Source organism: Cynocephalus volans, chromosome 5 (genome assembly GCF_027409185.1).
Source record: "Cynocephalus volans isolate mCynVol1 chromosome 5, mCynVol1.pri, whole genome shotgun sequence".
In the NCBI taxonomy this organism is placed as follows: Eukaryota; Metazoa; Chordata; class Mammalia; order Dermoptera; family Cynocephalidae; genus Cynocephalus; species Cynocephalus volans.
The window spans coordinates 113,540,038-113,828,395 of record NC_084464.1 but is presented as its reverse complement, the minus strand read 5'-3'; the positions used below and the strand labels follow the sequence as shown (position 1 = coordinate 113,828,395).

The window sequence follows — 288,358 nt, the reverse complement described above, 5'->3', positions numbered from 1 at the left end:
CATATACAACAAATTCACTGCAAATATCATCCTGAATGGGGAAAGGCAAGGATGCTTGCTCTCACCACTCCTATTTAACATAGTATTGAAAGTACTAGCCAGAGCAATCAGGCAAGAGAAAGAAATAGAGGGCATCCAGATTGGAAAAAATGAAGTCAAACTGTGTCTGTTTGCAAATAACATGATCCTATGTATAGAAAAGCCCAAAGACTCTACCAAAAAATTCTTAGAGATGATAAACAAAGTAAAGTTGCAGGATATAAAATCAGCCTGCAAAAAGCAATAGCATTTTTATACTCCTGTAATGACCTAGCAGAAAAAGAAATCAAGAAAGCAAGCCCATTTACAACAGTCACTAAAAAACCTCCCAAAACAAAACAAAACAAAAAAACACCTAGGAATCAATTTAACAAAGGAGGTGAAAGATCGCTACAATGAGAACTACAAATCACTGCTGAAAGAAATTAAAGAGGACACAAAAAGATGAAAAGATGTTTCATGCTTTGGGATTGGAAGAATTAACATTGTGAAAATGTCCATACTAATGAAGGTGACCTAGAGATTCAATGTAATCCCCATCAAAATACCAATGACATTCTTCACAGAAATACAAAAAACAATCCTAACATTCTATGGAACAACAAAAGGCCCCGAGTAAGCAAAGCAATCCTGAGAAGGAAAAAAAAAAAAAAAAAGCTGGAAGTATTACACTGATACTAACTTCTATCTGATGTAGGGAATGAATGAAAGACAACTGGAGGGGCCACAAACCCTAGGCACTGAGCAACAAGGTGAACACCTCTCTCAGATCTCTGCTAGGATTTAAGAAGCAACTTTCTAGGAAATAAGGGTTATTTGCGAGGAAATGAGATACAAAAACACAATGAATATGTAATAGTTATTAACTTTTATGAACAAAAACCATAATATCAAATATATAAAGTACAATTGTTTACTGGAGTATAAGAATAAAGCCACAATTGTAATGGGAAATTTTAATATACTTCCCCAAAGATCTTTGACAGATCATTGCAATGAGATATCACCACACATTAAGATGGTTACTATATTAAAAAACAAAACAAATAATTTAAAAAATAGAAAATAACAAGGATGTGGAGAAATTGGAACCCTTGTGCACTGTTGGTAGGAATATAAAATAGTGCAGCATCTGTGGAAAACAATTCCTCAAAAAATGAAAAATGGAATTATCATATGATCCAGCAATTTCACCACTGGGTACATACACCAAAGAATTGAAAGCAGGGATTTGAACAGGTATAGCAGCACTATCACAACAGCCAAAAGGGGGAAGCAACTCAAATGTCTATCAATGGATGAATGGATAAACAAAACGTGGTGTACACATACAATGGAACATTATCCAGCCTTAAAAAGGAGTGAAATTCTGATACATGCTACAGTATGTGTAAATCATGAGTATATTATGCCAAATGCAATATGCCAGTCACAAAAGGAAAAATACTCTATGATTCTACTTCTATGAGCTGCCTAGAATAGTCAAATTCATAGATACAGAAAGCAGAATGGTGGTTGCCAGGAATTGAGGGGGAGAGGAGAATGGGGAATGTATCTAATGCCACCCACTGTACATTTAAAAATGGCTAAGATGTAGGTCATTTCAGAGAGGGCTTGTAGGGCTGTGAGCCAAGAGCTCTTAATTCTGTGATCAAAGATTGAGGTTCTCCATCAGATGCTGTCGTCACTCAGTTGTGCTATGGTCTTCTGAGGAGATATGAGACTTAGCCAGTCATGATCATGACATAATAATCCATGACAGGTGATGTTGGAAAGTAAATGAGTGTCTCAAAGTTTTTTAAAAATGGTTAAGCCTCTGGCTTTATTTTTTTCTGCTCAGGATTGCTTTGGCTATTTGGGGTCTTTTGTTGTTCCATATGAATGTTAGGATTTTTTTTTTTTTTTTCTATTTCTGTAAAGAATGTCATTGGTATTTTGATGGGGATTGCATTGAATCTGTAGATTGCTTTGGGTAGTATGGACATTTTCACAATGTTATTTGTTCCAACACAAGACCGTGGAATGTCTTTGCATCTTTTTGTGTCCTCTTTAATTTCTTTTGGCAGTGATTTGTAGTTCTCGTTGTAGCGATCTTTCATCTGCTTGGTTAAATTGATTCCCAGGTACTTCACTTTTTTGGCGACTATTTTAAATGGGCTTGTTTTCTTGATTTCTTTTTTTGCTAGTTTGTTATTAGAGTACAAAAAAGCTACTCATTTTTGCATTTTGATATTATATCCTGCAACTTTACTGAAATCATTTATCATCTCTAAGAGTTTTTAGGTAGAGTCTTTAGGTTTTTCTGTATATAGGATCATGTCATCTGCAAAGAGGGACAGTTTGACTTCAGCTTTTCCAATCTGGATGCCCTGACTTCAGACTATACTACAAAGCTATAGTAACTAAAACAGCATGGTACTGGCATAAAAACAGACACTCAGACCAACGGAACAGAATAGAGAACACAGAAATCAACCCACATACTTACAGCTGACTGATCTTTGACAAAGGCAACAAGAACACACATTTGGGGAGAAGACTGCCTCTTCAATAAATGGTGCTGGGAAAACTGGAAATCCATATGTAGAAGAATGAAACTAGACCCTTACCTCTCACCATATACCAAAGTCAACTCAAAATGGATTAAAGACTTGAATATAAGACCTGAAACTATAAAACTCCTAAAAGAAAACACAGGGGAAACACTTCAGGAAGTAGGACTGGGTGAAGACTTTATGAATAAGACACCAAAAGCACGGGCAACAAAAGGAAAAGTTAAAAAATGGGATTATATCAAACCAAACAGCTTCTGCACAGCAAAAGAAACAATTAACAGAATGAAAAGACCACTTACAGAATGGGAGAAAATATTTGCAAACTAAGCATCTGACAAAGGATTAATATCCAGAACATACAAGAAACTCAAACAACTTATCAGCAAGAAAACCAGTAACCCGATTAGAAAATGGGCAAAGGAGCTGAATATGCATTTCTTAAAGGAAGATATACAAATGGCCAACAGACACATGAAAAAATGCTCAACATCATTAAGCACCAGGGAAATGCAAATTAAAACCACATTGAGATATCATCTCATGCCAGTTAGACTGGCCATTATCAAAAAGACAGAGAATGATAAATGCTGGCGAGGATGTGGAGAAAGGGGATCCGTGCCACACTGTTGGTGGGACTGTAAAATGGTGCAGCCACTATGGAAAACGGTGTGGAGCTTCCTCAAACAACTACAGATAGAACTGCCATAGGATCCAGCAATCCTGCTGCTGGGTATATACCCAAAGGAGTGGAAATCATCATGCTGAAGGTATACCTGCACCCCCATGTTTATCGCAGCTCTATTTACAATAGCCAAGAGTTGGAACCAACCTAAATGTCCATCAACAGATGACTGGATAAGGGAAATGTGGTATATATATACACAGTGGAATACTACTCAGCCATAAAAAAAAAAAGAAATTCTGCCATTCGCTGCAATATGGATGAACTTAGAGAAAATTATGTTAAGTGAAATAAACCAGGCACAGAAAGATAAACACTGTATATCCTCACTTATAAGTGGGAGCTAAGAGAGAGAGAGAGAGAAAGAAAGAAAGAAAGAAAGAAAGAAAGAAAGAAAGAAAGAAAGAAAGAAAGAAAGAAAGAAAGAAAGAAAGAAAGAAAGAAAGAAAGAAAGAAGGAAAGAAGGAAAGAAGGAAAGAAGGAAAGAAGGAAAGAAGGAAAGAAAGAAGGAAAGAAGGAAAGAAGGAAAGAAAGAGGAAGGAAGGAAGGAAGGAAGGAAGGAAGGAAGGAAAGAAAGAAGAAAGGAAACAATCACAATAATTCGCTGAATTTTCAAAAGGAGAGAAAAGAACTGAGGCCACCCGAGGTGGGAAAGGGGGAGGAAGAGGAGTGAAAGAGTTAGTAATGGGCCGAGCCCGTGGCGCACTCGGGAGAGTGCAGCACTGGGAGCGCTGCGACGCTCCCACCGCGGGTTCGGATCCTATATAGGAATGGCCGGTGCACTCACGGGCTGAGTGCCCGTCACGAAAAAAGAAAAAAAAAAAGAAAGAGTTAGTAAGGGCCACAAAAAATGATTACACTGTGTGATGTTGAATATACTAATTATCCTGATTTGAGCATCACATATTGCACACAGATGTTGGTATTCAACACTGTACCCCACAGATATGAACAATCAATTATGTTTCAATAAAAAGAAAAAGAAATTAATATTAGTAGTCCACTCCTGAAAGGCAGTTACACACCATCTGAATATCAGAAAAATAAGCTGGCTACAGTGGAGACATCAGTGCCTCTAACTCTATAATAAATACTTGAGCATGCCAGACTTTGGGCTAGGTACTGGAAAATCCAGCTGCGCACGAGATGTACACAGTTCCCAGTTTCATGGATCTTCCAGTGGAGAAGGGAGACATTACATAAACGATTGCTAGTAAGATTAATTTCTACAAGAGAAGTACTGGGTGTTAGGTAGCACATAAGAGAAAGACCTAGCCTGCTTAAAGAGGCAGGTAAAGCCTCTCTGAAGAGGTTGCATTTAAACTGAAAACTGCATTCAGCCAGTTACTGAAGAGCCACTGAAGGGCTCATGGTTAGAAGCAGGAACTCTGGAGCTAGACTGTCAGCATTCAAACCTTGCTCTGGCACTTATTTGCTGGAAGACTCTTATAGTGTGAATGTTTGTGTCCCCCCAAAATTCATATATTAAAATCCTAACTCCCAATTTGATGGTATCTGGAGGTGGGGCCTTTGGTAGGTAATTAGGTCATAAGGGTGGAGCCCTCATGAATAGAATTAGCACCCTTAGAAGAAGAAACACAAGAATGATGATTTCTCCCTCCACCTTGTGAGTATGCAAGGAGAAGTCAGCCATCTGCAAACTAGGAAGCAGGCCCTCAGTAGACACTGGGTCTGCTGACACCTTGATCTTGGACTTCCAAGCCTCCAGAACTGAGAGAAATAAATGTTTGTCATTTAAGCCACCCAGTTTATCAGTCTATGGTAATTTGTTATAGAAGCCTGAACTAAGACAAAGATTTTAGATGAGTTATTTAACTTCTCTGTAAATAATATTTGTGATAGCTAATTAATACACATACCAGTTTCTGGCACATAGAAAGTGCTCAATTAATGTTTTTATTCATTAAACAAACTTAAGTGCTTAAACTGTGCCAGGCACTTTGCTGAGAATATGATGATAAAAACAAAGTCATTGCCTACACCATACTAGAGTCATTCAAGTAGACCTAGATAGGAAATAGACCTCCAGAAAAACTCATTCAATAGTTTTTATTTAAAGCCTCTAAAATGTCCCTACCCTTTGGCTCAACAATTACATGTCTGGGAGTCTATTCTATAGAAATAACCATGAATGTGTGCAAGGTTTTAGCTGTCTCTAATACCGAAAATCCTGTGTCCCACAGGAAATTAGTTAAATGATGACACAGCCCATATGATAGGAAGTCATGCAACCATTAAGTAGATGTAGCTGAAATTTTATTTACTGACATGAGATGAGATTTAGAATCATGTGTGTGAGTTCCTTTTGCTAATAACATATAATAACATATAGGAAGCAAGAGTGGAAGTATTTAAATCAGGATGTTAACAGTAATTGTCTCTTGGTAAACCCTCCAACTAGGAATCAGTAGAAACCAAATCTTGCAAACTTGTTTGGGGGGGGAGGATTTTACTGGAGGGAGCTGGAATAACTCAGAGAAAGGAAGGAAATGCTGAACAACCAGGCTTTGGTAGGACAAGAACCAGTAGATCTGGCACCCAGGTAATAGAAATAAAAGGACTACCTGTTAAGCTATGCCATTGGTAAAAGTCAACTCAATCTATTTGAGTGTGTGTGTGTGTGTGTGTGTGTGTGTGTGTGTGTGTGTGTGTGTGTGTGTGTGTGTGTGTCCCATCTGCTTTCAACCCACTCAGATTCAGATCTCCAGGAGAGACAGTCTGGATTGGCCCAGTCTAGGTCACTGTGATTGGCAGCTGCAGCAATCCTGCATGCAGTGGGGAAGTTGCAGTGCCCAGAGGAAGAAGCAGGGGGAAAGGGGGAATCAACAGATGTCAACTACAATGGGATTTTAGGAATAGTACTTCTCTTTTTTTCTTTATTCATCTGTATTTTTAATTCTTCTGTAATGGACAGATATTGTTTTTGTAACAGGAAAATTTTTTTTTTAATTTCAAAAACCTCAGAATGCAAATAAGTTGACAAGTTTCCTGAAGGGGCTACTTCACAAGCTGTTTTCGTTTATATCCCATTGCTGCATCTTCTACAACAAATCCCATCCCCACAGCCCCACACCAACCCATATACCTATTTATTTTTATGTGAGTTATTTTTATGTGATTATGTATTAATACACAGTAATACAATGAGCACATAACACTCTAAATAGGCACATAACACTAAATTTCAATATGATGACACATAGACTCTTGAATTCATTACCTAATGTTACAGTGGAATTTTGCAAAATAATCACTAAAAATTATAGCAAGCATTTACTAAGTGCTTGCTCTGTGCCAGGGATTGGACTGGGTTCTTTACTTAGATTATGTCATTTTAATATCAAACACATGATTTCACAAAGCAACATTTTCCTTCTCCAACACAGTATTCTTACTAGATTTCATATTTTCTGAAAAATATATTCTTCCTCTTCCAGTAACCTGAAGGCATTCCATTCACATCAAGTATTTCATAAAAATCCTCTCACCATCCTTAAGAGCAAAACTCAGGACTGGATATCACCTTTCTGTAGAGTTGAGAACACTATAGAGATGTGATTTCCTCAAAATTGCACAGCTATCAGCAGCATCTGATCATCTCCGCATTTACTGAACTGAAGGCATTAGAGAACTATTCTCTTCTCTAACAGGCATATTTTGTGGCCCTACTCTGTGTCAGGCTTTTGTGCAGGGAGTCAAAGTCTGATTCCTTTGTTCACACTATGCTGCATGGCCAGGCTGGGCTGGGTACTGGAGCAAGATGGACCAGTCCCAGTCCCCCTGATGCAGAGCCCTGCCTGGCCGCAGGAGTTTACAGTTGGTGTGTACACAGGGGAGCATTTGCAAGTGAGGCATTCAGCTTAAGAAACAGAAGTGAAAATTATGTTTGAGGAATTGGAGTGTGTGTGGAAATACTTGAACGAGAATAAAAATACAATAAATTCATGTAGTCCAAAGAAACTCTTGGGAGAAGGTGAAAGTAGCATGTTGAGTATGAGGAAGTGAGGAAGCAGAGTTCACAGTCAGAGATAATAACCTGAGAATATTGCCTAAGTTTGAATGAGTAGAAACATACACATGTGCACACACATGTCTCTTGCTCTGAAATGTGCTACCCTTTTTCAGGGGAAGAATCTCCTCATCCGCTGTGTCAGTGAATGCATTTTCAGCTGCCTTCCCTGTAGTAATAGATTAGCACAGTCCCAGCCACCTCTCCAGGCCTCTATGTAACCAATCTCCACTTGTTCAAGACTGATAATGGGTAAAATGGTGCAGCCACCATGGGAAACAGTATGGCGGTTCCTAAAAAGAATTCAACATAGAATTACTGTATGATCCAGCAATTCAATTTCTGGGCATATACCCAAAAGAATTAAAAGCAGGAACTCAAACAGATGTTTGTACATCCATGTTCATAGCAGCATTGTTTACAATAACCAAAAGGTGAAAACAACCCAAATGATGATCAATAGATGAATGGATAAACAAAATGTAGTGTATCCATGCAATGGAATATTATTCAGCCTTGAAAAGGGGTGAAATTTGATACACGCTACAACATGGATGAACCTTGAAAACATTATACTAAGTGAAATAAATCAATCCGAAAAGTACACATTCTCTAGGACTCCACTTAAATGAGGCACAAAGTGAGGTTCTTACATGAGGTAGTCAAATTCACAGAGACAGAAAGTAGAATGGTGGTTACCAGTGACAGAGAAGAAGAGCTACTGGGCGGTTGTTGTTTATTTCAGTTTGGGTTGACAAAGAAGTTCTGGAGATGAGCAGTGGTGATGGTTGCACAACAATATAAAGGCACTTACTTAATAGTAGTGAGTTGTACTTGAAAATAGTTTAAACGGTAGTTTTATATTATGTGTATTTTACTACAATAAAAAACACTAATTAAAAAAAGACTGATAATGGGATCACAGGTGAGGCTGGTGCTCGAGAGCCACTTCACCCTCTAATCACAGTCTCCAGGAGTTAACTAACTAATACTGCTTCTGAGACACTGTGAGTACTTTACAACCACCTATTTCTATTGTTGCCTCAATATTTTTCTTCAAATCGATTTACTTTTTAAAATTAATTTGTACTTTAACTTTGTCCTATGCAAAGATATGCATGAAATCATGGGTCTCGTATAACATTATGTTTTTTTCTCATACACACTACTGTAACTTAAAATAACATATATTGATCAGTATATAACCTGAAGTTATGTCTCAAACCATACTTTGGAAAATACTGCATTTCGAATACTACATTTCAGTGCTATTTCTTTTAGGACTAGTAGTTGTTCAGTTTCTAAATCAAATGATGGAAAAGTAATGGGTTTGAGAATGATGAGAGTGGGATTTTAGAGCTGTGTATCCATCAGTATTCTAACAGGAAATCAATGGCACACTCAAGTAGAATTATTCAAGGAGAGTTTATTTCAGAAAGGAATTATTTACAAAGACGTGAGCAGGATACGGGTAGGGTGACCATAAGTCCCAGCTTGCACAGCACAGAATGGTTTCCACCTATTATCCTAGTGTAATAACTGATAGCACCCCCTTTGTCCTCAAGGGTGTCCCAGTTTGGATGATAAGTTATATGATCTCCTTAAGAACGGGGAACCATAAGGGATAAAGCAGTAACCCAGGGTAAGTAACAATGGAGCAGTCACCAGCCCTGGGCCCACAGGGATGAGGGGAAGGAGCAGCTACTGGAACCCAGGAGGAGAGTCCTGTCTCACAGGCTGCCTCAAAAGGGACTGTGCCTTCAGTGGAGGAATACAGTCAATTTGAGTTAATTTTGCAGGAAGACAGCCAAGGAAATGGAAACCTAACCTCATCCTACTCCCTCTTGGGATCTCCTGTCATATCTTCGGTTGGTCACACCAGGGAGTGAGGGTGTCTGTTGATAAGTCTAGGAATGCCAGCTGCCCAGGCTGAGAGCGGGACGGGGGAGGGCGGATAGCGAGACTGGCAGGTGAACAGAAGATAGCCAACATTTCTGGTTATGCTGCTAATTTGTGTCCCTTAACTAAGTCTTTCAACCTCTTTGAATATCACTTTCCTCGCCCTTCACATGAAGGCTCATTCTGTTCATCTCTAAGGATCTCCCAGGTTCGATATTGTATGAAAAAATAATCATTGGACAGGTCTAGACTTGTATTAAGAATTAGGGGAGACTTTCTTCTATTATCTACCCAGAGGCATCTTTCCTACCATGTGAGGCATGTTTGGTGTTAAACCCGCTTGATAGGAATTCTATTGACCTGGTGAGAGTGTACATTAAGTGACAAAAATGCCTGTGGACTGAAGCTCAGGGAATGTTCACTTTGGCATGCACCTCGCGGGAGTCAGTCCCCCTCTTGCTGTACCAGCCAATGAGCAGACACAGACACAGAAGGTCCCTTTTAAATGTAAATGCTATTTTTAATACCAAATAATTGAGGAGCAAGGAGATGGAAGGGGAAGAAGGAGATTACCATTATCACCATTGAGGTGACCACTGCCAGCTCCCCTAAGGATGCTACCTTGTGATTACTACTGATAAGAAGCCTGAGACGCTGGCTGGCCAACAGACAGAGGCTGGGTAGAGGGAGTAATGTTTAAATCAGAGAGCCTGCATCTGTGTGAGGCCCAGTGACTCTGAGAGGCCTTCTACTGCCCAGACAGAGCATGGTTCATTCAGCAGTGATTAGCGTTTACTGAGAACTGGCACTCACATTAAGTGAAGAGCATGAGAATTCACCAATGTAAAGGGAAAGAAGGATTTTCTCCCCCAACAAAATCAATAATATGTCATGGTTCATTTTATCCATGAATTCCAACATACTGGCAGAGTTGTTGGCTTTGACTTCTTGATCTGAACAGATGGAAGAGGCAATATGGTGAGGAGGTTAAATGGTGGGTGCTGGAGCCAGGCTGCCTGGGCTCAAATTCTGACTGTCGCTCACGAGTTACTTAACTTTTCTGCAGTTTAGTTCCTCATAAGTAAAATGAGGACTAGCACCTCTCATAGGATTGTTATGGGGATTAAAGTATTTAATAAAGAGCTAATAAAATTAACAAAGGAAGAAAAGTACCTAATATATGGGAAGAACTATATGTGTTTATTAAAATAAATGTTTCAATGGATAGCAAAGAATAGAGTTCAGAAATCCTCAAACTTAAACCTCAGGTAGATGTCAGAGTTGCCTAAATAAAATGGAAAAGACAAAGGTAATTTCTCTGGGTGGAGCAATTTCCCAAGTACATTTGAATGGGGATTTGCTATTAAGTTCATGTTTCTTTTTTTTCTATACTTTTACAGATGTTAATAAATGTATGGCCTATGATTTCCACCTATTACAGTTGCCATACATCTATATTTATGTGCACATAAATGGACACACACCCATATGGGCCCAAAATCTCCCAACGCATATGCACTATGAGGTGTGTCATTCACTCGTAGTGGGCGGGGTACTGAATCCCAAGGCACATTGGGATTTTGGTTGTAGGCCTTTTTGAGAGACCTTAGATAAGTCTAGCTCTGGGATATTTTTCACCATCTGTCTGTGAGATGATCAGATGAGGTAATACAAGCAAACAGAATAGTGACTCATTTCTAACAAACAAACAAAAAAAGCTAAAGTGATGGCACGAGGCTTTGAAGACTAGGTCAGAAAAGGCACTGCAAGTTCCTTTGTGTTCTCTCTGGATCACCTGGGGGAAGCCAGCTGCCATGTTGTGAGGACACCTGAAAAGCCCTACGGAGAAGTCCATGGGGTCAGGAACCAAGGCCTGCAGCCCACAGCCAGGTGAGTGAGCCATTGCAGGAGTTGATCCTCCAGCCCCCAGTCAAGCCTTCAGATGACTGCAGCTCTGGCCAACATTCAGCTGCAACCTCCAGAGAGATCTTGAGCCAGAACCACCCAACTAATCTGCTCCTGGATTCCTGCCCTGTGAAAACTGTGTGAGACAACATTTATTGTTGCTTTAAGCTGCTAAGCTTTGGAATAATTCATTACATAGCAATAGACAGGTCCTGGTTTGCTTACACTGGGACTCAGAATAATAACAAGTCACACACACAAATTAGACAAGTCTATATATCATAAGGTTCTGAACCATGTACTACAAGAAACAAGACTGAGCACAATGAGGTGATAATTCTAACATATCAAAAATAAACTGGAGAAAGAAGACATCACTTTGCCAAAAAAAAAAAAAAAAAAAGTAGGGTTGGAACTTGGTGCTTTATTCACCTTTGTAACAAATAAATTGAACACCAGCTATATACTGAGCTAGGAAATTGAGCTACAAGACAAATAAATGTCTTAGCAATGAATCCTGCCCTCAAAAAATTCACAGTTTAATGGGAGCAAGACCAAGCAGAATTACAACATGAGTGAAAGTGCCCTCTGATAGTACCCTACAGTTTTCGGAGATTAGAGAAAACGTCCTGATGAAGCAATATCTAACAGAAATGTGCAGATTGGGTTGCATTAGCCAAGAAAAGAGGTGGAGGTGAGGGACAGTGATCTAAGCACCTGCAGAGGAAGGGAGAAGAGAAAGCACAGCACATATCTGGAGGTTTGGACCGACAGAGTCCAGGGTGGGGGAGATGAGGCTGGATCCTGCAGACCTTGCAAGCCCTTTAAAGCATCTGCACTATATCACCAGCAAGGGGAAGCTACCAAAGGGTTTTAAACTCCAAAGTTTTGGCAGAATAAAAGGCAAGAGCAACACCATTCAAATGTGCTGTGCTACCTAGTTTACAGGCTTTCCAAGATACTCCATCTCATAAGGCCAACTGTTAATCCCCACGTAGGCATCATTGACCCCACTGGAAGGAACAGGCAAGCAAGGTTCAAGAGTTTTATGCTTCACACAAAGTCACACACTAGTTGTAAGGGGTAGAGCCAGGGCTTAAAAGAAAAGAAAAGAAGAAGGAAGAAGGGAGCAAAGAAAGGCAAACAAGTAGGGAACCAGTTTGGGAGGCCAGCTGAAAGGACAGTATTACACTGTAAAGCCAACTTCAACTATCTGTTACTGTAACAAGTCTTCCTTTTAAGAGTGCGTGAATGTATGTTAATGTGCATAGGACCACTGTAATTACCAAGAACTAGAAATAACTCTGACAGGTTCCCACTGCTTTCTTTATAATAGCATGTGTCCCGTGATGTTTATCAGTGTCCCCGATCTAAATTAATATAATGACAGTGCACGTGTGGTGTATACTACTCCGACTCCATTTTGCACCCTTCATAGTATATAATTCCACTCAGGGGAGACCAGCAATACCCCCGGTGACACGGGCCCCACCCAGCAACCCTGCCCCAGCCTTCTGTCCCCAAGGGAGTGTTCCTGTCGTGGTGTGGAGGCAAAATACAAGCAGAAACATACCTGCTGAGCAAATAGACATTTTAAAAACCCTTAACGGAAAAAAAAAAAAAATCCTTAGCTACATTCCTGAGAACTCTATTTATCATTTTCTCTAAGGCCCTTCCTTTACATAATTTACCCAAGTATAAATTCTCAATTACTGTTAAGAATTTCAACCGAGAAGCTTACAAAACAGCAATGCAAAATTCATTTGTATCAATAACTGTTGTAATGGGTAGCAGATTATCCTTACACCAAATCAAATATCTGGATATAGGCTTGAGGTTTTTAAAAAATATACTGCTTTTCATTTTTCTTTAATATTTTAGTGGTGAGAGAGGAAGAAAATGAGTGTCTACCATGGGAAACAGGAAAAGGCTGAAAAAGATGAGAGAGAAGAAAATAAAGACAGATACATTTTTTGAAATTTGATGGATGTGTTAATATGTAGGCTAAAGAAAAGTGCAAATAAAAATGAGTTCATTTATAATGGAGAGAGATCTCTCTGATAATATCTGAACTCGGCAATCAGTCTCAGTCTCACTAAAAATGACCAAGTCGACCTTACTTGTGCAGCACCACCTGGAAGTTAAAAATTGAACTTGGATCTGATCAAGTCTCTAGATATAACTACCCATTTACAGGAAATACAGAAGACAGAGAGGTACGAGTTAAACAGCACCAAAGGGAAGCAATTAGCCAAATTCAGAATATGAGACATTCTCCAGGACAAATGACCTGTTTCTCCCACAAATGAATAGCATGAGAAGAAAAAAAGAGGGAGGGTTAAAAAGATAGAGACAGAAAAGGAATAATAACCAAATATTGTGTATGGACCTTGTTTGCATCCTGATTCAAACCAACCAACTATAAAAAGACATCTTTGAGACAGTCAGAAAATTTGAATATGGCATGAGTAATAGATACTACTAAGGAGTGGTAGTTAATAATGTTATGCAGGCGTGATAAAGATATGGTAGTTGTTTGTTTTTAACCCCAATTGGTTAGAAATGCCTACTGAAATTTGTGTTGGTGAAGTAACATGACATTTAGATCTATTTTAAAATACTGCAGAATCACGATTACCAGAGGCTGGGGGACGGGGGTGTGGCGGGTGGGTTTTGGTCAAAAGATACACAATTTCAGTTAGATAAGAGGAGTAAGTTCAAGAGATCTATTGTACGACATGGTGACTACAGCCAGCCTGTTGACTACCAGGATGAAAATCCAGATTCTCAGTCCAGTCTTCTTTTTTTCTCCCCCATGTGGAAGACCAATCACTTACTCCTCCTGGAACTCAGTGTTTTTATCCCCCAAATGAAAACACCACTACCCAGTCTTCCCTACCTCAATCAGAATTACTCCGGGGATGAATGAGATAGTGATGTGAGAGGGCTTTGCAAAGCTCTTCACAACTGTAAGGAGTTACTACAGTTATTTCCCTGCTAAATTCTCCCCGTATAGAATGGCAAAATTCAAGAGTTCACCAAAAAAGGGGAGGGGGAAGGGGAGCAGTAATACAGAACAAAAGAACAACAGATGGGTTTTAATGCTGCCAAGACAAATTCAGCATAACGCCCCCGAATGAAACAAGATGATTTGGAGTAGAGCAACAATGGCTCCAAATTAAACGCACATCAAATGATAGCTCGTCTTGCATCTTAACCTGAGAGAAGCTGTCAGAGGGGACCTCGCACCTGACACTCTTGCCCTCAGGGATACTCCCTTGTTCCTGCCTGGCAAAGCCTTTGCCCGAAAGCCATCTGGCTCCCCGCTGGGGACCCAGGCACAACAGCAAGCGCCTGCCAACCAAGAGGTGTGACTTCTCTAATTGGCAAAGTCTGTTCAAGTGTCTGGCCACCAGCTGACAGACACCAATATTGACAGTGGGGAGCAGGAATCGAGGGGGTGCAAGGGAGTAGGGGACAGTATGATGTCTGAGAAGCAGGATTCTCCCATTACATCAATTCATCTCTTGATTTTTCTTTTCCCTTCCCTCATCTTTGGCATGGAGGGACGACAGTAACATAATTGGCCATTTGGGTAGCAGACATTACAGTAAGAGAAGTTGGATACCCACTCAGAAACATCTACTCTGCAGAGTGCCTATGAAAATAACTCCAGGACTGAGAGGGAAAGGCTGGGGCTGGTGAGTCCTAGAGGAAGGGAGAAGGCGGGAAGACAAGTGAAGAATTAGACACCTGCCTTGCCACATCTCCCATTCCATGCTGGCAAGCAATGGACCAGTGTTGAGCAGGCTGTGTTCCCAGGGGAAGCAGAGGAAGCTTTTCGTCTATAAAATTTGACCCATGATTCCAAACACTCACAAAAGAGAATTCATGCGTGGAGTGCAAAGAGCCCTGGCGTGGGACTCCAAAGGCCTTACTCATCTTTCTTATGTTCATGTTGTCATTCAACAAACATGTGTTTAGCATCTACCCCCCTCCAGGTGCCAGATTAGGTGCTGGAGATCCAAAAGCAAAGTGAGGACTGGGAGATGCAAGGAGTTTATAGGCTATTGGGAGAAACAGAAGAGAACAAAGTTTTTACAAAACAGCCAAACCTTAGATTCTGTGGAGGCATCGAGCTCAGAGGTAAGCATCTGAATCTAGGCTCCCCACTGACTTGCTGGGTGACCTTGCTTCAGCCATCTAATCTTCCTGAGCTTTAGTTTCATCACCTGTAAAATAGGAATCAAGCTGCCCTTCCCTTTTATAGAAGGCTCAAGTGACATATATCTGAGAGAGGTCGGAGATGTCCATGTGTATAGTAGCATTACTGAGTTGTGTGTTTTTCTATGTAAGGAAGACTTGAGATTTCCAGAAAGGTATGTATCAACTTGGTCTCTCTTACTGAGGATTATAAGACCTCACAAAAGAGAAAACAATCACATGACAAAGAGTCCCCACATAAAGAGAGCTATGTGGAAGGAAATAATTGTTCAACTGACATGTGTTCTAATGAAGTACAACATACATACGTGGCAATGGCTACACTTACTTAGCATTTACTTCATGTCAGGCACTATGCTATGTGTTTTACACATATACACACATCTCATTTTATTCTCAAAGCAGTCCACTGAGTTAACTTTATTATCTTTATTTTACAAGTAAGGAAGTTGAGACCCAGAGAAATTAAGCAACTTGCCCAAGGTCACACGGGTAGCAAGTGGAAGTACCTTGGTCCAATCCCAAAGCTGCCTGACTCTGGGAGCTTGTTTTTAAGCCCCAGACTGTACCACATCCACTACTGGTGAGGAAGGACAAAATCATGACTCCAGCAAACAGGCAAAGCAATACAGTGAGTTGGCAGGGCTGGAGCAGATCACCAAGGTCATTTACTCTCCCTCCCTACCCCCAGCTCATTTTATACAGAAGAAAAATGGGTTCCGAAAAGGTGAAGTGCTGTTGGGAAAGGTCATTTATAGTCCATGGTCTTCACACCAGATGGCACGGCCTTGGCTGCTGGGCAACTGAGCAGAGCCAGTGGCAGAGATTTACAAAGGCTGACTTCACAAGGACCAGAGCAGTCAAAGATCAGGAGCTGACTACTTCTGGGCCTTCCTGACTCATCTCCTACTCTAATGCCCAGCATCCCATCTGGCTATTCTAGGTATTTGGAAAAACGTAGCCTAAACCAGGCATCAGAATCACTTGGAAGGCTTGTTAAAACTTAGATTGCTGGGCTCCACCCCCAGACTTTCTGCTTCAGAATCTGGGGGGTGGGGGTGGCATGGAAAAATTTGAATCTTTATCAAGTTCCCAGGTGACACACAGCCAACCAAAATAGAGACAATATTTTTTCGCTCCCTTGCAGCTGAGTATGACCATATGCTCATGGGATATGAGAGTAGTGATGTATGCAACTTTCAGGCTGTCCCCATGAAGGGATAGAGCAGGCCCTTCACTTCTACCTCCTCCATCACTGGTGGAATGTAGAGGTAGAGGTAAGTTATCTTGGACTATGCAGAAGCAGCACTGATGACTTAGTAAGCAGAACCCTTAAACCCTTTTGGACTTCAAGAAAAATAAACTCCTATCTTTATTTAAGCTACTGTTATTTTGGGTCTCTGTCACTTTCAGGCAAACCTATATCCAGACTGAAACAGATAGCAATACCTTAGAACACCAGAAAATAAGGTAGATAGGTAAGCTAAACTAGAATAGTTAAATAGGTAAAGGAAACATTGTCAATCAACCGTCAGAACCCAATATGAAATAGATGCTTGACCTGAGAGGTACATACTTCACCAACCATCTTCAGTTGGTTTGGCCAAGATTTAACTTTGCCAAAAGTCATTTAGCTGTCTCTAAAGATTTCATTACAATTTACAATTATAGAAAATGTTCCTCAGTCATGTTATTGCCCTAAATTATACCTATAATCTTCCTAACTTGGATTGTTAACTGATACACAATTATGTTTCTAGAAGAAGACCAGAATCCCACAAGATGATTTAAAATGAAAGTTAAATGGATGCAATTTGTGTTTATTTTTGTCTTATTGGAACTAAATACTATAGAATTGCCAGTGTCTATTCCACAGTGATGGTTTGAGGCAAGTAGATATAGTTTCCCTCTAAATAGCTTCTTTGAGGAAAGCATATGGGTTAAGACTGAAATTGTCAAAGGAGAGAAAGCAAGAGAAAAGGTCTTACCATGATCAGGTTCACTTTCATCCACATGTCACTTTCCAAAACTGTGGCCTCTATATTGATCTCCAGAAAAAGGCAAATCAGGAATCAGAAGAAACAGCAAAAATTAGAACATCTCAATGTTGATGAATAACAACAAAAACTTTATACCTTTCTGTAGCATCTTAGAGTTTGCAAAGCATTTCTCAACACATTTTCTTACCCTCAGATGAAAGAAACCAGAATTTTTTTCTTTTTAGATAAATTCCCAACAGTCATCACCCACAATTACACAAAGTTTCTGGCTGATTGTTCTACATAGAAGTTTCAAAGCAATAAATTTATTCACGAGATTGCTTGCCAACTCCCCTTCAATAATATATGCTTGCCTTCAGTTGCTCCAAATTGAGGGCATTGGTTAATTGGGTCTGGACTGAAAATGTTGGGTAAACTGTTTTCTGACACTTCTGCCTGTCTTTAGAACCTAGAACATATATATAGTGCCTGACATATATATATATATATATATATATATATATATATATATATATATATATATATATATATATATCACTCAATAAAAATGGAATGAATAAATGAATACAGCATACATAGAAGCAAGTAGGAATTGAGATAAACAACTTGGAATTCTAAATATCCCACAATGCAACATACCTTATGAGGGATTACAGAGCTGGTTGAAAAGAATCCCACCTTTTCCTTTGTAATTAAATCCTTGGCAGGGCTGTAAGGTGATTGAAGGTGAATATGCAGGTGACTGGCATTCAGTTACTTGGAGTAATTATGAAGCAAATGCATATTTACAAAAGCCATTGATGATACACGTACTTATGGTATGACAGAACACCCGTGCTGATTATAATTTATGAGCAGTACATAGGAAAATATATTTAAAACAATACACTAACTAAGCAGGTTCAGAAAAATTTTCAAGTTTCTGTAAGGGTGTCTCTTGCAACACTGGCTGTGATTTCATCAGATTCTAAGTGTAACTTTCAAATTAGACTGTGATCACGGACCTCTCAAAAGTCTGATGTCATCCATGGCAGATAATTTCACTGTTCTGCAAATGTTTACCTAAAAAACTAAAAATAAAGTATTTTTTACAACTTTGGAAATTATGGTGACAAGATGCCCTCCCAGAATATTAATCATTCTTGTTGAATATCTAAATCTGTTTTTAATCGAGGTGTAGAGAAAATAAATTAATGAAAGGAGGAGACATAACGAGGAACTAAGGAAGGGGGGTGGTTTGGGATCCAGTCCCATTGAGAAATTACTGCACCCTCCCACAATGCACTTCTTGTTGTACCTGTCAGAGATGGAGGGGGGAGAGCTATGGAGACACCTGTCAGGTGTTTATGTAATTATATTATGACTAAGAAAGTAAACTTTATAAGAGAACACTGCTGAAAGTTATTTCAAGAAGGTACAAATCCATCAAGAGAATTTTTTAAATAAAGATGTTAAAAGCTGTTTGGGTAGAAGATACCACTCTTTCTTTATAGTTCCTTTATAGTTAAGCAAAACACCTAGCAACACTCTTCATGTTCCAAGAAGATGGAAAACAAGAGGTCTAATTACAAGATGTTTTAAAAAATAATACTCAAGTAATTTTTTTATTTGTCAACTTGATTGCAAGCTATAAAAAGTGATTAAAATACTTACTGTGCTGTAATTTCTTTATAATTTGGTATTTTTAGAGTCAGATTTCCAAATGATGGCATCTAAGGGACTCTCAGAATTTAAATGCAAAGTTAAAAAGCACTTGTACAACAAAACACGTACTTACCAGTAGCTAGTTCTTATCAATACAAAATGAAACAGATTTTGGTTCTCATCAGGTGATAGGCAGGCAATTATCTCAAAGCAGGGAAAGCTTTGAAAATGTGGCCTTTTTTACCAGGCTTCTAAATGAGCTGGTGACCAGCAGCCATAAGGAATCCTACATCTGGCTGGGCTCACAGACATTCGGGAGCTGAACCACAGGATGCAGTCCTCGATGGGGGCCTGGTACTACAAGGCACTTATAAATGCTGAATCAAGAATGAATGAATGATCAGAGACCATTTTGTGGCTCAGAGACCATTGACCTAGGGAACAAAAGGATTTTGGGAAGCTTCCTATTTGGTTGATTGATACAATATTACAAAACTTATTTGCACATCTAACTTTAATGGCTAAATTTTGAAGTGACCTTGTCCAAAGCAATGGAATCATTACAGTTGCTGCTCCTCAAACTCAAGACCCCACATCCCCTAACTAGACGCTCCTCCCCTCTACAAATATAACAAGTCCCCCACTTGTCTGCAGCCATAAACTCAATTTTTATGCCACAAAATGGACTTTTCCTCCTCCTCCCTTTCTCACCTAATAAGGTAGCTTTGACACAGGAGCCTAAGGGAAAAATTTACAGGGTTGTTCCTCCAGGTGATGAAAGACTGATTCTGTTGTGGGTTCTACCCCTCTGAGAAGACACTGTAGTTCAGTGCTCTCCTGCTTTTTTCTGGCATCTGACACCTCCAGACCATCCAGGAGAGGACCAGATGGAGCTGCTCGACTCTGGGGATGGGGGTAACTGTGGACAAAAGGACAGATGGCTTGGGGTGGGAGTGGATACAAGGCAAGACTTGAAAAGAAGGAGAGAGGATTACTTCTGCAGACATTAAGACCACCAAGCAGGTTTATAATAGGTTGGAATGTATGGCTTGAACTTGAGGTTGCCCAGTTTAGACACTTTCAGATTCTCTCTGGGCACTGTCTATGCCCTCCCTTCCATGATACAGATTGAATTCTAGGACTACATTAAGTTGTCAAAAATATGCAAACTTTCACCAATTTTTGGTTAATTTAATTTTATAAATCAAAATTCAGTGTTCTGTGAAATGAATCTCACAGATACTGCAGTGGGAAGACACAAATGTAATATCAGTAATGCTTTAGACCTGGAGAGAGCTATACCCTGCAGTTTCATAATTTCACATAATCCCACCAACCAAGCTGTGAGGTAGATATTAACAGATGAGAAGACTGAGAGCCAGAGAGGCTCAATGGCTTTCCTAAGCAGGATCACTCAGCCAGCAGACAGCAGGCAGAAGGGCTGACTGGTGAACCGAGCTCCTGGCCCTGAACCCAGGCCTTCTCCTCCAGATCATGATTAATTGCTCTGAGCTGTGCATACAATTCAGCTGTGGCTGATTTTGTTTGTCTGTTTGTTTGTTTGTTTGTTTGTTTGTTTTTGTTTTGGCGGCTTGCCGGTAAGGGGGTCCAAACCCTTGGCCTCGGTGTCATCACACTGCACTCTAACCAGCTTAACTAACTGGTCAGCTCTGTATGGCTGGTTTTTTAAACATTCAACAGGGTGCCACAGAGATCCAATTTGTGTGATTTCCCACTTCTTTAGGAAAAAAAGTACCAGAAAATAACTTTGGTCTTGCTAAGAGTATGAGTAACTTTCCTTCCAGGGGGCAGGTAGATTCCCAGGAATGACTAATGTAGCTATACTCTGAAGGACAGGGGCAGAGTGAGGAGCTGGATTGTCCAGGGAAAGGACCTCTGACAAGTTGCTTAACCTTTTTAAGCCCCAGTTTTCTCATCTGTAAAACTTGGAGGATGCTACTACGTACATCCCGATGCCCTTGTGAGGATTAAATAGGCGTCAAAGCTCTTAGATCTGAACCTGGTACATGGTAAACCCTCTATACTCAGCTTTTAAATAACTTTTTTAAATGTTTTCATTGATGTAGAACCTCATCTTAAATTTAGCAACATCAGGTTACCAGTCAGTCATAAGTGGCCTTATTGCTTTCACTGAGGAAACTATTTAGATATATATTTTTTTATTATTACTTGTAACTCACTGCTAAGTTTTGTCTTAACATTCTTTTGTTTTTATTGACTTATTTTTACAGTTAAGTTCCTAGCAAGTAATATAGGTTTTCATTTGTGAAAAAGAAGCAAAACTGAAAATAAAATTATTTTCATTTTTAAAAAAGTAAATCTATATAAAGAAAATTATTAGGTTAAATAATTGTACAAGGAATACCCCACTGCATCCAAAATCATGGAGCTGTTACAAAGACTGAACTTTGGAAACTGAACTAAGTGCTTCATAAGGTTACTTTCCCTTCTAGTATCCTGTTATTTCACAGTCTACTTATTGGTATTTTAGAAAGATTTTTTGCTAGTGTTTTATAGTATCTAATTACTTGTGGCTAGAAAAATGTAGAAAAAGCTTAAAGGGAAAGGAAGAAATGCTATTTCATTAACCTCTAAAGCAGTACTTCTCAAACTTTAGCATGCTCACAAATTACCTGGGGATCTTAATATGCATATTCTGATTCAGTAGGTCTGGGGTAGGGTCCAAGTATTTGCATTTCTAACAAGCTCCCAGGTGATGCTGATTCTGCTGGTTTGGGGACCACGCTTTGATTAGGCAGGTGCCAGAAGCAAATAGAGAGAGAGTGAGAGAGGAGCTGTGTGATGTGCAGGATAACTGTTATACAATCAAAACATATATGTTCTTAGCTTTAAGATTAGTTACAGTGCCATTTTATTGAAATTAGGAATCTTCAGTAAGACAGGGGCAAAGAAATATGTTTCCCAAATCTCATGAGGCATTTGAGGTATTTGCAAATAATATTTCAGTCTAGCTGGAAATTCTAGGATATTCAACTGAAAAATTCAAAACTAATAAGAGAACTCAGTTGTACAGACATCAATAGAAAAAAATATATAGTTGCCCATCCCTTATCCATGGGGATATGTTCCAAGACCTCAAGTGAACATGGGTAGTACCAAACCCTACATATACTGTTTTTTCCTATACATACATTCATACATACCTATGATAAAGGTATTTATACATTTAATTTGTACATTAGGCACAATAAAAGATAACACCAATAACTAATAATAAAATAGAACAATTATAACAATATGCCAGCACCACTAATCTTGGGCTTTGGGGCCATGATTAAGTAAAATAAGGATCACTTGAACACAAGCACTGTGATACTGTTAACCTGATGACCAGGACAGTTGCTAAGGGACTAACGGGGGTAGCCTGTACAGCATGGAGACGCTGGACAAAGATGATTCGCATCTCAGGGAGGACAGGGCTGGACAGCACAAGATTTCATCACAGTACTCAGAATAGCACACAATTTAAAACTTATGTATTGTTTATTTCTGGAATTTTTCATTTAGTATTTTCATACATAACTGGCTGCAGGTAACTGAAACAGCAGAAGGTGAAACCACAGATAAGTGGAGACTACTGTCATGTATTTCTTACAAGACAGTAAGAAGCAGTTAGAAAATATAACCGTATATGTGTATGGGGACAGGGAGAAGGAGGCAGGAGTTTCATTCACAATAGCAAACAAAAAATACAAAGTACCTAAGGCTTTGCCTAGCCAAAAATATGCAGGAACTATAGGAATAAAATAACAAAATCAGAATTTAATGAAGGCATATCTGCATGCAAAAGAGTGAAGTTGGACCTTTAACTTAAACCATAAACCAAAATTAACTCAGAATGGAGCAGAGACCTAACCATAAGAGCTGCAGCTAAAAGTCTTAGAAGAAAATACAGTGGAAAAGCTTCATGACATTGTATTTGGCAATGATTCCTTTTACATGACACCAAAAGCATGAGCAACAAAAGAAAAAATAGATAAATTACAATCATCAAAATGTAAATACAGCTTCTTGTACGTCAAAGGATTCAATCAAGAGTGAAAAGGCAACCATGGAAGGAGAAAATAGTTACAAATCATCTGTCTGAGAGCAGTTAAAATCCATAGTATATAAACAACTCGACAACAACAAACTGCATTAAAAAAATGGGCAAAAGGACATTTCTCCAAAGAAGGTATACAAATGGCCAGTAAGCACATAAAAAGATGCTCAAATCACTAATCATTAGGGAAATGCAAATTAAATCCACAATAAAATATCACCTCAAGACCATTTGGATGACTACCATCAAAAAAAGAAAGAAAGAAAGAAAAGAATAGAAAATAACAAGTGTTGGCAAGGTTGTGAAGAAACTGCAACTCTTGTGCACTGTTGATAGAATGTAAAATGGTGTAGCCTCTGTGGAAAACATTTTGGCAGTTCTTCAAAAAATTAAACAGAATTACCATATGATCCAGCAATTTTACTTCGGGGTATATACCCAAAAGAATTTTTTTATTTTGTTTTGTTTTTGGGGGTTTTTTTTGTTTGTTTTTGGTTTTGGCAGCTGGCTGGTACAAGGATCCAAACCCTTGAACTTGATCCCAAAAGAATTGAAAACAAGGACTCAAACAGATGTTTGTACACTCATGTTCATAGCAGCATTATTCACAGTAACCAAAAGGTAGGAATAATCCAAGTAGCCACTAATGAATGAATGGATAAAAATGTGGTATATACACACAATGTGTATATTCAGCCTTAAAAAGGAGTGAAATTCTGACACATGCTATAACATGGATGAACTTTGAAAACACTATGCTAAGCAAAATAAGGCAGGCATCAAAAAAAAAATACTGTACGATTCTACTTCTATGAGGTACCTAGAGTAGTCAAATTCATACTAGAAGAAATATACCAGGGGCTGCTGGGAGAGAGGAAAGGGGAGTTATTGTTTATTAGGTGCAGAGTTTCAGTTTGTGATGATGAAAAATTCTGGAAACAGTGGTGATAGCTGCACAATGAAGTGAAGGTACTTAATGCAAATGAATTGTACACTTGAAAATGGTTAAAATTATAAATTTTATTACATATATTTTACCACAATTTAAAAAATGTAAGGAGTGTAGACAAAGATTTGAATAAATGGGCAGATATATCCAGTGTTAGTAAAGTCACAGGGAATGTAACACTTACATATTGGTGAGGGAGGGGTGGAGGAGAGATAAATTGATACAAATTTCTGGAGGACCATGTGACAACACAATTTTGCCTATCTTTTAACCTAGAAAGTTTATTATTAGGTAAATATAATGTGCAAAGATTAGGCTAAAAAGCTACCCATAATAGTGCTATTTACAATAACAAAAACATAAAACCTTCTTAAATGTCCAAAACTAAGGGATTGGTTAAGTATGGTGTGTGCATCATCCATGAAATGGATTAAAATCCATTCTTCAAAACTGATATTTAGAAGAATATGAATGAACTGGAAGTGTATGCACAATTTAGTGAGTGGAAAATGAGTTTACAAAAAGTACGTGCAACATACATACATAGAACAATGACTGGCATTATATTCTGAATTATTAACAGTGAGTATGTAGCAAAGTGAATTATAAATTATTTTCTCCCTCTTATCTATCTATATTTTCTAGCTTTTTTTTTTTTTTTTTTTTTTTTGGTAGGGAGCTCATATTACTTTTGTATCAATAAGTAAGTAACTTTGAAAAAAAATTTTTTTAAACTCCAGATAAATCGTGAGGAAAAGACTCTAATCATTCATTGGCACATAATAAAGGATATTTTCCTTAGATTTTAAGAAATGTTAAAGCAGTAAAGAAACAGAGATAATCTAGTCTAACTCACTCTTTGTAAAATTAAGAAACAAAATGCACAGATTTTTAAGTAAACTGACAAAGGCCCCTATATTACCTCAAATTCAGTATGGCTGGGAGTAAAAGAACCCAAATTAATGTTATTTTGGACGCAAGATTTTATTCACGTAAGTAAAATTTCTGGAGCTCTACAGCCAGAACTGAAGGAGTATTTCATAGTACCTCAGAAAGCAGATGTCTATCTTGCTGCTCTGCTATCCTCAGCATTTAGCATCTATCTCATGATCCAGCATAGCTGTTGAAGCTCCAGCCATCACATCTGCTTTCCGGAAAGCTGGAAGTAGAAAGAGGAGAAAACACATCGTCTCCTTTTAAGGTCACTTCTTGGAATTTACTTATATCTGATTACATGCTATTAACCAGAACTCTGTCGCCTAATTGCACGTAAATGTAAAGGAGACTAGAAAATGCAGTCCTTACTGCACGTGACTCTGTGTTCAGCTAAAAATCAGAATTATGTTACAAAGGCAGAAGAGAAAAGTGTTTGGGGACAGCTTCTTGTCTCTGCTGGTGCCTCACTGCCTACAGGATTGGTGATAGATTGCCTGGAGTGCTCTCTTCCCTGCACTGCACTTGCCCTGCAGAGGGGCACACCAGAACTCTTACTCATTCCGACCACAGAGAGTGGGGAAATCACCACACTCCTGGATGTGGAGTTCATTTTAAAATTCTATTTACTAGAATTTTCCATTAGAATATATTTAACCAACATTAAAATAAAAGATAAGCACATCAAGACAATTTATATATAAACTATACATAAACTAAAGCATACAGAAATATCCAGTACAGGCTTTTATGACCTCTTCTGATACTCAATTTTTACATGATTCTGCTCTTTAAGATGTATAGACAGAACTAAAATCACTATGCAGTGCTATGTTATATTTTTTCATTTAATGTTATTTAAAATACACTTTCTCCCATGTCCATATAGACCACATATCTACCATTTTGATGCCAAGCTATTGAGTCAATACATCAATTATATGATGCCAAGATATTGAATCAATATATCAATTATATCTATATTACCGATTATAGGACACTTATATTATTTCAGGTTTTTTTCGTGTTTATCGTTGTTGTTGTTAGAACAACTATAAACATCTTAGTGCAGATAACCATTTCTTTCTTCCAACTATTTCTTTAGAATATATTTTCAAACGTGGGATTATCAGAGCAAGTACAATGGCCAATTTGATGGTTCCTATGTAAACTATATTTTGTCTAGAAAGTTTTCTAATCTTCAAGGTATCCATATCATTCAGTGAAACTATTTTGTCCTCGGCCCTGCCAAATCTAAATTTCTACCGTATTTAGCGGTGTCTAATTTACTGGGGATATGATGATAACAATAAATCACTTGAATTTGAATATCTTTAAATGTTTCTTCAATGAACATCAACCATGTTTATTTACTATTTATGTTTTTAATTCCTTTAAGTCCTATCCATTCATATATTTGCAACCTGACTACAATTAGAAACTGCTGTTGTAAGTTTGCATCAGTTCTTCTTACCTTCTATACCCCAAATTTGTATCTTATTATTTTTACTATGAATGATTTTTTCTTTTCTGTTGCTTTTCTTACTTTTTTTTTTTTTTTTTTTTTTGTTCCATAGGGCAGCTCAAATGACAGTGAAATAGTTAAAAAGCAGCATTTGTTAGAAGGCATAATGATGCACCTGTTTCTGCTCACTGGGAATACACTGCTGGGGCCCACGTCTGGGGGATATGTTTCCTACTGGAATAGGAAGGCTCAGAAGTTCTCTCTGCTGCCTACAGAAGCAGCATGACTTGGAACCAGGAACAGCAGAGCAGGTATTCAAGATAAAAAAAAAAATAAGTAAAGAAAGCAAGAAACCATCCCCTGGCCATCCTAAGTACCTACTGGCAGGCATTTTGTAGACCATACAGGTGGTCCCCTAGTTTTGCACACGAGGCATTCCTGAAAAGGTATTTGAATCTGAATGTCTGAAAACCAAACATTAGGACCCATGTTATAGATTGGGAGAACGCTGGTTCATATCCAAAGAGAAAAAAATTAGTGAATCCCTAATTATTGGTTCCTTACGCTTTGCCTCTCTCAGGCCTGACCCACTCGTTAACAAAAGAGAGAATATTGAGCTAAGTAGCTCCCCTACTTTGCACTCCCTCCCTGATCCACTACAGGGGCCCCCACAGAGGGTCATGAAGCCCGCAGGCTTTAAACCTAGACTCTGGACACACTAGCTCTCTGGCTCAGAGATGGCCTCATTTTCCAGCATGGACAACCCCCAAATGAACAAAAGCTGAAATCTGAAAAACAAGCAAATAAATACACATGATAATTACCAGTGGTGATCCTTGCAGTAAAGGGTATAGAGAGGGTGATGTAAGAAAGGGTAATTTGGAGGTGGTGCTGTTCAAGATCAGATGGTCAGGGAGGGTCTCCCCGAGGAAGGGACAATTGAGCTGAGACAATGGCAGACACACAAAGAGCAGGAAGAGCACTCTGGGAAGAGGCTCAAGGCTCCTGAGACAGGAGAGAGCTGGGGGCTCTCAAGGAACTGAAAGGCAGGGGGGCAGGGAGGCAAGAAGGTGAACTCACAGGAAGGCGAGCAGGGCCACTTCTTGAACAGGTCTAGAGATCACAGTGAAGACTTTATTTCATTCTACGAGAAGTAGGAAGTCAGACGTTATAGAAATATGACTGGACAAAGCAGGATTTAAAACACTATAAACCAGGCTATTTCCTATTGGGATCTTCTGTGTACTGTACTAGATTCGTTGCGTTTAATTGAATAGATTTTTTAAATATATTTTTTATATTGTTAAGTCCACTTTGTCACGAGTCATTTGTTCTATTATTTTAATAGACAAAATTGCATATTTTCTTCATAGTTGTAGTATATTATCTTGCATATTATCTTGTTTACTTATAGGTATTTAATGAATATTTTAAATTTAGCTCATATTAAACCATTATACACTTTTGCAGACAAAACCAATGTTTAGGCACCAGCTTATCTTCCCTGTGTGTGCTAAGACAGTAATTTTCTTGATCTGATCTCATATTCAGAATAAGACTTGATAACTTTTGTAGTCATCAGGAATATTAAGTTGAATTCCCTCTTCTTTCTTAGACCTAAGGAAAGCTGAGGGTAAACCTATGGTTCTCCAGTAGATTGCTCCTCTCCATAATTTATTCATTTGTTGATTTGTTGATTCATTTTTCCCAGTCATTAACTCAATATATATTTCTTTAGTATCTATTGTGAGCTAGGTACTATATTATCACTGGGGACAGAAAGATGAATAAGACAGTTTCTGCCCTCAAGGAGCTCACATCCTGGCAGGGGAGACAGACAGTAAACAATTAGCAATGATGCAGTGTGATGTGTTTATAATTACAGTAGCAGCATGTGCAAATGCAAGGGTGACCCAAAATGGGGAGGGATTAGTTTTGCTTAGGGGAGCTGATAGAAACTGCACAGAGCCTTTGGCATTTGACCTGGGTCATAAGGATTTGAGGAAGATTTACTGGGGAAAACTGAGGAGAGTGCATCCCAGAAGGAGGAGACAGCACCATTAAAGAGGAGAAACAATATATATTTTTAGATATTTTTCTATTTTCATTAGAATAATACATGTACATGGTTTTAAAATGTAATTTTCAAAAAGAGTCCATAATGAGAAGTCTCTCCCCCACACCTTCAGTGCTACTCTACCCCAGGGGCAACATTTCCTTTCCTTTTTTTTTTAAACAACCTTTTAATTTTAGACTAGTTTAAGATTTATAAAAAACATGTAAAGATGGTCAAGATGGCAGAATAGACAGTCCCCAGCATCACTCTCTCCCACAAATCAACCAATTTACAACTATAAAAAAGCAACAACAGCCAAGCTGGGGCCTCTAGAGCTTAGGGGAAGAGGAAGAGAGACCTATGGAGTTCACAAAGGTGGGAGAAGCCACGATGAGAGAAAGAAAAAACCGCTCTCACTGTTTAGTGCTGCAGCCACTTTAAGGCTGGAGCTGCTGAGCACAGGGAGCAGGAGCTGGCAAAAGCCACAGCTGTGCCCTTCAGATGGAATTGCTTGGAGGCGGCAGGGGAGAAGAGAACTTTGGTGGCCCCCAGGACAGCAAAACCACTAACAGGGGTCCCGTGGACCAACATAGGAGCGAGGAGCCACAACAACTGTAAAAAGGAGCCACTCAGAGGCCAGTGAGTCATCACAAGGGACTGGCACATGGCCCATCCCATGGGAAGTGTTTGCAGCATGGGCAGTAGGAGAGACAGGCCCACCAGGGGAGCACTGGGGCACAGCAAGGACAGCTGACTGGCACCCAAATCAGCAAAAAAACATTCAAAGGAGACTGGTCAGGAATATAGAATTACATGGGATGCCGTTGGATGAAAAGACTCAGGCCCAGATCAGAGTTTCTACACAACCCAGATGCACTGGGTCTCTGGAGAGCCAGAAGTACTTACAAAGTCAACCGTTAAAACCTGAGCAGCACAAAAAGCCTTCCCTAGGGAATCAGAGCAAAACAGCAATTTAGCCCAACCACAGAGCTCAAGTACTGGTCCCCACAGGAAGTTCCCCTATTATAGAAATAGGCAAAGAACAAAAAATTAGTTCTGGCTCAGGCACACCACCAGCTCCTCAGGGCCCACCTGGGGACCTGAGGCATGGATCTGGGGACCAGAACCACCCCAACAACCAGGCACACCACAGCACCAAAGAGCATGTCAAAAACATCACCTCCATGTGGGTGGCCCACCACAGCCACCACAATAACCACAGCTGCCACAAAAGTGGCTAGACACCACAACCACCATGCAGATGGTCTGCCAGCCACTGGAGTGCATTGACACAAGGAGAGTCACCAGAAGAGACCAAAGAAAAGAAGAGGATGTCTCTTTCCACAAAGCCCAATCCAGAATGACAGAAGTAGTATCTGCTCTATGATAATATTGGGGGACCTGAACACACCTCTCAGCATTGGACAGATCATCTAAGGCAACAAGTGAACAGAGTAACCATTACTCTTTCAGAAGGAGAGAAGAAATCTAGAGTTATCGATGTGGGGGAGAAAGAGGGGTATAGGGAGAGATTGGACAAGGGGCATAAAGAATAAGTATGATCTGTAACAGTATATATGCTAGTAATATAGATTTGATCAACATATGTCAACATTGAGGCCCAAAAGTATATATAATCAATTATGATTCAATAAAAATGTTTTTTAAATAATAGTACTGAGATTTTCCACATATGACACACCCAGTTTCTTCTATTAATTAATTATTAACAAATTAAATTCAATTAATAATATTACTATCTTACTAATATGGTACATTTGTCATAATTAATAAACCAGTATTGATAAATTATTAATCTATGCCATCCTTTATCCAGATTTCCTAAGTTTTCACCTAGTGTCATTTTTCTGTTCTAGGATCCCCTCCAGGATCCTACATTACATTTAATTGTCATAGCTCCTCTTGGCTGTGGCAATTTCTCAGACTTTCATTTTTTCTGTTCTTTCTGTTTCATGCTGGGAGAGTGTGGTGGGTGGACTAATGGCCCCCAGAAGATGCCCACACCTCAATCCTAGAACCTGTGAATACGTTGTGTTATATGGCAAAAGGAAATTAAGATTCCAGAAGGAATTTAGGTTGTTGATCAGTTGACCTTAAGATGGGGAGAGTTGCCTGGATTATCTAGGTGGGCTCAGTGTAATTACAAGTGTCCTTAAAGGGGGAAAGGGAAGCAGAAGAGAACCAGAGAGACGGCAGGGAGTAGAACTCTGTCGACATTGCTGGCTTTGAAAATGGAGAAAGGGGACTGTAAACCAAGGAAAGCAGCAGTCTCTAGAAGCTGGAAAAGGCAAGGAAGTGAATTTCCCCCTACAGTCTCCAGAAAGGATCACAGCCCTGTCAGGACCTTGATGTTAGCCTGGAGAGATCTGTGCCAGACTTCTGATCTACAGAACTGAAACGTAATAAATTTATATTGTTTGAGTCTCTCTGTTTGTGGTAATTTGCCACAGCAGCAATAGAAAAAACTAATAACAAGGCTTCCCTCCCATTGCCAATTTCCTCTTGACTTCACTTTGAGGTGATTGATTAAGAAATCAACGTGCTGGAGGATGTGGAAATGCTAGTACACAGTGATCTCCCAGGAACCACTCAGTTTCTTATGCAAAGAAACCTCTGATGTCCAGTCTAAAGGCTGCCTGCATTCAAGGAGCACAGGGAGGGAAAGGCACTGAGGAGTCTGACCATTCTGTGGCAGGTTGGCTGTGAATTCCCTCATGTACAGCTCTGCGCCCAACTCCTGGCCACGCTGTGCACATTGTCTTCTAGTTCTTGTTTCTTTAAAGAACAAATCAGCCTCCTGCCTAGGACCATTACACAGCTGCTGGAGCCCCGTGCCTCGGTTGTGAGTGAAGAGGATCCTCAGATATTCTTCAGCTTCCTCCCACTCTGTCTGCACTACTAGACTCCTCAACTCCTGAGCTTCTCCAGGATCCTACAAGACTAACTTACTCTCCCCTTGTTGGCACCCACCTCTCCCACCCCCAACCGCTCGTCCTTTGAGATATGGCATCTTCAGTCCAGTTACATCAGATACCTCTCCTCCATGCCTTTTCTGTCTTTGAAATAAGATTGAAATATTCCATCAACCAATGTCTTCTCTCCTACTCTCTTTGTACTTGCAACGTTTAAGCCTCTTTTATCCTTTCAAATATGTTAGTAGGATCTTTAAAGGGAGAAGCTTTAAATTTGTGTGTTCATTCTTCTACCTTTAACTTGAATAAGAGGTAAAACATTTTAATGGTTAGGAGCACAGAGAGGCCTGCATTTAAATTCTGCTTCTGTCACATATTGTCTCTAAGACCGGGCAATTTACTAACCTCTGGAAACCTCAATCTCCTCTCTGTAAAATGGAGATAGTGCTACCACCTACCTCACTGGGTTTTTGTGAGGATCAAGTGAAATATTTATGTTTGGCACAGTGCCTGACATTCAGTGACTCGATAAATGTTAGTGATTACCATTATGCAGGGGAAAGGATTTGCATATGATGGAAAGGGAAATTTTGGGACATGTGGCCAAAGAAAAGTCAAATTGGTGTTATAAAGAGAAAAATGGAGCAGTGACAGATGGCTCAGGGAAGACAGGAAGCAGGGACATCAGTTATGAGGCTATTTCAGTTAGTCCAAGGGAGATTTGATGAGGCCATTCACCCAAACAATGGCAGCATTTGTAGAAAGGATAGGATTGATTAAAGCTAAGTTTAGACAAACAGTTCTCAGCCCCGTGGTAATCCCCTGGGGAATTTAGGGAAAATACTGATGCCCAGATCCCATACCCAGACCACTGAATCAAAATGTCTGGAGGTGAGGCCCAGTCATTGGTGTTTTTAAAGCCTCCCAGGTGATTTTAATGTGCATCTAGGCTTGAAAACCATTGGTTTAGATGGTAGAAGTCATAGGACTGGTCAAGTGATTTCTGAGAGCATAAAAAAGGAGGAAAAGTTGAAAATAACAAAATTTCTGGTTTGGATGATTGCTTTGGTGGAGCTTCAATCTCAGGAATACGTTTAGGAGATAATTCATACTACTTCAAGCAACTTTTCATACAACCTGCTACGCATAGGAGGACAGAAGTTGGGATGTCTGGTTAAACTGATAATAAAGTATATTTCTTATTATCACACTGCCTGTCCCCACTTGTTCTACCTTTGGGGAAAGCAAAATGTTGGAACTCTGTTTCTCCCTAATGCACTCACAGCTGTCAAAGGATGCAACCAGAAGCTTCAGGAGAACCTCAGAGAGTCAGACACTGCAGCAAGGGGACAGTAGATTACAGATCACTGTCCCTGACAGAAGCCCAAGGCCAGGCTAGCAGGGGGCTGAGGTAGTTTTATTTACTTAAGATTCACAACCTACTTACTTTCAAAAGGATTTGAGGTAGCTTATCAGATTAAGCTAAAGCACACAATTAGAAAATCGAAACAGAGACCACCAAAGGGCCAGGAAAAAACAGATGCTTCCAGGCGTCTGAGGAGAACTATTCTCTGCAACTGGAGAGGCTCTGAGCTCTACACAGGACACCATGGGATCTTCAGTTTTTAGGTTTGACTCTATAAAAAGCACACCATCTTCCACAAGGGACCATCTTTTTTCATGAAACCAAACTTGAAGAGGTCTTACTGCATGTATCTATCCTTCCTTGTATAACACATTTCTGGAGGAGGAAAGGAAAAAAGGAGCTGAGTAAATGTTCCAGGTACTTAGAGACCCAGCAGGTATAAAACTCACAGCAGGTGACTTGGACTCAGAGACCTAAGCTCTGTACCACCAGGTCACTTAATCATCTTCATCCATAAAAAGACAGGACTGGACAGATACATTTTCATCTCTGACACTTGGATTCATTCATTTCTGATTAAATTAGAAAGGAAGGCTAGAACTGTACATTTACTAAAATGTTTAGTAAATACATCCTTAAAGTTCTCTCTTTCAAATATTAACTTACTCCATTGAGCTTGTAGTATGTGCTGGAAGAATTTATTCGTCATTGAATCTCCAACTAGAATCTGTAGTGCAAAATTTATCCTGCTGGTAAAGTGAGGACCAAACAACTTAGATGTCAGATACAAGAAGGACAAACTGTATTATACTCTCAGTCCAACCCAAGGCCAGCCCACCTCAACTAGATAGTGGGCGATAAGAATTACTGCAGGCAGAGCCAGTATTTTATTTAAAAGAAAGTGTTGAATTTTCATAGGAATTTGTAAAATGGGAAAGGAATGAACATTTATTGGGTTTCAAGTCCTACTTTGCAAGATGATGTATATATACGTATGTGTGTATGTATATGTGTGTGTGTGTGTGTGTGTGTGTGTGTGTATATATGTATATATATATACATCTCCAGGTATTGAGGTCACTGGGTAACTCCAGCTAACTTTGCAGGTGCTGTGGATATCTTATTTCATTTAAACCTCACGGTGATGTAAAGCAGGCATAAATTTCCCCAATTTTACATTTGAGGAAACTGAAGTTAAATAATCTGCCTAATGTTATACAGATTGGACTCAAACCCGGATTTGTGTTTTTCAAAGTCTATTACCTTTCCCTTACCCTCTTAATTGTCCGTGTACTTGGTTGAGTCTCTAAAGTTCTATTTCTTACAGCAGGGAGACTGTTACTTTCTGAAGAGCTCTGTTAAAACTGTAAGAAAGGGCCGAACCCGTGGCGCACTCGGGAGAGTGCGGCTCTGGGAGCGCAGACGCTCCCGCCGCGGGTTCGGATCCTATATGGGAACGGCCGGTGCACTCACTGGCTGAGTGCCGGTCACGAAAAAGACAAAAAAAAAAAAAAAACTGTAAGAAAATGGTTAAAAGACTGTAACATGGCAACCAATAATATTTGCTACATTTATGTAATTCTTTTCAATATCTCTAAAGTTCTTCAAGTCCGTTAGTTTTTATCATTCTCCTAACAAATTCTATGAGTTGGTGTGGGGCTGGTGGAGTTAGTCTCTCTCGACCTCATGGAAAAACAGAGTCCCCGAGAAGTTAAGTGACTTACAAAAGGAGTCAGCTGCCAAAAGCAAACCTGCTCCTTTCCCAAATCCAGTAGTCCCTCCACGTGCAAATACTTCCACAGACCCCATTTGAGCATGAAGGATGTTGTCCCTAATGAGGGGCTATATCATATGTCAAAGGTCGTTTCGTCTAAATCTCTATCATCAGGTGTCAGAATAAGAAAGAGGCTTATCTATCAGTGGGAAGAAGAAAGGATGAAATTGGCCCAGCTCTGCTGAGAAAATGTGCAGGAGAAGTGGTACAAGAGGCAGGATGAAGGGATTTAAGCAGCTCACTTTCCAGGGCCAAGTCCAGCTAATTGTTACTGGTGAGGACCACATCCCTTTCCCCTGCTGGTGGGTGGGCCAGGGTTGGGGAGGGGGGTTAGGGAATAGGAGAATAATGGTCTCTGTACCAAGAAAGGCATTGACTTCTGATTTATAATCTACAGAGCCTCCATGCAGGCAAACCAATTGTAGAAAGATCACTTTTCACACTTGATTTCCATTCCCAGAAAAGAAGCTTCTAAGTGTTCAGTTCTATTCAGCAAGATTTTATATTGAACACTGAAGTCAGCACCATGCTAGTGCTAGGGAGAATTGCTATTATTATTATCCAGATGAAACATTATGAAAGTACAGTGTGCTTTCTATGAAATTAAATATTAGGGGCAGTACACTGGGCTAGCATGGCAGCGAAGAGAAAACAAACTAGGGTTGACATTCTAATTCAGGAAACTATATTAAGAGGACAAACCTGGTGCCTAGGAAAGGACTCAGATGAACTGTTGGCACCTGTATAAATTCTAGTGAAAATGAGCAGAGTGATTCAATGAATGCTTTACAAAGTCATCTTACTTGAAATTCCCCATATATAGGAAAATCAAAATTTTATCTACAAGCAAAAGAGATTAAGATAAATATTTCTGAGAGACAAAAGAGATTTCTGAGTTTACATTTAGTTTCTAATGTGACAGCATCTTTTTATAAAAATCTGAAACTAAATTTTTAGAGCAGTCTTATGAATATCAGTAAATAAGTAGATGTTTTAGTCTTTGGGAGTATCTAATTTGTTTTGAATATAGGTTCCCAGAATACATAAATGATATTTTTCTCTACTGCTGAACACTAATTCATCTACTGTAGTGAAGGTTGAGTGACCCAGTAAAATCACAAGGAACAGCAAGCAATCTGCTCATCTTTTCAAGGCTTTTTAGCATGGACTGTATTTAGATACATTTTTATGATAGGTTTGCCATTCCAAAAACTGGGCGTGGGAATAAGTAGTGCTGAAAACGCATGGCAGCACAGCAGAAGTCCACATAATGTTTGCAGTGTAGCTCTCATCACTTGGGTTTAGTATTTGTCCTAACTGTTCACTGCTGAAGACCCAGAAGTTTCCATCTCCAACTGGGACCAGTGCTTATTTTCTTTCCCAGATTCCACTATGCCAAGGAAATAAAACCCCAGACCTTGATTTTTTGGCACAATTCCCTTTAGCACAGCTGAAGCCCAGTCCGCTTGGGAGAAAAAAAAAGGTATAAAACTTTTTTTTTTTAAGTATCATTTGAAATTTAGGTTAAAAAAATAGTTTCTAATTCTAAATTTCCTGAGTTGTCCATGTCAGAATGAATACAGAATTGTAAATCAGAGGATCTAAGTCCTGTCCTGGTGCTGCAGCTAGTAGCTGTGTTACCTTAGGCAAGCCACTTAGTCCTTCCAGGGCTCCTATTTTTATAGGTAAAATGGTGGATCCCAATGCATTCTACAATTGACACCAACCTATTCATTAACAGTTTGGATGCCTACTGTGTGCCAAACTTGCTATTGGGTGCTAGGGAAATCACAGAGATGACAAAGGCATGAAACAAACTGTCAAGGAACCTGCATTCCTGGCATGACAGGCCACTGATTGACACTGAGCTCTGCTAAGACAGATGACAGTGTTTCCAGAGCAACCTAGTGACTATTTTTACCAAAACAGCCATATTTTTTAAAAAATTTAACCTAATTTCTCCAACCCAAAATAGAAATGGGGCCATAATGTTAGGTCTATTATTATAATGTGCATGTCATATGCAAAGATGCTGGATCAGATGAAGGGAAGGGAGCATCTCAGAAAGAATTCCAAGCATTCTACCTCACTCCTGGATAGGCTCTCTTTGCTAAGGGCTCTCTTTGGGGCAGCATTTCCCAAAATGTGCTTCATAGTGCACTAGTTCCTCAGAATGTTAATAGTGTTCTGTGAAAGAATGTTCCAGCATTACAGAAGCTGGAGGAATACTGGGCAGGAAAGCTAAACAGGTTTCTTTAGAGCAGGTTTTCTTGGTGCCTCTACTGTGTAATGTGACTCTAATACGAGGCTACTTCAAAAAGTTTGTGGAAAAAGAGAATTAAAAGATTATATGTCTTTCCATGAACTGTTTGAAAACCTCTTGTTGAGCAGGGAAGCATATTCTGAAGCACTAACCAAATTTATCTGACCATAGAACATGTTGTCTCTTTATTTGGCAGAGCATTTAATGGAACTAGCCCTTTATGGGACTAGCCGTTGGGCCACATCTGAAAATGATTGCTTATTTAAAAATACATGTCTTTCACACAAAAACCTGTACATGACTACAGCACCTTATTCATCAGATTCCAAAAACTGGAAACAATCAAAATGTCTATCAACTGATGAAGGAATACTTAAAATGTGGTATAACCATACAATGGAATGTTATTCAGCCATTAAAAGGAATGAAGTACAGATACAACAAGAATGAACGTTGAAAACATACAAGTAAAAAGAAGCAGACACAAAAGACCACATGCTGTGTAATTCGATTTATGTGACGTGTCCAGAGTAGGCAAATCCATAGAGACAGAAGCAGGTTAGTGCTTGCTAAAGACTGGATGGAAGGAGAATAGGAAATGACAGCTAATGGGTATGGGGTTTCTTTACGTGTGAGGTGATGAAAATGTTCCAAAATTATACTGTGGTGACGGTTATTCGGTTCTGAATATACTAAAAATCATTGAAGTGTACACTTTAAATGGAAAAAATGTATGGAATGTGAATTATATCTGAATAACGCTATTAACAAATACAAGTCTTTGTGAAAAAAGGACTAACTGAAAGGGGTTCAGGCCTGTCTTTTTGAGTGCCGTCCATTTATAGTTATGATTTATTTTCTTAGAGATTTGCATGCTGTAGTGGAAGGAGACGACCTAGTTTAAAATCCAGTTGTACCATTTGCTGAAGTGACCGTGGAAAAGTCCTAACCTCATCTAAAAATAGGAAGAATAACAGGACCAATGTGAGGATTAATGAACTCATGTATGCAAGTTCTTTTGAAAAGTGTAAACATTTTTAAAATGCTAATTAGTATTTTACTTTAAATAGTAAATGAACTACCTTGGTGCAAAGGCTGTGAGCTCTTCAATGAGTTGCTTAACCTTTCTAGGGCTCAGTTTTCTCCTCTGAGATAATAAAATACCTTTCTCACTGCGGTGTTTTGAGAATTAAACAGGTTAATAATATATGTAACACTCTTAAAATAATGCCTGATGCTTAGTGAGCATTCAATATTTATAATTTAATTTCTTATTTTTCTTGCCAAGCTTTCTTACAATGTAGTTTTTACACATTTTTTTTTCTTAGTTAATTCTTCTCTTGTCTTGATCTCTTTGACCATATCCAATATAATTCCTCCCTTTCCTTTTAGTAGCCCTTAGTTATTTATAAATCACCATATCCTTGTTTTCCAGCCATTCTTCTAGGTTGTACATGCCAAATTATTTTCATTCCTTCTTAAACATATGCCCTCTCACCCATATTGTAGCTTTTTGTCTGGTCTCTAATGTGTCAGCAACCTCTTTACTCACTGGTTCATTTCCCTGGATGATGATGATGATGATGATTAGAGGAAAAAGAGTACAAAGAAAAAGTGAATGAAGAACTGGAGCTGTACCTGGAAAATACTTATTATCTATGCCCTTTTAAGGAGGAGTAGTTTTTAAATGGCAATATTGCCAAATACTAAATACTGGCAGGATGTGTTGTGCATTTAAGCTAAGTACTAATGAGCTGAGCCTGGAAGAGTAGTAAGGATATGATGTGTGTATTCTAAGAGTCAGTACATAATGCCTTCGGATGACTTTGATCACTTTCCAGCTAAAACTTAATAACAAAGATACCTCACTTTAATCAAATGAGAAGTAGAAAAATACAGATTTCATAAAAAGGAGAAAAGAAATAGGATTTATGACATCTACTAACTGGTTTTGGTTTCTTTCTCTGTAGACTAGATATTCAATAAGATCTCCTTTAGCATTACCAATCTGTGATTAGAAAATAAATTAGGAAAACGTATTCACCATTCATTAGTTGATTTGCTCGATATTCACTTACTGAGTGCTTATAACATATGTAGTGAACATATGTAGTGAGTTCTATGTGAGAGGATAGCTCACAGGGAAGTACCTCACCTGCACTGTTAGTTCAGTGAAGGCTTCCTGGGAAGCATGACATTGAGCTAGGTCTTCAACAAAAAGTGGGAACTACAGTTGCGAGGAGGAAGAGCATTCTAGAAAGAGGGAAGAGTTTATGCAAAGGTACAAAAGCCTGAGGACAGCCAACATGTTCAGGGAATTCGTTCATACTTATTTATAAATGTACAGTACAAACTATTATTTGTATTGCCTAGTATGGAAGTTTGCAAAGGAGAGAGCACAATCTGCTATGTGTGCCTAGTATGTTGTCACTATGTGCTGTAGACTGGATGCCCCCACCACCACCTCACTGAAGCTTAAATCCCCACTGTAACTGTTGAGGGTGGGCAATCCTATTATAGTAATTGAAAGGTGGGGTCTTGAAGAGGTCATTAGATTGTAGGACCATGCCATTGTGAATGGATAAACAATGGTGGTCAGGGGCATGGTTCTGAGGGCTTTAAAAGAAGAACACATGAGAGGTTAGTCTCTCTCTGCTCCAACATTTTCTGCCATGTGAGACCACTGTGTTGCTATAAAGCCACCACCAAAAAAAGACTCTTACCAGATGTGTTCCCTGGATTTTGGACTTCCCAGTCTCTGAAACTGTAAGCAATCAATTTCATTTTCTTACAAATTATCCAGTTCCAAGCATTTTATTATAAGCAACAGAAATGGTCCAATATAGTATGTCATGCTAAGGAGTTTGGATGTTGTCCAGTAAGCAACAAAGAACAGAGGTTTTTAAATGAACAGGTGACATGATCACACTAGCATTTTAGAAATGTTCTGGGATATGGAAAAGAAATAAGAGGACAGGTGTAGAGGCAGGAAGACCATTTAGGCAAGAAATAATCATGATCTGAATTAAAGTGGACATGTTGGGGATGGGGAGCATTGAGAACAGATTCAAGTCATGTTCCCCAAAACACAACTACCTGGGTGACAAATTGAATGCACAAGCTAAAGAAGAAGTAGTCAGGAAATTCTCCCAAGTTGCTGAGTTGAGTAACTGAGTAGATGGAGTTACAACCTCTAAGGAGAGTATTTGGGGTAAGCACGGCAAGAGGAACAATTCTGTTTTCAACACGTTTAGTTTGAGGTGGCTGTGAGACATGTAAGTAGAAATGTCCAGCAGGCATTGGCTCTGTGAATCTGGAATGAGAGCTTCTAGTCTCAGCAGTCATTAGCACATATGTAAAAGTCACTACCGTTAGACTGTAAGCCCAGTGATCAGGGATCCTGCCTTATTTACAGTAGGCACTCAAGAAAAATTCGATGGATGAATGTGATCCCAAAGGGAGTGAGAAGACTGAAGTCCAAACCTGGGACATGCTACCATTTGAAGCAGAGAATCAGCACACAAAGGAGCATGAGAACAGGAGGAGAAGTAGGAGGAAACCTGGGAGAGAATGAAGTCGTGGAAATCAGTGAGGGAAATGTTTCAAGAAGGAAAGCATTCCAGCAGGGCCAGAGAACACTAGAGGGTCAGGTAAAATGAAACCTAAGGTGTGTTTATTGGATTTCATATCAAAGAAGTTGAAGACCTAGGGGAGACCATTCTTTTGAAGTGTCTTAGCTGTGAAGGTAAGGAGAAAGGGCAGTAACTGGAGGAGACATGGAAGGGTTTTTTTTTTTTGTTTCGTTTTAAGATGAAAATATAATAAGTAAGTCCATTTGATAAGAATGAAGAACTAATAGAATGAAAAAGACTGAAGGAATACAAAAGAAAGGAGATAATTAATGAAATGAGTTTTATAAAAATATTCCCAATTAGGGTCCTTTAAATGAGAAACTCCTCATGAACCCATAAATTATTATATAATTTTGCAAAAGAAATAGATTTATGTTTTTTCTAAGAAGTACTTCAATTATACAAATCAAAAAATACTTGTGGTGTTCCTCCATTACCTATGAAAAATATTCATATATTCATTAAAGTTTCCTATATTTAATTGTAAAATGAGATTATGCCCATTAATTCCATCTATCCTCCCCCCTCTTTCCCTTCCCCTAAGCCATGATTTGTATTCAGGGCTCCAAATGGAAGGGGATGCATCTATTCCAAGCCTTTGTTCATTCTAACCCATGTGCGTTTTAAGTTTTCGATTTACATGCAGAAATTTAAACAGAAAGAAGAAATCCCATTGAAACTGTGTATGCAGTCCTTCAGGAGAAATGCATCAGGAACTGCATGAAACAACGGGATTCTGGAAAGCAAGGCCCAAGCTCCTCTTGGTTGTAGAAAGGCTATACTGCTAATCAAAAGCAAATGAGGAAACTCTGGAACAGAAAAAGAAAGACGAAGAAATCCAATAAAATGCATCCATGTTGGTAGTGCTGTATTAAAATTCTAATTCTCCTGCTTCTATGTGGCCATCAAATTGTCCCTCTTTCTGTCTGAATGGACAGGTCTGGTGTCTTAGTCTTGGGATGGGGGAGGGGGACACTCTAGAAAAAGGAATTTCCTTTACTCTTTACCTCTTTATCTTTATGTTATGTAGTAAAGTCACTCATTTAAAAAATTATAACTACTCAATAGCTTAAAAGGTGAATCACAATTTTTTTTAAAATAAAAAGCATATGTGGATGTTATAGAAAGCTCTAACAGAACAGAGGGTATTAAGCAAAAAATAAAATTCCCTGTAGCCTGTCATTGCCCTAGGACCACTCCCTAGAGGTAATCACTGACCGAAACTAATTGGGTATCTTGCCAGAAATTCCCTAAGCATGTGGAGCAAAAACATGATTACATTTCATTTGAAAGGAAGATGATGGTGGTGATGATCACCCGGCCCTTGTCGCGACAGTCCTGGGCTTTTGTTTCTAAATCTTCAAGTGGGTAGGCATTTTTTTTTTTTTTTCTTTTCTAATTGAATTAACTAAAATAGACATACCAGCTGTATATCGTCATCTTGGTTCGGTAGCAATAAAGTCCTAAGTAGGTTTTAGAAGTGCTGTGAGGGAACTTCAACTCTCTGATCCTCCTCTGTCTCCTCCAAAAGGGAAGAGCAGCTTTGAAAAGTTAAGCCCCTGCCGTGGTCCGTCCCTGACTCCCTCTGGGGCTTCTCTCTAGAAGCTCTGTCCTTTCCCAGCTGGAGCCCCTCCTCCCTGGATGGGAAAAGCATCCTGCTGCCGGCTTAGCTTTAATGAGTATCCAGTTACATAGAAAACCAAAATCCTCTTTTCTGCAGACAAGGGAGGATAGACCTGAGGTAGAAAATACCATGAACTAGGAAGTAAATGAGGAAGACCAGAGTTTCTTAAAATAAGAAGAAAAAGAATCTTTAAAAAATATACATCAGGATTATTCGCCGTTGCCACACACACCGATTTTCCTGGATCTGCTCTCGGAGAGAGCTCCCTTTCATCATTTTGAATAGTTGTAACACTGCTTCAAATATGCAGACTGGCCCGTTTGCTTGCTTCTGTTGACAAAAGATAGCCCTCGTATCTTTTCCAGCCTTTCTAGTCCTCAGTGACCTGAGCAAGTAGATGAGCAAAGGAGGAAAACAGGCTCATATTTCTTGGCCTTGACCCCATTTTCCAGTCTTCAAAATTCTCAGCCAGTTTCCCTCTCCTCATCACCGCATTGTGCTACTTGAAAGACACAGTGGAAATAGCTATGGGAACACAAAGAAAGAAAGAACACACACCATGGGGTGAGCGAAGAGGAAACCCTCTTAATAGATTTCAAAAGAATAAATCCTGGAGCAATCCTGACTCTTAAAAGATTTACCAGAAATGTAGGCAGGACTCCAAGACCATGATGCTGGAAAAAATTAAGACACTGGGCACTGTAAGATAGAAGATAAGGAGAGGAGAAATTCCAAATGAATTAATAATTAAATTCATGTATGGCTTCTTATTTACAAGGCCCTACCAAGAATTGTAAGATTCAACCTTGTTACTCTGCTAGTTGGAGTAAATATGATGTAGTACTTGCTAAGGTAATTTGAATTATCTTATTTCTAAAATAGTTTCATGTACCCTGGACCTTTAAGGTAGCCAAATATTGCACAAAGTAAGAGCTTTCTAGTAATTTTTTAAATCAAACATTTCCTCTAGTTGTATTGCCTGACCTGTCTTAAGTTTTGGTTATGCTTTCTGAGAAATATTGAAATCTATAGCTTGACTGGACTACAGCTGTGTCCTCAGTAATTATTCTCTGTCTTATGAACTCACAAGGAATATATTCATAGCGCTAGAAATTGTACTATAAGAAGAATCAACCTAAAGATATCTCAAGAAAAATAGGTGGTATACTTTTTCTTTATTCCAGTGTGGGCTCTGGCAACATATGAAGGCTTTTAATATATAACCTGGATTTATTGGCTTTTTCTTTAAAGGTTGCAAAGATAGATTCATTCTACAGATGTATGTGACCGATATACAAGTTTCAATAAACTTCAAGTTGTATTGAAATTTTAATAGTTTGTTGCAAACCAAAAACACTCATCAAACATTCAGGGTTCACTGGCTTTTTGGTGTTTGAAACTCTGGGGTCAATAAAGAAAAAAATAGTTTCTTTTTTTAAAACTAATTGATCAGTAGATTTGTCTAGAGTAGAGATTCAGCATTTCTGACAGGATCCCTGTCAGAAATGCTGTAGAAAATAGTCAGGATAACAGAGCATAGACAGAGGCACTGGGGCCCAGGCATCAGAGCAGAATGGTATTGTGGGACAGGGAGGGGGCTCTGGCTCAAGTGTCATGAGATGGAGACTCTGGCAGACTATAGTTGCTTGCCCAACAGGTCCACCCTTTTGTTCAGATAATCAGTAGTGAGCCTTTGATATCAAGAAAGATAGTTTTGGCCTCTGGTCCAGGGAGAGATGATCATGTGATCCCAATATTTCTAATGAGGTATAAGAGGAATTCAGCTGGGGGACTCTGCTCCTGCTAAAAAGCTGGAAGTGTGTAAAGGAGAAGGTCTCGTTGCCTGGCTGTCCCTGGGCCAACCCTCCCCTACCACCACCCTCTGCCATTTCTGGCCCTTGAATATCGTGAAGCTTGTGGCTGTGGAAGCCACATTGCATCCACGAGGGCATGAGTCTCAGCTGAGAAGCCAACATGCTGTGGATGGTAAAGCAGGTGGATAAAAGATCCTGTGTCTTTGATGACACCACTGAGAAGACGATCAACCAGTGCCAGCAACTGCCTATCTCTACACTTCCTGTTACATGAGAATACAAAATTCCATTTGTCTTATAACTTAACCAGTGTCTAATTGTTAGACATTTCAGCTGTTTCCAACATTTTACTATTGTACATGACACTGTGACAAAAATATAGCCACATTTTTGCACACATCCATGATTATTTCCTCAGATGTATTCTTAGGAATGAAATTGCTGAATCAAAATGGTTAATACAAAGCTAAGCTCCTAAAATGTTATATGAGTTTACAATCCCTTTATAGTAGTGTGTGGAAGGGAACATCCCCCCATCTTTGAACATATCCACTATTTTGCCAACTGGTAGCTTAAGAAAGATTTGCCTTTCCTATTTTAACTTGCTTTTCGTGAATTACCATTGAGGTGAAATGCTCTTTCATTCATTTATGGACATTTGTGTTTTGGTCTTGAGATGTGCCTGTTCCAGCACTCCTTCAGGACCAATCTTCTTAAAGAGATGTACGTACTCTGTCTCCACCTCGTCACCGTTGATTGACTTCTCAGCCCACTCCCCACCCATCACCAATGACTTCTACTTCACCAAATCCTGGGATCACTTTTCTGATCTCATTTCCCTACACCTTTTGGTACTGTTTAACACCATTTACACTTCCTCCTTAAAACACTCTCCTCTTGCCTTCTAAGATACTACATATTCCTTTTTCTTTTTGCCTCTCTACCTGTTCCTTCTTAGTCCCCTCTTTTATCTGACCCCTCTTGGCCCAGTCCCGGGCCTTGTCTCTAGATGACCTCATTTACTTCCGATGGCTTTAATGACCACATACACTAATACCCACATTTATATTTCTAACCCCAAATTTCCCCCAGGCTTCCAATTGATACACTCAACTGATAGTAACATCTCTTCTTGGATGTGTCTCAGGAATCTCAAATTTAACATATTCCTGAACAAACATTGATTCCTCCTGATCTTCCCCCAGACTTCTCTGTCTTAGAAAGTGATACCACCATTTTCAGTGCTATTTAGAGCAGAAACCTGAGGGTCATTCTTGGGGGCTCTCTCTCCTTCTCCTTCCACCTATAAGCAAATCCAAAATACATCTTGACATTTCTACTCACCTCCGTCTCCTCTATAAACCTCAGTCTAGGCCAACATCACCTAGCCCAACCTAGCACCACCTCAACTTCCCATGTGACCCCCCTGTGTGTACTCTTGCATCCTTCAAGCTGCGTTCACATAGCAGTCACAGCAAATTTTTCATGTAAAATTTGATCATGTTATTCTCCCGCTTAAAGCTCTTCACCGAATTCCCATAATGTATAAAATAAATTCCAAACTAGTTATCATGATCTAGAAGGTTCTGCATGATTTGACTCTTGTTCACCTTTTCAGCCTCATTCCTTACCATTCTACCTGCCCTCTCCCTCACCACACCGGCCTCCTTTCTATTCCCTGTATCATTAAACATCTTGCTACTCCAGGTCCTTTCCACACGTGGTTCCTTCTTACTGGAATGAGCTCCCATTTCCTCTTACACTCCCTCTTAACTCTATCAAAGTACTTTCCCTCCACATTCTCTTACTCCACTGTTTGTTTTCTTCATACCACTTACGTAGTTTGTAATTACGTATACATTTCTTATATATTTGTTACGTCTCACTTATTAGACTCTAAGATCCAGGAGAATGGAGACTATGTTATTCTATTCATCAGCATATACCCAGTGCCCAGCACAATGCCTTCCATATAACAGGCTGTCGAGAAATATTTATTAAATAATGAATGAATGGATACTTTGCCCAGTTTAATTTTTATTGGTGTTTTAACATTTTCTTGTGGATTTTCAGAAACTTCAATTCGGTACACTAATGCTTTCTCTTTTGTCTTTTACTCTGTTTCGTTTATGGTACTTTTGGCCTATAAATGTTTCCACTTTTATGTACTCAATTCTATCATTTCTTTCCTCTAAGATTCTCTCTATCTCAGGTGTCAAGCTTAGACTGGACTTACCCATTCTAAGAGTCCATAAATATTCACCCTTATTTTCTTATCTGATACTTTAATATTTTTATTTATTTACTTTTCAATCTTAAATTCATGTGGAATTTATTCTGCTATATGACATAATGAAAGATTTAACTTATCCCAATAATATTTGTTCAATATTCCTTTCATTTATGGCTTACTTGAAATAGCATATATAATATATGTTACATGCTTATAAATATTTGGGTGTGTTCTTGCAATCTTTAAAATGTGCTGTTTACTTATCTGTCTATCCCTGCACCAGTACCACTCTATTTTGTTACCTGGTAAGGCCAGTACCATCCTATTATTTAAAGAATTTTCAAGGGTAATGTGAGTACATCCAAGTTTTCAAAATATTTTATCTATTCTCACTCATTTTTTTCCTTCTAGATGAACTAAAAAAAAAAAAAAAAATACCCCAGAAGAATTTTAGTTGGAATTGCATTTGATCTATAGTTTAATTTGGAGAATTGAAATTTTAACATTATTAAGTCTTCCCTCCCAGGAACATGGTTCATCTCTCTATTTAAATCTTTATAACTTATGATTCTCAGTAAAAATGTGTGGCTGTTACATATAGATTCAACTCTTTTCAGGTTAACATGGTAGACACTGCCAGTGCCTGACTCATCAGATACCTTCAGCATTCCCATCCACTTGCCAGGAATGCTTACTGTGCTTCCCAGCACCTCTATGAGGGATCTTTTCTGGCTATTCCAGCGCACTTAGCCTATTGACAGGGTGAGCTAGAAATCTGGAGTTTATGTCCCTAGAAATGCCATATCCTTTAACTAATGACAATGGGGAGTTGGGTGGGTGTGATGGTTAATTTCACACACCAATTTGACTGGGACATGAGATGCCCAAATTAAACATTATTTCTGGTGTGTCTGTGAGGGTGTTTCCAGATGAGATTAGCATTTGAATCAGTGGACTGAGTAACACAGATTGCCCTTCCCAGTGTAGATGAGCATCATCCAATCCCTTGAGTGACTGAATAAAACAAAAAGTTGGAGGAAGGGGACATTCACTCTCTCTGCCTGACTGCTTGAGCTGAGACATCAGTTTTCTCCTGCCCTCAACTGGGATTTAAACCACTGACCCTCTGGTTATCAGAACTGTACCACTAGCTTTCCTAGGGCTCCAGTTTGCAAAAAGCAGATCATGGGATTTCTCAGCCTCTGTAATCTCATGAGCCAATTCCTTATAATAAACCTGGTTTATTACTATTATATATATGTGTGTGTGTATATATATATATATATATATCTCCTATAGGTTCTATTTCCATGGAGAACCCTAGTACCACTGTAAACATCCAGCTTCCTCTGCCTTCTGTTGGAATGACTCTGATGTATACTCACAGTATCTCCCAGAAGTTACCCAGTGGGATGGCCCTCTATTTGCCCCCAGGAGTACTGTCTTGATAATGCACCCTCTCTCGACTTTCCTCCTTTTCCCATCTCCCATCCTCATTCCCAGACTGGGTTTCCTGGGATCACTCCTCAATAAATAACTTTAATACTCATCTTTGTCTCAGGGTCAGCTTCTAGGGAACCCAAATCAAGACATAACTCCTCCTTATTTTTAGTGCTATTGTAAATGGGACTTTTAAAAATTGTAATTTCTAACTGTATATATAAGAAAGTTATTGATTTTTTTGTCTGTGGAGGAGATACATTACATGTGCATGTAACAAGATATTAAAACAAGTCTTGGCATGCAAAAATTAGTTCTGCTAACTCTTATATGCTGGAAATTACTGTATAATTTACACATCTACACAGACACAGCATCTAGAGACATACACAACCCCCCATATATACTGTACTTCAGGGACAATTTGGAAAATATTCATGGGTGATTTTGACATGCCCAACTTTCACCTCACTCACTGATTTTAGAACCCATCCACAAGATCTTTGGCAACTGGGTTCTATGCTGAATTCATTTATTAGTTTTAATAGTGTTTCAATTGATTCTTTTGGTCTTTCCAGGAAGAGAATCACATTAACAGGAAATAATAAGAATTTTGTCTCCTTTTTCATTATTTATATATATGCTTTCTTCCCCTTGTCTTAATACACTTACTAGAATTTTCAGAACAATGTTAAGTATTAGTGGTGAAAGGAATGTCCTTGTCTAATTCCAGATTTTAATAGAAATAGAATGTCTCTTTTTCTATGGAGAGAAAGAAACAAAGGAAAAGATTTTGGGGGATACATATAGCTTAAGCAAAGGCAATTCCTTAAAATAAATGATAAATTGAATGCAGAATGGAATAAATTTTAGTTTTACCTCAATATGAAATATCTTCTGATTTTTCAATAAACCATTCGTAGTACACTCGATTCTCTTGGTTTAAAATGAGTTTAATTTCAGTAAGCTCATCAATAATCTAAATCTATTTGAAATCTTCTCTGGCTGTTTTACCAGTATTTCCATCGCACTTTTGATTCCATGGATTATATGAAGAAGGATTGCTTTTTCAGATTGGTCTGGAACTTCCAAAGTTTAGGGTAGTTGACCTTGGTTTGTAAGCTAGAAAAATTAAATATCTAATATGTAACAGGGATCTGAGTTTCTGTACCCATACTTGCCAAATTCACACATCCCAGGTAACTATTTCTGTTCCTATTATTGGTTCTGACAGTCAGACCCATGTACATGTGTGTACACACATAGATATATTTTCACATACATATATTTCACAAAATATATCTGTGTGAACTCATCTTGGACTCACTAAGATATTGCAGTATCTATCCAATGTATGTCTTCTTATGTTCAAGGTAGCAAATATCTTTGCACATGTACAAAATGATGTATGTACAAGGAAAACAGTTTCAGCATTTTTGTAACTACAAAAGGTTGGAAATGTTTTAAGTGTCTATCAATAGGTGACTAGTTAAATAAACTGAGGTATTTGCAATGGATTATGCCTTAAAATAGACTCAATTCTTTGGAGACCTGGTAGAAAGTATTCCTTTCCCCCTCATCTTCCATTTTAGTATAGCTGACCCAGAAACTTTTTTCACTAATCTGGAGAAAACAGGGAGTGGGGAAAAAGTAAGGTAGACTGAGGGATTTTCAAAGTATATCCATGAGGTATAAAACTTCAATGTTTCTGAGGGATAAACATCACATCTAGGATTCCTCAAGAGAGAAGGTTTGCTCTTTGTATGCTAACGGTACATGGATGCTGATGGAGTTTGGATGTGTTGTCCCCCCAAAACTCATGTAGAAATTTGATCCCCAGTGTGGCAGTGTTGGAAACTGATTGAGTCATGGGGGCAGATCCCTCATGAATGGATTCATGCTCTCCCCGTGGGTGGGGGGATTAATGAGTGAGTTCTCACTCTATTAGTTCCCGCAAGAGCTGGTTGTTTAAAAAGACCCTGGCACCTCCTCTCTCTCTCTTGCTTCCTCTTGCAATGTGATCTGCTTGTACCCGCCACCTGCCTGCCACTTTCTGCCAAGAATAGAGAAGCAGCCTGAGGCCCATGCCAGATGCAGCTGTCCCAGAATTGTAAGCCAAATAAACCTCTGTTATTTATAAATTACCCAGTCTCAGGTATTTCTGTTATAGCAACACAAAATGGACTAGTACAGATGCCAGCTGAGAGATACCCTGACAAAGACATTTCTCACCCTCATAGTGTCTTTCTTGAAAAGGACTGCTAGGTTATAAAACAAAACAAAATTTTAGCCAATTTAGTAAAACAATACTCAAAATTAAATTTACAGGAGGATAGCTGATAATTTTAAATTTTATAATTTTAAAATTATCTTAAATTTTAATACTTTATGTCTATGTGAAATATAAAGTGTGTTTTCCATTTATGTGAAATATGTATCTATCATTTCCCCAGAGCACTGCTCAGCTTTACCATCTCCCAGTGTGGCACACTGGCTATCTACTCACCAAAGCTACTTCCTGTTCTTCCTGGGAACCCACTAGACTAAATTTCCCAGCTCCCTTGCATATAGGTGTGCCAGTGTGACTACTTCTGGCCAATAGAATGTAATCAAAAATGATCTATGTCACTTGGAGGCCTGACTCCTAAAACCTGCCATGTGATTCTCTCTCTTTCGTTGTTTTCCAGTTGTATGAAGAGAATCCAGTGAAACTTTGGTTGAAGGGAGCCTGGTTCCTGAATCCCTTTGTGAACAGCTGCCCACCAAAACCCAACTGAATTGTGATTTGAGAGAGAAGTAAATGTGTTATGTAAAGCCACTGAGATTTGGGGATTGTTTTTTACAGAACTTGGGTTTTCCTGATTGATACACCCAGGTCTGTATATCTCTGATCCAATTTTCCAGTTCTCAGTAAATAACACTTGGCTCACTCTGGGATAAGTGTCTACCACTGATCATTTGGCTGTAGCTAGGCTGGGGTGTTGCAGGGTCACTTCATACAGACATGGCCTCCAAGAGCCCACTCCTGGATACTGGGAGCTATTCTCAGAAAAGGGGTATCATTGTGAGCTGGACAGCCACTATGAGAGTGTCTCCTACGTGAAGAAGGATAATAAACAGTAAAAGGCTAAGACTGAAAGACCTCTTATTGTGGAATATAATATAAAGCAAATGTACCTCACAGGGCCTGGTTTTCCAAAGCCTTGCAGTTTCAAATATTGACCTTGTGGAGGACTGGAAATTTTCCTCAGGCTGTAAGTCTCTGTTGCAAGATAAGAATTGTGGCACAGCAAGGTTGCTGGCTCAAAGACAGATTAATTACTGATTAATATCTAAGTTGCTGGAAACTGCCAGGGGGAGAAGGAATGTTTGCTAAGATCAAGCTTTTGTTAATTGCCTTACTGGAATGTCATCTGGCTTGTTTCACTGAAAGTTACCAGCCTATATTGTTAAACTATAACCCCATCTATGACTCTTCCTATAACTTCCTGGTCTGGAAAATAAATGCAGGAAGAGAACCCAAATTAGGCATTAATTTCCTGAGGAAGGGTTGCCTCTCGCTGGAGGGTCTCAGGGAAGTTAACCACTTCAGGGCTTCTCACTGCTCAGAAGAGATGGGCTTTGAGTAATCCTTTGCATCTCCATCACCCAGGGGAAGTGGGGTGACAAATCCGTGGGGGGCAAAGCAACACAAAGCAACATCTTATGCTGACTCTCAGGACAGGTGGAAGGGTAAAAATTCCATCAATCTTCCCATTTCTCAGAAGTTTCACATTCCTATAAGACCTGTCATAAATCCTAGCATTCACTCTTCAAGGCAAGTAACTCTCCCTTGGCAAATGTAGTATAAATTAAAGTTAAAAGAACATTCAAGTTAGATGTTCTGTTCAAACAGATATTGTGTGTACATTGCTAAGGGAATGGAAGTGTGGGACCTAGCCTGTTCTTTTGCACAGAATCATAACTGGAAAGGAAGAAAGTCCTATTAAATGGGTAGAAACACTCAATCTAAACTAATGTTCACAGAGATTTGGGTGAAAAATTGAAGTGTGCATTTGCCATTTTTTAAAATTCTGGCCCAGCATCCCATCTCCCTTCCTATTTGGGGAGAGTCCTATTATCTGACATGGGTGGGGGCAAGACCTCCTCTGCCTCCTGCCCCCCAACTCCCTTCTACTCTGCTGACAGCTAGCATATGACCAGCCCATTGGATGCTGCCACCCAGGAATTCAAATCTTCAGCCAGTGAGACAAGGATGAAGACATAGCTTAGAATGCACATCTCATGGCATTGTCCCTCAGCAGTGACAGAAGTCTCTGGTAGTGCAAGGGCCCCAGCAAGTGTCCTAACCAGTTCTCAGATGTGCCTCTGGGTGGTGGTTCCTGGTTCCTGCTAATTTTCTAGACCTCATTCTCATGGTTTCTTGTTGATTCTATGAGTCATCCAATATCCTTCTAATAAATTCCTTTTCTACTTAAATTAGACATACTAAGTTTTTAATGCTTAAAATCAAGAATCTTGACCAATACAATAACTTTTGTTTCCTTATGTTCAGTTTTTCCTTTGATGACCTGACAGATAGAATATTTGAATTCTTGAAAATGCCAACATAAATGTTATGAAATCCATGTTTCATACAGTTGTAGATCACTAAACTAATTAAAAAGCTGAGACATTACCTTATTTTCTCTAGCACTACAAGAGGCTATAACCAGAAAAATATCTGGATCATCAAAGGCATGCTCTAGGAGATCTACCAGATTTTTTTTTTAATGCACCTGCTGGCTTCACGGTATGGCTCTTGAGTATCTTCCAGGGGTAGCAAGTCAGGCTCAGCTTAGCCAAAGAAGATCATGCCTAACCACTTGTCCCCACAAAGAGGGTGGTCTGAAGGCTTCTGATCCAGTTATTGTACCAGAGTGGGATTTTCTAGTGGCTCAGCCACACAAGAGAATCTCAAGCACCATCACTGCATGAAGTTAGCCCAGAAATAGAGAAGAGTGAAGAATTGAGAGTGGGAGGTACAGATAGTTACGATGTAAATGAAAGGGATGGGCTGCCTTATGACAGAAGAGCCTCCCTTGTTAGGTTCCTACAATGTCCCTGTAGGAGGTCTGTCAGAAGATAACTGTGAAATTAGAAGTGTTTCCATCTAGACCCTCAAGGCTAAGTCCTGTTCCTAGACATTTGAACCTCACCAGATAATAATCCAGGCTTCCCTTGGGGAGTTGGGCAAAGAATCAAAGATAACCATCCTCAGTTAGCATTACCCTTCCCACCCCCCTGTGGTCTGGTTGGGATACAGGTCTCTCTTCCTTCCTGACAGGCCCAGCTTGCCCATTATGATCCTGACACACTGAGAGAATCCAGCAGAGGTCTAGTGCATCTGGGCTCTAAAACCATGTTCATAATAACTCCTGGCTAGTTAGCACACTCTCATCTTTTTAAGAGGGAAGGGAGCTGAAGAGCCACACACCCGGAGGGCTCTGCTGTGTCTGCCAGGAGGTGCGACTATCCAGTGTGGACAAAATTTAGCAAGAGAGAGGTGATAGAACAGTAGTGGCAGAATCCCAGCTTTGGAGGTGTGGCCAAGCCTCATCCAAAGGCAGGTTTAATACCACCTACCCCCCTTCCTGAGCTCAGGCTGGGGTATTGTGTGGAGTGTCCTTCTCACCTAATGACTCGCCGCAAGCTGTGGACCCAAAATGCCCTAAATCTATTGGCTATACTCTGAAGATCATGAATTTAAAAATATGTAGCTCTTTCTATAAGGACTTGATGATATGAAGTGTCAGAAGCAAGAGTTGAACAGTAATCCAGGTATGCCAAGTGCAGAGAGGTTAGCCCTGGGGACAGCTTCCCAGTGGTCTCCCACTCTCAGAGGGTAGTTTTCTGAGAATCATTCTTGCAAGTCCCAGGAGATCCACCAGAAGCGAGAAGGGTGGCTGTGGGTGGATGGGAGCAGAGGTGTCCCTCGGGTCCTGCTCTCGGCTCCTGGATACCATCCTGAGGCAATGCTCCTTCAAACTTGAGGGAAAAAAGCAGAGAAGAGGAGAAGGAAGAGAAAAGGGAAAATTAAAGTATTAAAGAAAGGAACAAGTTTAAAATTAGTTTTTATTGTTTCTTCTAATAACATAATAAGGTCCCAAGGCAATAAGTTGAGAAAATTAAGAAAAATTTAAAAAACAATATAAAGATGACCTATAATATTATAACTTGGAGAAAATTATTTTTATAATTCTTGTGTATATACTTTCATATTTTTCTTTCTATGAAAATTTACATATACAGATACATTTTAAAATAATAGAAATATATGTATAAACACACAAACACATGCACACAGTACTAATTCACTGTTCACTTTTTTCTCCTAAAAATTTATGTTGAAAACATTTTCACATAAATAAATAAATGACATCATCATCACTTTTATGGCTGTACAGTATTCTACAATAGATATAACATAATTTATACACCAAATCTCTTATTAATGGACTTTTCCCAATATTTCAGTATTGTAAACAATGTTTCAATTATTCCCATCATAGGTATATCTTTGCAAATTTGTTCCATTCTTTCCTAGAAGTAGAATTGCTGGGCCAAAGGTATACACTTTTTAAAAGGCTTTTCACAAATGCTATTAAATTGCCCTCCAGAAATGTTGTGCCAATTGACACTTCAACTAGTAGGATGTGGGTATCTATGTCTTTGGCCAACTAGGTAGTTGAAACAAACTCTATTTTGCATTGCTTCGGTTACAAGTGAAGCTGAACTTCCTCTCAACTTCTCTGGCCATTTTGGGATGCATCTCCTTTGCACATATTTCTCTCCTGGAGTGTTTATTTTCTTGTTGACTTGTGAGAACAGTATATCAAGAGTTTTTACTCTTGCCACATATATTGCTATTGAGTTGCCATTTAAAAGAAGATAAAAACTAAAATGTAATAAGAAGACAAGAAAATATTTTAACTAATAAAATTAAAAATAAGAAAAAAAGTTACTTTAAAAGCAAGAGAATAAGAAATTCAAATGCAACATAAGAAAGCCAGGTTAAGGGCCTAACCCGTGGCTCACTCAGGAGAGTGCGGCACTGGGAGCGCTGAGGCCGTGGGTTCGGATCCTATATAGGGATGGCCGGTGGGCTCACCGGCTGAGCGCAGTGTAGGCGACACCAAGCCAAGGGTTGCGATCCCCTTATCGGTCACAAAAAAAAAAAAAAAAAAAAAAAGCCAGGATAAAAAGCAGAAACTTTAAGGGGAAAGAATCAGGAAAAATAACCAATACCAACAAATCAAAGAGAAATTCTAGAACAGTGTCTGCATTCTACTTTGTACAACAGAAACTGTCCATAAGAAAACAAGAAAACAAAATTGGGGGTCGTGGAGGACAATGTGACTTACCTTGGGTAAACCAGGGACAGTGTCATGGATCTTAATCAAGTTCTCTGCAGAGACCTGCAGAGTAGATCAAAATAGGGAATAGTATCCAAATCTTTTGCAGTACTCTATACATTTGTTCAGAGTATTAGCAAATCCATTTAAACTACATTTAAGAAGGGCAGCAGATAAAAAAGTAGGTAAGGAAAGAATTACGAAGAACAGGATGAAGTCTTGAAGTGAGCAGGCTAGTCTTTCGTTTTCATCACATTGTCTCCTCTTTTTGTCCACTAATTCGATAAAAAAGATATTAGAGTTGCAGACATTAAAAAATGACTCCTTTTGAAGAAGCCATAAACAATGAGAAGACTAACCCCACCTACTCCAAATTTCATGTAAAATAGATTAAACATGGAATTCACGGGTGGTCTATATTCTGAGTAGTTTTTTCAAGTATATGACAGTTTATCTTTAAAAAGGAGAATGGTATACATAAACTGCTTCCACATCCACTCGGTCTTCATAGGAATAGTGTGAAATCAGTTTCACTGTTCACCCCATTTTATGTATGAGGACACTAAGGATCAGAAAGGATACATGACTTGCCTCATCATGGTGCTCCCAACAGTGTACTATGGCGCTGGAATCAGAAACAACTCTACACCAGTGCTGTCCAATAGAAATATAATGCAAGCAATATATGTGATTTAAATTCTCCAGTAGCTACATTTAAAAAGTAAAAGAAAAAAATAAAATAAAAAGTAAAAGAAACAGGTGAAATAAACTTTAACAAAATTTTTATTTTAGCACAATATATCCAGACTATTATCATTTTAACATGTAATCAACCTAAAAGTTTGATATTTTCATGCTAAATCTTCAAAATCCAATGTTTTTTTTAATTTTTTTTTTATTTACAGCACATTTCAGTTTGCACTAGCCACATTTCTAGTACTAAAATACATTTTAAGTACTTAACAGCCATGTGTGGCTAGTGGCTACGGCATTTGATAGCCCAGCTCTAGACCAGTGGTTCTCCAGATGTGGTACCCAGACCAGCAGCATCAGCATCACCTGGGAACTTGTTAGAAGTGAAAATTCTTGGGCCGCATCCCAAATCTACTGAATCAGACCCTCTACGTATGGGTCCCACAATCTGTGTTTTAACAAGCTCCTCAGGTAATTCTGATACATGCTAGAGTTTGAGAACCATTGCTCCGGAAAACTGCCTCTCCATCCCAACCCAAATAAACCTGAGACAGTCATGGCAGGATAGCACTAATAGGATCCCCTTCTCTTGAGATAAGCAATTTCCGGCTGACAGGGTTAGCATTTTCTTGTATGGAAATCTTCTAGTCCTAGCTATGGTTCCATTTCTTGGGACCATTGAAGGAATAACTTAATCACAGTTTAAACATGGTTTAATTCTTCGTTTTGTTTAAGGAGAAAGAAAAAAAAACAGTAACCACCCTATGCTATCACCTTGAGTTAGTTATTGAATTAAGGAATTTCTCTTTTCCCCAGTTTCCTCATCCATAAAATGGAGAGTTTGATAAATGTTAGCAACTTTTTCAAAAAAAAATTACAGTGTACAAAAAGAAAGTCAGCAAAAGTGACTGGTACTTTTTAAAATACAGCTAAAAAAAAAAAGTGGGCAGGAAAGGTAATATTATAGATTTTGAGCCAAGAAGCAGAAGCTGATTCAGTTATATTTCTTAGAACATTAGATTTGCTGAGGGGGGAGGGTAGGATTTTTGCCAAAATCATTAAAGAGAGCAGTTCTGAGTATGCCTTAAAGCAGAACTTTCAGTAAACAGGAATTACCTATAAAGAAAATCAGGAAGTCAAAGTGTTTCTTTTTATGAAGTTACATCCTGCCATAGAAAAGCTGGATAGGAAATAAAGACTGATGCACTCCCAATTGTATTCTAAACCGGCTATTATCTCATCAAGGAAAGTCTGAACAAAAGCTCAGATTCCGTGAAGGGGCAAAAAACATGAGAAGTTTTAATGTCATGAGAAACCGAAGACAACCAGTGAATGCAATTAAACATGACTTGCGGGGGAAGGGGAAATGTACAAACAAATCTCTACTCTGTGATTATGGCTTCCTTAGTCGCTGCCTGCCCCCTCCTCCCATTTCAGTAATAATTCCTCCAGACTTTTGCTCAGAAAGAAATATGTATGTGTGTCCACGAAAATAGGGAGCTGATAAAAATCACCCTAATTTCTTCTTCTCCTCATTATTGTAATTCGTTGTGTGTTTCCAGTGTTCTCTTAGCTTTTTCAGTTTCTGTGATGGGATCCTACTTTGCTCCATACTCTTTTCAGTTCGATCAGAGGAAACGCTGCTATCACCACCCTAACACTTTCCCATCTTACCCTCCCACCCTCAGATGAAAAGACACCAGAATGGAAAGATAGCCCTTTCTCGAGGAAGGCTCCCACGGTTTGGGGGAACGGCAGGTGCCAATCTGCAGAAGCACTGCAGCTTTCCGCAGGGCATAAACTGCAGCTCACTCTCCCCTCTTCCTCCCGCCCTATCCCACCACCTCACAACTCTACACCATTCTTAAAGCACACACAGCCCCTTCCCCAACCTCGCATCCCCTCGCACACCCTGCACAGCACGCTCGCCAGGATGCCGGCTGCCACAGGAACGCTCAACCCACTCGACGGCCCCACCCATCGCCGCCCCGCCCCCGCCGCAGGCACCAATGGTTGCGGCCCGAAGCTCCCAAGGGGCCTTTTGATAGGGCAGCGGGGCCTGCCACTCTCAGGGCGCGTCCCGCCCCCTCCTCGCTCCCCTCCGGAGCTGGAGGGGCCGGAGCATCAGCGAGAGTAGCTGCGAGCAGCCGCGGTGGCGGCGGCGCTTCGTTGCGGTTGCGCCATCTGTCAGGAGCGGTGCCGGCGGGGAGGGGGCTGCCGCGGAGAGGAGGAGGGGTCGCCGCGAGTCAGAGGCTGTGGAGACCCGCCCGCCGGCCGGCCGCGGGAGCAGAGGGGAGGCTGCCCTGGGAGCCGCGCATCCTCCTCCGTCCGGGCGCGCGGCGCTTCTCCCAGCGCACAGAGGACTCCCCGGGCGCACACAAAGCCCGGCCGTCGCCGCCCGCGCCAGGGAGGGATCCGGCCTCCGGGCCGGGGACACCCCGGCGCCGCCCCCTCGGCGCTCTCGGAAGGCCCACCGGCTCCCGGGCCCGCCGGGGAGCTAGCGGAGCCGCCTCTGCCGCGCCGGAGGAGGGCGGGGAGTGGACCATGTGAAGGGGCTCCGGAGCCCGAGCGCGGCGCAGGTAAGCGGCCAGGGATGCGCCGCGGGAGGCCGCGGGGATGCTGTGGAGACGCCCGGCCGCTGGCGCCCCCGCGCAGCGTCGCCCCCGCCGCGGGGCCCCGCGCTGCAGTCACTTGGCCGCCGCCGCCTCCTGGGCGCCCGGCCGGGCTGCCGGGGAGTCGGCCGCGCCAGGGGATGCCTCTGCGGGGTGCGTCCCCGAGGTAGCGCGGCGATGGGGGGCCCCTTTCCTCTCCTGAGAACGGGCGCCGGGTGAGAACAGAAATTGGCTTGGGAGCGAGGCTGGCCCAGACTCCGCCCCCGCCCTCCTTTCGGGGGCCCCCCGCGGGGACTGGGGCTGTGTGTGTTGTTTTAATATCAGGGATGATGTAATCACTTAATAATTGATGCCCCGTGCTGCTTGCCTCCCCACCCAACCTCTGCCCCACTCCTCCACCTCTCAGCCTCCTCCCTCGGCGGCCGTCGCCTTCCCCGTCGCATCCTCCTGCCTATTTCTGGCACCTCCCTTGCACTTCCCCCATCCCCCCCTTCACTCTTCCTGTGCCACCACCCACCCACCCTTCCCCTTTCCCCTGTGCTGGAGCCTTCCCTTCTCTTCCTCTGTCCCCCACCCCTCTGCTCCCTCACGCTCCTTTCTCCTTCCTTCCCCGCTCACTCGCTGGATTTCCTCTCTACTTCCCTGGACCGATGGCTGTTTTTGTTTGGTCTCCTCCCCTTTCTTATCTCTGCGACCGCAGGCGGATGGGACTGGACCAGAAAGAGGCCACCGAGCTTGGGCCAGGCGGAGATTCGCTGGGACTCACTGGGAAGGATAATAAAATCACCCTTCTTGCCCCTCCTTACCCCAGTAAATCACACAGTGTCGCCGGGTGTGTGTGTGTGTGTGTGTGTATGTATGTGTGGCACAAAGAGCCCTTTCAGTGCATAGAGAGGAGACACACAAAGTACCCAAGGATAGACACGATGCTGCTGCTTTCTCTTCCCTGGGGCTTCTCTTTCTTTCCGATGAAGCAGTTGATATTCTCTCTGAGTCTTTCCTGCCACATTTACCAAAAAATAAAAGGCCCCCCAGATGCCGGGTGGCAGGTGCCGGCATTTTGCTCTGTTCACAGACCGGTAGTGTTGACTGGCAGCTGCAGTGTTTCCTGGATTTAAGCGGACGATTATTCCAGCAGTCTAAAGAGTTACTTTACTTTTAAGGTAGCTACCCATTCTCTTATTCTGCTCCCCCCACTCCCCCCACTTTTGGGGAGAGGCGCTAAGAGCAAGGGTAGTACAAATTCAGAAAAATTTTGTTTCTGCATCAGAATTAAATTGATGTCCGGTAAGAGTGAGGCAGCCTGACTTGCTACTTGTCTCAAGTCTAAGACCACTGTGCTGAAGTCTTGAAATGAAATCTTATCTATCTTGCCATGTTTTACCCTTTTATTTAAATGAGTACCTGGGGACATCAATGAAACAGCACTGAATCAACATTTGGAAGACCACTGGAGACTGTCTCTTGCCAGCCTGAAGGTAGCCTTCAGACAGCTATGTTCTTCCTCTCACCACTGGACCAACTACAACACTTTTCACCAGCTGCGCTGTTTTCCTCCCCAGTCCCTACCCCATGGGTACCATGCTTTCAGATGAAGGGACTCACAGACTTTTGGAGGAGGTGGTTTAATTATCTGAAGCTTTGGAGCCACATAGCTATGAACTGGGGATGTAGAAAATCTTTTGACTGAACTCTAAGCCATCTGATGTTCCTCTTAAAGAGGAAATGTTAATGTACATCTGGGTGCTTAATGTTCCATTTTGTAAGCCCGTGACTGTTACATGCTTAATCAATAATGTCAAAATGTAGGTTGGACCCGTGGATTCTTAAGAGCATAGCTTGTTGTCTATAAGTAACAGAACTGTCTCAAGTTTATTCTTCAAGAATTTTATTAGAAAATAGTTGTTATGATTCATTAAACATTTACTTCTGCACTTTCTAAGGACATCTATCATGGAACTTTTTACATTAAAAAAAGCCATAGGGTTAATGAGTATAATGTAAAAACGAAGGATTGGTTGTTTGATGCCAGACCCAGGAAAGAAAGTCAGTGCACAACAAACTTGTACTCTGTTGAGTGCGTTAGAGAGACTTAATGATGAGGTTGAATGTGAGCAAATGTACACGCTTTCTCCTGGTTCTAGAATCTTCAACCCCATCTGACTTGCTTGAAGTCCTGTCTAACCTTTGGGGCCCAGCTCAAATGTCATCTCCTCTGTGAAGCCTTCTCCATCTTCTCCCTTCCAAATAAATCACCATGCTGCAATTTTGTTTCCAAACTTCAGCAGCAGTCATTGTGTTTGGCATGTGTCTGTTTCCACCATTAGTTGGTCAGCACACTGCAGTAAGGAACCTGCTCTTATCTTATTTCCTACCAAGTTTTGCCTTAGCAGATATCCAGTGTTTCATTTAACAATCAACAAATGTAAGTTAGGTTCATATACATGCTCAACACCAATAATAATTAGTATAACGTTAGTAGCTATAACAAATAGGTATGAAAACATATAATGGCTCAAAAGCAATAGACATTTATTCTTGCTCAGGTAGTAGTCCAAAATGGGTGTTTCGGGTCAGTGGGTAACTTTCCTCCATGCAGAAATTCTGAGTCCCACACCCCTGTCCTGTAGCTCAATCATTCCATGGCTTTCCATTGTAGCCTGTTTCAGCTGACAGAAGGGACAAAAGAGAGTGAAGGGGGGTGTACCCACTTTTAAAATGCCTTGGCCTGGAAATGACACCTGTCACTTCCACTCACATTCTTTACCTGAGGGCTAGTCGTATGGCCTCATTTAATTGCAAGGGAGCCTGGGAAATGTACTTTAGCCATGTACCCAGAAAAAAGGGCAAGAAGAAATGTATTTTTGGTGAACACCTTTGCCAAACACTGCCACTTAACAAGGCCCATTCACTGTCCTCAAGAAGCTTATAGGCTGATGGGAATTAAATTAAATGGAAACCGAAGCCCATTATTGCTTTTATTCTTTTGATTTTTTAAGTTCCGATCTTTTCATCTTAAGTATGTTTCAAAAACCTTGCTTTTGTCATATTTCAAGGAACCATTTCCCACTCAATCATCCCTTATAATACAGTCATCTGATGCTTCCCATATTGACTTTATGTGGTTCTTTTATTCCAGAAGCACCTTTCTTAGCTTATTTTTTTTAATCTGGTGATTCTGTAGACTCCCAAAGTGGCTAGGGGGTCCTTAGAAATAATAGTCCTATCTTCTCTTAATCAGAAGAGGAAATTGAGCAGACTCTAAGAGGTGAAACTCCTTGCCCCCAGGCCAAGCAGCTTCTTAATGGAAAGGCAGGAGGCTTAGCCTACCCCGTTCTCATTCCCACTGGGGTCCGCTCTATCAGCCACTGCCCTGACTCTTGGTGTCTGTGAATCCTGCATATTACCTGGAGGCTAAGTGAGCTTCCAGATCTCCAGGAGCAGAAGGAAACTGCTAGTGTTCTGGATAGTCCCTGTTCTCCACAGGCCTCCGAAGTATTGGAGCAGTCCTGTCCATACCAACAATTATAATTAATAATGCACATTTCTTTTTGCTGTGAACACTTTGTTATGTTTATCTGTTCCACAAACATTAGCCTAGTGTGTTATTTTGTGCAAGGCACTAGGGAGATGGGATCATGGAAATGAATACTGCTGCTGTCCTTGCACTATAAGAGCTCGCAGTCTCCTTAGAGGAGATAAAAATAATAAATTGTAGCTAACAGTTATTGAGCATGTACTGCATGCCAAGCACTGTGTAAGCTTTAATCTTAATAACAATGATGTGAAGTGGTTACACTTATAATCCCCATTTTATAGGTAGGAAATTGAAGCAAGTTTAAGTAACTTGTTATGTAACTAATCCAAGATCAGATAGCTGCTAAGTGGTAGAGTCCGGATTCAGGCCCAGTTAGTTTGGTTCCTTTATCCAATAGGAAGTATTTGAAATACTACTTATGGATATAATGATGATATTAATTAAAATGTGTCATAAGGAGGGGATGGCTAAAATGCTTTGGAAATTGATACTTCTCGTGGATGGGAAATAAAACTTCATATCCAAAAAAAATAAAATATCCATCCCTACCTCTGTTCCTTCCATTCTGACCCTCATCTATTACTCATCTGCAAAATAAAAAATAAAATTAAGTTTAAAAATGGGAAAGCAAACTCTGTTGATACTGGAAACAGTTTTACTCTTTGCAATTCTTTATTTTAAACCGGGTTCTTCTATGGCCCACAGATAGGTCTTGTATGAGTTTGTGAATTGTCTACATGTTTATTTGCCAGACATTGGACTAGATGCTTCTGGGGCGAAAGAGGTGTGAGGAACATATCTGCTAGCTCATCAGAGAAATGAGGAAGTCTCTGACCACTGTTGTAAATGCTGTGGTTCTGAGGGTCCACAAAGGATTCTAGAGAGCATGCAAAAGGGGACACATGTGGCAAGGAGGCGGAAAAGAGGGGTGGCCAGGCAGAGAAGGCTGGAGGAGGAGGTTCTGTGACAGGAGGAGCAGGAGGTGGCTGGTTGAGTGTTGTGGGAAGGCCATTGCCCCAGGCAGAACAGCCCAGAGTGCAAATGCACTGACCTTTTGGGAAACTGCAATTAGTTCAGGGCCTGTGGGGCTGGTGGAGAGATGGACAAAGGGAGAAGACAGGGCTGGAGGAGAAATTGAGAAGATACTACTAAGTGCTTTATGCTGAGTGCCATTTAAGAGTTGTAAGAGGAGATGTGGCTGTGATATGATTTGCGTTTTATAAAGATCATCTGGCCAGAGTGTGTGCCTTTGGCCAGATGTTGGCAAGACCATGCAGGGAGGATAGTTATAGAAGCTCAGATGAGTGATAGATGAGGATCTGAATGGAAGGAGTGGAGGTGGGGATGAGAGACGGTGAGACAGGATATGGGGGTGGGCAGAGAAGAGGGGTCTCTGGGAGATTAGGTAGAGATATGGCGACAGGTGGTACTGTAAGAAAAGCAGGGGCAGCGTGTGAGGTGGTAACTCCATCATGGACACTTTGTATTTCTAGGTGGAGGTATCTCCTAGGCAGGTGGATAGATGGGTCTGAGCGAGGGAAGAGGACTAGGATTCAAGTTAAATTTGTTAGCAGCAAATCACAAAACTGTATGAAGCCATGAATGGAGGTAATAAGGTCAGCCAGGGAGAGAGTGTAGAGTAGAAAGAGCAGACAGGATGGGAGTGAACTGGGAGCAGAGGAGGAGGAGCTCAGGCCCTGAATGGGAGAGGTGCAGACAGAGCACTGGACAGGCCTGTGGTTAGTTAGTAGACAGCCAGTGCCTCAGAGTTAAGCAAGATAAGGAATAAAAAGTGAAGTTGGATTTAGAACCAAAGATATCTGAACCTGGTGAGAGCATCATCAGAAGTCTAAAAAGCTGCTGCTCCCCAGACCAGGGTAAAAATATATGTCAAAACCTGCAGAACATACAAGCATGAAGGACTCAACTGTAGAGTTTTCAAGAGCACAGGTGATGGAACCCAGAATCTTAGAGATCACATAGTCCAACACGTCATTTTACTTATGAAGAAAAATGAGGTCCAGAGAGGTTGACTTGTCCAAAGTGACAAAGTCACCAGGTTTCGAGTCCTTCCACCCAGGTGAGGGGTGTTGTTAAGAGCATGGGGTCAGGGTAGAGTCCAGGTTTGACCCTTCCAGCTGTGCGAGCTGGGCCAAGTGGCCTAATCTCTCTGTGCCTTGCTTTCTTCATCTTTAAAATGGGGATAGTAGTTCCTGTCTCAGAGGGTTGCTGTGAGGATTGAATGAGTTAATAAATGTAAAGCTCTCAGAACAGTACCCCACACATAGGAAAAGCTGTGTATGTATTGCCTGCCGTGCTGTTAACGTGTGTATATAAATATGCACATATAGATACATGTATAAACCTATATATCGTTTAGGGAAGGGAAGATGAAAATATATTCTGTGCATATAAGGAAATTTTGAATATTATAGAAACAGATTTGGGTGATTGTCAGTTCTGGATCAAAAATTGTTAGAAAAGGTATGAAATTCTTTTGTATGATGGAAAACATCATTTTTAGCAAGTCTTCTTAAGAAAGGCAGAACCTTCTTTATTCTTGAGAATAGACAATATGAAAGCACTCTGGTTAGCCCTATAAAAGGGTTTCATTGTTTGAGTCAGATAACCAGAATTTTAACATATTTACAATGTAAATCTTGAGTTTGACTTCAGAATGTCATCATAACTTTCCAACAGTAGAATGAACGAGAGTAAGAAAAAAAAAAAGAAAAACATGGGTTATGGCTTTCATGTGCTGGGTTCCTACAAAGAAAGAATGATTTGGGTTATTTAGAGGAATACAATCATATTTTTGAGTGTTCCTAGTTGAGAAAATTTAATTTTTAGCTACTAAAATACACAAATAGGTTGAACAATATTATCCAAATGGACTTGGGTGACATGCAGTATAGACAGCTTAGGAATAAATGACACTTTGGACTTGATTAGAATGCAGTAATCCTAGAAAGATATAAATTGACCTGGATTTATGGTCTAATAAAAATGTGGGAAGAGAAGATAATGCTTACCGAATCATGAAACTTTAACAATGTTTGTGAGACTCAGAGTCAATATTTGGACGAGTGCGCTTTCCCGTCCATCTCAGCCTCCTTCCAGAATGGCCTGCTTTGCACCTCACTCTGGATGTGAAGCCCAACTTAAGTCTTCTTCTTGGGTATTCTTGGGAAGCAGAGATCATCACATACTCTGCTCTCATAAACCTAAGGCCTCAAGCAGCACCTGGTTGGTTTGGTCAAATATGCCAAACCTATTAACTATGTTTTGGGGAGAAAAAAAATACAGTATGGGAAAGTCTTAGCCTATTGCTTATTTCTGTTCTGAAGCTTTTTCTGAGGGCTCCTCGTTTCTGGCCTTGGATTCCCCTCTCCATGATAGTACAGAAAAGCACACAGCATACCACAGCTCCTCTCCCCTCCCTGAAAAGTCATAGATATGATGACACCCACCATTTTATTGAACCTAGGAGGCCTGTGTTAAGTGCTTTACATACAGTAATTTGCTTGATCATAGCAACTCTATGAGGCAGATATCATCCCCATTAGTCAAATGGGGAGACTGAGACTCAGAGAAGTAAAGTAACTTGCCCATTGCACATAGCTAGTAACTAGTGAAGCCAGGTCTGTGTGGCTCCTAAATTCACTCCTGCTTTTGCTCCAGAGCTGTGGCTTCTCATCCCCTGCCTCCTTGCCTTTGCTTTGCAGTTACTTATGTGTCATGTGTCAGGGGACACAAAGGCATCTTCACCCCACTGTGGAAACCTCACTCCTTCTGATAACTCCACACAAGACTTACCTCTTGGGAAGCCCTCCCTTCAGTCCTACCTCTGGGCTCCCAGACCACTTGGTTACCCCTTGTTATCACTCTCATCACAGCCTGTCTTGTAAAGCAAAGTGAGTCAGTTCGGTGGAAGAGTGGAGTAGGTGCTGGCCTTTTTCCCTGACTTGTAATCTCTTTGGAAGTCAGGGACTCTGTCTTATTTGTGGTTGGTGTGCCAACACAACACCTACCACTGTTCCATGAGATGCTATCATTACTTGTATTATTCTCATTTAAAAGATGAGAAAACCAAGGCACAGAGCTTAAGTGACTTACTCAGGGTCCCACAGCTAGTAAGTGACAGAGCTGGGATGTAAACCCAGCAGTCTGTACTCTTTCACTCTAAATTTGTTTCATCTCTCAAACAAGATTGTCAACGGGGAGGAAAGAGATGGTGCCCAGCAGCTCCCTATCCAGTACCTCACAGTCCATGCACAATAAGCATCAGAATGACAAACAGAATATATTGAACCAGAACTTATCTTACGATAAGGAAAGAGTTTTAGGGCGGCGGGTGCATGAACAAACCAAAGATCTCATAGAATGTATATTCCCAGGCCTCATTCTGATTCAGTAGGCATGGGGCAGGCAGAGTTGAACACTGAAATCTTTTCTGTGTCTGAGAACAGCAGTGAGAATGGAACCTTCAGGAAGCAGTTTCTGGAAGACAAGGAATGAAGCAAGAAGAGGGAGTCCCAACTACAGTGGTGGGAGCAGGCGGAGAAGTGGTGGAAACCATCAATCAGACAGACTCAGAGGGAGCCGCAGACTGGGGGAGGCCAGGCATCATGAATCCATCACAGGAAGACCTCTTCACTTGTATTTTAAAGATTTCTAAGTACCTGTGCTTTTTGAATTGCTGGTGGGATTTTATACGATGAATTGAAACACTTTGATTTTCTTCAGATCTACCTTCCATCTTTGAGGTACCCAAAAATAGCTCTTCATGGAGTTGTATAAGGATTCCATCTGCTTTATATTGAAAAGTAGGGCTTTAATGGAAAATTAAAAAGGAGCCAGATCTCCTTTCCTACAACAAAGCCTAGGGCACTTTTCCCAATCCTTTCTTCTTTTAATCCCCAGAAAAAGTTACTGAATCTGTATTTCTGTGAAATGCTGCCCAATTTAAATTCTACTGAAAAGGCAAATAAACATCAAGTTCCTTCATTTTCACACAAATGTTGTCTTTTTAGAGGCAATAACAATTTCAAATATTACTTGTAAAATTTTATTTTTGTTTCAATTTTATCTTAATTTTGTTCGAGAAATTATTTAATATACTGTCACATAATTTTGTGATTATTAAATTATTGTGATGTACTATATACACATACAAGGATATTTGGGAAAGTGCTAATTTCTCTTAATGGTCTCTCTTGTTGCTGTCAGTGTTCAGAGGGTATCACCTTTTACTGTCTATTTTATTTTACAACCTAGAATACAAACATGGTAGCACATTGTTTTCCGATATAAAACTCAGGAGGTGAGTTATCAATGAACTCTAACATTCTATCATTCTATGTCTTTTATCATTGTCTCCTACTTGAAAATGGCATTCTGTGGCTGTCCTTTGTGCGCACCTTTGCTTGATCCATGTTCTCTTGAAATGTCATATCCTTCAGGCTCCCCCATGGTTTGCAAATAACGGTTGTTTCACTCCCATACTTTCTAGATTGAGTGAGAAGATGTTGATCCATGTCAAAATGGATGTGCTGACTGATGTAGATACTAGTTCTTTTGCTTTATCTCTTTGCTAACAACCCAATGAATAGGAGCAGAAAGATCTGATTCCTTAGCCTGGCCCTCAGCACCTTCCACAATCGTACCTGGCTCACCTCATTCACGACTGAGCTAACACTTGATTAGCCAGACACTATCTCATTAATATGAAATATGTGTTCTGGTCCCTAATTCTTCCTTTCCCATAAAATTCTATCCATTTGTCAAGGCCTAATGGGAATCCCAACTCTGGAAAGGTTTTCCCAGTCTCTTCATTCTCTTACATTGAACATTTGTATGAGGGTACTTCAAAAAGTTTGTATAAAAATAGAATTAAAAAATAATACAGATATTTCCACAACTTTTTGAAAAACAGAATTAAAAGATAATATGAATCTTTCCATGAACTTTTTGAAGTACCCTTGTCTGTCTCAATTGTGTCTTAGTAAATGATGCCTTATGATGTTAGTTAAATCCTGATAATGGGAAATCCAAGATTCAGAGAGATTTTGTGATTTGCCCAAGTTCATACATCCAGTTACTGATTTAGCATAAAGTAGAATCCAGGTCTCCTAGAAATCTGTGTGTGTGTGTGTGTGTGTGTGTGTGTGTGTGTGTGTGTCCTGTCTTCTCAAGAGACCACTGGCCCCATGAGTCCAAAAATGTTGTTTGCAGCTCCCCCTTTTGTCTATCCACCCATAGCATGTAGCACAATGTCATTCACAGTGTAGACACTCAGCAGAGACAGGCCCTGGGGCAAGGCACTGGAATGTGCAGCTGGTTTACTGGGCGTCTGTGGTGCTAGGCTGGTATCTTTTTGGAAATTCAGCTCCTGTATTCTCTGGTGGCACCAGATTTAATGCCTACTTACCCACATGGTTTAGGTTTGGTAACTGTCCTAGACAGTTTTAGGAACTAACATTATATTTTGAAAATGGTATCTTTTGTTCAGAATCTTGAGTTTTTTGTTAAAATTTTGGGGTGATCAGGGAAATAACTGCCATCTACCATTTGCTATCAGGTTTTCACCAACAAAATTTTCACTAAAAAAGTAAGATAAAATAAAATAGGAAGTTACCAATAGTGTAGAATGACATCCAAGACCAGGGAGGAAATGCAGAATGATTCAAAATCTGGAGGTGTCTGGGAGAACACAGTAGTGAATGATGGGAGAGAGAAGAGTAGCTGATGGACCACCAGTATTGTGCCTGAAAGTCTGTGAGGCCCAGAAAGCAGTTGCTCACTTATGCACCTGCCCATTTCAGGGCCTCTCAGAGCAGCATTTAACTGAGTCCCACAGCCATACGTAACCTGGCTTCAGCTGTGGGAGTACCCTCCTTTCCAGGCATTAATTTTGTTCACTTTGTAATACGATCATCTGAGGAATCTCCTTAGCATGGGAGGAGGATAAGTTTCTACAAAGCAACGATTTAACACTACAGCTCAGCCACAGCCTCTGTTAGTATATCCTTCAAAAGAATGATTGAAAATAAGCTTTATAAAATGTTTTCCATGGTTGATGGGAGACTACTCGGGCCATTTCTGCAACAAAAGACACAACAGCACACAGGAGATGTTTGTCAGGCATTCATTAAGGGTCTTCTCAGCTACCTGTGAAAAGCTCACTGTGACTCCAGCTCGCTGTGACTCCTCATTAATGGCTTCCCCTGCCTAGTCCTCACCTGGATGCTAGGTTTAATGTGTCTGGGAGGGAGAGCAATAAGAACACTTTCTGTGGATGCAAGCCAACTGCTGCAGCTGAAAGGGGGGAGGGGTTGCCTGGTGCCTCATTGTTGTTTGAAATGCTATTATGATCTTTGGGAAACAGGTGGTGGATTTTTTTTTCCTTGTCTATGATTTAAGTGCTTTTCCTGCTCCCTCCCTACCAACACAACCACCACCCTAAATGTAGGAGATCACATGCCACTCTGGCAAAATGCACTTTCCCCTTTGCTGGCATGTAATGTCACCACTTCATGTATTTATCCAGTTTGTTCATGTTCAGTACATGCCCACGTCAATTCTGTCCATTTTCAGCAGCAAGCTTCTGGAAGGCTGAAAGTATACCTTGTTTAATTCGCTTTGTGCTGTGTAACACTACACTGAACTGTGCATTTATTAAACACTTGTTGAGTGTGATTCTAAGCTTCTAAGCTGGGAGGTCTTACATGTGTTTTCAGTAATTCTAGAATGAGATGCATCTTAAGTAAATTTTCTTCATGTAGATAATACATTAGTCCTCTGCATTGCTGGGTTTTCAGAGTCATGGTTTAGAACCCAGATTTTAGTGGCACATAATATTTTAGAGTACACCTTATGTTCCACCTCGTTGGGTGAAAATGCAATGATTCTACCTTCTAATCCTGCCTGCAAATTAGGGCCAAAGCATAGATAATGTACCACACCACTCCCTACCAACCACCTAAGTGTGGTTGATCATGTAATTCCCCCTGCCTTGTAGTCATTATTCAACAATTCTTGATTTCAGGCTGCCAGGAGTTGGAGGTAGTTCTCTTAGAGGCCAACAATTATTTACTGAAGACTGGTGAGGGGTGGCTTCCGCAGCTGTGACGGAAGTTCTGTTTCCAGGGGATGAAAAGCCCTGGCCCCCGCTCCATAATAATGCTCCTTCACACTTGAGACCCAGAACTGCTACCATGGGAAGGTTCTTGTTTTGTGCTCCCCACCAAAGCACTGCCTGGGCTTTGTAAAGTCATAGTACATAGCATTTACTGCCATTTAGAATGCACTCAATTTCTAATGCATTCAGTCTTGTAAATGCCTTTCTCATCTGTTCTTTCTCCCTCTGAGTAACTACTACTCTTCATAACCCTCTGAGGGCTATAATGGGTTGAATAGTACCCCCCTCCCTATATGCTCACCTGGAACCTGTGAATGTGACCTATTTAGAAGAAGGGTCTTTGCAAATGTAATTAGATTAAGGATCTCAAAATGAGATCATCCTGTATTAGGATGTCCCCTAAATCCAGTAACAAGTATCCTTGTAAGAGAGGAGAAGGCCTTGTAAAGACACACAGAGAAGGCCATGTGAAGATGGAGGCAGAGACTGCAGTGATGTGTCTACAAGCCAAGAAAAGCCAAGGTTTGCCAGCAGAGACCAGGAACTAAGAAAGAGAGAGGCATGGAACAGATCCTCCCTCAGGGCCTCCCGGAGGAACCAACCCTGTCCACACCTGATTTCTGATGTCTGACCTCCAAACCTGTGAGAGAAAATGTTCTGTTGTCTTAAGCCACTCAGTTTGTGAGAATTTGTCACAGCAGCCCCTGAAACTAATACAAGGGCTAACTCTACATTCTATACTTATCAGGTTCTTCTTCTTTTTTTTTTTTTTTTTGGTGGCTGGCAGTATGGGGATCCAAACCCTTGACCTTGATGTTATAACACTGCACTCTGACCAACTGAGCTAACCGGCCAGCTCTCCTTACCAATTCTTTCTAGATCCTTTTCAGTCCATTGTCCCTTCTCTTTCCTGCTTCACGAATGAATGTCTCCCTCTTTGATGGATCATTTGCACATGTTCTAGCTCACTCAGGTCACTGAGAGCCCAGGCAGGTGCTTTGGTGGGGAGCACAATAAGAATCTTCCCACGGTGGCAGTTCTGGATCTCAAGTGTGAAGGAGCATTGTTGTGGGGTGGGGGCAGGGCGTCTCATCTCCTGGAAGCAAAACCTCCATCACAGGTGGAGATGTGAGGGTCAGGGAATGTAATGGGGCTTGCCTTGGGTGCCCCAGATCATGGACTCGGACACTTTCGTGCACTGTACTCTTCCTCACATGTCATGTTGGGCTGAGGTACAATCAAATAATTTGGGGGCTACAGTTTTCCAAGAGCTAATCCTGCTTAGATCATACTCATGAATAAATTAACCGAAACCCACCCCTTTCCCTGGAACTGCTGGCACCCACAGAGGTGTCTGGTTCTGTTCATGTGTGATTTTAACCATCACTGCAAAATACATAAAGATGCAGTAAAATTTGTATGTGAAAAGGAAGAAGTTCAAAGGAGTGGAATGTCCTGTAACTTTTCAGTAGTATTGGAGACTGAAACATCAGCTGAGCTTGGGAGATTTAGAGAAAGGAGAGGGGTTCTGGAGAATCTAGAAAAGGTTCATACAGCCACTAAACTATAGAATAGTGTGTTAATAGATATTTGCAGGTATTTTTAATGGTTCCCTTTAAGCCTAATTTTTTGACTTTGCCTGGTGATACTTGTCACTTTGGAATGAAAATCTGACCTCTTGGTGACCTAGAGTTAGGAATTGGTTTGAATAGTCAAGTGAGTAGGATGTTCTAAGAGACTAAAGAAAACATCAGTTGAATCAGCTGAAAGTGGGGTTCAGGCTGGATGGGGGAGTAAGCTTGGATTGGGGGTCATGGATCAGGTAAGGAGAGTCTGAAGTCTCAAGGATGTGAGCACAGCAGGTACAGAGGAGGAGAGACAAAGGTGAGGAGACCCTTGTATGAGGAAACCCAGGGAAGTGGAGAGTTCCAAAATGTTGCTGACGGACCTCCACTCAGCAGTAGAACAGAGGTTAAGGAAGAATTCAAGAAACTGAAAGCCATAGGCCCCTTCTGCCTTGGGTTCAAATATGTATAAATGGTGCCTTCTAGAAGAATGACATGTCAGTGTGTTGTACTTTTCTGTTTCTCTTAAATCCTGAATGAGTGTTCTTGGACCTCTGAGACCTTACATTATGAGCAGCTGGTTTAGTGGGAATAATATTTTGAACTGGTTTTCGATTTACTTTCCCTTCCTCTTAATTCTTGTTGCCCTGGGAGTCTCCTCCATTGAGGCTAAGGATTCCATTACTTCAGGGGGAGGACAGAACATGGTCAAGGACAAAGAAGATATTGTTCAGCTTTTGATTTCCAAAGCAGGCCCTGAAAGCATGTTTCAGACACCAGAGTTAATGTAGGCCTTCATTTAAAAGAGGCAGGCATTGTCAGAAGAAACATGATTTGTGGATTCCAAGGAGCCAGATCGTAGAAGGCCTGGCATATATTGCACATTAAGCCATGAAGGAGGGAGGCTGCAGGATAGTTTCCTTTCTCCCAGGAAGGAGAAAATCCCTTCCTGGGTTGGTGGGAAGAGCTTGCAAAGATTCTTTAGAGGAGCCTAGAATTAAGAAATGGATGGGTCACTAAGATCCAAGGACCCATTCCCCAATGCTTCTGCCTGAGGGGTCGTTGAGGTGATAGAAGCCCCAGGGGGACAGAGGAGCCCATGCAAGCAGACAGCACTTGTCCCTGGTGTCCTCTGTGGAACTCTGGAAGGAAACCACCTTGTGATGTGCCCTGCAGTGAGGGCATGTTTAGGCAAAGGCAGGCCCTGAGGGAGTGTCCCCTCCAGTTCCCCTAAGCCTGCACGTGGCATGGGGGAAATCCGACAGTGCTGCTTGTTCCGTTGGGTGGGTGTGGAGGTGCTGAGAGGCCTGGGGTCAGAATGGAGAGAGCACAGGAGGAAGTGTGTCATCTCACCACTGGAGACTGGCTGGGACCGTGTCCACCGATACTGCCAAGCCGCAATGAGGTATTGACCAGTTACGTCAGCAGAACCAAGTCAACACCCAAAGACAAAGGGACAAGACATCCCACAGAAGCCAGTGAGGCTTGGAGGACAGTGCCTGTACCAGATCCTCTCCCCAGTCATGGTGATGGTCTGTAATCTTCCCCTTGGGGGGAGGGAGAGAAAGGGAAAGACACACATCTCTGAGAGGCCGAAGGGAGTTCAATTTGACTAATTGCCCTAAAGCGACTAAAGTTTTAAACTCTGAGGAGATGAAGTTATTTGGAAGTAGTAAGATTGGTTTGTTTTGTTTGTTTGTTTGCTTGTTTAGTTTTTTTTTGTTTGTTTGTTTTTTGTTTTTTGTTTTTTGTTTTTTGTTTTTACCATAAGCAGAAATGTAATGATCATAATCAAGTTGAATTCAACCATGGAGAAATGAGGCAACATCTTTTATATACAGCCAAGCAGTAAGTGTACATTCCAAACCGGCCACACTGCATTTGGGCTATGGCCACACTGCATTTAGGCTATATTTTAACACACACACCCTTTTTTGGGGGGGAGGGGAGATTTTTTACTCTTACAGTACTTTGTTTTCCCTTTGATTAAATCATGGCTTGGGATACCTGTATTAGGGGTTATTTTGGGCAAAAAGTGGGAAGTTCTGTCTTCCCAAGGGGCTGAGTTGCCCAGCTGATGTTTCCAAGTGTAGTGGGTCCTTGGCCTCCCATTGTTTAACTTCCAAGAGCTCTGGAGGGGAGGACCTCCACTGCCTCGGGGCCTTGGTTCAATGGAAGGTACTAGGATTTCATGCCCTTTTTCTAATGACTTTACCTTGATGCTGGAGACTACAGGAGAATTTTTACTGTGTGTGATCCTTCAGTTCCACATTTTAAAGGTAACAGGGTGAATGCTAGAAATTATGTCTCTAAATGCAAGAGAGATACTCTTCATTTTTATTCAGTCCTCGTGTACTAAATAAAGTATCAGTTTACAAAGGGATTCATTTCCAAGTATAATTCGTAAGTAGTTACCAGAATACTCAAATGAGAGAGGGGGGAAAAAAACAGTTAGCTCTTTTTAATTACATTTGATCTGTCCTTGACATTCATGTGAAGATGATACTGCATTTAAGATGTATTTTAAAACCTGCCGTTTCTTGAAATACCTAGTAATTTTGGAAGGGAAATTTTTAGTTCTGTTTTAAAAGTGTGCTGTGGTTGGGGGTGTTGTGGGGTGAGGTAGGGACTTGCCTATTGGGACACTGCTTATACATTTTCCTACCAGAAAATTACAGTAATATTTTGAACAAATCTTCTCAAAGCATACATACATCTCATATTTTCTCTTGTCTGTCAGTGGGAGCCAGGCGAGTTAGAGATGGGGGACCATATAATTTAAATTGAAAGGAGTCACTAAATAGAATTATAGAACTCTAAAAAATATTGATTTATTAACGAACAGATTGGCTTTTTAAAATATAGATTTGGGACCCAGGTAATAGTTCTATTTAATATCTTTTCAAAAATGAATTTTCTAAAACTTAAAAACCTATGTCCATATACATTAGTGAAAAAAATCTTTTTATATTGATTATCTGAGCATTAGCAAGAACATAAGACAATAATTATTGTTGGTACATATTCACTCACTTTAGACAGTGTTGTAGCCATGTCTCTAGTACCCATGGCACTGATATTTTTTATGAAGAATGAATTTTTAAAATTTTTCACATAAAGTTGCCTGCAGTCTCTTAAAGTTGTGTTTATAGTTAATATTGAAATTAATAGCTTCAATTGACATTTATGTGTACTCTACAATGTTTCTAATTGTGAAAATAGCTCTTTCTGCAGATGCAAAGTCCCTGGTAAGCTCAGAGCAAACTCTGCTAAATAGAGATTCTTTTCAGACAATTTTTTTTTTTTTTGTATTGAAATGTGTAAATGTGTAAATATTTTTGCCCAAATATTTTCATGGGTCTTTTTTATTATTATTCAGAATTCTTATTGTCAACAAATATTTTTACAATGTAAACTTATGAAAATAAGTTGCTCTATGGTTCTTTTACATGTTTTGTCAAATTTAGATGACACAAAATCATAGGTCGTCTTAATTTCACTTCATTCTGGTACAGAATGTAAATGTATTCAATTAAAACTAGAAGCTCCATCAGGCCGGCCCGTGGCTCACTGGGGAGAGTGCGCTGCTGATAACACCAAGGCCACGGGTTCGGATCCCATATAGGGATGGCCGGTTAGCTCACTGGGTGAGCGTGGTGCTGACAACACCAAGTCAAGGGTTAAGATCCCCTTACCGGTCATCTTTTTATAAAAAAAAAAAAAAAACTAGAAGCTCCATCAAAAGATTGCCACAAGCCAAGATATTACAAAACATCATAATATAACTTCAGAATTAAATCTTGGACACTGTTCGAGTCCTCATCATTTAATGTGTTGAGTTCCTGCTTTGCTTTTGTTGGAATGAATTTCATCATCTTCTTTTTACAAGCTTTGTCTTCAATAACTGTAATTGGCTAACGGCTTCAAAAGCTGAAGTGGTTTTGGTGCTTCATTCACTGTTTTCATAAAAGATTTCCAACTGATTTGGAGCAGAATGCACACAAACTTTAGAGGACTTGTCTATCACACCATTATGCACACCCAGGTTGATTGAGAGAGTCGTTTCTCAAACATTTTTAACCCCGGTCGATGATGACAGGCCACAAATGAGAAGGCATGGACTGCTGTGCTCAACTGCTTTTTGTATTCAGCATTGGCTTTGTCACAAAAGTCTTTTGTAATTAAGTTTTGCTAACTAGCTATATACACACACACACACACACACACACACACACACACACACACACACAAGGGGGTCTTCAAAAAGTTCATGGAAAGATTCATATTATCTTTTAATCCTATTTTTCCATGAACTTTTTGAAGAACCCTCATATAAAACTATTAATTTCTACATCGACAGTTTCTCTTGCATTTGGGATGATATAGCCACTTGTTTGAATGCAGTTGTGAATTACACATGTACCAAAGTAACTTTCTCCTCCATAGGTTTCTTGATTTAGTAAGAACATTATTTTTCACATCACAAAATTTGTATTTGTATCGTTGCTGCAAAAACAAGTCATTTCATCTCCTGTGTTGAACTTTTTACAGTTTACAGTAGCATTTACAATGACATAAGATGTTTCACCTATGACAGTGTGAATTTCCACAAGCTTAATTTTGATTCCATGAAATAGATGGGAAAAAAATTAAGCCACTATTTGAGTTTATTTTGTTTAAAACGTCTGGTAATACTAACAGAAAACTGGAATCATTTAACCTTTTGAGAGGTTTTTTTCTTCGCTAATGAAGCTAATACATGAAAGCTAGCACTTCACCTTTCATGTATGCACCCAAAAACTGAACTCAAAAATAAAATCAATTTAGAACAACAGTCATTTGATCTAAAATAAATGTTTCCTAGAGTGCTTAGTAAGCTTTCTGCAGCTGCATGTGTTCAATCATCATCCTCAGTATAGTGTTATTACAACTATTAATAGTTGAAGTAGTCGATGATCCTTCTTTAGCAGATTTGTGACTTATGGTTTATGCAGTCAGTGATATCACTATGGCTCCTATGGTGGATAGTAAATATTAGCAAGCATTTTGTACAAATTAATGTTTATCATCAACTTTTTTGAAAAACAGAAATTTGGTACTTAATTTTTCTTTCAACTTGTGTTTTCTTTTTTCTTTTTAGTTCATTGCTGCCGAAAGGGATATTGCAAAATAAAATAGTATAACCATTCAATAAATGGCAAAAACACTGTAAAGCATTCAGACAGTTCCTTAAAAGATCTGTAGCAGGTCTGTTTCCTGCAAATATTTCATGTGCACCTAACCTGTAACTTTCTGTGTTTCTCATTAACCCTTCTGTCTGGTGTTTTGTGCATCTCAGGCTGCAGCATGGGTCGTGGCACAGCTGGTCAGTGCAGTGTCTGACAGGGGCAGCATTGTCAATACATTTCCCACTACCAACCAAGACTGGAAGGAGTTAGCTGCCCTTAGCTCTTCATGTCCAAGTGCTCTTTGTTTTATTGGTGCATGTCTTGTGTGTTGTCCTTGAAAGGGAAGTGTTACTTACACCGAGATTGGAAAGGGACAGGAAAAGAGGTGGATTGGCATTGGTCATCTTTTAGACTTAATCACATGTTAAGGTATAAATTCCCTTCACTGTAAGTTGACTCACCCACTGGTAGGCAAGACTATGGCAGAAGCTGCAAATGCAAAGTGGAGGTTACAAAACTCGATCCTGGTGTATTTTAATGCAACGAATCATACTTGGTTTGCAAAGTGAAACATCTTGGACAAATGTCTAACCTGGTGGACTGCTGGGACAACAGGCATTAACCAGCACTTTCACAGACAAGGGAAGGTATACTGTCACTGTAGCTCGACCTCACATTTCTCCATCTGGTTTGCACTCTCCTCTTTCATCAGGACTATTCACTATGCTGATAGCCTTACTGCTCTGCCCTTGTCTACTCTTGACCCTTCCAATCCCACTTCCTGCACAGCTGAATGAGCTTTTAAACAGCTATAGGAGATAACGTCACTCCCATCAATATCTTCCTGATGCAGTTAGAATAAAGCCCAGCTCTTCACCACGGCCCAGGAGGCCCTTCATGCTCTTACCCTTGCCTGACTGTCCCCTTCCAGATTTTAAGCTTCCAGGGGACACATACCTGGCTGTCTGTTTTCTTAGTATGGGACATGAGAATTGCTCAATATATTTTCTTGATGGAATGAATGCAGTTTACTTTGAGTTGATGAAAGGAAAAAAGAGGGAGTATCTTCCTAATCCATGGCAATAAGGAAATTCAAGTCCAAATCTCTATGTTCCAAATATTATTTCTATCTCTGATAACAAAGTTGGACAGCAGAATGTATTACAGGGTTACTTCCTCCCCATTAGCAAAGATCTTATGATGCACTTGACCATTCTGATTCTATAGTCTCCCAGCCCTTCCCTACCTTGTGGAAGTAAGTGTGAAAGATAGGGAGTCTATTGTTTTTATCAACATTGGATCAGAGATTTTGTTTCTAATGCATTTGGCCCACATGAGTTGGAAAGATGCTCCTGTGGCTGTTTCAGTGGAAACTGACATGCAAAAGCTGATAAGACTCTCTCAGGGATGTGTGGTGGTGGAAGAGAAATACTTTGAACTCTCAGTTTTGAGACCTTGTTATGTTCTTGCACAACTGCTTTCTGTTGCTTCTCTTTTTAAAACATGCCACTGTTCAGTTTTATCATGAATGCCTTTCCAAGGACAGTAAATAGTTTTACACACTATGACATCGTTTCCATGGCAACTAATGTATTTCAGCAAAGGGAGACTGATAAAAGTAGGCTAAAAAGGACAAATACAGAAATGGCACAGTATAAAATGTGGGGCAATATTTTGTAGTAAAGATTTTTTTTTCTAACTTCTTGTTTAGGAAAACCTGTGTAACTAGATCTTGGCTTCTTAACTCTTACTCATAAAATTTTTACTGCACCCAACACTTGTTAGTATTTTGCTGACATGATTCCTTCAGTTGGTACTTGGGTTTTTTGTCTGTTTGCTTTAACATGCTTTAACATCAGCATATAAATAGTTGTAATTTCATCCGTCTTAGAAATACGCTCTCTTCATGTCCCTCCCTCACTCCATTCTCCTCTGGCTACTGTCCCACTTCTCTCCTCCCCTTTACGGTACTTCTTCTTGAGAGGATTGGCTAAACTACCTGTCTCCATGCAGCGTTTGTTAGAAATCAAAGCCATTTCAATCAGACTTTTAGTCCCCCATTTGCTCTAGTATCACCAGTTGGTCACACCTTCCTCTTCTAAGTCTTCTCAAGTTTACCTCTTTTGTTCATCTAGAAGCTGATATGCCTAAGCGTACATTTCAAACAATTCTACAAAACATCAAGCCTCATCTGTGTCAACCCTGGTTTAAAAAACATTAGGGAACATGTTACCCTGCTTTCTGCATCTGAATGTATTTGAATTATTTTGTTGTGTGATAATAAAAACCCCTTCTGTGCTCTTAAATAAACCCCCAGTGGTGAGCAGATAACAGTCTATTTCCTGTTTAACAGAAAGAAACTAAGGCATAGACGGTATGATGTCTAAAGATAGCAAACCAGTCTATGGGCTGGATTATACCCGCCTATATGTATTGTCGGGCCATATGGTGCATTTTAAAAATGTAAACTAACACTTTTGAAGTGGACAGTTTTATATAAAAACTGGGATTTCCAGCTTCTCTTGAAAAAATGGGGAGGTCTGGCAAAATTAAACCTGTATTCTCTAATGACAGCAGTCTGTCTGCCCAAGTAGTATTGTGGCTGTCCTCTTGGGAAGAGAAATGGCTGTTCAGCTCACCCCAGCCTCATCTCACCTGCTTTATTCATTTATGTTACCCGCCTGGCCCCTGTGGGTTTTTTAAGTGACCCTGGTTGCACCCCCTTCCACCCAATCACAGAGCAAATAAATAGCAGAGCTAGGGATGGGACTTGGTTTCTAAGCCAGCCACTTCCTCTCTGGCTATAAACCAGAATTTTGTGTTTTAGAGAGTAATTCATAGGTCAGTGGTTAGGGTCATCATTAGGTGGTAGAGTCTACATTTTGCACCTTACTAACTGAAATAGACCCTGCAGTTAGTGGTACTAGGTACATTGCTCTTGGGAGACCTTCCCCTCTTGGTTGCCTCTGTCAGAAGTCCTGTGTGTGCACCATTGTGATGTGCAGGATGGAGGTGCTGGGGTAGAATGTGAGCATTTATATGTGCATAGAAAAGTGACCACAGAGGAAAATCTCCAGTATCGTGACAGGGGCTCTGTATTTTCCAAAATTTCAATGAGCCTGTATTACCTTTTTAATGAGGCAAAGTAAATACTTGTATAAGAGAAATGAGAATGAGGTAGGGTACAGCACACATATGACATTGGCTGAGCGCTATGCCATCCTCTCAGTGTGGGAAGCACAGGGCATTCCCTAGCCACCTTGATGTCCTCTACCAGACTAGACTTTTTCCCCTTGATGTCAATGTGCTGAAGGTGCCCCTGGGGGGGCAGTGTCTTATACCAACCTTATCACTGCCCTGTGCCACTCATCATTTTGCACATGGACTTACCACTGCACCTTGACTGGGGTGAGTGAGGTGGGAGAGAGGTTGCAGTTGCAGCCATCTCTGACCTTCTTAGAAGGTATGTGTGTGTCCGGGGGTAGGGTGGGGAACATAGGAGAATGAGCTAGTCTGGGGCCAGAATGAATGGCTAGAGAAAAATACATTTTTCCTGGGGAAATGGGCAACAAGGAATACCCCACAACAGAGGGTCTTGTCTGAGCCAGGTCCTGTCTCTGGGGCCTGACCCAGCTGTTGGGCACACAGAGATTGTGGTGACCCTGAGTGCGGATGGCCCGGCACACTGCAAGTCTGTCTGCAGCTGTGCAGGCCTCCGGGAGCCCACTGTGAGAGTGGGCCTGTTCCCAGTCTTCAGGCAGGGAGCCAGGGGCCGCCCTTCACAGGGAGCATTGAGGAGCCTCTGTGTGTGCTCTCTCTCTCTGTGTCTCAGCTTTCTTTGGAATTATAGCAGAGTCTGGCCCTGCCTGGTCTTTTTGTGCCTTGGCTCCTAAGTTAAGAATAACCTAAGGAACACTTGTCCCTGTTGAGACGCTTGATATGAAAGTTGCTATCAAATGGCTGTTTTATCCTCAGTCGCCACTGACACACCATGTACAGCTCTGAGTTCTCACTTTAGTCATGGTTGAATAGAGCTATGATCATCGGAGTAGAAAGAAGCCATTCAGATGTGAATATGTGAAGATGTGGTCAGTAAAGTACAGATGTTTTTTGACAGGTCAATGAATATTTTAAATCTTTTACGAGTACTAAAAAGGGTTGAATTTGGAATAGAGAAGATACTATGGCAAGAGAAAAGTAAACCTTGTTTTTCTCTCAGTCTTCTATTTTTCAAATAACAAACAAAAACCTAAACCACTTAAATCTTGGGTTCATCATGGCCTTTAAATCACATATGGGGAGTGATTGTGACCCTAATGTATTGAATCTCAGTTTCTTAGTCACATTTTTTTAAATAACAAGAATCTCTGGATAATATTAAAAATAATAGCAGAATCTCCGGATTGGATCTCTGTAATTTATTTGAAGCTAAAGACATAGGACTAAATTTAAAGAGGAAGGTCATCTTCTGGTTACATGTATGTTGTGTGTGGTTACACTCTGGATTTATACACTCCATCACCCCTCCCCCCCACCAGACACACTTTCTCATAATGCAGGAGGGTATGGGTGGGCTTGATTTAGGGCAGTTTCATTAGCTCCTCTGTCATTATCCCTTTTCCCCTTTCACCTATCTATCAACAGAGATGGCACAAGCCTCTGTGTGTTGCAGGCACCGTGCTCAGCCCCTTGTGGCCACCAATGAGCTGACAGTCTAGCAGGGAGACAACGAAACAGGCCCTGCCTAAAGTGCTGTAAGAACACAGCAGAGAGGAAATCTAGGCCTGCATAGAAGGGCAGGCAAAGGAAAACAAGAGGGAAAGGTGCTTTTGAGCTAGTCCTTGAGGGCCAATTAAGAGAAAATTAGACTTACTCAGCAGGGTTGGTGAGATTAGGATGATGGTGCTTAGCCCAGTGCCAGGAATATACTGGGCGCTGCATCTATTTTTCTGCCCCTTTCTGGGATAGAGGCTGGGTGAAAATACAGTGGTATAGTGCAGAAGTGTGCCCCTAACTCTGGCTGACTTCTTAGCTGGTGAACATTTTCTCTCACAATCTGGCCTCTGCCTTAGCTTCCCCCTTTCTCCCTCCAGCCTATTGCTATCGTTTTAGCCACCTCTCTGCCCTGTGGTACTTCCAAGCCTATTGCCATTCTCTGAATATGGGCCAACACACCTTTCACTGTGTACTGGCTACTCACTCTGTCTGCACTGTCTTGTCTTAAGGGTCAGGGGGAGATGTCTCACAGGCATTTGGAAATATGAGAGCAGTGGGTGCTGGAGGGATGGCTATATCAAGAGAGAGTTCAAAGTTCAGGACTTCTTGGTTTTATTTTGGGGATTTTTGTGTATTCTCCCAAAGATGGAGGGTTGGTCTGATCTAAACAATTGGGAGTAGTTTATTTTCGGTCAGGATCTTTTGCTTTAGTTTCCATTCCTGCAGTTGACCACACATTCGCAGCATTTATGGATCAGCCTTTTCTACTGGGCTATCTGGGTCACTTCAGTCATATTTCTCAAACAAAACATCAGCCTCACTTCAATAGGAAGAATCAAAGCCCTCATGGAAAATGCCCTAATACCCAGGAACCTGCAATTGAATACTTAGGCAGCTATTTAAAATGTCCATGTAACTACATATGTATATCTGTATCTACACACACACACACACACACACACACACACACACACACACACACACACACACACACACACACACACACACACACACACACACACACAGATGGGAGGGGTCTATCTTGCTTTAAGCCTTGGTAACCTAAAACTTGGATTTTTCAAAAATCGGATTTAGAATAAAGATAAATTAGGAAAATAATTGGTCAATTTTTTAAAAAATGATTTTTTAAAATTACAAAAGTCATTTAAATAAAGTGTTTCTATTTCCCTTCAACATTTGATGGCCAAAATTTATTTATTCTCAACTTTTCAGAAATACAGCCTTTACTTAAGAAAGATAAACATGGTTTTAAAAGCAGTTGCCACTCTTCATTCTAGACGGGGCTGCCATTCATTCTAGACGGGGCTGCCATGTAAATTCTACTTTCAGGCAGTGCTGTTTCATCCATCCTTATTCTCTTTGAAACAATGGCGCTGGTGCCTAAAAATATCTCAAGCCCTCTTGCTGGGAGTCTTTGAAGTTAAAGGTGTGGCATCCTCCTTTTGGTTTATGGCTGTAAGATGATGCATATGTATGTATTGTCTTTGTTAGTTAATTCCATTTGCTTAGTAAGCCTGAAAAAGAAATTGGGTGATGCCGTGTGTGTGGATGGATAAGATTCCTGGTGCAGTAGTGAGTCAGCAGCTCCCAACAGGTTTTCAGGTTTCCTTCTGGTACCAGATACTAATGCAGTGGAGTGATGGCTCATTCTTTGAGTCTGTTGTGAATTGGGTATCCTGTGTTGTTGCAGTTGTGTAATATGCATGAGAAAGAGGTATTACTAAGTTTCCTCCATAAGTTGGAAAAAGATAATGATTCTCAAGTGCTCTTTCTATGGCAGATGAAGGAATCTTTCACCTTGCACATAGAAAATTCCTCGTACTGACCTGTATAAATCAGAACAACAACTTTCCTAAACCTCTATGGAAGTGTTCAAGCATGGAAATCAAACTTCTGCTGTATGTGTGTTCTTTTTGGTGAAAAGTTCTCATAGTACTGAATTACTCTTTTCTAATTATAAGGAGGCAAGTTAAAATTTCTGGACAAAGAATTTCCATTTTGTATAGCTCAGAAGTGTCTAGAGCCCTAGCAGGTTAGCCAGAAGAAAAGACATATACTGCCTCGTGGTGTCTCTTTGGCTAGGACAGGACAGCCTGTCTCAGAAGCCAAAAGAGATGGGGTGATATGGGGTAGCTAAGATACAGGTAGTAGTGGCATGTTCATTAGCACAATCTCTCCCACCAACTTCTGTGGTGGTTCTCTTGCTTGTCTGCAGTGAGTTCATGATTTGAATGCCCATCTACAGAGAATTCTAATTCTCTTTCCCATGGTCATTTTTTCTTTCCTTCATTTTGAGTCATCTTTGATTAAACAAAACAAAGATGTTGCTGTTAAAATACATCTTTTAAACAGTGCAAAAATTCTCTTTTGTGTGTATGGGGGATGGTTTTGATGGAAATAGTAATTTATGATGGGGCTGTTTTAAACCATGGACCAGGAAGGAAGATGCTAAGAATCATCTTGAAAAAGTTTAAATCTCTACTGTGATAGGAAAAATTGTTTCTGACTTTTATTTTGTCAGATTCCTCAACTCAAACCTCTCACTTTCTGCCCTAACATATTGTTGTCAACATAATTTCATTCAACCATTTTTATTGTTCTCTTTGGATACCTTGTTAAAACTGAAGCTTCATTCAAACAGCTAAAATCGCAAGTAGTTAGTGAAGTACCATAATATTGGCAGGTTGTAGGCTGAGTGCATGAACAAACTGGAAATCAGCCATCCCACTCCTGGTACTTTAGAGATTAATGTGAAGTAGGCATGAGTGTCATCAGAATCAGCACCTAGCCTTACCAGGGGCTTGGCATTAGATTGTGAGGTAATCCTGGGGCTGGAGTTCCATAGACAAGTTGTTGCAGGCTGGTGGGTTGGCAAACCTCCTGCAGAGAAGAACCCCAGTGGATAGGAAACAGGGGCCATCCCAAGAAAGCTGTCTTGATAGTGAGGCCGACCTACTGTCAGATAGGAAGTGGGACAGATATGGGCTTGGAGCTGGGGGGAGAGTTAAGCCAAGAGGTAAGTTGAATAAGACACTGGGAGACTTTTAATATGCCCCAACCATGGAAAACTTGTAGAGATTCCGAAGAAGGGGAGTGTGTGTGAAGGACTCCATCCTTATCTTTCCTGGCTCCAGAAAGTTAAAATCTGAGGCTGGCTTCCTTTGGTCGTGCAGGGCCAGGTCTTTGTAGTTTCAGGCAGGAGTTTGCTGCAGCTGTGACTTAGCAACAATTGTGTGAACAAGAAAAAATTTGTGGGCAAATTGATTGTCTGCAACAAATGGAAGTTCAATGGAGGTGCTTTGTGGGTTTACAGGCAGAAAGTTCTTGGTTCTCTTTTGATGTCTCACTACTTTTTTTTTCTTCTACAGTTTTGAAGAAGCAGGATGCTGATCTAGACGTGGAAAAAGTAAGTCAACAAGTTTTGTGCTGAGAGCATGTGCCTTGTGAATTAGAAAGGATTTCCTGTTAGAACCCCAAACGAAGCTGGGATTGCAATTCTAAGTCCATAGGTTTCTAAGAGAGAGGTTGAGTAGGAGATAGAACTGGTATATGAAATAGAAAGAAAATCTTAGCTCACTTAGTGAACCTGCTATTTTTTCCTTTCCCATATTGGTAACATTCAATTTTGGTAACTCTGGGAACATATGTTTTAGCTATGTTATGTCTCCCCACCCCAGATGTAGAATGGAACAGCTGTCCCATGGCTGATGGGCCTTCAGGCTAGTGAGGGATTGGTAGTGCTCTGTCTTCAGACTAGTTCGGAGGTCCCCTTTAGTCCATTCATTGTTTTTTATTCCACTCTCATATGCCCTAGTTGTATCTTTGAATTGCAGCCACTGTGTGACAGGTCATTCTTTTATTCATTTAACATTTTTTGGTGCCCGCTGGGTGTTAGATACCATGCTGGATTCTGTTGAGAAAAAAATGAATGTGACAGGTGAGCACTCAGGTAATTATAATACCGTCTGCTAGAGCTGTGCAGAAGGGCCCCAGGAGCTCAGGCTGAGGGCTGGGCTATCCAGAAAAGCGTCTTGACAGAGGGCATGTGTTATGGAACCAAGTATTCATTCTTTCTGCAAACGTTTTCTGAGTCTTCCCCACCTGTGCTTTTCTCTCTCCCAGGTGCCTCAGGTTGCCCACTGAAAGGCTGCCCAACCTCGTTCCCTTGGGTATAATTTTTAAGCTCTTCGGAGTATGAACCTCAATCTTGGCCACTTGGGGCTGCCACTTCCTCATCCGAGAATGACTTGGGGTTATTTTTCATTTTGAATTTGAGTGCAAGAGAGGTTCTTCTCCCTGAACTAGAGCCATTCCAAATGCAGCCAGTGCATCTTTGTACACTGTAAGTTGAGGAAGTATATTATCTGAAACATTGTTCTAGAACAATTAGAAGCAGCGCCTCACCTTTGACCTCCAGCAGTCCCCTAGCTTCTGCAGAATGGTTGTGATCTACTGTCAGTTGTGGGCTTTTCAGCTCAGACAGACCAGGGGAATTTGGGGAAATAAAAAGGTGCTAATTAGGGCAAGGCAGAGGGAGCCTTTCTAGAATCCGTGTGCACTTAGGTTTTGGTGGTGGAAGCCAGGGGTTGGCAAATGCTTTCCCCAGTGGGAGATCAGCCATGTGACTCTCTTGGGCCAGGCCAACTCCATAGCAAGCTAGAGCCTCTGTGTGCCAGGAGCCACCTCAGAGTAGTACAGCGCAGAGCATCCAGGAACGCCTGGTGTTGCCCCAGGCTGCGTGACTTGCCTTTCCCTGTCCTACTCAGGCAGAGAGAATCTTGCAACCACAAGAGGGGAGGTCCCTTAATCTGGGTTCCCAGTACCAGCCAAATGCTGGGCAAACAATAGGGCTCAGTAAATGGAGTGGGGGCCTGAGTGGAATGAGTTAAATTCGTGCTTCAGTTCTGTTGTCAACTTGTTGTGAGATCTTAGTCAAATCATTTCTTCTCTCTGAGACTCATTTTTCTCATCAGTAAAGTGGTCCCTTTTCCAGAACCACGTAAACTCATTCATTTTTTCATTTAAAAGCACAAAGCACACTTTTTTTGTTTGTTTGTTTTCTGACTTGGGTTTTGTATAAAAACAGAAAAAGAATTTGCTATACTGCAGTGCCACCAGTCTAAAGAATGCTCAAAAAGGCCAGCCATGGATTGGGAGCTCCTCGTACATTCCAGGTACAACACTGGCAGCAATGAGTGTCTAATAAAGGAGGGAACAAGTGTGACTGGCCCTGTCATGTGGGTATTTCTAAGTACTGAGGGAATTTAGAATAAAAGAAGCTAAATGAGCGGCGCAAAATGCTTGTTGGACTGAGCGAATCTGAGCTGCTGCTGAAGGACTCTGCCTGCACCATCTTCGTGGAGTAGTTAATGACCTGAAAAACACTTAACCACCTCAGGGGAGTTCACCGTTTTAAAAGCTCTAATTCAGAAGCTCCAATTCCAGAATCTTTTTCTAATGCTGATAGAAGGCTGTTGAGCACAGATGTATCAACTCTTCTTTTTGCCTGTGGTTAAGTATATGCCAAGAATGTAGTATAGGATGTGCCTCCACTGTGTAACTAAATGATACCTGTCAACCAACTCAAGTGGAGAAAAATCACTGAAGACACAGTATTTATTTTTTAAATGAGTTTTCGAGTTTCCTCTTTCATTTGAGCATTTGTGTAAAGACAAAACTCTGTATGGAAAATTAGTTTTATTTTGACATGTTAAAGCTCAAAGTCAGCCTAAGTTCTGAATTAATTAATATCTGTAATTTATTGAACTTGTACTACACACAGAGTGCTTTATATATGTTGCACTTAACTATTATAACAATCCTGTGTTGGAACCATAGTTGCTCAAGGCACTGCAGTTATAGCAAGGATTCTAATCAGATCTGTCTGGGTCTAGAACCTTCACTTTCCCATATCCCATCTTACCTTGGAATCAATATGATATTTGGGAAAATATATTTATGTGCCCTCTTTAAAAAAAGTTTTATGAATAATTAATAAGAAAGCAATGTCACATTCTAGATATGTCTTCCTTGACCCTCCCCCTAGTGCCCCAGTCTGGATGGGGTTGCCCTATCACCCTGTGGTTCTTCAAAGCTGTACATTGTAGCTGTGCAGTTAATGTACCATAACTGCCTAATAACTCAGTTCTCCATTGAATTGTAAGCTTTGTCAGGTCAGAATCTTTATCTGTACTAAGCCTAGTGCATGGCTCATAGTAGGCCCTCTAAAAATGTTGATTTCAGGTGTGAATGAATGACGCATGACCAAGTTAAGGGGTGATAAGAACCACTTTTGTAGGTGGCAAAGTAGAAAAAATCTTATCATGTACCTCAGAAACCATGGTTTCTCTTCTCCATCTAAGGATTTTATCTGTGGAAATCATACTGTTAGTAGCATTATGTGGTGATAAGACAATCGTTCTTTGGCTTTCTCTCCAAATATACAAAGTTTCAGTCAGACCAGTGAATAGATAATTCTTAAGAATGAAGTAATCTGGGCAAAGAGAGTCCAAAGATAAAAGAGGGAGAAGCAGTAAGAGCACAAGAGCAACATTAAAACAAATTCTTTTACACAGAATCTTCTAGAATTCTTGAGGGATACACTTCTGAGTATGGTTTCCATAAATTACTGCTTTAAATGTATAAAATATATCTTCTAAAAGCAAAACTCATATTCATCTGAATTTTGAATATATAATCAGGTTATGTCAAAAGAACAAAGATGCACTTTTTTAATAAAAATCTGATTAAATTGAGTCTTCCTATTTAGTAATTTAAATCATGATTTAAATGGATTTGATGTAAATAACATCTACTTGGTCATAGCTACTCTCAAAGGGTTGAGTAGAGAGGTTTGATTTTCATGTGTCCTGATGGCCTTTGTCTAGTGTGATTAAAAGTGTTTCAGTGCCTGCTGTGAGAGAGGCCCCAGTCATTTCTGCAATTTCAGTGAGACCAAGAATTCCTGTATTGCCATTCCAACTGTTTGCAGGGTTTAGACAGCTGCGTTCAGGCCACAAATACTACTGCCTATTTGATAGACCCAGAGGCCTTCCAAAGCAAAAATTGTCATCCAAAAAGAAAAGTAAATAGAAAAATTACCTCTTGCTTTAGAATTGTTTCCTCTTCTTCTGAATGAATACCTTGGAATGTATTGGTCCGTAAATGTAGAATGTATGTGGAAGTTGCTCCATTTTTCAGTGTTTCTTTGGTTTTAATAACTCCCCAAAGAAATGGTAAAAGGTATCCTAGATTCTTACTTTGGGGCTAATAGTCTTGTGGGAAAAAAATCTAGTTCTGATACAATTTGTGGCTGTATCTGGAATCAAGCTTTAAAGCCATATGTATGTGATTCCTATGCAGCTGGTTATGGTATGGAAAAATTAATTCATACAAGTTTTTTCATTAGTGAGGGGACTGTTATTTCCAGGGGTCAGAAGGTCAACAGTGCTTACATGGGATGTCCAAAGGCTTCACAGTGCTGGTTGCTGAGAAGGCATGAGATGTGTCTCTAGTGCAATTGTGGGGCAGGTGGTTTAGGGTGCACCACCTCACAGCATTGCTTTAGGAGGTGGAAGAGTGAATAGGAGGAAGGGAAGAACAGTGTAAGCACAACTGTCTGCCGTCTGAGGAAGCCCTTGATGCCTGAATGGAGGGGAGGGGCACCAGGTGCTTGTGGCGCCTCTCAAATAGCAAGGGCTGGAGAGGCAGCTCCTGTGTGCAGGTGGGAGTTGTCCCTCAGGCCCTCCTTGATAATGTGCTTACTGCTGCCAGTCCCAGGTACTCTAGGAGGCCAGGTTAGCTCACATGCTCATGCCCCCTGCCCCAGCCTCACACTCAGACTGACCAGTTCTGCTGGTGATTGGGCAATGGAATGACCCAGCCACAGTGTGTCACTGAGTAAAGGTTATGTTTCACACAGCCCACTTACCTGATGAGTGGGATAAGGAAAAGGGAATAGCTTTAAGTCTCAAAGGAGAGAGAGAGAGAAAGTATGTGTATAGGAGGAAGGAGCATGCTTAGGGTTCTGTTTTAGGCTGAAAATCAAACATTTTTAGCCTTGGACCAAAAATAGTTGTTACATGTCACCCATAATAACTGACCAACTTTCTTTTACATGCATCTCTGGATTGTAAAACTAAGTGTTACTAAGAAGAAAAAACATGCCCTCTGCCAATTCGAATTTCCAGGATAGTGAAAGATCCCTCTTCCTAGACATTACAAACTCAGGCAGATATTGATGACAGTTGCCTCATTTTGCATGTGGGCAAAATGAAGAGCGACATAAGTGAAATGATTTTCCCAAGAACTGACATCTAGAAAGTGGTAAGACCCACAAGAACATCTCAGACTTGGAGCACCCTTCTCTTTCCACTCCACGGTGGGTGCTCTCTGGTGCCGAAGCTCAGTAGACAGAAGACAAATGAATCATTATCAGCCTCCTGTAATTTAACTGCTAATTTTATACACATCTTTCATTTTCTGTTCACTGAATTTAACAGGACTTTCTCCCTTATTTGTGGTTTTAAAAGTAGTAATGATGTATTTATCAGGGAGCAATTAGAAACCTAAAAAGGGAACCATCTCTTCTGCGTGGTAGCCCCCCATGACAGTGTGGGAGTGACTTCCAGGGATGGCACTCCACGGATGGTGGGAGTGGGGAAGCCTGTAGGACACTCGTTCTCTTTCCACTGCTGGTTCCCAGGCTTGGGATCGTTTTTTATATTCCTCATCTCAGTAGCGTTCATCATTCCATCAGACAAGAGCTGAACGTTGCCAGGAGAGAGTGGGGAGAAGAGCTGCCCATGCTGCAGTAGAGAATCCAGACGCGCTCTCACCTACATTGTACATATGTTTTTCACAGAGACTTTCTGCTGTGGCTGCAAGATACTGCATAGTTTGTTTCACTGCAGCCAGGCCTGCTGGGTAGAGGTTAGAATCATTTGCTTGTCTGCCTTGCATAGACTTATTGTCTGCTGAAATCGCGTGTGAAGGAGAGATTATTAATAAAACATGTATGAAGAATGGCTCAAAAGATGCTTTTGTCACGCCCCTAAAGACTTTTAAGAGCAGAGCTGCACTTGTTCTGATTGTATGGCATAGGCCATAAAAATACATAAAAATTCAAGCTTTTCCCTTAAAGAAGATTATTCGCACCCACTTGTAGCCCACAACAAAATTTTATTTAAGCAAAAACCTTCCTTATTATTTTGCTGTGGCTGCTGTAACAAATTACCACAACCTTGGTATATTAAAACAACAGAGATTTCTTCTCTTACAGTTTTAGAGGTCAGAAGTCCAATATCAAGGTGTCATCAAGCCATACTTCATCCAGAGGCTTTGGGGTTAAGTGTGGTCTGTGGAGACCAGCTCCCACTGTCGGGTGAACACAGCTGCTCCTCAGAAGATGTAGGGTGTTCATGAAGTTGTGGAATGTGCCACTACTGATGACAGTCAGAGTGTAAAATGAAAGGAGCAGAAGTGAGATGCTGTGTGGATCACTGATGTTAACAGAAGGCATAAAACAACAATTGATCCATTTACATAGTCTCTCCAAATAAGTCTGCCAAGAGAAAGTGAGGTAGTTTCAGAATCAAACAGGAGGCAGCATGATGTAGTGGAAATTGTGTGGGCCTCTAGGGCTTGAGTAAATCTTGACTTACCACTGAAGCTTGAGTAAATCTTGCTGGGGTGGGAGAAGCAGATAGGAATCAGTGTAAAATTGCAAACACAGTGAAGTCTGGAGGAAGAGTGCTGTGACATTGATACAGAGAATCCGAAAACGGAGGTAGATGAAGAGAGGCCAGTGAAGGGAGAAAATAATAATCACTTACCAACGTCTATTTGTTTTCCCCTTTTCTTGGGCAATACTGGCCAAGGATTGGATAAACTTCCAATTGATGTGGAATCGATTCATACATGAAGTAGAAGAATGAGCCAGAGGAAAGGTTCCTTTCCACATTATTTTTTTCTGTTGCTCTATGTCAAGATTTAATGCTGTGGTAACTTAAAACAAACAAAACTTTTGTGTGGGGGAAAGATTTTGTCCATCTTTAGAAGAATATTCTACAAAGTAGTCCTTGTAGACTGACAGTGGGAGAAACAGTAATTTAAAAAACAAAGTAATTGCCACGTTGCCAATTATATTGTTAACAGATGAGGGAAAAACTTTTTTTTTTTCCTTTACAAGAGCTCAACATGCATCAAAGTGTGGTTTACTGCAAAAAGGTAAATTTGATAATGGGAAAAAGTTTGAATAGCCTCAAGTGTTAAAAATGGAACAACTACATAATCCACTCAGTGAAGCTTAGAAGTTGTTATGGTAATCATTAGTGAGGTTTTAGGCTCAATTTGAGATGGTGAATGACAGATTCCTGTGTTTTCTCTCATGTCACCGTATGCCTGGCCCTGTTATCACTGAGAGTGTTCTTCACCCCAGGAATTGCAGGAATTGGCCACCTCCGTTGCTTTTTTCCCAAGGCCTTCCTTTTTTCTCTTTCCTCGCAAACTGGTCCCTGAGTCCAGACTTGTCACCCTTTTCTTTAGAATCACCTTTGCTTGCCTGGTATTTCAGACTTGTCTTTCACTTTCTCTGTTCCTCTCTGAATTCAGAATTCTTTGGAGGCATCTGCTTCTCCCCGCCCTGTAGCTGTAACACAGCATCTTGCTCATCACGGGGCTGAGTTTAGAGTTTGCGTCACAGCATTCCACCACCTCTGCATAAACCTTTCCTGACTTTTCTTATAATCATTTTCACATTCATTTTTCACTTAAGCATGCTTCTGTGATCAAATGAAAATAGGCTTATTGAACTGAAAATGGTGATGTGCTGTTCTGTTTCATGTTATGATGCAGATGGTGTGAAACATTTTTTGAAGAAAAATTAAATTACCTACACCCAGATCTTCAAGACAGTAGTTACAGTTTATGTGTTTTTCATAAATAGTCTACTAAATAGGAGAGAAAATTTGAAATAAAAAAACTATTTGTTGGACTAATTTGCTTTTGAAATAATTTCTTTATCAGCTTTAATTTTTGAGTAGAAAATAGGAGAAGCTTTCAGAATAAACATTTCTAAAATAGAATAAAGCCAATAAGAACTCTTATTTTGTGTAAGTTAATGCTGTGATACCAAGACCAGGAACTCCTAACAGAGTAGAGCAGAGAAATAACCTCAGAGTTTCCTGTTAGAAAGGGGGATGGGGGAGTGATTATACCAAGGTTGGCAGTCTGGGTGTCTGAGAGATGGGTGGGTCTGAGATTATTCTGCGGGAATGCCTTCAAAGGGTGGGTTGGAGAAGTCAGTAGTAAGTGGGGTAGCAGTAATGCAGTGGATAGACTTGACAGGCTTCTCGTGAGCAGCAGGTGACCCTGGGGCTCAGGTTTGGTGTGGTAGACCCAGGCCAGCACTGCTGCCTACAGCTCCTTGGTACAATTTAGCAAAAGGTGGCTGCACTCTGGATGGACAGATTTAGAAACGGGCCCCCTTCCTCTGGGTGGGATTTCAGGTCCTCTTGCAGCAAAGTTGGCACCACCTTCTGAGGGAGACATTACCACTGAATTTACCTTCCCCTCATTGGTAGCAAGGATAAATGCTCCAGGTGAGTCCATGTAGAGTACAAAGGACATTGTGTTGGGTCCTCAGTGGTCATCAAGTTTGACTGGAGCAGGGAATTGGAAGGAGCAAATGTTCAAGCCTAAGGCTCTGCGGAGGGTCAAAGTGCTGGGTAGGAGGCATTGAAGAAGGTGGGTCCAGGGCTCAGGGTAACATGAAAAATTATTTTTATTATGATGCATACAAAGGAATATGTATGTGTACAAAGGAATACACATGTGTGTGTGCGCGTGCACACACATCCCCACACACATACATCTACATCGTGCATGAGAGGGAGAAATAAAACAACCCCCTGTACTCATCCTGCATCTTAAGAACTAGAATGTCACCAGTATCTTGGAAGCCCCTGTGTGTTCCTTCCGGCTGTACTCTTCTCTCTCAATGGAACCACTATTCTGAATTTTTGTGTTTGTCATTTCCTTGTTTTTCTGTGTAAGTTTGTTTTCCTACACAATCTATTATTAAGTTTTGTTTACCTTGGGGCTATATACTAATGGTATTCTTGTACCATTTGCTTTTTTTTTTGAAAATTCACCTATTTTTTAATACACAGAAAGGTTTCTCAGAATATTATTTAACTAGTCCTGGATAGATCCTCATTAATACAACTAAACTAAAGAGTTGGTTCTTTCTTTCTTTCTTTTTTTTTTTTTTTTTTGAAGTTTTTATTTTTATTATTATTTTTTTTTTTTTTTTTTTTACTTATTTTTTTATTTTATTTTGTCGATATACATTGTGGCTGATTATTGCTCCCCATCACCAAAACCTCCCTCCCTTCTCCCTCCCCCCTCCCCCCTAACAATGTCCTTTCTGTTTGCTTGTTGTATCAATTTCAAATAATTGTGGTTGTTATATCTTCTTCCCCCCCCCCCCGGTTTTTGTGTGTGTGTGTGTGTGTGTGTGTGTGTGTGGTGTGAATTTATATATTAATTTTTAGCTCCCACCAATAAGTGAGAACATGTGGTATTTCTCTTTCTGTACCTGACTTGTTTCACTTAATATAATTCTCTCAAGGTCCATCCATGTTGTTGCAAATGGCAGTATTTCATTCGTTTTTATAGCTGAGTAGTATTCCATTGTGTAGATGTACCACATTTTCCGTATCCACTCATCTGATGATGGGCATTTGGGCTGGTTCCAACTCTTGGCTATTGTAAAGACTGCTACGATAAACATTGGGAAACAGATATACCTTCGACTTGATGATTTCCATTCCTCTGGGTATATTCCCAACAGTGGGATAGCTGGGTCGTATGGTAGATCTATCTGCAATTGTTTGAGGAACCTCCATACCATTTTCCATAGAGGCTGCACCATTTTGCAGTCCCACCAACAATGTATGAGAGTTCCTTTTTCTCCGCAGCCTCGCCAGCATTTATCGTTCATAGTCTTTTGGATTTTAGCCATCCTAACTGGGGTTAGATGGTATCTCAATGTGGTTTTGATTTGCATTTCCCGGATGCTGAGTGATGTTGAGCATTTTTTCATATGTCTGTTGGCCATTTGTATATCTTCCTTAGAGAAATGCCTATTTAGCTCTTTTACCCATTTTTTAATTGGGTTGCTTGTTTTCTTCTTGTAAAGTTGTTTGAGTTCCTTATATATTCTGGATATTAATCCTTTGTCAGATATATATTTTGCAAATATTTTCTCCCACTCTGTTGGTTGTCTTTTAACTCTTTTAATTGTTTCTTTTGCTGTGCAGAAGTTTTTTAGTTTGATATAATCCCATTTGTTTATTTTTCCTTTGGTTGCCCGTGCTTTTGGGGTCGTATTCATGAAGTCTGTGCCCAGTCCTATTTCCTGAAGTGTTTCTCCTATGTTTTCTTTAAGAAGTTTTATTGTTTCAGGGTGTATATTTAAATCCTTAATCCATTTTGAGTTGATTTTAGTATACGGCGAGAGGTATGGATCTAGTTTCATTCTCCTGCATATGGATATCCAGTTATCCCAGCACCATTTGCTGAAGAGGCAGTCCCTTCCCCAGTGAATAGGCTTGGTGCCTTTGTCAAAGATCAGCTGGCAGTAAGTGTGTGGGTGGATTTCTGGATTCTCTATTCTATTCCATTGGTCAGTGTGTCTGTTTTTATGCCAGTACCATACTGTTTTGGTTATTATAGCTTTGTAGTATAGCTTAAAGTCAGGTAGTGTTATGCCTCCAGCTTTATTTTTTTTGCTCAGCATTGCTTTGGCTATGCGTGGTCTTTTATTGTTCCATATAAATGTCTGGATAGTTTTTTCCATTTCTGAGAAAAATGTCTTTGGAATTTTGATGGGGATTGCATTGAATTTGTATATCACTTTGGGTAGTATGGACATTTTCACTATGTTGATTCTTCCAACCCAAGAGCATGGGATATCTTTCCATCTTCTTGTATCCTCTCTAATTTCTCTCAGCAGTGGTTTGTAGTTCTCATTATAGAGATTTTTCACCTCCTTGGTTAACTCAATTCCTAAGTATTTTATTTTTTTGGTGGCTATTGTAAATGGGCAGGCTTTCTTGATTTCTCCTTCTGCATGTTCACTATTGGAGAAAAGAAATGCTACTGATTTTTGTGTGTTGATTTTGTATACTGCTACTGTGCTGAAATCATTTATCAATTCCAACAGTTTTTTTGTAGAGGTTTTAGGCTGTTCGATATATAGGATCATGTCATCTGCAAACAGGGTCAGTTTGACTTCATCTTTTCCAATCTGGATGCCCTTTATTTCCTTCTCTTCTCTGATTGCTCTGGCTAGTACTTCCAACACTATGTTGAATAGGAGTGGTGAGAGTGGGCATCCTTGTCTAGTTCCTGTTCTTAAAGGAAAAGCTTTCAGCTTTTCCCCATTCAGGATGATATTGGCTGTAGGTTTGGCATATATGGCTTTAATTATGTTGAGATACTTTCCCTTTATACCTAACTTATAGAGGGTCTTTGTCATGAATGAGTGCTGAACTTTATCAAATGCTTTTTCAGCATCTATAGAGATGATCATATGGTCCTTGTGTTTGAGTTTATTAATATGGTGTATCACATTTATTGATTTGCGTATGTTGAACCAACCTTGCATCCCTGGGATGAATCCCACTTGATCGTGATGAATAATTTTACATATGTGTTGCTGTATTCTGTTTGCTAGTATTTTAGTGAGGATTTTTGCATCTATATTCATCAAGGATATTGGCCTGTAGTTTTCTTTTTTGGTTATATCTTTACCTGGTTTTGGTATCAGGATGATGTTTGCTTCGTAGAATGAGTTTGGGAGATTTGCATCTGTTTCAATCTTTTGGAATAGTTTGTAAAGAATCGGTGTCAATTCCTCTTTGATTGTTTGGTAAAATTCTGCTGTGAATCCATCTGGTCCTGGGCTTTTCTTTGTTGGGAGCCTTCTGATAACAGCTTCAATCTCCTTTATTGTTATTGGTCTGTTCAAACTTTCTACGTCTTCACGGTTCAGTTTTGGGAGCTTGTGTGTGTCCAGACATTTATCCATTTCCTCCAGATTTTCAAATTTGTTGGCGTATAGTTGTTTATAGTAGTCTCGAATGATTCCTTGTATTTCAGATGAATCAGTTGTAATATCGCCTTTTTCATTTCTAATTTTGGTTATTTGAGTCTTCTCTCTTCTTTTTTTTGTTAGCCATGCTAATGGTTTGTCAATTTTATTTATCTTTTCAAAAAACCAACTTTTTGATTCGTTGATCTTTTGAATTGTTTTTTGGTTTTCAATTTCATTCAGTTCTGCTCTGATCTTAATGATTTCTTTCCGTCTGCTAACTTTAGGTTTGGATTGTTCTTGTTTTTCTAGTTCTTTAAGGTGAAGTGTTAGGTTGTTCACTTGCCATCTTTCTATTCTTCTGAAGTGAGCATTTAATGCAATAAATTTTCCCCTCAATACTGCTTTTGCAGTATCCCACAGGTTTTGGTATGATGTATCATTGTTTTCATTAGTTTCAATAAATTTTTTGATTTCCTGCTTGATTTCTTCTTAGACCCATATGTCATTAAGTAGAATGCTGTTTAATTTCCATGTGTTTGTATAGTTTCCAGAGTTTTGTTTGTTATTAATTTCTAGTTTTAATCCATTGTGGTCTGAGAAGATACATGGGATAATTCCAATTTTTTTGAATTTATTGAGACTTGATTTGTGATCTATCCTGGAGAATGATCCATGTGCTGATGAGAAGAATGAATATTCTGAGGTTGTTGGGTGGAATGTTCTGTAGATATCTGCCAATTCCAATTGGCCTAGAGTCTTGTTTAGATCTTGTGTTTCTCTACTGATTCTTTGCCTAGATGATCTGTTTAATATTGACAGTGGGGTGTTCAGGTCCCCTGCTATTATGGTATTAGTGTCTGTTTCCTTCTTTAGGTCTAATAGAGTTTGTTTTATAAATCTGGCTGTTCCAACATTGGGTGCATACATATTTATGATTGTTATGTCTTCTTGATGGATCAGACCTTTTATCATTAAGTAGTGTCCCTCATTGTCTCTTTTTATGGTTTTTAGTTTAAAGTCTATTTTGTCAGATATAAGAATAGCTACTCCAGCTCGTTTTTCTTTTCTGTTTGCATGGTAAATCTTTTTCCATCCTTTCACTCTTAGTCTGTGTGAATCTTTATGGGTGAGGTGGGTCTCTTGTAGGCAGCATATAGTTGGGTCCTGCTTTTTGATCCAGTCAGCCAGTCTGTGTCTTTTAATTGGGGAATTTAAGCCTTTTACATTAAGAGTTGTTATTGAAAGGTGTTGATTTATTCCTAGCATTTTATTGGTTGTTTGGTTGTCTTAGGTGTCTTTTGTTCCTTGCTTTCTGTTTTACTGTTTGTTTTCTGTGTTTGTTGGTTCCTTAGGTTGTAGATAGTGTTTTTGTTAGCTTGTTTTCTCTTCATGAATGCCATTTTTATTATACTAGCGGGTTTAGATTTTTCTTGGGTTTTTATGGCAGTGGTAGTTATTTTTCAGGAACCAAACCCAGTACTCCCTTGAGGATTTCTTGTAAGGGTGGTCGTGTGGTAGTGAACTCCCGCAGTTTTTGTTTGTCTGAGAAATATACTATTTGCCCCTCATTTCGGAAGGATAGCCTTGCAGGGTAGAGTATTCTTGGCTGGCAATCTTTGTCTTTTAGTATTTTGAAAATATCATCCCATTCTTTTCTAGCTTTTAGGGTTTGTGATGAAAAGTCTGATGTTAACCTGATTGGGACTCCCTTATAGGTGATTTGACGCTTCTCTCTTGCAGCTTTTAAGATTCTCTCTTTGTCTCTGAGTTTTGCCAATTTGACTATGACATGTCTTGGAGAAGGTCTGTTTGGGTTGAATACATTTGGAGATCGTTGAGCTTCCTGGATCTGAAGATCTGTGATTTTTCCTATACCTGGGAAGTTTTCTGCCACTATTTTGTTGAATATGTTTTCAATGGAATCTCCATTTTCCTCCCCTTCTGGAATACCCATGACTCGGATATTTGATCGCTTATGGTTGTCTGATATCTCTCTCAGATTTTCTTCAATGTCCTTGATTCTTTTTTCTTTCTTTTTGTCTGCTTGTGTTATTTCAAACAGCCCATCTTCAACTTCAGAGGTTCTCTCTTCAACTTCGACAAGCCTGCTGGTTAAACTCTCCGTTGTGTTTTTTATTTCGTTGAATAACTTCTTCAGTTCAGCAAGTTCTGCTACATTTTTTTTCAGGACATTGATTTCCTTGTACATTTCCTCTTTCAGATCCTGTATACTTTTCCTCATTTCATCATGATGTCTAGCTGAGTTTTCTTGTATCTCATTCAGTTTCCTTAGAATTATCACTCGAAATTCCTTATCAGTTATTTCAAGGGCTTCTTGTTCTATAGGATCTGGAGTTTGAGATTTATTAACTTTTGGTGGTGTACTTTCTTGATTTTTTGTATTTCTGGTATCTTTTTTTTGGTGTTTATTCATTGTGACAGGGGGTTTCACAGTCCACCGGTTTGAGACTAATGACTAACTAGGATGTTGCTGTGGTTGCCAATTTCGTATGGCTCCCTCTGTGACTGCTCAGTTGGCCTCTAGTGCCTTGTGTGTGTGGTTGCCTCGGGTCTTGGGCTTCTCCGGGGAGCCACCTTTCTTGTCAGCTTGGACTCTGCTGGGCTGGTGGATCACGTACCACAGGGTGTGTGATCTCTGTTGAGCTTTCACTTCCTGTGCAGGACTTCTCCCTGTTCTGTGTGCTCTGGCCCAGGCTGTTAGATCGTGCAGTGGCGACCCCACCGGGTGTGTGGTTTCTGTCGAGTCTCCGCCTCCCTGGCCGCACGTCTCCCCACTCTGTGCGCACTGTGCTGGGCTGGGGCGTGTCTTCTGCACCCCTCGTCTATCAGCTGGGCCTTCAAGACCCTGCTCGGCACCGCCTCGCCCAGGAAGTCTACCAGGTTTCTGCTAGGCACAGACGACCGGTCTCTCTGGGTGCCTTTGTAGCACTATGTAGCTCTTTCTCGGGTCTTGTTCACCTTTGTATCCCCCCAGTATAATCCGAGTCTAGCGCCCACCTGCAGCCTGGTCTCCAGCAGGTTCAAGCGGACCTGGGAACTCTCCTACCACACTATTCCCAACCAGAAATTCGTTAGGCTTTTTTCCAAACTGGTGGCCGCAGAGATGGTATCTGCCTCCCAGTAACAGGGAGTTTATCTGGTGCCGGAGTCCAGGGTGTGGTGGAGTGACAATCGGCCCGCCCGTACTTCCTTGCCCTCCCGACACTGGCTGGGGACGCCCCCCGCCATCAGCCCCGCCAGAGAACCGCGGAGGGAGTGGGAGAGGAGGCCGGCCCGCAGGCTCCAGAAAGCCCCGCGCCAGGCCAAGCAAGTGGGAGGGCTCAGTGATGGCCAAGCTGGGCGGGGCTGCCCGCACCTGGGAAAATGGAGGCAACACCAGGCGGTGAGTGGCCTGGTGGTGCAGGCGGGAGCCAGGTGGGCATCCGTCCCCCCGAACAGAGCTGTGCCAGGGGTCACTCACAGTGCTGTGCCAGGTCGGGCGCTCACTCTGTCTCTGGTTTGTTGCCTTCCCAGTTCTCGGCCGCTGCCGCCTCGGGCTGTTCAGTCGCGGTGCGGCTGGGGCGCTCCCAGGAATCTTCTTTAATGCCGGCCTGAAACCTCGAATCCTGAATAGGGCAGCTGGCCGCCTTCAGCGCGGCCCCAGCCTCCGGGATCCTGGCTGCATCCAGAGCAGCCCTGGCGCCGCGTTCCCTGTTTCGAGACTCGCTTTTGCAGCTAAGAAACAGTTCTTTTCCTGCTCCACACTTCAAAGCTGTTGCCTGTAAATGAGGCAGCCTCTCCTGCCAGGGGCAAAGTGGCGGTCACCCCCCATGACCGGCCAGCAGCAGTGGTCCTCCCTTAAGAGATGGCAAGAGGAAGGTCCACAAGTTTCCCGGCTGCCTGAGGCCCAGTGGCCACCTTTTCCACCTCAGCTACTCCGCGCCAGCCGCCGCAGCTGCCGCCATCTTGAAAACCCATTTGCTTTTTTATTCAACATTTCTTTCTTAAGATTCATTCCTATTGATGCATGAAGGACTGTGCATGAAATTCATTTATCTTCACTACTATATGGTCTTCCATTTTATGAACATACCACAGTTTATTTATCCCTTCTCCTCAATGGATATTTGGTTCATTTACAGTTTTTTGCTATTTTAAACAGTGCATCTATGAACATTCTTGAATGTTTCTCTAGGATAGGTGCCTAAGGGAAGAATTTCTTGTTCTTAGAGTATATGCATCTTCAACTTTACTGAATAATACCAAATCGTTTTCCAAAGTGGTTGTACTATTTGACATTCTCATGAGGATACATTAACTATTAAGAGAAGAGGAAGTTCAACAGAAAGATAAAATGCAGGATTGGCTAATCATGGAGGGGAAAAGGATGTCATTAGATTCTGATGAAGTGTAACTCCCCATCAAAGTGTGAGGTAGAACGAACTGGGGAAATGAAAAGAAAGGTGAAGGTTTTAAGCAGCCATTGTGGAAAGGGTGAAAGGTTATTTTGCATGGACTGTAGTCACATTGTCTTTAAGAAGCAGATTCCATCTTGGTAGGAATGGAAATACTCAGTTCTCTCCATTTTCACTCAGTTTTCCCCAATCAGCCATAATCTTTAGTGCACTATCTGGAAAGCATATGCTGCCAGGCATTTAAGTGTGCTTTTTCCACTTCAAACTGATGGTGGCATGGATTCTAATAAAGCTTTTGAAGCAGATATCTACAAAGAGGCACACAAATATTTTGGAGATTACTTTCCTCCAGACACAGGAGATTTTCCTGAGAGCTATGCTTTGTATCTTATAAATCCAATAAACTTACACTGGGTTTGACATTTCTGTCTCTTTTGCCTCATAGGGTTATTTGATGAGAACGCAGAGCTGCTCTGTGGCTGCTCATTCACTTGACCTGGGAAAAATGGGTCTATAGTATTTTGAGTAGCAAATTAACTGTGAAATTTGACAGTCCTTGGTGAGCTTATTGGCTTCCTTTGTAAGTTCTGACCACTCATATGGAAAGCTGATGGGATTTGTTTTCTTTTCAAGGAATTTCCATTGTTCCAAATCTAGATTTTAATAAGGATAACTTCTTTTGTTGTCATTCCTATGAAACTGAAAGTAGAGCTTTAAACCATTGAAATCATGTGTTCTCTGGAGTCTCAGAAGTGCAGCTTTTTTTAAACTTGTTATTTTTAGTTCACCCTTCATTAATAGAATTTATCAGATTTATTTGACTCCAGGCCAGAGAGATCAGTGACAGTGACATTTTCAAAATATTTTAGTCACAGTTTTTCATTATCTCTTGACTAGAATTATCTATTCAAAACTTTGGATGCTGACAATACATATTTGGAAAGGCAGCGTGGTGTACTGGAAATAACATTTGTGCTTTGCCAGAAAAATTGAAAAGAATCTCAGTGCCCCACAGTTGAGGTTTCATTATGTAAACTATGATGCATCTACTGAGTGGAATATTATATATTAGTTAAAATAATGATTACCAAAATTCTAAATAAGTCGAACAAATGTTTAGGTGGTTTAAATAGAAAAAAAGCAGGATTTAAATTGTATGTGGAATATGAGCTTAATTTTGAAAACAAAATGCCTATGTGGGAAAAGCCTACAAAAACTGCACAAAAGTGCTAACATTGTATTTGGGTTGTGAGATTATGGGGATTTTCTTCTCCGTTTGTTAATGTGGTTATATGACTTTTATAATAAAATTAATTAAAAGGATGGATTTAAGAGAGATCAATCTGGATTCAAATTGCTGCTCTACCACTAACCAGCTGTTTGACCTTGGGCAAGCTACTTAACTGCGGTGTTGGCTTCCTCAGGAGGTAAAAGATGTTATATCTACCCCCACATGGCTGTAGCCAGTCAAATAAGGTAATATCCCAAGGTCCCCCTGCACAATTGCCAGTATGGTGGTTCCTACCCTTTCCAGCTTCCTCTTCTCTGATGAAACTAGCCTCACCCAGCACACACCCAACAGCCATGAGTGATGCCCTCTTATTGTCTGGTTTCTATTTTGTTCCATTGTGGCCTAGCTCTGGTCTCCGTAAACTCTTATGACCTCTTGGAACTTCAGTATAGCAGTGACAGCTGACAGTTATTTTTGAGAAGTGATTGATGAGTAAGAATGCTTGACCTTATGTGACAAGAGAGGAAATTTGAAGAACTGGACTTCCTAAAAGTCCTATAATTTCAGCTGTTCAAATACATGTATTTGATTGACAGAAATATGCTTGCTAATTTGAGGATGTCCTTGTTAACTTCCCTTCTCCACTGAAGAGGAAACATGTCATATGTTTGCTAAACAGGCTGGTGATTTTCTTGGCTCTGCCAAATTCTTCTAAGAGAAAGGTACAAATCATGTGTAAGAGAAGACTTTAGCCAGTATCCCCAGGGGCTGTGTGAGCCCTAAGATGTTAAACCAGGCTTTCACAACTGGTGATATGAGATGATCATGTTTGGCAGTTGGTGTAAACAGGACCAGAGATGTTCAATGAGATCCTAGTGTCTAACTTATTTCAGGGTAAATTTTCTCAGGGGACAGGGGGAGGAAAATTCATTTCTTAACAGTAACAGCCAGCACAGGTTGGCTAGACACCCTGTATAATCTTGCCCCCTAAGCAACACCCCCTCCAAGGAACACCCTAAGCAAAGGTTTTTAAAAGGATGCCTATGTTCACGTGGGCTCAAGGCCTCCCATCTGTGTGAACCAAACTCGGAGCACCTCATTAAAAGCAGGTCTACTCAGGGCTAAAATCCAGGTCTCTGTACTCTAGTTCATGTCCTGTACAGAATAGCAGACTCTTCCTCTGCTTCTTGGGCAAGTCACTGGACATGCTGAACCTCTGTTTTGGTATAAGATGAGAGGTTTAACTTCTAAAGGCCCTTCAAGCTCAAAAGGCCAAAGATTCAGTAATTCCTTTGGGTATTTCTTTTTTTAAGTGTCAGCATCTTGAGGAACAAGTAATTAAACTATTGGAAATCAACTGTAAATTCTTATCACTCAAAGTTCAAGCCTCCAAAAAAGGCCTCTTGTCTCTGCCAATGGCTTGGTAGGATCAGCACTTTCCTGCTCAAAGGCCACACTTGCTTGTGGCCCATCTTCATGGCCCTACACAGGCCAAAAATGGCATGAGGCAAACCAGAATGCAGTGGCAGAAACTTTCTTGCCAGTAAAATGGGATGTTTTAGAAGGGGAAGAGAGCAAGGAAAAGAAATAAAAGGCATATAGATTGGATAGGAAGAAGTAAAGACAGTAAAGCTGCCTTTATTCACAGACAATATGGCAGTTTAGACAAATCCTATGGAATGTATGAAACAGCTACTAGAAAGGACCAAGTGAATTTAGTAAAGTCACAGGATACTAGATCAATAGACAAAAATCAATTGCATTTCTGTGTATTAGCAGGTAATAACTAGAAAATCAAGTTAAAGGAACAATTCTATGTACAATAGCAAGAGAAAAATGTAAAGTACCTAAGAATAAATTTAACACAAACCAATCAATTGGTGCTATCTCGGGAGGCACTTGAATGTAATGAGTTCTAATAGTCCTGGACAACTCCCCAGGGAGCAGACTTTGTTTTTGTATTCCTTAACTTTTTTCCAAGGGAAAAAGTTATATCAGCTTGCATAATTGTTGTTTACCATTATTAAGACATGGATTATAATGTCAATTTATATTCAACAAATAGCACTCCTAGAACTATTTCATAATTTACCAGATACCAAGTATATCTTCATCACACTTTGTGTGGGGTATAGTCCTGAGTGACATAGAGGCCAGATTAAATCTCAGGCATAAGATGACCCTTTCAACATCTCAGGAAGTTGTGATTTTTCTTTATTCTTTGTGCTTATTTCCTTCTAGGGTGTGATGAGGCATTTAATCCATCAGACACCAGGAGGATCTATGTAATGAATTTTTACATTCTCCAGTCATTTTAATGTAATTGTCCTTCTTTTAAAAGGCTTCATTAAGTCTATTGTTAGTATTGTAAAACTACCTAAGAAAGACAAAAGGGCTTTTCCCTTTTTCAGAATTCAGACAGTTTTGTTAATTGCACTGCTTTAGTTGAACAGCAATTAAATATGGGTTGGGAGAATTGCAATATTTATTTATAGTAACCACAGGCATGTCACATATTTATAGTCATTACTGCACAGTTTACTTGATAACGTCCTTTTTTGGGAGAGGGGGAGAGGGAAGGTCATGACTGTTAAAAGGAGTTCCAACAACTGTTTTTGGCAGTCTTTGAATCTAGCTGTGAATATTAATAGATCCAGGTACCCTTGTGTTAAAGAAGTACTATATTAAACTTTATTAAACATATTAAACTTTTTGCAAGGAACCTGTACTTGCAAGGTTTTAAATATGCTTTTAACATTTTAATTTTAAGATATTTGAGTTAAATAAATTTGCCAATGTCAATGGTCTTTTGAGTGTTATACCAAATTTTATACCTTAATTTCAAGAGGATAGGAGAGCAACTATTCCACAGTTCTTAAATTTGATAATAAATACAATTTTAGTACCTTATTCTTAATGTGCTCTAGTATGGCATATTTGTCAAGCAGATAGGAGAGAAATCTTCCATCAAATGTTGAGAATCTTAATACCAACTAACCCACTGTCTGGCAGCCTTTTGAGGATCAGATGAAAGCTAGGAATCCTCCACCTGGAAACATGTATATACACAAACACAGTCCTCCTTGCCTAATCTCTCCCATACCCGTGTCCACATGTATACAAATCTATTTTTCTGTGTATCTTTTCTCCAAAGAAAATTTTTGCTCAATATCTTCATTACCAATTCAGTCTAAATGTGACAGAAACAGAGATCCTTGTTTCGCTACCACTGATTTCCAGCACATCCCCATTATTTCCTTAGTCGTTATAGGTAGTCATAAACTTCTCCCTCTGCTCTATCTCCCTCAAAATTTATAGTTGCCTTAGAACAAGCACGCTGTCTTAACTCCATACATCTAGTATATTGATAACTTTTTATCTTGGGTTCTTTCATCACAGCTACCACTTTCATCCCTTCGGTTGTTTATCAGCACCACCTTAGTGCAAGCCATAAATATCTGTCCTTTAAACTGTCCCAATCTCCTGCACCCAGACTCCCTGCCCCAGCACCATCCTTCCACATATTTCTGACTCGGAGTCTTCCCCATATGTGGTCTGCCTCACACAGTCACACTTCTATCTTGCCCCCTCCTGCTTGGCCACCTTCATTGGTTCTCTATCACTGTACACAACAAATTCAAAATTGCCATTCCTTTACTACAGGGCCAGCTCTCTTACTCCCGCTTCTGCCAGACACTGTTTCCCCAGGTTCCTTGCCATGTCCCTTTCAAGCCACTCTATCATTCTGCATTGCTTACACTTGGCCCCTCTGCAAGGGTGCTTTGGGCAGAATGTCAGTCTGCCAACAAGCTGTGGTTGGGCATCTCACATAATGCACTCACCAGGAAGATGGGCTCCCAGGACTGGGTAGCCTTATTTCTGTGGAGGTCTGTACTTCTGTTCATTTAGCAACTTTTCCATACCATCTACCTGGCTCCATTGAGTCAGTCATTCAATAAAGATACTTTGGAAATACCTTTTCAAAAAGTATGGGGACAAAAGACTGGGAGAATGCTGCAAAGGAAATAAGTCCTTGACATCACCGTGTGAGTGGTCTCATCATCTGATGCTGGCTGGTGTGGAGGCCAGTGCTCCCTCTTTGCTCAACAGGAAACACAGAGACAGTGATCTGCTCTTTCCTGCATCCTATCACCAAACCAGGCACAGGGGAGGCCCTTAAGTGTGATGAAAAAGTCACGCAGGTATCCATGGCATGTCTATTGCAGTACTTCATAGACCCATACACTGGAAAGTGACCTTTGAGATTATCATCCTCCAACTATTTCATTTGACTGATAAGCAAGCTGCGAGTCAGCGATGCTAAATGACTTGGCCAATGTCAGGTAGCAATAAAGTCAGCTCTCAGCCTATGTTTTCTGACTCCTGCTCTCCTTTTTATGCTATAACAACAACAACATGTGCTCAGTCTATAGCTTCCTTTCTCTTTTATGTCTTGCTTATTGGTATCTGGTGCCTAATAGACATTCTGAGCTCTGAACATGAGAGACCCTGTCTCTCTGCCTTAAGTTGTCTGCTACACCTTAATAAGCATTTATACTTACTAATTATCTTACCTTTTGAATAGCCCTTGGTACTTCTCAGGTTCTTTCATATATGTTTTCTAATTAGATTTTACCACACATTGGTGAGATGGATTTAGTGGATATTATTCACATATATCAGGTAAGAAATTGGAGGTCCAGAAATAATAATACTGTTCAAGACCACCTTGCTCCTAAGTGACACATTTGAGGATAGAATCTGGTTCTTTTCTATCAAAGGATAATGCTGAGTTAAAACTGTTTTGAAAATCTGGCATTAGGCCCTGGAATCCTGCCTTTTATGTAAATGTAAAAAATAGCATTTCATATTTTCTAACAGTTTTCCATTTAGTAGTTCATTTCCTAAAGTGTGTTCTAAAGCACACTGTTCCCATGAGGTGCTCTGAAAAATGGATCATGTGGCCAGACTGTCTGGGAAAAGCTGCTTGTTATATTCCCCTCTTGAGGATTCCCAATGCACATTAGCACTTAAAGGCTCTGAGAAGTCCTACTGCAAAGAAGAATGTTTAATGTGTTGTTTAAAATTGTGGTAAAATACACATGACATTAAATTTGCCATATTAACCATTTTTAAGTGTATACTTTAGTGGTGTTAAGTATATTCACATTGCTGTGCAACCAATCTCCATAACTCTTCATCTTGCAAAACAAACGCTGTACTCCTTAAACTCCGCATTCTTCCCCGCCCCTATCCTCTGGCAACTACCATTCTACTTTCTTTCTGTAAGAATTTTCCTCCTCTATGTACCTTATATAAATGTATCATACAGGATTTGTCCTTCTGCAACTGGTTTATTTAATTTAACATAATGTCCTCCAGGTTAATCCACGTTTTGACATGTGTCAGAATTTCCTTCCTTTTTAAGGCTGAGTAGTATTTCATTCTGTGTATAGACCACATTTGTTTGTCTGTTCTTCCATGGACACTTGAGATACTTCCATCTTTTGGTTATTTTGAATAGTTTTGTTGTGAACATGAGTGTACACATATCTCTTGAAGACTCTGTCTTCCATTCTTATACCCAGAAGTAGAATTGCTGGATCCCATAGTAATTCTATTTTTAACTTTTTGAGGAGATGCCATTGTATAAAATCTTTTTATACCAAAATTCACAAACTTACGTGATCACAGAATTCTTTTTTCACATTATATCTTTGAGTATCCCACAGAATACTTTGGGAAATCCTGAGCTCAGTAGTATTTTTGCTTAGGCCAAGGGGCCATAAACCTCAGGATGCTGGCCAGGGAGTTCAGCCATTAAGTTCCCAACCCATGGGCAAGGTCAGCAGCATGGTCCCAGGAATTGCAGAGGAGGAGGAAGCTCACAGGGTACACAGCCAACTGTGACAAGAGTTACCCAGCTGGGACCATCACTGTGAACTTAGCATGGCGTGAGGAAGCCACTGTGGTGCTGAAGTTATTTAGCTCTGTGCTGGTGAGACTGACATCTTCAGTGGCCAAGAGAGTAAAGGAGGGGAGCCTTCCTGCCTCTGTGCAATAAGGAGCTTGGGGAAAACTTTATGATGAGAAGAATGTGATTTCAGAACCAACTGTTCCCCCCCCCCCATCTCTCCAAAGAAGAAAGAATGCCACCCAGTCACAATCTAAATGGGCTCCTCTGCAGGGACTGTTGGGTTGACTCAATCTAATTGGCCTTTAATGTGGTTCTTAAATAATTGAGGGGTAATTGTGAACACTATAATTGTGTGGGTCGGTAAAAATTCCAGCTGAGTTGATTGTCTTCCACAGACAAAAAGGGTATGTAGGGCAAGGGCAGTAAACTGAGGAAAGGAAAAATAATTCTTTCTATCCCAAAAAGCTCCCGTGTACCTCCAATGTGGCTTGGGTCAGCCTTTCTTAAGAACTAGCTCAGGAAGTCCTAGCTGCCGGTGACCCAAAGGAGGCATTATGCGGTTCAACACCCTGAATGCCCAGTGTTGTTTCTCTGTACCCTGGCTTAAAAATTGGCCTGAATGGTTTTACGGACACCTAAAAGAACAAACTAGGGAAGTTATTGTGGCTGTTGTAGCTTTATTAAGCTGTTTTTCAGGTTGATAAGAATGAGAAAAACTGTGGATAGGATGTGGAGCCCCAGAGAGGCTTTGAACTAGCTCACAATAAGGCCATATAGAACACCCAGCTTCTTAGCTTACTTGACTGAGAGCAGATAATGATACCTCACATTGTGGGATGAGAATTTCATAAGCTCTCTGAGATCCTCAGATGAAAGCTGCTGCTGATGCAAAAACTATTATTATTACATGAGACTTTGCTTTCTGTAAATAAATGGTATAGCTTATTCTCTCTGACTCTCTTGCTTTAAATATGTTCAGATGTGGCCTCTCTTACTGGCCACCTCCCACCTGAGCTGTATGTTTCCCCAGGACTGTAGTTCTGCGTGGAGCTGTGAGATGAAATGCAGAGTACTGGGGAAACTCTGTGGATAATGTCAGGCAAGCCGCTTCTCGGGGTCCTCAGTTTTCTCATCTCTTTTTCTTTTCAGCTTTATCGGTTTGCAGTTTTATCAAAGATTAAACAAAAAAGAATCAACTTCTAATTACAGATGTTTATTGAGTCCCTGGTATGAGCCAGGTACTGTTCTAGGTACTTGGGATAAATCAGTGAACAGGGTCGCTTATTCTAGTTGGGAGAAAAGAGGTGAGACAATGAACAGTAAATCATAATACAAAAGTAAATTATGTAGTTGTTAGAAGGTCATACATCCTATGGAAAAACAAAATAATGTGGTAAGGAAAATTGGGAAGGCAGGCAGGAGTGCAATTTTAAAAATGTAGCAAAGAAGAACTTTTCCATTGTTAGAGTTGTTAGAAGACCAAGTATCATTAATGGGAGGACTGTAAACCTCTCCTTTGGAGAATTTTGGGAAAAGAAATCTATTCTTCTTTTTAGATTCAAGGATGTTCTTTGGATGTAAAGGGGTTAACCAGATGATCCTTCTGAAGGCTTTCTGTTTAGGTGATTTAGTGGTTTGTTCAGTGGTAGCTACAGAATTTGTGTACATGTGTGTTCATACACATACACACACACGCACATACAGATGTCAGTATACGCACACACATACGTACTTCTCCTGCTTAAGGAGCAATGGAAGTTAGAGCTGGGAGGACCCAGCCACTGGCTTACCTCCAAACCAGCATTTAAAAGGTCAACCGTGTGCCATAATAATAGAGCCCTCCCATCCTGCCATTTTACAAGGGAAGAACCTGAAACACAGAAATGCTAATGACTCGCCAGGGCCAGAGAGAAGCAGGGGTGGAGAACAAGGCCTGGCGTCTAGCCTTCTGACCATCGGTCCCCTGCCTGCTGGCCTCCTGCATCCCTGTTACAATGACATAGGTAGCTCAATTGTTTTCACTTCCCTTCCGTCTTGCTGTGGACCACCTCCACTCCCACATTTGTGTAATTAAATAATAATAAAACTGTGTAAGACTCACATATCCAGACCCACAGGATCCAGTTTCGCAATGATGTTAGAGTCACAGATATAGTCTAGTGACTATAATGTCAAAAGAGCAGATTCTTCTCACTACACGGTAGGGACGTGGACTCCACAACAGTACTTCTCTAAGTCCCCCTTTCTCCCTCCAGCTTTCCTCACACTCCACAATGCTACAAACTGCTCCCCACACTTTCCTAACCATGGCCCACTTGCTCTTCCACCTTCCCTCGTGATGCTACATCACAAAATGTCCCCCAAACAGGCCAGGACACGACCTTCCCAGAAGGGTGGGCAACGGGAAGCCCCAGGAAGACCAAGCTGGAATGCACATCAGCAGCGGGAGGGGGACGCCTGGGACATGTGTGATTCATCTCCACCCCTCACGCCACTGTTTACTGCGTCAGTGCCAGGCATTCTTCTCTGTTACCTCATGTCGTTTAATCCTCACAGAAACCCTCTGTGGTAGGTAATGATATCCCCACTCTACTGATGAAAATCACCGATGTCAGGGAAGCCTAGTAACTCTCCTGTGTCATGTTATACCAGAGCTAATGCTAGGATTTGAGCCCAGGTCCATCTAGTTATTCAAATGCCTATATCATGCTACTTCTAAATAATGTAAATACCGGAGGCTCCATGTTATTTCAGTTGCCAAATTATAAAACTAATTCTTTGGTGTTTGTATTGAGGCAATTAAATCTGTTTTCGGCAAAGATCTTGAAAGCATAGTAGCTAAATGGAAAAAAAGGATGTCCTCCCCAAGACTTGGGGAAGAGAATCTTTACCTTGTTTGGAAATGCAGAGATCTGTCTGGGTCTCTCTGCCTACAGTGCAGGGAGATCCCAGCGATGTGGACCACTGTTCCGACATGTCGGAAGGTGATGGCTTTCTCTCTTTCAGTCTTTTAGCAGGTTTTACAACTATAGTGCTAATGTTAGGCCTGGCCGTCTGAGGTGATGCCTGCAGTGCACAGAGGGGACTCTGGAGGAGCTTTCAAAAACCCTGGAAACCTTAAGCAGTTCCTTTGTCACAGTATAAAATAAAGATGCTTTCTGACAAACACGTTGGTTCAGTGTGTGATTTTGTGAATTTGATACAAATGAGAACCTTAGAGGTGAAGGTATACAAGAACACATTCTGTGGCTACCTGGTAACATTTTGACTGGAAGGTGGTATTAATTTGGGCAGGGAGTAGTGGAGGGGAAAGAGTTCAAAATGGAAGAAGGGACAAGAGGCCAGAGAAGAAAAATTACTAAACCTAAACCCGAACAAATACAAAGAATGAATGTGAGCAAAGCAAGACAAAAGTAGATGAGACAGAGTGAGCAGGGAAGGACAAGTTAGAGCAGTCTGTACTAGTATGTGAGCTGAAGACATGGCACACAAGACAGAGAAATGTGCTCTTGATAGACAACCACACAGGGAGCCACAGGCAGCAACGGAACTCAACGTTAACAAGACGCCATGAAGATGTCTGTTCCCATCAATGATGGTGCCAAGGCTTTCTCCTAAACTTCAGTAGAAGAATTAGCCTAGTGTGCAGAGTGCTTTCACGTGAGTTCTCTTTCCATGTGCCTGAGATCGTATTTGTTGCATCAGGAGGAAAATCATTTGAAAGTAGAGGCACTAATGTTTACCATCATCCAAATTGCCTCTTATTAAACTGTGGAGACCAGAGCAAAGTGAAATGAGCTTAAAATAGATTCTGTGGCAATGGCCCACCCATTGATGTTATCACACATGAGTCATTACCAAATGCATTCTTCACATCTTGCAATAGATGGTTTTCAGTTTTCCAAAGTTTGCCATGAAAACTTTTTAAAGACCGTGTACTCACAGGAGAGTAACAACTGTTGATGTTCCCTTTGTAGAGATGCTGTGCTGTTGAAACTATTTTCCTGGCTCCAAATGTTATTTGACTTCTGAATGTTGTGTGTCCACAGTTGATGACTTCATGTACTTCTTGCTTTCAGTTCCTGAGGCATAGTGATATGATGAACTGATTTAAAATAGCATTCTAATGACATTGTTGGGTGCTGTTGTAATATAAGCTGCAAATGGGAAGTTCTTTCCTGAGGAAATTTGATAAACTGAAAGTCAACTTGAGTGTTTATGTGTTTTCCATGAGAAATTTTTGTCCTTCGTCATATTTTCCTTTTAAAAATTACCAGTTCATTTGTCCTTCCCACCCAGACACATATTTTAACACTTATAACAGTTAGTCAAGTTCTCTTATGTTAGCATGATACCAGAGTTTGGATTAGATGTTTGCCAGCAGAGCAGGTGAGTGTGTAGAGTTATAAAGGCAGTGCAAGCCCTTTTTGATTCAAATATTGGATATTTTAAAAATAAGGAGATGGGGATGGTTCTAGGTCTTGGCCTTTAGCATAGCAACATGTAAAAAGCTCTTATTCTTTAAAAAAAAGGGAGGGAAATTTTAAATTTTTTACTTGATATTTTCTCCTTAATGCCAAACTTATAGAGATTCTCAATGCTAGAGGTGACCCACAGACATATATTGCCTAGTCCAGCGTTTTTTAAAAAATGTGAGCCAGCATTTAAAAATCAGGATATTTCACATTTTTAAAAATCTAGATTTATGTCTCCTCTTTAAAAATAGGATGATCTGGCAACACTGGGCCAACATAGCAGCCATTGCTGGGGCTGGCACTGCAAAGAGGCCTCCAGTAGATGGTTTCTGGGCCCTCTGTCCAGTGCCTTGTGGGTCCCCACACCTTTAGTCTATGGCCGCAAGTGTTGCCTGCCATTCATAATCACATTTGCAGTGTAGATTTTTGTAAAATGGACAGGTATTTTCTACCCACTTGGCAACGTGAAAGAGACAGAGGGCAGCATCATTTCCCTGGCTCCCAACTCTCTTCGATCATGTGTGTCACCTGTCCTGTGGCATTGGATCTGCACCTGCGCTCATTCCCTCACAGCCTGTTTCCACCCTGCTGCAGACTTATTTCCACAGCTGGTGTTCACTGTAGAGAAAGTAGAGATTCCTCTTCCTGTGGAACAAGTCCTTTCTCGGGTCCTCACCCTCCAGCTCTCTGTGACGTCTGATGGTATGGTTGACCGGCACTCCCTCTCAGCACTGTCCTCCCCTGGCCTCTGTGACTCCACCTCTGACTGGATTTCCTTCTGCTTCTGGCTCATCTCATTCAGTCTGCTTTGCTGCCTCCTCCCCTGCCAACTGCTTCGATTGTTATTATTTATTCATTATTCAAGTATGACACAAACATATAGATTGTGAAAAAACATTCAGGCAATACAGAGGCAATACAAAGTAAAAAGATAAAGTCTTTTTTTTACCATCTTCCTACCCACTTCCCTTCCCACAGTTAACCATGGATAACACCTGGTTGGTTCTCTTTTCCTAATCCTTTTCCATGTAATCTGGTTGGTTTGTTATTAACGTAAATAGGGTCATTTTATAGATACTGCTTTTTAACTTGGAAATGACCCTGGTCCGCATAAAGAGATCTCTTTCTTACCCATTTTATGATCTGCCAGCTACTTAAATGTTGGTGTTTCCCAACATAGCATTTTGAATAATTACAGTGCTTATCATGTTGTTGTTTTATGATTATATCTCTGTTTTTCCTAAGACTCTGAGCTGGTAGGGACAGTGTCTTTCATATTCCCCTGTCTATCAGAGTACTTGTCAATACATATTCAGTGAGTGAATGAATGAACGTTGGTATTTTTGCCCATTCAGTTAGATCATTCTAATTTATATTATACATGTAATATTAAATCATAATTTAAATTCAAATTCAAATATCCTAAGCTCTAAAGTAAACTTATTAGTATAATTATTATAAGGTACAGTTAATCTATTTCTAGGTCATTTCCTAACAGTAATATATTAATTTTGCTTTCCTCGTTAAGATCGCCCTACTATTCAAAAGAGAATTCTGTACGCCACTTGTTTTAGTTAGGAAAAGTATTAGTGGCTGGTCGTTTTTGTTTTGTATATTTTAAATGTGTATGTGTTGGCATCTTGCCAAGGCAGATAGTATTTTGTATGTAATTTATTCTTCATAAAAGTATCATTTATCTTTAAAGGGCATATAAATGCATAATGGTTGTATAAACAAAATTGCCTTAATACAACATTTCTTCAGTAGGAAAATAGTTGAGATTTATGAAGTGAGCTTTGTCAGATACAATTTGAGCTCTATTGCTCAGGGTTCCCATTCAGTATCATGCTGCTGTTAATAGCCCTGATTTAAGGAGAAACCAATGAAAACATCTATCATCTGATAGTCATGGGATGCCATTCAAGCTTGTGTCATGGTCGTGTAATGTTCCTGGGTTTGTGGGATGAAGAAAATAACACTTGGGTATTTGGAATTTATCCTTTAGCTGTTTTTGTCGGGCGGATGAATTTCTTACTCCTGAATTGAAATGAGACTTAAATACTGTTAATAACTCTCTCATTACCAGACCCTCTGGAGGAGACACCAAGGGTGAGTGTGTGGGAACAATATTTTTAAAATTCATTGGGTATAAAAAAAATGGGGGAGCTGGAACTAATCTGTGATCTGTAATGAGCTGAAATCAGTTGGTCACTAACAGCCCATGTCAAGACATGATTCCTTGTGCAAATTTGAGAATTATGCAAACACGAGTTAGACAATAAAAAAATGGAAAATGGAAACTACATAAAGACCTCTGCAATGCACATGTCTGTACAACTAATGAAAATTCTGCCTAAGGGGTTAATGGAATGACTAAAACTCAATTTAATATGGGTCAGAGTCTTGGGGAAGGTGGTTCAAGTGCTGTGTTTTCAAGCCAGGTTCAGAGAGGAAAGAATATTTGATTTCAGGGACTGTCATAAAACAACAATTAGATCTAGTTGGAGACTTAAAGTGAGTCCGATTACAGAAGGATTTAATTGTTGAAATAAGAGTTTGAATGACTTCAACAGGGAACAGAAAAGAAATGACTAGCCCATACTGATAACTTGTATTTGTGAGTGTACTATAGTTTACAGACACCTTTGCAGAATGTTATTTTATTTTATCTGCACAAAATCTTGATGAAAAATACAAGACTTTTGGACAACTGAACCCACAGGATTGCTGTGGCAGCCCATCTGGATATAGCGGATGCAGGAGAGAGAGGCAGAGGAGACACACTCTGAGTTTCTGGGCCTCTGACTGAAATGAGGAATAAAGAGGTGAAGTTTGGGTGAGAGGAGGTGATCAAACCTAGCCAAGACTTGTGAGGAGAGAAGCTGCCAGTGTTCCAGTCAGGTCCTGGGGGCTAAGAACACGGAAGTTAAGAGTTGCTGGTGAACTTTACAAGTGTACTTCTTGTAGCCTGGTGAGCTTGAGAGCCTGGGGCTGGGGTAGGGGTGGTCCAAGAGGGGCCTCATTAGGCAATGGAGGGAGCTGATGGACTAAGAGGAAAGAAGCAACCAAAAGGGAAAACGGAAGGCCAAATGATCCTTGTAAATCAGAACTGCCACGATGCTACATTTTAGAGAAACAGCAGCATGACAGCATGAGATCATGTTCTGTGTTGCTTATTTGCAGTTTGCTGAGTTTTATATCCCTCAGGAAATAGCTGTGGCTCAGATGCAGACAGCTCTGGGTAGACAAGGGACATGACAGCAGCGTCAGAGAAAACTAGTCAGCAATAGCAAAAGCAAGGCGAGAGGCTGGGCACCCCTACTACGGATGGAGCGGGCTCCAAGGGGGCTTTGGGCGGGCTCCTTTCTCAGCAGGCTGTGGGTGGCTAACGGCACAGCCTGCCCTTGAGGCTGGCCCAGCATCTTGTAAAGGAATGGTACCAAAACACATAAGTGTCATTACACGCAGTCACAATCACTGAAGACATAACTCAGAGCTCATGCCGGCAGGGCTGTCTTCTACACAATTGGACCTTTTTTTAAAAGAGTATTTGTAGCGTTAAGTCCATAATCAGCTTGATAAGATCAAGCCAGCACCCCTCACACCTGGGGTCTTCAGGGTGCTTTGCATGTTGGGCATCTGCTGCTGCTGTGTTCAGTACCTGCCTGGTTGATTCTGCGTCCAGGAACCGTATGGAGGGGAGCAGCAGACGTGTGTTTCCTTCCAGCAGCCCATCTCTGATTCTCTTAGCCTTCCATCTTGCTGTCTCTGCAGGATTATTTGGGGGAAAATATAAGACCAAAGTGTGTAGCTTACTCTTGGCATGGTGAATCCATACATTGGCATGGCTGGGATGAATTTCTGTAATTAAGAAAAATGGTATCCAGAGGAGGAGGCTTGCCACTGATCAGATCATCTGGGTTTCTTTGCCATCCTCACAGTTGGCTGATTCTTCAGGGCACATGTGCATACATGTAGTGTTCATCAGCCCTGACTCTTGCTTTCAGAAGCTGGCTGGGTACCACTGCGACCAGACAGTGCCCAACAGAGGAAACATGCTGCTCTTGTTGGAGCCCAAGAGAGACACTTTGTCATTTGTTCATCAGGGATGCCTATGTTTTCTCCTGGATTGAAAACAAAAATTACCAGAAACAATTAGTTATTAATATGAGCTGTCCACTCATAAATTCAATTCAGCATTCAAAAAAAGCAATGTTTCTTTGCCAGATAACTCAAGGCCTTTGTGTGTGGAGCTGACAGATGGAGCCTGTTGATGGAGAATGCACTTGGATGCACACAGAGCCCAAGAGAGCTTTCTTGGGCTATGAACGTTGGCCAGAAATTTAACAAGGCCAGGTTCAGAAAGGTTGTGGACAGAGAAAGTCAAAATAGTGAAGTAGCATGTATTGAGATTCTCTCTTCAGTGTGGTGGCTACCAGAGCATTAGTGCAACTGTTTTAAAATGAATGTTTGTGTTCATTCTGTTTGGGACATGTTATAGGAGTAACTTGCAGAAAAGAGAACTTCTAGTGTAGCCATATTTGAGAAATAAAGAGGAAAGAAATTGTCTTAAATTTTATCCTCTGAATATTATCTATTACTTAATAGTATTATCCTCCTCCATAGCTTTAGTGGTTGGGATGAAAACTTAAAGAAGAGGACTTCCCCCCCTACCTATTTAGAAAACGTGGTTACTGTTTTTTTTTTTAAAAAAGAACTACAAAAAGTACAGAAAAGTATAAAGAGAAAAGTGAAATTATCCAAATTCCACCTACATTGTCCTTCCAGAAATCTGTGCATATACACATAGGTAGACATATATATAATTTAATGTAATTGGGATTGTACTATATAGGCTAATCTGTAACCTGTTTTGATCAGTTAATAAAATGCTGTGGATGCCTTTCTATGTTGTTGAATGTAGTTTTACATTAAAAATTTTAATGCCTGCATAAAATTCAATTGCCTGTCCTATTAATTTATTTATAGTGCCATTCATTCATCAAATACTTTAGTCTCACCATTTAGTAGACACTATGCTAAATTCTGGGGATACAGCAGTAAACTCCTTTGTCCATGGATATTTAGGTTACTACTGATTTTTCTGTGTCATAAGCAACACTGCATTGAATATCTAACATTGCAACATATGTCTTTGCATACTTACTTAATTTTCTCCTTAGAATGAGTTCCTAGGACGAGAATCAGCTGGTCAGTGGTTTTTCATATTTTGAAGTTTGCTCCATATTTATTTCCTAGTCACTCTCTACTAAAAGTGTTAAATGATGACAGTTTTTCAGTACTCCTATGATAATATTTTCATTGGTTATCATCTTTACAAATATGATAGGTGAAAAATGCTACTCCACTGTTTTAACTTATATTTCTTTGATTTTTGGTGTGCTTGGAATGGGAGTTTGAAACTGTGACTTCCATGTGATCTATAGCACACCATTTTCTATAAGTCTTAATTTTATTCCTCTTAAAAGGGAAGACTGGGCTGGCTGATTAGCTCAGTTGGTTAGAGTGTAGTGTTGGTAACACCAAGGTCAAGGGTTCAGATCCCGGTCCAGCCAGTCTCCCTCAAAAAAAGGTGAGGGAGGAGAGACCTTTTTTTACTTTCTTCTACAGGGCCAGGCTAGAATCAGAAAAAGGTTGCCTATTACAAGTAACTGAATTCTCACTGAAAAAATGTGTAAATTTTATTACTCACTTACATCTACTTGGTTTTAGCATCGTGTAACTATTATTAGAGATTTAAATGCAGTAGTGTGTCTTGAGGGAGATCTACCCTTTGAGTTTAATATCCATTTAAATTTGTACGACTTGATTAATTTTCTTTTGTTTTTGAATAGATGCCGTAGTTTTGAAAATATTAAAAAAATCATACAAGCATTTAAGCAATACCTAATAAAAATCTTAAAGGTAAATGTCTAGAGATATATTGTCTGCATTTAGCTTATCACCAGGCTATGTAGCATATACATTTTTTTAAAAAAATACTGTTTTTTCCTGGCCCCAAATGAAATTCAGCAGCAGCAGAATGACGGAGACAGACCCACCTGAGTTCTAGTTCCTCACCCCTCAGTATTAACTGCCTTGGTCTCTGCTTCCACATCTACAGGGATAATAATGATACCCACCTTGTGAAGCTAGGAGAACTCTGTGAGATAAAGAAAGCATGCCACACCCTGCCTGGCACTTACTATAATAAATATCAAATTTATTATATTTATTATTGTAGGAAATTTTGGCTAGATTAGAAGTACTCAGGAAAGGATATAATTCCTTTTCTGAAATTCCATCACTCAAAGGTGACCAGTGTCTCTGGTTTTGGGGTTTTTTTTTTCTTTAGATGTACTCATATATTTTACAAAAGTTGGACCACACTAAAACTGTACAGCATTTTGAATCTCAGCGAATGTGTATGCTTATTCAACAATGAGAGAGAATGGTTACCCAGATTTATTTTTTATACTGGTTTATTGAAGAACTTTTTGTGTGTTAGTATTTATTTGTAAACACTTTTTTACTAGAATGAAGATTAGATATAATTAAAAGACATTTTGGACAATTAAAACTATAAACGTTTCGGTTCCTCCTAATTCATTGTTCAAATCTGCTTATTATGCGATAAGAAATAATATGACAGTTTTCTCTGTGGTTTGGGAAGATGTTTAAACAGTTTACAAGCTGTAGGAGACTGCAGCTGTAGCCAGTCTTCATTGCTTTTGCTTCTGGGAGAACATGGAGTTGATCTTACACTGACCAAACGTGGACCGCCCAAACAGACTGTCTGATCTGAATCTTTGTCTGCTTTCTGGGTCCCATCCAGTGTGGCTGAGCGGGTTTTGTTAGAGAGTTGTTTTATTGAATACTGTCAAAATTAAATTTTTGTTTATTTAATTCCCTATAAGGGAAGCCAACTCTTCAAAGAAACCTTTTTAAAGCACACAGGCATATATACATATACACGCAAAAATATGAATTCACTGATTGACCTGCCTTACATGTTGAGATTGTCCAGGAATTACATTTCATAAATTTTCTGAAAGTAGGGAGCTCAAATGCTCTCTGTACTCATGCTTACGTGTTCAACAGTCAAATCCTTGCTTGTGGTTCTGCACCCTATATAATAGAACTTCCATGTGAGTTCATTTTCGTTGAAAAAGTATTGTCTTTATTTTATTGCTATCATCCATTTTTTGTTAGAGAACAAGTATGGAGTTGTTTGGGAGGCTCAGAGCAAATAGTTGTTTTTTAAATATTTATTGCATTGAGAATTAATCCTTGAAAATATTCTTGTCACTAGGTAAAATTCATAATATCGGTTTATATTTTCTTAATTTAATTCTACACAGTATGTATTTTTATATACTATGTATATAAAATTTTTGGAATAAACTTTTTTCTACTTCAGGTTCTTCATTATTTTCAACTCTTTGTTAAAAGGGAAGATCGAAGTTTACCTGTATTAAATTCACAGCTTTAATTATTTCTCTATCCTTCTCCTAGGAAATTTTGAAGACTTGCAGTGAAAAAAAACCTTTTCATGCTTCAGGTTTTTATTTTGTTTTGTTTTGGGTGAGAATCTGGGTCCTCATCAGTGGAAATGGCTTTATTGTTTTCCTCCCTACTTTTTTCTTTAGAAACAAAACTTAATTCATAAAACCAAAGCCAATAGTTAGGTTTTGTTTTCTTCCCGACCATTTTGACCTGTTTTTAAAGTTTTTAGTAAGAATGGTGTTGAAGTATATTGCGGGCGTGGGATTTTTCTCTTTGGTTTTTCAACCTCTCAGAGCAAACATTGTGCTTCCTCTTTTAGAGTCGATGTAAAGCATGATGGCAGTGAGCACTGCTGTGTTGGGACATGATGGGAAATTAAGGTTTATTAGTGCTGCATTCAGGGTGGCCTACACTGTACTTCAGCTCACATCTTGCTGGGACAGATTGGAAGGAAGATCCATCTCCCACAAGTTTCTTGGCACTTCTGTGCCTTCTGCCTGGCAAGGGCGGCAGAGCTGTGGGAACTTAGAAGTAGCAGGGGCTCTCCACTCATCGTCAGCCCACTTTCAAGTTTCATGTAACACCTCTCTGATGACTCTCTGGCATCCATGCAAATTCTGTTTCCACACAGTGAAGATCTCTGTAATAGCTGACATTCATTGAGTACTTACCACGTGCTAAAACCTTCACTGTTTCACTGATGCTTCTTGGAAACCCTGTGAGGTAGGAGTTATTATTTTCAGTATTTTGTAGATGACAAAACTGAGGCCTAGAGAAGTAAAGTAGCTGATTTAAGTACGCAGCTTAATTACTCACTATGGTGTGTAGGGTCTGAGTCCTCAGTGCTAGCTCTTAACCACCACACTCACTACCTCTTCTTTCTTCCAAGCAAATTCTGGTAAAGTCTAAGTTCAAAGCCATAAAAAGTATTTGAACAACCCTGGAAATTCATTTTATCAGGATTTGATCTATGTTATTTCTGGGAATTCTGTCAATATGAAATGTAGTTTCAAAATGAGGCTAATGCAGTATGATTATTCTCTCAGGGTTACATTTTGTGAACCAGGGTCATTTGCTCATTCTGTGTTTTATAGTTTTCCTAAAGTTGTTAGGTTCTCTGGTGCTGTGTATAATATTTATCTCAAATTGCTGCTGTGTTAGGCCTTGGGAAAAGTTCATTTGGGTTGGGTGGGGGAGCTCTTTGACCTCTTTCAAATCACTAAACTATAGATAATCATAAATCTAGAGGAGAGAAAATATAAACTGTTTGACTTTGAAAACACAAATACAGTTTTCTTTATTTGGGAAATTACTTATGACATACTATTAAGTCCATAATTTTATAACTCAACTGCACTTATAGATGTCTTACTTCTGATTAAAATTAGAAGTAGCATAGTAAGTGCTCATTCAATAGTTGCTTAATGAATAAGTTAGTTATTATATAATTTCAAGGAGCTAAAAAAAATCAGTGAGCAATGTCAGTGTGTATATGAGGGCAACAATCATGCATAATGTACACTTGCGCTTTATAGAGGACATGACTCTCTATAAAAATATTTTGTATGTTCATAATGTCTTTTATCTAAAGAACTTCATGTTATAGACATTAATTAATTCTCAAAATACTACTCTAAGGAAGGTGAGTGACATACTCTTCATTTATAGATGAAGAATTTGCAGTTGAGACTGGGTGTGACAACTCAAGACTGATGAACTCTAGCAGATGGAGACTTGTCTCTGGCCTCATTCTGTGCCCGTGACCTGCCCTTTGACCTTTGGGAAGTTATATAGCCTCTTACTGTCCAGCCCCATCCCTTATAAAAAAGGGAGTATTTCTGATTTAATTACACCCTTTAAGGGAGGTGTAATGATTTAGGTGTGTAAGCATATTTGGTTTCTAAGTATACAACTAAAGTATTTCTAGCCATTTATCCCCAAACACTTTTTTTCTTCACACAGTTCCACAAAGTGCACACCAAGCAGATGGCGTAGACAAGCACATGGGTTATTTACAGCCAGTACAGTAGACAGAGGCATATGTGCTAAGCCCTCTTATACCTGCTCCATGGGAGCCATTAACACATCCATTTAGATGAAAGTCTCAGGATTTTGCCCTAGGCTTTTCTGCTACACTCCCCTGAAGCATCACCATCTGCCCTGCCTGCTCCCAACATCGCTGGCACCCTCCCCTCCTGCCCAGCAAGTCACAGCCCTGTTCTTCCAAATGCCCCTCATTCACTTACACACAGTGCTGACAGCAGCCACTCTCTGTTTTTTACTTAAACCAGATAAGCTCTAAGCCCGTCGGACTTCCACCTAAGGATATAGAAAGCTCTTTAAAGGCTAGCCTTGGGCAAAGTTCAGTCCCACACATTCCATAAACATGTCTGAACACTGTCCACATGCTAAGCTGGGTCCTGGGGTGTGGAGGGTTCTAGAACATGTTCCCTGGGAACCGGCACATGTTTCTTCCTTTGTGCTGCAGTTTCAAGGCTATAGCTTTCCTGGTCAGCTGTAATGCCTGAAGAACCCACGTGTCATCTTCTTTTACTTAGTGTAATATTACTGTCTGTCACTATAATCATTAATACTGTAGAACGTCAGCCTATAGAACCTCTGTGGGTCATTGTCTTGTTCAGAACTTGTTTTCAATTGCAAGAACAAAGACCTGTTAAAGATACTTAACGTAAAGAGAATTTGTTACTATGAAATGGAGAGATCTCAGAATGTAACAACAGAAAATAGCAGTGAGGGAGACATCTTGGGAGCCAGAAAACCAATAGGAATGGAGCCCACCCTTCATGTCTACGTCTGTAGTCTCTGTGTCTTCTTGTCTGTCTGCTCCATTCTTCCAGATCTGCAGACCAATTCCTTCTGCTTGTCCTTGGCCCAAATGGACTCTGCAGCATCCTAGTCTACATGATAAGTCAACTTTGCAACCCACAGCTAACTAGTAACAGCCTCTCTATTTTCTAATTCCTAGCAGAGCAATCTGATTGGTTTAATTTATCTTTTTAAGCCAAGCCACACAACTTGTAGATTCCTAGCCAGCAAAGGGGCGAGCCTCCCTTGGGTCAGTTGTTCACCCCTGTCCAATTATATGTGGCTGGACAAGCTGTGTGGTCACATGGCCTGCTGCTAAGCTGTGGTCAGAGCAGATTCCCAGAGAAGGGGTCAAGGGGTGAGTACAAAAATATACATAGTACAGATGTGCTTTGAGAGACCATGAAATATAAAATCATATTCTACCCTTTGTCCTTAAGCAAGCCTTTTTGTGAATCTGGATTCTGTTAAAATGAGCACAGAAGCAAACTGAACCACATTGTCCAGTGTTTATAATACAGTACTCTATAGGTCCAAACCTTATGGTATATGAACATCCCCCAAAATCAGCTACTTCCTATTATGCCATGTTTAAAACCTTTCCTTTTTTAATCTAAACTTTATGACAAGTAAAATTAAAGTCTGTTTATTTCCTGTAATACTAGAAATTTAATAAGTCTAATGAATTAAGAAGTGAGATCATACAGCATAAAAAAGCATTCCTCTATCTTGTGTGGCTAAAACTAAGGTCCTAGAATTAACGCTTACTAACTGCTTGTTTTTTCAGCAAGGGCAGAAGGCTGAGGACAGCCATGTTTGCAACATCAGATGATGCTGGGTAAGCTCTGCTACACATGCCAAGCAACTCCAATTATTCTTTGGTAAACACACTTTTATTCATTGAGGAGCAGTTGCTTGCCAATGTGTCATGCAATTATATAGTGAATGGAGAACAATGGATGCATTGTAGAAATATTTTTAAAACAAGTAAACAACAGACAGCGCATAGGAAAAGGGCCTCAGCTCCAGAGTGAAGTCTGCTGATTATGTGGGATTTAGCAAAGCAGGGGTGCAAATAAGAGTTCAGAAGAACAGAGTGCTTTGTTTTAGACACCTCTTCCTGGAATGCCACCCGCATCACCCCACAAGCATTCGTTCCTGGCTCCACCCACAGGGTGTGTAGGCGTGTGTGGAAGTAGGTATGAGTATACACAAGCACTGAGCTTCTTCACACTCACGTTCTTAAGATGAAAAAAGACACTATGCATTGGTTGATTTTTACTTCCTGAGGTCTTAACTTGAAAAGAACATGAACATAAATGTAAATTTTTCAAGACATTCGAAATTGGAGTTTTGGGTGATGCAGGATGAAATAAGACTGAGCTGGAATGTCTAGATTTACAGTTCATGTAGAAGGTGAATATCGATAGTGTTTTCCCTGATCAGTATCATAGAATATGCAGTATTTTTACCAGACCGATATCAAAAGGATTCATATACCATGACAGATTGCTATTGTAATTTAATCCCGCCTGGAGGGTCCTGGAATACTCTCAATGAAGTCCTTATGTGGATCAGAGAAGGGTTTTCACTTCACTTTTCAGTGACAGCCAAAGGCCCCCTTGTTAGTCAAACCTGATGCCCATGGAGAGCAGCATTTAGCTTATCTTCCTCTCGCTTCATGATTTATAATTCCATACTTTAATCCTACTACTCATATAAATCTTTAAGCCTTAATGTTTAATCATTTATCACAGCATCTCTATTACATTATGAACAAGCTGGGATTGATTACAAAGCAGTTTTACTAAATTTTTATTGCTTTCTTTGAGCTGCAACACTCTGACCAGAAGAGCTACTACCTTCAATGAAAGAATTCTTTCTTTATAAGGCAATAAAACTAGTCATTATTGCCTATTTGATGGGAGTTAGAGCTAAAATCTAGGTATCTCTGACTTATGAGGTATACTTAGAATTACATCCGTGTTTCCCAAACTTTAGTTGTTTATATACCACCTTTATGATTTCTGCCATATCTATGTGGCACCTATATTATTTATATATTTTCCCTTAAGTTTTTTTCTCCTAAATTTTATTTTTAAAAAGAAACTTTATATGACCACCTCAAATAGAAAAACAGTGTAATTTGAAAAAAAAATAGATGGTAACCATTAAAATCAGTAAATAAAAACAAGAGATGCCCTTACCTATAGAAGTCTTCAAGTCTAGGCCACACCTCTCTGATGAGAGAGGGATTAGCAGGTGTTGTAGAGAGGAGTCACAGACATGCCAACATCTGGCTGAGACTTTGATGTTTGAGAAAGTTAGAAAAGTATTGAAAAAGGAATAAGGTTCTCATTTTGCAACTGTATGTTATTTGGTACCATCTAACATCTGCCATGAGTATCTCCCTGCTAGTACACACTGTTCCCTTTACCACCACGATGCACCACACAGCTCATCCAGAGAACTTAGGAGACCTCTTCCTTCACTGAAAAGATACACACAGATATGGGGAAATTTAAAAGTTTTAAAAGTTGCTCAGTGTTTACCCACTGAAAGTGACCCTAGAGAACGGCAATCAAACATGGTGCCTCCTAAGAACTTCTTAAGTTTAGAGGAACTAATGTTAATTCTGTAGAAGTCAAGGATGGGATAAATCTATCCCTCAGCTTATTTGTTTCAGGCTACCTGTTGGGAAAATAGAATAATTTAATCAGGCCCCCTCACTGTAGTTCTGGTTGGGGATGGTGCAGTGCATTCTTTGTAAGCAAATTGGGGGGGGTGGAGTTAGTGCACCTGCGTGGCACCACAACTTGGCTCGCGTGGACCACCTCGGGCATCTGCCGTGCGCAGCCATGCTCTCCAACCTATGGCTTCCACGGACCTTTTTGCCAATTATCTAGCTCATAGAACTGCATGTGAGGGGTCTGGTGACCCAGCCTGGTGTGTGAGGGGTCTGGGGACCCAGCCTGGCATGTGAAGGTTTTGCAACCCAGTCTGTGTACGGGCTTGAGGGGTCTGTGAGCTCCAGACCCAGCCCTAGTTTGACAATTGGCCCAGTCGGCATGATTACGGGCAGGTAAAAGAGCTTGACACCACCTGAAAAGCACATTATGCATTTGTCTCCTGTGATGGAGAGAAAACCCAACTGGAAAATCATATATATTAAAAAGAAAATATGGGTCACTTTTGCTACAGGCTATGACTGCATGCAATGAAAGCTTAATATTTTTCCACTTCAAAAATCTGAGAAATTTTCCTTTTCTGTAGTGTATTTAGTTTTCCTTCTTTCAGAAAAAATAACCACAGGGGCTTCACAAAACCTCTTAAACACTTTTCTCTGTGGTAGCCCTATTGAATTTAACATAAAATACATGGAGGCCTTTACCATATGGCTAAAGTAAAATATTTCTTTCATGGAATAGGTGCTTCATAAATAATTGATAAGTGTATTAGTGACTGTATATTTGAAATTCTTGCCTGGACAAAGCTGTGTCCTTTCAAAAGCTGCTGGCAGGATTCTGCATTCCCTGCAGCATTAGGTGCTTCCATGACTGGGTGTGGCGCAGGCTCTGGATGCTTCAGCGGTTGTGTGTGGAATGCTGTTCTCTATAATGATGGTGGTGAGGGTCTGACACTCCCCAGGACTTTTTCGTTTGAAGTTTTGTACCTGGCATCTTCCCTGGGCTCCTCTGCATCCACACACTGTCCACTCTTCTCACTCTGCTCTGTCCCAGGAAAATTGACTTCTATGCATTACCTCCATGGGCTCCTTTGTCTCTGGTTTCTAGTTGGGTTTAGCAAGGGGAGCATCCAGAGATTAAAGGAGGGAAGAGACTGAGGCCAGGATATTTATTCCCTGTGGCGTCTCTTCGGACTGGCAGAGGCTCTGAAATGATGGTCATAGCTCCTGTCAGGCAGCCTTCTCCTCCAGCATTTCTGTCCCGGGTTCAGGCGTCTGCTCCTTCATCTTGCCCCTGCAGGCCTTGGGATGTAACAGAGCCTGCGCCTACCTGCTTCCCCTTCATTATTAGCTCAGGGACTGCACTAGGCCTTGTGGTTTTCCTGAGCCTGCCCATTTCCTTGTGAGTATATCTTCCTTAAGTTCTTTTGCTGGACCCTGATGGACAGGAGGTGCATTTGCAGGTTTGCTGCTTCAGTGCCTTTGTAACACAGCAAAGCCAACAGATTCCAGTGGGACTGACTGCTGACTTTAGCTTTCATAGTAATGTGTTCTATACCAGTATGGTTCCCAAACTTGGACTGCTTCAAAATCCCCTGGGGAGGTTGTGAAAATGCAGGTTCCTGGGCCCCACCCTCGATCTACTAACTTGGGGGCACTGAGGATGGCTCTAAGGCACTTGCAGTGATTAACCTTTTGTAGTTCATTAGACACAGGATATAGTAATTGATAGTACCCAAACTTGGGTTGCCTTCTGAACAGAAAACTAGCTCAAGGACACTGAATCCCTGCTTTTTGTGCCATGTGTTATTCTTACCTGGGGGTGAGTGAGTAAGTGAGTGAGTAAGAGAAACACCTGCTGGTTGTATCCTAAAAAATACAATTTAATGCAAAAAATGAAAATAAAACTAATTTGAGAGAGAGGGGGATAACATCTCTCTCAATTCCTTATTAACAACAGTGAACTGATGCATTAGCAAGAGTGACTAGACTGCCCCAGCTCACTGCACAAGGTTTTGAAGAAAAGAGACCATTTCCTATTATCCAGAAGTAAAGCGCAGCATCTGTCTTACCATGGAGTTCTTCATCATCTTCTGCTAAGAAAAAAATTATTGTGGACTGCCAAAGTTAACTCAAGACGTAAGATGTAATTATCTAAATACCGGACACTGTTTCCTGCAAAAAAATGTTATAAGTCCTCTGTTAAAGTAAATCCCTTCAGTACAGCCCTTGTTATAAGCCCACGAATGCTTAGTCTGTCCTTATAAGTGAACACGCCCAGAGAAAGCATCAACATTCCACCCTCTCAAGGGAAAAGTGAAATTGGAGCTCAGTACCCTGAAAGAAACAAATGGGGTATGGTGGACAGTGGGTGTTGGTGTCCAAAACATATGAATTCATACCTTGCTTGGACCAAGGGGTCCATTTCTCCTTCTTAGGTGCTGGAAGAGTTAAATGAGTGTAAAGCCCTTGGGGCACGTGGGATTCTCAGAGAGTGTTAACCCCTGCCCCCAAGTCCCACACCATCCCTGCCAGTACTTTGTTACCATCTAAAAAATTTCAAATTCTAATCTAAAATTACAAAGATGTAAAGATAATTGATTCATTCTAGATGAGCAATTAGATTCACATTCTAATCTAAGATAACAAAGATGTGTAAAGATGATTGGAAGGTGCATTCTGCTGGGTTAGTGTGGGCAGACCACAGGTATCTCCAGGTACCCTGCAATAGGGGTTGCAAGAGGATAAGACCAAATTTCTCAGTCCCGAGTTATTAATAATTCATCTCACCTTGAACAGTGCACCAGGACGCATAGCAGTTCTGTCTTCCCAGAAGGTCGAGTGAGGGTCACTCTGCTAAGGGCTAATTGCTTGAGAAGGATAATAAACTCTTCATTTTATCATATTTTGCCATGTAGTTCATTTTAAGCCTTTTCCTTTTGCTGGTCTGGTGAAGTGCTTTCAGCTGATGGACTATAGATATTAAAGTAAAAGGTCATCTTGGATAGAATAACCTGGGGACAGAGACCCTTTCTAGGAAAGCAGAGCTGGGCCTGAGGAGGATTCCATCAACCCAGTTGGGAATGCTTGAGTAACACTGATAGAAGTGTGTCCTGACCCTCCCTCCTCTGGTTAGCTTTCAGAGCCACCTAGACACATTGGCCCTGGAAAGAGGCAGATGGTTTTTAATGCCCCCTGGAGTTATTTTTGACCAATCTTCAGGTGCCAGGAGTTATAAACTTGTGCAGTTGTGTTTCATCTCTGAATGTAAGGTGTTCAAAAAGGAGAAAGTTATAAGGCTTTCCACAATCTAAATTAGATGCTAGTGCTAGGGAACCCTAGGAACTGCACTGGACTCCTAGAAAGGGGCTGGGGGCAGAGTGTGGTGACCAGCTTACAAGTGACCCCAGTTTCCTACTCTGCCCCATTCCGCTTCACCCTTCCATTTGTCCCTGACCCACAGGGTCTTCAACTGCCACAAGAGCTGTTGTGGCTCAGAAGAAGAGAAAAGGAAAATGCTAGGAAAAGCAGAAACACGTGAGAGGAACTGTCGTGAGCGCCAACTCCTAAGTGGCACCAGCTCTCCCACACCAATGCCTTTCTTTCACACAGCCTACATTGTTTTCACTTCAATTCTAGACAGCCTGTAATTCAATCATTTTAATTTGAGGTTATAAATGACCTTTAAAAAAAAAAGCAGTTGCTTCAGAGGACTTGATAACTCATTAAATGATCAGCAGCACATGTGTATGAATTCATTTGCTCATATATTGCTCAGCCAGGGGAATGGGAAGGGGGCTATAGTTGGGAGCAGGGTCAGTAGATAATTCGGGAACCTTGGGAAGAGGGGACCCAGGTAGGATGACCAAAAAGGGAGAAGTTGTAGGATGACCAAAAAGGGAGAAGTTGTAGGATGGGAGAAAGGACTAAGGAGAAGGGAACTTGAACCACACGGACCCTTGTGCCTAAGAAAGACCCAGAAGTCAGGCCAGTTGTGGTTTTATTCTGCATGAAGAAGACTGGTTTGGTAAGGCAGCCTCATACCTAACACCAACAGCAGCAGCGTCTGTCATGCGTGGGGTTGCCAGATTTAGCAAATAAAAAAATACAGGATACCTAGCTAAATTTGAATTTCAGATAAACAATGGATAATTTTTTTGATGTAAGTATGTCCCAAATTGTTTATCTGAAATTCAAATTTAACTGAATTTCCTGACTTGCATCTGGCAGTCTTCACAATGGCTGGCAGTTCTGTGAGAAAGATGTCATTTGCCCCACTTTAGTGATGGGAAAGCCTAGGCCAAGAGGGGTTGCAGTTGACAGCCTCTTCGTTGATGGAAAAGAAACTTTCAAAGTCGGTGTTCCCACCCCTTGACATCCACAGAGAGTACATTGTAGGACCACACAGCCAGCATACAAACTCACTCTCAGCCGTCTGTCTCAGGGTGGCAGAGAGGACACTAGATTGAGGTGAGACTGGTGGGCTCTGAGAGGCCCTTCAGAAGGGCTAATGCAGGCTGAAAGACTCGGGGGGTCAACCCTTAGTCTAGGGTTAGGGCAGAGAGGCCTGGAAGAAATTTAAGAATCACCTGAACTACCTTCTCTATTTTATAAGGAAGCTGAGAACTAATGAGGTGATGTGACTACTCAAGTAACAGTAAAAATGACCAGCAAAACTGGAGGAGAATCAGGATTTCTTAAGTCCTCACTGAGTTCTTTCCACTACATGGTGCTGACGTAGCCGATTCTTATGAAAACCTTTAGGTTTCCACTCAAAGCTAACATACCCACTTGTGGAAAGGACCACATTCTGCTTGTGAGTCATGGCCCTAGTTTTCTTTCTGTTGGTGTAAGTACTGCCTAGGTAGCCCCTTGTTACCAGGAACCTGGGTTATGTTTTATATCCATCCAGTTGACAAAGACTAGGGACCAAAAGTTCGGGTTATGCCATTTATTGCATTGGATGTAAATTAGGCACGTTAGGTATGTTTCAAAAATCCAGCTACTCAGTAGAATGAGAGAAACCTCTAGTTTTGCTTTCTTCTGGCTTTAAAAAAAAAATTCGGTGGTTTTACAATGTAGTATTCCATTCCTGTTTGGGACAGAAATGCAGTAGAGCAGTAGTCCCAGTAGTCTGCTTATGAGCTACTAGAGACCTCCATGGTTCAATTGGAAAGAAAGGAATGCCTGGGGCCAGTGAAGGAAGGCACTTCTCAGGTAGAGTTTTTAATCTCCGGATTCCTCTAGGGAGTGAAGGTTTTATGGTGACAGGAGATGTGGATGTCCCCCAAAGCCTGACTTTGTCTTGTTTTTCCTGAATCCTTGAGCATGGCCTTCCTATATTTTCAAGATCATGATGCCTCTTCCTGGCTTTTAAGTAAACAAGAATAAAATGTTCTTTTTAAGTTTATTTGGGTCACGTTAGCAGCTTTTGATGTAAACTGTGGGTTTGAGGATAAGAGGACTTCAGTGAAACTAGTGGTTGTGTGCACACTATCTTATCTCCTCAGTAAATTAGCACATGGGAAACTTTAGAGGGGCGGAGGTCATTTATGGGAAAGAAGACGCTTTTCTTGTTCTCTTTTCATGTGGTTTGCTTCATTCCTGACATGATGGATATTTTCTGGTGTTTCCTTGGAAGGCAACATGTCCCATATCCCATATTAACATGACATGGCTTCTTTGGGAAGATGAAATTCCGTGTGCTCTTCCACAGATTATTTCTTCAGGTAACTGTACAACATTTGCATCATTGGCTGCAGAAATGAAATATCCTTGGCAAGTTGTTTCTTTTTATTATCTCAGGAGTGATACTGTTAACCATTAGCCAGTCAAAGCCATAGGTAAAGACACCCTATTTTTCAGGTTCTCATACTTCCCTCCCCACCTACCCCTACAGGAGTCGTTGGCTCAAAACATTATGAAGTGGGTTACTTCCTTCCATAATGTTGACAGTATTTATACTTGACTCTTCACAGATTGGAGAATATGAAACAGAATGTGAAACTAAAAAGCTGAGGATATATGATGAATGAAACTGGCCCGGATCTGACCAGCTTTGTCATTTGTGGTCCTCAATTCAGAGTAGCTTGAGAATGAGAAAACCTTGGACATTTATTGGTGTTATCTGTTGATTTATATATATATATATATAAAAAATCATCTCCATAGGGCGAAATCTCACTTCCAGAGTCAAGTCATAAAAGTGGAGTAGTTTGAAAAAAATTTTTAATGAAGCCCAAATATTCAAAGTGATTGGATTAATACCTTTAGAGCAGCCAAATAAGTGTGTATCTCTGAAAGGCTCCTGATTTGAAAAATCTAAAAAAACTACCAATTAGTCAAGAACAGTGCTCAGAGGATGAAGAAGCAATATGCCCTTAGGACGCCACATGGGCTCTAGAGGTTGGTGGGAAACAGCAATTTGGAGGCAGATGGGGGATCTTATGAATAGTTCTCAAGGTGGCAGGGCCTTTTTACTAGAGAAAAGTGGATAAACATCTAGGCTGTTTAATTTCCGTTTTTCTCACTCAGAGGAACTTCAGCTGGATTCTGATCATCTTCTGGTCCCAGATTTACAATTTCTTAGCCAAGAAAAACACATATGGTTGAGAATTCTAGGAGTTTCATCCAGTTTCCTCAAGACTCACTCTACGTCCATCTTCGTAAACAGTCAGTGGTTATGTACTGCACTGTTAGTTAACTTGAGATAAGTTATGTAGCTTATCTGCCCAGTAGGCTGCAAATGTTTTGAATGCTGAGATGGTGTAATCACCTGTTACGCAGAGATCTTCCCCTGATGCCCAACAAATTGATGCCAGGCATTGTGGGGAGCTGAGATGAGGCAAAGCCTTTTTCTCAAAGACTGCTCACACATACGTTGTCTATGAAACACTCACGTATCTCTCATATGAATGGAGTGAGAAGAAGGAGTAATCCCAAAGCTGTACAAACCAGGCACTGCTTTCATTTGTCAGTCTCAGATGCATTTGCTATTTTTGTAATTGGCTCCTGTTTTCCCAGTATGATCTGGACCACTGGAGAAACTCTTCAGTTTACTGATAATCCAGAGTGAACAATGTATTCCCAGATACATTTAAGTGATTGGTATGGAAGTTCTGTTGAATTTTGGTATTCCAGCATTATCCAACCAATTATTTCCTCTGCCAACAAATTTCTCTCACTATAAATATTTGTTCAGGTAAACTATGTGTCATAAGAATTGCCATTTATTCTTTGGGGCAACTAGGCAGGTGTTACAGGAAAAATGGAGAACTCCCTTGAAAAGCCACCTAATCCTAAATAAAATATATACAGTGTATGGAGCCCTGCCTTGATTATGATGGAAATGGCTTACATTAAATACAGTACCCCTTAAGCCCAAAGTCCTCTAAAATCTGCCAAGTGGGAGGTGACCACTGAGCCAAACCATCAAGATACTGCCCTGTTGCTGCCAGAGGTTAGAGGGTTACTTGACCACCTGCAGCATTACAAGTGGTGCAGACAGTGTTTCCAAATCTCTCAGATATGAAATTGGACTCTGAGCAGCTAAACACAGACATCGCTTACATTTGTCACTATGTCTCTAATCCTTAATGTTATGGATCTTGTTATTTGTTGGCAGAGGTCTTTTTACTGTCTGCACAGCATTAGAATAAAATGTAAGGAAGCCTAAGATGATTAAGTATGGAACAGCAAATACTGAGATTTTTAGATTAAAATTTTGATCTCCTCTTTCCCAATCATGGAATTTAGGCATTTGCCATTCATGAGTGTCTGTTGCAGCCCCAATGGCATCCCACCCCATCATCCTCAGAGGATATCAATCCAACATTTGGTTTCCCATGAGAAAAGTTGAGGAAAGAAATGCAGGCCTGGGCAGGAGAGGGTTAAATCTAAAGCTTTGTTTCCAGAAATTCAAGGCAGAGATTTGTGTCACTGCAAAATAACCTGTTCATTAGCAATTCTGCTGCATCATCCCTGGCACTTAAGTTCCCATTTTCATCTGGGTGGGTATTTTTGGAAGTCAATGAATAGTATTAACTTATGCTCTGAGAAAAATGGAATGATCCTGTGACAGACTTAGGAAGCATAGCTGCAGTCATTCTCATTTTAGATTATAGTAAATCCCTTCTGTGTCAAGCTCACTTTTTGTGTGTTTTCTCTTCCTTCATCACATTCATTATCCCTTCGGCAAGTTGTGTCTGTCCTTCCTGCTGCACTTCCACGGGTGACAGTGAGGACTCCTCCTGCACAGCCTCCAAAGAGCTGGAGAGCCTGTGTCACTTACCCCCCTGGTCTTCCCTACCCTGTGGCAAGACCTGTGCCTAATTTTCAGCTCTTCTGGGGTGGAGTATCATTACTTGAAAGAAAATTAGAAAGCATTTTACATTGCTTATTACAAATCATTAATTGAAGCTGCCCTAAACCTAAGGAATTTATTCTCCCATTGATGTATGCATAGCTCCTATTCACATTAATAAAGTCATTTAGAATCAAAGAGCCTGCAGAAACCCATAATAGAGGATCCATTTTGTTTCTACTTCACAGTGTCTCATGCCCACAGGGCATCAACAAGCATTTTAAAGATAATTTTTACAACTCCCTTTTAAAAAGTAGAGCAATTACTGAATAGATCATAGCACACTCATGTCCTTCAGAATAAATCTTGATGGTTACCCCACCCCAGGTTGGAAGTTGCAAGGTTTGTCCATATTTAAGCAGGTATCAGTGTCAGAAATATCACCCGTGGCTGCTGCTTCTGCACATTTTCCTTGAGGGGCTGGAGAGTTTAGGACTCCGAAGTAACAGGGGTGTAGCTGATGGAGAAGGTGTGGGAGCAGTAGGAAGAGAATCATACCTGTTGTCACTCACAAGAGAGAAAAGTAAATGGAGGCGTTTGTTCATCTGAGCCGTTTATGCCCTTTCCTACCCGCCTTGGTGGTTATTAACAGTAATGTCATGAAATGAAGAGCTGAGCAGTGGGGGGATTTTAGTGCAGGTGTTTGTGAAATGAGCATTCCATTTACCAATCCTTACTATGGTAGAAGGACCACAGAGAATCTGAAGATGTCATAGAAACAGGTATTTTGTAATTGGAAAATATGCACTTTCTCTGTCAGTGTATGTATTTATACAGTTCTTATTGATTCACCTTAACAGCCAATAAAGGGAAACTTCTCTGGTAAATACATCCCATTTTAAGGTCTCTGTGTTTTCCCCCCTTTCCTCCCAACTCTTTCTCCAGTTCCTCTTCTGTCTGTAATAGGGCATTAATTTATACAGATGTTCCCAACGTTTGGAAAATGAGTTCAGTTTGGGAGAGAGACAGGACATGTTAGTATATTTTGTCAGATTTTGACATAATGGTTGGTATCCTTTCAGTGCCCTTTAGTCTTTTCTTACTAATGTTAAATTTTGTAACACTTAGGTTAACACTTGTTTGTTTTAAAATGTTGTTTTTTTAAAATTACCCTGCCCAAAAGGGAGAAAGGAAAACCTATAAGTTAATTTCATTAGATTTTCAAAGTGCTGATCATAATTGAATTATTTCCCTAATGACTGGCAGCATTTCACTTAGGTTTGTCCTTGCAATGTTAGTGAACTTTTCAAGAACTTTGAGTTCCCTTTAGTATTGTCTGGGGCTGGGAAAACGAGTATTCATCTCTGTAATTGTTTATCTGGATATTCTGAGGAAGAAAAATATGGAATATCTTTTTAATCACTGAATCTCATTTCCGACCCTTTTTTTTTCCTTAAAGAATAAATATACAATTTCCAAAGGAAGGAAGCAACACTGGCTATTAACATGTAGAATCCATCTGGCATGGTACAGATAAAAACAAGCTCTAATGCTTTTCACTTATTCTTGACCACAGTGCTTCAAACTGGGTCAGGATTATCCTTGTTTTACAAATGAGGCAGCTAGAGAGGTGAAGCCAGACTTTCTCAGGGCCACATGTCAGGGACCGTCAAAGCCCAGATGAGTGGGAGGAAGGAGGGATGAGGCTGCACCATTACTGCCCAGCCCTGCCTTCCTCTGTACCTTGCTGGGGTTGGGGTGCATAGGACCAATGTCAGCCCAGTGGGTCATTCGCTCCCAGGTACCCAATTTGACCCTCTGGTACCAAACAGGGTGCCTGGAGCATGACAGGCACTCAACAAATATTTGTTAAATGAATGTATTATCAAAGCCAAAGAAGTCATTATAATTTATCATCTCATCCTGGTGACTGCTCTTGGCCACTGCAGAATCTATTTGGAAACCTCTTTGCAGGTGAGTTTAGAAATATATATGTATTTTAAAATAACGTTACCAGAATTTGCCACACGTGCCAGTGCAGTCAGAGGCCTCCGGTGGTGGCTAGGTCTTCAGCAAGTCAAAGATGCACAGTAGAGATACCATATATGTACTTTCTCTTTGATTTAAACTTACTTAAAAGGTTTTTTATTTTCTCCTGACTTTAAAATTGTTGTAGAAAATTTGGTAAACTATAAAGAAGAAAATAAAAATATCTCTTAGTCACACCATATTGAGATACCAATGTTAAGATGCATTTATTTCTCCTCTTTTGTGTCTAGGATGTATGCAATATATGCATATCTATGATTTTGGTCTTGCTTCTTGCATTTAATATTAAATTGTGGTCATTTTCTGGTGTGGTTAATAACCATGGAGTTTTCCATTGTGTGGGCATACTAATTTAACTAACCATTCACCATCCCATTACTATGCAATTAAATTTTCTTATATTTGATATTATAAATAATGCTGTAGTAAACATTCTGGTATCAAAACATTTGCTCACCTCCTTAGCTATTTCCTGGCGAAAGGATTAATAGACTTGATTAAGTAAAAATATAAAACTTCTATATATTAAAAATCCTAAATAAATTTAAAAGAAACCTTAGGAAAAATATTTGCCACAAATACATTAGCATTCTTAATACTCCATGCCCTGGTTTCCTTTCACTCATCCTAATTTTTTCTCACATTTTCTTAACAAGGCACTCATTCTGATTTCTTAACCATTATATCAGTATCCCATTTGATTTAGCTAAAATTCTTCCTGTTAACCGTGTATTTTTCTAACCAACTGAGCTTACCAGACAGCCCCTAAACAATGTATTTCTTTGCTCACATCCTTGATACCATGCAGCAAGATCTATCCTCCTCTACTGGGACTCCCCAAGGATTGTCTGACTCTTGTCATTACATCTGAAAGTCCCTGAGGTACCTCTGTACATTTCTCTGGAAACAACTTAGAAAAAAAAAAAAAGTAAATTAAAACTACTGTGTACCTTGCCAAGCACGGAAGGAGATTTTTTTAAAGTATGACATAGCCCCTGCCATTGAAAGACTTCCAGTCAACTTGGAGATAAGACATGACTACATGGCACGTTAACCTGGATACAGGAGGTATTAAATAAAATTACCAAAATTTCTATTTAATGAAACTTACCCACCTTCCTCTGTTTTCTACAATTTCATTGGCCTGTGCTTTCAACACACCTGAATCTTATTTGTCACTACCCTTACCCTTGAGATTCATGATATGGTTGTGCCATTAAGGTATTTTTTACTCATATGGTCCCCCTGATGACAGGATTTCTGTCTGTTTTGTTCACTATTGTATTCCCAGCTCCCAGAATGGGGCCTGGCACATAATATGTACTCATTTAGTATTTATCATATGTATGAATAAAAAGTGTGCATTTTTTTCCTTCAAGTGGAGACTACAGCAAACAGTTATATATTTAGGTTGGAAATAAATACGGTCAATTCATAGGAGCATTTGTGGTGGGCAAAAGCTCCAGCTAATGTCAGACCAATGAGGGTTCAAATCCTGGGTGTGCAACTTACCAGCTTTGTAATCTTGGGCAAGTTAATTTCTTCCAGATTCAGATTCTTCAGGTGAACAACAGGGATAGAGCCTGCTCCATTGGGTTGTTAAGGATGAAGTGAGGTCGTTTATGTAAAGCATAGCACAGAATATGGCACATAATAAGGAGTCAGTAAATGGTAGCTGTTATAATTTATAAATGTTTTCCCTTAATATTGTCAAACTACAACCTACTCTTAGGGACACAGAAGTAGAAATTGATTTGTGATGGGAAATAATATGTAAGCTTTGGAGTCAGATAGACCTGGCTCTGCTGCTTGAGTAAGTTACTTAACTTTCCTGTGTGTAGTCTCTTTATCAGTTGGCCCATTGCATAGGGTTACTCTGAGGATTAAATGAAATAATATATACAAAGTGCCCAAAATGTTCAATGAGTGCTCTTTTCTCCTCCTTTGTCTTGGTTCAGTACATGCTTGCTGGGTAGCAAGATCACAAATAGAAGGTATGTCTCTCCCTCCAGTACAATGTTCTTTATTTCACTGTGACACACAGTATTTAATACATTTTTATCACAAGTTCGTCAAACACATGTGTGGTGGAAAAAAAATTTTTTCCACAAGATTATGCTGTGTATGATGTCTGTATTAGTTTGTTAGGGCTGCCATACAAAGTACCACAGACCAGGCAGCTTAAACAACAGAAGTTTCCTTTCTCACAGTTTTGGAGGCTAGAAGTCTAAGATCAAGGTGTCAGCAGTGTTGATTTCTATTGAGTCCTCTCTCCTTAGCTTGTAGATGGCCATCTTTTCCCTTTGTCCTTACATGGTCTTTCCTCTGTTCTTATCTGTGTCCTAATCTCCTCTTCTTATAAGGACACCAGTCATATTGAATTAGGGCCCCCCATGTGATCTCATTTTACTTTACCTCTGTAAAGACCTCATCTCCAAATATAGTCACATTCTGAAATCTACTGGGGGTTATAGCTTCAACATATGAATTGGAGGGGTGGGGGAGGAGACACAATCCAGCTCATAACGATGCCCTTGATTTTTTTCTCTTTTGTTTCATTAAAGAAAATGTTGGGCACAGCCAACTAAGTTGAATTTTGTGACCCACTAAATTGTTTACAGACCACCGGTTGCAAGGCACTGCTCTGGTGGGTTGTGTTAGTTTACCCAGTTAGGGTGCAGCTGGTACCAGCATTAGGACTCACCTTTGACTTATTGTGGAGACAGCCTCAGAATACAAAACATGTAAGGGAGAGTAAGAAGAGCAGAGTGGGCAACCTGCTGCAAACACAGAGATCACCTTAGCCCAGGGTCAGCAAACACTTTTTGTAAAGATCCAGATAGTAAATATTTTCATCTTTTTTGTTATAGTGTGAAAGCAGCCACAGACAATACGTAAACAGGCATGGCTGTGTTCCAATAACGCTTCATTTATGGACACTGAAATTTGAATTTCATATCATTTCCATGTGTCACAAAGTATCCTTTTGATTTTTTTTCAACCGTTTAATAATGTAAAAACCATTCTTAGTTCATGGGCGTATGAAAGCAGGTGGCAGGCCAGATGTGACCCATGGCTATGGTTTGCCAACCCCTGCCTGTGCTGGTAGAGCTCAGTAATCCAGCCACAAGACTCTCAAGGAATTGGCCTGAGTGATTTTCCTCTGCCCATGTCATTACTCTTGTGACTTATCTATATTTCCAGAAGAAAGATCTCCACAGCATTCATGATAAGGAATTATTTAAAAAGCAAATGTAATTTTCTTACCAGAGAGAACTCTACCTGGGGATGGGGGAACCTCTTAAAGGACCCACAAAATCATGGTTTGTCAGAAGGTGAAGGTAGGAGTAGCACTGACATCCCACACAAGAAGCAACAGAGCTTGAATCTAAGAAGGGGTCTTGTTTGGGACGCTAGTATTCAGGGAAGTGGCGTAGCCAGAGAAAGGCCTGGACTTCCTCATAGTGGATGGAGCAGATCAGCTGCAGGGGCCCGACCCCCATGCTTTCCTCTGGGGGGAGGGCCAGCTAGAGGGTGAGTAAGGTTTCCTCCATAAGAACCCCACATCTGCCACAGTCCTCTCACGGTTCCTTTTGCAGCCCAGAATGGAGGCCTCGGTGTGCATGGCCATCTCTCACTTCCTGCAGGGCTGCCTACAGTCTCAGGATGCCTTTCTGAGTACCCAAGTAAATCGCCCCCACCAAAGGGTCCTAGAGGACAAAGCTGACTGAGAAAGCCAGAGTCTAGCCATGTGGTTTCTATGCTCCAGGGAATTTATTTCAGTGGTAGCTGGAGCAGCTGTGTGGAGCGTGTGTCTAATGGTAATGGACAGGCTCTGACCAGAAGCAGGAGAAGGCCTAGCAGAAGACTCGGGGACAGAATCTCTTCCTTCCATGTGATGCTGACTGCTCTGAGGTCGATCAGGACTCCGGCCTGACTTTGTGACCATGTATATTGCAGAGTAGGAATCTGAAGAACCCCAGAAATTCACAAAGGCAGGAATGGTATCCTGTGAGTTATTTTCAGTATTTCCAACTATCTGAGGAAATTATGCATTTATCCACAGCAAGGCTGCAGAGGCAAGCTGAATTGTTGTTAATTCCTTTGGCAGGAATGAGCTGATCTCATGTAGTGACTCTGGGAGAGAAATGCTGAGTGCCTACTATGTGCCACAGAAAGAAAACACCTTTATTCCCACGGTTTTCTCATCTAGGAGTGCTGTATACTATAAACCAAGGCCCCAAGAAACTGTTTTTAATGAAAAGATTGGGCTTGACTATCCAAATCTCCACATTAAAAAATCAATAAGATAAAATGTAAATGATTTGTGTTATTTTATTTTGAAACTGTTTGCTTCATGCCATCCTAACATATAAATAATAAAATAGCTTTGGTATGACACTCATCTTAAGTGAATAAAAAAACAATTTAATAAAATGGCACTTTTAAGCTTTTAACACAGCAAATTTTTGAATTATCTTGCTTAAATTAAATTGCTCTTTTGCTTTCAGTACTTATAAGAGCTCTGGTTTTATTTGTTTCTGGTTTCACTGTGTTAACTTCAAGATTTTTTTTTTTAATTAGAGAATAGCATTCATGCAGAAAGTGCACAAATTGTTAAGTGCACTGATAATGAATTTTCATAAAGTGAACACTCCTTTGTAACCAGCAGCCAGATGGAGAGAGAACGTCACTCAAACACTAGAAGCCCCCTCACGCTCTTTTCCAGTCCCTAACCACCCCAACTTCCACCAAGAGTAACTAATAGCATGATTTTGAATAACAAAGGTTAGTTTTATTTGTTGTGAACTTTATGTAAGTAAAGCCATACGTTATGTACCCTTTTCTGTTGCTTTTAACATTATATTTGGGAGCTTCATTCATGTTATATGTTGTAGTATGTTCATTCCCATTGTGTGAAGTATTATACTGTATAATTACATCAAAATTTATTTAGCCTTTCTACTATAGGTGGGCTTTGAGTTCTTTCCAGTTTGGGGTGATTACAAATACTACCCCTAGGAACATTCTCGTACATGTCAATTAGTGAGCATGTGTAATATATCTGTGGGATAGATTCTGGCAAGAACTTGGGTCATGGGATTGGTGTATGTTCAGCTTTGGTGGATACCACTGGTTTTCACCGACACTCACCAGCAGTGTATGAAAGTTCCGAGTGCTCCTGTCCTCACCAATCCTTCATGGTTTTTGTCTTTGTTGTTTTGTGTGGTTTTACTTTGCCTTTCTTTTATGACTGAACTAGAGCATATTTTTATATGTTTATTGCCCATTTGGATTTCCTATATTGTCTTCTCAGGTATTTGCTCATTTATTTATTGGGTCACCTGCCTTTTCCCTGTTGATTTGTAGGAGTTCTTTGTTGGATATATGTATTGTAATTATGTTCTCCACTGTGTGGCTTGACTTTTGATTATGTCTTTTATTTGATGAAGACTTTCTTAATTTTACTATAGTGCAAATTATCATATTTTTCCTTCCTTCATGATTAACACTTTTTTGTGTTTTGTTTTTAAAAATCTTTACCTATTGTAAGATATAAAGGCATTCTCTATGTTTTCTTCTAAAAGTTGTATTATCTTACCTTTCACGTTTAATTCTACCCTTCATTTGGAACTGATTTTTCTTGATGTAAGGTAGAAATTAAGATTTACTTTTTTCATATGGATATCCAGTGTATTTATTTCCTAGGGCTACCGTAACAAAATACCACAAACTGAGTGGCTTAAAACAACAGAAATTGATTCTCTCATGGTTCTGGAGGCTAGAAGTTCAAAATCAAGGTGTGGACAGTGTCATATTCCCTCTGAAGGCTCTAGGGCAGGATCCTTTCTTACCTCTTCCTGGCTTCTGGTGGTGGCTGGTAATCCTTGGCATTCCTTGGTTTGCAGCTGAATTGCTGTGATCTTTGTCTCTATCATCACATGGCCTACTTCCCCATATGTCTCTCTATATCTAAATTTCCTTCTTGGGTTTTTGGGGGGAGTTTTTTGGTGGCTGGCTGGTATAGGGATTGAACTCTGGACCTTGGTGTTATCAGCACCATGCTCTAACCAACAGAGCTATGGCCAGCCCTCCTTCTTGTTTTAAGGACACCCGTCACATTGGATTTAGAGACCATCCTAATTCAGTATAACCTCATCTTAACTAATTACTTTTGCAACAACACTATATCCAAATAAGGTGACATTCTGAGGAACTTGGGATTTAGGACTTTCTTTTGGGGGGGACACAGGTCAACCCACAACACCCAGTGGACTCAGGACCATTTGTTGGGCTTCCGTGTCATCTTTGCATAAATTAGGTGACTATCTGTGTAGCTCTATTTGTGTACCTTCTATTTTGTTCTGTTGGTCTATTTATCTCTCCTTGCATAAGTACCACACTCTTAATTACTATTATTCTCTAATGAATCTTGATATCTGATAGAGTAAATCTTCCAGCCTTGTTCTTCTTGTTCAGCGTTATCCTGGCTTTTGGCTCTTTGCATTTCCATATAAGTTTTAAAACCTGCTTGTCAATTTCCATCAGAAAAAAGTACTAGTTTTTTTTAGATTAAAATAGCATTAATGATATAATTTGGGAAAGAATTAACATCTTAAAAATTTTGGGACTTCTGGTCCATGTACATGGCATAACCCTCTATTATTTAGGTCTTTAATTTCTCTCAACAACATTTTATAGTTTCCAGTGTGAAGGTCTTACACATGTTTTCTTGGACTTATTCCTTGGTATTTGATATTCTTTTGATGGAGTTTTTTTGATGAAATAAAAAGTAAAGGGAGAGAAAGAAAGCATCCACTGGGTGTACTACTTCATATTATGAAGGAATTTTTCCGAGTTTACCAAGCTTAGCAGGGCTGAGATTTAAATTGAGTTCTCACTGATGCCAATCAGAGATGGGAAAATAAATCAGTTATTACTTCAAAAATAAAGTTTTTATGGGAGGTGAAATGATTTCAAATGTGGGGTCCTCAGGTGGATAAAATAGGTTCTTGGTAGAGAAAAGGCAGAGAAGTTATTGGGTCATGAATGCTGCAACATTGAGAAGCTGCTCACAGGCTGGAAGAGATGCTGGGAGGAAAATACAGATATTGAATAGGAGTGTGGGACCAGGTCTGGGATTTTTAAGAACCTTAGGATAACCCAGAAATACCAAGTGGGCCAAGAGGATGTCCAAGGTGGTGGGAATTTGAGTCCTTTCCCCCTTGAACCAGAGCTGTTCTGTTTCACTTTTACCTAATATTTTGGAGTTTAGCATAAGCCTTGGAAGTGTGTGTGTGCATGTGTCTAACATTCAGAACTACCACTAACAGGAAGAAGAAAAATTTTTTTCTTTGAGGATGAATGTTTCTCCTCGTAGTGGATTCTGAAGCATGTTCTCCATGCATGTGGTGTGCTAGCTTGATGTCTTTTGGCATAATTGTTACATTTTTGGCGTGGATAGCATACACACACATACACACAGTTCTCGTAACTAAAAAACACCTTAAAAACTATTAGACTGGATTTTCTTTAATATTCCATTCAGCCCCAAGATTCTGAGCTTCTTATATTGTAGCCGACCTATACTCAGGGGGCTCTGCACACACACATCATTATTAACCTTGGTCTCGGCAGCATTTTGGTACTGTGTGCATTTCATGGGTTTTCCCAGGATCCACACCAGAACGTCTGTTGGAAGGGTCTTAGGTTAATCTGGTTGGAAGAGAGCGAAGGGATTTATGCAGCAGCTGCACTTGCATCATAGCAAAGCGGTGCTTCTGTTCAGACTGTGGATTGCAGACCCTTGGAAATAGTTTAATTTAAAAGGGCAAGTCAGAAATAACTCAAGTACACTACAAAAACTGTTTCTGATTTATTTTCTTTTTTTACCAGGTGAATAAGTGATGTGATCACATGACAGAAACTTATTACCAGAAAAAAAAAGATATGATTATTATAAATATATACTTCAATTTCATGGGTCTTATAGAAGCAGAATCTTTTTTTTTCCCTCCTGATAGTCAACTAATTATTCCAATGGCATTTATTTTTTCCCCAAATAAACTGGGTACCCTCAGCCTAAAGGTTTAAATGTAGTAATAATATGAAATGATGCCAGTCCTGCTACTGCTATTGCTTATGGGTTGATGGAGATTATGTGGATGGCATGGGGGGGTGGCTAAAGCCTTATCCCCACCCCTCCAGCCATCCATTTGCATGACTCAGCCTACCCATTTTTGTTGATGAGCACAAAATCTGTCTCTCTAGTTCAGCTTCAGAGCTTTGGATGCTGGGAGCCCTACACCCAGCCTCTTAGGTAGCCAAGGATAAGATCTTTGATGGTTTTGTGGTGCCTTGCTCAGCAGTGAACCTCTGATTCCCTCTCTTCCTGGCAATAGCAGGAAGAAAAAGGAGCAGCCCGCTTTTTGCAGTTTGACCTTCCTGCCCTCTCATTCTGTGGTCAATAATTCCTTTCTGCTGGCTGAGTGCCTCCCATGTTTGTCTCTTTTTCTATCCATCTTTCCTCCTCCTCTTCTCTATTTACTCCCACTCCAGCAAATCATTAAACAACAATCACAACCTTGCTTGAGTCTACCCAACTTGTTGGAGTGAAGCCAGAGGATCCAGACCCCTGCAGACAGGCGAAGCAGATGGGTCAGATAGATAGAAAAAGAGCAGCCCTCCCACCCCCACCCAATGAAGAGGGGAGGGCCACAGTCAGAAAGTGGGCTCAGTTTCCTAGGGAACCCTGTACTTTCTGGTTCCCATCCTTCTCCCTGGCAATTGGGCTTTGTTTGTGTGCTTGCTTGTTTAATGTGTTATCCCACCATTTGGAACTCTTTAATTTTTCAGACAGTTGACTGTGGGCTTGCAGAGAATATTGTAGCACAGAAGGATTCAGGACTATATTTTAAATCTATTGTTATTTTTTTGCACAAGCTGCCCAATTTGTACTTCATGCTGCACAGGACAGCCGTAGCCACAGAAGGGCTGTGGAGGGGAGAGAATGTCACTCTCCCTGCCCCCTACCTTCATTGCTTTTGGAAATAAGACTCAACAAAGACTCACGCAGCTGTTCCTTAGTAAGTGGGCTCTGCAAGTGTGTCCTGTCTGTATCAACAACCTACGCAGGCAAGGGGAAGACTTGGAATACCTATTCCAAAACTTATGTAATTTGGTCCCAGAGGTGAACTAAAAAAAAAAAAAAAATCCCTTTGAATGCAACAGAATGACTAGAAGTATCTTCTCTGTGCAAGGCACTGGGCCAGACAAGGTACCAATGGTTCAAAGATAAGTTTAGAGTGGATTCTCACCCTCAAGGAGCTGAATATTTTCCCTGAAGCAGATAGAGCAGTAAGTTGTGTAGTAGAGGTATAAACAGAGTGAGATTAATTCTAGTGGAAGAAATTGGGCAGGGACTTCAGGGAAGGATTTATATCAGAGTTGGCCTGAAAGACAAATTGGTTCTGCATTCTTGCAGGTGGCAGTAAGGGCACATAAGAGGGAAGAAACAGGGCAGTTGAAGGCCCAGAAGAGGAACGAGGGCTGGGTACAGCAAGTTCTCTGGTAAGTCTGGGTGTGAGGGAAGAAGAAATGAAAGATAAGGCTGATGAGGTGGGGTTGGAATGATGCTGGGTGGCTTTGAGCGCAAAGCTGAAGAGTTTGACTATGTAAGTCATTGGTTTTTCTAGCCGTGTCACCAAGCCCTGAAGTTCTTGGGAGGTGGCTCAGAGGCACTGCAGGAGAAGAGGTCTGGTGTTCAGCTGTTCCCCTGATTCTAGAGGAGAGAGCAGCTCCTCTCATGTCCAGTTTGTATACAAGGGTATTATCTTTCTCTTGAAGAGAGTGTACTTTAAGAAAAACTAAAACCCATTGGTATATGCATGAGACCCATTAATTTATTCAGTCACTCAACAAATATTTATTCAGTGTCTACTATGTGCCAGGCCCTGTGCTAGGTTCTACTGAAAGACCATTGTAGGTTTGAACTAGTCAGTGGCCTGGTAATAAGAGCACTGGGTCAGCAGCCTGAGGTAAAATCCTGTCTCTGCCACCTACTAATTGCAAGACCTTGGGCAAGTCTCCTGGCCTTGATGGACCCAGTTTTTCACCTGGAAAGCACAAGGCTGGGCCGCCGAGTCCTTCCCAAATGAGATGTTTTAACAGTGACATGAGCAGTGCTGTAATCCAGAGAGTTCATGCGTGTCTATAGGGTAGAAAAGGAGAGGCCAGCATCGGAGAGTCCTGTTAGGAGGAGAGAAGAGCTTCAGTGGGCCATCTTAAGAGTCTGGGCAAGGCCTTTCATCTATTCATTCAACAAACATTTCATTCTCAGTGGCAGCCACTGCGCTAAGCATTGGGAAAATAATAGTGGCCAAAAGAAAGTCCCCCCAGCAAGGCACTTTCTGTCTAGGGAGCAGCAGAGGAACTGGGAACCTCAGCGATAGATCTAGAGATGTAATTTGAAATTCATCACATGAGATGGTAGTCAGCACTGTGGAAATGTAGGAAATACCAAGAAAGAGACAGCAAACACATTTTGAGAGAAAAAGAGTTCTGAGGAGGTAGGACCTGGGGAGCATCCTATGGAGAACCAGCTGGTGTTCCACTCCTTGATGCAAAACACACTTCATTGGCCAACAAAAAACCCAACCCCAAAATAGTCCCTTGTGGCTAAGAAGTTAGAACACACTAAAGAGATAATGTCAGTTTAGACATCCAGTTCTCCTTGACTACATCCCTCCTGCATGTGAAGTAAAATTACACTAAAGCCATATATGGCTTTATATAATAGTTGGTCTGTTTGGTTTTCTCAGAAAGGTCCTGATATGTAAAATGTTATAGGTGGATGCATAAGCTGCCAGCCCCTCAAATTTTTTTCCCAGACCAGCTGGCTCTTTTTTGTGTGTGTGTGTGTGCCTCTTCCTCAAGCAGTTGGAGCAGATCCAGAAACAGATTTGAGAGCCTCAAGCCTTTTCTTATTTACCCTTCAGTAATTACATGTCACAGGTTGTCTTCCCTATTCGAGTCTGAAGCTGAGCAATTAGTCTCCCATTGTCTTTGCAGGAAATGATGTCAGTGTGACTTCTAGGGAAGGCAACGGTTGACCACCCTGGTTAAAATAATTTGGAAAGTGTTCAGCATTTCCTCTAGTTGATCATTTAGACTGGCTGATTCAGAAAGCTTTTGGAATGAGCAAATGGACCATGGTTGTCAGAACCAGAAATACTACTGTGTCAGTTCCCTGAACAAAACGAGTTGCTCTGGTCTCTTGATGCGCTGCCTTGTCTGGACTTTAGCATGGGACTGAGCCCAGTGCCTTGGCATTCTGTTCCTTTTATGCTGCTTTATTGGGGACTGATTAGTCAGGATGTTTTCCAGCTGCAGGTAATTGAAAACCTAACTTAAGGAAGCCTAAACAATAAAAAATTTATTGAAAATCCAGAGGTGTCTGCCACAGACTTCAGGGTTGACCTAATGCAATGACCTACACTCTGCTTTCCTGTGTTTTTTCTGTCTCTGGGCCAGCTTTATCCTTAGGCTGGAGCAAGATAGCTAAGGATGCCACACAACATTCACAGGATGGAGTTTCTCCCAAGAGAATGAGAAGCTGCCAGCAAAATATTCTTCACATCTCATTGGCTTTAATTGGTCCATGTGGCTTTTCTTGACCCAATCACTGGCAATAGGAATGGGTTTCCCTAGGATCAGTGTTTCTCAAACTTTAGTGAGCAGTACAGATCACCTGGGGAATCTTGTAAAATAGATTCTGATTCAATTGCTTTGAGTGGGGCCTCAGAGCCCAGAGTTCTAAGAAGCACCTAGGTGATGCTAATGTTGCTAGTTGCACACTGCAAAGCCTTAGACCATTCAGGCCCTGCCCAATGCCCCCACCTTCCCCAGCTTGGGGTGCTGGCACCTGCCCATTAGACACTGTGGCTGAAGAAATACGGGGGATCTATTAGGAAGAAGGAAGAGGGAATGACCCCATGCCAATGAGAACTGTATCACAGACATTTGTTCCCAGTATGTAATGAGAATGTCACCTCTAACCCAGCAGCCACACAACATTCTGTGGTTGGTATTAGAAGCAAAAAATGCATGCAATACTACATGTTGTGTGGGATCATCCATAAAAATCTTTTTATTCATTTAGAACTAAGTACACTCGTACATCATAATTCTTGAAACAGGAGATAAAAGTCATGCCACCTTCTTTGTTATCATTCTGCTAATTTTATTAGTAATTAATACTATATATCTGTTGTCTCTCAAAAATAACAAATTCAAATGAAGTGGATCTAAATGTCCTTAAGTATAAAAAGAGTGTACCAAGTCCAGCCTTTGTTCTCTGAGTGGATATCTCATCAGTCTTAGTTATGGGAGAGGGAGGGTACACCCCACTTGTCCTAAAAGTCACTTGACATGATATCAGGCATGAAAAATGCTGCCCATGGCGAATTTCTGCCAAAGCAAATGGTCACAGTGCCCATATAAGTGGTTTTCAGAGGAGAAAATCAATCTACTCTCTTCATTTGAAAAGGAAGAACTATTGTGTCGTTTTTTGTTGTTCTTCTTCTTGACAAAAGACACACAGGAGTCCTGAGCTGCAGCTATTTAGGAAAAAAGCTGATAAGACCGAAGGAGCAGTGTCCATCCTGAGGCTGATCCATCACAAACTCAGTGGGCCAGAGGGAAGTGTGTAGCCAGGTATTACATAGACCTTCCTTACATGGTCACTTTAATGGTTGCCATCTCTGACCTCATACACAGAGACAACATCATTCAGGAGGATGCTCAGAGGGGAGATGGAATTTCACTGCTCCATCTTCTTGACCCACCTGCCTCAGAACCACAGGCTGACATCTGTGAGACTGATAGGAAGCTGGGCATAGTCTGTTCTCTGGTGGAGGCCAGAACAACTCCAGCTGGCCTTCCCATACTTAGGAAATCGCTGGCTGTTCCTTGACTATGCAAAAGGCCCTGCAAGGTTGAGAGCTCCTCAGCTACTCTGGACCAGGTGGGAAAAGCTGCTAGACTGGAAGCTCCAGGAAGGCAGGAATTGTGCTTGCATCACAGAGGTCCCCCCAGGTCTATTCCCGGGAGACCTGTTAGGCAGTAGCATAGACTAGGAATTCATTCTCTAAAGTGAAGGAAAAGCAGAGAACAGTTTTTTGCCTGACATCAGTCATTTATAATCTAAATATAGTGTTTAGGTATTCCATCTACATACTTAGTCCCCCATAGCCTGCCAAAGAGAGATGGGATAATATTAATATTAGCAAGCTCGTATAGAGCCAACAAGATTGTTCTATTACTCACTAATTGATTAAGACAATCCTGATGAATGCCCCACTACTGTGCCTGCTATAGTGCAAGGCATTATTAGCCAGGGGTGGAATAATAAGATAGGGGGAAAAGATAGGGTCTACCCCTAAAACTTAAAAAGTAGGGTACGGTAAGTAAGTTCATTTAAAGTATCATCAAATAAAATAACATTTTAAAAAAAGAGAAAAAGAGAGGTAAGATAATACTGAATTGAGAAAATCAAGGTAGAAAAGGCAATGAGAATTAAGCTAGGCCTTAAAGCTGGGGCTCCTGACCTGAGGACCACAGGTGGGATTCAGGGGGTCAGTGAACTTGGATGGGAAAAAAATTATCTCATCATTTTCACTAACCTGTAACTGAAATCTAACATTTCCTTCCATTATGAAAGTAGCATTAGCTATTTTGCCCCCAATAAAAATTAGGAATATTTTTACATTACAGTTATAGATATCTTGAAATATCATTCATGCCTAACAGTCCTTGAAAATTACAGTAGTTGTTAGACTTTTGCTGGCAATTATTTAAATATTGAAAGAAGCCCATCGCAATTTTGTTAAATATTTTGATAACTGTTTATCAACGTACTTTGCTTCTTTTGAATCCTGCGTATTTCATGTATTAATTTCAAGCATTTAACTACATTATTCAGAGAAACATGTCTTTAGATTGTCATAGCACATAAAAGCAAAGAGTCCTTGCCTTAAAAAATGGCTAGGCCTCCTACCAGCAGTCATGGGGCAGAAAGTGCTCTGACAAGGGACTGGCCTGCCTGAAGGCTCAGAGGCAGGATGGGTGACTGGATGATACAGCCTCTGGTGAGAAGACATGGAAATAAAGCCAAGGTGAAGTTGAGTCGCAGGCTGACATGGCCTCACAGATAAGTTTGCAGGTGATGGGAAGTGGTGGGAGGTGTTTCTGCTGAGGAAGGATGCCTTGCAGAGCCGTGAGAGTTGGATGGGAAGGGAAGAAACTGGAGGCCGGGAGATCAGTTTCTGCAAGGTGTGATGCAGACCAAGATGGAGCGTAATGAGAGTGGAGAGAAGCAGTGAGTTCCAGCAGGACTGTGGAGCTCGAGCGGCAGGTGAGGACAGCCATGTTAGGTTTCAAGCCTGGGGGACGGGGAGAGTCATAACAGACTAACATTTATTGAGTGCTTACTGTGTGCCAGGTGCTGTTTGAAGCCTCTCTATGTCATTTGTTTGTCACTTAATTGATACCATTTAATACTCATAGCAACTCTGTGAGGTCAGTACAATAATCTCTATTTTACAGATAATAAACTGAAGCCTAGAAAAGAAAGGTTAGGAAAAATGCCCAGGGTCTCACAGCTAGCAGAGGAGAAGGGAGGGTGCTATTGAAAGAAAAGGAAAGAGGAATTGGTTTGGAGGAAAATGTTATGAGTTCAATTTTAGGTATTTTTCCATTGTTATCTTGTCTTTGATTATTTCAAAGGGCTAAAAGTTCAAATATTTGTAAGCACTGTTACTGGTTTATTTCATTGTCCAGTTATTTATTTATTTTTTATTAGTAAGTGAGTGCTGAGGTCATTTGTAAATTGGTTTCATCTCCCTGTGAAAAACAGAGGAAACTGGTAGGTGGAGTTAGGTACACCGATGAGTACCCAGAGGGAAGAGGTTGCTCTTCCCAGAAGAGATGCACGATGTGTATTAAATGATTTCTGTTTAATGATGCATTTTTCTTCTGTTGTGGTATTGTTTTTCAGGACCAGACCTGCTGCTGTTTTAGAAGACATGTGGTGTATATAAAGTTTGTGATAGTTGGCAGAAATTTTGGTAAGTGCTGCTGCATATATTTCTGATCCCTTTTGTTGAAAAATAGTGCTCAAGAAGGGAAGCCGTTGCCTTGTTCTGTACATCTTTTAAATCTGCACTAAACTTAGAATGGAATTTTATAATTAAATGCAACATTGAATTGGTGTTTACTGATGGTATGACATTGTTTTTTGTTATTGCTGATTTTATTAAGCACTGTGGGGTTTTCTAAAATATAAGAAGTCTAGATTTAGGAAAGCTTCTGGATGCAGGGTAAAGAATACCCTTGACAGTTTAGTTTATCTTCATAATCATCCATGTAATAGAACAGTAGTAAAATTGTAAACCAAAAGGATAAAATAAAGTCTCCAAAGCCCAGAAATTCTTATAGCTTGTATGTTGAAATGAGAGAGAAGCAGACAGTTAGCTTCTTGGTGAATGGGAAATTAAAGGAAGTTAAGAATCCAGCGTGCCTGGGAGCCAGCCTATAGACCAGCATAGCAGTAGCCTACGAGACCAAGACCATTCAATTCAGTAACCACCCATACCTTGCTAGCAGTGACAAAGTGGACAGTCTTCAGGGTCAGGAGACCTGGGTTAAAATTTAAGTTCTGCACCTTCTGGTTGTTACATGACTTTTCTATGCCTCAGTTTTCTCTTCTGTTAAATGGCTTATCGTGTTACCTACTTTATAGGGCTATTAGGAGAATAAAATCAGCCAGGCAGTGCTGGAGCATAGTAGTTGCTCAATAAAGCAGTCACTCTTGATAGCAACATAGCCTTGTTTAGAGACTAGACATTGCCACTGAGGTCAAGCTACCACTTTGAATCTTCTAGCAGGACTGCTGGAGATGGGTTGGTCACACCAATCTGATATCACAGTCACTCACCAGTCTCTCCTCCAACATTCAGGTCATAACCAGCTTTGAGAATCCCTGTAACATTTGCCCTCTTCTCCAATTCTGGTGACCCATTCTTAGACAAGCCTGATGAATTTAACTTCCCTTCCTGCCCCCTTTGCAACCAAGTGAGGTCACATTGTTTGAGCTTTATTCGGATTTGGAGTTAATGTTATTCTGAACCACATTAACAAGAAGGAAAAGAAATGTTGGGGTAGATGATACCCTTGGTTTGGACCTCAATTACCATGTTTAGGCTTTCATTTCCAAACCTTTCTTTTGATTTTATTTTATTTTTTGTCTATGCTTATTATGTAGCCTTCATAGAGATCTAATTATTGGATTGAAATTTTTGAGCTTTGACTAGAAGGATTTGATTTGGGGGTAAGGCCTTTATCTGTGGTTGGGGAGAATTAACCATGTCACCATAGATGGGCTGATGTTTAAGGTCAGATGATTATAGTTAACTATGCTCTGGTTTCATGGATTCAAAGAGATAGTCATGGCCCCAAGGGTTATCTGGCCCAATCTCCCACTAGCCAAAAAAAAGTCTCTTCCGCAGAATCCCTGACAGGAATTCAAATTCTCTCAGCGATGAGCTTGCTATCGTACAAGGCAGCTTGCTTCAATTAAAAAAAACAATTAGGGGGCACAGGGAAATTTTTTTTAGCAGGATGATAAAATTGTTCTACATCTTAATTGTGATAGTATTTATGCAATTGTATTGCTTTTGTGAAACCTAACAACTGTACACTAGAAAGGGTAAATTTTGCTGTATATTAATTAAACCTTAACTTCTTTTTTTTTTTAATTTTTTTTTTTTTTTTTTTTTTAAAGATGACTGGTAAGGGGATCTCAACCCTTGGCTTGGTGTTGTCAGCACCACGCTCAGCCAGTGAGCAAACCGGCCATCCCTATATAGGATCCGAACCCGTGGCCTTGGTGTTATCAGCACCGCACTCTACCGAGTGAGCCACAGGCCGGCCTTATTTATTTATTTTTTAAACCTTAACTTTTTAAATGGAAAAAATAAACAAACAACTGGACAAGTAGATCAACTTGTTAAGAAGGAAGAGAAGGATGGAATGGAGAGGACGAGGGAGGAAGGGAGGAAAGGAAAGCTGTCTAGTTCTTGTACTGAATTACATGCACTCCATGGGACGGGGACTTGGTCTTGTTCCTTCCTGTAGTCTTAGTGCCTGGACAATGCCTGGAATATAAAAGTGTGTGATAAATATTTATCAAATCACCTACTGGTCTTAGTCACTTTCTAAGTAAGTCCACTCACTTTCCTATGTTGTGAGGCACCCTCCCACAAGAAATGCACTTACACGCCACTCATGCAAAAAAGGGCAGTTTATTCACTCCAGCTGGCCAACGTCCATCTCCCAAGGTGAAACCAAGGAAGAACGGCCTCGGGCTTTGGTCTTGTGGGGTTTTTAAAGACAAAAACTACATCCCGTTGGCACACGGCTTGGTCCAGGTGCACAAAGCAAGCTAGGGGGCTAGGTCACAGAGGCCAAGAATGAGCCCTTCGAGCAGTCAAGCATACAAGTTTTCACTGTGTACGGTTCCTGTTCCCATGTAATAATTCACTGTGTATGGCTCCCACTTTTGTTTAATTGTTTTCTGTTTCTATGAGAAAGTCAACGGTTTCTCATGCAGAAGGAGGGGGGTAGTCTGCAGGTCAGACAAGGGGCAAAATGGAGTTACTTATGTTAAGCAAGCAATTCTACAGAAGCAAATAGCATACATTATGAGGATATAGGGAGCTCTATTTCACCTACACACCAGCCCTCCAGATATTTGAAGGCACTCTCCGTCTTCTCTCATATCCTCTGGGCTGAACTTACTATCTCCCATTCTTGGACTCTGCCCCTGAATGTTATTTTCATATTCCTCCCCACCTGGCGAAGTTTGGGGAAGATCTGCTTTACCATGCCCTTCCTGTGCACACAACCCAGCTCTAGAAATGCTGCCCCTGAGATTATGGCCTGGGAGGAGTCCAGTGGGCACACTGCTTCTGTAGATGATATGAATAGACACCCAACCCTAATCCTCTTCCTTCACTCAGTACTAGGTGCCTGGTAATGGATCGTGAAGGATTTCTTTAGGGCAGTCTTCTAAGAATGGAGCTCCTAAAAGTAGGGAGCATGGCAGTCCAAGAGCTCAGGTGGCAGCAAGTCCATCCTCTTAAATGTCCTGACTAAAGTGAAGCCAGTTCCTTTCACCCTTAGTCTGAGACAGCAGTAGTGCTGTTTATAAATCTTTTGAGGCAGAAGTGTGTCACAGATCCTGATTCTTCATTATGAGTCATAGGAAGTTTGAAATTCCTAAAACTAAAACATATGCATACCTTGAAAAACCTAGATATTTTTTTCCTGGCCATGCCAGGGGAGGGTATATAAATCCATAAATACAGAAAGCAGTGGTTCTCAACTAGGGTCAATTTTACCCTCCCAGAGGACATTTGGTAATGTCTGGAGCCATTTTTGGTTGCCACAAGTGGGGGAAGGAGGGTGTGTGCTAGTTAGGCATCTAGTGGATGGAGACCAGGGATGCTGCAAAATGTCCTACAACATACAGAGCAGCAACACGCACACACACACGCAGGATGACCCGGTTCAAAATGTCAACATTGCCAAGGCTGAGAAACTCTGATATTAGAAATAATTTTTAAAAATGTAAATGCTTAAAGCACTCATTATTTTGAAGGTTTTAAATTTTAAATGTTTTAACAATTATATGTAAATATTAAACTGGAAAACAAATTTGTTGAAAGCATCATAGGGCTGAAAGGGCTCCTAAGGGGCTATCTCTTCCATTACCCCTGAGTCCAAGCAAAAAATGACCTAATTGAATTCAGACAGACAGATGGGTCTCTGAAGGCTTATACTGAATGACAGTCAACTAAAGATAAAAGCGAGACTCACACAACATGATCCCAGCACTCACACAAAAGAGGTTGTCTCATATTTTAAATTTTGACCCCTGCTTCTTCAGATGTGTTTGTCTTTAGATGACCTCTGAGACTGAATGGTATTTCAATCTGGGCCAGTCCTTCCTTTTGAATCAAGGGTAGCAATTCTGATGTGATGAACATGTGCTTAGAGAGGAGTGAGATCTCATTACAGATGATTGAGATTGAGTATTTTGGTACACAGGGCTGTTTATTTGCATCAGTTTGCTAGTGACACCACAGTCTGGTTTAAATGTGAGTGGTTGAAAGTTTTTGCAGCCCAATATGGCTACATTTGCTGAAGCAGGGAGATTAAAGCAACATATGTCAAGTTGTGATATAGGAAAATCCACTTTAAAAGACTTTACTTAATTATAGGGCCTATTTTGGGAGGGTAACTGTGCTTTTTGTGAGGTATATTTTGGGATACACTAACCTAGCTTCTAGGTCGGTAATATCTTCCCAGAAAGGGTGTGGTGTGTGCTTGTGGACATAAATATTTTCTTACCAAAAGCTTTGATTTAACATTCTTTCAACTTTACTGTCCTTCATTTTACTTTTTCTGATAGTCTTTCCTCTTGCAAGAAAGCTATAAAAAGGTGTTCTGGAAAGCTGGAGGAGAGAAGGATAAAAGATCTCATTTCAGATGGCCAAGCCCAGAAATTTAGAGACTTTACATTATCAATCTAGTGTTTTTAAGATGAATGGAATTTGGAGGAATGTACCAAAGTTGAATAATAAGCAGAGTTGAGTAAGACTGTTAAAAAACACTGTTGGCACTAAATATTTTTATGTAAGTATCTATGGAAAAACTACCCATTTATAACTATGGGTCCCAGCACCTCCTCTCCGCCGTGGGTAACTCTCATGGGCCATCTCATTGCTCTCTGCCAATGGTTTATGACCTAGAGGAGGCATCTCCATTCACTTTTGTTCTTCAGGGCTCGCGCCTTGTACCTGCTCTTCCACCTTGGCCCCAGCCTTTTGTGGCCTCCTTCATGTCTCTGTTGATCCCGAAGCCTTTTGGCCTTAAATGAGAGGTCTGAACTTTCTGTCCAGTCAGCATTTCCTAATCCTCATTTAAAAGTGAATGATAAAGGAGAAACTAGATCAGCGAGATAAAATTAGCTTCTTGTTTACAAAATGGGGGGGTGGGGAGCAGAGATACAATAAAAACAGGCAATTTGTATCCAAAAAAACAACCAGACGTAAGGACAGGAAAAGTGCTTTTACACTAAATTCTGAGTCTTGAAGGTCATAAAATGAGAGCAAGACTGCTCCATGGGGAGAGTTGAAGACAGAGCCTCCTACCAGAGAAGTCTCTAGAGAGGTAGCCCTGAGTGTCCCCGAGAGCAGCCTGTGGCCCCCCCTGCATCAGAAGCACAGATACCTGGGCCACCCCAGACTGATAGAATCAAAACCTCTGTGCTGGTGCACATCTTCATTCTCAACAGGCTCCCCAGGGGGGTTCTTATGCCCACTAAATTATGAGGATCCCTGCTCCTTTCTCTATTCTCAGCTTGTATTCAGGGCTTACAGTTCCAAATAAGATTGTTTGTATGCTGTGGTCTGGTCCAGCATGTGAGATTCCCTTCCATAAGGATTGCTCAAAAATTTAAAGGACAGATCTCTAAAATACATCATTTTGAAAATCAGCCCCATGCAAAGGAGGGTAGGGCATTGTCTTCTCTGTTATGTTGCAGTCTTAATCCCTGAACTAATTCCCGTAACCATTTTATCACTTGCTCACTAACAGAAGTGTCATTTTCATTCCAGGTTAGTTTTGGTTACATCCTAGGCCAAATCCTTTGCCGCTATTTTGAGGATATCATCCTGCTCATCTGCTACAATAGCCCCACATATTTGTCACATACCTTCACTCTAAAATTCATACTGGTGTGGTTTTTATCTGTAGCAACACTTATAAGCCAAAATTTCCCACTTATTAAGGGGAAGCATTTTCAGAATAAGTAGCTGTCCCATATTCCAGTACATGGCTAGAGAGACAAAGCAGTAATAGATCCAGGTGTTTGGCCCCAGCCCACAGCCCTGCCTCTAACTAGCAGGTTTCCTATGCCAATGCACATTTGAATATCATTCCTATAGCCAATTTAAGTTTATAGAGAGCTGCAGCTCATCTGATCCTCCCAAACCACTTCGTAGGTGGTGGAGCCAATACAATCACCAGATAAAATCTGAGGCTCAGAGAATTTGGCCGATGACTAAGTAAGGCAGAGGACATTTGGGAGTGTGCAGGGGTGTTTGTTGCTCTCCTCCTCTCAGTGATAGGGAGTGGAACAGGGATGGTAAACGTCCTGCAGTGCCTGGAACAGTCCCACGCAGTGAAGAGCTGTCCCCAGCACAGCGTGCATAGCACCTCCTCTGAGAAATACTGCTCTTAGGTTGTACAGTTAATATGCAGTAGAGTCAACTGCACACTCACACTGTCTGAATCAAGATCCTTATAGACCTCTCTGTGCTAAAGGCACCACAGAATTAATTCCCACTTCATTGTGAGCTCTCTGCCTAAAAATTGAATTCAGAGTGGCTGATCTGTGGGTTGTGCTGCTGCTGCTCTTTGTACCAGAACTCTGGCACAACGTGCTTTATGTGGAAGCAGACCCTAAAACCTCAGTGCCTGGCTGACCAGCAGCTTGTACCTATCCTTTCTCCATCAATGCCTAGTACAGGTGAGAGAGAGCGCACTGTCTTTGGAAAAGATCAGAGCCCAATAGGATCCTTCTCCCACAGCCTTTGATCCAATCACACTGGCTTAAAAACCATCCTGATAGGGACTTAGATGTTAGTTTTATGAGCTTTTGGTTTGTTATCTTAGGCTTCATACCTACCGGATGGACTCTTAACAGCCTACTGTTAGGGCTTTGTTTAAAGTTTGGTTTTGATGTCAGCCAGCAAAGAAGCCAAGACAGTGGTAAACAGACCTAACCAATGTCAGGTACACTTCAAGTTAATAAGTTGTCTGTCAGCTAACACAAGGATCACTTGTCAACATTCTGTTCCAAGCTTCCTTTCATCCAGTGGTTTGAATATCCGGAGATAATCCTCACCTGGATCAGCTATTACTTTCGGATATTGTCTGATATTTTTTTACCATTTACTTTCTCTTCCCAAAGTCTTTATAGTGTATGATCTAGGCCTTCTTATGTTTGCAGTCATGAGTTTTCAGCCACTTCCTCAGTGGTCAGCTGTGTTTTGTTATGATAACATTATGCTAAACATTTTTCTTTCTTGCCTTTGGGATTAGAGAATAACTTTAGCGGAGCATTTACTACATGCCAGCTACCACGCGGACTCCTTATACATAGAACTTCTTTCACTTTATTCCCACATAACAGCTCAGACTAGTGAAGTGACTTGCCCAAGGTCACGCAGTCCTGTGGTGGAGCTGAGATCAAGCCTCATCTGTCAGGCTTAGAGCTGGGTTTTCACCTCTTCCATGTTCCCTCCTGTCCCCTCTGGCTGTGACTCCAACCTGCAGTTCTTGCCTGAGGGCACAAAAATGCCTGCCTGACTGGGTAGGTCCCTTAACAAGGAAAGTCAGCGAGGAGACTGTGCCACTGGAGAAACACAAGCCACCACATCTAAAGGGCTACTGGACCTGAGATGTGAGGGCAGGCTCTACCAGGACCTTTAGATTAACCATCCCAACTTTTTCATGGTGGCAACTAATTTATATGGTCTGAAAGTCGTTGGCTGAGTTGCCACTTTTCAGCACCAGCACTGCTGAGGCAGTCTTGAGTCAGGCAAGGCTTCGTTTAGAAATGGAATTCATTGTTTGTTTGTATGTTTGTTTTTAATATCCTCTTTTAAACAGAAATCCCAGTGCTTGAGAAATGATATAGTTTTGATCTGGGGCATGTTTGATTTTTGAAGAGGGGGAAAGTTGGGTTTCATGCAAATGTTAACTCAATTATTTAGTAATCCAAGGCATTATTGTAAAATCATGGATTTCTTAATCGGTAGGTTAACAGCACAGTATAATATCTCATATATAGATTTGAAAGAAAGCAAATGCATTTCCTTCTGAATGTCATCTGTAGGATTTTTCTTTTTCAAATTTTTCTGAGTCCTTAAGAGCAGGATGAAGTCCTCTTTGCCTGTCTTACACTCCGTGTTCTTCGTGTATCTATAACTGTGTTAACACGTCCCAGGAGAATCTAAGCTTCTTCCCATGAGGGACTGAAGCAGAACTAATAGATAAATAGCTGCTCTTCTCAAGATGGTTCCTAGCTGAGGATAAAATCCTATAAGGTTCATTGTAATTGTTTTCTTAGCAGAGTTATTCTTGAGTTTGGAGGGATGGGGAACGATGCAGGTAAGGAGCTTCTCTGCTCTTGCTTCATCATGCCCCTCCCATTTTACAGATTAACCACCTGAGGCACAGAGAGGTTGAATGGTGCCCAGGTCAGACCTGATTGGATTGGGTCTCTTCTGATTGCTCCTCACACTCCCTAAAGCTAACATTGTCAGTCTACAAGTAGGAACCACAAGCTTCTCCCTGGCTTGTCACCTCATTGCCCACACGATGTTTCTTCCCATCTAAACCCTCCATCACCCAAGTTCCTATTACCTGGCAAATAGAGAAACAAAGGTCTAAATCAGCACTGTCCAATAGAAATTAAAGGCAAGGAACATGAATAATTTAAAGTTTTCTAGAAGAAATGTTAAAAGTAAAAAGAAACAGGTAAAATTAATTTTTGTTATATATTTTATTTAACCCAATATATCCAAAATATTATCATTTTACCATGCAATCAATATTAAAATTTATTGCAATGTTTTTGTACTAAGTCTTTTAAATCTGTGAGTATTTTACACTGACAGCATATCTCCATTTGGACAAGCCACATTTCAAGTGCTCGTTGTAGCTCCTGGCTACCCCATTGGACATCACAACAGTCTGGAGGACAAAGTCCAAGGTCACATCCAGCTAGGTTCCTTAACTTAAATCTCTTGAGAGAAAGAGATTTAATCAGCTTTCTTGCCCTTCCCCCAATCTGAGACCACATATTTTTATCCCCTTAGTGCCATTTTTTCCCCCAGCTAACTCTAATTACAGGGAGATACTTGGTTTGCCTGTAACTGCTAGCTCAGCAGTTTTCTACCAGTCCTGGCAGCTGATGAGACCAACATACACTGCCTGTAAATGATAGTGTAAAGCATATTTCCAAATTTCTCCACAGCAGAGTTTCCATGATTTTCTCTCTCTTAGGAGTAACTCAATGGTATTTTTCAAAACTAGGATGATTTTTAAATTTGTTTCTTAAAAGCCCATCCTAATCAATGGATTCTTAAAATATTTACTAACTACTAGTCTGCTGAGGGCCTCAGCATAACCAGTAGGCATTACAAATTTTTTATACCAAATATACCTCTGTTTTGATTAATGATGGTTAGTTCTTTATTTTTTTTTTTTCCAACTAGTTAAATACTCCTCCAATATATCAGTTCCATTTTGAGTGTTATTCACAGTGAAACATTAGTAGGGGTCAGATTCCATTTCCGCTAAATGTCAGATCTCTGGCTGTTGGCCCCATTACTTGAATTATTAGACTATAATCACAATCCCAGGAGGGAAAATGACAAAAGAATAGTGACAGATTCCTGGAGTTTATGGTGGACTTCACCCAAATACAAACCCTAATTTGTAAGAGCTGGAATCTGAATAGGGGTAAGATTATCCCATATTCTTAGTTAGCAACCAAACCTCCCACATTTTCCAACATTCTCTATTAAGTGAAGGATAGAGAGGATAAAGCAAATAATACCTTTTCTGTTATCTTCTATCAATTGAAGGATGGCACCACAAAATCAGCCTCTCTTCTGGAAGAGAAATGAATTTTTCCTAATTCCCTTCAGTGCTGTATGCTTTAGATTTTGACTTGATATTAACCTCACTATTCACAGATCCCCTGAAATCTGCCATTTGAGTGGGTGAGGATGCATTTGGAATCAGAACGGTGTGCTGTGAGGGCCTGTTTTCTCCTCACACCCACCCCTTCCCTGTGGCAGGGCTCTCTCAGTTCCCCCAAATCACCGGCCTTTATCTGTTCTGATTCAAAGCTGTTTTTTATTTCTTTGAGTGGATATCTCATGTTCATTTTAAAATGTCACTTAGCAGCTGTATTTCTGCTAAATAACCAGAAATTATAGTTGACTCCAGCCAAGTGGCTGAATACCTACATTTTGTTTCCAAGTATGGTAGTGAGTAGAAATATCTTCAATATTAATAGTTGGCTATTTGAAGTATCTTCAATATTAATAGTTGGATATTTGAAGTATCTTCAATATTAATAATTGGCTGAGAGTTATGAATGGGCCTGGGGATGAGGAGAGGAAAGAAAATATAAAATACAGTAGCAGAGCATCATCTACTCCAGGGATGCTTGTCTTAGGGTTTTATCAGCATCTCCTGAGGAATATTGAAAATCCTGGTGCCAGGCCACGCTGTACCTCCATCTAGTCAGAGTCCCTGAGGACAGGGCCCAGGCAAGTGCTTAAGACCCACCTACTTTTACCCAAAAGTATCTGTTTTTCAAAACTTACGGAGAATTTTACTACACGTAAATTATACCTCCATAAACTTGTCTAGAAATCTATTTATGTGCTTGCGTAAAACTTTTTTTAAATTTTTGACACCTACCACCATGGAGAACATTTTGACTATCAAACACTCTGGAGTCTAAAGATGAAGCTTACAGTTGAAACAATCATTCATTCAGTCACTAAACACTCAAGGAGAAGTGCGAGGCGTTATTCCTGCCTTCGGAAAACAGAGATCCATTGAGACATAGTACTTACCCCAAAGGAGCTTGTTTGATGGATAAAAACAATATCGAACAATTACAATGCAGTGTGAAAAGTGTAACATGAGTGTGGCTGTGCAGCAAAGTGGCAGGAGGCCCCCAAGAAACACATGCACACGTGTGCACATACACACATTCTCACTGCTACCCCACTGCCTTCTTGAAGGTAGAAGGGGGCAGACAGTGCTGGGACGATTCCACAGAGAAACCACAGAACAAAAGTCCTGAGGCATGAGCAGGCAAGGAAGTGGAAAATATGCTGCCTGTTTTTCAGAGGAATAGCTCTCAGAATTTGATTCTCAAGTAAAAACAAAAAAAAAATCTTATGACATCACTTGTTATTTAAGGGGATTTCAGCAACCCTGCTGTGATTCAGTTTATTTATTCTGATCTATCTAGTCCTAGTACAAGTCCCAGTGCTGGCACACAGTAGGTTTACAGCACCACAGGTGTGCTGCATTGAAATGATGCTCTCAGCAGTTTTGTCTTTCCTCTGACAAACACAAGTCTTAGAATAGATGTCATTGCATGTAATTTTCAAAATAGCACCCAAGTTACCAATGTAAGCATTACTTCTAAAATACTTAAAATCTTTGCCCTTGAAGAGAGCACATTTAAGAATATGTGAGTTCTGCTGTTATGATTTGATTTTTATATTTAGGAGCATTAACTCTTCTTTCTTACCTAATTTTTATTCTTCCTTATTTTTTAATATATCTGAAGTTTTGGAAGAGTAACTGAGCCAAAAGTTCAAATGATCATGGCATTCTTTACTTAGTTTGTCATTCATGTAAACCCAGAAAACAGCATTGTGTTTTCCTGGATTCTGGGTGCTCTTGCAGGATTTGGGGAGCAGAGAATATTTGGGAGTGGCTGTATATACTGCACTGAAGATACAGTCCATGCTGGATTGCTACTCACCCAGGGCCTACATACTTTTTCAACTTTATGTGCAAGTTACCATTTTTGGTTACTTTGATTCTGCAGGACAAGAAAAATTTCAACTTGGCCCTTTGACACTGTCGTAATAGGAAAGGACATCGAGAACCAGCTCACATATTGCTTTGTTTAGAGGACTGAGTGATATTTCTAGAGGTGCACTGTGCATTGGAAATTTTCGCTGTTAGTCTGCCTGTTTCCCAACCTTAAAGGCAATGCACATTCCAGGCCCTTTTCCTTAAAATAACCATTCTGATTGGAAGGAAAGTAGATGATGATATGGGAGCTGGGATTGGGGTTAATTGGCAGGGAGAACAGGACATTTGCTTTGGTATTGGGCACGTGGTTGGATCTGAGCTCCACTGTTGACCAGCTGTGGGGTCGTGGGCAAGTCACTGCCCTTCTGTGAACCTCAACTCTCTCATGTCCAAAATGGCGTCTTTTAGAGGATTAAAGGAGATAAGAAATGTGGTGCTAACATGATGCCTGGCCCTAATAAATGCTTACTCTGTGTCAGGTCTCCTCACTTTCCCCTTTTTAGCATATGTATCAATCCTGTCATTCTCTTGTTTCCAAACCTTTCAAGATTCCCATTACCTTCTGAGAAAGGCCTAAACACCTGGCATTCAAGGCCTTTTACCACCTGTCTGCCCATCCCACCTCTCCACCACATCTAACTTTCGCTTTGTATTTGATCCAGTAGCAAAATCAAACCATCTCTGCACCCTTGGTGGGTTTCAAGCACTCACTTTCTCCCTCTTGGGATGTCTTCTTCCCATCTCTTAGAGTCTAAATTCAAACTGCTACAAAGCTCATCTTAAATGCTACTTCTTCCTCATCCTTCATGCTAGACAGTTCACCTCTGTGTCTAACACTGTGTCTTTCACATCATAGGTGAAAAAATAACTAAAGGAAAGGATAGAATATCTTCTAGAACAGATAACATGAATTGGAGAAACAGGTAGCAGTTACTTTCAGGTAGCCATTTCTATCAGGGAAAAGGTCTTTGCTGTGATGTATTAGTCAGCTCAGGCTGCCATAACAACATACCAGAGACTATGTGGCTTAAACAACAGAAATTTATTTTCTCACGGTCTGGAGACTAGAAGTCAAGATCAAGGTGCTGGCAAGGTCAGTTTCTCCTGAGGCCTCTCTGTTTGGCTTACAGATAGCCACCTTCTCGCTGTGTCCTCACATGGTACTTTCTTTGTGGGTGTGCCCCTCGTGTCTCTTCTTATAAGGACACCGGTCCCATTGGATCAGGGTCCTACCCTTCTCACCTCATTTAACCTTAAAGGCCCTATCTCCAAATACAGTCACATTGGGGGTTAGGGCTTCAACACATGAATTTCAGAGGGACACAATTCAGTCCATAACACATGGGTATAAGAATTCTGCCTGGTCCTCTGAGAGAGAGCGTGTGTGTGCATGCATGCTGGTCACCTCTGTTATGAGCTCTCCTCTTCCTCCCTGGCCTCACTCAGGAAGCCCACAGAATAGCAAATGGCTGTGCTCCCCTGTGGTGGCCCGGCCTAGCCTGCCCAGTCTCGCTGCCTCCACGTGATCCCACCCCACAAAGACATTGCTTCCGCCCTCACTGAGAGGTCCCCCAGACACAGACTGTCTCACCCAGCGGTTCCCTCACAGCCCGCTCCTTGCCTTCAGCTGCCAGCGAAGGGAAACAGGAGAGAATGAACCACAGCAGGAAAGGGAAGGAATTAGGGGAGTAGAACAGGAGGGTGACATTTCATTTTAAAAGAAAGAAATGAAGGCTCTCCTTTTACTTTTACTCTGTTTGACATTGTCCACAGGGTTTGTTTCCTCCAAATTTCTCTAGGTTTCCGATTCTGAAAGCACTAAAAGAACCCCTTAGCGCTATAAGTTTAGACAGTTGACGAGTGATGTGGGAGAATGCAGTTTAATTGGGTCCTTCATTAATCCACCCCTGACTTAACAGAGGAAGGCTGTGCAGTTACAAATAGTTTTCATTCTCCTAAGTCAGAGGCTCCTCACGCTGTGTCATCTGCCTGCAAATTAGCTAGAGGCACAAGCTTTGCATTATGCAAAGTATTTATTCTCACAATTAATATACTGGAAAGTGTGGTTTCACACTTTTCTGCCAATCTAAGGGTTCTCACCCAGGAGTGAACCAAATCACCTGGTGAGCTTTTACAAAATACCCAAGCCTTGTCCTTCCTCCTCCCCACCCTTCCCCAGCCCCACACCATTAACCCCAGTGATACCACTTCTTATTTTATTACTTCCTCAGAGGTTTCTTATTACATTTTCAAACATAGGGCTTTTTATTTTTTGGGGGGGGGGGGGGTTGCTTGACAAAATCCAGTGACCAATTTGCTTTTTCAAAAGTTGATCACTTTACTATAATAAACAGTGTAGCATAACAAACTCCCATGCACCCTTCACCCATTTCCAACAGTAAATGACCACCATTCTGCTGTTCTTACTTCTTCCGTATGTGGATGATTGCTATTTTTTTTTACTAATTCAATTTTGTTGCATAGAGAAGAGAGAGGGCATAATCTGAGGATTAGAAATTGATTGCACGTCCCTACCATGTACTGAATCAACTGTGTGCCAGGCACTTTCCACATTTAATCATCACAGCACCCCTAGGCATTGCTACCCACATTTTATAACTATGGAAACTGAAGCTCTGAGAAGTTACACACCTGCCGAAAATCTCCCAGCTAGTAAGTGCTCAAGCAGGGATTCATACCCAGAGGTGTCTGAAAAGCATGCTTCCCCCCTCACCAAGCTACACTTTAGAAGAATAAAGACAATGGGGAAAAACGTGTAGTTAAGAGATTTATATAGTATGGGTAGATGGATAGCTATGTGATAAAGCAAATAGATTATAATATTGTTAGGCGCTAGATGGTAAGTAAATGAATGTTCGGTGTAAAACTATTAAAACTTTATGTCTGAAATTTTTCACAATAAAATGTTGGGAGGATTCTAACAGAAGCAAACTTTGTCTTAATCATCAAGCAGTGGATGAGAAACACAAGCTGTTTTCAAGTATTTATCCTGTTGATGTAGCTCCAAAGAAACAGATTTGAGACTTGGTAGAATTTTAACCTTAAAAATAGCAAGCCAAGGGTAGAGATTACTTGAAGATGTAAATGATCAGCATTGACTAGTGAGGCCTTAGAGAACTCAGAAGTCCAGATAGAGACCAAAGCCTCTCCCAGGGGCCCCTGCACTGTGGGCCAGCAGCTGAGGAACTTCCTTCTGGTGCTGCCCATCAAAGCCAGAGCCAGAAAAAATGAAGGACAGTTCTTTTTTTTCCAGTTCAGGCCACTTAGATGGAATTCTATGGTGATTTATTTTCCTCATATGCCCAAGGGAGCATTTTGCATGCATTCAGCTCCGTGTGGAAGCTGCTCTTTCACATGGAAGGGCATAATCAATTTGTTCACACTGCGTAAAAACCACCAAGCCGCCCACACTCCTCCATGGTATAATGCAGGTCTTGCTTTGATGCTGAACCGGCCTGGTCAAGAACTGCTGAGCACCCTCGGCTCTGTTGGGAGTGATGGTTGGAGGCAGAGGTACCCTGTTCAGGGAATTCTGAGGGCATTTTCTTGCTGAAGGTACAAGGAGACCCTTGGTGGGCAGCCAACAGACCCCTCTCTCAACACTGCAGAGAGCCCTGATTGTCCCAGCAGCCACCATTCTTCCGAAGTGTGGCTGCCACTGGCAGTACCTAACCCACCCTTTGGTGCTTGAAGTTAATGATCCTGGCCCAGGGAAGGCTCTGCCCTTTTATTTTAGCCTACTGTGGAGTAGGAAGCCACTTGGAGATGTAAAAGCCACCTCTCCAGAATCCTGCAAGGTCCCCACAAATTACAAAACTATGGTCACATCAAGTTTTCAGTAGTAATATTTCCCATTGATTTCTAGCTCTACCTTCTAAAATTCCCATAGAATCTTGGGGCCCAGGTGAGTCATTTATATTTATTCCATTATACTATTCTCCTTTTACTATACCATGAGCAGTATATAAAGCCCCAAGGAGGAACTGCCCTCATGAATTAACTACTCCATCAACTTCCTTCATCCTGAAATGTCTAGGCAGTATGGGCTAGAAGGAAGAACAGGCTTTGTAATCAGATCTGGGAGTAAATCCCAACTCTACCGTTACTGGCTGCGAGATTTTCAGAAAGTTGCTTAACTTCTTTGAGCCCAGCTCATAGGATAGTTGTAAGGTTTGAGCTCAGATAAAGTATGTGAAGGCACCTCACCTGGTCTCTGGCTCATGCCGCTAAATGCTGGTTTCCTTTTTCTGCCGCATGTATGATATGTTGCAGATATGATATGAGGTTCGTGCCTTCAGACCCTATGTATCTCTGCCACTAGCTGGGGATGTGAACACATCGTGTCTGTTTGCTTCTCTGTACCACAGTTTTGTTATCTGAAAAAGGACTGTCTGTTCTCCAAGATGCTGTGTGTGTCTGTTTTTTTAATTATACTACCTAGTTGCTTCTTAGGGGACCCCCTCAGATTATGGAGGCATAGTAATGTCCCGAGCATGGATGGTGGGAAACACAGAAACAGTGAAGGCTGAGGGCAGATTGGAGACTGTAGGACTGGTGAGATTCAGGTAGGGAGAGCAGGTGAGAAATGATCAAAGTGAGACTGAAATCAAAAGATTGGCATTTCTAAAAACCAAGATTGCCACTTGGAAATTTTGCCAAGGGAGGCTTAGTTACCCCACACTAAGGCAAGCGGGTGCCTGCATTTCCGGTCACTTCCCCACAGGAACCCTAACTGCAGCCTGGGCTCTGTGCTGGGAGTAGGCTACTATGGATGGGGGAGCCCAGTGCCACACTCCTGCCCATGCAGGCTCCTGACACCTCCCTCCCAAGAATATCTCCGCTGTTATTTCACATGGTCTCCCAACCAGGAGAGTTTGTTTGTTCAGTTTTGCATAACACACATTAAATTTTTTTTGTTAGATTTACAATTGAGCTTTGCTTGTGGATCTCCTGTCCTTATTGGTCCATGCCTGCTGCAGCCATCCAGGCACTTAGGACACATGCCCTTTCTTCCCCACAACTGCAAGGAGCCTGGCAGTTGGGTTTCCTTAAATGCAAGCAGATGGAAATGAGCAGGAGTGTGGAGGCAATTAGAGGATTTCTTCCTCCAAGCAGTGTGGGTTTGCTCTCTCTTTGGGTGTGTTCTTGCTCATTTTTATTTTCCATTTGGGTTTTGTCAAGCCATCAGCTTTTTTTCTGGCTGTATTTTGCTGCTGGTTGCAGGAGCTTGCAAAATGGAGTGATTTGGTTGCTCATTGTTTATAATGAAACTTTGCACAGTGAGGTATGGATGGTGCTTATCATGACAATGATGACACTTCATATTTGTAAATTTTCTGCAACTTATAGAGTATTTTCACATACCTCACTGTCTCACTTCGTCTGGTCAAAGGCTCAGAAAAAAATGAAAACTATTCACTTTGCTAGAGTCGGAGTTTTTCCTTGTCTTTTACGCCATCTGTGTAGTCAAACCGCAAAGGGGAGAGTGATCAAATGATCACTGCAGCTTTCTGCTTTATTGCTTTTCTCTTTCTTGTTGTAGTCAATCAGTTAAGTACTTTGCAAATGCTTTCTGAGCGCACTGTTAGATTCTCCGATGACCATTAAATAACTATAGCAGACAACCTCTGCCTTCAGGGAGCTTCCAATGTCATTGGGAAAATAAGACATACAGCTGTGAGCTAAGTAACACTGCCTGGCACACAGGAGGCAACTAGGTGTTGTTACTAGGTGTAACACAGTAAATAACTAGGTGTTGAATAAGTGGGTGAATAGATGAATGTATAATGTAGCCCAGCAAAAAGAACTGGGGAAGAAGGGAAAGGTCCACAGTCCTGGTTGAGAGTGGGCACAGAGGGTACAGCACCCTCAGAGAGCCTGGGTACCTGGGAGTGAGCAGGTGAGAAAACCAGGCACCATCATGCACTGTCCACATTCATGATCTGCCATCATTAGTGCAGCTAAATGAGGGATGAAGATAATCAGAGGAAGCCATATACAGTATTTATAAGCTGAGAGGGATGAGCAGGAAAAATACAATTGTCTGCTGTTAAGGATGAGACAAGCAGAAAGAGGGAGACAGACAGACAGACTGGAAAAGAGAGATTGCTCATAAAATTAGTGCCAGGAAAAGTGCCAATGAACTCACCCCACCTTAAAAGATTTATCTTCTGGATTTGAGAACCTACTAAATTGCAGACCTGCGCTAGGAGCTAGGAGAAGGCAATGGGGTGAAAGATCAAGTGCTGAGAATAAACCGAAGAACTGAGAGAAGGGGAAACCAGTGGGGGCCTGAGGAGCTGAGAGGGAGGACTCCTGGAGGGGGAAGACCTGTGTGGGGCCTGGCAGGGGGATGAGATGTGGAAACTGCAGGGGCAGTTGTGTGGAGATCCTCACCGTGCTGGTGGAGACAGTGTTTGAGATGGTGGGAGACTGGTGGAAAAAGTGCAGAGACACTGGTGTGGGAGGCCTAGAAAGTTCAGAGCCAGAGAAAGTTGATGGGCAGGAAAGCGACATTGTGAAGGTGGTAAATGGAATTTTTGTTCACGTCCAGAATTTTCACTTATGTCCTGCTGCCCCAGATGCGGGGCTAGGCTCTGCACTGTCCCCCACTGATGGTGCGAGAGTAAGCCAAGGGAAGTAAGCACCTTCTTGGGTGGCACTGAACCTTTTCAGTGTTTTCTGGGTCTCTGATATACCACAATCTGAATGCCCAGTGGAGAACAGAAGAAAGAATTTCCTCCAGAATAACTGTCAGTAGGACACAGTGTTTTTGTTGGTTGTTTGACAGCCATGAAACTGTACTTAGTTTGTGAATGTTTTGGAGACCTCCAAAAGTTCATGCTTATGAACTCCAGGTATTTCATTATGATAGATTTTTCAAAATAACATCCACATTAATACACATTGTCAGTGTAGCATACTTAGAAATACAGAAAAGCACAAAGGACAAAAGAAATCCCCTATTATTCCATCACACAGAGATCATCACACATATTATTAGTATTTTGTTCAATGTCCTTTTTCCCAGTGCAAACTTAGAAATTTTAAAAAATGATTCCAAATTGTACATAAAGTCTTATATCCTTTTTTTTTAACTTGGCAGTCAATGTACTGTAAATATTTTTGTGTCAATAAGTTTATTTCACAATATGATTTTAGTGCTATATACTATTCCATTATAGGAGTGTACCATAACTTATTTAATCAATCAGATTGGAAATGGATCTTCCATTTTTGCTCATTTTGGGTGTTCTCAGTGAACTGGGTTTTTAACATATTTTTAAAAGCAACATCATAATATACTATTTTCAGATAACCTTGTTTTCATCGACTAAATTGCCCAGTCAGATTCAAGTGAATATAGAATGTTCACAGTTTTATCTCATTTTTATTGTCACTTCATCAAAAATAATAATAAGCCACCCCCTCAATGAAAAAAAAACTGTATGTGCAATACTGTGCTTATCTAAGGCTGTTAAAACCATGAGCAGACCAGGCCCCATGCTGATGGATATAGCTGAATATGGAATAAGAGTGTAGGGTCTCAAATGGATCAAGTAGTTCTTAAGATTTAAATGTCATCCTGTGCTTGATGGTAGTGAAATTTCAACAGATTTTTTTCAAGTAGCCCTCAATATTATCTTCATGTAGATGAAGAATCAAGCATCAAGAACACTTAACCCTTTCTCTCTGCCTACCTCTTGCCCAGTGTCTCCCATCTCAACACCCATCTCCTTTCCGTTGTGGGATGCCATTTTGGAGGGTTCCTGCTGACTTTGTAATAAGCTGTGTAGGAGAGAAGGTGTCAATCTTATTTTTCCTATGAGGCAGAGCTTGATTTGCAGAGGCCTGGAACTTCCTGCAAGTATTTCCAGAAATAAGTGTGATTCACCGCAGTTCAAGGTAACCCCATCTACAAGGATTCATTTTTTTGAAGTGGAATTTTTCTGCAGGAACCATAGAGTAGAGAGGAATCCTGTAAGTCTTCCATGAAATTATGCTCCCTGCCTCTCAAAGTTTTGCAATATAATTAGATTACTTGTTTTTCTTAATTATTTTTCATCATCCTATGCTTATCTGGGTGAAATGCCTGTTGAGGAAGGTCAAGAAAAATAAGCACAATGCTGTATTTTTTAAAATTACTCTGTCTAACTGTTCCTGGTACATAGAAACATAATTTTTAATATTGAACTAATACTGGGCAGTTTGCTGAAGCTACTTATCAATTCTAGTAATTTATCAGTAATTTATCTGTATTTCTCTTACGTTTTCTGTATAATCAATCATATCATCGACAAATAATTATAAGTTTTAGTTCTTCCTTTTCAGTCTTTTATCTTCTATTTTTCTTTTTCTACGACTCTGGCTAGGCCCTGCAGAACAGTGTTAAAAAGGATGCACACATCCTTAGCTTGATTTTAAAGGAGGGCAGCTAACATTTCACCATTGAGTACGATGCTTGCTATTGAGTTTCAGTAAATACTTTTTACTAGTTTAAGAAAGTTCCCTTCTGCTCCTAGTTTGCTGAGAGTTTCTACTTTTGAAAATCACAAATAAGTTTTACATTTTATGGAATGCTTTTTCTGTGTCTATCAATGAGATGAGATCATAGGATTTTCTCTTTTAACGTGATAATGGGGGAATTATTGTCATCAATTTTCTAAAGTTAAATCATCTTTGCATTATTGATAAAAATCCAGATTATTCATGTTATATTTTATGCACTATTAGATTCAGTTTGCTAATATTTTATTAAGGATTTTTACATTTGTATTTATATCTGAGATTGGCCTATAATTTTCCTTCTTCTTACTCTCTTTGTCTAATTTTGGTACTAAGATTGTACTAGTGCTTTTCCATTTTCTATCTCCTGTTTTTGTCTAATAAACTAACTTTTTTTTTGTTTTTTTCTCTGAAACTATCTGAACCTGGTATTTATTGGTTTTCTGTTCTTTGGTGGAGGAATGGGTACGTTAACTAATGAATCAATTTTTTTTAATGGTTATAAGACTTCAGGTTTCTCTGTCTTCTTGTTTCAGTAATAAGTTAACTTTTTCTGTGAAATTCTTCATTTCATTGAAATTTTCAAATTTAATGGCATACAATTTTTTAATGTATTCTCTTATTTTTTAATCTCTGCTGAATCTAGTTATGTTTTCTCTTTCATTCCTAAGATTATTACGTTTACCCTCTGTTTTTCTTTCTCAATTTTGGTGATTTTTCTATTTTATTAATCTTTTCAAATAAACAGCTTTTCCTTTGTTAATTTTTTCTGATGTAACTTTGTTTTCTGATTTTGTTAATTTCTTCCCTTTGTTATTTCCTTCTTCTACTTTCTTTGGATTTATTCTTGTTCACTTCTTGAGTTGGATACTCGCTCGTTAATTTTCAGTCTTTTTTTTCTTTCTAGGATAAGATTTAAGTATTTTCCTCTAAATACAACCTTAGTAGAATCTGACATGTTCTAACATGTAATATTTTCATCATCAGTTATAAGAATGTTATAATTACCATAATTGTTTCTTCTTTGACTCATGAGTCAGCAGTATCATTTTAAATTCCCAAACAAATGAGGATTTTTTAGTAATCATTTTATTGCAGAAAGGAGACCAAATCTTCACATCACAAAAATGATTAAGTTTTGCAATGATGAATATGCTAATTACCCTGATTTGATCATTACACATTGTATACATGTATTGAATTATAACTCTGTACCCCCCAAATATATATAATCAATATGTTTCAGTTTTTTTAAAAATCTGTTTGTGGTCCAAGAATATTATTTGATACTAGTTTTACAAAATTTGAGACTTGGTTATGTATGAGACTAGTATAGGGTCAATTTTTAAAAAATATTCCATGAATGCTTTTTTTTTTCTTAAAATACATATTCTCTGATGGGGCTGAGGGGACAGAGTTCTAAATACGCTCATTACATTAAACCTCTTAATGTGTTGTTCGAATCTTCTATATCCTTATTAATCCACCAGTCTCTAAGAAAGATGTTGCTGAAATCTCTTACTGTGTTTGTCAGTTTGTCCTTATCATTCTGAGGATTTGCTCTGTACATGGATATATCTATTATGCAGGAAGACTGTTGAAGAGCTTGTCATTTGCATTATCTTCTTTCCCTCAGAAAATGGATTCCTTCCTTTGGCCTCTAAGTAACAGGAATCCAGTTTCTCAGAAGCCCTGGTCCCAAGGCATTCATTTTGAGATTACTTTGTTAGCTTCAACACTATGGGCTATTTTAGAAAAACAAAAAAATAGTATCATGAAATCATAGAGCTATTGTGCTTGAAGGAGCCTTTAATTAAGCTCATCTATTCCAACCAGTATCTACTCATCCCAACTCTGCCAGAACTTCTCTAGTGTCAAGATATTCTCTACTTTCACTGGGACATTCTCGTTATTAAAAACTAGCCATAAGAAAATATTCTTCCATGTAACAGTGCATCAGTTGTTGTTGTTTTTAATACAGTTTAAATGTCTTTTTCTCTTAGTAAAACAAACTTCAGTTTTATATTAGTCTTTCCCAACATAATTCCAGGTCCTTTCAACATCATAATAAGTGATGATAATTTCTGAACAAGTTCTAGATTCTATATAGAAAGGCTGTCAAAGTATACACAAAACACAGCGCGTGCACACGCACGCACACACATACACACACACCAGGGGAGTATATATATGTATACATATGTTTTAAGGAATATCTTATTGGATAATTATTAGGGAAGCCTCTCAGGAAAATATCCTATATTGGTGCTAAAACCAACTGACCCCATCATATGATTTCTCTCTCTTAAGGAAAGCAAACGAAAATGAGAAAATGTGTTTGTTCTTAAGCACGTATGCCAGGATTCGTGTGATCCTTTTCCTGACGATAAACAACACAATGCACAAAGAAGGAGAACAACACAAAGCAACATATTTCCTGTTAAAAAAAAAATACACCTTGGTTTAGAAATTATGCTGAGTTGCTTTCTATAAGGAGAAACTTGCCCTTCATTTGCCTTGTGTTTGAAGTATTATGTTTGGAAGTTCCAGAGTTCACAACCTATATTCTGAGAGAAGGTAGTAAGAGGTGTCAGAAAACCTTTTCCTGCATGCAATCCATACCCTACTGTGCTTGCAGAGAGTTGGCTGTAGGTCATGGGCACACTCCACCTCACACCTCACCCTCATGATCCTCTCCAGCCATCAAGAAAGCAAACTCCAGCTTGGGGCCCAGAACTTTTCAGACAATTGAAGAGTCCCACCTTCAGAAAGAACATGCAGGTAATATCTTTATATTGCTTAGCATTGCATTTGCTACAATATTAAAATAGAGGGACAATATTTTCCTTTTGACTTGTCTCCCTTGGTGCCTAACATTTTATTATCATTGCAGTTTGAAGAATCAAAGTTTCAATCTTCCTAAGAACGGTTCAGTACAACCACTAGTTGTGCAGGTCCTTAATCGTTAATTCTATTAACCTCCCTATCTCAGCCTAGCTAAGGGGAGGGCCTCCGTGATGACCAGCAAAAATGCTCACTTTTGTTAAGCCGAGCTAGGTATATTAAACAACATTACCCAACACATTTATATCAAAAGCAGTCACATTTCTCAGTGTTTCTGTAGCCCCAACTTAAGTGAGGCCAAAGCACATTAGATCACACTGTTAAGCAGCCGTGTCAAACAATTGACTCAAATCGAAATTACTTTCAGCTAACACCCCCCAAATCTTTTTCACACATGCTGCTGCTAAACTACATGTTCCCCATTCTTTGCTTGCGCAAGTTTTCTTTTTGTTCAGGCTCTCACATTTTCCCTTACTAATTTTATCATCTCAGTTGTATGAATTTTATCATCTCTGTTACTCCAGACTATCAAGATACTTTTGTATCTCGAGATTGGCACTTACAGCATTTCCTAGCCCTCCAAAAGTTTGTTCCATCTGAAATTTTTTATATTGAAACATAATTGATTATACATATTTGTGGGATTCAGAGTTGAATATCAATACCTGTGTACAAGGTGTAATGATCAAATCAGGATAATTAGCATATTCATCATTAGAAAATGTAATCATTCTTTGTGTCCATTACCAATTTTTCACTAAACTCCTCCTCATCCCCCTTTCCCACCTCTAGTAAACACAGCTCTGTCTTCTTGTGAAAGTTCAGAGTAGTACTGTGATTGTTCTTTCTTTCTTTCTTTCTTTCTTTAGTTATTTATTTATTTTGTAGTTCCCATTTATAAGGACATGTGGTGTTTCTCTTTCTGTGCCTGGCTTATTTCACTTAATTTTCTCCAAGCTCATCCATGTAGCTCCGAATGGCAGAATTTCATTCTTTTTTATGGCAGAGTAGTATTCCATTATGTATATATACCACATTTTCCTTATCCAGTTGCCTGTTGATGAACATTTAGGTTGGTTCCATATCTTGGCTGTTGTAAATAGAGCTGTGATAAATATGGGAGTGCAGGTATCCCTTCACCATGATGATTTCCACTCCTTTGGGTGTATACCCAGCAGTGGAATTGCAGGGTCATAGGGCAGTTCTATCTGGCGTTGTTTGAGAAACCTCCGTACTGTTTTCCGTAATGGCTGTACTAATTTACAGTCGATCCCACCAACAGTATAGGAGGGTTTCCCTTTCTCCGCATCCTTGCCAGCATTTGTTATTCTCTGTCTTTTTTATAATAGCCAGTCTAACTGGGGTGAGATGATATCTCAATGTGGTCTTGATTCACATTTCCCTGATCCAGCTGAACATTTTACCAAGCATATTTTCCATATCTTCATCTACAATGTTAGCAAAGTTGTTGAAGAGCCCAGAGCACCATTTTATGTACTCCTTCTTGGTGGACATGGATTCACTGATCAGACCCATTTAAATATTATCATTCACTTCATTGCCCTAGAATCTAGCCCACATTTTACACATTTTCCTGTCTTATTTCCAAAGATATTATGAGAGACCTTTTGGGGATTTTTTTGCTTTTTTTTTTTTTTTTAAGGAAACAAAGATTTTATTTATTTATGTTTTTAAAGAAAATATAATTTTAATAATATTATATTTTATATTCTAGGATGTTGCAGAGCAGTTGGGAGGGAGGGGGAGAGGGGAAAAGGGAAGGAAATGGGATGGAAGAAGGAAAGAGAAGTGGCAGGATTGAGGCCTCTGGCACCCTTACTTCCCACAGGGGAGACCAGGGGGCTTCCAGTGGTGGCTTGGTCATTACCAGGCTGGGTGCAGCTGTCAGGGGGGTGTGCAAAAGCTCTTGCCCCCCATCATCCCAGCTTGGGATCCCAGGGCCCTTCTTGCTGCGGCTCAGTGGTCGTCACTGGGCTGGCTGCGGGTGTTGGGAGGGTGTGGACGAGGCCCAAGGCTCCCCACCGCCCCAGGTCAGGAGAGCCCAGGAAGTTTCCTGCAGCAGCTTGGTGGTTGCCACTGGGCTGGCTGTGGGTGTTGGGGGGGTGTTCGAAGCCCTTGGCCTCCCACTGTCCCGGATCAGGAGAGCGTGGGGCACTTCCTGTGGCGGCTTGGTGGTCACTGTTGGGCTGGCTGCAGGTGTTGGGGGCAGGGGCGAGGCCGAGGCCCTCGTGAGAGGCTTTTTAGATAGTGCATTGCTGAGATCCATAAAGAACCACATTTCTCTGATCCCTGTCAAAATAGAAAGTGGAATAAATATCCCTCCCATGAAAGTGTCCTATATGAGGTATCAGGCCAAATGCTGAAATGCTTTAGTAGAATTACCCAAACATGGCTTGTTTTTTCATGTAGCATGACTTGACACTTTTTCCGTAAGACCATTTTTTTCTGTAAGACCAATTAATTTTGAGATTTCAAATATAGAAATGGGACTGAAATTTACCCAAAGCTGTTTTGTGGGCATTCAAGTTCATTTCCCTCACTTTTGCTAAACTATCCAGTACTAGGATGGGTCAACTAGAATGTGAGAGATAAATTAAGTCCCCTAGTCCCATTCCACCAGTCAACAGCCCTGTCTATCCCTCCATCCCATTCCCCTCACCACCTCCCTAAGTCAAGATTTGTTAACACTGTCTTGGACCACTAAAACTTCTTCCTAGTTGCATGTCCCTCTTCCAGGTGTTCCATTGACTGCCTAAGCCATCCTGTGCAGAGCTGCCAGACCAAGCCACTCTTGCTCAGAACTCTTCGGGGCATCCCCCCAGCTCCAAATGAAGTCCAGTCCTCTCTTGGTTGTCTTTCACCTCAGAGCAGCCACTGCCCATTCCTCAGATGCTATACCAGCTAGTGGATTCATGACTCTTCCCTAAATGTCTCCCATGCCTCCTTGACACCGTCTTTGCTGTGACTGTTCCTATGGCCAGGAATGTCCCAACCCATCTCTAGATTTAGATATCTTCCTCCTCTCCGAAGCAATAAATTAAATGTTTATCTTCACAGAAGCCTTTACTGATCCCTCCATTGGAAGTGATTTGTTTCTTCACTAAGCTCCTGTTAGCACCCTGCAACTTCCAAGTTGTCTTGTGAACAGTTATTTGTGTACTTGTTTTCTCAAAAGCTGCTCCAGTGCTAGGATGATAACTTACTCATCTTTTTAGTTCACCAAGCACCGGGCACCTAGTGGATAGTCGAGCCGTGTTTTTGAATGGATGGATGGAGTTTAGACTCAAGAGAGCATAAATAACTTGCCAAGATCACAGAGTTAGACTAATAGAATTAATAATGAAGTCAGTTCCTGAATTCAATAACAAAATATTTGTCTAACACCACTCCACATTCTCTTCCATAGTTTTGCTTTGGTCTTTTTGTGAAAGTATTAGTAATAAACATCCAATTTTGTAAACTAGACCTAACATCTCATATTTATTTGTTTGCTATATTATAAATGTATTACTCTTTAATTTTGCATGCTTAGGAATATGTATGAGAGCTCTTCAAAAAGTTCATGGAAGGATTCATAATATCTTTTAATTCAATTTTTCCACAAACTTTTTGAAGTATCCTCGTATTTGGGGAAAAGGCGTGGTAGATTTTTTTCTGCCACATTCTTCAGCCTTCAGAAATAATTTTGAAAGGAGACACGGCCACTTGAACATTTGCCCCACACAATTTAAAACATCTGCAAATACATCGGGAACGTTGGGCTTTTCCAACTCTAAAAATCAGAATTCTCTTAACAGAATAACTCTAGTTATACAGCTGGCCCTTTGTATATTTGGAGGATTTGTTACAGGACCTCTTTTGATACCAAAATCCGTGGATACTCAAGTCCCACAGTTGGCCCTGAAGAACCCGCAGATAAGAAAAGTCAGCCCTCTAGACTACAAATACGGTATTTTCGATCTGGGGTTGGTTAAATCCATGGATGCAGAACCTGCGTATAAGCGGACCTGTATAGTTCAAACTTGTGTTGTTTAAGGGTCAACTATACTATGTCAGCAGTTTTTTTGGTGTTGGTTTGTTTTTTGTGGTTTGTTTATTTGCTGTTGTTTTGGTTTTAATGATATGTAGGCTAGGGATCTGATGTTAAAAGTAGTGATTAGGCCCAGGATGAAATGGTCACCCCAGCTAGAGAGAGCAGATCTGGCGTTCTCTGGCCACAGTGAAGCATAAGTGTGATGATGTCAACCTGAGCCAGGGCTGATTTGCCTCATTTGCATCTGAAAGGGAGCCCACATCCTTCCTGTTGAACACAAGATGTTGAAAAGAATACACAGAGAAAGCGGATGGACTATGTGTGCTACGCGTGCTATGTTTCCCACACGTCCTGTCCCCAGGGCCCCCAAAGTAGTAGAATAGCTGGGAATGAGGTTGAATAAGAAAAGAATAAAGGAATGAAAGTATAACATGCTGAGGACAAGCCAGTAGAAACTGTTCTTTTTAATCTGCTTTTCTTAGTGTTTTTTCAGATGTGGTTCTGTGGATAATGGTGAAGAGAAAGACATGCAGGGCCACATTTTCCATTTTCAAGCGAAACTGTTCTCTTGCACAACAGCCCACTGAGTCTTGCTCTCATTCATGAGTTGACCAATTCTCACTCCGCCAATCTCACAAGTGAAGGTGGCCAGTCTATTCTTTCGTTGTTCTGTGACTTTGAAGACCCTTTCTTGCTTTTTAAGATAAGTTCCCTGAAAGTATGGAATAGCTGAAGCACATGCCATTTATTTCAATAATTCAGACAAAATTTCCAACTTCCCTTCAATGTTAGTAAAAGATGACATGAATTGTATTGGCATGATATTGATGGACTGACCAAACAAGAAAGCAAGGGATGAAGAAAATGAGGAGAGTAAGAGAGGAGAAGAGACTGCATCCCTAAAATCTCTTTTCTTGCCTAATACTTTTTTTGGTTACCTCCAGTACAGACAAGGCTTATCAGTATTTGATTATGTCACAGAAAGTCACAGTTGAAGGAACCTGGAGCCAAGTAAATAAAGGCAAGGGCTACTTCAAAGTAAAGTGTGTATTAGTAGCAGTTATACACGCTATCCCTGTATGGTCAGAAGTTAAAGATGTCAGACTTAAACTAGATATTAGTTTAAATTCAGGGAAATTCTACAGAAATGGGGATGCAAGTTATGGGATTCTTTCCGGGGGGAAGTCATGCAGTCTTTCTGGAGGTTTTCATAATAAGCAAGATTTCCATCTTCTGGGCCATTTATCCCTACAATTTCTTAATTCCATATTTGTTTCCACACATATATTTTGAGCATATATTTAAAATATTTATGGGAGCATGAATACTATTATCTAGTATTGTGCTGAAACTTTACACTATTAGTTATAATTGAGTTATCTAAATTTACATTTTTTATGTTTCAAGGAAAATTTAAAAAGGAGAAACTCTGGAATCATGTTAAAAGTGTATAATTTGCCTGGGAGATGTGGAATAACTTTTAGCAGATAACTAATGCATTGAAAATGAAAAGAAACAGGGTAGAACCTGAACTAAAAGAATAACTGGTTCTGTTCCCCCTCCCCCAAGGGAGGATATTTTAGAACATTTTGAGTTCACCTTTTAATAAACTTTTGTTGGGTTATTAAGGAGCTCTTCAGTTTTTCCATGTTAGAAGTATAATCTTGTCATATAAAACTCACTTATTTAGGTACACAGAGCAAATAGCATCATTCTTTCCTTAGGGTAGCCCAGTCTGTGTATCATAAACATGATTGTTATTGTGACTGAATTTTAGATGTTGCTCCAGAAAGACTTCATCAAAGACATGTCACATGTGAGAGATTAGCAGGCAATATCTGGAGCTGCAAATATTGAGCAAATGTTAGAGTTGAGTTTTTTTGTTATATTTTTTATTTTGTTTTGTTTTGTTTGTGGCTGGCTGGTATGGTATGGGGTTTTTTTAATTCACCTTTACCCATGAGTTACCAGCCCTTGGGAATTTGCCACAGACCGAAAATGTAAGCACTGGAAGAAATGCTCAAGATTATCTGGATTGATCATTGCAGAGGTGGAGGCTCAGGAAAGGTGAGTGGGTCACTAGTGAGTTAGGGCAGAATAACAGAATACATGTTTGCCTTGTGTTAAATCACTTTATTTGCCTCTTAGGGAATGCATTTCACTGCAGATGGTCTGCCACTTTTGATCAAATGCACCAAATCTTCAACTGGCGTTAATCTTTTCAATTATTGAATATCTATACCAGCACTGTCCCGTAGACATATAATGCAAACTACAAATGCAGGCAAAATAGATAATTTTCAATTTTCTAATAGCCAAATTAAAAAGCAAAAAGAACCAGATGTAAGTAATTTTAATAATATATTTTAAGAACATATCCAAAACATTATTTCAGTATGTAATCATATTTTAAAATTTATTAATGAGATATTTTACATTCTTTTCTTCACACTAAGTGTTTTAAGTCTGATTATATGCATTACACTTACATCACATCTCAGTTTGGACCAGCCATATTAGACAATGCAGGTCTATACAGCTGAGGAGGCCAAAGCTATGCAACAAACCACAGGCCCCTACCCCGTGAAATCATAAATGTCTCCGAGTACTAATTCACATTTCTTCAAAGTTTTGCTCTTGATATGCCATGCTTGTCTCCTGAAAACCCAGAGAGGTAAGCAAGCATGAATTGCTGTAAAATGAGTGTATCTGTTTGAAAACATGGTCCAGCTCTTGCTAGGATAGTGTTACTGTGTGATATATTACTCCTGCCTTCCTCTAATTCCATGAAGTTCTGCATTTCCTTAATGTCAGAAGTTCCCTTACCAGCTGCAGCTGTTTCCTGTGGATAATGTTCTAAACGGCTTTTATACATGATATGTCTTACACTGTAATAGCTATTAGAATGAATACGTAATTCCAAAGCCATATTCCAAGTCAGTCTAATTAATGATCTTCTAAGAAATAATTGTTAAACTTCAGCTGTGGCTCTCAACAGAGGTATCTCTCACTTTGACCTAATTACAGAATGCAGTGTTAAAGTATGTAAGGCGGAAGATCAAAGAGGAAAGTCATTTTGCTTTCTATTTGTTCATGCATCATCTTTCACATCTCCCAACCTCCACCTCCAACCAGCTAGGGAAAGGCAGCACACAGAATAGTAATGAATGACTGTAGAAGCTGAGACTGTATTTTATTTTCCTAATCTTTGAAGTAGGAATAGTAATAATGACGACCTCAGAGACTTGTGAGAATGAAGCATAAAGCACAGCATTTGATGCATAGTTGATGCTCAACAAATATTAAATTACTTCAGAAAAAAATAGAGAGCAAGTAGGTGTATCTAGTCTGAAAAATGGAAAGGAAACCTGCCAGCCTTTTTTTTTTGGACATTACTCACTGGATTCTTGGAATTAAATCAGGCTCCACCCAAAGCTGAGAGCCTTACGTTTCCAGTGTGTCTTCAGTCTGACAATGCAAACCAACATCATTTCCAATGATAATGGGAATGTTGGAGTCAAAATGACTGGTTCATTTCAAAGAACAGGCAGTATACAATGTCGGAGGGAGGAGCTGGCCTAAATAATGTGTTTGAAGTCATCAGAACAGGTTCATGTCTAGTTTTCATAGTAAATTGTGACAGCTGTAAAGCAAAAGACAGAATAATCTTTTTGGGTATCATTTGGGATCTTTTTTGATGCTTCTTTAAACAGTTCCACACAGTAAGGAAATAGAGTTTTCAAAATGTAAGACTTTGAAGGTTAACTCCCTTCTTTTCCTGACTTTTGCCTCTTGCTCTGCTCAGTAAACCCTTTTATGTAGAACTCATTGGCTTTCCTTGAAGTGTCCATGTATTATCTCTTGGTCGAACACAACTAAAATCACGCAGGTAGTTACTTGGCATTCATGGGTACAGTTCTCTCATAGAAGACTGGCTAATTCTTAAAATACTTTTAAATTATTTCCTTTCTCTGATGAACTCCCTTAGTTTACTTACTAAAGTGCTCCTTAGATGAGAGAGTATTGACAGGGGGGAAATAATGTAGAATCCCAGGCCATGTACAGACCTCAGGGGGCACATTTTTATTTTTTAAAGAATATTTTAGTTATTAAATTATTTGTCTAAACATTCATCCTAAGTACCCAAATTCTCGGTAAGTTGGCATTTCTCTTTTGAAAGCCATTTTTCATCTGCTCCCGTGAGCCAAACATACAGCATTAAGACAGTACAAGGGATGGTCTCTCTATTGTTTGTCCTGATTTACCTGAACTTTTAGCCCCTATTGCTGAGGATTCTGAAGATGAAGCCCATTCATCAAGTATAGAGAACGGTTGGTGACTACCTGAACTTGCATGCTCATGCAGTTTTGTTTTGCTTTGTTTTGTTTTGTTTTGTTGTGCTGTGAGTAAGCAGTTATATACTTTATTTAGCAAAGGAGACAAGTATCGAAAACTTGAAACCAAAGAGTGTTATATTCATAACATGGAATACTGCTAAGCAATAAAAGCTACTATAACGAATAAAGCAGTAAAAACTACCATACTGCTCAGCAATAATAAACTACTGAATGTACGGTACCATGGATATATTTCAAACACAGTATGCTGAGTAAAATAAGTAGACACAAAGAGTACATACTGTATAATTACATTTATGTGAAGTCCTGGACTAGAGAAAACTTATCTATAGTGGTAGAAATCACAACCGTGTTTGCCTGGGATGGGATTGACTACAGAGGAGTGTACCAATGGATCTCTCTAAGGTGATGAAAATGCTCTGTATCTTGATGGGGTTTAGGCTACACAGTGGTATACTTTTGAAAGAACTCATTGAACTGTAAACTTAAGATCTATACATTGCACTCTATGTAAATTATACCTAAACTTTAAAAAAGAAAAAGAAAAAGAAAGAAAGAAAGAGGGGCAGGCAGAGGAACTGAAAAATTCACGTGCTGTGCTAAACCTCCCCAAATTATTAGAAATTGTCTTTATCAAATGTTTCCTTCAAAAAAAGGTAGCTGTTGGTCACCCCCTTTTGTACCAGGTGTGTGGTGGGGCATCAGTTTCCTGTTTCTTTCAGGCTCTTCCTAGTGCTGCAACACACAAATGGTCATCCACAGCTGAGAAACTCAGAATGCCTTCCTTTTCACAGGAGATTGTCCTAGAGTAATTATGGGAAAACAATGTTTTGTAAGTTGCAAGGAAAATTTATTACTTGAAGAATATTTTTTTGGAAGTCATATATTTACTCCCCAATATATTATTGTTTGTGTTACTTCAGAATTTGGAAGAAAATGTTGTTAAACCAAGTCTTTTTGTGAAGTGTTCTGTGTTGTGAAGTGTAGATGTTTACATTAAATCTTAAATCTTTTACTTTTCCCTTCACCTTCTCCCTCCAAACCATCCTCCTCCCTGAGAAGTAATCTTTCTGAAATACAAACCCATTGTTCACTCTTGCTTAGAAACCCCCAGTGGCCTGCTCCCTCTTTCACACTTGTCCCTGTCAAACTCTAGTTACCTACATTCGCTCTTTCTTGGGTTTTATCACACCAAACAAGGCTGCTCGCTGGAAGGCTCCTTACTCTTTCCTGAATCTGTTCCTTCATAAGAGCTGTTCCTCAGCTTGGGAAGCACTTTGCCCACCCCTCTCCTTCACTCATCCTTCCTTCAGGACCAGCTCAGATGCCCATCCTCTGAGAACCTGTCCCAGCTTCCTCGGGCTATGAGTGTCCCACGTGCCCAAGCTCCCAGAGCACCATGTGCATTTCTCTAGGCCAGCACACTTAACACATTGGAGCAGAGCAAGTCCTTTCCATGTCCACGGTCTCCTGTGGGCTGGATGCTCTTCAGCAGTGATCAAAGGCATTTTGATCTTTGTATTTCATGCACACTGCTTGGATACATAGTATTGGTCTATTAATGGTGGGTGGGTGAATAGATGGATGGATGAATGGATTCATTCATTCATTCACTTAACACTGTAGCAGGAGCCTCCTTTGTGGAACCTCCAAAGAGGAGACAAATAAGGATCGGAATGTCCTGTGGCCCTAGCAGAAGCAGACTTTCTTGGATGATGTTGCAGTATTCTGGTCCCACTCTCCTTGCTTTATTGTTCCAAGTGGTAGAGGAACATGGTGATACTCTTTGCCTGGATTACACTCTCTACCTCTCCTCTGAATGAAAGAATTCCTACCCAGTTCTAAGAGAGAAAATGAAAACATACCACTAATAATGTAAACCAGGGCAGGAAAAAAAATTAAAAACATAATATAAATATCACATAATAATAAATTAGCTTTCTACGTTTTCTAAATACCTTCACATATACCACTTTGTTTCATCTTCATCAAAATCCCATTAGTCAAGCAGGGGAGGGATAGTTGTTCCCTTGAGGCAACTGAGAAAACTGAGGTGAAGTCATAGCCAGATGATTTTTCCAAAGTCACAGGTCTGGTGAGTGATAAAACTGGGACCAGGATAGAAGCCCGTGTGCTCCCCCCAGACTGGGAAATGGAAAGAACGAGTTCCCAGGAAAGATCAAATTATTGTTGGAAAAGCACTTCCAATCTCCAGCGAAAACAGATCTTTCCAGCTGAGCGCCCTGCCTAAGACCTGAAGAGTATTATCTGCCAAGTAGCTATTCTTATGTCTCCTGCATAAACCACCCCATGCGGAAGGCCACTGTGAAATCTGTGAGAATCAAGAGCGGCCATCCACTGCAGAAATACAATCGAAACTTATGGAATCAGTAACTGTGCCTTCAGACAGAAATTAGATAACGCCTTTTCTTAAGTCGCCACCGGGATGCAGGTGTGGGCCCTGTGCGGATCCAATGTGTGTGCAGCTAGACAGCTGTTTTTGCTAGGCCAGTGTGATACTCAGAAGCAAACACCGAGTTCCGACAGAGAAGCGGACGGCCTGCTCCCCCGGGGCCTCTCCGGGCCTTACGGCGGGTGGGCTTGGGGGCCCGGGGACAGCCGCGACCTCTGTCCTGCAGACACCCAGAGCCTTGTCTGCAGCTGCTCATCGCCGGGCCCGGGTCTTGTCGCAGCGGAGGAGCTCGGCGGTGGCTGCCCGTCTAAGCCCGGACCCCGCCGGCCGTCCCAGCGCTGCACGGCCTCGGCAAAGCGGCGGCGGGAGGGCCGCTGGGGTGGACGGCTGCTGGAGGGGGGCTGCAGTGACGATGGCAGAGGCCTTAACGGGCTGAAGGTGGGCGCCGCCCCGGACGACCACCGGTGGATGGTCAGCGGGACATCGGGCGCTTGGGCTTCGGTCTTCCTGACCTTGACGTTGGAAAAGACAACTGGGGTGGTAACATACATTTGACCAATTGGAAATGTCCACCGCTCTTTGAGAAGATTTACTGGCGGTTTATAGAAGGCCTGTGTCTGTGATATGAAAAAAGGAGCATCTGATTTAGGATAATGGGGTAGGACTTGATCACACCTGTCTCAGTACTGGATGGAGCACTAGGCAACAAACCAGCAGAGGACGAGTTAATCTATCCACCTGGAGAGAACAAATCTATGGTTATTAGAGAGAGCGGGGAGGGAGAGGGGGAAAGGAGAAATTGGATAAGGGGCATAAAGAACAAGTATGATTTGTGACAACGAATATGCTAATAAAAAATAAATTTAAAAAATACAATTAAAAAATAAAAAAGTGGAAAACTTTTGCTTCATCTAGGGCTCCTAGATGTAAAGAGGTCGCCAGCTTATGATAAAGTAGAATTAGAAAATTACACATCTGGTAAATGCCCATTTGTTTAAAAAAAAAAAATCACAGAAATGTCGTCTGGAAATGACATTAAAATGGAGTTGATAGATCCTTCTAGAAGTGACAGCAGAAGCGACACCAGGAGTGACACATGCCCACATTTGTGCAATGGGTTAAAAGACATGGAGCAGACGACAGAAGAAAGAGAAGATTCTATTCCAGAGTAGTCATATTTAGAAGACATTTGCATGTTTAAAAGACATTTTTATATCGCAACCATTGTTTTGTGTGTGCATTTTATTCCTTGCTACTGTGTACATAGTTGACAATGCTAAGCACTTTTTTGAAATATGTATCTAGATGATCTGAAGTGCCTGATATATATTAAAAGTAGAGGTAGTAAAATAACACATTTTGTAAATGTCTTTTTGTTAAAATTCATATAAAATGCTTTTTGAGGGAATGGCCAAACCACCTCTTTAGTAGTACACATTGTGTTTGTGCACTGATTGCGGGGGAGGGGGAGTGCAAAGAGCTGTTTGCCAGTGTGTGCTTATAGTAAAGCAAGACTGCCCATTGTCCCTTATGTTGTGCATTTTGTTTTACTTTGTTGTGTATATAGTGTGTCTAAAGGACATATAAATCCTAATTTACAATACCTAGTCTTTCTAGATGTTGAAGGTTGCCAGTGTATGACAGAAGTAGATTAGTAAACTAAATATATTTCATACATTTTGGGTTAAAATTCCTAAGAAAGATTGTCTTCTGAAAATTTGAGCATTATAGCCCACTGGGTTGGTGAAGAGAAGGGTTCTAGGCCAGAATGTTCATATTTTAAAGACACTTTCAAATTATAACTGTTGTTACATGTTTGCTGTTTATTCCAGACTGCTGTGTATATAATGGACAAATTAAGTCCTTACTTGAAACATCTAGTCTACCTAGATGTTTAGAAGTGCCCAACGTATTTTAAACGTAGAGGTAGCAAATATTGCTTTGTGCATATCTTTTTGCTAAAATTCATAGTAAATATTATGTTTTGGGAATGGAATTGTTAAACCACCTCTGTGAGCAATACAGTACTATCTATACTTGTCCAATGGTTGGAGGAGGTGGGAGGGAAGGAATTGCAGAAGGTAATATGAGGGAACTTCAAAAGTTCACGGAAAGATTCATATTATCTATTAATTATATTTTTCCATGAATTTTTTTATCCGTGTATGAATGCTATTGCTCTTGCATTCATACTGGGACGTTTTCAGACACTGTTTTTCTATGTTTTGTGTGTTTTGCTGTGTATATAGTGTATATAATAGACAAATGAGTCCTGAATTTGCAACATCTAGTCTCTAGATGTTAAAGAGGTTGACAGTTGTAAAGCTACTCAACCACACTAGTTGTCGGGCTCTTTTACCTGCCGGTAATCCTGCACCAACTGGGCCGATTGTAAAGCTAGGGCTGAGTCTGGAGCACACAGACCCCTCAAGCCCATTCACAGACTGGGTCACAAACCCTTCACATACCAGGCTGGGTTACCAAACCCCTTCATGCAGGTCTATGAGCTAGGTAATTGCCAAAAGGTCCTTGGAAGCCATAGGTTGGAAAGCATGGCTGTGCCGGGCAGATGCCCGAGGCAGACATCCACCTACCTGCTTCACTAAAACCCTCTCTCTCTCTCTCTCTCTGCAGAAGTACACAAGAATAGCAACAAAACAAAAAAGATACATTGGCGTGCATGCACACTAACTACACACACACACACACACACACACACAACCTGCCTACAGTGGATGCGCTAAAACCACACCCATCCGGACCCAAGGCAAGGGCTCTGAACAAACCACTCCACTTTCCCAGAAACAGTATATGACAAATAAGTTAGTCAAATTAGCACATTTTGTATACTTTGTGTTGAAATTCATAGGAAAGCTTGTCCTCTGTAAATGACATTTAGATATAGAATTGTTCAACCAACCCTAAACATTGCAGATGCCTGTACTTGTCTTCTGCATGGAAAGTAGAGAGGAGAAGGAAGGAGGGAGTGGTTTAGGTCTGCACGGTCATATTTAGAAGATACCTTAGATTATAACCATTGTCAGTTGTGTGCAATTTTATTTAACAGTAGACAAATCTTTATATGAAATCGAGTCTTTCTAAATGTTTGGAAGTGCTCGATGTGTTTAAAAGTAGAGGTAGTAGAATAATACTTTTAGTAAACAGCTTTTTTAAACTGATGGAAAAATACTGTGTTTGGAAATGGAAGAGTTAAACCACCTCTGTGAACAGTAAAAAAAAGGGGGAGGCAAACATTTAACAGTAGGATAACGGCTGCTGAAGCTGCATTTGCAGCTGCAGCTGCATCATTCCTCTCGGGAAAGCAAGATGGCTCTTCTCCAACCATTCATGGCGAGAGTCGGGAGCAAAAAGAGAACTTGCCCTTACTTAATACTGCATGGTCTAGTCTCGTGTCTCACATTAGATGCCTAAATCAGAAGCTGACTGTAGAGAAAACTCATCAGCTTTGAGACCCAAAGTTTATTCTACAAGATCTTTCAGACCTCCTTTTTTCTATAATAAATAAAAACCCATGTGCTTTACTGGGAGTGAGAGAGCCAGATCTATTCAGACATTAACAAATGAAAGGCTGTGAATTTGGTCCACTTCACTGATTCACTGCACCAAGGAGACCATAGTCATTCCAAAGCTTAGACATATTCATAATTGTGTTTAGAGCAAAGTTGCCATTGGAATCAAATTTTAATAGCTCTCTGGGAACCCTGTTGTCCTTTTTTTTACATTTACTCTGCCCTGTTCTTTCTTTCTCACTGATCTTCCTTTCAGGATCTCCACTGGCTGTCTTTTCTAGCCAGGCATTTCCTTGGTCACAATTAGAAAATGAGCTTCCAAAAGAAGAGGCACCAAGGGCCCTTGGCAGAGGGCATGGGAAGGAACTGATCAAGTGAGCTGTCTCTGTTGAAGCCCTCATTCCTCTGATACTATAGCCAGAATTACTCAGAAAGTATTTACTTTTATTTTCATGTTAAAACCTATTTATGCAGCTGCTTCAGGAATCTAGAATAAAACATGTGGAGGAAAATCTTGAAGTAAAGTAAGAAATATAGGCAGACAGATACAGAAAACCACATTTTTGTTTTTATTGTTTCTGAAATAACCCACTAATATTTAACCTTGTTCTTAATTTGGAACTCTGGTCAAAACTGCAACGTTAAAGAATGCATCAAGCCCCTTTACAATCTCAGTATTTACAGAGCTTTCTCAAACTTCAGGACGTGTGAGACCAAAATGTAGGACAAATTGTAACTCATTGATTGAGAGGGTGTTTGTAACTATAGGGACCTTGACACCTGGACTTTCTTGTCCTTTGTTCATGTCCTCTGCAGTAAATGGAGAGCAATAACTAGTTCCTAGTTTGTTTTTGACCTAAGATGATAAATGATATATTCCTATCTTTATGTTTGGCTTTTAGCCTTTGAATCCAAACTCATTTCCTCAGAGTGGGACAGTTCTGTTTAGCTCAAAGCCTGCTGGGTTCTTTCCCCACAGAACACGTATGAAATTATTCCCTTCATTGGAAGCTGAGATCCATGATAAATTCTCCCTCTCTCATTATCTCACAAAAGTCCTGCAGTAGTAAGCCAAGCATCATCTCAAATCATCTTTATTCTGGGGTTCCAGGGTTGGAAGTGGCTGAATATAATGTAAATAAATAAACCCAGCCTTTTAACCCAGAGAAAAGGTTGGATGTTAATATTGGTGTGTACACCTTCAGTACCACTGGGAGTATGACATCATATTAAAATTTCTTGGGAGTGTTTGTTTCTGCATTGGGAGACTGAATGCCACCAGTGACATCTTTTCATTCTGATGGTTGGAGGATGAGCTTGGACTTTATTATCAAACAGACATGGATTTGAAATCAGACTCTACCACTTCTAGCTGGCTGCTCTTAGGAGAATTCCTTAATCTCTCTGAGCTTAGGTTTTCTATAATAAAAAGGATTAGACAAATAAAACATCGATCATCCAACACAATGCCCTGGGACAAAGAGGCTCTCAAAAATTGTTTATCCCTATCCACTCTCCTTGTTTTCAGTAGGAATTTCTAGGAGGGGCCTAAAAGGTAGGATTTTCTATGAATTCTTTGGCTTGGGGTATTGTTTTTTTGTTTTTTTGTTTTTTTGTTTTTGACCGGTAAGGGGATTGTAACCCTTGGCTCAGTGTCGTCCGCACCACGCTCAGCCAGTGAGCACACCAGCCATCCCTATGTAGGATCCGAAACTGCAGCCTCGGCACTACCAGCGCTGCACTCACCTGAGTGAGCCACGGGGACGGCCCTTGGGGTATTGTTTTAATCACTTCCTCTCCTACAGAAAGAATGAGATATGTCAGAGGGAGCCAGGAGAGGCAATGTGACATACCCAAGGGGATTTCAGAATGTGGGCCCCAACCAGCAACAGCAGCACCACGGGGAACTTTTCAGAATGCAGCTTCTCAGGCCCCACCTCAGACCTACTGAATCAGAAATTCTGGGGTAGGGTCCAGCAGTCTGCGTTTTCACAAGCCTTCCAGGTGATTTTTGTGTGCATAAAGTTTGAGAACCACTAGCATAGTGAAGGGCAGGCTGGACTGGTTTCTCACATGTTCTGCTGTGGAAACCAGCTGTAGTTTTCCATGCTGGGCTCTGTCTCCTCATCTCTGCAATGAGAGGTGCGACTGAACCAAACATCCTCTAAGATCTTTTCCAGTTCTGGCATCTTGTGGTTCTAGTCTCGAGCCAGCTGTGGCAGCATTTCCTTAGTATGATCACACACACTAAAAAATAAAGAGAAAAAAAACCCTTGTTTTCATTATTTCAAAAGTAATGCATTATTGTTGTAGAGAATGAATACAAGCAAAAGAAGGAACTTAGAACCATCCAGAATTTCAGTTTCCAGAAATATTCTTTTGTACTGTTCTCTTCCTGTCTTTTTGAATGTGAATTCACATGTATACATTAATCCATATGTATGTATATAAACATCTTACCACAGTCATTCAGCATCAATCCACTGAGCATCTGCTCTGTGCCAGGCATAATTTTGGGCACTGTGGGTACACAGTGTGGGCACATAGACAAAGCCTCTGCCCCCATGAAGCTTTCATTCACATGGGGGAAGGTTGATAATAAACAAGGAAATAAATGACTTAAGTAAATAAGATCATTTCTGAGGGTGTTAAGTGCTATGAAGCAAATAAAACAGCTATGTGATAGAGTGACAGGGCGGTAGCCAACTGAGGTTTGATGCTAGGAAACATCTTTCCGATAAGTGACATTTGATCTGAGACCTAAGAAGGAACCAGCTATTTGGGAGAAGTAGTATTTTGAGTATTGGGGGGGAAAGCATTTCAGGCAAAGGGAAAAGTTTGTGCAGATGCCCTAAGGTGGGACTGAGCAGTGTATGTTCAAAGAAGAACAGAAAGGGTGCCCAGTGTGGCTAGGGAGGAGGCCTGAATGGGAGAGTATGGGAAATGAGGCCAGAGACATAGGCACGGGCCAGAGCAGGATGGCTGTGTAGTTTAAATTTATTCCCAATACAATAGGAAACCATTTTAAGCCTGGAGGTATCTTTTAAAAAGATCTCTGACTGTCGCATAGAGGATGGATTAGAGGGCAAGAGTGGAAGCAAGAGAAGTAGTCAAACTTCCACTTAATGTTTGTAACTTGCATATAAGAAATTTCCCTTAGTTGTATCATGAACATCTTTCAAAATTGTTCATATTGTGCCTCATAATCATTTTTAATGGCTGCATAAGAATCTGCTATGATCCATATTTTTAATCCCCCATCGGTGAGTACCTAGATTATTTCCAATTTTTTATTATCATGAATAGCACTGAAGTGAGTGTAGTTAAATCTTTGTGCTGATTTTTTTTTTTTTTTTTGCTTATTCATAATAAATATTTTAATGAAGCATTTATTTTAAAGACAAAATAAATGTTTAATCTATACAATGTGGGGTTGGACTAGATAGTAATAATAATGCCATTTTTTATTACTATCATTATTATTACCATCAAGTGGAGACAAAAGAGACCTTATTTCAGTACATCAATTTTTGTTGTTTTCTTAGAATAATTCCTATCAGGGGAAGACTTGTCCAAGAGCAGGATACACCTGAAGACTTTTTCTTGAGTCTATTTGTGGATTTCACGTGTAATTATTTAACTGGGCATTTTCCAGTCATTTAACACCTTTGCTTGATAGACTTTTATGAGGCAGGGGCCAGAGTGAGGCAAGTGAGGTACTTTCCTGGGCCCATATTTTAAGGATACTCAAAAAAAAAAACCTCAGTAATCAAAATAAGTAACACCTTAATGAAATAATCTTTTAAACTTTGCTCTCAGGGCAAATGCCTCACTCACCTCATTTTAGTCCAGGGTCTGGCACTTTTACAGAGGACATGCATAAGAAAGCAATGAGTCGTGTCTGGGTTTGAGTCTGTTTTTGCTTATTCCTATTACAGAATTACATCATTAACTTAATTTTAATTACATATTAACATTGCATGTTTCCATTATCTTCTTCATTCTCAAGTAACTAGAAAACACAGATATGTAATAGGTAATGGGTCTTAGAGCCATGTTCTTCGTGTTTGGCGGGGGGAGACAATTGTCTTAAGCATCCTACTTGTCCCTCACGAATGGCTGTATCATGTATGTGCTCCCCGGTCCTCTTCAGTTGACCTGTGGGTAACAAATAGGAAATCTGCATGGCTTCTGTGTGGAATTCACTGTGAGCCCACTGAGTGTAACTAGTCTAATTCTACAGTTCCAATCTTTTCAGGAAAACTGGAGGACTAGAAGTTACAGTTGGAGCTTTTTTATTTAACAGAAGAGAGAAATTGTCCAGAATCCAGAAGAGAAAATACTCTTCAAATGACTAAATAGGTTTTCAGTTCTGCGTTTTGGTTTCCTTCTCTGCATCAACACTCCCAGCACTGGGTCTCAACCCAGAAGTTAGGAGCATTTTTTACTTCTTTCAGTAGATCATTGAAGACAAAGGTGGTCTCTGTATGTTGTAGGAGCCACTGTTGGACTGTCATCTCTCAACCACAGGGCTTCTGTGCTCAAGGTACCATTGACCTTGGACATGCCAACCCCCATCCTGTGGCTAGGTGTCAGTTTCTCACGTTATTGAGGTGGGCAGCCCAACACACCACAGAATTAAGGTCACCATCAATACTCTGGAGATTTTCCAGGCACTACCAAATGAACTGTGGTTTTCCTCTTTCATTTTCTCCTTTTCATTACCGAATCTAGTGAGCCTATTTGCAGCAAGTAAACAAGTGTTGGGCATATAGGTCAGTAGGTAGATAGTTAGCAGGAACTATTACCATCAAAAAAAGCCACAAGTCTAAAAATTATTAATCCAAAATGTTGCAAAGCCACATCCTTCCAGATGGTCCAATTCTGGTCAAAGGGTCAGTGTCTCATCTGCCTGGCAGAGTCCCCTGCTCTTATCTTAGCATAGGTAAAGGAGAAGACCCAGATGATCTTGCACAGATGACTCTTAGATGGTAGCCCCCCAGCATCTAATGTCTGATTGGATCCAGCAGCTCCGCTGGTCTGTGAAGGTCTTTGGAGCCACTTCTCCCAAAGCACTGAGGAGAGGTCCTGCAGTCAGGCGACTCCAGCCGTGTGGGGAACAGTATAATGGGAGAGGCTGACAATGCTTCATGGAGCCAAGGAAGTGATCCATGAGGAATCTGTGGCTGCCCCAAACCCATGTGTTCTGAAAAGTCTGCACTCAAATGTTAGTATTTAGGTGAAAATTAGCTTATTACATGCAGAAATGATGTCCAACTGGAGTGCTTTAGTTGCAGTGATTCCTGAAACTGGCCCTTTGATGATGTGATTCGGGCTGAGATTTTTAACCTAAGAGTTACACTAAAAGCTTCTTTTTTCCTCTAAAAGATAAATAACCGTCCCCCACCTCCACCCCACGCCACCCCACCCCCACTAATACATTAAAAACAAGAGTGTTGTAGGACTGTTGTGGTTCCTTTTGAAAATTCCAGGCAGTGGATTCTTTCCTAAGTTGAAAAAAATAAAAGTTAGGGAGAAATGCTGTTTCTCCCTTCTTCATTTTCTTTTTTCTTTTAATTTTTATCAGGATAATTTATTTTGTTGTCTACTCAGTTAAACTCATTAAATGTTATCTCTAATCCACACTGATTAGTTTGGTGGTGTGCTGGATGCCAGTGATGGCAGACTGGCTGTCTCCTGACTGGCACTGGCTCTACCTTGTGCCAGGGATAGTAAGGCCGGTCATGACACTGAGAAAACTCCCAGGCTCCAGCATGCCTCTGTCCTCACATGCCTCTGTCCTCTGTCCTTGCATTCCTCTTAATACCTGTGGTTTATTGAGCACCTAGTGTGTGGTCAGCTAATGGTCTAGATGCTCTCTACTAATTTGAGCCACATAAAATTGCTCTTTTCCTTTTTGTTTAAGATCAGAGATGGTAAAATATCAGTAACTTCCTATCAGTAATTAATAGTAGTTGGCATAATCCACATTTGATATGGAAGAGACCAGAATAGTTTTATCCTACTCAAATAGCAACGCTTCCCCTCCATCAGGGCTTTCTACCCTTCTGACACCCTGAGGGGTTGAGAAAGGAAGAGAAAAGGAGGAGGAGAGAAGTGGGAGGAAACCTGCCTCAAAACCGAAGGAGTGGAATTGAAACCATTAAAAGAGAAATCACTCCCATCTCTCCTACATGCCACGTCAAATAATCAACTGCCAGGCAGGGCCTCTCTCGGCAGGCAGCAGGCAGCTCTGGCGGGAACACAGCACCCCCAAGCGAGAGAAAGAACCCTGGCAGGGCTGTGGGACCTCAGCAAAGTCGTGGGGAGACAGGCTCTGTGTGTCCTCCCTGAAACCCATTCCAAACCCTATTTGTATTTACATCATATCACCATCTCGATTTCCTCTCAACATAACTTCAGCATATCCCATGCATAAGAATCTTGCCAGAACCCTGCACTATCATTAGTTAATAATTTAGGCTAAACAAATTGCCTCCACCCTCAGTACATTACAGGTGCTGAATGACAGGGCAGGTTTCAGGTGCCCAGTGCAATCTGTAGAACTTTTGATACCTTGAAGATAGTTTTAAACCTAAAAGGACAATAGCTACATAGTAATAGGTACTTTGCCCTGAGGATATATCAGTTTCAGAATAGGAGGATTATGGGAATGGACAAACTGAGGGGAGGCCTTCTGGCCAATCCACATACTTTCCACATTTGTCCACTTAGAGGTGGGGAGAGAGGGAGGATGGAGGCCATTCTCAGCAGAAGAAATGAATGGAGTGGGTGACAGAACCGCCATTACACCACTTCCCTGAGTGAGAGCAGAGCAGAAGGAAAGAGGGAGGGCAGCTTCACACAGGAGGGCAGAAAGCTCCCCTCACTTCCCTCACAGTAGTGTCCTCTCACTTCCTCCTCATGGTCATTTGAAAGGCCTGCCTTAACCATGCTCACTTTTCCGCCTTACCTCCTGAAGCTCCACCTGGAGATTCCAGGCAGGGATCATCAGAGTCAGAGCAGCACCCCATCTGGGTGGGTGCTGTAGGGCTTTCACCCAGAAAGCCCTTTCAAAAACATGGATGGTAACAGTGCACCTCACCAGATGAGGTGGGTTTGAGTGGAGAGATACATAAGCCAAACCTCACCCAGGCAGCGAGGGGTGACTGAGAAGGAAGAGCAGGTGGCTGGTGAGGAAACGGCATTGATACTGAGCTGAAATTTTCCCAAATCCTATTTTTGACCAGGGATCAGCATCCCCCAAGTATGTGCCTTTCCCCATCATGCCTCCTCTGAGCTTTCTTGTGACTGCAGCCATGGACCTTGGGGGCACTTGGCTCCAAAGACAGATTTGAGCTGAAATTGAAAGCCAGACCCCTGCAGTGGAGTGAGGCCACAGTATTACCTGTAAAGCAATGCGTATTCCTCAGATTCCTGGGCCTTTCCTTAGACCCTGAGGGTACACATATCCCCTGGTTCCCATAGGGATGTTTGTTTTGGGTATATTCCTAGGAGTGGAATTGCTGCTCATAGGATAGTTGTATCTTCATCTTCACTAAGTAACATAAAATTGATCTTCCAAAGTAGTCGTACCACTTTATGTCTTACCAGCAGTGTATATGAATTCTCTTGTTCCACATTTTTATCAGTACTTGCTACTGACACACTGAAAATTCTGGCAGTAGCATCACTTCTTAATATTGGAATTACAACATAAAAACGAAGGATGATAGTTTGTGGTGGGTGTTGTTTTGTCTTATTTAGGTTGAAAATCACTAATAGTATTTTCAGCAGGCCTAGGCAGGAAAGCAAAACTGCTCTGGTATCAAAAAAAAAAAAAAAAGATAAAATTGTTTTTTCATTTGTTTTGTCATGGGAAAATAGTCAAAATAAAGGGGAAATTTTGAGGCCATTGTAATACTGTGAAATATATATGTATTTGATCTTCCTCCCATTTCCTGGCATATAAGTCCTAAAATCCTTGGAATCTCCAAAGCAATGACTTTTTATATGCTAATGAGCTGAGTGATGGCTGGCAGCCCCCAAGTAGTAGCATAAGATTGAGGGCTGATCACCAGAATGACCTAGGAAGGATCTTTCAGCCCTACCCTTCAGCCTCAGAGACAGGAGCTGAGGTTAAGTTCATCAGCAATGGGCCAATAATTTAATCAATCATGACTATGTAATGAAGCTTCCATAAAAAACCAAAGGACAGGGTTCAGAGAGCCTGGAGGATGACTTGCCAAGGGAGGTCGTGGAAGTTCCTCACCCCTTCCCATATACCTGGCCCTATGCATCTTTTCATTGGTATCCTTTGTAATGTCCTTTATAATAAACGAGTGAACATAAGTGTTTCCCTGAGTTGTGTAAGCTGCTATAGCAAATTAACCAAACCTAAGGAGGGCATCATGGGAACCCTGATTTATAGCCAGTCAGTCAGAAGCACAGATAAAACAACCCGGGGCTTGCAATTGGGATTGGGCAGGGAGCGCTATCTTATGGGACTGGGTCATAAACCTGTGGGATCTGACACTATTTCCAGGTGGATAATACAGAATTGAACTAGAGAGTACCCAGCTAGTGACCACTGCAGAATTGAGTGATTGTTTGCTTGGTGTGTGGGAAACACCCCCACACACATCTGGTGTCAGAAGTGAGTTGTGAGAATATGGTAGGAGAAGCTGAGTTTATTTCTGTATTCATACCATTGTTTTAACTTAAAGAAGAGTCAGATGTTTGAAGCACAAAATAAATAGTGAAAAGAATGGAAGATTAACAAGGAAGCATGTTAGAATAGACACATTTAAAACAGCTGAGGTATAGTTAAGAAAAACAAGTTAGTAAACAGTTTAGTAGGTTTGAAAAAGCAGGAATCAGTGTAAATAATCAGTCTGTTCTATGAGAGTTGTACAGATCCACTAATTTTTAGCAACATTTTTATTTTAGCAGTAGAACCTATGTAGAAAATGCAAATCTTAAGACAGAACTACGATGGCTAGAAAATGAAGAAAGGGTTTACAGGAAAGTGTACTCAGGTAACAAGTGTCCAGATTAAAAATGAAACGTGATGGGACCGAAAGCACCAGTAGTGTGTGGGCTGGTTCTGCACAGGACCGCTTTTTCTACCAGGGCTGATAATCAGAATGTCGTGTCAGCCGTTGTCAAAAAGAATGATGGCAAAGCTGCTGGGCTAATTCTCAGTGTGCGCCATTGTTACTGTTGAGTCAGTATGGGTTGTATTGAGCCAGACTGGGGCACAGCATGAAGCCACACTCGGGCCATCATTACCTGGAGTCTTAAGAGGCAGCTCAACAGGAGCTCAGCATGAGCGCTCAGGGACAGGCCAGCTCTGCTTAGTGCTGAGACAAAGTGCCTCTGCCCAGAGCTGCCGGTTGATAGCTCTTGCTGGTGGGTGAGCAAGAGTTTTCATCCTCTGACTGTGCTGAGACTGTATATCTGAGCAGAGCTGTCATGGCAGAAAAAATAAGCCGCTTTCTGACATTAACCCGAAGAATATGTTAATACAAGCATATTTCATGCAAAACCTAGATATAACTGCCAATTCTGCATCATGATAAGGCTGTTCCTGTTTGACTTGACAAAGTAAACTCCCTACAGCTGAAGGAGAACAGTTGCAATCCCCTGTTACCTTGCATTCATCTGCACCACTAACCCTAGTCGCTCCTTCAGCCTCCTCTAGTGACATCAGCCAGATGTTGGATACTCACTGTTATATGCCCTTTTTGTTGTGCATTGTTGTCTTTCTTCTGATGTCCTGCATTGCAGATCTCTATCTCTGTTGTTATCTGTCTTTGCCATGTGTAGGCAACCACCTACACAGCTGCCCAGCAAGCCTTTTGCTCCCACTCCTACCAGCCCCAAAAGATCTAGGGGTTCTTTTTGTGTCAGGGCTCTCAGATAATGTAACTTATATAGTCCCATAGTAAATCACTTCTGCAGCCGTATATGGTTTTAGATCTTTATTCTCACATGCAACAAAAACTACAGCTTTGCTGCAGTTGAGGATAATTTATAAGGTATGAATTATGCATAGACAGCTGGAATGGATAGAGTTGTCTTGCTTAGGAAATCAGTCTTACTTAGATGCCTCTCTTCCCACTCTTGGCTTCTCCGTCTGGCTCCCCCATGCTTCTCTTCTCTCAACCAGTTTCATTGTGTTTCTAACAAGACCCAGTTTCACTCCCACATTAATTAATACTGGGTAAGTATCAGCTGGGTAATGTACAAATGCTTTAGCTTATTAGCATGTGGTTAAGAATATAGGTCTTAGCTTCAGCCAAGTCTGGATTAAAATCCAGCTCAACCTAGCTGTGAGGCCTTAGGCAAGTAACTTGACCTCCCTGTACTTATTCCCACATCTGTAGAATAGTGCCTTGTATAATAACAGTAACACCCAGCTCACAAGGCTGTTGATGGATCAAAGGAGATAATTTGTATATTGCACATAGCAAAGCTTCAGGTGCCATAGTGAGCAGGTAGTAGAACTGACACATAGTTGTTTATGATCTGGCTCCTGCCTGCGTCTCAAGCTTCATTTCCAGCCTCTTTCCCAGATGCATATTTTAGTTCCATTAAACTATAGCTCCTTTTGAACAAGGGCCCGTCTTCCTCACCCTTAGCATCCAGAGCCTTATAATGTGCCTGTCACATGTTTGTATACCATGAATGTGGACATAAATAAGCCATAGGACCACTTGCAGTTCTTTGAGAGCATCATGCTGTTCCACCCTCTGTGCCCTCAGCTGTGCTACTTCTGTGCCTGCAGTGCCCATCCACATCTTGTCCAGGCTGAGGTCTAGTCACATTCATAACTGCTGACCTGGATGAAGTAGAACTCCCTCTGCGCTCCCTCCCCAACCTGAGTCCATTGATTTACTTGTTGTCTCCCTCTTAAGCATATATATGAGCTCCTCGAGGGCCGGGGCCATGTGTACTTGACTTTATATCCACAGCCCTTTGCACAGTGCTTGTCACTTAGAGGGAATCAAAATGTGTTTGCTGAAAAAAGGCTGGAGGTGGGGCTGAATATAAATAAAAGGATATGTGTAGAGAGACAAAAATGCAAGGAAAATGAAACAGTTGAAAACTGGTGATTTGTTACTATGGTGATTTCTGAGTAACTTTTGTTTGAGTGGTGGGGGGGAAGTTTCTTTATTCTTGTTATTGTTTTCTTTCTTACTTCCTCATCTCCAGCAGCTTAGGAGGAGAACAGCTGTACCTAGCAACCCCTAGGGTAGGGCCAGAGAGAATGGGAGCCTCCATGTGATGAGGGGGAATTGGGTCAACACTAGAGCATCTCACAAATGCCTGAGATGGTTGAGCCAGATCATAAGTTGTTCTTCATTTTAGCAACAAAGGAATGTGAAGGACATAGTCAGGTCTTCTGAAAATTACAGTAAAGAAGGGCATTTCAAACCACAGTGCAAAAATAAAAATAAAAACTGTAGTACATAGCATTGCCCAGCTCTTTTCACATCGTTGAAACTCTCCTAATATACCATGGTCAAGGCTCTTAGGGTTAGGGTTAACCTGATCACTTGGTTATGTCACTCCATGAGTCCTCATGGTCTCTGAGGTTCATCTTAGAGACAACAAGAACTGTGCTGTGCCCGTCCATGGACTCAGTGGTCCTGCTTGAATGTGTGTGGAAAGAGTCAGGGCTCTTTCAGGAGTGTTAGTGTTGATATGAACTCTGGAGAGCTCCTTGTTGAAGCCCTTTGCTCAGCTGATGAGGAAACCTGGCTCCAGTGGGTCAGAGTGATATGCTCCAGGCCACAGGGCCACTCAACAGCCTTGTCCAGGCTAATGCCACTGTTTGCAGACCTTCTTTAAAGCAGGAGCCTGATATTCCAGGACTAAGATGTCCTGGAGACTTGGGAACCAATCCTGAGCTAGACCTAGAAAATGGCTAAGAGCAGAGCAAGTTTATTAAAATACAACAAGGTATAGTATGTAAATGCGATTGCATTAGATGTGGATTCAGATCCACATCCCACAGACTGGATAACCCTGGGTGAGTTACTCAAAGTCTGTGAGCCCAAGGTTCCTCAACTGTGAAATACACTTGCTCTGAGGATTAAATGAGATACCATATGTAAAGTGCCAAGCAGAAAATAAGTTCTCAGTAAGTGGTAGGTGTTGTTGTTATTTGTTATTGTTGTTGTTATCCTACTAACCTGCCTTAATCCAAGTTTAACTGTTGGTGTTAAAGGAGGTCAGAAGCTCTTACTGATTCTAGAGGATGGGGTTGTGGGGGCAACATATGACCAGCAGAGCCACCCTTTCTTCTCAGTGTAGATTCACTTCCTCCTTGTGTTGAGGTACAGGCTACCTGTTATAACCAAAAGACCCCACTGGACATGCCACCCTCCTCCCTGAAAATCAGTGACTTACACAGATAGATGTTCATGCCTCACTCATGTTAGGGTCAGAGATTTGTGCTTCAGTGTGGCTGAGCAGCTGTATCTGTGAGGCTATCCTGGGCCCAGGTTCTCTCTGTCCTGTGGCTCTGCCATCCTTATTTGGTTGCCATCCTCTGCCTGTTGAAGCCCAGCATCACATCCACCTTCCAGCCCACAGGAAAGAGGAAGGGAAATTGGAAGGCAACCAGCTCCTTTTTGAAGGTTGTAGGAGTTGAATACATCACATCTATATACAACCACTTGCCAGAATTAAGTGACATGGCCACGCCTAGCTGCAAGATAGTCTGAAAATGCAGCCTTTAGCCAATAGCCATATGCCTAGCTAAAACTCTGTTACCATGGAGGGGCATGAGGATGGATTTGGTGGGACAACAATCAGTCTGCCACAGCCCTCACCTGCTCATCCTCCACTACTCACTTATTTTCCTGTGATGTGGATCCGGGCCCCAATGTTGTCAAGGCCACATCCTGTCTGATAACAGAATTCTGCCATCTCCTGGAAAAATAAGGAAGATAAAACTGCTGTGCTATCTTTAAGGAATTGACTTCAAGTTTAATTACTCTGCAAGATTAAACTCTAAAAAAAATCATACTTTTTGCCTCATTCATATGCCAAGTTAAAAGTTACTATTGAAATGCTTTGCCATCAATTTTATAAGCAGTAGTGTTTACAGAATGTCTGGCTGATTAGCTCAGTTGGTTAGTGTGTGGTGCTGATAACACAAAGGTCAAAGGTTTATATCCACATACCAACCAACTGCCAAAAACAAACAAAAAAATAAAAATATAAAATGTATGCTGGTGTATAAACCAAGTGTTCCCATTTTTGAATTTGTAGGTCATCAACAAATGGTCTGGCCCATGGAAGATATGTTCCTCCCACACAAAGTAGCCATATTTTGTCATCCCTAATACTGTTTTTTATGTGCTGCTGAGGAAGGCATCACTGACTGCCTTCAGTGGTCCCATGGCCACATTTGCAGAATCATCTGGTAAGGAACCTCTATAGAGACTGGAAAGATTGGTAGGGCGGGTTTTTGTTCAGCCTTGGAGAACTAACCTCCTTGGCTTTCATTCTCGGAGTTCTGGGGGAGAGGGCATTGATGATGCCTGTTCAAACAACCACTTTGTACTAATGTGTCTTCTTGTGGCTCTGCCAGGTGACACCTGACCCTTGGGCCCTCAGCCAATTCTGCCACAGCTGTTCCTTAAGCAGGCACAACCCAGAAAGCCAGTCTCTGCCACTGTGGCCCAGATGTGACACTGGCTTTCCTGCTTCTCTTTGCTGGGTCATGAATAGAAACCCACATTTTTGTTTTCATTTTTGTTTTTCTGTGGTTGTTTTTATAGAACAGGGGCAAGGAAGATAGAAAGATGCTTGACTGAATGCATTAGCAAGAAACATCTCTGTTGGACCTTTTGTGTTTCTGAGAAATTTCTGGTCTCATAAAGAAATTTTCTTTACTGTTTTGTGCCCTGCTTGGATTGCCTCAAGTTCTAGGGATAGTAGCTCAAAAATCATAGCATCAAAATGCCAAGCTGAGTGTCCCAGCAGGAATGAGTGAAGACAATAAAAGTGAGGGCAAGTCCCCTTGCCTCCACCAACAACCAGCATCCAAAGAACAAAAGTGCTGTGCTTCATCCTCCCCACTGTCCCAGGGCCGAGCCAGCACCTGGTCATCAAGACCTCACCTGCAGAGGTCCTGTAGCACCTCCATAACAAGAGCTGCTTGGTGATGTTCCAAGGCTGACTTGAACGAGTACTGTCATTCTGAGTTTAGTAGGGTGTAGTAGTCCGTTTCTGTTACTTATAACAAAATACCTGGAATTGGATAACTTATAAGAAAATGAAATTTATTGCTTACAGTTTGGGAGGCTCAGAAGTCCAAAGTCCAGGGTACACATCTGGTGAAGGCCTTGGTGGTGGTGACAGTAACACAGGGGTCTCACATGACAGAATGGCAGAGCAGAGAGAGAGTAACCTCCTCATTCATTCTCCTTTTAAAGCCACCAGAACCACTCCCATTATACCAAGAATGGAACAACCCTTTAACAAAGGCACAGTCCTCACAATCTAATCACCTCCTCAAGGCCCCACCTTTCAATTGCCATAATAGGATTTTCCACCCTCCCAACAGTTCAAGTGGGGATCAAGCTTCTAATGCATAAAACTTGGGGGACACATTCAATCCTTATCAGTAAGTTTCTGCAGGTAACTAGGTCTTGGAGCACAAAGATTCTCAAAAACCCACTAATCCACCTACCCCTACTCTTGTTTCCATTATCCCAGATTCTGCACTTGTCACCTTCAAATCCTCTGAGTTGATCGTACATGGCTTTGCTTTATCTGTGCCCTTCATTAGATTTCTGTGGCAGTTTATCGTGTGTACTCACCACCTACTCCCTCACTGTCCCCTCAGTGCCCACTGCTCAGCATGGATTGTATGAAAATGCACTTTAAAGTTTTACTGACCTTTAATACTTTTCACCTTTCTTCACCTTTTACACCTTCCAGAAGAAGTTACCTCTTTACGGGCTTGGAATCAATCATATTCTCTCCATCTCTTAATTTTTCAGTTCACAGACTGCACTTCATCAATGTGCGGTTATTTCAATTTATATAAATTCAATCAGTAAGTGATAAGATTAAAGGGATCTTTCATATTAAAAATTAAAGATGAGTAATTATAAAAACAGTGCATTCTCAGTATAGACAATCTGAGAAATAAAGAACGGTTGCCTGTAGTGTTATCACCCAGCACCACCAGTAATCTCAGTATGTTTCCTTTCAAAGAGTTTTCCAGGCATTGGTTATATAGTTGCAATCGTGCAATCCTTCTTAATATAACATGAACATTTTTTCATATTACTGATAATTTCTGTAAACATAAGTTTTACTTCTGCTTACCTTTTTATTATGAGCATACCTTACAGTTTACTCAGCCATTGCCCTCTTGTTAAACAATTAGCAACTTTTCTGATTTTTCAAATGATATATAATACTTCATAGAACCTCTTCATGTGTCATTTTTTAAAAGGTGTCTCTTTAGCACAGACTCACAGGTCAAAGAGCATTCCATTTTAAAAGGCTTTTTGATAATATTGCCAAATTGGTTTACCAAAAGTTATATACCGATTCCTGGTCTTCTGTTAGCAGTGCAAGAGAATATTTCAAGGGAACTTCATCAATATTTGGCAAACTTATTTTATTAAATGTGTGAATTTAGAGGTGAAAGATAGTAATGCACTAACCTAAATTATTTTCCCTGTTTACCACCAGAAGTAATATTTTTCCATATGTTTTGCAAGTTGATTTTTCCCTCTTTTGTATTGCCAGTTCATATGCTTTCACATTTACCTAATCTTCAGGGTTTTGTTGTCTATATAAATTCCTTATATATTAAAAAATTAATCCAAGAGAATTGAAAAAATATGTCTACAGAAAAACTTGTACATGAATGTTTATAGCAGCATTATTCATAATAGCCAAAAAGTGGAAACAACCCAAATGTCCACCAACTAATGAATGGATAAACATGTGGTATATCCATAGAATTGAATATTTTTCAGTCATAAAAAAGAATGAAGTGCTAATATATGCTACAACATGAATGAAACTTGAAAACATTATGCCAAGTGAAAGAAGCCACTCACAAAACACCACATAGTGTGTGACTTCACTTATATGAAATGTCCAGAACAGGCAAGTCCGTAGAGACAAAGTAGATTAAGCTGTTGCCAGGGGCTGGGGAGAGAAGGGAATGGGTAGCGATTGCTTAGTGGGTACAGGTTTCTTTTTAGGGTGATGAAAATGTTCTGGAGTTAGTGGTAATGGTTTCTTCTGTAAATATACTAAAAACCAGTGGACTGCATACTTTAAGAGGGTGAATTTTATAGTGTGTGAATTAAATCTCAAAATAAGGTATAAAAATATTAACTACAAGAGACTTTTCCGAAAAGGGTTGGGGTAGAGGGTAGAGCCTAAAAAACTTTACAATCTGTTCCCTAATTCTTTCTGAACTTTTTGGCATAGACAGAGTTAAAACCTATCATCCTTATTTTCATGACCATTTCACTCTTGTCTTAACCCTGAGATCCAAAGTGAAATGAACATAAAAAGAAATGTTCTTAACCCTCCTTTTGGAGCCTTTCCATGGTTTGTTATTAAAACCTCATTTGGCCATTTGGGTTTGGGACTGCTTCCAGCCTTTAGTTGACTGCAATGTTAAATCTCACCATTGGGGTCTAATGCTTCCATTTCTTTTATTAAGTGCTTTTGAATCTTCGTGCATTGGGGAACAGAGTTATACGGAAGGGAAAGAACATGTTTCAGGGATGTAAGCTGCTGTTTCTCTGCCTGGGGGTCATTTGAACAAGAAAAGCCAGAGATGGGGAGCCACAAAAATATACTAGGTGCCAGGAATGTGGCTTTTTCTTAAAGTAATGTGATGTTTTAAGAGTTTAAGAATGATTTATATTAGTTGGGTTCCCTTGCAGTGCAGTAGAAGGCCTTTGCAAAGTCGTGCTTAAATGATTGAATGGGTCCAACCCACCTTTTATTGTTTTTCAAGCAGACCTTTGATTTGGTTTTTAAATAGGCTTTGTTCTCCCATTATTTCATGTTACAGTATCTGCACTGCTTATAGTCCCACTTTTATGTCAGTCTTCTTACGTCAGAGAGTGTAATATTTATTACTTATGTATAGCAAGGGACTGTCCTTCACAAGGGTCTACCAAGAGTAGGAATGTTATTTTCTGTTTGGTGGAGGTATTATATGTATATCTCAGTTTATACAGTAACTATGTTCAAGAAAGTTTTGCCTGTAAAGCACATCATATTTTAAATGCAATAGGAAAACTCACTTTCATATCAAGGAAACCAATGCTGATTCCTTCGTGGTATATATAAATACCTTTGCCTTGACTAGCAAAGATAAGGAAATTAAGGGATGCATTAGTGTCACTGGCTCAAACATTGATTAAGATGCCAAAGGAAGATAGTGACTCATCTAGCTGGACCCCCGGCACCTCTACAGAATCTACTGTCTTGAGGGGTGCAAATGGGGAGGGAAGCGTAAGGCGTGGTCCATGAAGTCAGGGTCTCCATTAGTAATGCACATCAAGTTGAGTTCTGTGGAACCATGGGTCCTTCCTTATCAGTTTTCCATCAGCATCTCCCACCCTCACACCCACACCCTTGCATGGACTGGCCAGGATTCCAGGGTGCAGGAGGCAACTCCAGTATGTATAGAGGTTCTGTGTGTGGGCCATAGAATGTGCTGGCCGTGGAGTCAGGCTGTGGGACTTCAGATCCCATCTTCACCACCGACTTAGCTGTGGACAAATTCCCTAACCTTTCTGTTCCTCCCCTGTAAGGTACAGGAAAATAAGAATACCTATGTTTGCAGATTGTTATAAAAATTTAATGAGATAGCATGTTCCAGTGCACAGACAGTGCCTGGCCTGTGGTGAGCACTTGTTGGATATTGGTCATCACTGCTGAGATTGGAGCCTTCATTTCCACGGTGCCCCATTCCACCAAAATATGCACCTGTGTTAGTTTTCTATTTCTGCATAACAAAGTACTACAAACTCAGCAGCTTAAGACAGGATCCCTTTATCAGCTCACAATTCTGAGGGTTACAAGTCCAGATATGTCGTGGTTGGTTCTCTACTCAGCAAGGCTGAAATCAGGTGTCAGCCAACTGCATTGTCCTCTGGAGGTTTGACTAGGGAAGAATGCATTCCCAGGCCCATTCGGGTCCTTGACCAAACTCAGTTCCTTGTGGCTATAGGACTAGCATCCCATTTCCTTGCTGTCTGCCAGCTGTGAACTGTTCTCAGCTCCTAGAAGCCACCCACATGTCTGGCCACATAGCCTCTTCCTCTTTAAAGCCAGAAGTGCAGAATCTCCCTCACATCTTAAACACCTCTCCCACTTTGAATCTACTTCTCCAGAAAGAGCCAACCCTTTCAAGGGCTCACCGGGATAATTCTCTCTTCAAGTCAACTGTGCCAGATAACATAATCTAATCATGAGAATGGCTATCCCATCATTCATACATCCCGGGGATTATACAGGACATATACACCTGGGGTAGGAATGTGGGGGACAGCCCAGAATTCTGCCCACCACACCACCATTTTAATAAGGCATGTGTTGTCCCTCCTTCCCTCCAATTGGCAGCGAAGAGAGGATTTTCCCACACTGGCAAAGGCCTGCATGCTCTTTTTATATAGCCGGGCTGGGGCCACTGGCTGGATGCAGCTCCAATGCTTTGTGTAGTTCAGCCCTCAGATATTTCCATCTCCAAGGTGTCACCCCAGCTGTGACTTTTTCCCTGCCTCAGGACCTTGGGGAAGGCTTGTGATTCCAAGAGTGCCAGCATAGTCCTGCTTTCTCTCCAGTCTCCCCAGTCATACCTGGCCCTCTGTCCTGGCTGTCCCCACAAGGCAGCCCTTCCTGCACTCACACACACAGGGTGTCAGCATTATCTGGCCCAGTGTCCTGCAAAGGAGGAAAGCCCCATAGTAAAGGATTGAAAGATGCTGGGAAATTTGGAAATTTGGATGACAGATTCTGTGGCCCAACTACCATTGCTACCTATGTGGTACTTAGCTGTCTCTAAATGTTCTGCTCCCAGCAGTTACGTGCTGAAAACTAAGCAAGGTTTCCCTGGGCTTTCAAGGAATTCACTTTTTTTATCAAGAACGTTACAAAATATCTCACAGGTCGATTCTTGTGGTGTTTCCAATTTTAGAAGATCAAGAGCCCCCTGTCATGAATCTTCTATCCCGAAGTCAAATAATTTCTGATGTGCCTTTGCTGTATCTTATCCTTTTTCCTCGTGCCATTATTGTTGACTGAAAAAAAGAAGAGTGTTTGCTTATAAGCTGCTGGTTTTTGCTTTTTTCCCAGAAAAGTGTATGAAACTGTGCAGTTGATTTACAATTCAGCTTTGAATTCTTTTTTTGACTGTCCTCATCTCAGTTACTCGTGTTTGGTGTCTAGGTTCTTAGTTCAGTTCCCTTCCTTATTGTTTTACTTTTATTCTGACACCTGCCCAAGAAAAGTGGGGAACAGCTAAAGGGATAGTGGATGGTAGCACCAGGGGACGTGCTGCCTCAGAATACAGGCCAAATATGGCTTTACCTTTCACTCTCCAAAATCTGGGCTGTTCGCTAGGGGCTGTCAGGGGCCGAGGTGGCAAGTCATGCCAAAGGGCTGTCACTTCACACCCACCTAGGTTGGTTTCTGAGACAAAAGAGCTTAGACTGCTGAAATTAGTTATTTGTTGTCAGTTTCACCTTTCCTTCTGTCATCACTCCTCTGCCTGCAAGTGTATGTGTCTCAAGAGAAAGTAATTTGCTTGTTCAGAAGACTGCCAGCGGCCTTTTTCCCTTTTTGGTATCTAGCTCCCACACATACCTGAAATCTCACAAGCCCTGCGACATTATAACTTGAGCACACTGGCATTGCTTTATTGATTGGCACATGAGGAAACATGAGCTTATTTGTGTCTGATGTGCATCTGGCAGACTGGACTGCGGTCCGTGGCATCAATAGGAGGGAGCCTATGTTCAACCAGATTCTTTTTTTTTTTTTTTTTTTTTTTGTCTTTTTCGTGACCGGCACTCAGCCAGTGAGTGCACCGGCCAGTCCTATATAGGATCCGAACCCGCGGCGGGAGCGTCGCCGCGCTCCCAGCACCACACTCTCCTGAGTGCGCCACGGGCTCGGCCCCAACCAGATTCTTGAATCAAAGCATCCTATGCCCATAGTAGCAGATAGATTCGATCCTTTAGGTCAGCTTCAGTCACTCACTAGAGAGCGATGTGAAGAAGGATTCTGAGGCCACATCATGGCATAGCAGCAGACTGCTGTGGTCCGTTGATAACGTCTGCCATCCTAGTGGGAGCAGGCTGTGGCAGTCCTTGAATTCTGGCAACTCTTCCCTGCATTGCTTAATGCTGTTGGCGCATTTGAAAATATACATAGGAATAAGGAGATTTTAAGTAAATTGGGGTTTATTTGCCTGGTAGAAGCAAGGCCCCTCCATTTGCAAAAGGATTGGAGAATAGGAGCTTTACAGCTTTAATCCAGACACCTTGACCACAGGTAAAGGATCCAGTTTGTCAAAGCATTCCTCCACCAGTTTTTCTAGGACTATAGCCATAAGTTCATGATGTGTGGCATTTGACTGGTCAGAGTAACTCCAAGGCCCCACTTTCAGAATGGTGTTATTCAGTGTTTCCCTATGCCCCACAGATGCAGAGCAAGTGTATCAGTGCCTTTATATGTTCGTGATGGACCTACAGCAGTGGACACAAAAGCCATAGCACATAACTACATAATAAAGGATGTTTTTATTTTAGCTCAAATGCTCAGAAGTTTACCTCCTGGCAAGGAGCCTGATCACATTGAGTTCAACTCATAGAGCATCTTCTGACTCTTCCATCAGAAAATGGTTAGTCTGACTACCCAAGTGGGAGCAAAAAGACCACAAGTTCTTATACAAAATTTTCATTGTAATTAACTTTTAATGATTTGAGCCCATGTTTACTGATTTATTTCTGTTTCTTTATGTGTGTCAATGAAGGGAGAGAGTATGCAACATCTGTGTAGAAACATTACTTAACTCAAAATTTCACTTGCATGAAATGGTGACAATGCTGTCCCTTCTATAAAAGAGGATTGTTTTCTCCAAAATGACTTTGATTTTTTTTTTTTTTTATTATTCACTTAACAAATATTTATTGAGTGCTAATGTGTGCCAGGCACTGTTCTGGGCACTGAGGAGGCAGCAGTGAAACAGAAAACAAAAAATAATCCCTGCCTTCATAGAGCTTGCGATTTTTTTCCCTCTGTTACTTCATAAAATTATATATAAATACTTGGTTATTACAATATATTGCTTTTTTTTTAGTGGATTTTAAAACATTTTTTCTGCAACAACATGGATGGACCTTGAGAGAATTATATTAAGTGAAACAAGTCAGGCACAGAAAGAGAAATACCACATGTTCTCACTTATTGGAGGGAGCTAAAAATTAATATATAAATTCACACACACACACACACACACACACACACACACACAAACCGGGGGGGGGGGGAAGAAGATATAACAACCACAACTATTTGAAGTTGATACAACAAGCAAACAGAAAGGACATTGTTGGGGGGGAGAGGGGGGAGGGAGAAGGGAGGGAGGTTTTGGTGATGGGGAGCAATAATCAGCTACAATGTATATCGACAAAATAAAATTTAAAAAATAAATAAATAAAAAAAATAAATAAATAAAACATTTTTTCTTGTAGGGTCCTATTTTCGGCAGGGTTCTGATGTAGGCATTTATTTTGTTTGTTGGAGTTGGAAAGGTAGTTTGTAATGAGAGTTCTCACTGGTTTTAGGTTCTATTTCTCTATCACAATGAACAAGCTTGTAAAGAAAAATCAGAGCGTTTCATGTTAATTTTTTAAACTGCCTCCTTCTACCCAGCATGCCTCCTCTTCACAGGAAAGCATTCTGGGCTGCATATTAATTACATGCATATAAGGGAAACAGCTGTTGTACTGTTGCAAAGCTATAGATATAAGTTCTTTCCTCTGTGTAGATCAGGATTTCTTGATCTTGACACTGTGACATTTGGGGCCAGGTAATTTTTTGTTGTGAGAGGCTGTCCTGTGCATTGTAGAATGTTTAGCAGTATCCCTGGCCCCTACCCACTAGGTGCCAATACTACCCTTCCCCCTTGAGTTGTGACATTACCTGATATGTCTCTTGTTGGGAGGGGAGGGGTGACAATTTACCCCCATCTGAGAACCACCTGTGTCAATGATGTGATTCTGTGATTCAGGTCTCACATCCTCTAATCATAGTAAGTCAGTGAAATCCCTGGGAAAAAAGCACCTGGAACAAGAAAGGTTTTCTCTCTGGCCTTTGTAGAACCTTGGAGCAACTTTCCACCATGAAAGAATTAATGTAAAGTGAGCAAGATATTTATTACTCCAGTGAAGCAACATTAACAACAAATGATGAAATTCTTTCAGTAAATCATGTCTTGGAGATACTTTGCATTTCCTATTGGAAACTTGTTAAAATCATATTCATTTACTGTAAGTTAGAAAGCATGTTGGACACAGTATATTGTAAGTTAATCTCGAATGATTTACAAGTAAATGTGTTCCAGATTTGGTGATCTCAGCTCGAGCAGTAGACAGCTGGCTTCCAAACATTTCCATTCTCAAGAACTAACATCCAATTCAATAAATATTTATTGGAACTTATTGAATTGAAAGTAAACTTATTTATTGAAAGTAATGTGAGAAGGCTTTAGAACAGTCTGATACTGCTTCCATGACCCAGTCCAGCAGAAAAGCAGCACTCAATAGTGCCCAAAAGAATCTCTTGATCTGACGAGCACCTCCCACACTGGTTTACAAGAGAGTATAAGGAAACTGGCTCTTTCCTTCTCCTTCACTGCCTCAAGCTTCTTCCCAGCTTCTTCCCAGCTGCACTCTCCCCAGTGAGTACCAATTATTACACATGATGTCATGTGTTTCTTATTTGTTCTTTGGTCCCAAATGGGCTGCTTTTCAGTTTTGACAGGGATATCCATTGCATGATCTACCTGTCAGGCTGACACGGTATTTATTGCACAGTGTCCAAAGCAGGACCAACCTATCTTGGATTTCTGAATCTTCTTCACTTCTCACACACATACCAGTAGATTAAAAAATGCAGGGTATACTGCTGGTATAAGTCACTTGAAGAAGGGTTGGCCTTGACACAGAGGAAAAAAAAAAAAAGAAGGTGAAAAGAGGAACATAATGGATCTTTACTCCTTTACTCATTCAGTTGCTATTTATTTTGCCAGGCACTGGCAGTGTGATGAAAATGGACAGGCCCTGGTTTCCTGGAATGTGCAGACCATTGGGCAGTGAAACAAGTGGACAGGTCATGTTTTCATATGGTACAATAGGTGCCCTGATGAGGGAAACCAAGATGCCACGGGAGCACTTAGGGAAAACACTACCCCAGCCCAGGGAGTGTGGGGGAATCAGAGAAGACCTTGCAAGGGAAGTGGTGTCTTAAGTGGGACAGAGGATACATTGCATATCAAAGCGGGCGGGAGGGGGGGGTAGTTCAAGGCTATGTTCTAAGGCCTGAAGGTGTGGGGGGGGGGGGTGAAATCTTTGAAGAACTGAAAAGTTGGGCATGTTTGAATAGTAGAACATGAGCCAAGAGTGAGAAGTAAACAAGAAAGCAAAGAAGGCTGATTTTTAGGATTCTGACTTGAGCAAATGGGTCATTGGTAGTGCCATTTCCCCTGGAAAAGTAGGTTTGAGGAGGGTGGGGTGACAATGACTCAAGTTTTTAATCCACCACGAACTCTAGAACATAGGAATCATTTTTTAAAATGTTTTTGAAGGATGTCAAAAGCTAATAGAAATTTGAAAAGTTAATTAGCAGCTTTAAATGATTTTGTTACTGTAGGCTATCATGACATCCTGCAAATATACTTGGACCTCTTAGGTTCTGCCAATTTTATTTCTCATCCAGTAACGAGTTCTTAATTTTGACACTTAATCATCCTCATATTGCTTAACCTTTACCAATTTTGTGCCTGAAGAATGGGTAGCCATGAGTGAAGACATCTAGTGACTTATGTGCTGTGTTCTGGCTTTTTCTGCAGTCCTGTTCCCTCTTCTTTAGATTTCCTTTGCTGTGATGAAAGTTTTTATTCTAATATTACATAGACTCATTTTGTAGAGCATACATTATTTTTTGAGAAAACTAAAGAAAAGCATAATCAGTAAGTATTATTAGACTGTCTTTAGGCAGGTGTGTGATATTACAGAATTTTGAGGTATGCAGGCCTCATCTGCCACATGGCGAACATGGCACTCTGTGATGATCCTGTCACCCAGAGCATATGGGGAACCAATGTCATTGTCAAGTCAAGGGAACTGAGATTCCCCATAAGCATCCACTTTAGCCACTGCTTTTCCTCATGTCCCCATAGGCCTGAAATATGCAAGGGCAAGCTTGATAAATTATTCCTCTTTAATAGGGAAGCAGCCCGGCTACTAGGGAGCATCCAAGTTCATATGCCTCCTCTTGGTTTTTGGCAGGAATTTAGATAATGGGCTGTGTGCAATGTAAGGATAAAGAAGCAACAAAACTGACGGAGGAGAGGGACGGCAGCCTGAACCAGAGCTCCGGGTACCGCTATGGCACAGACCCCACCCCTCAGCACTACCCCAGCTTCGGCGTGACCTCCATCCCCAACTACAACAACTTCCATGCAGCCGGGGGCCAAGGACTCACCGTCTTTGGGGGTGTGAACTCTTCGTCTCATACTGGGACCTTGCGTACGAGAGGAGGAACAGGTAAGCCCCCACGGTGGTTGAGGGCTAAGGATGGAGAGGGGCGGCTGCTCTCCCTCTCATCTTGGCAACTGAACGTGTGTGCTCTGGTCAGCTCCCTTTGAGAAGGGATTTCACATGTAAGTTTCTAGTCAGTCTCCACCTATCCTCTACCATATGAGAGGCCATTTAAAAAAAAAAGGCAGAGCTTGATGGACAAATCAAAATGCCTGGCTACAGGGGTGTAGGGGCCCAAGTTGCTGCTCTGTGAGGACTCTGCGTAGCTTAGTGAGTTGCAGCATTCACTGAAGCACTAGAGGCCACTGGCTCTCAACCTTCACACTGGCTGGCTCAGAATAACTAGGGCAGCTTTTTCAAAATACAGGTGCCTGAGCCCCATCCCAGATATTTTGAAGCAGAAGCTCCGGAACTAGATCTGGGCATTTGAGTTCTCCAGATATTAATGCACTCCCTCCCCCACTTTTGGGGGGAAGAACCTTCTCCCTCATCTTCCTAATCTTCAGCCACCTGTCACTTCCCAGCTGGTGGGGTCATTTGGCAGCATTATTTTTTGACCATTCATCTTTACCAATTCTCTCGCTGATCTTAACTTCCACATGACTGAGTTTATCAGCCCTCACATATTTCCATCTTCTATGTCTTCTTAGTCTCTTCTATATACTATTTTATTTTCCTTTTTTGTGTGTGTATTTTAAAATCAAGTCTTATGTCTCTTTAAGGGACCTTTCTCTATTTTTTTTGGAAGTTTCCCTGTCTTTCACACCACAAAGCTATATTTTACTGCCATGTGTATTTGCTGACTTAGCTAATACTTTGAAAAATATCTGGCATAAATTCTTAAACATATGTTTTCCAAAATATTTGTAAGTTGTCTCATACATCCTTAATCTTCCAAATCCTCTCCCAGTATGCAAACCATGGTAACTAGATATTTGACATTATTTGTTCCAAATTTGTTTTATTTATTACAAAAGTTTAAAAGAATGTAGCATCTCTCAGCTCATCTGGGAGCAGATGTCATATATAATGACCCATTATGCCTTTTTACCTGGGGAATTGGCTCTACCAAGGCATTAGCAGAGTTTATCCCCCCTCTGCACCCAATGCATGGTAGTGTAGTTTTATCAAGGGGGCCAGTCAGAACCTTTGGACATTATCTGTATCTCTTCTGCTAGCATATCATGCTCTGCCAGTAGAAAAAACACTTATGTTCACTCCTGTACTGTGGTGACTGTAGCTTTCCCTTTAACCCAGGCCTCACATGGGTGAGTGAATGCCAGGTGCACTCACCCACTCCTCCTGCCTTCCCGGGAGGCACCTGGAAAGGAAGGAGGAAGGAAAGGGGCAGACAGGCAGACTAGGGCCATCTGTCTCTTGACGATGCAGGAGCAAAACAGAGCCAAAAGAGCACCTGGTGCCTACCATGAGAAGCCCAAGTGCTTTACTAGCCCGGACTCTTAATTCTGCTGACCCAGGCATCGTCCTTACTCATTCCTTTATGAATGCTGGATGAGAATCCCTGGGTCCACAGGTATCACTCACTGTAGCCACTAGAGAGGGCTTGCCTTGAGTATGTGGGTCTACACCACAGTCAAGGACAATCTTAGTCTAAGAGGCCATCTGATTCCTTATAACATTTGAAAGTTGAAACACAATACCCCCAAATGTTGGCAGAATTTTCTGCCTTGTTTTTTGGTTCTACTGTATATGCACATCATTTCTCCCAATGCTGCTGTCAGTCCTTTAGGCCAAGAACAGTGTCTGTGTTTCTCTGTAACCTCCTTTGATTCTTGCTTCAGTTCCTGGAACATAAAAGTGCTCAGTGAGAACTTTTTGGCTGGTGCAAAGGGAGGGTAGGAGTGTCAGTCTTCGTGTGCCTTGTCTTCCACACCGCACCGTGAAGCTGGCTTGGCTTCGTTCTTAAATTACGTAATGAAGGGAATGTGTTAATAGAGTGTTAAATAAGAATAGGTGTGATCTTACAGGTACCCACACTTTTGTTTTAAGCCAGTCTCTTTTCTAACTTTTCAAAGAAATCTGAAGAAAAGAAGACAGTTGCCAAATGAGCACTGCTCTACATGGTCAGACAGTCTGAATGTCGCTCTCCTTCAGGAAGTCCCACTTGGGATAGGGCAGAAAGATAAAAACCCTGCTCCTCTCTTCTCTCTGGTTCTTGAATAGTCCCATGGACACATCTGCCCCTTGGAACTACCTGCACAGCAATGTGGCAGCTTGGTAAAAGATCAGGCTCCATGTTGTGTGTTCTGTAGGCCATATTAGGCACTTTGAAATGTGTGGAGATGACATGTTCTCACTTATTGGTGGGAGCTAAAAATTAATATATAAATTCACACACACACACACACACACACACACACAAAACGGGGGGGGGGGGAGAAGATATAACAACCACAACTACTTGAAGTTGATACGACAAGCAAACAGAAAGGACATTGTTGGGGGGGGGGAGAAGGGAGGGAGGTTTTGGTGATGCGGAGCAATAATCAGCCACAATGTATATCGAGAAAATAAAATTAAAAAAAATAATAATAAAAAATTTTTAAAAAAAAAGAAATGTGTGGAGATGAAAATGAGAAGCCAGATTGCAAACAAATGGGATGTATTAGTTATTAATTGCTATATAATGAATTACCACAAAACTTAAAACAGTACACATTTATTACCTCACAGTTTCTGTGGGTCAAGATCTGGGACTGACTTAGCTGGGTCCCCTACTTCAAGATCTTTCACAGGCTGCAATCAAGGTGTGTTGCTGGGCTATAGTCAGCTCATGGTTCAACCGAGAATGTTCTGCTTCCAATCTTGTTTGGTATTGGCAGGATTCAGTTCCCTGCTAGCTGTTGTCAAGAGGTCACCCTCAGTTCTTTGTCATGTTGTCTTCACCAGTGTGGTACTTTGTTTCATCAAAGTATGCAAGCCAAGTAGCAGTAGAGAGAGTCTGCTAGCAGGACAGAAGTCACCATCTTTTGAAGCCTAATCACTTAAGGGACATCCCATCACTTTCCCATTCTATTGCTTAGAAGCAGGAGGCAGGAATCATTGAGGGCTGTTTTAGAATTCTGCCTATTGTATGGAGGAAGTCCTAGGCCAAATAGGACTCTGGACGTTCTTTGCTGCTGATAGCAAACTACTGTAAAGCAGGAAGGGCCTCTTTGGGGAGGCCAACAGTTGAGAAGCCAGGGTGGGTGTGAGGAAGAGTGAGCACTACAAAACAGTGCAGGGGAGGAGAGTTTAAGGTAGAAGGAGAACAGTGAGGAGGGATTCCATTTGCAGCAGGAGAACTGAGTGGCTGAAAATTTCTAGGACAATTGCAGGTGCCGAGGGCAGTGCATTCTCTAATTGGGGTAAACATTACGGAAAGAGTGTTTTCTAAATTTCCCCAAGCTGCAGAGGGAGTTTCCTATTACGTCCTTTGTTACTGTTATGCCAGGGGAAAGAATGATCATTTTAGCTGGAACCCAACATGGGCTCCAGCATGGAAGAGAATGTGTGTCAGATAAAGGGCATCAGTAATTGCTGCAGAGCCCTGCAAACCTGAGCCATATAACCCTGCTGCTGCCGTATAGTTGTGGACATGATGTCTGTCTCTTCCCCAGGACTCATTCAAAGGTATGCAGGGAAAAGTCCTTCAACTCCAGGTTTCTGTCAGATCAAATAATGCTCCACCTACAAAGACAAAGGCATACATACATCGCTGTGACTCTTGTTTTCACACATTAATTACAACACTTCATCATGTCATTAGTGTTGACTGGATGTGGACTTTCAGAATGAGATTTTAGTGAAGATATAATTTCTTGGAATTAATTTCCCCTTGTGTAATAGTCTCTCCTTTTGATTTTGTTTTGTCAGGAGTGACACTGTTTGTGGCCCTTTATGACTATGAGGCACGGACAGAAGATGACCTGAGTTTTCACAAAGGAGAAAAATTTCAAATATTGAACAGCTCGTAAGTTTGGAGAGGGGTGGGGAAGCAGGTGTGCCTTTCAAATTGGGAAAAGATTCTCGTGTTACCTCTTCAGACATCTGTGAAACTAAGAGAAGACTTGCTAAATTCACTAGTTCATAGCAATATAATTTGGGGAATGAAGAGTCAGTGACACAATGCAGTATTTAATGGCATTGTATGTCCAAGGAGCTTTTTGAAGGATACCATAGTAGCACAGTCCATGTTTTTATGTTTTGCTTCTGGTTTAAAGGTTGTAAACACACCAGCATTGCCCCCACAGCCCATGGCTTTTCCAAAGGTCTCCAGTTTCAAATGATTGGCACGAGGCTTGGCTGCCCTGAGACCTTCTTCACTCTCAGGCACCGCCCTCACTTAAGTCTGGCAACAAGTTCCTTCTGTTTTCAAAACTGCTAAACATCCCATCTGGGGAAGCCTGTGGAGGCATTTCCCTGTAATGAAAATTTGGAGGATGACTGAAATCTTTGTGAGATGGATGGAAAGGTGCTTTCACCCACTCACAAGTGACTACAATGTGCATGTTTTAACTGTGGCCAACAGCAACACCAGTTAAACGTAGTGGGGAAATTTCAAGAGTGAAAATCACTTGTTTTTCAAATCCTGCATTTGATACCTCCATAAGGAAGAGTAAATGTGGTTTAGGTTTCCCTGTGGATTTTATATATTACTGCTATTAGATTAAGGCAGTGTGCATGGATTGGGGCCATCAAGAAAGATCCAGGCACCCAAGGAAATGGTGGGGTACTGTGTCAGCGAGCCACGCACCTCGAGTGTCCTTGTGAGCACTCCCTGGTGGTTGAGAAAGAATACCACCTGGGGGCTGAGGGGCACACTGGGAAGGTCTCCTATGACACCAGGTCTGGTTGCTTCTCCTCTCTTCTCTGAGCAAACTGGATTTCATGGTGGTAGAAGGACTTGAAGTCTGGCTCTTCAGCTTTCCCAAAAGGATGTTAGGGGAGGGAAGAGTCAGCCCTGCTCACACCCTCATCCCAGGAAAGAGGAGTGGTCATTGGAACAGGGAACTCCCTTAGGCCTGGAAATTGCCTCCTTGGAAATCCCACCCCCTCCCTGGAATGCCCCCCAGTTCTCGGGACCTACAGGGCAAATATGCCGCCTTTCAATAGCAAGACAAGAACAGATTCCTCCGTTCCGAACAGAGGCCAGTAACTCTCTTCTAGACATCAGGAGACACTGTCTACATAGCCACAGCATTTTTAAAAATTATTATTGTCATCATTAACAGAGGTGTGGGTGGGTTTTTTTAAAACTTTTTATTGAAATACATGCAGAAAAGTGCACATATCAAAAGTGTATATGGTGATATTTGCACAACAGTATGAATGTACTCAACTGCTACTCAACTATACACATAAAAATGGTTAAAATGATTAATTTTATGTTACATACATGTATTTTGCCACAATTTTTTAAAAGTATACAGTTTGCTGAATTTACACAAACTGAGCATGACTGTGCAACCAGCATCCAGGTCAAAAAGAGTATTACCTGCCCCCCTCCCCCCAGGAACCCTCTTCCTGTAGCCACAGAAATTTTTTAAAAATAGTAAACAGCTGCTGTTTATTGAAGACTCTTTATGTATTAGCCATGTGCTAAGTTACAAATGTTCTCATTTATTCTTCACAACAAGTGTCAGAGGTCCGTATCACAGTCGTCATTCGATATCTGAAAAGCTGGAGTCCCAGGTTAGGGAGCTTTCCAAGTGCACAGAGCCAGCAAGTGGTAGGGTCCAGGGTGAGATATGAGGACCGTATCCTGAGCGTTTGTTCTTGGAAAGGCCCAGAAACCCCCATCAAAGGAGACTAAACCATTGGAGCTACACGAAGGTTCAGAAGGTGGCCAGGAGGTGGTGGAGGAAGGAGTTCGGCTTTGATCACTTCTGATTTATGATCCTTATTGTTAGTTTGATTCTCAGATGAATGCTTCTTGTCAGAGTCTATTAGCTTTGAATTCTGAAATATACTCCACTTACCCTCCCAGTTTATACAATATTCCCTAAATACCAAGGTTGATTAGAAATTTTAAAACTATTTGTAAATTCTAAAAGGTAAGAACCAAGGAGTAGTAGGAAGGACCATACACAGCTCTTCTAGTGTTCTTTCCGTATGACAGTGTATCCACGCTCAGGCCCTAAGGCACTTGGAAGGTCAGTCCCTGCCAAAGTCAGATCCATGACTTCTTCCTTTGTTAATCTGGAAAGGATCCACAATGTCATCAAGATGAAATTTTAGAGAAACATTTTTAAGGAGGATCTAATCTATCTCAATCTGTATTTTACGATTTGCATGCATGGCCTTTGGTGTTTACAGAGCCTTTGAGCCTCTGACCCTGCTCTTTTAGAAGAAAATATTGCAAAGATTTTTTTCCCCTTAATGTTCTTCCTTTTTGCCAGTGGAGTTCCTCATCCTACATGCCATTTAAATGCCTTTTTTCAAGGTCATGGAAAAGAAAAGTAAGGTTTGTGTAACAAATACAATATCCTGAAGTCATGGGTAATAACAGGGAAGAGAAAATCGTGAAAGAAAAAACAAAGCGATAACACAGAAGCAGATGGCATGCGGCTCCTCCCCTCCCCCACCCTCTCCCAGCCACTGGAGGGAGAGAGATGGGAGGGAAGGGGTTCTGTTCTCCCAGGGACAGCTGCCACACCTCCTAGTGTGTGTCCTCCCACTCCCTTCCCATCAAGAGGCAGAAACTGGAGGCCACAGGGCTGGCTTTTGTGTCTTACAGTGCCAAATTGACCATGGAATGAATGTGTGCATATGTGCCCAAGGCAGAGGCACCACTGCCCAGCATGGGTGGGGGTGATCATTGTAAATGCTCAGTGTGGTTGTGAGGACATTATTAAACTTGAACCCAACTTGCAAAATATTTAAGTTCGTTCATTTTATTCCCTATCTTCACATTTCATGACTAGTGATTTACCATCTAGAAACAGTGACTCTTTAGAATATAATAAATGTTTACACAGAGTGGAATAGATGTCAGTGCCTAGGGCAATGATAAGAAATCCTGGTTTAGAGCCCCACCCAACATTTGATATGCTCTGTGAAAGTAAGATGGGCAGTGACGAAATTCAGAAAGAATCCAGCATTTATGAAAAAAGGCTCCATGGCTGGGCAGATCAAGGCTGACTTCTGTTGGCAAATGCCACTCCCTGGCTCCTTCAGGGCTCCAGGGCACCTGGGCTCCTGGCTCCTGGGACCACAGGGCCTATGAGCAATTTTGGGGATTGGTGACAAGCTCTTTTAATAAGTTTTCAAATCAGAGGAACAAGGGAAGCTGTTATACAAACTTAAAAGCCATTCTAAACCAGCACCAGGGTTTAAATCATATACTTGAATCAGAAGATCACAATTAAAGAATATCTCACCAAGTGTGAGTTAATGAAAAATCTGAACTGTAAGAACAGTTTAAAGAAATGCAGTTTTAATAATGCTAACACAGTAACTCAAGTAAAGAAATAAAGGGTAGATTAGGAGATGTCTTATTTTCCTAATCAACGTGAATTAATTGTAGAGTGTATTATTTACTTGTAGATTCACCTACTCGTGTTTCTAATGGCACCATTAAAAAGATCTTCTATTCATTGCCCAGCTTTTGATAGATGTTTTGAGCCTATCCTAGCCTCTCTGGGCACAACATGTGAGGTTTACTACATATTGCATTGAGTCTTTGTTACCTCTTGTCACTTTTGATGGAGAAAGTGACCCTAGATGACCTAGAAAACAAAAAATCAAGGATTTTATCTTTCTAATGAGTAACTGAAAACCCTTGTGAGATTAATGGAGTCATGTTATAAAATCATGAATTCTTGATACATGACTTCAGAACAAGCTGATAGTTGGATTCTAATCTGTGCTAAGCTGTTTTAGGTGCCTAGACCAAAATGAGATAGTTAATGCTGGACTCGAATCGGTAATTGCTTCATTAATGCGAGATCAACTGAATAACGTTGGGCTTTTCCCAACCTGCGGCAAAATGTGTTGGCTTCCTGCTGCTGTTGACATTCCCACATACCCTAAAACTGATACTAACCTTTCTTTTTCTTAATTTAATTCAATTAGAACTAACTTGATCAAGGTTATCTTGCATTAAAAAATAAACCTCTGCTGCAAGCATTTAATTTTTTCCTCACCATTTTGGAGCATTTCCCAGGTTTGGGGGATGGAGGGAAGAGATGATGGGTATTGTTATTTTTTTATGAAGAAATGTCTCCATCTAGTGGAATTTCAGAGCAGCAAACATTGTCACCATATTAAGGTGAAGATTACTATCTCCAGAGCTATTTCCTTCAACATCTACAATGTTTAAAGAAGAAAATGAACTCCTACATATGTTCTTGAACTATACACTTACAGCTGCATGTACTGCTTTTGGGGGGCATGGAAATGAGACCAGTAAAAACTGTTAAAATGTTAACATCTTTAATTTTGTGGTTTGTACCTGAAAGGCAGAGGGATGCATGCCATAGGGGAGTCAGTAGCACAGTGTAATCCCTCACGATTGGTAACAATGTAGCTCTTACATTGGGTGGTGGGTTCAGGGGTGTTCCTTTATATATTGTATATTCTTTGATATGTGTAAATATTTCCCAATAAAAATCTGGACATGAACTAAATTTAAAGTTATGAATAAAGGATTTTCTGGATATGGGAGCTATTATCTCCTTGTTTTGATTGATTTATTTGTTTTATAGGGTAGAGAGGAAAGATTAAGAAACTAGGGCCGAGCCCGTGGCGCACTCGGGAGAGTGCGGCGCTGGGTGCACAGCAACGCTCCCGCCACGGGTTCGGATCCTATATAGGAATGGCCGGTGCACTCACTGGCTGAGTGCCGGTCACGAAAAAGAAAAAAAAAAAAACTAAAACATAAGTTTTAAAAAATCTTGCCAGCACCCTGGTTTTTTGTGGGCTGTTCTGTTACTTATGCCACCAAACACTCCCATAGCTGCACCATAGCACACGTTGGCTTCTCACCATTTGTTTTATTGCTTGATTAAATCCTGTCTGGAGTCATTGCTCACTGATCACCTTGCTCAGACTGTCTCTGGAGTAAAGCTTGAGTTTAACATGAAGGCTGGTTATTCTCCACATAATTAAATGAGCCTGCAGAGGATCTTTTACCACGGCCAAAAGCCAGCACATTTTCTTCCCTGGCTGAGAGCTTTGACACAGAGCCCAGCCAAAAAGTGATTTAAAAAAGAAAGGCCTGGGGTTTCTTTTGCTGCCTCCAAGGACCAAAAAAGGAGGGAGAGAGGTGCTGGGCCTCTGGCAGTCAGAAGTCTTGAGAGGTCTGATTTGCTCAGGGGCAGTCATGTCCTCCCCTGCCCCTTGCACTCCTGACTGTGGGCTGGCAGAGGGTTCTGTGGACCCTCAGTCCATGTCAGAGCTACCGCCCCACATCCGTTGCCTACCCCTTCTTAATGAGAGAAGCACACACTCATCCCTGCTCCCTGTCATATGTAAACTTGTATGAATCTAAGCATGTAAAGCATACTCATTGGTTTTAAGCTAAAGGTAGTATTATAAGCCCCCCTTTCACGTCCTAAAAGCTCCCCAGATTAGACCATACTATGGCATGGAATATTGGGCAGTGCAAAGTGATGTGACTCAAATCTTACTCCCCTAGTGAGTTTTTGTGTGTCCCCTGCATGTGTATCAAAAATGCCTGAGGACAGCCTATCCTGGTGTGGTCTTGGTCATTCTACCTGCAGATAGGTGTGTCTCCCCATTTTCTAGAGCAAGCAAGGCAGGTAGGTATGCAGAGTATGCTTCCATCCCTCACGGGGCCTCCTGTGACAGACAATACACAGCTTCCCTTCCCAGACAATACACAGCTATGATGCTTTTCTTAAGTCTGAGGCTGGGTTCCCTTACCCTCTGTTCAAGTTTTAGACACTTACCATGCAAAATGCCCCCCAAAAGAGAGCCCTCTTATGACCAGGGCCCTACATTCTTAATTCACAGCCCATGGCTTACTTAGACTGTAAGCCATCTGACCTTCACAGGGGGCTATGCTGGAGTTTAGACAAAAGGAACAAGGATGGAGAGAGCTGATGGTGAATGGCTAGACAATAGTCATGTATGAGGGTACTTCCAAACATTCATGGAAGGATTCATGTTATCTTTTAATTCCATTTTTTCATGAACATTTGGAAGTACCCTTGTACTTCTTACAGCATTGAGTCTGTAACTGCAAAATGTTGAAATGATCAATGTATTTACTTCTTTCTCTCTATTTTCTTTGCAGGGAAGGAGATTGGTGGGAAGCCCGCTCCTTGACAACTGGAGAGACGGGCTACATTCCCAGCAACTATGTGGCTCCAGTTGACTCTATTCAGGCAGAAGAGTATGTTTGTTTTGTTGTTTTCTCTTAACTAGCTTTTATTATAATTTAATTATTTTACTATGGCATTTTATTGTGGCAACAGCAGGAAGGAGAAGAAATTCACCAGAGTGATTAAGGATTGAGAGAACATGTTAATGATGTGTTTCCAGGCTTTATGCCTGGTTTTTGCCGTATCTATGTAATACTTGTACTATTGTTAACTTAACATACTTCTTAAGCCCGCTCACTTTTTGAAAACTTCATTTTGAAAGAAAACTTTCTGTCAGTACCCTAAATGTAAACCCAGTATAGGGTTTATATTTGTCACAGGTAGAAAGTCACCATAAAAATCTGATGAAATTCTAGTTAGAGCATATATTATTACTAGCTCAAGGTTCTAAGCCTGCAGTCTGCTCCCTCTGTTGAAAAAGAAAGGAAGATAGGAGAGAGGGGACAAATAATTATTAAACATTAAGATCTTTCATCTCAGAAATATCAGAAATATTAAAAGAGTGCTGAGAAGACCTACCCTCCAGGCCCCAGGTAAACGCATCTCACATACAGTGTGTCCCACAACTTGGAAAATATTGTGGTGATGGATTTCACCTTAGATTTGGTGAAATGGCCTTTTCCTTAGATTTGGGGTCTCTGTTGGTTTCATTGCTAATAAATAGTGACTAGCAGTTATTTGGCCCAAACATTCCACTGGTAGCAGTTTAGGAAGGTAGTCAATAAGCTGAAGGGACCTACAAGGGATAACCATTGTTCCTTCTTCTGTCCTGTGGGGATTGACAGACACTTTCAAAGTGGAGAACTGCCAGAGTGGCCTGTGTGCTGCACTTAACTTCTGAAGTGAGGGAAAGGACAGTGGGGGCAATGATTTCCCAAATATGAGGACTTGGTCCCCTCCCTGACACCTTGGGGACCTGCCTCTCCTGCTCAGTGGAGGTAATCTTGCCTCACCAGAAAAGGAGTCAAGAAAAGTCAGTAACTGAGCTCAACCTTTGGCTCTGATATTTAATTTTGCCGTGGATTTGTTTAAGCACTGTGAGAAGGATTAGACTCCACACCCCAGAGAGAGCCCCAGTTAGATCATTCTCTTGTCTTTAATTCCCTAGTATTTCCTCTAAGATCTGTTTTGTGTCCCATTCTCAAATACTCAGTGGTTCTCAGCTGTTTCTGTCTCCTAGTGAGTGTGTTTCATCATCAACGAATAAAGCTATTTGTATTGAATTTTTATTTTATGGCAGATTTGCAAATATCCTTTTGTTTTCAGAATAAAAAGTACCATCAAAATGTAACATTACTTTGATTTAACTGGGAACCTACCAACTGTATAATTAAGTTATGTTTATAATGGTCAATTTTTTAATATTTTGTTTTTAAAGAATAAAATATCATTTTTTAAAATAATGCCTATGGCTTTACACATGCAATTAATTATCATTACCTTAAAGTACTATCATTTTGGTGCAATCCATTGTTATAACAATTCCCTTTTCACCACTATTTTACACAGCATTTTAATTGGGTTATTGATACAAACCCAGAAAGTCATTTTTCACCAATAATTGATGTAATATTCTTTAAACCAACTAATGCTATATTAGGATTATCCTCTAAAAGTCACCAAGGAGCCAACATGCAGTGTGCCTTTTCTTCAGTGAAACTCTTTCATTCACAGAAGAATTTGACAGTGAACACATAATACCTATGTTCAAGCACAATGAATTGAAATGTCATCTTAGAAACTGGATCCTTTCACTGTTAAATATTCTAAAAATTGTTCCTACACACAGTTTCCAATGGAATGCTCCAGAATTCTCCCTTGGGGTTTTGGGTCACCTGCTGCTCATTCAGCACCTAATGCCAAAGTGTTAACTAATTTCCAGGCAATGGTTAGGGGTTAAGAATGCAGGAGAAAGATGAAAGACAAATAACAAAGGTCCTGAGGTGACTTGATGTGCTGTCTCCTTAACTGGCACAGGAGTGTCATTCATTTGTTCAGAGAGAATATTAAAATGTCCACAACACCAAGTCATTGTAAGGGCATGTTCATTGACTGTGCCAGCTCTCAAAGGTACACATTACCCAGTCCCTGCAGCTGTGCCAGAGAAGATGTGTGTCAGATTTGTCCAGGTGTTTGGTAAATGCCTTTGTTTTTCCAAGTACTCACACCTACTGGATAGGAAGAGAAAATAAAAACAAGCATCCAAGGGCAGCAGTTATCTCAAATTAGGGATAGTCTTGACAATTACTTTCAGAGTTCCTGTAGGTGGTAAGTTGCTAAAAATATCATGTCTTTATTCTTTATCCATTCTGACATCTTTTTAATGCTTGATTAATGATCTCTGTATACACTAAGACTCTGTTTTGTTATTTCCCAGTAGTTGTAATTACGCTCAGAAATCAAGGGTCGTTTAGGTGAGCGTGGGAAGGGTCTCCTGCAGTTGCCATTTCAAAACAAGGTCTTAGATTCCTCTTTTTGTGCATGCAGGTGGCAGTTTTAACACAAACCAGTTCCTGTCATCTCTGGAGGGGAGGAAGACAACCCACATTTCAAATCTGATTTTTTTAAAGAGTGAAAGAGATGGATTGGGGATAGAATCAGGATTAAATTAAAAGAGAACTGAATGAAGCTAGTAAAAACACATATAGGGAAAAGCTAAGGACAAAATTGTAGGTGAGGGGGAATTCATGGGCAAAAGAAGAAAGACTATGCTATTCCATTTCATAAATGACCGTTATAAAGTATTTCCTTTCCTTGATCTCATTTAAAGGTGGTACTTTGGAAAACTTGGCCGAAAAGATGCTGAGCGACAGCTTTTGTCCTTTGGAAACCCAAGAGGTACCTTTCTTATCCGTGAGAGTGAAACCACCAAAGGTAAGGTAACAAATGAAGATGTTGGCTTGTCATTCAAATCTGTGGATTAGTCAGAGGGGATGAAAGGCTTATCTCTAATGTACAAGTATTTTAAAATGGCACAGGTTCTTTCTGCCTTGCAAGTAGAGTCCTGTTTTCAGTTTTCCCTGCAGGCTATATTTCTGCACACAGCTGCAAAAGAACTACAGAGGCTCAAAATCAAGACCTTCCTTCTGAAACAGGGACTGGGGCAGCTTCACTGCTCCAGGCATACAAGATCACAGAATTTTTAGATGTCCTTTAGAATTATGATTTTCTAAAACTCTTAGTTCCTCAGGCACCGATCATACAGGTTGTTTTTGCTTTCCTTTTGTTTTTTTTAATAACTGAGGACTTCACTTTTCCTCCAGCTGTTGGCTTTTTCACTATTTAATAACTCATTAGAGCCCACAAAAGGAGATAGGTCAAGGAAAAGGAGAGTAGTGGCCTTGTGGCTTGATCTACCCGATGCTGGTTATCTGTTCCTGTAAAAAGTGTTGTGAAGCAAAAATTTGAAGCTCGCTTCTAGAGAAACGGTCCTGAGATTTCTTCTGTCACTGTCTCCCGTGGTGCCCCATGGTTTCAGGAGACAAGGGAAGCAAGCTCAGCCGGAATTGTTGTGCTTCTCTTGATTTTGCCCCGGGGGGAGTTGGCTCTATGCTGTATTAGGCAACACAAGGGCACTGAATGGAGTGTTTCAGAAAAATAACCAGGAAGCTTTAAGTCTCAAGGGAAAAATCACTTTCCTGCTAATATTTTCCAACATTTGCAGGACAGCAAGAGGTATCTTCTTCCTGTTCCTGAGTGGAGATGATGTGCATGCGTGTGTGTGTGTGTGTGTGTGTGTGTGTGTGTGTGTGTGTGTGTGTATGTGTGTGTGTGTGTCCTCTTGATAATTATTAATCAGAATAATCAAGCAAATGAGACCTAAATAACAAAGAGTACTCAAAATGATTGGAGCTGCTAATGCTTTGTATGTTTACCAGGTGCCTATTCACTTTCTATCCGTGACTGGGATGATATGAAAGGAGACCATGTCAAACATTATAAAATTCGCAAACTTGACAATGGTGGATACTATATTACCACCCGGGCCCAGTTTGAAACACTTCAGCAGCTTGTACAGCATTACTCAGGTAACCTAAATTATAACTATCTACTAACAGTTTGGACGCTGGAGGGAGTTGGTAGGAACAGCAGGAAAGGCAAAAGGCAGGGGAAAGAGGTATAACAGATATATACAAAGTCACTAGCAAAATATTTTTCTTTGCCAGCCTCTAACAGCAGGGCTTGTCTGAACAGGTTCTATTTTGTTGTTCTTCCATAGTTATTATTAGTTCCATATGTTTGTCAGAGGATTCTATAATATTCCAGTTCCCCAAGTAGAAAGCGATAGGTTAAATTTTAAAAGTTGTTTTTTATCTTAATCATAAAATCCTTGCAAGTTATCTTTTTCCATTCCCCTGTGTTCTGTAATTCGGAAACCATGAAAGGAAGAGGGAGCAGTCTCTGGGAGTGCGTTTACATGGGGACTCCTCCAGGGACTATTGTGTTTCTGTCATCACTTTATACCCAGCACTGTTGCAGGAATGACTGCACATGCATTTCATTCTCCTGATGAGACAAATTTTGCAATCCATTTATCATGTTCTACAACCCACCAATACTGTTTCCTAACTAGACTTAGACTTATGTGACCAACAGCTCTTACAGCTGCTACATCTATTGTGTAAAATTATACTCTTTAAAAGTAGACCAGTCTCTGTCCTAACACCCAGATGTCACCATTATTTTGTTGTTCCTGGAAACATATATAATAGGTGTTTAGGTATGCAGTTTGTACATTTTATAAGAGAATGTGGTTTTATGTGCAATTGTTAAAATGATTGCTTTCTTTCCTAGATTAGCACGTGTTTCCCACTATATAATACATTTACACATGTGCATATCGATATAGGTATACATGTACAGATATAGATCTGTATCCCATTAAGCTCAGTAGATTTTTGTGTAACCCATATATACATTTTGTATTGTTCTTCAGGACAGTGACAAGACTCCAAAATAGTATATGGCTTGACCTCTATTGTTGCTGTATGCACATTTATTGAAAAAATATGTGCGTATAAATTTTTTTAGCACAAAAAGCAATCTTTTGAAAATGCCTGTATACTGATCCTGGGCACTAATGAGCAATTGAAAAACTTAACAACACTTGGAGTACTAGTTGATTAGGTCATTGGCTAACTTGGTTTATGTGGTTTCTAACGAAATATTTGAGAGAAGCAGAACAGAATGTCTCCCTGAGCTTAAGTGATACACTCAAAATGCCTGCATGTTGTAAGGCTTCTTCAAATGCTGAAATGTATTTCATTACAGCCGAACATCAGCAGGATCCCTAGGGTTTGGATCATTTGAAAATACTGTGTTGGAAAGGGCACCTTAATAACATCGTAAAGCTGGAAGTAGAGAAGGGATATGAAGAACAATAGACATTTTTTAATCTCAGAAAAAAATCCCTCTCGAGTTAGATTTGTTTTTATATTGGCTTTTCCTCTTCCCTCTTTCTCTGTGTCACACAATAAAATGCCTTTGAAATACTGACACATAAATAATTTCCTGCCTAAACATCTCAGAATCTGATTCCATCAAAAAGAGAGGAATAAAAATAAGTTACAGCTAGTTCCCAGAGCGGTGACAACAGCACTGCCTTTGCTTTCCCTGGATCTGAGGGTTCTCCAGGCGGATGCGGGCGGGGGGCTCTGTCCACCTCGCCAGCCGGGCTCTGTGCAGCTTTTGTACCTTCTCTAATTTCTTATTCTTTGTTACTTTTTCTCACCTGACTGATTTTTAACTTGGCATTTAGTCAATTTCCCTTTACCACTGCTAGGTTCTGAAGGGTATTTAAAAAGAAAGAGGGGAGAAAAAAACTCCCAATAACCTCTGAGTGATAACTACTCTCTCCTTCCTCTTTTTCATAAGAAATAGAGTTCTTTCACCTCCTTAATTTTCTGTGCATTTTAGTTTTCATTCTTTCTCCTTTCAAACCAGACTGCTAAATTATACATCAGAGACTTATAAAGGTTTTTTTTTTTTTTTTTTAAATTAAATGGAAAATATCAAAGAAGCAGTGCAAGAGTATGTGACTGGTAGTGGAGTCTGTTAGAATGCCAAAGGAATCACTAGAGAAATGTGACCTATTTTTTTCCCCACCAGGTATAATCTTCAGCCTTACTAGTTTACAACAGTCCAGTGTTCCATAGAAGAATCCTGTACTAACGTCACAATTTTAAATATATTTATACCAGAGAGGTCCCAGTCTCCTGGGTAATATAGATATTAGAGTGGAGAAAGGGGCAGCCATGCTGATCTTCTTTAGGGAAAGAGTACTTTTTGACAGTGAGGGTATTTTCAGGATTCCAGAAGACATGTTATTAGTACATTGGGCTGAAAATGTTTTCCTTTCTGAGTACAGAAACAAAACAGTCTATGTCTGTATCTATGTATAGTCTATATCACACCTGAGGGTATGGAGTAGTCCTATTCTGCCTGCAATGAATATGTTTCACTGTCTGGCGTCTAATCTTCTGAGATGTGTGTAGTCTCTGCTGCCGTAGCACTGTTCCAGTGCCGCTGTGTGCTAGCTAGTGTGGGTTTGCACCGTCAGTGTTGTTGTTACATGTGTTCTGCTCTTCTCTCCCTCTCCTGCCGCTGCCCCCGCTCCACCAGAGAGAGCCGCGGGTCTCTGCTGCCGCCTAGTAGTTCCCTGTCACAAAGGGATGCCACGGCTTACAGATCTGTCTGTCAAAACCAAAGATGTCTGGGAAATCCCTCGAGAATCCCTGCAGTTGATCAAGAGACTGGGAAATGGGCAGTTTGGGGAAGTATGGATGGGTATGCTGAAACTTAATTACTCTATTATTAGCTTCCTCATTTGGGAAATCCCAAACATCAAAGATGGAAGGTGAAAATAAAGACACTGACCAAGGAGAAAGTTGGAAATACTAATCATGGGGAATAATTTTAATTTTGATTTCAAAATTCTAGAATTTCTAGAAAAGAGATAGAAAATGGGCAAGATTGGCAAATGGCTCAAGTCATGCTATTACATGAGCCTCAATTCATAAACCAGTAGATGTTACAAGGGATGTTCCAGCCTTCATGAAATGTTTTGCTCTGCATTTCCAACTGCAAATATTTGTTGAATGTCACCTAAAGAGCAAGTCACCTTCCATCTTTCCTAGTGCATGCATGGTTATGGATTATAAGGACTGTGTTTTCTTTATTAATTCCTTTTTCTATAGAGAAAGCTGATGGTTTGTGTTTTAACTTAACTGTGATTGCATCAAGTTGTACCCCACAAACTTCTGGATTGGCTAAAGATGCTTGGGAAGTGGCCCGAGACTCGTTGTTTCTGGAGAAGAAGCTGGGTCAGGGGTGTTTCGCTGAAGTGTGGCTTGGTAAGGCAGAGGGCACATTTGCTTTTGGCTGCATCTCAAAGCCAATAAAAAGAATGGTTTTGAACAAAAACACATACACAGCCATTGGGACAAAGACACTTAACCTGGATCACTACCTGGGCACAGGCCATTCAGATTTCAGAGTATGGTGACACCTTGCTGTGCTCACCTGTCCTACTTCATGTGGTTAATTAAGGCATTCACAGGACAGGAAACCAATACACTATGAATCTGGTGTTTCCACTTCCTAAGAAAGGGGAAGGTAGGATACTATGAGTATATATGGGCAGCTGTAGAGAAAGACCACGGGCTTTTTGCTTAATGAGCCTGATTTTGAATTCTTACTAGCTGATTAACGTGAACAAGGTGCTTATTAATCTCTTTGAGTCTCAGTTTTCTCACCTGTATAATTGGAGTGATACGTACTTCATAGGATTGTCTTGAGGATTACATGGGACAATATGATTAAAGTCCTTAAAGTCTCTCTCTGGACTTTATCTCAAGTATTGTAAAATAGATTTATATGACCTTCCTCTCCCTCATCCACCTAATTTATAACTGAAGTTATGGGTCGTAAGGATTTTAATCAAATCAGTCACACAATCAAAAAGAATTGAATCGTATAAAAAAATTTATTTTCAAACTTTATAATTATCAGCTTTAAATCATTACACATACCATTAAGATTTTGTTTGTCACTAAACATAAAACAACATGCCCATTGGAATCAGGGTTGATTCCTACGTAATTAACAGGGTAGTTGTTAAAGAGGAATGCATTTAAATTTTGGGGGTGCTACCACTTAAATAGCAAAGATCACTTACAAGTTGTCAAATTTCCTATTTATGCATAATGGGTAGATACTTTATGAGATTTAAATGAATTCTTCTTTAGCTGGCCAGTTAACTCAGTTGGTTAGAACATGGTGCTGATAACACCAAGGTTTGGGGTTCCATCTCTGTACCAGCCAGCAAAAAATAAAGAAAATAAAATAAGTGAATTCTTCTTTTAGCTACTTGTTTTTTCATAATTTATATTTTTGTAGGTTGCATGTTGTAATTAAATGAACCATGTTTTTAAAAGGATAACAAGAATTGATCCAATTTACAGAATTCTTAAATTCTAAAATCAATTATATTAAATATAAAAATAAATCTTAATTTAAACCAGATCTCTTTTCCAAATAGAAAATAACATAACCTAAATTAGCTAATTTTTATTTTTCCTTTGTAAATTTATTCTTCAAAGTTGTAGGACTAATAGTGGAATACACATAGAACCTAGTCTTTTGTTTTGTGTTGATTTTTAATTTGGAGGCTGAAGGAGACTCAAAAGATAATCCAATTCCATTCCTATATTTTACAGATGAGGTAACTGATGATGATTACAAACTAGGCCTTGCCTTAGGATCTACTAGATTTTTTTTAACATACTAAGTTAAGTTTAAATATTTCTGTTCCCTCTTAGCTGCTGTTCAGTTTCCCAAATCTACTGACAGAAGCCATTGTTCTTGTGGCTGACCATCAGTAGACCCGAGGAAATTGCCTTACTGGGTTGAAGCACTGGCGAGTGGACTGTGAGCTCCTTGCCAGCACTTCTTGGCATGCTTAGCTCAACTGTTCAAGGACTCAGTCAAGTAACTCATCCACTGCAGACAATTGAAGTCTAGAGGTAACTTCTAAACATCCTCAGTGTGTTGCCATATTTTTCAGAATGGCACACCCAATAGAATGGAATTCAAATAATCTCATTTCTTCCATGCTCTGGTTATTGGATGGCCAGGCCTACTCTAACCCCTGGGCTTTCATCACTGTAAACAAGGGTCCAGAGCTTTTGGCATAAATTTGTAATCATATGACTGAGCCAGAAAAAGAGAATGGCATGTATCAAAATAGGAAAAAAATTAAATGAATTATAAACCTTAATATAGGTATATATAGCCATAGCCATGAGTGAACATATTTTTCCTGTTGAAATACTTGACAGAGTCCTTGCAATTGACTGTCTTTGTTCAACAAAAAACTACATTAAGTTTTTTTAAAACTTAAAATCTAACTTTATGCAAATAACTATTGATCAAAAACTTTTTTTTCCATGAAAAGAGTATCTTTGGTTTGACTTAATGTTGTGGGATGTTTGCAGGTACCTGGAATGGAAACACAAAAGTAGCCATAAAGACTCTTAAACCAGGCACAATGTCCCCTGAATCATTCCTCGAGGAAGCACAGATCATGAAGAAGTTGAAGCACGACAAGTTGGTCCAGCTCTATGCAGTGGTGTCTGAGGAACCCATCTACATTGTCACCGAGTATATGAATAAAGGTTGGACGGTGCCTTTCCCATTTCCACCTCACAGTGCCCTACAGGGATTGTTTCGGGGAAAGAAATGGAGCTGACTGCCTGCTTTTTTCCTAGTTTTTGCATGAGTCAAGTATTCCCATCGGGAAGCACCAGTTATTTGCACAGTAATGAAAACATTTTTAAAACAGAACAAACTTGAGTTTGCCCCCCAAATCCTTGTGAAGTGCATCTTGCGCATGTCAGGAATTCAAGCTCCACCCCATAATTAAAACATTCATTTTTAATATCGGGAGTGGTACAAAGGGCTGTGATAGTTTGCTGTTATTTTGAATGCAGTAGCTTTTGTGAGATATCCTTTTTGCAGGGCTAAACAATTAGTATCAAACACTGGTCTCTGGGCTAAATTTAGTCTCCATCATTTCAACATTTTTTTTTTCAGCTTTCTTCTTTAACATCAGATGAAGAAATGACATGCTTTTAAAGAGCACATTTTATTCTTATATTCTCTTTCTCTGTCTCTTCTAATCAAACCAATATTGTCAAGGATAAGGCCAAAGATCACTTTATTTCGGAAAACTAGATGACTAAACAAGAAACAGCCTTAAAAGGCAATGCATTGTACATCAGAGGACACAAGTGTAATTTTTCTTTTCCACATACTTTCTTTCAAAAGATAATTGGAATTTTTTCTTGGCAGATTGTTTGTCCTTTTTATCCAGGGTTATTTTGTAAATAACTTTGTGATTAAAGCATAAAAAATTTGCCAATGACCATCATGAGCCTCCAGCTTCTGCAAATGATTATTTCCTCCTTGGTGTTCTAAGCCTCCTCAGGCTGTTATAATAGTGGCTCTGAAGCGCCAGCTGTTTCGTTTCAGATGTCTGATTTAAGGCTTGGGTAGCTATGATCTAATTAGGGGGAGCTACCTGCCCCACCCACATTTGTCAGATGTTCTCTTGTTGGTTTAAAATCTGTAAATAAGCTAGGCCAGGGATTCTCAAACTTAACTTTGTATTAGAATCACCTGGTTTCTGGACCCAACCTCCAGGGTTTCTGATCCAGTAGATCTGGGATGGGACCCAAGAATTTGCGTTTCTAACAAGTTCTCTGACAATGCTGTTGCTGCTGATCCAGGGACCACATTTTTGGAGCACTCAACTGGGCTCTATTTCCCCCACTTCACTCCCTTGCACAGGGCTGATTGGGAGATAAGACCGAAGTGGTACAGCTCCTCACATGTTCCACTTACAAAAGGAGACTGCGTTCCATTTCTTCTAGTTTTATCAAATTTTTGTTGTTATCCTTAGAAATGGAGTCAATGCTGTTTATCTTTTAAAGGCAAAACTGTTGCTTCTCAATGGATGGAATTTTTTCTACCCTGGTTCTTTAAACCTTTATTTTTTTCATTGATGGCAGTATTCCATTCAACTATTTATTACTTCTAATAAGAAAACTGTTAGGAATTTTTATCTTTCAAAGTAAATTGAAATGGTTTTATGTTTTGTTTATAGGAAGTTTACTTGATTTTTTGAAAGATGGAGAAGGAAGAGCTCTGAAATTACCAAATCTTGTGGATATGGCAGCACAGGTAAGCCCCGAGGTACCTTGATTTGTGCTATAGATTTAACATGTAAGTCCATTGGGTCATGGTGTAACATATGTGTCCTATTCCCTGGGTTTCCACAGGTTGCTGCAGGAATGGCTTACATCGAGCGCATGAATTATATTCACAGAGATCTGCGATCAGCAAACATTCTAGTGGGAAATGGACTAATTTGCAAGATTGCAGACTTTGGATTGGCCCGATTGATCGAAGACAATGAGTACACAGCGAGACAAGGTGGGCACTTGAATGGCAGTGGCTGGCAATCACATCCTTGAGAACAGTCACTTACTGCACCACCCTTCCTTCCTCTTTACCTTACTTTCCTCCAGAAAATATTTGAAAAGTCGTTCTCCAGCTGGATTTTTCCTCCTTGATCTGGCAGGAATTTGACAGCTGTGCAGGTGGGAGACGGTGGGTTCAATAGGTGGACGAGATACTGCTTTTTGGTGAGTGGGTGTCACTGCTGTGGTCCTCCCAGCTCATGCAGCCCTCCTCATAGCACCAGGCCTGGGGGGCTCTGCTTCTGGAGAAGGGAGACTGTGGAAAGCCAAGGGATCGGTCAAGTTACAGCTCATCACTCAGTCAGTCAAAAGTCCCAGCAGACTCAAATTTAAGAAGGCACACTCAAATGGGAGAATTTAATAAAGGAGTTTTTTACAAAGGCAGGTGGGGTTTAGGAAAACCAACAGGCATGGTGCAGTATCTCAGAGCTAGTAACAGCAGGGGAACTGAGACCCAAAAGGCAAGGGGGCAGGAAATGGGCACCAGAAGTCAGAACTGTGCAGAGAGGGCCTCCTCTGCAGAGAGGCAGCAAAGATGGATCTGGGGGATTAATAGCCAATCTCACTCTTCAGCCTGCTCCCATGTCTCCTGCCAAACCCAACCAGAAGCCAGAGAGGTCAAGGAGCCTACTGAGGCATCCTTCTGGGTCCAGAGCAGGGAGAAAGGTAGAGAGAGGACGTGGAGAGGATCTGGAGGGACTACAGCAGATGACAGCATAGTCCCTCGAGAAGCTCTATCTCCTTTAATCATCTCCCTCCACCCCACCCCTGTAGAAATTCATAGAAATTAGCCTTTAAGTGAAATACACCCCAAACCAGCAGCTGCTGCAGTGAGGATAGCTTTTCCGGTGCTATTAGAGCACCATATACCAGGGAAGAATTCCCAGAGATATTTTGTCTTCACATAGTGATCACCAGGTAAAATGTGTTGAATGAAGTATGCAGTTTGCAATCCAATATATGCTTCTCATGTAGAATATAATGCTTGTGATAAGAGAAGGAGGTAACTTTCATTGTTGCTGTTTTTAACTGAAGCCTAGTCATTCCAAGCAAGGCCAAGCAGAAACTGGAATATATTACAGGGTGGTGTTTTCTGCTGAATTTCATAATGGCCATCTCTAGACTTCTTCTTTTCCTTCTTCTCTTCCTCCCTCTTTTGACTCTTTCACTTCATGCCAATTCTTCCCTCCTTGAATTTGACTCTGAGAATGGAAACGTTCTCAGCAGTCTGAAGTGATGAGGGAAAATGTTAACCTGAGACCCTGGCTGATAAAGATACTGTGCAAATGCTAAATTTTTACATGTCAGTCAGGCAGCTCAGCTATTTGAATTTCCCCAAAACGTGGCGGTTCTTGTCCTGGAACCAAATGCCCACACAGTGAGCATGCCTGCACATTACACACACACACATACACCCACACCCTGGTGCGGGGCCAGATGGTGTGCCGTATCTCTAGTCAGAGGCACATGGCAGCTTTGATGGGCACTGGCAGTCCAGAGAGGAATACAGACGTGATTTTGAGGCAAGGTGAGCTGAGAGACTGACTGCCAGTGTATCTGAGACCCAGCTCTGGAGTTTATCCGGAGGCAAGCCTGGCAGCCCCAGCTCCTCATACTGGGAAGGAGAGTGGGCAAAGGTTGGGAGACATGAACATTTGACTTAGAAAAGGGCTAGAATGGAGTCATGTTAAGAGCCCTCCTGAGTGTGAGTAGAGTCCTGGTGCCAGAGGGAGTGGTTCAGGATTTGTTTCTTCCCTTTTCCTGGACTTTAGACTCTACAGAATTTGTGGTTAATACCCTTGCACTATCAGTAATTGAGAAGGTTGCAGGGCCAGGAGCCAGAGGAGGCTGGAAGCGTGCCATTGACAGGGCCTGGGCATCTAGTTCATGGTTGTTCACTGGAGTGAAGCACCTCAGGCTGTGGACCCGCACGATGGGTTCCCCTCCCTGCTCTCCCCCACACCATGCTGTTGCTCTGGGGCGGATCCCCGGGCAGCTGTCCTCAGCCCTAGCCATCTGCCTTGGCCATCAGCACCTTAACAGGTGCTGTCTGAACTCCTTGCAAAGGACATACCCTTTATCCACACTTCCTTGCTTAATTTCCAAATAAAAGGTCCCATACTTCCTTCTTAAAACTTTTTTTCTTCTTTCTTCCCTTTCCCAAACATCTTCGAATCCATGCCAAACACTGGAAAGAGATAAGTAAGGAGAAGTAGATCAACTGGAGAACTGAACTAGGGGAATCCCAGGATTTCCAAGGAGAATAAAAGAAATGCTGACCTGCAACAGAGGGAAAGGAAGGGACAGGGACATTTATAGAGCACCTTCCAAGCGACAGGCCTGAGAGGAGAAATGTGAAGATCGGAGACAGGAACAATAGAAATAGACTCAGAGGGGTTAAGTAACTTTTATAAAGTCACACAGCTAGGAAAGTGGCAGGGCCAGGATGTGAATCCAAATATGGCTGGCCTTCTTGTGTCCACCCTCTTAAGCTATGCTGACTGCCTCCCATTAGGACAGTGATTAAAAGAACAGAAAATTAAAATGGAAAGGATTAGTCATAAGTCTCTTTTCCATTTATTTTATGGGAATGTTTTTAAGGGACATCTTCTAATGTGCATGTGTGAGAGAGTTGGAAAGACCTTCATTTTCCAGCACTGGGATGACCCATCTGTTTATAAAACTCCTCCCACGGGTCTGCCCTACCTCAGCCTTTTTACGATGCAGAAAGGGCCTGGCATGTATCTGCTGGTGTGCTCTGCAGATGGCATGCACGCTGCATGCTGAAGTTTCTGCGGGGGATTAATCAGCTCCTCCAGACAGCTGGTCCTTGTGTCTGATAATATTTGGAAGTCGTGTTTTATGTTACCCCAGGCCACAACCATGCTGCATCTTGATTATGGGAGTGCAGGCAGTGTTCAGAAACATGTGCCAAACACAGATATTTTAGGACTATGAATGACAATTGCTTTCAAAACAGTTATGAGTTTTCTATCTCAGGGTGCACTGAAATGTCTGCCATCCCCCTGAGCAGATGAGGTGGCATTGTACAGGGCACAGACAGAATTGGAATTTGGAGCTGCGTTATTCAGTCCTTTCAGTGTTCCTTTCCCCTACCTCCCCCCACCTACCACTGGACTGTGAGCAGAAGTCCTGTGTCAGGGAGGAGCCAAGACCAGCCCAGCGCTTGTGAGGGTGCTCCACCCCTGACAGTATTCTAGAAGCAACTAGAAATCATTTGGGATTGCTCATTCTCTATTGCCTGTACATCTCACTCAGTTATAGCGGACTGTTCTTCTTTAGTGTGAACTCTTTGCTAAATTCTGTCCAGTCAGGGTCTGTAAATAATGCCAATGTAAGTTCTTGGAGTGCCTCGTCTATAAAAGGGGCTTTGCTTGGAGATACTGATATAAAGAAGCCTAAAACTGCACAGGAGCAGTCAGCAAGATGAGAAGGGCAGAACACCTATTGGTCTGGGGCCTTAACAAGTTAGTTAACTTTTCCATACCTCAGTTTGCTTATCTGTAAAACGGACGTACATTTTACCTGTTCTGTGCATTTTTGCAAAGATTAAGTGAAACAATACACATAAAGTGTTTAGCACAGTGCCCAGCACATAGAGAGTGGTAAATAAATGTTGGTATTTTTAGGTCCTGTACAAGACTAGCCTCTTAGGGAATAAACAAATGAGTGAATGGATTGCATATCCAGTAGAAAGGCTCAAACACAATTCAGGAAAGGGAGAGCATAATCAAAGAAAATAACCAAGTAGCCAAATACGAGTAATCGTGGGAAATGGAGTGCCCAACAACCAAAATGAGTGAGTTGGGAAGATGATCTTATTTTCAGAGAAAAAGGATGAGTTTGGTTTGGGACTTGTTGAGTTTCCAAACCCAGGAGGTCAGTTGGTGTGCCCTCACCTGGTCCCACTGCCACAGCTGTGTCCTCAGCCTCCCAGCCCTCCCACCAGGTCTGATCCCACCTCCTGATCCAGGTCTGATCCCTGCAGCCACCTCCCTGCCCAGTGATGCACCTTCATCCCAGCGTAGTTTGAGCTAACCACAGCCCCACCTGGGCCTCAGACCCTCGAGGATCTGCTGTCCATCCTTTTGTCTTCACAGGTCCCCACAACACCGTGCTGTCCAGTCTTCAGCCCCTCTGCCCATCAGTTCCTTCACAGCTCACATGAGCACATGAGAAGCAATGGGAGAATTCTCCAAAGACTGTTTTTCTTCACAATCTTCCAGGCAGCTCAGTGCTAATGTTGATTTAAACCTCACAAGTTCAGATAAACCTGGTTTATGTGTAATAATGACTTGCTTTTGTGGACACTTTTTTATTTTTTATTGAGCCATAGCGTTCATACAGTAAAATGAACAACTCTGAACTGTGCAACTTGGGGAATTCTTACATATGTACATGCCCCTGATGCCACCCCACAGATGATGACACAGAATACTACCAGCACCCCAGAAAACCCCTTCATTCCTACTCCCAGGCAGAAACCACCCCCAGAGGTAGCCTCTATTTTTCTTCTATTACCATAGATTAGTTTTGCCTGTAAATGAACTTCACGGTCATGAATCGTATAGTATTACTCTTTTGTCTGGCTTCTTTCCCAACATTATGTCTGTGAGATTCATCCATGTTGCTGCATATAACAGTAGCTCTTTTCTTTTCATGGCTGAGTAGTGTTTCACTGTGCCAGTATATCAGTTTATCTATTCTACTGGTGGGGAACATTTGGGGTTATTTCCAATTTGGGGCCATTATGAATACAGCTGCTGTGGTGGTGGACATATGTGCTCATATCTCTAGGGTATATTCCAGGTGGAATTGCAAGTCATAGGGCAAGCCTAGGTTAGCAATTGTAGTTACTGCCTGGCAGACTTTGTGGACATATCTTTAAAGGGAGAGTACACACATACTGTGCCATTTACCAGTGTTGTACTTCTGCCCAGGCTACTATTGAGGCAGCCTAGTGAGACTGAGGAACCTGGGGCTGGAAGTTAGGAGCCCTAGGTTTGAGCCAGTTCTCTCACTCAACAAGCTTGGTGTCCCCAAGCAAATCACTAAACTTTTTTGAGCCTCATTTTTATCATCTGTAAAATGGAGATAATAAAAATAATCACCTCACATAATTAGAATGAGAATTAAATGGGCTATCCGTAAAAGCTCTTCAAGAGTTATGAAATATAAAAATAATTCTTATAACCTCAATGTTTTGTGTTTGACGTGTATTTTCCTGGAAAAAGTTCTCTATTTTATTACCTACAAATAATTTTTAAGAGAAAAACTACTAGTAATCAATAGAGAAGAAAGAATCAATCGTCTAAAAGAAAAAAAAAATACTTTATTATTTTATAGCCTGGGGCAGTCTATTCATCTGCACAGTCACCATTTTGGAATTTAAATACACTTTGGTATTTTGCATGCCCCAAGGGATCCTCCACCCTGAACACAGCTGGGAATCAGCGGTCTGCTGCCATTGTCTCCTGCAGACTTGCCTGTTTTCCTGTATTTGCCTTCTCTGTTGAGGACTATCTCTGCCTCCATGCTGCCTGTGTTGTTTTTAATCTTGTCAAATCTGAGTGTCAGGTGGGCATTCTCAGCAGTTTCACTGATAAGTGTGCATGCACACATCAACACGTGCACGCACACAGGGGCACTGTAGCAGCGTTCCCTCAGGTATCTGTGGAGCCAGTCTTACTGCTGTGTGAAAGTGATTTGCCTTAAAGACCAGTAAAGAGGCTTCATGGACACAGAGCACACAGTAGGTATTTCATGAATATTTGTTTACAGCACTGGAAATAGCCAAGATCGCCATTCCCTCTTCACACTCTTCCCAGACATGCTCTCCTGCTCTCTGAGCAATGTGCACAGCTCTCTCTCAGGTCAAATATGAGGTTGTATTACATCTAGAAAGGACTGTTTGTTACACTGGTATTCCCTGCATAGTGCAAGACTGTCTTTGGGGTAATGGGAAGCACTGGGACTTTGGAAATAGATGAGCCTATGTTCAGATCCTGACTCTGCCATATTTCTTGAGCATAAGCTCTGGCCTCTCTGATCCTTCGCTTTCTCATCTGTAAAATAGAGTTGTTGCTGGTTACCTTTAAGGTGGTTGTAAGGTTTCAAGAAGACAGTTAGTAGAAGCTATTGATATTATTCATTCCTTCCAGCTCCTCCTGGCAGCACTTTGGTTAGTGTCTTTTTGGATGGCCAGACCTCTTTCCTCCTTCCCACATACACCCCACCCCTGTCCCATAGACAGCGGGGCCTAGATAGGTTAAGAGACACACCCACAAAATCAAATGATCTTGGTGTTAATCCTAGCATTGCTGTGAGACCTTCCTTGCTATGAGACCTTCCTAGCATTGCTGTGAGACCTTCTTGGACAAGTCACTTAACCTCTCTGAGCCCATATTTCCTCCTCTGACAACAGGGATAGTAACAGTTATCTACATCATAGAATTGTTGTATGGTGTCCCTGCAAATAGCCATAAAGCACTTAGCACAAAGCAAAGGCTGAGCTGATAGTGTACTTGGTAGCAGCAGTGATAGTAATGTTATTGTTATTGACCCAGTGAGTGCTAATAGCAGTGCTTGTCTCATGCACACACATTCACATACACAGTCACACGTACACACGTACTCACACACATACACACATACCCAAGTACCACGTTGGGTTTTCCTGATCCACTTCCATCAGGGCTCCTCCCACATGGAAGATCCACCTCTATAACTGTCTCCTAATTTGACTCATCACGGAGGACAGGAACTACATCTGTGGTTTTGGTTTGTTTGTTTTTAAGTTCTAAATTAAGGACAGGACTGTTGCTGAGGAAGCAAATGTCAAGACATTGTAATCTCTGGATCTTTGGAATGTATGTAGAAACAGGGGCATTCAGAACTTTATATAAGACTGCTGTTAAGTTTAGGTTTATGTATTAAATAGAAGAAGAAAAATGTGTCTGTTCAAATACTCCCAGTATTGAGGGTTTAAATTGAATAGGTTATTGTCTGGAGGAAAATTCACATATAAATTAGACTATGAAGAATTCATAATTGTTGCAGTTTTCATGTTAATTCTTTCATGTTAAAAAAATCACTACTGCATAAATTAACACATTCTTTCATGGAGAACATATTTTAGAAAGATTTGTTACTTTAATAACTCTTTGTGTATTAGAAATCCCAGATGCCTATACTAATTAAATATAATCAGATTTTGGATTCAAAAAGCACAGTAGCCATTTAACACAAACAAGCAGGCAGCTAGTTTGACAAACACAGTCAGGAAGAAGTGGATCCCTGTTTCTTTCAAATTCTGAATTTCACAATTGAGAACCGTGGTTCAATTCTTGTCCTTCCTTTGTGTTAGGACTGGGGATTGTTAGACTCAGAGCGCCAGCTTTGCAGCTCAAGGGCTCCTGCGGAATTATTAATCAGCCGCCTCTGAGGCCCCTGTAATCCCGTGGCAGATCAAGGCTGATCTCGCCGTGAGATGCCCTCCCTCTGCCCCGTCAGCACATGAGCTGCTTGTTCTCTGGCGACAACAGCGTTTCCATTCTCGCACGGTGTGCTGTGACCTGAACAGCAAATGTCAGGGGAAGGAAGGAAAAAAACCCTTTTAATTATTGAATTTAATCTAATTCTTTCCATGCTAGAGACGAAAAGCAAACCCTTTCAAAAGCAAGTCATTGTTTTAAGGAAGGAGCAGGAAACATTTGTTCCCAACTCAAGCAGGGCCGCCATGAAATGACCATGCCGCGCCCCTCCCCACGCCCACGCCCCTCCCCGCGCCCAGGCCCGCTAGGCCCCAACCCTGCGCCCTGCCCGCCACCTGGGCCAGCACCGCTTTCCCGCGAGCTGGTGACTTGCATGCCTGAACCGAGCTGCTAGTGATCACGAGTTCGGTCCCCTTCAGTCACAAGGCAGGAAAGCTCCTTCATTTGTATTCCACCGCTGAAAGCCCTGGCTTCCACTGCATTTCTGGGCGGGAGGCTTTGTTTATCTGCTGAGCCACCGTGGAGCTTCGGGCCAGATTAATAGTGGGGGGAGCGGGTCGGATTGGCAGGAAAATGGAGATGGATTGTAGGGCGCATCCATTTTCCTCCTACAAAGGGTGTTTTGGAAGCCAAAGATTAAAATGAAAAGAAAAAGGACTTTAAATCACCCTTTCCTACCCCAGTCTCTCTTTTAAGATTAAAACTGTTTGGGGAAGAAATGAGACTAATTTCTTCCACTTCCACCCCCGGGCAGCTCCCCGACTCTGCCTGGAGAGTAAAGGTGGGCCTGATGGAGGCACTGAGAGCCGGGGGCTCTGAATACCTTTCCACTTCATCTGTGCTGGGCAGTTGTACTGCGTATTCCGTGTGAGCGTCTTTCTCCTTTGTGCTGTTTTGGGCAGGACCGTTTGGTGGTTGTTTATGAATGGTCAAGGACAGTTCCTTGGTTTGTGAATCCCACGTCTCTTCGTAATCATCCAGAAGGAAGCAGATGGTCACCCTCTGTGATTTTAAAGTGTGTAAATAGGAACTGCAGACTGCCATCAAACATCAACAATGTCCTTTGGCTTCCTTGTCTTGCTCTGCTGGCAAAAGGAACTCCTGTGTTTGCATCATCTGGATAATCAGGGACAGGCAGTACGGGTGAAAAGTTTTAAAGCCTCCGTTTCTTCCAGCCGGAGGAGGGTGCTCAGCAGTGTCACGCTGGTCTTCTCAATGGAACACCACAGCCCAGGCACTGTACCAGATTTGAAAAAGCAGCCCCAAGGTAGTGCTTGTCTCTGCATATCCTCTCATCCTTCCCTGTCTTTCAAACTCCCAATCAAACCCCCAGCACAACCACCAACTGTTTCCAAGCAGTATTCCCAAACCCAGCACTGTCTGTACTGTCCAGAATGCTGTGTGGCCTGAGGTCAGACTGATGCAGTGCACCGCCCCTTCTAGGGGTAGTTGGATTCTTAGAATGATTTCTATTTTGAGCAATATCCCAGACATCCATTTATGACTTAGGTGAACCCTTCTCACCACGCTGCGCAGCAGCATACAGCTGGTTACAGAGCTGGACACACAGCTTTCTTATCTTTTGTTCTAGACTGAAAGTCCACACGTGTACTGTCTACCCTATTGGGACTGTGAATCAGAATTTTTATTCTAATAGTGCTTCTTTTTTGGCTCTTGGAAAGATGGAAGGATAATTGGAATTATTTGGAGCCTTGGTCTTCTAGAACAGCAAGCAGCCACTTAAATAAGCACACACGCACACACACCCTCCCCCAGCAGGGTCAGTACTTCAGGGAAAGGCCCCTTGTTGTATTCTCAGATTTCCTTCCTAAGAGTAAAGGGACCAAAAATCCACGATTTCAGGAGATGCTGATTAATTTCATTCTTTACTTTTGTGTTGCCTCTGCAAATTATACTGGGTTGACATTAGTCACCATCACCAGAGGAGGTGACGGGGAAAGACAAGCAACCCAGAGCATCCTGCCTTCCCCTGGCTCCCCCATAGATTTAGAAGGAATGCTGCAGCCTGCTTACTCTTATCCTCCATGTGAGGACCTGATGCCCTTCCACAGTTCATCTTCCTGCCTGTCCTTTCCTGACTACAGGGCCCCAGAATTAATGCCTAGACTCCACCCTCATCCTCCATTCTCCCTGGTAGCTGAGTTCAGTCCCCTCTGTCCTCTAGTCATTCTGGATTAGATTTTACCCACTGGTGGACCTTTTACCCCTTCTCTGTCTGGCCCTCAACTTGGGCTCCCCTAGGAACTTTGCTCCCCGCCCCACTCCCCAGGCTGAATTTTCCCTGCATGGATTCAGCCCAAGCAGGCTTTGGATCCATGTCTAGTTAATCAGCCTTGTCTTTGCAATATGTTCAGGCCCAACTTCTGGTCCTTGGTTCTTGTCTTCTTTGGCCTAACTTGTCCCTCCTTCACCCACATCCCCATGGGACAGCAGTCCTCCTTACTGCCTATCTCCTTCCTTCTCAAACTCCCTGCCCACCAGTGTGCTGCAATTTTAGATGGAATATAATCTCATCCATTGTACCATTTATTTTTCACTCATTTTTATTTTTAAAACATGGTGCTAAACCCTTATGAACTTAAAGTAGAAACTTCAACAGAATGTGTCACCAGGGATAAGTGGGAAACACACAGTTGTACTACTTTGGAAACATTTGGGAAATTTGAAAGTCGTTCCCTTGGCCTAGTGTGAAAATTCTGAGTTTTGCTTTGCCAAGTTTCACTGGGTTTGAAATCATTGTTTTGTTTGAATAACTCCAAAGTTCCAGGTTAGGTTAGCTTTGATTTTGCTGCTTTTACAGGATATCCTGTTCTAGTCCTGCCTTGCCACCCTCCCCTCCCCATGTAATCAGCTTCCTGTTATTGGCATAGTTTATAACTTTGCCAGGGTAACTTTAACATTGAAGCACTGCACATTATTAAATATTGAATATGATAATTTGCAGTTTGTGGCTTTATAATTAGAGGGCTCTGGGTGGCTCTGGTTCAGAAAAACTACAGCTGAAGCTAATACCGTTCCTCCTTGAAAATGCTATTAGGACACAACTTGTATTCTCTTTTGGAAAAAGTTGGCTTCTTTTATTCTGCACTGGCTTCACCTTCTCTACCTTGGCCCAGGTTTTTAGCCAGAGGAGATATTCTCTGAGACAGGGATATCAAATCGGCAATGTCACTTGGGAAAAAAAAGAAGGTTTGACAGTCCAGCTCTCCACTGAGAGCCGCAATGTGAGCAGGGCCCCACCCAGGCCTGTCCTGGCCCCTCCCCACCTCAGGGAGAGCCATGGGTCACACTGCATCATTTTGGTGTGGCCACCTCTCCCTGGAGATATGGACTCTAGCTTGTTTCTATTTCATAGCACTCTTCCTAAAGCCAGTGCCACAGTTTCGTTCTCTGTTTGGTTTCCCTGTGAGCCCTGGATGCCTGGCTACTCCTAGAGCAGGAGGTAACCTGTGCTTGGTTTTCCCAGGAGTGCCTCACACTGTGCTGGGGACTTAGTGGACACTCAGTGAATTCTCAGTGATGACTTGATGAGTATATTGAGGTTTTTTTTCATCCTCTTTCCCTCTCTGGAAGTTTGGAGAGCTTTGGCATTTCTGATGGCATTTGCCAGTGCAACTCAGTGCCTTTGCATTATGATCCAAATACAATAATAGCTGGCATTTATTTACCTATTACCTGGTGCTACTGTACCGAGCCCTTTACGTCTATCGTAATTCTCTTCACAAACTTATGGCATTACCATCCCTGATTCTGAGACTTCGGGACATTTTCAGTGGTCACCCAGCAAATCCAGTGTGCAATCCCTGGTCTGCCCGACTCCGAAGCTCATTTCCTAAATGATCGTGCAGGCCCTTCCACAGGTGACCACTCAGTCCCAGCTCAGCCCACAGCTGGGCCTCTTTGCATTCTCCCTGAAGAGCATTCATGCCCTATTTCCTGGCCGACTTACATACACTCAGTGAGGTGAACTTAAGAGCAAAAGTATCTGTGATCTTCATTTGAGCACTGGAAATGCCCCTGCCATCATCTTAATGCATGAAGATGCGTAAAGTACAAGAAGTAACTGAATCAAGTAAGAACTATTTCTATTTGAGGCAGAAGTGGAAAGCAGATTACCTGGCCACTAGGAATAGAGGGACATCGTTAACTGGAATGTGACCGGGAGGTTGGAATGGGCCATCCTGACACAATGAATATGACTGGTCATCCTGTTTTCACTTAAAAACTGAATGCTGAAGAGCATTCAGTCAGGCTGTCCTAGAGCATGGTAAGGATGATTCTATTCCTGTAAGAGTGAAAAAGAATATTAATTTGTAACACCACTGTATTGTCACTCTTTGTGTTTAGTTTGATTGAGTCTGTGTAAAGGAAGAGAATTTCTCTGGCCATCAGGATGTTGTGTATATTGCTGCCTGGTTGACCATTTAGCCAATTAGAGCATTTACTGAGCAGTTGCTGTCTACCCAGACTTAGGCAAGTTACTGCAGAGAGATAAAAGTATAATATAAAACATGGTCTCCAAGCTCAAAGGATTTACCTTCTATTTAAGGAGATAAAAATAACGCTTGTAAGAATTAGTAGAGAGACGTGGACATAGCAGGATAGTAGACAGTATTTAAGCTCTCGGGCTCTGGAACCAGTCTCCTTCAGTTCACATCCCAATTCCACCATGTATACGTGTCCTTTGGTACATTGTTTTACCTCTCTGTGTTCAGTCTTTTCATCTGTAGGACAGGACTATTACTAGTATCTACCTTGTACGTGTAAAGCACTTCTCATGATGCCCGACACTTAGCAAGCACCCAATGTATGTGTAGCGATTGTGGTAGCTACTATTATCAAGCATTAAACTCTTGTTTATAGCACTGGCTGTAAGTGCATTGGAGAGATCTGTAAAGGCTGGAGTAATGACAGGTGACCTCATGAAGGAGGTGGAAATTGAGCTGAGTTGACTTTAGCTAAGCAGATGGAAGGAGTGAAAGCACTTTGAACAAGCTAATGTAAAAGAAGCAAGTATGATCAGCCTGGTGCAGGGTACAGGTTATAGGAAGTAAACTAAACTAGATCTATATGTTTGGCTTAGCAAGAACCAAAGTTGAATAGATATGTGGGTCCTTGGAAACCAGGTGGGGGATTTTGACTTAATGCAGTAAGGAACACACTGTGTGGTTGACGAGGGACATTACAGTTTAAAGTGATTAGTTGGAAGGACAAAGCTGAAGTCAGGGTACCATAGCAGGAAGACTTAACAGAGGTGATGACCCAGATCAGGTTTTGGCAGTGAGCTTCAACAGGAAAGGACAAATTTGAGAGACATGTCAAAGAGGAATACAAGAGACCTTTGATGATGGATTAGATCTGGGGATTTCAAGAGAGAGAGAAATCTCAAGTCACTTTTAGATTTTTACCTTGAAGCCTGGCAGATGGTGATCTGACCACAAGAAGGGAGATAGTAAAAATAGGGGTTCCATTTGCATCCTAGAATATTAAGGAAAGAATTAACTTTATAAGTCAGTCATTTATGGAAAATTTCTACCTAGTAAAAGAATATCTTCTATAATATTACTCATTATAAGATGATTCAGTGAAAAAATAAATACAAATTTGCAGTTGCTATATTTGAGATAGAGTAGGACACCTTAAAGGCTTTGTCCCTTAGGTATTTGGAAATTAGGAGCCAAGACTTTAGATGAAAGACAATATCTAAATGTTATATCCAGCCTCATTCACATAGAGATGGTGGGTAGGACTAGTCATAAGAAACGGTGCGTTCCCCAAGTGGGTATGTAGGGAGAGAAGAGTCTGGAACACTGAGGCCTTCTCCAAGACACCTGTAATTAGAGAGTAGGAGAATGAAGGAGAGCCTACTATGAAGACAAGAGAAATGCTTGAAAGAAAGGAAGAACACTGGGGAAGAATAAATTCAGAAAAAATAATTCATTTCTTACAGAAATGTTTGAACTTTACAAATTGTTGGAGTCTGCTGAGTTTTATTCCTTTGTTTCTGAGATTATTGGTATTATTCAAATGTGAGAAGTATACTAAAATAGCACAAATGTGATGAGAGCCACTAGTTAGATAAACATGACAGAAGTGTCAGTGGAAGCACAATCTACCTAATTGCTAATTGCCATTAGACACCTATGAGCCCTGAAATGTCATGATGCTTTGCAAGAGTTTTGAAAAGTCAAAACACCTTTCACGTTTCATCTCAGTACCAGTCGTTCTCAGGGTAATGATGTATGTTATCTTCCAGGTTTTAAAGACAAGGAGAAGAAGGAGGTAGGATGTCATCACACTTCTGCTCACGATCTCCAGTTCCCATCACACTTAGGATGGAATTCAGAATCCTTAGTGCGGCTTGCAAAGCCCCACAAAATCTGTCCTTGTACCCCATTTTATTATCCTTTATAGCACTTTATTGTAGTTGACATATACAGTAGCCATTCATTTATTTTATCTCCTTCTCAAACTAAGATGCGAGCTCTATGACAGCCAGAGGTTGTGGTCACTGACGGACTCCAAGCACCAAGTGCAGTGCTGGGCACATGGAGAAAACTCCAGAAATATTTATGATAGGAAGAAAGAGAGAACAAATCAACCCAGCAGTGGTGGCATTTTTTGTTATTATTTTTGTGGACAGACTTTGATAACTAAATAGATTCACAACCCTCTCCTTTCTCTTACTTTAAGCATGGATGATTATTAATCTTAGGTGAGAAAGACCAGGGCCCTGTAAGGTTGAAATAATTGGTGTCCAGTCACCTCTTTTCAACCCAGTCCGTTAGGAAAAGGATTTTACACTTTGCCAAGAACCCTCCTGAGGCCTCTTGCCACCTTTGTCCTTCTGCTGCTATCGCCACTCCCCTCCCCCAGCTGCAGCTCCAGTAATCTGGGCCTCATGGTCCTCACAGAGCAAAGTCTGGGGCTCCCTCTACCTCACTCAGACAGACCCACTCAGACCTAAAGGGGATCTGAACACATTTCATTTGGCAGTAAAAATGCAAGTTTTTCCAGGTGTTTTTAAGTTTCATTCGTGTATAGCAGAGGCTTTTCCATTGTAGTTGGCAGTTGTTAGACCCTTAAAAGGGCATCCAAATCGTGATAGACAGTGGCACTGGTGCTTTCACCAGGGACAAGGTGAGTACTCAGCAGAGGCCAAGGAACTGATGATAAGCACCATAAGGAACTGTGGTTATTCAGCCTGAAAGGGAAGGCTGAAAGGGATAATCAGCTGTCCAGCTGCTCGTTCATTCACTTAACACCTGTTGATCAAGTGCCTTCTGTGCACCCAGTGCTGTGCTCAGTACCGAAGATATGGTGGTCATCCAGAAAGACATGCTCCAGCCCTCAAGGACAGTATCTATTGAGAGTCACAGTTCAGATAACTTATGTATTCGTTGTCCTTTAATAGGAACAGCTACAGAAAGCAAGATGCTCTGGCAGCATAGAGTTAGGAAATCTACCCCAGTCTTAGTGATCAGGCAAAGTTTCCCTGTGCAAGTAACACTCAGGCTAAGAGCAAAGGAGGAATTGGAGTTAGCCTTGGGGTGGAGATGGGGAGGGGACTGTTGGCAAAGGAAACAGCCTGTCCTATGGCCCTGAAGCAGGTTAGGAGGTTGGCATTTGCAAAGCATTCAAAGAAGGGCAATGGGGAGGTTGGGGGGAAAAGAGAGAGCAGAGGAGAGAAAGTCTGGGGTAACATGAAAGGCTAGAGAACTAGGTAAGGACCAGATTGTGCACATATACCCAATTGGAAGGCATTGCAGGAGCCCAGGCAGGTGACCATGAGCAAGTGAGGACAAGAGTGAGGGTGGTGAAAGTGAAGATTAGACAAATTCAAGAGAGTGAAATGCACAGGATTCAGTGATGGACTCGATATGGACAGTGACAAAGTAGGAGGGGCCAAAGTTGCTCAGTGAAGATTTATTGGGCTCCTTCTGTAAGCAGACACTGTGCTGATATCTGAGTGCACAGTGGTGAAAAAATAAACACAGCATCCAGATGAGGATGATTCTTGGGATTCTGATATCGTTGACTGGCAAAGAGTGAAAAAGAAGCCAAATTGTGGAGAAGATAAGTTTTGGATGTTGTATTTAAGGGGCCTTTTGAGACATCCCAGTGGAGACATTGAGGAGGAAATGGGTTATACAAGCCATGAACTCAGGAGAGAGGTCTCATCTTATGATATAAACGGAGGTGTCATTGGAGTCAAGATGGTCATCAAAGCTGTGGGAGTGAATAAGATCGCCTGTTGTTGCCCAAAGCTCATGACCACTCTTTTCTTACCTCAGCAGAATTTAGAGAAACAGGACTGAGATGTGCATAAGAAGTTATTTAAAACACTGGTGTATTTATTCACCTCAGGAAATGACTCAGCTATGGCTAACTTGTCTTATGTACTGTGAGTTATAAATGACTAAAGTACAAAAGTGCTCTGGTCTAGTTGTTCCAGGACATGGGCCCCAGTGACAGCACCAAGTCAAGTTTTCAGCAACAAGTTTATCTTAGGAGGTTGGTAAAATTTGCAGATTGTGCCTAGAAAACATTCAATGGAAAAGATATATACATATTAATGTCTGTATATACTGGCATAAAAGAATACTAAACTATTAAAATAATTTGGTAAGAAATGAAATATAGAGTGGTGACAATTCCATTTTTTGAATTCATGTAAACCCTGAATAAGTTCACTGAGTGCTGCAGTGTCTGCCAAAGCTCAGGATATCAGTGACATAGATCATCATTGCCTGCAGTTTGCTGCATTTCCTCCAATAAAATACAGAGAGAAAATTACGTTGGTCTCTGAATCCTGCTCTCGAACCGAAGAATTTCAAAAAAGAGTGAATTAGCTAATTGCATAACAATACCTAAATAATTGTAGGGTAGTGCTCGGACATTTTCTTTTTTCTGCAAAACCATACTGCTAGTCAACTTTGATCCTGACTTTATGCCTGCCATGGTATCTGTGAAAACATCAGAGGGACAGAACTTTACTTTCAAGGGAAAGGCAGTGTGTAACCCAGGAGCTCCTTCCTTCTATGCATCTGAGCCTTCCTGACTTAAGCACGTTGCAGCCCCCAGCAGGGCCACCTGTGGGATCGTACAGTTCATGTACTGGACAACACTAGGGATGCCATTCTCATAAACTGGGGTTTTGCAGTGTGCAGCGAGCATGGCCATTTGCAAAGGCCCCTGGCAGAAACGGGTTAACTGCCACATTTAGGTCTGCATTTTAGGGCTAGCAGCTTTGTACCCTTAGGAGGTGGGAAGCCAAGATAAGGGGAAACAGAGGTGACGATAAGAGTCGAAGAGTGGGCATAGGTTAGTTTAAACCTCAGTTAATCATTAATAGTTTATTGCTTCTTTAATTTAACCTTTTGTCTTCCTTGAAAAGGATTAAATAACAGTTATCTTTAGAGAAGCTTCTTTTGTTAACAGTGGCTGCTATTTTGAGACAGAGCAGAAGTAGAAGTTGGACAAAGACATTCTTTATTTTTGTCCCTCCAAATACATTGTGAATGGCTGAAAAAACACAAAACAACACATTGCTTAGTGTAAATACATTGCTTGTCTTAGGAAGAAAACTAATGCAAAATAAATTTATTTAAGCACTATCTACCAATGATTTCCTTTCAACGATCTGTTACATTATACAGCCTTTGTTTTAACTTTTTTTTTTTTGAAGATTAACATAATCCTTATTGCAGATTAGAAAATGAGAAAATAATAAAGGAGATGAGTGCGTCTGGCTGATGTACTGACGTTTGGTTTGGTTTTTTTAATATGAAATTATGAAATCTTCTCTCAGAAGATCCTAACAGACTTTATCCAGATTCCAAATAGTTTACTCTCAGCAACACATACATCTTCATCAACATTAAATGTTCAAGGAAGGAAAGAAAGGTTCCTTTTGTTTGTCATTTTATTTACAGGATTTGTCTGCACGGCGAAGAAAAATGTTCCATTTGCTTTAGAGATGGTCAGAGATTTCCAAGCCATTTGGCTCGAGAGATGATTTAAATAGGAATGAATTTAATATACCTTTAATTCTCTGAAGTAAGAGAACTCCAGCTGAGGTTTGGTCCAGGGAGAAGCCTGCTCTCGACACTGAGGAAAATCTATCACATTAATCCCAGCAGCTGAGTCCAAAGCTGCATGAACAGAATGCTCGAGGAGAGGAAGTGTGAGCAGAATGCTTTGAAAGAAACTTTAGAAACTGAATGAACTGCTCAGAGAATACCAAGTCTTGTGTGGAATCATCCAACACTTAAGGAAAGATATAAATAATTATGCATGAGAATCACTGCTAATTAAAAATAACTCAGTGCATAAAAGGAGAAAAAAACTATGGTATAACTTTTCTGCTTCAATGTTAATGTGAGATGCCACATAATGAAATAGTAGGATTATTTTTTTAATTTCATTTCACACAGGCATAGAAGAGATGGAGAGGAAAATTATATTGCCAGAAAATGCCAGGGTAGATTTGCTAAAGATGTTATCATTTACCGTATTTAAAACAAAAATCTAATTGCTGTCATTTATCATTACCTCTGGTTATTAAAACCATGCTAATTTAAAGATTTTAATCATTTGCCACTTTTGCACAACGTGACTTTTCATAAAAGATACTATGAAACATTCTTACTTTGTCAGCTTTTGTATGATTTTTGTAGGGCTCCTAAGCAGAATTAACATGCTTTAAACATATAATTGTGTTTACATCAGTAATAAAAAATTCCTTGTGCTTTTCTTTTAGTTTGTTCAGTGAAATATCTGGAATTGCTTTATAATTGCTGAGCCTAATGTTTGAGAGCACAGACTGCTGAATCCATTTTAATTCCCTGTACACACATCTAGCATTGTAAAGCACAGGTGGACCCACCCTTCCTTTTGGTTTGGAAGGAGGATCCTTTTAATGATCAGAGAAATTTGAAAGAAAAGGCTCTACTGACTTTGGCATGAATTTGCTCCTTGGTCTTGCAAAGTCAGAGATTCATAAGACAGTCATTGAGGCAAGACTGCTCTTTAAAAAACAAACATTGAGTAGTACCCTCTTGGGCTGGTAGAAGAAGGTAGGGAGGTAAAAAAGTGATCATATGGTATAGAAGAAAAAACTAACCCAGGAGTACAGATGGCTGCTATATGGAGAAAGGGTAGAGGGAAGAAAGAGGTGGTCTTATGTACAAGAAGATTCATGAGAGTAGCATTATGATTTAATCCTATATGTATTTATTAAAATATACCATTATTTCAAAGTGAAAGAAAAAAATATAAATCAGTTTTCTAAATTGCAATTTAGACCCACCTCCAAACCAAACCTAGGACACTCAGCACGGTTATAGGTTCAAGAAACCAAGGCTTTTTCTTCCCCTTTATTGAGGTTTTACGATGCTTTGAAATCCAACCCTTTGATGGGAAAATTAAAATTAAACTGGCTTGCTTAAGGTCCCGCAACCAGGGCCAGACCCACACCTTCTCAATCCCAGTCCATTCCTGTTTCACCTCCTTCCTGTCCTCTCTAAACCTGTTCCCATGAAAGTGGCTTCTAGGTGCCCTTCCTTCCCCTACCCCATACCCAGTGCAGTGCTTTCTGCCTGATGAATAACCATGTGTTCGTTCTGCAGGTGCAAAGTTCCCCATTAAGTGGACAGCCCCCGAAGCAGCCCTGTATGGGAGGTTCACAATCAAGTCTGACGTGTGGTCTTTTGGAATCTTACTCACAGAGCTGGTCACCAAAGGAAGAGTGCCATACCCAGGTAAGAGCAAGACCTACGTAGCAGAAATGGGCTTCTGATTAGATGCTCATTTGAGACCATTTGGGGAAATCTTACCCAGTTTGCTTTCTAAGCCCCATCCTCAGCTTTCTGCTGAGCATGAGTTTGAAGAACACACACAGGTACTTAGCCAGAGAAAACCAGACCTGGGCACTGCTGCGATATGGTGACAAGCAGCCACCATGAAGTATGTGCCAAGTTTAAGGTAATTAGCAGCTGGTGTGAATGCTTCTGTTCCCCCAGTTCATGGAATCTCTCCTCCCTCGGTAGGGGTATGTGTTTGTGGCTCCTAAACAGAAATGTCACTGGCAGAGCTTCTGCCCAAATGGAGTTTGTAGACATGTCTGGGAAAGAGGAGAAAACCCCCACTGCTTTTTGATTACACTGTAGCATTGACCCATGGAGTGAACCTGGCAGGAAGATGCCAGGACCTGTTCTCTCTGTAGGCCCCAGCTCCAGATGGCCAAAGAGAGGAGAGGAACATGTGAAATGCACTGTAGAGACCACCCACTGCCTGTTGCTGAACAGGTCAAAATATGCTATACAAAACCAAGTATAATGTAAAGAAATTGGAGATTCTGAGACCCTGGAATTTATCTGTACTATCAGAATCATGCTATCCAAAGAAACCACGGGTTTAGGTTATCCATGCTTAAATTCATTAATTTAGACAGATGGTGATGTAAAGGACACTTGTGCCATTTCACCTCCACGCTTTAGTGGTTATATCACAGGGACGATCTGCTTTTTGAAATGTTAAGGACATATTTTTCAGTTACTGCTGAGGAAAGAAAGAACATAGCTTCCCCTCATTCCCAGCCCAAGAAAGGAGCTTAAGAAGAAGGGGGGGCAGGGAAGCGGTGATAGAAACGATAGCAAAGATTAATGAGGAATTTAGGTCTCTTGCAAATCCTGGGTTTGTAATTGTATCTTTGCAGTGAGAGGAGCCAGTGAGGGCAGATTAATTTGTAATCCCTTTGTTCGTTCTTTATGATTGTTTCTGGTCATCATCAGAGAGCACAGAGAAGTGCACATAAAGAGGATCTCTTTCTGGGTAGGTATAGCCTGGGGACTCCTAGGACAGCCAGGTTGGCATGGAGGTGTAATTGACAAATTCCCAGTCTCTGAAGTGCCAGCACCGGGCAGTTAGAGATGCGGGTGTAAGTCAGTTTTATTGATGCTGCAGCGGCTTCCGCTCCAGGCATGCATAAGTGGGCAGAGGCTGTGGGAACAGCCAAGCAGCCCAGAAGAAAGGGCTGCCCTGGAGGGGCTAGAGCACAACACGGGTGGTTTTGAATTGCCTCTCAACGGGGAAAATGTGCATGTCTCACAATTTTGAAGTTGCGAAGGAACCTCTTTTTTTATTGTCTGAATTTTGAACTAATTTCTTCCTGATCCCCCACCCACACCCCAGGTTTATAGTCACCTGGTGTGTTAAATGCAAGTGGGGGGAAAAGGTTGATATTGTTTTGCATTTCTGTGAAGCCTCTCCTTACAGTAACACAAAGCTGGTTTTTGTTTCTCGGGGTTGCACACAGAAGCCAAGACAAAGGGGTGGCTTCAGGGAAGGAAGGCAGGTGTATATTTCTGAAGGAGTCTTTCATCGGGTTTGGTTTTAGCGTAAAGAAAATGGCTTCATCTTACAACTTAGACTCATTCTTTCAGCGTAGCCTCACTAAGTGTGAACTGTGCCAGGCATTTTGCTCTTGCTGGGAAATCAGACAAATAGGACATTCACACTCTCAGCGCACATTGATTAGTACCTGCCTCCAGTTAGGCACTGTTCTAGGTGCAGGAGAGAGAACAGCTAGCAAATAAATAAATTTAGTTCCTGTACTCATGGAGCTTACAGTCAGATAGATAAACTACACGTCAAAGCCAGGGAGAAGCAGCCTTATTTTTTATTTATCATTGGAGGAAGTCATCCTCAAGGAATGGATTACTTGAATATACCCACTGTGGGTCCCAAATCTTAATTCTGATAATGGGGTCAGGGCACATGATTCAGGAATCTACATACAGCAGGTACTAAGAGGGGCCTTTCCCTCAGACTCCTGTGAGGATGGCAAAGGAGTTTGAAGTGAGAACTAAGTTCAGCTTATTGTGCACAGTTATGTCTATGAGCAATTGCTGTATGCAGTGGGCTTTGGTAATGGCCTCTGATTCTGTGGGCAGTGGGGAGAAGGGGCTGTGCGGGGAAGGCGAGTGAACCAAACCTTGGAAGGCGAGTGGGGTTTCCTCCAGTCGAGGGAGCAGGAAGAGCTTCCTAATCAGTTAGAGTCTGGCACGTGGGAAGGCACTGAGGCCTGGGAGGACAGGGCCAGTTCTAGGAGCCAAAGGATGAGTCTGAGGAGAAGAGGCCATGCGAGGTGAATGCATGGAGAAGGACTGGAAAGGTGGTCGAGAGCCAGTCATCGGGAGCCTCATGTGCTGCCACAGGGAGGCACCGTGTCAGCAGGGAGTGACGGAGCTGCTCCTCCCCCATAGAGAGCCGCAGGAAATGGTTCCCAGGCCTGTTCCTAGCCATGGGTGCTGCTTGGGTTTTGTTTTTTAACAAAGATATAATCATATTGGATTGGACTGTGAATCTGACAGAAAACTCTTCTTGAGGGAAAAGCTTTTGCTGAGGGATTGCAATAATAGGATTGTTACTTTACTGAAAGACAACAATTCCTAAGGAACAGATTCATTAAGCTTCATCCAGATGTCACTGTGAAAGGAAGGACATTCTTTTCTACGTGCTCGCTGTTTGTCAGTGTGGCCAAGTCAGTCAGTGTATGTTGAGGGGCACTTCTCATACTCTCCTGCATTATGTCTTTGTGCCTGTGGGTGGGCACCCCAGGACAGACTCCCAGGCCCCATCTGCCATGACTTCCATTCTACTTTTTTGTTGTTATTGTTGTTTTTGTTTTTGACCAGTAAGGGGATCGCAACGCTTGGCTTGGTGTGGTCAGCACCACGCTCAGCCAGTGAGCGCACCGGCCATCCCTATATAGGATCTGAACCCACCACCTCGGCACTACCAGTGCCGCACTCTCCTGAGTGAGCCATGGGGCCAGCCCCCCATTCTACATTTTGATGTAATAATTTCTCAGTTGGCCAGAGTGTATTTTCAAGTAATTCCTTTTTCAAGAACAGTAGGTGGCCGTACGTTTTCTGAGTTCTCCAAACCTGAGAATGGCTTTCTGTCACCTTGACGCATAGGAAAGTTACTTTGACTGATAGATGAGGATGGAGGTGGGGAAGGAGGAGGTAACCTATAAATGGTTTTATAAAAGCTTTCCAGGCATTTTTGCCCAGCATGGAAGAAGGTCCAGAAGTGAGCATCAGAGAAGGGACTTAGAATGGAGTATGTGAGGTGTGACCAAATAAAGAGTAAAAGGAATGAGAAGACAATAAAACATTGGATTGGTTGGTGAGTTAGCAAGCCTTGTCAAAGGAATGGATTAAAAGGAAGGGGAGGACAGTCTCTGAACGAGAACCTTGACACCAAAGAATAGTACTGACATGTGACGCTGAGTTTAACAGAGAAGTAGGGAAAAGGAGTTGCATCACCTTACCAGACGAGGAAGGTTGCTTCCAAGGTGTGTAGCTCTGTTCTATCAGTTCTCTGCTAGCAGCCTGACCTGAATGCATTCTCAGCATTGCAGTCTAACTTGCTTTGTTGTGAGCTGGGGTTCAGAACCATTCCTTGCATCAAAATTAGAACTGATTTTATAGTGGTGGATTGTTGTATATAAGAAACAAAAACACTTAAGTAAAAGCAGTTTTCTGGGGTTGATGCACAAAATCAGAGTTATGCATTTCAACCTGTCATTTCACCTTCAAAACCTCTCTCAAATCCTTTTCCTCTCTGCTTCCAGTCTCTCCCCACCTCCCTCCACCACTACCATTTTGTCATTGTCACCTACTGAGTGAATATCACGGAAATAGAGACCCAGTTATCTCACTCTCCTAGTTAAAAATGTCCAGGACTTCCCTTTGCCTTCCAGATAAACTCCAGAAGCCCTTAGTTTGGCATAGTCCTTCATAACTCTGCCTTCAATTATTCCACAAACATTTATTGAGCGCCTACTATATGCCAGATACTGTTCCAGGTGCCAGGAATACAGCAGTGAACCAACAAATAGTCCTGCCCTTAAAAATTTTCATTCTTTTTAAGGGCTGGCCGATTGCTCAGTTGGTTAAAGCACAGCCTTATAACACTAAGATCATGGGTTCAGTTCCCCAAACTGGCCAGCCAAAAAAAAAAAAACTTTCATTCTTCTCGGAGGAAACAAACAATAAACGAAGGTAAATAAGCAAAATGTATTGCGCGTTGGCTGGCAGTAATGGCTAGGGAGAAAAATGAAACGGGGAAGGGAATAGAGGTGACAAGGGAGGGCCTCACTGGGAAGGTGCCATCTGAGTACAGATCTGAAGGAAGAGTAAAGACTAGAGACTTGAGCCCAGGAGGTACCTGGGGGTGGAGACTTTCGTGGTGGGAAAGGAGAAGGGTGAATACAGAGCGCCAAGACCCTGCAGAACCACAGGAAGCCAGTGTGGCTGCAGGAGGTCCCCAAGGTCCCAGAGGCAGATCAGATCAGGCCTTTCTAGGTCATTGTTAGGACTTTTGATCTACTCTCAGTGAGAAGGGAAATAAGGGGCATTGAGCATGAGAGTGACATGGCCTAACTTACAATTTCTCTCTTGCCGTCCCCCACCCTTCACACTCTACCCCAGACCTGCCAAGAGATCTCTCTTGAACATGCAAGTCTCTCTTCTTGGCTGCTCTGTCTGTCTCAGAATCCTTCAGAGCCCAACCAAATGTCACGTCTTTTGCAAAATCTTCCCCATGTCCAGACCAAATGTGCTGCCCCTTCCGCTTGCTTCTGTGACACCTGGTACAATTTTGTTGAAGTACCTGTTTATGTATCTGTATTGCGCAGTAGCTCTGCACTCTTTGAGGAGAACATAGCTACTTTTATGTATTCCCCATGCCCACAGTGTCTGCCCCATAGTAGACTCTCAAGAGGTATAAGTGAATGAATGAATGAATGAGAAAGAAAAAAAAACGAAAACCAAAAAACCATGGGATTTTTGAAACAAGATTTTAAAATTTGGCCCATAGCCTGCAAAAGCCTTCTAACTGTATTCCATCTTCTTCACACCTAGATATAATATGTATTTTCCCAGCCATGAGGTACCCTCTGTCCTCAAAGTTGTTCTGGGAAACTGACCCTGCTGTGATCAGTTTAGGCACCATGTTCCAGCATCAGTCTAGGCAGAATGTCTGGCCATTCTGTGCCCTGGCTCTTAACTGAACACCTGCTTTGTGTATTTGGTGGGGTCTGACAGCATATGAAGATTCTCTTAAGCAAATTGTGTTTATTCATACATTTGGAGCACTTTCAAATCATTCAACAAGTGGCAGCCACTTGACTTTCTTGAACACTTCAAGTCACTTGATAAATGACTTGAGATAAGGGGAATTAGCAAAACTAGTAGTGCCTTCCTTAAAGAATTTCAAGTCCCACCCTGGTCCTCCTTCTGCCTTAGAGCCCTGAACCTCTGTGTTCAACATGCCTGAAGGAGCAGACTTTTCAAAGGAAAGGAAGAGGTTAAGACTCTCCAGCCAGGAGGACAGTGGGAAGTAGGATGAAACCCCTAATCTTAGCCAAGGGTGCAATGTCCTCTGCCCTCCCTGCCCTTGTTGGTCCCTGGGGCTTTTCCTTCAGCTCATGATGTTTTCTCAGAGAGAGAATCCTGCCTGGAATACCCAGAGGTCATGCTGTCCCCTCCCCCTACAAGTTTACTCTTGGCCAGTGTGGCTGGTGAGAGGAGGAGAGAACAGGGAGGACAGCCAGACAGGGACTTCTGGCTCCTGGGCCCTGCATTCTGCTGCCCTTCATTTTCTGTTGTGCAGTGTCACAGCCTTCCTCATGGGCACCCTCACCCTCTTTGTCACTGCTCTTTTCTGTGAGAAAGGAGTTCTTCATAATATCATATTATCAACTTTAAATAGCCTTTGAGTATTGTGATACCTGAGTAGCCGTCATTTCTGTATTTATTAATATAGAGGGCTTAAGAGAAACAGCTGCCCTGAGGTTATCTGGTAAGACAGGGAAAGAGAAACAAAATTAATCCTTATTGTACCTCTCAAGAGCAGTCTTTTATTTTCATCTATACTCTTTGATCAGCATTTCTCTGCCAAAAATTTTTACTTTGATCCTATACCAAAACCTAATTTGAAGCCTCGTGCTTGCTGTAAGATACCTGGAGCACATGAGGCTCTGAGCAATGCGATGGTGCAGGCTCGTGCTGAGCAAAACCAGCAGCTCACCCGTTCTCCTTCCCGGCACTAGCGCAGCACCATGCAACACAGGAGTACACAGACGGGCTTCTTACAGGGTCTACGCAGAGAAACAAAGGGAGCCTCACACAGAAGACCTTATGCACAATATAGTATAATTTCTTTTGAATAGAAAGCTCAGTTTGCAAAAGTAATTTGGATGTCTGATAACCTGAACATCATTCCCCTTGTTAAAAGTGCTTCATTATTCACACGGCACAAAAATCCAAGTTCTTGCAATTCATAGTTAAATCCAGATGCCTACATGAACGGATAACAGTTAAAATTGCCAATTGTGCAGATATGGCCCCTCTGAGATCCATATAGGGAAGCTGCACAAATGGAAAGCTATAAAACACAAACATCCTTCCTTCATAGAAGACGTTTTCAAACAGCTGAAAGCACAGTAAATGTTGAGGTATTTAGTTGACAAATGGAGAAACTGAGGCCAGAAGAAGTCACGTCAGCTGCTGAGACATGCAAAGTCAGAAGTCAAGAAGTGGCATCTAGTTCGGTATTTTGCCAATGGAAGTGATTTTTATTCCTTCCCTAAAGAATCTGAAAGAAGAGGGGAGGCTCTACTGAGTTAATGTACAGCACAAAGAAAAGGAACAGAAAAGTTGAAAAGAAAAAGAGAGGAAAAATCAAAAAGGAGAGAAGGGAAAATAAAACACATACACGAGAGTAGACATTGTTGGCAACCTTACAGAATTGGGGTTTGAAAGCGAGAGTTGGAAACTTGACTTCTAAGTTTGCTGGAGGAAGCCAGCAAAATGATTTAGGAAGGATAATCTAGTCATTTGGCAGGAAGTGAGTACAGTCCTGTTGGCTGGAGAATCTCAACTGCAGTGTTTTGGGCAGGCTGACTAAAAGTAATGCTATATCAGGGACCATGCTTGAAAGCCTAAAATCCAAGGTGACGGGGCTCCCACGGAGGACACGGGGAAGAGGGGTTCAAAGGCAAACCCCCACACAATGGACCTCCGGTTTTTTGTGGACTGAGTACCGTTGAGTTGGACCTTGTGAGAGTGACCCATGGAAATGGCCCGATTTCCTGACTGACTCTAGCGAAGAGATAGCAGGAGGGGCAAGTTGCTGTGGTGGGGCTAGGAGAGCAGAGGAGGGGGTTGGAAGGAAACCAGGCAGTGGTCTCTGTGCTTGCTGGCTGCCCAGCCCTGACCTCTTCCCTGACACAGGCTGGGAACCAGGGAACACACACACGGTGTGCATATGGCACTTCCCACAGTCAGGCCCCACTGGCTGGTGGGGACCGCCCCTGCTGCTGGAAAACGGTCTCTACTGCAGCTCCCACTAGGAAACCTGGAGGCCTAAAGTGTTGATGACAGTGTTTCTCTAAAACGTGCCCAGACACCATGTTTTAAAGTTTCTGTCTCTTCTGTTTCTCCCCTGGCCCTCTCCCCACTGACAAAGGAAGAAAAAGAAAAACACTCATAGGCATTCTCCTCCCTATCTGTCTGCCTCTTCTGTTGGAAGGATGGTAAAAAGATTCTTCTCTCCAGTGTCCCCTTGTCCCTCAAAACCTTCCTGACCACGCCAGTGCCCACGCTCATGTAAATCCCTTCCCATTCACTGCCCTTTACCTACCAGGTATTAGGTAAAACCATTGTCTTGAGAAAAAGTGGCTAAAAAAGAGGAGATAACAGTTTTCTCTCTAACAAAAATATAATACCACCTAAAAAGAAAAAATTAAATAGGCTCATTTTTATGATAGTGTACGTTTACAAAAAAAGCCATTTGCCAGAAGAGAAATTCTTGGAAAAAAATATGATTTTCAAAGTTCTTATAACTGAGCGTATTATTTTTAAATGTTAACACAATCCATTTAATTTATTATTGTTTGTAAAATAAAATCCAGCCCACACCTTGGTGTGTGGGCATATCTCAACTGTGCAGTTAACGTCGCAGTACACACTGTAAAGGCGCCAGGTCTGCGGGTCAGCCATGTGGGTTCTGGCTCATGGATGGCTGGAAAAGAGCTAGTTCCATTCTAGTTGTCATTGTCAGCCAAGGGCATTGTTGAATATCCCACTTTTCTGGCAAAGCTGTCATTGGTATGTTTCTACTTGGCCCAGTGCGTGGAATGTTTCCATGTGCTCCTCATGCTCAGAGAGGTCTGGGGAAAAGAAGGCATGAGAAGAGAAGGAAGAGGGATGCAGGCAGGGAAAGAGGTGGAGAGCGAGAAAGAACATGTGCATGAGCCGTGTCCAGTGTGGGCCAAGTGACAGCTCCGTACCACGGCGCCACATGCCCAGGAAGCAGCTGCCTCAGGAGATGCTACATGCTGAGGTGCAAGTTGCCATATCTGCTGTGTCCAAGGCTTGGGCTGAGCACTGGAAAAATAGGCTTGACCCAAGTGGCCGATTAAACTTTCCATTGGCAGAGAGTGAATTAGGAGGTGTTTTGTTTGTTTTAAAAAGTGAAATCTTTCCATTTGAGGAGTTTGTTTTTTAATAAAATGAAACATTTACTGACATAAGTGCCACAGAGCAATGGGAAAGTGATTAATTAAACCCTGTGGTGCCATTTTGGACGGAGTCTCAGCAACAGAATAAAGCATTTGGAGGCATTCTGGGGGGTTGTAACCACTTCCAGAAGGGCCTGTCATACCTTGAGGTTGAAACCTTCAGCCTGTCTTTCCTCCAGTTCCTACAGGCTCCTGGCGGGAGCAGAGACAAGAGGGATTCCTGCAGGTACAGGCACTATGGTTTCCAAAATATTATGAAACCAAGCACTGTACAAAAATATGTGGCAAAGAACACACTTTGGAGAATGCCTGTCCCGATGTGTGATTGTACTCTCTTCCTAACCTTTCTGGGGCATATGTATGAAAAGATAAAAACAGTAAATAGCCTCACATCAGGTCAGGTTTTATGGCCAGATGAGGTGAGTTCAGATCAGTTTTGCTGCCAGGTGAGTTATGTTTTCAGAGCTTTTTGGATTTTGGAATTCTGGATGAGGAAATGCTGTCCTCTGTCCCTTACTCTGTTTGTCTAGAGCACTGCAGGAAAAGGCTGCCTTTCATTCTCCAAGCTGCTCCACGTTCCTCCCCTTGTTTCCAGCTTCCCACCCAGATCCTGAGTTTTCAGCAGTTGAAGGAGGATTTAAGCTAATTAAGCCACAGAGCAGACGTCTCTCCCTTCAAACACCCAACTAAAGAAGGCGCCTGTATATATTAAGTGAAATAAGCCAGGCACAGAAAGAGAAATACCTCATGTTCTCCCTTATTTGTGGTAGCTAATAAAAATAAATAAATAAATACACAAATGAACGAGGGGTGGGGAGAAGACACAGCAATCACAGTTCCTTGAACTTGCTAAGACAAGTGAACAGATATGATGTTGATGGGGGAGGGGAAAGAGGGAGGAAAAGAAGGAATTGGTAAAGGGACACGAAAATCAACTATATTGTATATTGATAAATTAAAATAATTTTTAAAATTTTGAAAAAAGGGTTACACAGCTTATTGCCCTAAATAAGATATGAAGAAGAGAGTATTAGCCATGTAGAACTGGATCCACTCTCATTAAATCCAATTTTTAAAAAAAAGAAAAAAGAAAAGAAGGCACCTGTAAAGACATGTGTGGCACTGTGTCCCTTTACTGAAGGGACCCAGACTCCTTCACCAAACTCTCTCCCTGAAATAAGGGGTTGCCCTAACATGCGAGTGAGGTTATTGTACAATAGTTAGATTGAAGGCATATTTCAATACAGCAGAAATAATATATAGATTTGATCACCTCAAAACTATAAGGGCAGAGAATAAGAAAGCATCCTAAAAAGGTTTGGACCAACATGTGACTGACAGGGTCGGGGTTGACAGCAAGGAGGAGCCAGGATACACCCAGCTCCAAAAGTAACAACACAATAAAGAGAATTGGCAACAGATCCAAACATCTGAGTGTCCCAACCCAGGCGGACAGGGTTGTGCTCTGGGCCCTGTGCCTCTGAGCAGGCTGACAGGTTCCTAGCTAGCAGGTTGCCGTTTCCTCCAGAATTCAAGGGAGCTACTTGCATATGTTATGTTCCTGCTGTAGTCCTGGAAGACAGGGGAAGAAACCTAGGTCTCTGCATGGCTCCAAATCACTTTCTTGCTTTCGTAAATTAACGAGGTCTGAAATTGGGGAGGATTCCAGATTACAGGCTTGGGGCCAAGGAGCAGCCAAAGCATATAAGGGCTTGGCAGGAAGATGGTAGAATGTGATATGGCAAGAAAAGGAGGAAAAATTAGAGAATGGTGCGTGGCAGTAGTTGGGAAAGAGGTCAAGGCATTTGCCTCACCCTGAGTACGCTGTTTCCTGTGCTGTCAAAAAGGCCGCATGCGGGTGGCTACCTTCTCTCAAGGGTTAGCAGGCTCCCACCATGTCTTCTTTTAGTGCTGTGCAGCCTGATGTGTCAACACTAGTCAGTTCCCCCAGAGGGTCAGGAGGGTCCCAAGTGATAGACGACCTGACTGAAGTCATTGCTAACACAGGCACTGGAGAGGCCCTGTCTCATCAAAGTCACCAAACCTTGGGGTACTGTGGGGTCACTGGGCCAAATGGTGCCCAGCCATGATGGCAGATCTGGACAGGGGGGCACCAGGAGTTCTGCCAAGCACGAGGAAAACTAACTGGTGAAGTTCATGAATGTTATAAACAAGGGGCAGTGTGCTTTCATCCCACAGGGATTTTTTTTTTTTCGTCTGCTTTATTCATATATTTTTGTCAGCCTAATTGAAGTATTATGTAAATTATACAGAAGATTGTACATAAAATTATACAGAATATTATACAGAATATTCAAAATAATCGAATTATTATGTAAATCCAACAGTTTTAAGAATCCAATTCAATGAGCTCTGACAAACAGAAACAGTCATACCACCACATACATGATAGAGGACAGGCATCAGAAGACTGCAGCTTCTGGGCCAAATCTGGCTCCCAGCCTGTTTTTGTTTTGTACTTTTTTAAAGGGTTGTAAAAAGAAGATGTCAACAGGAATCATATGCAACTCGCCAAAAATATTCTCTGGCCCTTTACAGGAGAAATTCGCTGGCCCCTGGTACAGAGCATGTCCGTCACCCCTCAAGGTTGCCTCTCGCCCCTTTGCAGACATTCCTCCCCTCCCCTCTGGAAACCACTGACCTGCTTTCTATCGATGTAGTTTTGCCTTTTCTAGAATTTTATATAAATGAAATCATGCAATATGTTGCCTTTTATGTCTGGTTTCTTTCACTTATAATGCTTTTGAGATTCATCATCTGGGCTTCAGCGCTTTTATTTTTGAGTTGTATGGTATCCCACTAAAGGCAGGGTCCAACTCCTGGGTGAGGTGGGGCCCCTCCACATGTCTTACTCATGTGCAGGCTCAGAGTAGAAGAAGGGCATGCCAGGCGCGGTGGTCAGGGCCTGCAGCCGGAGGTCCCCGCTCTCACTGTGCTTGTCTTTGCAGGCATGAACAACCGCGAGGTGCTGGAGCAGGTGGAGCGCGGCTACAGGATGCCCTGTCCACAGGACTGCCCCATCTCCCTGCACGAGCTCATGATCCACTGCTGGAAAAAGGACCCCGAGGAGCGTCCCACTTTTGAGTACTTGCAGGGCTTCCTGGAAGACTACTTTACTGCCACAGAGCCCCAGTACCAACCTGGTGAAAACCTGTAAGACCCAGGTCTGCAGAGAGATGCCTTGTCCCAGAGGCTTCCCCACCCCCTCCCCATTAGCTTTCAATTCCGTAGCCAGCTGCTCCTGAGCAGAGCAGCGAGAACCGTCCAGGATCAGATTGCATGTGACTCTGAAGCTGACGAACTTCCATGGCCCTCATTAATGACACTTGTCCCCAATTCCGAACCTCCTCTGTGAAGCATTCAAGACAGAACCTTGTTATTTCTCAGACTTTGGAAAATGCATTGTATTGATGTTATGTAAAAGGCCAAACCTCTGTTCATTGTAAATAGTTACTCCAGTGCCAACGATCCTAGTGCTTTCCTTTTTTTAAAATGCAAATCCTATGTGATTTTAACTCTGTCTTCACCTGATTCAACTAAAAAAAAGTATTATTTTCCAAAAGTGGCCTCTTTGTCTAAAACAATAAAATTTTTTTTCATGTTTTAACAAAAAACAATCAGGATAGGTGTTTGTTTTTTCCTTTTTATAAATATGAATATATATAATATATATGTCCCTGTACATAGACCATGTGGGTGCTAATGTGGAGACCATGGCCAACCTGCACCACAAAGCTACGGGATCCAGAGTGAGGATTTTACTGCAAAATCTGCATCAAAGCACTGGTGTTATTTTAAAAACCAGTGGCCTCATTTTTGGCTCTTACAAAGCATGATTTTTTTTTCATTTGGTTTGCACTTTTTTTTGTTCATGACTGTATCTGTGGGTGGTTGTTACTTTGACTCTTTTCAGAACCCCCCAAGGAGCTGAATTCACAAGTTCCGTTACCAGTATTTGCTTCAACTTACTAGGATTTATTCTTGAAACTTAGAAGTGAGCATATTTAAGCAAGCAAATGGCCGATACTACCAAGGGAACTGGAAGATGGATACCACACAAACTTCTTTTATAAAAATATGAATGCTGAAATGTTTCAGACATTTTTAATTTAATAAACCTTGTAACCACATTTAAATGGTCTAAATCCCATAGCATTGTAGTCATGTCAACCTGCTAAACTTTCTCAAGCAGCTAAAATTTGCGGGGACGGTAAGGGTGGGGGGTTGTATATTTCCCATTGTAAAATAAGTGTTTTAAATGTCCTGTACTTCTAATGAATGATTTTCTATATGTCCGAGAGTTCTCCAGTGGAATAACTATGCACTGCTTTACATTTCATGGGGATGCACAAAAAAATGTATTACATTTTTAGTTGCTGTTTGTACCAACCTTGAATTACATATGTTTAGCAACAACAAATCAAAAATCCTTTTCCATTGAGTTTTTAATACTTAGTAGCAACTCTGAAGTCTTAATTCCTTTTTTGTTATGATTTCTTTGTGAGTTTACATTTTTTAATTGTTTAACTTTCTTAACTTAGTAATTAAAAAGAGCATTTTACATTTGATTTTTTTTTTTTTTTTTTTTTGGTCATTTGTTTATATCATGGACAATACTCTAGTAGTTCCGTGGCATATCTGTCTCACACCAGATGGTAAGGAATCACCTGGTGAATTTAGCCATTGTGCAATGATTTCCAAATGACAGAAATATTCAGAACATCTGGAGAGTCTTCCCCACCCCCAAAAGGCTAGGCTATTGTCTGGCTAATTCAGAGGATTGTTAAAGCAAGACTAGGCATACCTTAACATTTTATTAGACATTTTCTCTAACTGGAATTTGCTATGTCCCACTTGTACGAGAAAGAGCAATTACAAGAAGAATCTTTCTTGTCCTAGAGTCAGTATATATGTTTTCGAATGTTCTTCCGCTTCTATAATGCAGTTGCTCAGCAGGGAGATGATCTGGAGTGGTAGAAAACACAGTGGGTGGACCCCAGCTTCCTGTCTGGGCCTGGCTCTGAGATCACCTGGCTGCGGGACTTTGAGCAACTGCCTGCATCTCTTGCTTTCAGGGCCTGTCTGTGCAAATGAGGGGGTTGGGTAAGATTCACCCTTACGTCCCTACAGCTCTAGGAGCCTGTGTGTGATTCTAAGATCAATCAATGATGTCATGTGGAGTCATACAAGGAGGACAGTTTTTTTGTTGAAATAACCTTTATGTTTAGAAAGGGTTTCCAAGATCTTTAAAAAAAAGTGAAACAGGGATTTTGTGGTTAACCAAAAATTTGTGGTATTGTTTTTGGTATTAATACTTGTACAATTGGTAAATTGATTTAAAAATGCCAAAGATCTTATTACATATAATTATTATCACATTCTTGGGCGATTTATTAACATGTTCTAGATATTTTTAAAGGTAACTTTGATTTTAATCCTCACATTTCACTAGGTTGGAGAATTTGCAAATATTCTCTGAAGGATTTTTATGTTTTGATTCATTCAAGAAAATCTGAAAAAATAACCTGTTTTAAACAGAGATTCTTTAAGAAAAAATATAGTGTTTTCAAATCAAAGTACAGCATTTAATTCATCAGTTGAGTTCATTGTGAATTTTTTTATATGAAGCAAAACTAAGGCCTTTGGTCAGCTCAAGGGCACTCTTCCAAAATGCAGCATGCCAGAACTGTTCTGATATGCTTAGAGCAGATCTAAAGAATAAAAGTAAAAGAGTAGCTATAAGTAAAAAGAAATCGGAGACATTTTGTTTTTTTCTTCTAAGAGCCTGATGTGCTATCAAGAGATATTCCTGAGGTAGACCGAATGGAATGTCACCTCCAGGGAATCCCAACACCTCCCAAGAAGCCTCTCCCTAACAAGGTATAGCAGTTTGGGGTAGGAACTTGCTGACCAGAAAGTTCTTATTAAGAAAGAAAAGTATCACCTTGGTGTCAAGTGATGGTGTGATATTTTTTGTCTTTAGTAACCTGGTAGTGAATAAGTATTTTCCCATTCCCTGAGGAGAGCTGGCATCTGACACTGCTCTGCTGGGTAGGAAGTCTTCCTAATAAACTGTTTCTTTTTACTTTTTAAGAATCAGTTAATAAACTAGTGGAGAAGACAATTTACAAAGCTCTGACATTGTAAACTGCGACAAAAAGATATCTGTTCACCCCATTCTCACGGCAGCTCACATTCTCCTCTGATGCTGCCTGGTTCACATGCGCAGAAGGCTGGGAGGACCAGAGTCCTGAGTAGATGCAGGGTCCCACATGTTAGAGCATCAAGATATACAGACTGGGGCAAACAATGCTTTTGGCTCTGCCACAGTTGTGGCACAGAAAGGTTTATGGGGCACCAGGCATTTCCATGAGAAAAGTTAGGGTAAATAGAATCTCTCAAACAGCGCACTACTGAAGATTTTCTGACAAGCACTAGAGGGTTTTTACCCACCTTGAGAAAGATAGGAATCCTCCTGTGGCTAAATCTTGGCACCAGAGGATTTTTCTAGTGGCCTTGGAGCTGCAAAATTTACTTGCGATTTCCTAGGGGGCCTTAAGAATTTATACTGTATTAACTGGAATGGTTCTTCCATCAGGCTTGAAAGAAGGTAAGGTTTTCAGCAGCTTGCAGGAGAGAATTTTACTAAAGCCCACTGCAAAAGAGATGTCATCTGTTTCTTTGTCATGACTTGGGAAAAGAGAACCTCACTTGACAGGATAGGCACTTCCTACCAAGTTGTATTTGAATAAAATGGCATTTGGTCAATTTGTCCCTGAAAGATATTTTCATAGATTTAGATGGCTCTTCTTGGCTTTCTTTTTTTTTTTTTGACAAATCTTTTTTTTTTTTATTCTTAAGGAACTGATAGTAAATCTTTTTTTTTTTTTTTTTAATTTTTATTTTGTCGATATACATTGTGGCTGATTATTGCTCCCCATCACCAAAACCTCCCTCCCTCCTCCCTCCCCCCTCCCCCCCAACAATGTCTTCTCTGTTTGCTTGTCGTATCAACTTCAAGTAATTGTGGTTGTTATATCTTCTTCCCCCCCCCCCCCGGCTTTTTTTTTGTGTGTGTGTGTGTGTGAATTTATATATTAATTTTTAGCTCCCACCAATAAGTGAGAACATGTGGTATTTCTCTTTCTGTGCCTGACTCGTTTCACTTAATATAATTCTCTCAAGGTCCATCCATGTTGTTGCAAATGGCAGTATTTCATTCGTTTTTATAGCTGAGTAGTATTCCATTGTGTAGATGTACCACATTTTCCGTATCCACTCATCTGATGATGGACATTTGGGCTGGTTCCAACTCTTGGCTATTGTAAAGAGTGCTGCGATGAACATTGGGGAACAGGTATACCTTCGACTTGATGATTTCCATTCCTCTGGGTATATTCCCAACAGTGGGATAGCTGGGTCGTATGGTAGATCTATCTGCAATTGTTTGAGGAACCTCCATACCATTTTCCATAGAGGCTGCACCATTTTGCAGTCCCACCATCTTGTTGGCTTTCTTACCACTGTATATTATACTGTTGGGATTCAAATAGGCTGTCAAAAACATGTGCTGGAAGGAATGAGGGGAGGGAACGAGGGAGGGAGGGAGGAAGGAAGACTGGTTTTGATTTTTTGGGGGGGGAAGCTCAAACAAATTTTTATTCTAAAAATAATATCGTGAGGTATAGATTGGTGAAGCGATTACAATTACATATGTTTATTTTTATTTAATTCTCAAAAACAGATTATAATGAAAAAATATTACCTTTAATATATTTGAAATATCAAATGTAACTTCAGAATTTATATATACCTATATTCTCAGAAAGTTTTCATAGTAAACTCCTAAATCATACTTCATTCTTTCCCAATGCAAAATATTCAGAATCCCATGGGGGAACAAATTTACCTTTACTTTAAAAATTGATTCTGAGGACCACAAATAAAAATAAGTGGTCTTCCAGTGTTGCAGGGACTATTTTAATGAAAATGTAATCATGAAGGTGGATATGACAAATGACTGCTCCCCCAAAAGCTAGAACACTATGCTCCTCTCCAGAATACTTAACTACTCTTCTAATAATGTTTAATGCCACCACAAAGTTTAATAATATTGTTCTTCATTTAATGTGTTTTCTGTGCCAGATTGTGAACTCCTTGAGAACAGAAACTACCCGCCTTGTTCACCATTATTTTCCCTGTACCTAAAACAATGATGAGTTTATGGCAGTTGTTGGATGGATGGATGGATGGATGGATGGATGGATGGATGGATGGATGGATGGATGGATGGGTGGGTGGATGGATGGGTGGGTGGATGGATGGGTGGGTGGGTGGTTAGGTGGTTAGACTGATGATACCCACCATGCAGTGGGCTGAATGGCTTACCTTCGAATAACTTAGCTGAGAACCTGCTAAGCACATGGGATTTTTTGCATGCTGCCCACAGCACTAGCCCTACCCATTATGAACATGTGGTCACCAGTCTTGAAGACGACTTGAAGGCCCAATCTATAGCCTGAAGTGAACACAACTGGTGCTTCCCAATCCTTTCCCCAGAACTCGTCCCAGCAGCAATGGGGGTAGACTTGTGCCTCTTGGAAGCTGGGGACAGCATGGAGTAAAAGGCACCAAGTGATACACAGTCTTAAATAAAGTGTCTTCGAGGTCTCATTTTAACTTTGTGATTTTATAAAAATGCGATACTCCCTATGTCATCCATCTTTGTCTTCATATAAAATTATTTTGCCAAAGTGTCAAGTTGAGCAGTGTTTCCCAGACTGTGGCTTGTAGTATCCCTGGCACACTTCTGTGTGACCCAGGGAGCGCCTGTGCCCTGTGTAAGAAGCACAGCACAGCGATGTCCATAAAACATCACTGCTAATGTGTCAATATTGTATGTAGGAGAGGTAACACTAACCCCCATTAATATGGCTTCTCTTACCTGATTTCCTTTTCACCCAGCAAAGAACAGCCGCATGACTGAGAATGGGACAGAAGATGAGGGAGTTTGATGATGGGAAGGAAGAGGAAAACCATCCAGAGCTACCTGGAAGTACGGGTCTGGTCGGGTCAGCCTGCTCGACCAGGATTCAGCAAGTGAGAGTAGAAAGGATGGAGACATTGGACACAGAGGAAGAAATCAAAGCTGGGAAGATAGGAGTCCTTGCTGGGGTTGTTCAAGGCAATGGGATGAAGGTGGATATGACTGTGGATATGTGTAAGGACTTACCATCCGATGCTTCTCCAAACTTTTTTGTGTACTTATTATGGGCTAAACCTGTGCTTAGTGCCAGAAATTCAAAGAGAGATAATTAATATTCACAGCCTAGTGAGGATGGAGACCCATAAAAGGTGGTTGCAGTCAGCGCTCTTCTAGATGGAAGCACAGGTGATAGCAAAGGAGTGACATTTAGCCCAGAATGGAGAATGCACGGAGGCTTCCTGGACGAGGCGATGCTGATAGAGTTTGGATGTGTTGTCCCCTCCAAAACTCATGTGGAAATCTGATCCCCAATGTGGCAGTGTCGGAAACTGATTGAGTCATGGGGGCGGATCCCTCATGAATGGATTAATGCTCTCCCTGGGGGAGGGGGGATTAATGAGTGAGTTCTCGCTCTATTAGTTCCCACGAGAGCTCGTTGCTTAAAAAGACCCTGGCACCTTCTCTCTCTCTCTCTTGCTTCCTCTCGCCATGCGATCTGCTTATACCTGCTGGCTGCCTGCCACTTTCCACCATGAGTAGAAGCAGCCTGAGGCTCATGCCAGGTGCAGCTGTCCCAGAATCGTGAGCCAAATAAACCTCTTTTCCTTATGAATTACCCAGTCTCAGGTATTTCTGTCATAGCAACATGAAACGGACTGTAACAGATGCCTTCAAGACAAGTACACAAACAAGTAGGTTATGTACAGCTTAATGACAGGGTTCCAGTGTTTCTTGCTGTTGGATGTGCTTCCTTCTGACTTCCAGCCCGCAGTTAGGGTCCAGCTCATGCTTTAAATATAGGAAGTGCTCAGCAAATGAATCTAAATGAAGAAAAACTAAAACCACACAAAGAAAAATCTCAGTATCTCTCTGCCTCTCTGTCTCCCCCCACCCTTTTCTCTGTCCCTCTTTCTCACATACACCCATTAAAAAAACTCATAGATACATCATTTATTCTGATTAGTGGGCTGCTGTGTGGAGGGAGTATTAGATAACATACCATTCAAGACCAGAGAGTGAGGTTTCAGGCAGTTTGTTGGCTCCAATGTCCCAGCTGGAATATAGTTCAAAATATATTTTTAAGTATGAGAATTAAGGAATTGCTGGGAAAGAGGCAATTAATAACAATTAGTAGGAGTTTTCTCCCGTGTACCAATCCACTGTCACTCTTTCCTCTCCTTGCATTTACTAGCCAGGCTATTTTGCTTGAATCATCCTGCGATGTGTAAAATCATAAAGGAAGGTATATCTAGCAGTTGCAAGGTGTTCTGGTTGTTTTGTTCTGGACATTTTTCCTTTGGTTGATTATCAAGTACTTGCTATGTAATAATCAATGGGTAGCTAATTGGAAGCAAGAGAGAACGAAATGAGTACTATTCAGATCGTGTTTTTAATGAAAAGTGTATGCATAGTACTGTGGGGAATAACGTCACTAAATAGCAAGAGATTTTCTTTCTCTCTTTTTTTTTTTTTTTTGGTGTGTGTTTACAAAAGGATTTATTTAAGCCACTCATAAACTAAATCCGGGTATGTGAATCCTTCATTTTAGATTCTTCCCAAAGGGTGAGCGCTGGGAGATACCAGGAGGGAAGCTGAGCCTTTAGAGACCGCTCAGGAACCCAAACCGCCCTAAATGGAGCCAGAAGGTCTGTCAATTCCCAGAGAGCAAGGAAATGGTAAGCAAATGGCAGCAGTTGCCTAGAGTTAGGGAATGAATAACAATGCTTTCTGGTAAATTAACCACTTTATATTGTGCACGGGGAAGTGATGGAAAAACCCTGTTAAAAACAATAATAATTTGCCCACATCGTTTTTGTAAAAATCCATAATTTTCCTACTTCAGTGGACTTTAGTTTGATTTAAAATATGAGCATCTCCAGGACTGTTCACCCAAGCACAGCTTGTGAGATAACGGGAAGGGGAAGAGCAACCAGATTGTGATCGGCGCAACCCTCCTGAGCCTCTTCTTCCTCTCACCTGCAAATTTGGGAAAATGTTCGTTTATACTTCCTGAAGGTCTCTAAGTGCAAGTGCAAAGCATTAATCATTGTCGTGCTGTCACTAAACCATGACCTCACTGTATTTGAGAGGGAGAAAGTAATGCTTCATTCTATTCAGTATTTTTCTGCTCTAATGCAAGTAAGTACTTGTTCTTGAATAGTGGGAGAGGGGATGGAAGTGTAGTCAAGCCATACTTAAAACAGCAGGCCGAGAACAACAGCAGCACGCACGCAGCCGTGGAGGCCTTGGAGGATACGTAGATAAAACAAAAGGCTGTGTTTGGCTGGGATTCTGCTTCAGAATCAAGTGCAAAATGGAGAACATTGTTCCAACCGTAAAAGTTTTGCAACCTACAATCCATATGAAATAAAAAAGGCACCATCTAATCCACCTTGACGGTCAGAAGCTGCACTACTGCTGTGAATTATGATATTTGTTCATGACTAATGTAGATTTTGAGAAATAGCGTGGTCAGAGGTGGGGTAAAACCGTAGATGTACCAGATACCCTTGGCTTCAGCAGGGCACACCAGTGCCAATCAATGTTTGTTTCCCTTCAACTCCTCCTTTCCCATCCTTCTCGCCCCTGCTCCCAATCCCGTAAGAATCATAATTTTTCTTTTCTTTTTTTTTTTTTTTTGCAGCTGGCCAGGACACAGACCCAAATGCTTGACCTTGGTGTTATCAGCACTACACTTTAACCAATGGCACTCACCAGCCAGACCCCGCATCATAACATTTTTACTTAAATATTCATTTGTTATCTTCATCCCCATCTCTCCACAAAGGATCATTATTTACTTATAAAGTCAGCCATTAGATTCTATCTTTCAGGACAAACCTGCGTTTGATTCTGTCTGCTTCTCCTGAGTAGTCAGTCTCCTTTTGTTGTACTAATTCCTGTCTCCTCTATAACCTTGCTGGCCCCATGAGGTTGAACTTTGACCCCACAAATCTCAACACTTCTTATCTCTTGGGTGCCCATTTTGGTTGGGCAAAAGGGCCTTTTTTCAATCCTAATACTGCTACCCATCCCTTCCACCTCTTCCTCCAATCCCTGCCTCTGGCTTAAGATTTGTTAGACACTAGTTTTGTACCTTTGCCTCCTGCCACTTGCTATAGATTGCCTGTATGCAATAAAGAAAAAGCTAACCTACCTCAAGACACTTTGCTGCCATCTGCCAGAAAATTGTTGTAATTAATATGCAAAGGGATAATAACTAGAATATGAATGGTGCCTCCTAGAATTGTGCAGTACACAACTAGTGCAACCGTATGTGACAACCCTGTAACTTGAAATCACCTGAGCTATTCTGGCACTCTGTAGAAGTCACAGCCACAGTAGGTCAGTCTTGCCTTTTTATGACAGTCAGAAATTTCAAAATCAAAATTCTTCAGACATGATCAGAAATTGCTAAGGGGAAGTTTCTGGGAGAGACAAAAAGAGTCCCCAGGCAGCAGTATAGATTGAACATCCCTAATCTGAAAATTCAAAATCCAAAACACTCCAAAATTCAAACTTTTTGAACACTGACGTGATACTCAAAGGAAATATGCTCACTGGAGCATTTTGTATTTCAGATTTTTGGATTAGGGATGTTCAACCAGTATGTACAGGCAAATATTCCAAAACCCAAAACTAATCCAAAATCCAAAATACTTCGGGTCCCAAGCATTTAGGATAAGGGATTCCCAACCTGTATCTATAGGAATAAAGGGTTCTTCCAGCATTTAGCCCAAGCTTTGACTTGCTGTCTGGGCAGATACAGCCCAAACTACACTAGATAGATTTTCAGGAGACATCAAAGGTAGAAAGCTGGTAAGTCTGAATGTTGGTGGTACACAGGGAGGTGGACTTGGCTTACATTTAAGTCAACCATTGCCCCTCTCTGGCTCTGACTGCTTCATTTCCTGTTAACTGCCCCCTTCTGTTCCCCTCCCTCCTTCCCATTAAGCACAACCTGCATGTTCTGGTGATCTCTTGCTCTACAACAAATCACCCCAAAACTGAGCAGCAGAAATAGAGACAGTCATTTGTTTTGCTCATGAATCTGCAATTTGGGCAAGGCTCATCAGGGACAGCTCATCTCTGCTCCACACAGCATCAGCTGGGGCAACTCAGATGTGGCTGGAGGATGTTTTGACAATGGTGCATCCACATGGCTGCTAAGTCGTGCTGGCTGCTCACCAGGAGCTCAGCTGGGGCAATTGGTGAGGGCTTTGGTTCCCTCTGTGTGGGCTCCCACGTGGCTGCATGGGTTGCTCACACCGCGAACTACCCCAGCTGACTCCTCATGAAGCAGAGACAAGCTGGTCCCACCAAGCCCTGCCCAAATCTCAAATTTCTGAACAAGATAAATGATTGTGGTTTTAAGCCACTAAGGTTTGGGATAGTTTGTTTTGCAGCAATCAATCACCAGAATGTATAGTCTACACTAAAAGTGGTGTGACGCTATTCTCACATTTTTCCGGGATGCCTTCTGTCGCTGCAGAGTCTAGGAAGCTAAAAACTACATTTCCCAGACTCCCTTACCATTAGGATCATGACTGTGAATTAGGCTACACCAATTAGACATAATTGCATGATGTTTGGAAGGCAAAGTGAGGCAGAAGCCAAATTCCTGCAGCTTTTGGCTGTTTTCTGTTGGGAAGCAAGGTCACGCAGAGCCGCTGACGTCCAGTCTTCAGCTTCATGGGTGTCCAGAGTCAGTTGCGGAGGTAACCGTGGCTAGGCCCTACTGCCTAGCAAATGTTATAGTGGCAGCAGTTCATGCTGTTCCTGGCTTTCTGACCACTCCAGCCTTGTTTTGCAGCTACAGTGTTCTTAAAGTCAACAGTTCCAGTGGCAGCTTCCTGAGTCCCACCTTCTTGATTGTGGCAGAGGTGACAGCTTCCCTGGCAGATTGGTTTTACCACATTCTGGTAATCATCCCTGGAGGCCCAGCCTCGAACCCTCTCTTCCAGCCCTCCCAACAGTTTCCCCATATTAAATCCCTTTTGCTTAAAAACCCTGGTGTAGTTTCTGTTTCCTACACTGAACCCTGCAACTGATATCCAGGTGGTCCCCAAAGTCCTGTCCCTACTCAGTCTCTCTTTTGTTCTTGCTTGCTTGCTTTTCTCTGATTTAATCATTCTGTTTTAGACCCTAGAGAAAAATCTATGAACTAAATAGACATGGCCTCACTGTCATGAGAGGAGGCAGAACAAAGACTAAGAGTCAGCAAAAGACAACCCCAGGGTCCAATCAGCCCCTGCTTGCTCTTGTATATAAACTTGTCTCGAAACACAGATGCACCTATTTGTTTATGTCTTGTCTGTAGCTAGTTCTACCCAACAATGGCAAAGTTGAGTAGTTGCAGCAGAGATTGTGTGACCCACATGCTGAAAATACTTACTACTTTACAGAAAAAGTTTGCCAACTCCTGCATTATACAAGTAAAGTTCCAAGTCATACTCCGGTGGTCCCTCACATCCAATCAATTGCCCTGTCTGTCAATTCTGCAAACACCACGTGTCAAGCACCAAGCTAGGTGCTAAGCACTTCATGAGAATCCTCTCTGTTAATTCCCATAACCACCTTGGGGACCTATATTATTATCTCTGTTTTATAGACAAGGAAACTGAGATATAGAGAGATTGGGGCTGAGTGGGTAGCTTGTGATGCCATCAGTGAAGAGAAGACCCAAGAGGAGGAACAGAAAGTGGGCAGAAGATGACAGGTTTGGTGTGGACCCATGGCCCTCGAGAGCCTGCAAGCATCCATGTGAGGCTGTCCCGCAGAATTCCTGCCTGGAGTGGTGGAAAAGCGAGAATTTCAAGTCTGGACAGATTTTAGGTTCAAATCTCAATTCTCCTGCTTACTGTCTGTGTGACTTTGGATAAGCTACTTCACTTCTCCAAGCCTGTCAGCTTCAGTTTCCTCATAAGTGAAATGGGCTCTCGTGAAAACTAACAGAAGGAACACACATAAGTACTAGCATAGTGCTTGTACGTGGTAGATGTTTCATACGTGCTGCCAGCGTCCCCTTCATCTCCAGATTTATCCTTCACATGGTGGAGAGTAATCTTCCAGAATAACAGCTTTGGTGATGTCATTCTCCCCTTCAAAAAACGTGACAGTTTCCACTAGTAGAACAGACCAGTTTAGAGGACCTGTTCAGCCCATGTCCCCATACACTATACCCTCTATTGAAGGGAGGGCCAAGCCAGTCATGTTCTTGCACATGACACCCCACCCCAACCAGAATAGCCGATGTACGAGGGGTAATTGCCTGACCAAGAGGAACCAATCCATTGGCCACTGACTAATCAAATTGTCTTCTTCAAGCTGGAACCAAGAATCAACAGGCCATAGTGATGGACCCTTGGCCTACAGGTTACATTGTGTCAGGACCAGAGTTGGTCCCTTGCGGGAACTGAGGAGGCAGTCTGCAAAGAGAAGCCGTGGCTGGAGCCTGTGGGCCCCCAGAGAGTGACAAGGAACAGCTGCTGTCCATACTCCCACATCTGGAGGTCCGATCATACCACCTGAGCACCATTTCTATGAGATTTCTCTGAACGATTGCAGCACACCGTCTCTTTGCTTGAGCTGATTCAAGGGAGTTTAGCCCCGCTAGTCTGACTCCACTGTCTGGCCAGCCTCATCTGTCCTGTCACCTCCACCATCACCCCCACCCTATGTCCTGGCTCCACTGAATTATCCTCAACTCCTCAAGCATGCTCTGCACTCTTCCAGTCTTTTTCCTTGCCTGGAATGTTCTTTGGCTCTCTCTCCTCTTCTTAAAAGCTTATCCATCCTTTGAGACCCAACTCACACATCTAGTGATGACTGCCTCCTGAGAGCTCCCCACAGCAGGCTTCTGGTCTTTCAGTGGCACCCACGGCACACTACTCCCTGCTCTGGTTGTCAGCATATGTCCTTGAATTCTTCTGTTTGCATCCAGGCTCACTGAGGGTAGGAATTTGGCACACATTAAGCAGTCAGATATTCCACTGAACTTAATCCAAGGGTTGGAATCCTAAAATACAATCTTCAATAAAAGTATTTGGAGATGCATTTGGAGAATGCTTCAGATTAAAGAGATGAAGATCAAAGGGCACATTTTTGGCCAGAAGTTCTTAGTCTTAGAGACCTAAATAAATTGTAGACTTTTTATTTCCTGAACTGATTAGAACCATAACACTGGATTTGGTGCTATAGAATACAACTCTAGAACTTTTAGCCTGGTGGAAAGGCTGTTGCCTCTCCACTGCAAATGTTAGGATTGCTCTTGTCTAAAATTAAAGCACCCAGCCTATGGCTGAAACTGGCTAGTAAATGCAGAGGGCCTGATTGAGAAGACTCCCACCACTGACCAGGGAAATCTGCAGAGCCCTGCCATTACTTGGAGTTATAGGCACACCCAGCTACAGGTTTATCAGGAGAGGGTGTGTCTATATTACACATGGACACATGTCCACTCAGGTTCAAGATCCTGTGGCCCCATGTCAAGAATAGAAAGCAGCTGCTCACGCAGACAGTGCTTGAAGCATTAGCTGCATTTTGCAAACATGTAAGAATATCGCGATGAGAATCTTGACTGCAGATGTGGGCCTCGCGGCTCCTCCCAGGCCCTGCGCCTGGAACTCAACCCTGGGGACTCTCTCACAGCTCCACTCCAGCCTGGCAGCTACTCAGCACCTCACTGTCCCAGGCTCCCTCTGTGCGAGGGGGGCTGGGCTTAGAGCCGTAGGTCATGGGGTGAACCAAGCCCTTGCTCCTGAGCCCAGGGAGGGAAAGATACTCCCAACAGCTGAAGCAAAGTCCACTTTCTCACACTGACCTCTGATCCTTCCTGAGCTTTCTGAATAAACCCCAACCCAGGTTAACCTAAAACCAGTTTCCAAACCTTCCTGCACATGACCTAAGAGAATTTCTAAAAATGCAGGTTTCTGGGCCCTTCCCCAGACTTACTAAATCAGGCTTTCTCAGGCAGGAGGCCCAGGAATTTGTCATGGAACATGTCTTAGTCTGTTCAGGCTGCTGTAACAAAAATTTCGTAGATTGAGTGGCTTATAAACAACAGAAATTTATCTGTCACAGTTCTGGAGGCTGGGAAGTCCCAGATCAAGCGCCAGCAGGTTCAGTGTCGTCAGGGCCTGCTTCCTGGTTCACAGACAGCCATCTTCTCATTGTGTCCTCACATGGGAGGGAGCTCCCTGGGGCCCCTTCGATAAGGGCACTAATCCCATTAATGAGGGTTCCACTGTCATGACCTAGTCACTTCCCAAAGGCTTCACCCCCTCATACCATCGCATTGGGGGTTAGGATCTCAACATATGGGCACGCAAACAGTCCATCTGCAGCACACGTATGTACTTTTCTCCTCCCGTCGTCCTCCTCCTGGAGACCTGTGCAGCAGAACAACTGCACAACACACTTCTCTGGTTCCCTCTCGGTCCCACTTACCCAGCCCCAGCAGCCCGGCCATGGAAGGCTCCCTCCCTCGACTTTGGTCTGAGCAGCCCAGGAAGCTGTCTCACAGTCTGCCCCTGCTGGTAAGGACACCAAAGGGGGCTAATGACTAGAGCACCCAGGCCACCGCTGCAGGTGCTCCCCTCAATGCAGGGCTGCAGAGCAGTCTCAGCCATGGGGCTTCAGCTTTTGGAGAAGCCAATCAACCCAGGCCAGACGAGGCAGGCTTGGCATGACTCGACTCCTGAGAAAGCAAGTCCCTGACACAACGGGGACTAGGGACCTGTGATGAGTCTGCTGGGAGCAGCCATGAAGCTGGACTGGGGATTTGGGGAACAGGATAACCTGAGTCCCACCACACCAAGTGAGCATGCCCAGCCCACAGCTCTTCTCCTACTTGATCTGGGGCTGCAAGTCCTGGGCCTTGACATCAGCCTTTGAGGAGGCACCACTCTATTAGAGGTGATGAACCTGACCTTCAGCAGAGAGTCCCAGAAGATCACAGACTTACAGGGCATAGGGGACTGTTTTTCAGGGCAAGTCCCTGGTTTTATAGATGAAATTGGTCACAAAATACATTGAAAACTCCCCTTGGCTTTATTCCTGCCCCTGCCTCGTCTTTTTCTCATGAGAATGTCTCCATGCAGAATGGTGTCTGGCATCCTATCCCTGGGCTGGCCACACGAGACGATGCCCTTCCTGACTTCTCATGCCCTGTTTTGACAAATGTACCTATCACAAGTGTCTCCCCTTACCCTTCCAAGATTCAGATATGCTCCCCCCGGGCTACAGATGGGACCAGGGTGGGATGGAGGGCATGCTAGCAAATAACAGGAAATTTCTCCAGAAGCTCAGTGACTCTAGAGCCTCCTTTGTCTTTCTTAAAACCAGAAAACCCTCAGGCAGAATTGTCCCCCATGTCCCGCTCACAGGGGACACCCTGCAGTTTGTCTCTGATCTGGCTTGGTCGGGTTATCAGCTCTTACCCTGCTCCCTCCTGAGCTCACAGCTGACTCAGGCAGCTGAGGGAACGGGGACTGAAATTTCAGTTACATGAGGATTCACGGACTCTTCTGATTCGGGGATGAGACCCAGAAATCTACATTTTTAAATACATAAAATTTTTCTTCTCGATGGGACAAGATATGTGTACATTCTAATCTTCGTGTAAAAACAACAAAAATTACAGATAAAGCAACACACACACACACACACCCAAAACCATACCTTCCCAAAGGTCATCACTTGTCACCTTGGTCTGTATCCTCTCAGTTCTTTTGAACACATTCTTATACCCAGGCTGCTGCTTTACATAAATGAAATCTCACTGCACATACTGTTCTTCACCTTGACTTTTCACCAAACGATACATCTCAGAGAGCTCTCCATGTCTGCACAGTTAGGTTCACCTCCTCCTTTTTAACAAATGATACTTAATAATATTCCATAGAGTACAAATAGCATCATTCACTTAACCATTCTTCTATTGATGGAGATTTAGATTATTTCCTGATTTTCAGTGTTACAAACAACTTTACATCATTGCACTTTTTAAGGGACATCTATAAGGATTTCTCTTGGAGAAATATCTAGAAGTAGAATTGTTTCAAAATTAATTTTAATGTATTCTTAAGTTTAATATCTACTGCTGAATTGTCTCATCTGATGTGTACATAAGTAATTATTTTCCTGGAACTCTCATTTTTTAACAAGAGCCCAGGTGATTGGATGCAGATAACCCAAGGACCAAACTTTGAGAACATCAGATACTTTTATTGACTATTGCTACGATAACACTGTGCTTACAGAAATTATCCCAAAACTCAATGGCTTAAAATAACAAGTTGTTTTTTCTCATGGGTCAACAAGCAGACCACATCCCGCTGCCTTTATTTGGACTCCAGGCTCAGAGTTTCAACTTGCCCACTGCAAGACTTGGCTGCAGGCTTCAGGTCAAGTTCAGGTCTGTTCCACCAGTGTTTGTTCTGGGGCAAAGGCTGAAGGGGGCAGTGGCTCCCAGAGCAGCTCATATATGTTTTACGGCTTTCACTGGAGCACCAGAGCCAAGCCAAACCTCTCAAACTCCTTTAAGTCCTCTGACTGCATCAAGATCTTTAACATTCTATTTGCCAGACACTTCGTGTGGTCAAGCACACACCAGCAAGGAGAGAAAGTATGCCCCATCCTTGGTGGGTAGCTCTGCAGAGTTACAGCAAAGGGGAGTAAAGGGTCAGGACCAATTCTTTCAATCGCATCTACTGTAGTGATTAAGGGAACAGGCTTTGGTGCCAGAAAGACTCAGGCTTGTGTTCCTGCCCATGCGACTTTGAGGAAGTTACCAAATAGAGTTATTACTCCCCACTGTTGCCCTGAGATGATCCTCACCAAAAGTATTTATTTGGCCAACTTTAATATTTGGTTTAGAAGAAAAACCAATAGTAGACAGTCAAATGTTTACTTATAATACTGAGTTTTTAAATTCGATTTCAAAACTGCTTTGCCACAGCACAGCTCCTCAGTTTCCCGGGAAACATACATTACTACAAATTAGAAAACCAAGTCTTGGCTCCCTTGCCTGTTCTCATTAATATGCCATTCACACCTTCCCTTGTGTTCATTCATACTCGTGGGTTAACAAGATTCACTTCTTTCTCAGGCTTTTTTTCCAAAAGAAAAAAAAATACAGTAATTACCATAATTCCTTAAAAGATTTAAATTTTAAAAGTATAACCCAAAAATAGATTTGTGGGGTCTTCCAATAATTTTATCTGTTTTCATGTGATTTTTGAACTTTTTATTGAACTGTAAAGTATTAATACACACAGAAACATGTTTTTCTTTTTTTATTGAAACATAATTGATTATACAGATTTGTGGCATACAGAGTTGCCTATCAGTATTTGTGCACAACATGTGATGATCAAATCAGGATAGTTGGAATATTTGTCATTACAAAAGGTATTCATTCTTTCTGTCCACTAACCAATTTCTCCCTAACCTCCTTCCCCCTCCCCCGTTTCCTCCCTCTAATAACCACAATTCTGTTATCTCCTTCCAAAAGTTCAAAATATTATCGTTTGTTGTTTCTTTCTTTATTTTTTAAGCTTCCACTTATGAGTGAGGACCTGCAATATTTCTTCCTGTGCCTGGCTTATTTCACTTAACATAAATTTCTCCAAGTTCATCCATGTTGCTGTGAATGGCAGAATTTCATTCTTTTTCATGGCTAAGTAGTATTCCATTGTGTGTATATATCATATTTTCTTTATCCAGACATCCATTGATGGATATTTAGGTAGATTCCATGTCTTGGCTATTGTAAATAGAGCTGCAATAAACATGGGAGTGCAAGTATCCCTTTGACATGATGGTTACCATTTCTTTGGGTGTATTCCCAGTAGTGGGATTGCTGGATTGTATGGTAGTTCTATCTGTAGTTTGAGAAACCTCCATACTGTTTTCCATAGTGGTTGTACTAATTTACAGTCCCATAAACAGTGTAGAAGGCATCCCCTTTCTCCGCATCATTGCCAGCATTTGTCATACTCTCTCTTTTTTTTCACAGCCAGTCTAACTAGGGTGAGATGAAACTTCAATATAGTTTTGATTGAGCATTTTTTCATGTACCTGTTGGCCATTTGTATGTCTTCCTTTGAGAAATGTCTATTCAGCTCCTTTGCCCATTTTCAATCAGGTTATTTGGTTTTTTTACTATTAAGTTGTTTGTGTTCCTGGTATATTCTGGACATTAATCCCTTCTCAGATGCATAGTTTGCAAATACTTTCTTCCATTCTGTAGGTTGTCTTTTCACTCTGTTGATTGTTTCCCTTGCTATGCAGAAGCTTTTTAATTTGATATAATCCCATTTGTTTATTTTTTCTTTTGTTGTCTGTGCTTTGGGGGTCTTAATCATAAAGTCTTTGCCCAGTCCTACATCCTGAAGTGTTTCCCCTATGTTTCCTTCTAGGAGGTTTATAGAGAAACATGTTTTTTTAATTAAACAGAGTCAAGAATTTTTACCATAATTACTGTATGAAATTCAGCTTGAGAATTTTTATCTTGAGAATTTGACAATACTGAGTATTTCAAAATTTGATTTCTCAGTAATTATTTCTCTCTTCCCCCTAATTTAAAGAATCTCATTTGTCTAGAATTTTTTTTAAAAAGTCAGGAATTACGAAGTACTTCTTACCATCAAAATGTTTTCAATAAAAACAACTCTTCAGGAGCTGAAAACATGGCCCAGTTTGACTTCTCTTCACACATGGGAAGTTTATCTACTGATAGATTTTAGACGAACTTGGCATTGAAGAATATAAAAATCAACATAGATGTATTAGTTTGCTAAGACTGCCATAACAAAGTACCATAGACTGGGTGGCTTAGACAACAGAAATTTCTCACTGTTCTGATGCCCAGAAGTCCAAGATCAAGATGCTGGCAGGGCTGGTTTCTCCTAAGGCCTCTCTCCTAGGTTTGAAGATGGCCATCTCCTCACTGTGTCCTCAAATGGCCTTTCCTCTGGTCACACACATCCTTAGTGTCTCTCTGTCTGTCCTAATCTCCTCTTCTTATGAGGACACCAGTCAGACTGAATTAAGGCTAACCCAAAAGGCCTTGGTTTAACTCTGTAAAGGCCCAGTCTCCAAATATATGGGGGAAGGATGTTGGGGGACACAATTTGGTCCATAAAAATAATGAACAAAATGACTTACAGATAATTTTTAAACAGATTTATTGAGATATAATTCACATACCATATGACTCACTCATTTTAATTGTGCAATTTAATGTTTTGTTGTATATTCAGAGTTATGCAACCATCAACACAACCAATTTTAGAACATTTTCATTATCCTAAAAGAAATCCCACACCCCTTACCCATCACTCCTCCAATTTCTTCCCCTCTCTCCAGCCCGAGGCAACCACCAACCTATAGATTTGCCAACCACCAACCTTTCTGTCTCTATAGATTTGCCTATTGTGGACATTTCATTTAAAAGAAATCATACAATATGTGGACATTTGTGACTGGCTTCTTTCACTTAGCATGTTTTCAAGGTTCATCCATATTGTAGCAGGTATTGGTACTTCTTTTTTTTAATTGCTGAATAATATTTCATTGTATGGATATACCACATTTTATTTGTCCATTTATCAGTTGATGGAAATTTGAGTTGCTTCCACGTTTTGGCTATTGTGAATAATGCTGCTAAAAACATTCATTTGCAAGTGTAGATATATGTTTTAAATTCTCTCTATGCTTAATCATTTGAAAATAACTATAGTTTAACTCAGATTATTGTTACTGAAATCAAATAAGTGAAAAGAGATATTCCATCTTTGTGAATTAGAAAACAATACTATTAAGATGTCAGTTCTCTCCAAATTGACCTATAAAGTCAAGGCAATCCCAATCAAAATCCCAGCAGAAGTTTTTGTGGAAACTGATAAGATTCTTAAATTTATAAGGAAATGTGAAAGACTTAGAATAGCCAAAACCAGCGGGGCCTTCGATAGCTCAGTTGGTAGAGCGGAGGACTGTAGTGGAGAATAGCCAAAACCATTTGAAGAATAACAAAGCTGGAGAACTTATACTACCAGAGTTGAAGATTTACCATAAAACTGTAAGACAGAGAGGTATTGGGACGAGGATAAACACATAGACCAACGGAACAGAATAGGGACTGTAGAAATAGACCCACCCATATACAGTTGACCCTTGAACAATGCAGGAGTTAGGGGTGCTGCCCCCATGCCAGCAAAAATTCCACATAAAACTTTTGACTCCCCAAAAGCTTAACTACTAATAGCCTACTGTTGACTAGAAGCCTTACCAACAACATAAGCAGTAGATTAACACATATTTTGTATGTTATATGTATTATATACTGTACTCTTACAATAAAGTAGGGTAGAGAAAAGAAAATGTTATTAAGAAAATCGTACGGAAGAATAAATACATTTACAGTACCATACATATATTTATTGAAAAAAAATCCATGTATAAGTGAATCCACACAGTTCAAACTCAGTTGTTCAAGGGTGAAGTTGATTATAGTCATTTGACTTGCAACAAAGGCACCAGTGCAATCCAATAGGAAAAGGGTGGTCTTTTCAACCTATGGTGTCAAATCATTTGCATATCCATGCGGGGAAAGAATGACCTTCACACTTATCTCACACCATCCACAAAAATTAACTTGAGCGTAGATCGTATTCCTAAACACAAAAGGTAAAACAAGGAGGCCTCTAGAGGAAAACATAGTAGAATATCTCCATGACCTCGGAGTAGACAGAGATTCCTTTAAACGATTTCAACCTTAAAAGTAAAATATGATAAATTAGACCTTTTAAAAAGAAAAACTGTAAAAGAACATGATAAATCGGACCTTATTAAAAATAAGAACCTGTGTTCACGAGAAACGTCATTAAGCAAGTGAATAAGCATGTTACAGACTTGGAGACCACACTGCAACACATTTCTTACAAAATACTTGTATCCAGACTATACTAAGAACTACAAATCTATAAGAAAAAGACAAACAATTCATTTTAAAATGGGCAAAAGACTTGAACAGGCCCTTCACAAAAGGGGATATCCTGATGACCAAAAACTATAGAAAAAGGTGCTCGACAACATTTCTCAGGAAAGAAATGCAAATTAAAATCACCATGGGATAGCACTGAAAGGCCAACAGCAAAAGAAATGACAATAGCAACGTTGGGCAAGGATGTGGAGCAGCTAAAAGGTCATTCATTGCCAGTGGGAGTATAATTTGTTCCACCACTTTGGAAAACTGGCAGTCAAGTTAAGCATGTGCTTACTGCCCTATGTCCCAGCAATTCCACTCCTAGGAATCAAAGAAAAAATAGAGCATATGTCCACAAAAAGATTTGTAAATGAATATTCCTAGCAACTGCATTCACAGTAGCCAAAAACTGGAAACAATCCAAATGTTCATCAAGAGAAAAATGGGTTAATGAATTGTAGATAAATCCATACAGTGGAATATACTACACAGCAATATAAAGAACAAACTATTGTTACATGGCACAACATGGATGAAATCTCAAAATTATAATGCTGAGTGGAAGAAACCAGACACAAAAGAATACATTCTGTATTGTTGCATTTATATGAAGATCAGAAATAAACAGAACTAATCAATGGCGATAGAAGTCAGGCTAGTGATTGTCTTAGGGCCGTGTGAGTAGTGACTGGGAGGGGGCACAGAGGAACCTTCTGGAGTGAAGGAAATGTTCTAAATTTTGATCTAGTTGGTGGTTACACTGTTATATATGTAAGAATCCATTGAGCTGTACACTTAAGACTAGTGCACATTACTCAATGTAAGTTGTTCCTCAAAAAAAATTGAGGGAGAATACTCATATTAAGAGAAACTTTATCAGGACTTAAATGTAAGTCTA

General features: G+C 41.1%; 1 protein-coding gene, 1 long non-coding RNA gene and 1 other non-coding gene across 7 annotated transcripts; 2 read left to right on the top strand and 1 right to left on the bottom strand.

Moving 5' to 3' along the window:
* Positions 1 to 1,634: 1,634 nt before the first annotated feature.
* On the top strand, positions 1,635 to 1,762 carry LOC134379375 (small nucleolar RNA SNORA25). Its single transcript, XR_010023774.1, has one exon. It is a non-coding gene; the product is annotated as a small nucleolar RNA SNORA25 (small nucleolar RNA).
* A 56,031-nt stretch (positions 1,763 to 57,793) lies between these two features.
* FYN (FYN proto-oncogene, Src family tyrosine kinase) lies at positions 57,794 to 266,827 on the top strand. 5 transcript variants are annotated; one of them, XM_063096821.1, is made up of 15 exons: positions 57,794 to 58,210; positions 84,760 to 84,797; positions 145,383 to 145,468; positions 150,954 to 151,023; positions 212,974 to 213,231; positions 217,102 to 217,198; positions 223,487 to 223,585; positions 226,345 to 226,448; positions 227,453 to 227,602; positions 230,771 to 230,926; positions 233,069 to 233,248; positions 234,739 to 234,815; positions 234,914 to 235,067; positions 254,280 to 254,411; positions 266,215 to 266,827. In XM_063096821.1, the coding sequence occupies exons 5-15, from the start codon at positions 212,985 to 212,987 to the stop codon at positions 266,421 to 266,423; spliced, it is 1,605 nt and encodes a 534-aa protein (XP_062952891.1). In that variant the 5' UTR covers positions 57,794 to 58,210; positions 84,760 to 84,797; positions 145,383 to 145,468; positions 150,954 to 151,023; positions 212,974 to 212,984; the 3' UTR covers positions 266,424 to 266,827. The 5 variants fall into 5 exon arrangements, with proteins under 5 accessions (XP_062952891.1, XP_062952886.1, XP_062952887.1 ...); XM_063096816.1 differs by lacking the exon at positions 230,771 to 230,926 and adding an exon at positions 230,196 to 230,360; XM_063096817.1 differs by lacking the exons at positions 84,760 to 84,797; positions 230,771 to 230,926 and adding an exon at positions 230,196 to 230,360.
* On the bottom strand, positions 242,311 to 244,023 carry LOC134377975 (uncharacterized). The gene is made up of 3 exons (XR_010023598.1): positions 243,452 to 244,023; positions 242,964 to 243,236; positions 242,311 to 242,709 (listed from the first exon to the last, which is right to left on the bottom strand). It is a non-coding gene; the product is annotated as an uncharacterized LOC134377975 (long non-coding RNA).
* Positions 266,828 to 288,358: the final 21,531 nt, after the last annotated feature.

Coding starts and splice junctions, on each gene's coding strand:
- FYN (XM_063096817.1), top strand. CDS start 212,985: ATGGGCTGTGTGCAATGTAAGGATAAAGAAGCAACAAAACTGACGGAG. Junction 217,199..223,486: donor TTTCAAATATTGAACAGCTC/GTAAGTTTGGAG, acceptor TTTTCTTTGCAG/GGAAGGAGATTGGTGGGAAG. Junction 254,412..266,214: donor AGGAAGAGTGCCATACCCAG/GTAAGAGCAAGA, acceptor TTGTCTTTGCAG/GCATGAACAACCGCGAGGTG.